This window comes from Emys orbicularis, chromosome 10, assembly GCF_028017835.1.
Source record: "Emys orbicularis isolate rEmyOrb1 chromosome 10, rEmyOrb1.hap1, whole genome shotgun sequence".
Classification (NCBI taxonomy): Eukaryota; Metazoa; Chordata; order Testudines; family Emydidae; genus Emys; species Emys orbicularis.
Window position 1 is genome coordinate 88,739,680 of NC_088692.1, and position 240,479 is coordinate 88,980,158.

The 240,479-nt window shown below is 44.9% G+C and overlaps 3 protein-coding genes and 1 non-coding gene across 5 annotated transcripts; 1 reads left to right on the forward strand and 3 right to left on the reverse strand.

Moving 5' to 3' along the window:
* Positions 1–4,701: 4,701 nt before the first annotated feature.
* MORF4L1 (mortality factor 4 like 1) lies at positions 4,702–42,792 on the reverse strand. Of its 2 annotated transcripts, XM_065411918.1 has the most exons (14): positions 42,715–42,792; positions 37,014–37,060; positions 30,043–30,110; positions 27,739–27,765; positions 27,235–27,321; positions 26,294–26,374; positions 22,033–22,095; positions 16,998–17,023; positions 16,266–16,354; positions 15,073–15,174; positions 11,667–11,755; positions 8,732–8,904; positions 8,306–8,390; positions 4,702–4,933 (listed from the first exon to the last, which is right to left on the reverse strand). In XM_065411918.1, the coding sequence occupies exons 1-14, from the start codon at positions 42,752–42,754 to the stop codon at positions 4,849–4,851; spliced, it is 1,062 nt and encodes a 353-aa protein (XP_065267990.1). In that variant the 5' UTR covers positions 42,755–42,792; the 3' UTR covers positions 4,702–4,848. The 2 variants fall into 2 exon arrangements, with proteins under 2 accessions (XP_065267990.1, XP_065267991.1); XM_065411919.1 differs by lacking the exon at positions 27,739–27,765.
* Positions 42,793–43,256: 464 nt separating this feature from the next.
* Positions 43,257–43,329, reverse strand: TRNAK-CUU (transfer RNA lysine (anticodon CUU)). Its single transcript has one exon. It is a non-coding gene; the product is annotated as a tRNA-Lys (tRNA).
* Positions 43,330–47,848: 4,519 nt separating this feature from the next.
* On the reverse strand, positions 47,849–48,898 carry LOC135885040 (relaxin-3 receptor 1-like). Its single transcript, XM_065412681.1, has one exon. It carries the CDS (start codon positions 48,896–48,898, stop codon positions 47,849–47,851), a length of 1,050 nt encoding a protein of 349 aa, XP_065268753.1.
* A 10,383-nt stretch (positions 48,899–59,281) lies between these two features.
* Positions 59,282–194,717, forward strand: ADAMTS7 (ADAM metallopeptidase with thrombospondin type 1 motif 7). Its single transcript, XM_065412189.1, has 24 exons — positions 59,282–59,372; positions 64,350–64,705; positions 72,898–73,096; positions 77,335–77,531; positions 78,899–78,982; positions 79,915–80,039; positions 81,922–82,071; positions 85,946–86,089; positions 96,298–96,442; positions 97,194–97,286; positions 98,857–99,002; positions 107,219–107,388; positions 107,875–108,008; positions 113,860–113,980; positions 115,908–116,152; positions 125,442–125,583; positions 137,247–137,373; positions 138,252–138,465; positions 144,395–146,314; positions 148,995–149,147; positions 149,935–150,108; positions 151,630–151,776; positions 152,857–153,016; positions 194,554–194,717. Exons 1-24 carry the CDS (start codon positions 59,282–59,284, stop codon positions 194,715–194,717), a joined length of 5,601 nt encoding a protein of 1,866 aa, XP_065268261.1.
* Positions 194,718–240,479: the final 45,762 nt, after the last annotated feature.

The window sequence follows — 240,479 nt, forward strand, 5'->3', positions numbered from 1 at the left end:
GAAAAAAGACAAGCAAGGAATCAGAATCGTAGGACTGGAAGGGACCTCGAGAGGTCATCTAGTCCAGTCCCCGGCACTCGTGGCCAGAGCCGCCCTGTCCATAGGACGGACCGGGGCAACCACCCGGGTCCCTGCACTTCGGGACCCAGGGCAGCCTGGGGGGTTAGCAGGGGGCCTAGCAGGGGGCCTGGCGCTGGCAGCAGTGAGCAACCCGGCCCCAGCCCACCACACTCCGCTGGCTCCCGGCATCGCTTGGGGAGAGGTGGGGGGTGAAGCCAGAAAGAGGCGGGGGTGGGCGCAGGGACTTGGGGGAAGGGGTGGAATGGGGGCAGGGTGGAGCAGGGGTGGGAAGATGCGGGGCGGGGCTTGGGGAAAGGGGTGGAGTGGGGGTGGGGCCTTGGGCAGAGCAGGGGGTTGTCCCAGGCCCCGTGCCCCCCTAGGGACAGCCCTGCTCGTGACAGTACTAAGTAGTATCTAGACCATCCCTAATAGGTGTTTGTCCAACCTGCTCTTAAAAATCCCCAATGAGGGAGATTCCACATCCTCCCTAGGGAATTTATTCCAGTGCTTAACCGCCCTGACAGTTAGGAAGTTTTTTCTAATGTCCAACCTAAACCTCCGTCATTGCGATTTCATTAGTTACCCTGAAATTTGCCTAGTCTCATTCCTAGGCCAATTTAATTCCAGGCACCAAACTCTCCTGCTCCCTCCTACTCCGCGTCGCCCATCTCAGTGACAAAGGCACTGCTCGTGTTTTTCCCACCAGAGCACGCAGGGATCTAGTCCCCACCAAGGGAACAAACGAAGAATTGCAGCAGATCCGTACGGCGCACACACAAAACATCATTTTCCAGATTCAGTGTGCGGGAAGGGAGCCCGTTTCCACTCGCCGGGGCGGTTTGGCAAACTGCCAACGCATTGCTCTAATTCAGAATGTAATCTGGGCTGTCCTGCTGGGTAATAGCCGGGATAAATCAGAAGTAGTTGCTAATTACAGTCTCAAAGCTATTCATTAAATGCTGCACTCTGAGAGGCAGGCACAGCAATCTGTAATGCCCAAGCCCTGAGAGATGTGTTCTCCTCGCTCCTGGAGACCCCACTCAGCCTCTCCTCCTATCGCCCTCCCAGGAGACCCTGGGGCATGGCCTGAGTCCACAGTCAGCTTCTCACTATCAGCTTCCACACCAGGGCAAAGGGTCCTCTCTGGACAGAGCCCCCTACACCTCCGAAGCCAGCCACTCTTGCAAACATAAGCTGCTCCTCTTGTAATTTAGAGTTTCCATAGCAACTTGCAGAAACGTAATTGCTCAGTGTCCTTATTTCCATTTAAAGAGGCGCCTGCTGGTCCTTTAGATCTTTCCTATTTGTCTTTTTACTTCTCAATAGCCAGCCAGGGGACAGCTCAGTTTTGTGCAAAAGTGATCAACTCTTATTTGTCTGTGTGTATTCAAACCTTATGCTCTGGGCATCTAGAGCACAATTACAGATGCACAAAATGAACACCCGTGCATGCAGCCACCACCAGTCCTCAGCTCACACCCCCCTCAGTTGCCTGAGAGTAGCTGCACTTTGCAGCATACCCAGGAGGTTAACAAATCTGACCTCTGATGGAGCAAGGTGGGGATGGGAGGGTAGAGGGAGTGATTTGCAAATGCAAAGTCAAGGACCCCTCAATAGAAATGCCCTGATAATCACGGTTTCTTGTGCACATCAAGATGGCTCTTGTTCAGGTGCATCTGCTGATCTCCATATGTATTGTGCGAAGCAGAGGCTCTCAGGAACCATCTCTTCTGGAGATTCCCCCAGGGCAACAAAGCTCTGCCCAGACCATTATTCTGTCCTGTGCCTTAATGGCCCGTCTGAACCTTTAGGGCACAGGAATAGCCAGACAAATCCTGCATTCCAGGTATTCCCATAGTCCTGGACTTCTTGTGAAAGCTTAAATTCTATGCCTTTGCACCTGGCCTAGGAATATCAATCACTCTGAATAAAGCCCCGGTAATTGCCTTCAGGAGGACTGGAAAGCCACATTCATTATTCAATGGCGCACACACTGGTCCCTATGCCAAAGCAGGAATTGATTCCAAAGTTTGATGATCAGCATTTCAGACATGCAAAGCTGGAGAGCAGACTGAATAAGATTTGTATATTTAGGGGGAAATCCCCAACTCCCTTCCCTGCTACGACCAGAAAGAACGGTATGAGAATATTTGGCAGTAAAGCAAACCTGCCACATTTAATGCAGTCTGTTTTTGCAGGTTTAGTTTTTACCACCACAAATGCACGAAGCACTATAGGTGTAGAGGGCTTTATAAACACTCAGGGCAACCAGTTGGGAGGGGGCTTTTAGTCTAAAGTAGACAGGGCCGGCTCCAGGAATCAGCCGACCAAGCACGTGCGTGAGGCGGCACCTTGGAAGGGGCGGCCAATCTTGGGGTGGCGGGAGGCGCTTGGGGGTTTTTGTTTTTTTGGTTCGGTGGGGTTTTTTTGTGTTTGTTTGTTTTTGTTTCAGCGGCGCGGCAAATTAGACATTTGTGAGTGTCCCCTTGTCAGACTGATTTTAAAGTTATAGAAGGGTGAGGAAAGGCAGAGGTACAAGAGGTAGATGTACACATGGAATTGCAAGTTTTATGTTACTATTGTTCCAGATTAAGTTTAAGATCACATGGATAACCAAACTGAAGCCATGACAATGTCAGGTGTTAAGACAGGAAATTAGCTTTAATTCTGAAGATTTTCCAGAAGGAGCTACGTTTTCCCATGTTCTTATTTTAAAAGTTTTGCCAATGGGGTGTGTCAATGATTTCAGACTGGAGAGACTGAATTCTACTGCCTATGGAAGACTTTACATATTCATAGTTCTCCCACAGCAATATTTTCTCTTGCAAGTGTCTGAAATCCTTTCAGGTGATCCCAGACTGGAAGCTTTTATTTGGGTCAAGACCCACAACTGAAGTCCTTAGCACATTTGTGTGGCTGTAAAAATAATTAAGAACTGAAGTACTGGAATTATGAATTTGCAGTGATAATTCAGGATAATCAACCCTAATTAGGGCCTTTGGGCGCTACCATTATATAAAGATTTAATTATGTTAAGGCAGATGTCCATTGAGGGGCTATGCCTCATTTATATCCTTCAACTATTCACTATCTTAGAACTCAGAAGTAACTAAAATCCATTGTACTTATTGAGCAGATTTTAATTTGTTAGAACATCAGTGCTTGGCAATGTGCTTTAACAGGTTTCAACCTTGTATGAATATACTGTGATTAAAGATACAGACACAAAATTAAGAGGGAAAATTTGGGAATACATTATTCTAACAAATTTTCGTTTCTCTTGTCTGCTCAGTCAAAAATCACATCAATACATATTTAACAGATTTTAAATCTTTTTTTAAACATTATCTAAGAGAAATACATAAAACAGACAGAGCAATAGGTTGTGCAAAACTACAACCGCGACTTCATGCATATTTGTCTGGAACTACCAGGTTATTCAAGAATTCTGGATTAAAGCCACTGTAGATATACAAGTTTCTTCATGCATGGTTTGCATTATTAATCTGCCCCAATTTAGTTTAGAAAGATATACAAGTCAAGTATATTGCAACTGCCTTATGAGTAGACAGGAATTGAATTATTCCCTACTGGAGGGAGGAATCTAGCCCATCAATAAAAAAAATAAAGACTTTTGATGCTTCTTTACCACTGGAAAATGGGGTTTATTGAACAAGACACACACTGGGACTTTGAGAAAAACGCTAGTCCTACTTCACATTTTATCTGACTGTCAGTCCTACTTCACATTTTACCTGACTGTCAGGTTTCTGCTGCCTGAATATGGGGGGGGGGGGGGTGAGAGGAGGAAGGGGCCGGGAAGTGGTCTGTTTTCAAAGTGTTTGATCCGTTTCAAAACACTGTTTCTAATGAGCTCTTTTACAGCTTCATTGCTGTTTCATGCAGTTTGATTTCTTTATTCAAAGAAGTTAGGAATAGCAGAATGCTGTATCCTATTGATTTCAGTTAGGAGTAAGGAATGCTGAAGAAGGCTCAGAAACAGCACCTCCAAGTTACAACTAAAAATCACAAATTCACACTTTATACTAATATTTTTCAGGATACTGCAGATTTAACTATGACAACACGATTTGATTTATGACTTCTGAGTGCTAGATCATGTGAAAATGCTCCAACAGATGAAGCAGGACACAGGTCAGTTAAAAAGTCAAAATAGGTAATCTTTGAAATAAAAAAGTTTATTTGAAGACTTGTAAAATAGCTCCTTGAAAGACCAACATTTTCAGAACACCAAGATACAATAATGCATTTTTCCATTATGTTAGAATACAAAAGTCACAATCCTTCAACTCTCTAGGCAAGGAATGAATTTACGGATCAACAAATGCTACACTTCAAACACCAAGAAAGTGAGTGGGCTTGAAAGTCAAACTAATTAGTAGCATGTAAGTTAGGTCATCACAACCCCTGTGGCACACTTGTCATCACTAAGCAATAATGCAGGTTAGGTAAGAGCTTAGTGTCAAAACAATGAACCTATAAACTTTAAGGAGCTCAGACAACGAAATAATATGCTAATTGCATTTCTTTCTACATCCCACTGATGGGTTCCCAAAGCCTCCTTTTTAGGCTTCTGTTTCAGAACAAACAAAAGAAAACTTTAGAACTTACAAATGTCAGTTCAGTTTTAACACACACTTTATTCACTTTAAATTTACATAAACTGTGCAAGAGACATGTGCAATGGAAGGACAAAGAACAAAATGTAGAAATGGACAGCACTGTTACAGAGATCCAAGTATTACTTCACTATACAGAGGCATGGCGTTATACTGCTTTCCGATGGTATTCAGGAGGGGCTACTTCATAGTCACTGGCACTAAACAATGTGGAAGCATTCTTTGCTAAATACCTGTGAAAGAAAAATATACACATGCAGAAATTAAAATACCTTGTTGCTCAGGTCATTATCTCAAGACTTAAGTTTTAGTGTACACAAACTGTTATTTCACTGCTTCGAAGTGGATTCCAGCATCTGCTGTTGAAAATCTGTCCTTAGTCTTTGAACAGCCCAGAGAAATATTCAGTTTAATTCTTAATAGGTGTCAGATATTGTACTCATGAAATCCTACAGAGTGCCTCACTCAGAATTCCAAGCAGTGAAATACTGTCAAACAAATTTGACTACAGCCAAGTGTTGCCACAAGACCTCCAATACAATATGAATTATGAGGTTCCGCTTCCTATCAAATGTTTGTCCTTTCTGGATGTCTGCCAGTCATTCAAGCAGGCAGGTAAAAAGTAGCCTACTGTTTTGTACAAACAAATGTGGTTCTTAACAGGTGCTAGGTGAAGCTTTATAACTAGGGCCCTACCAAATTCACAGCTGTGAAAAACATATCATGGACCATGAAATCTGGCCTCCTCCCATGAAATCTGGTCTTGTGTGTGCTTTTAGGAAATACTCTACAGATTTCATGGGGCAGACAGTGTTTCTCAAATTGGGGGTCCTGACCCAAAAGGGAGTTGCGGGGGGGGGGTCACAAGGTTATTTTAGGGGGGGTCGTGATATTGTCACTCTTACTTCTGTGCTGCCTTGAGAGCTGGGCAGCCAGAGCAGCGGCTGTTGGTAAAATGCTCAGCTCTGAAGGCAGCACCGCCACCAGCAGCAGCGCAGAAGTAAGGGTAGCAGTACCACAACCCCCCTACAATAACCTTGTGACCCCCCCCCCCCCAACTCCTTTTGGGTCAGGATCCCTACAAATTACAACACCGTGACATTTCAGATTTAAATAGCTGAAATCATGAAATTTACATTTTAAAAAAAAATCTTATGACCATGAAATTGACCACAATGGCCCATGAATTTGGTAGGGTCCTATTTATAACCAGGGCTAGTAGAAGACTGGCCAGTAAATATGGCATTCTACAAACCGAGTGCTGCACAGTGATACTCAGGCCTTCTTTGTAGGGCAGAATCCGGTTTCCTCCCTAACCACAAGCGTTTACATTTTAAAATGGGGATATTCTTAGGGTTCTATAAGGCCTCCTGTGAGGATCACTAAGTTAATCACCTACTGCACTTCACTTATTAACACATTTTCAAACATTATGGATTAGCTACCAACGGCTTCTATATTAGCCTGTCTTTCACCTATGAAATTAAGTCAGTTTTCTATTCTTCACAATAGTGTTAAAGAAATAATTGCTTTATTGAAGGAATAAAGAGAAAGCAACAGAACGTGGTGGTATATATATAAGCAGGTAGTTAGCGCATAGTGAGAAAATGATGGTATGCCTCTGGAGCGTTAATGCACAAGGCCAAGCAATTTCAAACATTACGTATTTAAATTGCCTACAAGACTGACACTGCCTGACATTTCCCTGCCATACTGGAAAGTATGACAATTGTGTTTGTGCATTTACTGGGGATTATAAGCATAAATGTGAGACCAATGACAACTGGAGAATTAACTATGCATCCAGAGTTCTAAAGCATAAGCCATAACTAGAGGAAGTCCTCTTAAATTTGAGAACTGCAGAGGATTCTTTCATACATTAAAATTTAAAATCAGATAAGTTTCTAAAATGTAGAGGACTGATTCTTTAGAGTAGTCAGTTCCTCCATTAACAGAGCATGAACTTCCAGCTCCATTACAGCAGATCAACTTTCCACTTTTAGATTTCACATTTAAGTCCTATAGTAAGATAGGTGCTTTTTAATGTTTTACTCTAACTGACTTAAATGCCTCGAAGTGCTATTGAACAAATGGGACTTCGTTGCAAACAGTCTGTTGCCTTGCACGTATTTCAGGAAAGGCAGATCAACGAGTTCTAAAACGCATCAAGAAACAAATGGCTTACGCTTGGCTTTTGATGAGCTGAAAGACGGACTCAGAGCTCAGCTACTTGACTGGGATTAGCTCCCAGCTCTGCCACAGACTGAGAGACTTCGTTAACATCTTTTGGCTTCTATTCCCAGTCTGTAAAATGGGGATAATGCTCCTCCCCCCACCTTTGTCTGGACTGTGTACTTGGATAAGCTCTTCAGGGCAGGGACTGTCTCTTATTGCATGTATGTAGAATTGGGTGCCAATCTTGACTGGGGCTTCTACACACTTGACTAAAATATAAAGATGCAAAAAATGTAAAGATGTTTTTCATTAAGGCAATAATAGAGGACAGTTTTTGAAACGCCTGATGGAATTGCTCTGATTTAGCAGTTTGCAGCAGCACACGCAAGAACAAAAATGGATCTTTTTTCTACCCAAATGGTTGGTTTGATTTCTTTCCTTTTAAACTGCAGTGTACTTCACATCAGACATGCCAAACCCATGGGGAAAAAAACAAACAAAGAAATTGGGTGCCAACACCACGACATTTGTTTTTGGCTTAACTGGCTTGTGAGTTGATTGTTGGCAAGTTTTTTGCTTATAGCTTGTTGCTTCCTTGGGGGGGGGGGGGGAATTGGCTTCCGGCAAGCAGAGGCAAGGGGGGGAATAGTCAGGGGTGCACAGCGGGCCCACCACAGTCCCAGACTGCATGCCTGGGGGCGGGGGGGGGGGGGGAAGAAATCTAGTCAGAGTGTTGGAGTTCTTAGGGATTGGCTTGATTTTTGGCTTATTGTCAAAGTCGGGGTGCTTATTTACCGCATGAAAGTTAGCAACTGTGCTTCAGATATCAAAAGAACTTTACTGAATGTTAGTAATGACAGAAACTCAACTGCAAAAACCCATGCATTTCACCTTTATGTGCCTTCAATGGAAATACACACTTCTCTATAATCAGGAACAATTTTGTAGTATGTCAAGACAAAGGGTGCCAGAGCAATTTCTAGTACAAGACCTCTCGTACCAACTCTGTTGCTACAAAGGGATGACTAACTGCAATATTAACCAAGCAACCTTTTTTCAGTTTGTTTAGTTAGTACAGAAAAATTTAAGCTGCTTTAGGTAAATCTAGGTCCTGAAACTTGAAATCTTTAACAAGTTACTCTTCAGTAAAATGCACACTAGGTAGTAATACTAACTATGCAGAACTGACCACCACCACAAAACTGGAAGAAAGGCTGTCAAGAGACCAACGTGCTTGCTCTGGATTAGTGTTGCAGATTAACTGACATTGTCAATATCAAAATACTGTCCAAAAAATTAGAATAAAAAAGCATTAGGTCACAGTCGTATAAACAAACACATGCTTAACATTAAGCATATAAATAAGTGTTTGCAGGATCAGGGTGTTTTTAAAAAACCTTCAACACACAAACATGAAATGCTGAACTTACTTCAAGAAATCATGCAAGTAGTTTAACAACAAAGCCAGGCTCTTCTCATCAAGAGGGGTGTACGCAAGCATAGCTCCAATTCGTACTGTTTTAAGAAAAGCATATATTTGACATTGTTTTTCATGACAACTTTAACCATACATGAGTACAAGCCCAAGATCCATGACATGATCACTAACTTCAGACTCCCATTCTTACCTACGCAAGCTTCTCTAAACAATTACGTTTTAAAAACTTCCATTCGGAGTAGGTGATTTGTGGTTTTGAACATTTCATATAAATGACCCAAGGATAGTCATGTGAGTCATTTGTTTAGACATTTTACTCTGATTCAGTGTCTTATTCCAATTATTAACAAGACAAAAGAAGCTGGAGCAATATAACCACTTGTCCCCTTTTATGGTAGAATCAAGATGCCAAACTTACCAAATAATCGTAGTAGGTGTGGTGCACCATAGACTTGTGACATAGGCGCATCGGGATGATCTGCTAAGATTTCAGCATACTGTGGCCTCTCAAATTTGTACAGCAGTTGAGTCCCCAACATTACATTGAAGTACTCTTTTATTCCAGCAACAACTTCATTAACAGCATATTCTCTGGCACACAGAAAGGAAATGTGAAATATTAAAAATGTAAATAAAAAACAAAAGCAACCACCAGGGCTGTGGTTTCCTGGGGTAGTTTAGAACTCTGAAGAGCCAATATTCGTAAGAGATGGCCCAGAGAAACAAATGCATAGTTCTAGTGGTTCCGCTTTTTAAAAATGGGGTATTCTGGCTCTACATGAAGACATGCTTCAAGCCAACTTGGTTCTAAGAAAAAGTAACTAAAAGCAAACTGTCTGCCTTCCCACCTGAAGGGGATACTTATCCAAACGCATGTCTAAAGCGGCACATTCAAAGCAAGATGAAAAGGCAATTTCTTAAAGTCTTGGAAGATGCACCTGTCAGTTCTATGCCACACACATCATAGACGCCGACTTCTGCTCCCGCCGGTGGGTGCTCGACCGCCTCTCTGCCCCTGGCCCCGCCCCCACTCCACCCCCTCCCTGACACTATTCCAACTCCTTCCCCAAAATGTTGGGGTTACTGCTTTTAACTTTAGACTTCTGTAATATCAGCAAAGAACATAAGCCTTTCACATCGAACAGATAACATTTAACATGTGGGGAAAGTGCTGTGCTCTGCATAGGAGTAAGGAAGGAAAAAAGATGTACCATCTGGAGAAAAAATTCTCTACCACTCAAATTATTTTTATTTCCACAGGGTTCATTCGCCATAGCAAATCCATTAAACCAAGCTATTCTCCAGACATTTTGCAAGAAGTCTGATATAATACCCAAACAAGATGTCAGGACAGATCATGAACAGGATGCCATGATATAAATCAGTGTTTCATCCTCATCTGGAACACTAGTCACCCAATCTCAAAAACGATACTGTAGAATTAAAAGCGTTTTCAGAGAAGGATAGGAGAACAATTAGGAAGGTGGAAGACTCATTGAGGAGATTGAAGGACCGAGGGAATGTGACAGAACTATATACAATGAATGGCATAGAAGAGGGAGATAGAGAAAACAGAAGCTCCCAATCTCAGAACACAAAAGGGCATTTGATGAAACTGAAAGATGGCAAATTCAAAGCTGATACAAGGAAACACTTTTGTGCAATTTAATTAGACGAATTCATTGCCTCATGATGTAATGGAGGCAAAGGGATTGGACCATTCACTTAGAATACAAGCATACCCAGCATTCTAGTAGTTAATACCAACAAAAAAAACCTTTCAGATCTTAAACCAATCTCTTTTAGTGATTAAGATAAGAACTTCACGGAGAGTACATTATCTCTCATCTGCATGCTGCAAGATTTCTTGTATCTTCCCCTAAAGCATCTGGTACTGGCCGCTGTGGGAGGCAGGATACTAGACTAGATGGACCTCAGTTCTAATCCCTATGTTTCTATTCCCACTGATGTCACATGGGTGTTTATTTCAATGGACATTGGATCAGGGCCTGGATCTGGGAGGAGGATCTTGTAGGAGCCCTTACAAGATGCACAATGAAGAGGGTAAGATACTGTACAGCTTCTTAGAAGGCCTTCCCCTTCCCCCCCACCCCTCAAAGTGCATGAAAGAGCATTCCAGTTGTGCCCAGCCCTAGAAAAATCCACTAAAAGAGAACTAAGTTAAAACTATTAAGATTGCACAATTAAGCACTCAGAAGTCCCAAAGTGTAAGCTAGGGTCTTGCAGGAAACTTAAACAGTGTATTGTGTGCACACAGGGGGCAAAGTGAAACAGGGTGTTATAAGGGTGACACTAATCACCCTTAGCTTTACTCAGAGCCACTCCAACGATAATTGATTATACATAAAGACATGCGAGCCCAATTTTCAAAAAAGTGTCAACCTAGATTTTGGCATATACAGGAGCACAAGATTAGTCCCCTTTATGAACAGCATTTTTAGCAACTGGACCTTGTGTTACATATACCAATAGAAGGAGAGAGAAACAAGCAGGTACATTTACACTTCAGGCTTCTTTGAAAATTCCAGCCTGGTAGCACAGAAGTTATTTATTTTTTCAGGTTCAGTTCTTGATTTGCACTTCAAGTACTAAACTACCATTTGTATTTAACAATTTCTGTGGTCGCTGTGAGATTGGGAGATGTTTGGATAAACTGAACTCCAGGTTGTTTTTCAGCCTTCATTTTAATTGTAAACATCAGTCACTTTCACTTTGTGTTATAGCCTTCATTTGGGGATTAGAATGTTCCTTCTGGGCTAGGGACTGGTCACATAGGTGAATGATTATAAAGGAGACTCAGAGAACCATCAACTTGGATTAACTCTCTGCTGCTGTGTTCTGGATTTGCAACCAGGAGGCGCAACTGACTTGACTCTACCCAAATCTAAAAGGATGGGGCTGGAACTCCTTGGTCTAAGCCCATAGCTGGAGAGCTGCAGTTTGACCACAGATGAGAGACTAAGGATGGGTCTGAGGGGGAAGCCATCCACCACCAGATACCAGAAGACTGAGATGGAAAGAGGAAGGCAGCAAGGGTGGTCTACCTTGCTTAAGGATGCTGAACAAAGCCAAGGCTGACAAGAGCAGGGAGATCAAACCGGGTGGATTGCGTTCAAGGGTTTGTGGTTTTCCAAAGATCTAACATTCTAATGCTGCTCCACAGTCAATGTCTGTAGTTAAGAAATTCCTGTGCCAAACTGGGCCCAGGATTGTGGTCCATTTACAAAGAAGTGGTGCCCATCCAGGAAGGAGGACTGGGACAGTCTGTAACAGTCAACAGCAGAAAGCCATTGTAATGGCTAAGACATGCCTTTTAAAATGCCATTACTTACTTATTATCAGTGTTTCCTCGTGATTTCTTGTAGCTTGCGTAATCCTCTAAAATTGAGTCAACGTTCTTCTTGGCAGGAAGATAAAAGAGCTATGAAAATCAAAGAATAAATAGATTGATGAATGCAAATAGTCTCACCTGCAGAACGTGTGTCTGCATACTGGTTTCAAAGTACTGACAAATACGAGGACCTTTGTAGAAAAGAATTTTTCTACAACATTCAGCTGGTAAGAGAATTTGTAACTAGGATTTTACTTGACCATGAAGGTATTAAATCACAGCTAACCATTCCATCATGTTTGCCCCTTCTCTTTTCGCATGTTGTCTGCTTTTCAAAAGCAATATTTTACTGTTTGACTAAGCAGAGCTCCTCAGAATCTATAATATGCAGCAATGAATTCTAGAACCCCAGCAAACAAATCCCTATGTGGTCTAGCTGATATAGGTGGGAATTACAGAACTCCTCCCATCCAGGGACAAGATGGAGCACCACAATATCTTTATGCATCAAACCTTGCCCACTACTTTAAAATTTATTTAAGATAAAGTATTCTGTCCTAAATCTAATAGCCGATAGCATTGCATTGCATTACACACATGAAGAGTCCAGATTCTTCTCTCTTAGCTCCCTACAGATATCAAGGGCTCATCATTTCTTGTTCACTCTCTGCCAAGATCTGCTTGCTGACAGCAGACGTATTTCAGACACCACTGATCATACCTTGTATGTTTGTAAGTTGTAATGCCTGCAGGTGGAATGTCTATTTAAAGAGGGCATCACAGAGAAGCAGAGGATTTGATTAATATTATTCAAATGCATGGGCCATTAAGGATTTTAGCTTCTATGTTTAACACTGTACGTAGAAGCCATTATATATACACAAGCCATAATTAAACTGTATATTAGTTAATATACTTGCTTTACACTTTTGAAACATGAGCTCAAATACAAATCTTTGGTCACATCTGTATTCAATGATGCAATTCCTTTCACAAGAGCATTCCAGTCTGAGGAGATTCAGAAATGGATGTTCCCAGAACTGGAATAAGTACTGTACTGAATACCACTACTGACGTAAATTTGCAGAGTTGCATGGGAAAGTGTCCACAGCCTTATGTCAGACTCAAGTCATGGCTACTGATCTCTTGCTTTTAAAAGATCACATTTTTAAGTAGTTGTGGTAGACTCTTACGGGCTTCAAATTGGGGATGGGGAGGATTGCTTGCGTGAAGATTCCAGGGGGGGGAAAAAAAAAAAATCTATGATCTACAACAATTCATTAAGGTTTTTAATTGAAGAGAGAATTGCATTTTAGTTTATTACAGAAGCAGGACAAGCAGAGTTTAATTTAGCTAAATTAATCTAGCAAGAAACCTTGTTTTGGATTCAAATCATGCAGGAAAGCAGGAGGAGATAGGAACATATACAACTACACAAGAAAACAATTTTCACAGAGCCTCAGTGCAACTTGGAAAGTTTTGTGTTTTGTTTTTAAACCACATCATGCTTGCACAAAAACTGATTGTCAGGACCTAGTTGTAGGCAGCCTAGTGGTTAGCCATGGGCAGAGTGCTGGGTCCCCATGCCAGCCAGGGCTCCGAACCAGAAGATCAGGAACCTCGAGTCAGATACCAGGAATCAAGCAGAGTCAGGAAACCAGGAGACAAGCAGGTAGTGCTGGGTGAGCAGTCCGGAGCAGGATAGAGCTCAGTTATACAGAAGACTTGCTGTTCTTCCTTCTGGCTCAAATAGGGGGAAAGCAATCCAATGGATTGCGCCTGTGTTCCACCAACCGGGCCCAGGCTGGAGCACCCTATCTGAGCGGGGCTTCAAGGAGTCCCAGTTCCAGCTGATGCCGGTAAGCTGTCAGGTGGAGGGCTGGAGTATGAGCCGCCCACCAGGAGCACTGCAGACCCAAGTTCGAGATCCACTCTAGGCTTTGGCATTCTCTCAACTCCTTTCCTATCCTGAAGGTTAATCATAGAAGCGTAGGACTGGAAACAGCCCCCAGCACCCATGGCAGGACTAAGGCCTTGGCTACACTTGGCAATTCACCGCGGCAGCGCTGTGAAGCGCGAGTGTAGTTACGCTGCCAGAGCTGTCTCGCAGCGCTGTTACACTGGCGCTTTACAGCACTGCACTCACTGCGCTCGGGGGGGGGGGGGGGGCGTTTTCACACCCCTGAGCGCAGCAAGTTGCAGCGCTGTACAGTGCCAGTGTAGCCAAGGCCTAAGTAACTACTAGACCATTCCTGACAGGTGTTTGTCTAACCTGTTCTTAAAAACCTCCAATGATGGAGATTCCACAACCTTCCTAGGCTTAATTATTCCAGTGCTTAACCACCCTGACACTTAGGAAGTTTTTCCTAATATCCAACCTAAACCTTCCTTGCTGCAATTTAAGTCCATTGCTTCTTGTCCTATCCTCAGAGGTTAAGGAGAGCAATTCTTCTCCCTCCTCCTTGTAACGACCGTTTAGTCCCCTCTCAGTCTTCTCTTTTCCAGACTAAACAAACCCAATTTTTTCAATCTTCCCTCATAGGTCATGTTTTCTAGACCTTTCATCATTTTTGTTGCTCTTCTCTGGACTTTTTCCAATTTGTCCACATCTTTCCTGAAATGTGGTGCCCAGAACTGGACACAATACTCCAGCTGAGGCCTAATCAGCGGAGTAGAGCAGAAGAATTACTTCTCGTGTCTTGCTTACAACACTCCTGCTTATACATCCCAGAATGATGTTCACTTTTTTTGCAACAGTGTTACACTGTTGACTCACATTTAGCTTGTGGTCCACTATGACCCCCAGATCCTTTCTAAGTGGAGTACTTTGCATTTGTCCTTATTGAATTTCATCCTATATGCTTCAGACCATTTCTCCAGTTTGTCCAGTTTTGAATTTTAATTCTGTCCTCCAAAGCACTTGCAACCCCTCCCAGCTTGGTATCACCCAGAAACTTTGTAAGTGTACTCTCTATGCCACTATCTAAATCATTGACGAGGATATGGAACATGTCAATGTCTATATAAAATGTTATGGACCAGCTTTTTCTACCAGCTAAAATGAGTATGTATCAAAAGGCCAACAAAGAGCCACAGGCAACACCATGAGTTTAAAAGGGCAAGTTGACATTTTAGTTTATGCCTGTCTGGACTTAAGGAAGCTCCAGGATGTGCTCCTGACAACAACATGCAGCTCTGCTGAACATCACAGATGACCTGTGGGAAGAAACCAGCTAGTACCTACAACCCAGTCAAATAAAAGCCTCGAGGAGACATAATACCAAGTATACCTTGAAAAATAGACCAACACATTCCCCCAGCTGGAGAGAGCATAAGTTCCAAACTGTCGGTTGAAGTCCATATACATGCTTATAGATAAAGGATAATTTTCACAATGTGAGGGTTACCTGTTTTTGCCTGGTGATCAAATCCCAGTCATCAACAAGCCATGGTTTCAGCTCTTCTGGAATTTTTACCTTTACTTCAACTCTGTTCATAAATGTTTCTTCCTGAAGAATCAAGAAAACAAAACAAAACAAAAAGTCATCCTACTTTGGTCATCATACCCAGTCTCAATTTTCCAAAATGTAGCCATTACATAAGTCTATCAAAAGATTCAAGACTGCAACTGCTATTGTTACCTCAGAATCTTATGAAGTGACAGACAGTTCAACTCTTGCTAGAATTTTACAGTATTTCAGCTGTTAGACAAAGCTATCCCTAGAGCAGCACTTTAAGATACGAACCTTACAAAACCAGTAGAGCTTTTGTACTTGGGAGCATTACTTCTCTTTTGTTACATTACCTATTCGTTAATTCGTGCTAACACTACCACTTTGTTGAACAGGGAAAACAGTCAATACTAACAGATAATCATAAGCCAGTTTTTAAGTTGTTATATTACTATGCAACTTCACTTCCAGTTACAAATGCCTTCACGCTGTGCTGATGACTCAATGGCACCTCTGACTCTAGAACCACATGTCTGATAGTCTTTAGATGCTATTCAATAGATCTATTGACACATTAAGTGTTTTCCTCCAACCAAAAAAAGATTTTCATTTAAGACTACATAAATATCAACTTATGAAAATAGATTTTTTTTTTTTAAATAAAACTGTTGATGTTTGCAGCTTTGGCACTTAAGAACTATTCCTCTCTCTCTGAAATACTTAAGATGATGCATCAACTAAAGCAGTACTTTGAGATGGAAAGAACTAAAACTCAAAGCTCTCAGATTTCAGTCTGAAAGCTGCTCACAACTATAGCATGTTAACTGGTGGCATTTTCCTCCATATACTTATCTTTTTTACCAAAAGCACAATGATAGCTTGGAGTGCTAGGTCTGGAAATTCTGTATTAAACAGGGATAGGAAGCTAACTCACGTAAATACATTACTCGGAATATTTTTCCCCTGCTTAAATTACTGACATACTTGTCATGCATTTGTGACCAAAAAGATAAAGCAGATCAAAGCTGCAGATTTCAACAGGAACTTTTTTAAAAAACAGTAACCAAAGATTGAAATATAACTATCAAGATAAACCATTCAATCTGATGCAGCTAAATGGAGAGTTACTACAGAGTTAAAATACATACACTTTCAACCGTGGGATCCACTCGAGCCCTTTTCTTCCTAGGAGGCTGGGGAGTCTCGCTAGTACTGCTGCCTTCCCCAATTCCAGGAGCTACACATACAAAAAACAGCTATTTTGTTTGTAGATGCATTTTATATCTACACTAACAGTTTTTCTACTGACATTTTCACTAAAGGACTTGTTTGACTATACGCAGGTCTCAAACTGCAGATGAATTCATTGTTTTCAATTAAAAAAAAAAATCATTTCCCCTCCTGAAACATCCCCTACATTGGTAACTTGGACACAAAGATTACAGGTTACAACTCCATATATGTCCTATTGCAGACCCACTCTTACGCCTTCACGTCCCCACTATATTACAGCATCTGAGCCTGCACAATATTCCATGCTGAAAGAAAGAGTACCCAACACCTGTGTAATCTGAGAAAGAATGATTCTACTGCAGAACTGGTATATGCAAACACTTGGTGTGGGTTTTAATTTGTAAGCAGTCCTGACCCTGACAGACATTTCCATTTGTATGTTTTTAATGCTTCCACCTGGTTAACAGCCTAAAATCTGAGACAAAAGTTACTTCATAAACTTAGTTGGGCAGATCGTCAACCAAGTAAATGATCATAGCCCCACTTTAATTAGAACTATAGCAATTTACATCAGATGAGTATCTGTTCCAGTAGATCTTCCATTATGTACTGAATAAACTATAACTTATGAATAAAAATATGCTTACTTTTCTGTTTGTTCTTTTTTGTTTTCCTGCAAAAATGGAAACACACATTATTTCAAGTCTTAAGGTACCAATAAAAATAAATCTGAATTTTTGGGGACACCTATACACAAAGATCTCTAAAAAGTATTTAAAAAGTTAGTCAAGAGGCAACTTGAGCCAGTAAACCCAGGACAATGAACAAAAGCCCACCAACCCGCTTGACTATATAGCAAGAAGAAACTAACAAAATAAAGGAAGGTAGAGGTTGTCACTAAGGCACTGTCATTTACTTTCTCCAATATAAATATAAAGGTACAACCAATGAGGTTAACGGCAACAAATTCTAAACTGATAAAAGCTATTGGTGGCATGCTCTTAGCACCATAGTTAATCCTATGCCAGCTTTTTCCATTTAATAGAACATTTACAAGACTGTTTTGATTGGAATGGTAGTATAAAAGTGGATTATACAGGTGGGGATTTTTTTTAAAAAACACAATGCATGCTTAACTTATGGAATTCTCTGACACAAGATAGAGGCCAAGAACTATTAGTATTCAAAAGAGATACTGACATTTATATCAATAATATCCAACGTGCTGTGCAGAGGTGATACTTCAAAGTTATCTTGGATAATGTGCATATCTTGAGTAACTACATAAGATTTGTAGTTAGGCAATACCTGAAATACTGAAACTGGCTATCATAAGCTCAGTGCTGTGAAAGGAATCCAGCTTGATAGGGAGGTTTATAAATTAGTTAAATCTCAGTCTAATCTTAGGTAAAATTGGCATGTTTTAGTACTATCACCATAGATGTAGAGGACGAGAAGAAATTTAAGTAAATGGCAATGTCAGAATGATAAAGATGTATGAAGCTAGTATGGATTGTCCTTCATATCTGCATCATGATTGGCAAGAACAATTCACTAGCATACTCACACCACCAAAGATACTGTTCAGCACTTGCTCTACTCCATGTACCTTTTCATGTTTCTAATCTAAAGGCAATTCTTTAGACTGTTCTCTAAACCCATTACACTTCTGTATTCAGCATAAAAATATGAAAAGCTTTTCTGAACTGTATAGGGAAATCATTTCCATTAACACCTAGAGCAGGGGTCGGCAACCTTTGGCACGCGGCTCGCCAGGGTAAGCACCCTGGCGGGCCGGGCCAGTTTTATTTACCTGCTGACGCGGCAGGTTTGGCCGATCGCGGCCCCAGGCCAATAGGGGTGGCGGGAAGCGGCGCAGGTGAGGGATGTGCTGGCTGCGGCTTCCCGCCCCCCCCCCATTGGCCTGGGACAGCGAACCGCGGCCAGTGGGGGCCGTGATCGGCCGAACCTGCCGCGTCAGCAGGTAAATAAACTGGCCCGGCCTGCCAGGGTGCTTACCCTGGCGAGCTGTGTGCCAAAGGTTGCCGACCCCTGACCTAGAGAACCTAAGTTGATTACTTTAAATGAAAACATGGAAACCCCCTTCAACTACTTTTCTTAACATTCACAAATGCAGAATGAGCCTAAAATCATGTAAATTATGCCTAAAATCCAAAATCAATCACATACAAGCACAATTGTTTTCTAGGATATAGACAACTGCCTGTGTTACATATGCATCTGCTAAGGCCAGGTCACTGGTTCAAGTTGTCTGGCTACAGTCTTAAATAAGACCTTATCCATAATTCTGTCACATTCATATTTGCCTATCTTCAAGGGCAGATTTCTAATATTAATACCATGACTTAGTCCAGATAATTCTTGTTCTGTCACCCAAATCTAGTTTGTCATAAGTGTTTGGGTCATGTTCTTTATAATGTTATGACTAACAAATATGCTCCCATACACTAAACCATGTTGTGATTTTGTTCCATACTGTAAGAGTGAATCTTCAGAAATTCAGTATAATGTCAGGTCAGGTTTCAGTCTATTCAAATTTTAAACACCAGTAACACAATGTACACATACAGAACCTTTTTTCACAAAGGAGCCTCCATTTACACGGTTTTAGGGCCCAATCCAACATTCACTAAAGTCCAGCTGGCAATGAATCAGGCCACTAGTGAAACTGCATGTGCATTGGGTTTCCCAACCAGCTTCTGAACTCTTACCCTGTATGTGACTAGGCACTTGCTGGGTAACAAAGAGGATAAGCGGAGGCACCACAGAAGTGGTGGGGGATAGGGAAGAAGAGACATTATAAGAGTTACTTTTTTCCCCTACATGGGGCGCATAAAATGTATCAGTGTTTTGCACATGTCGATGAGGAGGGTAAAAGCAATGGATCACTTCACTTCCCACTGAAATGCAGCCACAAACAGGGTGGAATAGCTCTCATTCCGTATCAGTGGTAGTACTCAGTTTGTGTGGGGAGAAGAGAAGAGAAGAAAAGAAAAGCCTACCCAAGACTACAAGTTAAATAGAAACAGGTTGAATGTCACACAATTGGAATTCTGACCAGAACACAAAGGCAAAAAAAAGTTACTCTTAAACACACCAACTAGAAGTAGAGGCCTCGGGGGTCTTTATAATCCATAAGAACTGGAGCAATTGTGATAATTCAGGAATATAAATTAAAGTACTTTAAGAACCACTGCAATTTGTCAGAACAAATAACCCTCCTAGGTCTGGAGCTGTTCTGTTTTTTGCACTATTGATATGTACAGTACAATGCAGGTGCCTTGTGCTCTCCCATCTCTCAGATCCCTAAATTTCAAAGCTATTTCAACTATATTAGGTCAAAGTGACTTTCATTTTGCCAAGTCTGACAGTGGCAGTGCATCAGGGAACTACTAAAGAAAAAGCACGATGCCAAGATCTCCTCTTGAAATAGGTTAAAAATAGTTCACTAGTAATGGGTAGATTTAAAAAAAAAAAAAAAAAGCTGTTTTCTGTGACAGCCAATCTTCTGATATAGTCATATATATTGTATAAGGCTACACTAAATATTGTTATATATAGTAACTGAACCAAGACACCTTAGTAAAAGGTTTATTTATTATGAACAGAAGTAACTCAAAGTTGTGACCACAGCTGTGGAGGAATAGGGTCAATCCCACTGATGAAGCAACACTGAACAGCAGTGACATTTACTCAGTATCTTTCGTCCTGAAGGATCCCAAAGTATTTTACAAGCTACATAGATAGGACAAACTTCACCTACCACTGAAATGCAAACCTCTGAGCCTGAACATGGCAGTAGTTTAACAGCATTACAATTCAGTACAGGAAGTGAACCTCACTGTAACCAAAAGACTGAAAGGTAAATGCCATTTTAGTGACTGTCCAGAAAGTAACAGGGTTCTGGAGCCTTTTAGCGATGTCCGATTTTCAACTGAAGTCAATATTTTAAGATGCAGAATTTTAATGGGAATGTTCTAATCTAGCAGTGGGCAAAAGAGTTTGAATGGCTCGTCTTCCAGAACTCAACCACATCTTGATAACAGAAAAAACAAAGCAAGATTTCGTTTTCAAACACGCAACATTAAAATAGTTTCACTTCACAATATAATCCTGTGCTCCCATTCTGCCAGTGGAACAAATTATGCCACTTGGCAACAAGATCACTTTCCAGTGAGTCAGCTCAGAAATGCCAACTTTCAAACAACTTGAAGTGTGCATGCTGAGAATTGCTTCCGACCATGTGAGCTTTCAGAACAAAGAACTGATACATGACCACAGCTCCCTGTTAAAAGGAAGTCAGAGTTTAAGTCATCAGCCTTTTTAAATTCAGCATACAAGTTCTTGCTGTAGCATTAGGCAATAATATGAAAGTTAAAGCTGGAAATTAACTTCACATCTTAGGGACCTGAGTTCCATTATTCATGCAGCTTTACGTCATTTTGCCAAAGGAGGACACCTGAAACATACACAAACATGTTTCAAAGGATAGGTGGAGCCTGAAGTCTGAATGTTCTATCAAAGGGAGAAAAATGTAAACAAATTCCAATTCCCAGGTTACTAAAGCTGTCAACGCAGTTGCCTTGGTAGCACTTCTGGCCAGAGCCCTAGCAAATCATGTTATTTAAAAAGAACCACAAGACTTCCCTTTCCTGACTTCTCGGACAGGTTTGCCGCTGGCTCATGTGTTCTGATTCCCTAAAAGTACAGGATGTCTTTCTTCACATATTCCAAAGCACTGGCTGCCTTCTGCCTGCCTGCTAGCTGTTCTAAGTGAAAACTTCTGTAGCTAGGTCAGCCATGTCAGAAGGGCAGAACCCCGGAGGAGTCCAGTGCCAGCAGCCAGAAGCCTGAAATTTTGCAGAGAAAAGTACAGGGAAGTTTATCGCTAGAAAACGTCAAGCCTGTTTTTTTGATAGCCAACTGTCCTTGTATGGCATTCTTCCCATCAGTAAGAACCAGCATCATAAAACACATTTGTACTATTAATACAACTTGCACATTACAAATCATTGTATTTGATTAAAAATTACTTAATGTCCTCAGCATACTTTTCCAATATACAAACTATAGCAGGTCACAGAATAAGTATTTTAGAAGTTCCTAAACCCATAGTTACATGAGACTCAATCCTTACATTCACAACACCCATCTATGAGCAAAGGCCAGAACTTAGCCCTACTGGTGTCAGTAAGAGTTTTGTCATTGCTCTCAGTGACACCAGGACTTCACCCTTTGGTAAACAGGTAGCAGACCAAGACTAGTCTTCTAAAACCACCAGTTTCTAACACAAAAATAAATAAATGGAAGTCTTAAAGTTAAATGTCTGCAGTTCCTTTTTAAATGGATGCACTGAATTCTGACTGAAGCGTGCATATCACATAAGTTTGTATACTTTCAATGGGCACAGTGCACACGTTTAGAAATAGGTAAGAGCTACTAGCCCATACAGACTTTTAAAAAGAATTTTAAGTAGGAGCTGCACTTTATGGAGATGTTGTCAAAGTAAGAGTCACTTCCTCAGTTGTTACCTGTGTTATCACCAGCACCTTACATTATTGCGACTTAAGACTTTAAGAGCCTATAAAAGAAATCTACAAAAGCAAGGAAATTTGGATTTCAGGATGAAAATCCTGGTGTGACAATCCATCCTTAACTCACCGTGTCGATATTGTAGGGGTCTCCAAACAGCAAACAGTATGCGCTCCATCTCGTCTGAAAAATCTAGGCACAATGGGGGTTGAGTTAAGGACAGAGTGTCAGACCTGATATTTAGCCTTTAAGAGAATCTATTTAAGCTTCAAAAATTTATCTTTTAGAGGATGTTAAAAACACATTCCACATCCCTGGAGCATGATACACATATTTACACTGTTATTTCCTTTCTAGTATTGTTTGGGTCACTGAGGAGTCAAATTTGTTGTCTGCTTTTTTTAATTAAAATTTGTCTTTTTACATTACAGGCATCCTCCAAGGATGCTACAGAAGGTAAATTCTGAGGCCTAAACAGATTGACAGTGTTACCCCTTTAAAAATGTGGTTAGATCAATTACTCTCCCTCCCCACTAACCACACTATGCATCTGCAATGCCCCTTTATTTTTTAAAATGCCAGTTATTGTTTCTTTAAAAGAAAAAAACCCCTTGTTTTAGTAGTGCAATTTGAGAGGATATAGTTGCAGTTCTCAGATCCCATCTTCACTTTCTGGCTTAAGTGGTCTGAGGCCCACTGTTCTGCAAATATCTGCCCTACAGTCCCAGGCACAGTGTTGGGATACTATCATAGGTAAAAAGAATGAGGAGTACTTGTGGCACTTAGGGTACATCTATACCCAGCCGCTAGTTCGGCGGCAAGCAATCGAACTTCTGGGTTCGACTTATCGCGTCTTGTCTGGACGAGATAAGTCGAACCCGGAAGTGCTCGCCGTCGACTGCGGTACTCCTGCTCGGCGAGAGGAGTACCGCGGAGTCGACGGGGGAGCCTGCCTGCTGCGTCTGGACCGAGGTAAGTTCGAACTAAGGTACTTTAGTTCGAATTGGGGGGTTAGTGTGGACCAGGCCTTAGAGACTAACCAATTTATTGGGGCATAAGCTTTCGTGGGCTAAAACCCACTTCATTGGATGCATATATATTTATGTACACACACACACACACACACACACACACACACACACACACACACACACACACACAGAGAGAACATGAAAAAATGGGTGTTGCCATACCAACTCTAACAAGACTAATCAATTAAGGTGGGCTATTAACAGGAGAGAAAAAAAAAACTTTCGTAGTGATAATCAGGATGGCCCATTTCAAACAGTTGACAAGAAGGTGTGAGTAACAGTAGGGGAAAAGTTAGCATGGGGAAAGTTTTTACTTTGTGTAATGACCATACTCACCAGCAACCACACACCACACAACAAAAACACTAACCCAGGAACCTAGTCTTGTTAGAGTTGGTATGGCAACACCCATTTTTTCATTACATACATCTCTCTTCCTACTGTATTTTCCACTGCATGCATCCAATGAAGTGGGTTTTAGCCCAAGAAAGTTTATGCCCAAATACATTTGTTAGTCTCCAAGGTGCCACAAGGACTCCTTGTTCTTTTTGCTGATACAGACTAACACGGCTACCACTCTGAAACCTGTCATAGGTAAATGACTTCTCTTCCTCCGTCGCCATCAGAAGGGGACAGGGAGAGTTTCTGCTGTTGAAGGAAGCAGTGGTACATCCAAACTGCTAATTGAAGAGGAAGCGCCAATGGTGCTGACATAAATGAAAGCGTTGGAAGAGCAAGTTCAGTGCAAGAGGCACATGGACCTTATGCTGGAAGGTACCTTTAATACCATGAGATTAGGGCCCTACCAAGTTCATGGTCATGAAAAACACGTCACATACTGTGAAATCTGGTCTCCCCCCCTGAAATCTGGTCTTGTGTAATTTTATCCTATATGATACAGATTTCACGGGGAGACCAGCGTTTCTCAAATTGGGGGTGCTGACCCAATAGGGAGTTGCAGGGAGGTTGCAAGTTATTTTAAGGGTGGTTTGCAGTATTGCCACCCTTACTTCTGGGCAGCCGGAGAGCAGCGGCCGTTGGCCAGGTGCCCTGCCCTGAAGGCAGTGCCCGGCCAGCAACAGAAGCACAGAAGTGAGGGTGGCAATACCACCCTTATTTCTGCCTTCAGAGCTGGGCTCCTGACTAGCAGCTACCGCTCTCCAGCTGCCCAGCTCTGAAGGCAGTGCCACCGCCAGCAGCAGTGCAGAAGGGTAACAGTACCTCAACCCCCCTACAATAACTGTGACCAACCCACAACTCCTTTTTGGGTCAGGATCCTTACAATTACAACTAGGACATTTCCAATTTTAACAGCTGAAATCATGAAATTTCCAATTTTTAAAATCCTCCGTCCATGAAATTTACCAAAATGGACTGTGAATTTGGTAGGGCCCTACGTGAGATGAAGGATAGCATCAAAAGCCAGCTCACTATTCCAAGGACATCTTCCTTTTTCATGGATTCCTCTTAACAATCTGAAGATCCATCATTGATGAACTGTTCCCCACCCCAAAAATGAGACGCTCTTATCAAGAAGGTTTAGGAGGACAGTTAACCTACCTATGATATAGTGTCCCAGCTACCATGGAACACTATCAACCCCAGTTTCTGTTCTAGTGGCAACAGAGGAAGAGACACATCCTCCTCTCAGACGCTGTTTCAACTGGGAAGCAAAGCCAGGGCTTGAAAATATGGTTTCAAAATTACACAATAAGACTGAGGCTCTTAAAAAAAAAAAAAAAGCCCACACCAGAGTGGTGTTTCTGATGTGCCTTTATAATTAAGAGTGAGAGGGTTAGGATAGCAACTCTGAATTTCATTGCTTTTCTGAGTTAAATCTTTAGGGGTCACTCCTGCTCACTTTACTCTCACAAGCCATCCCAGCGAATTCAGCTGGGACTGCTCACCTGAGTAAGGCTAGCAGGATCTGGTCCCAACGTTACCATTAGGGGATGTTCAATACCATGCAAGTTGGGGGGGGGGGGGGGGGGGAGTCAGAACTCTAATCTCAAAAGCATGGATATATATTCATGATTAGTAGTCATAACCCTGTTATGGTCACAGAGCAAACACAGAAGCGCAGTTGTATTCTTACAAACTTTACTGTCCATAGTATCAAGTGCACTAGGCCCTTCAACAGAAACACTAGCTCCTGTCAGTTTAAATCTATTATGCTAACTTTTAACAGTGTTATACTAAATGTCTAAATAACGCTTTTGACGTCAAAATAAAAGATCCAAAACAGAGATACATATTTCATAATGCTAAAAAATATCCATAATCATCATCAAAAGAATGATACAGGACCTAAAAGAGAGATCTGAAACTGCCATCAAATGCCTTTATTTTTAGAAAATGGTGTCAAAACTTAGCCAGCTCTCTCTTGACAAAGACCAAAAAGCAAATCAAGCTAGGAGCTCAAAGTATCACATTAGCAATGAATACCTTCAAAAATTAATCAAATCCACTACCTTCTGAAATAAAATATTAAATGGTACATTGTGGATATGTGTCTGGAGCGAATGTTGCCGATTCACTCGAACATTAAGTGACTGGATGTAACTGTGTCTAGATAAGGCCACAATCCTAGTCATTAAAACCCTATGGATGGAACTGAAGATCTGTTGATTACTAGTGAAAATACATTTGTTTTCTAACGAACACTTGAGCTTGGGTCTGGGTGTCTTAAGCTTACAATTTTAACATGCAAAGCCATTTTTGTTTTAAGACCCACACACGTACTTAGCATTATTTTTGTCCAAAAAAATAGAATAGTTAAAAAAAGAACAAAATGCAACCTGTAGTAAAGAAGCTAGTGTTTCGTGAATGGCAGAATATCACAAAACTTCATTTGCATCCTAAACTGTGCTTTAATAAATACACACCATGAAGGAAATATGCAATTTATTCTTTTGAGCTACATCCCTGTCTTCAAAGATTCTTTATTACTGTTTGTGTGACCAGGGTTGATTCTGCCATTTCATGGGGAATTAGCAGTTTCACTAAGATCTACCTCGTGAGATATGATGTGCCCTTGTAACTTCTGTTCAGTAATTTAAGAGGAATGGTATGTAAAGACTGGAGCAGAATTTAAAAACAAGTGCATCCAGTCATTTACTTTCAGCAACATGTGGATCCTGCATTAGTGAACAGTGCACTGAGAGAACGTTTTGCTGGATAGACAAGTATTTTTTGTCACAACAGAAACACTCCATGTTTATAAACTGACGTTTCTTTGAATTTTAAATGAAGATTTTGCACTTTAAATTTAACCTCTGGAACCGCACAAAAAAGAGTGCTGCTTAAAATTTAAGTGTAATGACTGACAAGCAAAGATAGATTTTAAAAAGGCTTCTTACACTTCAACATTTTTCTGTTGCAGACCAGATGTCTTCTTGCCTGGAGCAGCACCTCTCATCTTGCCCTCTGCATATTGTTCCCTTTAAAAACAAATTCAGCAACAAGATTTTACTGTAAGAGAAGCTATTCTCTTTTCTAAAAGGTAACAGTCCGTACAAAAATTTAGAGAATTTGTAGTGAATGGGTTTAAAGAAAACAGACAGAGGAAGACCCTTCATGACAGAGGGGGGAGGGGGGGGGAATCCAACTACTGACAAGATTGAACTTCATTATAGTGCTGACCATTCATTTTTACCTACACATGGACACCCAACTCTTCCCTCCCCCCCTCCTCCCAATATTCATAATTGTGAGAAAGAAATACACAGGAGCTGCTTCAGAAAGGTGCCTACTAGAAATATTTGTATTCCAAGATGTCGCTTTTTTCCAGACCAATACAAAAAAGCATTCATATGGATGAATACATTTAGACCCCATCTTATAAAAAAAATTAGTCTTTGATAAGAGGGCATTACCATTTTACAAGATATTTTAGGTGACTATCACACAACATATGCCATCAACTCAATTACATATATCTGTTTTATTTTCAGAATGTAGTTCTGAAATACCACAAGCAATCTCCTTCATTTAAACCTATTTTACCCTTTTCCTTGCAACTTAAAATTCACATAGCTTTTAATCAAAATCTGAAGTATCAGGAAGTCAAGGAGTAGCGATCCATTTGGCTAAAAGACTATGAAGATAAGGACAGGTCCATGTTAGAAGTCTGAAGAAGACAGGCACAAAACAAAACAAACCGGGAAAGAGGACAATATGACTAGCACATTCCTTGAAATCTAAAAAACCCACCTACTCCCCTGGAGATTTATTTCTTGGGCTGAAGCTCTGTAAAAAGGAAATCATGATAAGTCAAATCAGTCTATCACAAAATACTTACTGATTGGCCTTTTGAAGTTCTTTCTGTTTCTGCAGATTCGTGTCCACGTATTTGAGCACTCTGCTTTCTGGAACCCATTCATCCCAGCTGAAAAATTAAATCACCATTCAAAAACACTACATAATTAGATTCTGTTCCCAATAATCAAAGACTTCACAGCATTTGAGACTGAATTTTTGCTTCTGTGGTAAGTCATGAACTGGCACAATTGAAAGTGTAAGTTACCAGATAAAATGCATTGCCACTGATTGAAGCTCTAACCATTTCTCTAAGACAAAGTGAAATGTTCAGTCTTTCCTGCAGAGATTGCCAATTGTGAAACAGACTCCAAATCTTAAAATTTCTTTAATTTTTTTTTTAAAAAGTCTAATTTTTTTTTAAAAGGGCTACACTTACTATAACATGGGAAATCTGCAGCCATAATTAATTTATGCAGCAAGATAAATTTACTGTATCTTTTCCAACATATTTTATAGGTGAACAAATTCAGCAATAAGATCTTACTGTAAAAGGAAGAGCTCTGATTTCTCTCTGTAAAGGAAACCAAGATGGCATGAACATTTGAGAAATCTGAAGTAAATGATTTAATATAAACGTATGTTGGAGAAATTGCCATTGTAAGCAAGCCAATTCCACTTTGACAAAGAGCAGATAATCTTTCAGAAATTTGACGAATATTTTAAATTAAAGGCACATTAAAAATGGCCATGTGAAATTATGTACACATTTTCCAAAATATATCAAGTTGTATGTTTATTTATATAAATTTGTATGTAAAATACAGAGCTTTGTAAATTAGAGTTTCTCCACCTTGCATTTCATGGTGAAGTAATGATCTCATTGCAAAAGTTGTCAAGCTTAGAATGCCAATATGGTAAAAACAAGTTCACCATAAGTCTTCAAGATTCTTAAAGGTAAGTTTAGTGTGCAAGTATTACAGAAAACAAAAATAAAATACATCCAACTGTACATATATTAGAGGCTATATATTTAGGATGAGGCCTTGGTGAAGTATGTAAGCCACTTGATCTTTGCTCCCAAAGCTTATGTTGTTGCCAGAAACACTCAATAGAAGAAAACTGTACAACTGTGTGAGAATGTATTATACTATATATGACGTGAAAACGACTTACTACTAAGGCTTGTAAAAAACACTGGAAGCCAAGCAGTTTAAAACTCATGAATTATAGAGAACCATAGCTTAATTATAAAGTCATAAATTAAAAAGCCATACAGTCCCAGTTGTCTAGATGTTGCAGCAATGCCACTTTTAATGTAGATAATTGGAAGCTTGGAAAAGCAAGAAAATAATCAAAGGCAAACAGTTAGTGCAAGTGGAGAAAGACAAGAAAAAGTCATTTGACACAGCCAATGACACCCACCACTACCTATTAAATAGAAAAGAATGGATTTTAACTGATCCTTAAGAGTCAGCATGAATTTAGCAGCAGGCACAACCGTTCAAATTCCAACTTGTTACACAGGCGTTTACATGAAGACACACTCCTTTGGCTGTTCACTGCTTTGGGGGAAGCATTTTTTGAAGATCCTAGATACCAAAACATGAAGTTTAACTTGGACCTCACTACATGCCAACAAAAGCAAACAATTACGCCTTGTGTCCCCCACCGTGCCTCTCTCAGAGTATATGGCAGCAATGTTCACATGAACCAAAATGACTCTTTGAAAACTGCTGTCTCTGAAGGAGACTTAGAATTTGCAGCTTTTCGTATTCCGTGAGCTGCTAAGGAAAAACAAGTATTTACGGCTCCTACACTCAGTGTTAGACTGTAGAATACAGTTGAACTGAGCAATAAAACTGAGGGCAGTCTAGTAGTATCCCCCTTTTGAAAATAAAAACACATCGCAACCCACAAGCACCACGTGGATGCTGCATCAGGATTGTTTACAGAAAGTTGGTGACCAAGAATAGGAACAAGTTGTAATCAAAACTTATCAATGATGCTGTTCTCAATCCTTGTTGATCACCCAAAAAACCTCACAAGAAATATACTTGCAATTCCAAAAGCAAAATGCTCACACAGACTTTCTAATCTTTGGAGACATGAAAGAGAAGTTTTAATTCTTGAGAGAAGAGAAAATTCTAAAATCTCATTTTTACAAAAGGAAAACATTGTACAGCTTTAGTACAACCTTCCTTTACCCCCGAAGTCAAGCATGTTGCTACCCAACAGGCAGATAGAATAGGTGAGGCTTTCAGTCTCTCCTGTACCAACTTAGGGCACACACCATCTCATCTATTCTGAGAGCAGCCTCCCTCCCCTCCCCCCGCCACTAATCCTATTCCCTTTTCCACCACTTGTAGTATTTGGTTACATAAATAGAACAGATGGAGTCTTTGACTGGAGAAAATATTGCTCCACTGTTCAACAAGCAGGGGTTGTCCCATATCCCAATATACAACAAAAAGTTGTATCCTATATCTTCAAACCTAGAAATCATGGAAACAGTTCTTAAAATGGGTAGGCGGTGCACTGGACTGCTGCGATAAGGCAATCTAGTTAATCTACTAGCACTTCGAGCAAGTTTGACTATCCAACTGATGCACCAAAGGAAATGTGCCTTTAAAACTAAACAATTATTTGAGCAACATTAGCTTTGTGTTATGCCAGGCTTTAAATGGTTAGGCTTCGCTGCAATAAACTGACTTAAACTCAAGTTAATTTCTGAGCTAATGAAACATCTTCAATTGACTTATGCTTGGGAGTGTCAGTCCATTAAGCTAACACCAGCTTGGGCAATCAATAAAGGAAAATTAAGTCTTGTTTTCAGAGACTTACTACTTACTTTTTATTCCAACCACTGTAATGTATAAAGTATTTCACTTGTTTGTCCTTTATGGCAACCTTTACACACTGAAATAAAGAAGAAAGTTGGGTTAGCAATAAGATTTCAAAAAAATCTCTGGAAGTCTGACTAAAAGCTTTCAGTCTAAATACAAAGATTTCTGTGCAAGCCACTGAAGTATTTGGCAGCAACGTCACTACAGAATAGAAATTGTCCAGCAAAATACATTATTAGTGGCTTTGTATTTCAGTTAAATATTTTTCGTGTATCAGAAGGGCTATATAAGCAGAACTAACTGACACTCAACTACCCATACGTTTTTTGAAGGGCTTAATAACTTCCATCAGGAGGAGAGCAAGAGACAACATGCTGCTGACCAGAAGACACAAGGAGCAGGTCACTTTAATCTCTTCAGTACTCTCTGGAAAGCTAACCAGAAGCCAGGTTTACATAGTGAATGACTCAAGGCTTGTCTTCACTACCACACTGCTGCAATAGATGCAGCGGGTGTCTATTAAGCAGGTCTAGTGAAGACCCACTAAAGCTACAGCAGAGTGCTCTCAGGTCGACTCCGATACTCCAGTTCCCCAAGAAGAGTAAGGGAAGTCGACTAGAGAGTGTCTCCTGTCGACGCAGTGCAGTGAAAACACCGCGGTAAGTTGACCTAAGCGACATCGATTCCCGCTATATTATTCACGTAGCTGGAGTAATGTAACTTAGGTCGACTTACCCCAGTAGTGAAGACAAGTCCTCAGTATCATTGTTCGCATGCATACCCCTATCTCAGTTAATTACAGGACAGGACTTCTCAAAAGTTAAGGAAATAATATTTTGGATTTCTGCAGCCACATAGCAAGCTCTACATTCAGCAGTAATTGTTTGCAGTAGGTGCTTTTCAGGCTGAAGAATTTCTGAAGTGAGAATAAGCTAAACTTTGTTATCCTTATGCTAAACTAAGGAAACCTAAGAGAAACATTCAAAGTCCTGAATATCTGATCAAGGTGAAGATAAACTGTTATTGTTACACACTGTAGCTAAGTTAGAGTCCAGTGTTTCCTCCCCATGAAGGTACTGATGCACTAATCAAGTGCTCTCAATCTTCTTTTTGATAAGCTAAACAGATTGAGCTCTTTAAGGGTACATCTTCACTACCCGCCGGATTGGCGAGTAGCAATCGATCCCTGAACGCCTTCCCGTCGACTACGGAACTCCACCAGGGTGAGAGGCGGAAGCGAAGTCGACGGGGGAGCCGCGGCCATCGATCCCGCGCCGTGAGGACGGGAGGTAAGTCGATCTAAGATGCGTAGCTGAAGTCGACGTTATTCTCGTAGCTGAAGTTGCGTATCTTAGATCGATCCCCCCCAGTGTAGACCAGCCCTTTCTCTCACTGCAAGGGATATTCTCAAATCACTTTGGTGGTTCTTTTCTATTCCCTCTCTCCAATTTTGCAACATCATTTAATAATGTTGACATTAGACCTATTCTAATATTGGTCTCAACAATAGAGTATACAGAGATAAAAATCACCTCCCTACTCCACACTCCAAATACCTCATTATCCCTGTGTCATAGTATCACACTAGGTTAGTGTGTTGAATTGCTTGGCCACTATGATCCCTAAATTGTTTTCAAAGACACTGCTTTCCAGGATACAGTTCCCCCATTTGCTGGGTATGGCCTGCAATCCTTGCTCCTAGCCAAATGCAGGGTCATGTTTATGTTAAACACACATTTGGTTTGAATGGGTCCAGGTTACCAAGAGATCCTGAACACTCGGTATGACTGCCCTGTCTTCATCATTTACCGCTCCACCAATCTTTAGCTACATCCACACAGAGCGATTCTCCTGGTCACCCACACATACTCGCCCCAGCGCTGATGGACCTAGCGAGAGTATTACTAGCAGTGTATGGGCAGCAGTGACCCAGCGAGCTGTGCTGAGTACCTACCCCGGAGTTTCAGGCAGGTTTGTAGTTGGCACAGCTAAGTCATGCCTCTGCTGCTGCCCAGGCGACTCTGGCTACACTGCTATTTATACTCCTGCTAGCTCAAGGAGGGCTAGCGAGCATGTGCGCGCACAACCAGGAGAATCACACCCCTACCTCACAGTAGATTGTCTCATCCACAGATTTTATCAGCAGTGATTTTATATTTACTTCCAGATCATTGATGAAAAAAATATTAAACAGCGTTGGACCTAGTATCAGTCCCTGCAGAACCCCTTTAAAACACCTCCATTTGATGATTCCCCATTGACAACTACTTTGAGAGAGGTCATTTAACCAGTCGTTAATGCATTTTACATGTGCTCTATTGGTATTGTATAGTTCTTAATTTTTTTTTAATTGAAGTGTTGTGTGGTACTAAGCCAAATGCCTTACAAAGGCAACATATATTACATCTGCACAGTTATCTTTATCAACCAAACCTGTGATCTTCTCAAAGAATGAAATCAGGTTTGTTTAACAAGACTCAAGTATCAGAGGGGTACCCGTGTTAGTCTGGATCCGTAAAAAGCAACAGAGAGTCTTGTGGCACCTTTAAGAAGGGGTACATGCGTCTGACGAAGTGGGTATTCACCCACAAAAGCTTATGCTCCAATACATGTTAGTCTTAAAGGTGCCACAAGACTCTGTTGCCTTTAACAAGACTGTTTTCCATGAAACCTCATTGACAGGCATTATATTCCTAGCCTTAAATGCTGTATTAATTGAACCCCATTTTGCCCAGGATTGATGTCAGGCTAACCAGCCCATAGTTACCCAGGTCTGCCAGCTTGCTCTTTTTTAATATTGGCACAACATTAACACTCTTCTAGAATTCCCCTGGTATTCCAAGATTTATTAAAAATTATAATCAGTGGGCCAGAGATCTCCTCAGCCAATTCTTTTAGGACTCTTGAGTGCAAGTTATCCAGGCCTGCTGATTTAAAAACAATCATTCATCCCCAAGAGAAGTTTACAAACCATTTAAGTGAAGAACACAGATTAGAATGAAAAAGGCAAGCGAGATTCAAGTCAATCAGAAGGGCAAATTTTGTGGACTGCAGTATTCTCCTTACCAACTACTCCTTTTATGGAAACAGGCTGCATTAGTCTCAATTATGGAGAAAAATCATTCCTTCTACACTCCCAGCTGTCTTATATAGGGAGATGGAAGAGCATAGAAGGATAAAATAGTAGACTAAAGAAACCGGGGGGCGGGGGAGGAGAAGAAATCAAGGATACTACATACCATAGGCTACAGACTAAATTCTCACTTAAGATGCAACTTCTTTGTGCCACTCAGGGAGCACAAAGGGGTCAGACACTGGCTGTAAGTGGGCAGCAGGAATTACTCTGGCAGACAGTTCTTGCACCATCCACCTCACCCCTGCATAGGGGATATATTGTGCAGCATGGGAGAGAAGAGCTACGCTGATCACACGCTGTGCGTGTGTGATGCACAAGAGATCACACAACAGTGGCATAAGATGGAACAGCCTACAAGCTGCTCCAACTGACAGAGGAGTCTGGACTGGTGGCAGCAGAGACTGGCCCTCATAATTAAGAAGCCATAATGATTTTCCCTGCCATCACCTCCCCTCTGCTGTGTCAGGAAGAACTCAGCCACAGGAAGCAATCTGGACCTAAGTGCACACACTCAAAATGAGCCCATCTTCGAGTGCCAGGAGAAGGGAAGAAACAGACTAAATACAATGCAACAGATTATTAGAATAAACTTACTGCTTTAAATTTTGCATCCATTGCATGTTAGTCTTTGTCAGCCCAATATTTAAAGAAATAAAGATTTAGTGTCTTAGCTGTAGGAGATACACTCTAAACAACAAACTAAAGTCTCATTGATAGAGAGGTACTCTTGAAAATGTTTACTACATTACAACGATCACTTCTAGATGGCATAAAGAAAATTTGGGACATTTTTAAACAGTCTCCCTTTACCTATTCCATTCCAATCAAGTCCTCCCTATAGTAATTTTTTCCAATTAGCCTTTACGGATACTAAAAAACTATTAAATTAAAGCATCGGTTTCCTGGTAGGTCTAAGCGTAAACTAAATATCTCAAGAAAACTTCTACAAAATCCCCCAACCAATATGCCTACAACTCCTTCTTGGTTCAAGAGGAAAACAGAGTTCTAGCCAGTATCAAACAGATCAGGGACAGAACTTTTAAATAGTCAGATGACACTGCACACAATGGCATCAGGTGAAGACACAAACCAAATGGTTTAAAAAAATTAATAAATGTAGCAAACTCAGACTTGCATATGAAACACGTACATGTTCTTTTAGTATCAAAGCCTAATGCTTAGTTCCTGAGATTAACACATTCTCATTCCGATTTTTATGAGGACACTGTCAATCAAGTTTGTTTTAAATTTAATCTAGCATCTATAGCCACCCCTCAGACTGTTGAGAAATAAAATTGGTCTCAGTTCCAATTTTGTCTTGTCTGATAAACATGGATTTTATTTAGCCTCTGCATTCCTAATGAAGCTCAAATTAGCATAATAGTCATGCATCAGCATTAGGACACAATCTCGTGATGTGCTAATGCCTCCCACAGAGTGATAGGCGCCTCAACTCTCATTAAGGTCAACAGAAAGAGTCTGTAAAGCCATGCCACACTAGCGCTAAGCTACCATGGCATTGCAAACAGTTGAACCTGCTGTAATAACTGGGCTTAGAAATTCACCTTAATTGTGAGCTCAACTGTGGGAAAGTGGATAAATGTTTACAAAGTGTTCCAGTCACATAGAACGATAAATGTCGATGGGAAAAGGTGCAAAAGGAAGACAGACTGAATTAGTCCAATCAAAGCAGCCTCCTGATCTAACTCCAGGACTGTGTTAAGCTCATGACTGGTAAACAAGAGAAGCGTGGAACCTAAAATTGGTGTCTGAAATTAGGCCTGTTGGGGGACAAAATAACAAAGGGAGGAGTTATTCCACCCATCACTATCTTTGGGGCCCTTAAAAAAATCCAGAGTTTTGGGGATAATTTGAGGACGAGTGCAACAACTGCTGACTGAAAGAAGGGAAGGAGCGAGCATCACCATCATGGCTGCTACTCCCACAGGCTCCTGGGACCCTGGAATCCACTGTGACATTGTTGGGCATTTAGCATCTTGATGGCATCCTGACCAGCCCAGGCCAAGAGAGGGATCCAGGTGACATTGCCACCTCCACTGGCTCCAGGTGAATCTCAACCACCATCTAATGTGTCAGACTTCGTCTCTTCCTCCACCCCACCCCGTGTTCTTCTTTCCCTACCTTATTCCTTCTCTTTCCTATCCCTCTTCTTTTAACTTCTGTTCAATAAGAGTCTGGTTAGCCAGCAAAGACTGCATCTTTTGCATCATTACTGTGAGCCTGTGACCGAAAAGACAGTAAATGCAGCCCTAACCAGCCCATAATGGTAAAAATCTGCCAGGTCTCAAGAGTGGCTGATAAAACCACATATTCTGCCTGTTTTGCCAACAGTGAGGTTGCAAGTGACATCAGGCACCAGAGACAGAAACTGCATTTTCTATCTCTCCTCTCTTGTGTGTTCTTCTCGTCTTCTAGGAAGCAGAATCAGACTTTAAACAACCACCATCTCAACTAACGTCTTCTCTTTCCCCCCCAAAAGGACAGTTATTAGCATCTTTAACTCCATCTAGGACTGTCAAACAAGAGCATTTTTCTTTCTAAAGGGAAAAGGAGCAAGGGATGTTCAAATGAAAGCCTTATTTAAGGCTTTATAATTCAAATGCTTTAATTATTGTTCCTTCTTTTTCTGTATCTTCAATAAAAGATTAAAAGGATTTGTAATGGTGTTTGCGTCATGGTACTAAGCAGGCTGAGGTCTCTGTAAACCAAATCCTGAACCTATCTGAACGGAATACATAAGACAGAATGACAATGACAAGCCTCCCTTTCTCTAGCCCCATCTTTAGCAGGATCAGCACTGTTCTCTAACAACCACATAACACATTTTAAAAATAGGAGTAGTATGAACATAAGTCACACTATGATTTAATTCAACAGCAGTAGTATAAACTGGGTTTTGACTACTTCTGTAGATCTGGTACGTATTGAGGAGAATTGGCTCCTCACCCACATCCACCCATAAAAAAAAAGGGTAGAAAACATTTGGAATATGAGTAATCTCACTGCGTAAACCATGTTGTAGTCCTGCTCTGCCTTAGAATATCCTTTTAAACCTCTCCCACCACACCTCATTTTGTCCTAGTACAAGACAGAGCTTTTTTATTCATTCTCCCTTGGAGCAATTAGGTATCATTTTGACCCCACCTACACAGATTTACAAGCAACCTTAGAGCCTAGAAAATTTCTCTTAGAAATCGATCTTACTAGAAACATGGTAAGTGTACAGAGGGGGCTTCAGTGACCTAAGACAATTCAGTGTTGTATCTAACAACTGATAGATACAAGTATTAAGAGATGATATTCATGATGAACGGGAGGCCAAACTGGAAGCCAAACCAATTTTCAATTTGTTATTTTGTAATATATTAATACATACACACACTCCTTAGAATCCGAGAGCATATTTAGAAATAGCAGAATTCTAGTAGGAGTCTACATGATGTATATTCCATTTCACATTTGGTGAAATCTTTTCATGTTTTTACACACATGCCTAGGTCCACTGACAGGGTCAGTCATACTGCTTCAAATTCCCACTTACTACCATTACACCTTTATCTTCCAAGTTTTTAATCTAAATATCAATATGCAACAAATGTATGTGCTTCACAGTTTGTAAAACTGCAGGTTTCTTACAAAAAGCAAAGTAATTTGATAGTATTTTCTTTTCATCGGTTCTCTCCTCAGTTTCGCTTGAATTCTTGACTCAATCCAATCTAGTACTTAGCCAATAGGCTACTTTAATCCATTCAATTCTTGTGTTCATTATGTAAACGTTATTTTTTGCTGTCATCTGCAAAAATGAGAACCCAGACATACCTTTGCTTCATAAAGGAGAGGTCCATGAAAACACAGCACTCGTTCACCTGGAAAAGTTTGCAAATAGCCATCTGATTAGTCATATTGACAAACAATACTGCATACGAATACATGCATTTTACAAAAGAACACAGGAAACCAAACGCCACTAAGAGTGCTGTGCTAGGAGACTGCCCAGGGGCAGCATATTACCTACACACTGTCAAACTAGAAAGCAATCACTTCAAAAAGCACCTGCTTATAAAATAGAAGATGAGTGGAGGGTTAGCTCAAGGCTCTCCGCACCATTTAAGCCCCACATTGGGGATGTGCAAAGGGGTTGCCTGCTGAGCAGGGGGTGCCTGCATATCCCCTGTGCTCTGCAAGAAGGACTTCTGCACAACCTCTGCACAGGCTGGCACTGAAGGCGACGCTGTATGGGCTGGGCTGCCCCAGACATCTGTTGATGCAGATACAGAATGGATGCAAATGGCACAGAACCCTCTCTCTATTCCAGCCCATAGCCTGGGGCAACAGCTTTGAGGGAGTGGCACAGCAGCCCTATACCCTGGTTCTGGGCTGGATTCTACCTGTCTAGCCTCTCTGCATTCTAACTGGATAGAGCGCTAATACTCTGGCTTTACATGAGTGGACTGAATTTCAACCTGAATGTACAAGCGGTAAATAGCACAGCAGAAAGAGGTCAGTCTTGTTGCAACAGACTTAGATTCTTTTAGAGGGCTCGGTTTCATTTTGTTTTGAGAAAGGGAACATGATGCTCTCTTATCAAGCCAGCCAACCTACGTCTCATTTTAAAATTATGGTGCAATAGACGCCTAATATTTAAATAAAAGAGTTTTCCTTTTCCTGGAGGAAACTCAGGACCTGACATTTCTATTGCAAAAACAAACTAAAGAAAACCAGATATAATGACATCAGGTTCTTCCCCTCCCCAAAGGAGCAAAAAAAAAAAAAGTACAGCTGAATGAGGGCATTGCAGGGGGAAGAGGCTGTTTCACTTTTGAACAGATTGTTTGACAATCAGGATTTCAGCTGCTATAAGATCCATATTATGCAGTTGTTTATAAAGTGGAAGTCTAATTTATCTCACATAAGCTCTCAGAGGGCAGATGTTTCCTCCTGTACAGTACTCCCTTATAATAAAGGTCACACCCTTTACACTGGTGACCGGTTCTGCATACCAAAATAATTAAGCCGTATCAATAACTTACTGGGTTACAGTCCACTATTGAGTACCCTACATTCCCTTCCTTTTGCAAGAAGGCCATTTCTAGCTTTGTTTGCCATTCCTTTATGCCTACAGAGTAAGCTGGTTTTAATAATCCTTTAACTGCACCAAATATTTAATGATCAATTTACTAAACCGCTTTTCCAATTAATACTTTATTACCAGATTCAATACAGCAGTAGGATAAGAGAGATTTGGAGAGTTCACTGTAAATGCTAATCAGCGGGATTTCATGCCCACAGTGGGTCAGAAAAAAGATACACTTACAAGAAAGCAAATTCAAGATAAAACAGTTTCTGTACAGAGTTATGTTAAGAAAAAAAAAAAATCTGTATGAAAGTGGCTTGCCAAGACTGGTTTGACACCAGACACCAGCTTAAAAAATATTTTGCACAGAGGAAGTACCCACTTAAAAGTCTCTTGTGTATTTTTATTAAAATGTGTTTTCCATTATAAATATTTAATCTTAAAACCAGTTACTCAGCATGTAGAATAGCTATTTAAAAATAACTACACTATTTCACCTCTATTTTGCACTGTTTAACACTGCTGGAAAACAAGCCTCGTTTACTTGTTCTTAAAAATGAACATTTTGCCTATGTTTAAGAGGAGTTAGGCTCTTTACATAAATACAGACCAAGAACATTCTGTAGCACTATTTCTGCAAGACACCCAGTACTGAGAAATCAGAAAGTTTGACAAACCTCCTCCCCCACAACCACAGGTCACACTCAAAGAACACACATTAGAAAGAAATTTACCATAGCCTTCCCCAACACTAGCTTAGATCAAAATAACTCCAAATCATATCTCTACAGTATATAGACAGGTTTCAGAGTAGCAGCCGTGTTAGTCTGTATCCGCAAAAATAACAGGAGTACTTGTGGCACCTTAGAGACTAACAAATTTATTAGAGCATTTTTGGTATGATGTCCATCTGCTTGCATTTGGAAAGGAAGATGATGTCTGTCTGTCTGTCTGAAAAAACTCGTACAGATACAGACAGACATCATCTTCCTTTCCAAATGCAAGCAGATGGACATCATACCAAAAGAATGCTCTAATAAATTTGTTAGTCTCTAAGGTGCCACAAGTACTCCTGTTATTTTTGAGTATATAGACACAACAAGGCGCACTACAGTGAGACACCTCCTTTATTTATTCAGCTCTCCTAAAAACAAAAACAAAACAAAAAATCAGACATTTTTGAATGGAGCCTTTTGGGGGGGGGGCGCAAAATGGCTCTCAAGAGAGAACCAGGCATGCTTTGTCAACATTCTTGGATGCCAAACTATGCCAAGTGGTTTTGTTGCTTAGTAACGCTGCTCCTAGTTTCCAAGCTAGAGCTGGTCAGTCCATGCTGCTGTCCAGAGCCTGCAAGTTCTGCCCACATGGCACAATCTTGGCTTCCATTGGGCTCCAGATAAGCCAAAACAAAAAAACCCCACACACCTTGCAGGATTGGGGCTTAAATGCTTAATGCTGCATTAATTTCACATGTGGAAGGTCTCATGTAGTCCATGGGATTCTAATATATACATTAACAACCTGATCCAACTCCAAGTGAAGTCTTTCCATTGACTTCAACGAGGTTTCAATAAAATGCCACTTGCTGGATCAGGATCCAGAATGGACAAGATACAATGCAAAAGACAACTTTGCAAGATAAATCTGCTTTTTAAAAAGTGGTAAATAAATACTGCTAAATCCAGGGGAAATTCTTAAAGATCACTTGGTGTCAGCTTTTCTAAAGCTAAAATAAAAATGTGGCATATTATATACACTACACTAGAAATTCACAACATCGGGACTTACGATACTTCTCTTTCCTATACAAATACACCTTGATCTGTGCATTTAAAAAACCTACCAGTCTTTCAGATTACACATTTAAATATCAATAAAATATTTCATTTTCTTAAATCCTAGTGAATCCATTCTAAAAAGCTAAAGAGAACTCTCCCCTCTCACCATCCCCACCAGGATTCCGTCTACAGATAAACTAGAGCAGCGGTTCTCAAACTTCATTGCACCGTGACCCCCTTCTGACAACAAAAACTACTACACGACCCCAGGAGGGGGACCGAAGCCTGAGTCCACCCAAGCCCCACGGGAGGCCAAAGCCAAACCCCAAGGATTTCAGCCCTGGGCAGGAGTCCTGTAACCTGAGCCTCGCTGCCCAGGGCTGTCTTGCAGTGGGGTAGGGGCTTCTGTCCAGTGGGAAGGCGGGGTCTTGGGGCTTCAGACCTGCAGGGCACACCTGCCAGGGCTTGGGGCTTCAGTAGGAGTGGGGCTGAAGCCCCAAACCCTGGCTCCCAGCAGGCATGCCCCGTCTCTCAAACTTCTGAAGATTGTTGTATGCGGCTCGGAGGACCAGTAAGCTTGGCCACCCCCGTTTTAGAGAAATGACTACAGAGCCTGTATAATTATGGTTTTTCCAAAGTTACTGTTATTAACTGGCCAGGTTATGTTTCTTTTGCAATAGCTCTAAGGATAGAATTCAGTGTTGTGCAAAATTCATCTCCAAAGCCAACAAAGCTTAATATACCCCAACAGTTGTCATTTGTCTATTCTAAAACTGCCACCTATTTTTAAACCAGATTTTATGGAGTAAGTTGAATCTTTCATGGAAATGTGTATGTCATGTTTCAGCCTGATGAGAATTAAGGCCTGGTCTACGCTACAGAGATAAGCTGACCTATGTTGACCTAACTATATAAGTGTCTACACTAACATTTCGCTCCCAACAACATAACTGCCCTGCTACGCCAACTTAACTCCACCTCCATGAGAGGAACAGAGCCAATGTTGATGTAGTTAAGTCAATGCAGTGTCAGTGTAGACCCTGTGTTGCTTATATTGACTGTTACTGGCTTTCAGAAGCCATCACACAATCCCCCACACTGACAGTACAATCAGTACAAGCGCTCCTGGTGAGGACATGCACCACTGACAGAAAGAGCAAAGTGTAGATATGCACAAGCGATGCAATTACTGCAGCAACTGTACGCCGACGTAAGTTAGGTCGACTTAATTTTGTAGTGTAGACATGCCCTAAAACATTAAATGCCTCAAAAAACAGGGGTTCTGTTATGAACAGAAACCACCATAGCTATAGCAGTGTCACGGTAATCAGCATACGGTATTTTACAATATCCTTAAGCCATACTTATAAAGACTATGTCATAAGGCAAGATTCAAGATCCCTAATTGGGCTATCTTATAAAGATATTTTAAGTAACAAAGTAAACATACTTCTCAACCTCAAGAAGGGAAAATCTTGACAGTCCTACTAAAAAAAAAATCTTTCAATGGCTTAAATGCCCACCGATGTCCATGGGAGTGCTTTGATACACACCTATGAGAAAAACAAAAATCAAGCATATTTTGAGTAAAGGAAAAAGTCCAGAGTCTCACACGTGAGCTGAGAGTGTTGAGAAGTATGAAAAAAACCAAACACTCATTTCCTAACCCTTTCTCTGATCCAGGGAGCTTTAACATCCTCAAGGTCCTCTGTGCCCTCAGGTACCATTACGTCATGGAGCCCAAATCCTGCATAGCTAAAGGCCTCGTTGAAGGATTGCCAAGGAGCTGCAAGCTCTCTGTAAAATGGAGTACACATACTGCAACTACCCTTCTGGAGGAGACTGCTTCCAGCAGGAAACCGTCCACCTTGATCCATGCTGCAAGGCCACTCAGATTCATCATCATCACCTGCTAGGATGTGTTGTCTCCATGGGTCATAACTGGCCTTGGAGGCTGTATTTCAGCCCCACAGTCCACAAATCAGTAGTCTCAGATACAAAGTGCATACAAGCGGTACAAAGCAGAGAGAGAGAGAGTGGCCTCCCCTACAACTGCAGCAGTTGGTTGATGGGTTTGTTTTGTTTTTTTTAAGAGAACCATCATTTCCTTTTAGCCCCCCCGGCGTTAGAAAAATAAACTGCAGCCAGAAGATTAAAAAGGGCCTTCTCCAGGTCAGACGCACCCAGAGCTCTGTGCAATACTACAGCATGGATTGGCTGCAGGATCCCCACCAGCCACACCCCCCCCAGCCAACCCACCCAGCCTCCCCCACTGCACCCCCAGCCCACCCAGCCTCCCCCAAGCTCCCCCACTGCACCCAGCCTCCCCCACTGCACCCCCACCCCACCCAGCCTCCCCCACTGCACCCCCACCCCACCCAGCCTACCCCCGCACCCCACCCAGCCTCCCCCAGCCAGCCTCCCCCTACACCCACAACCCAGCCAGCCTCCCCCTCCCCCACTGCACCCCCCAGCCCAGCCAGCCCCACCCCACAGCCCACCCATCACCCCCAGCCCAGCCAGGCAGCCTCCCCCTGCCCCCGCCAGCCCCAGGGGCCTACCCGCCCCCCAGGCCCCCCCACAGCCCAGCCGGCCTCCCGCTGCACACAGATCTCCGGGCCCGCACCCCGCCCAGCCCCGGGGAGCCGCGGCCCCGGCCCGCACTCACCCTCCTGGAATTTGGGCTTGGGGTCCTGCTTGGGCGCCATTTATAAGTGACTCTCCCTCCTCCCACCCCGCCCCTCCCAGCGGGGCCTCGCCAGCTCCGCCGCATTATAACGGCCAGCCCCACGCATGCGCGCCGCCGCGCTCGGCATGCTGGGATTTGTAGTCCGGTGCGGGCTGAGCCCCGCGCCACGGGCGGGCATCGCTGGCATTACACAGCCAGCGCCTCCCCGGGCAGGAGATCCTGTGGCCAGCGGCCCCCAGGGGCCAGCCCTCGGCCGGGGCTGTCTGGCCTGCCCTGCTCCAGGGAGGTGCGCATGGGTCCGGCACTGCTCCGGCTCCTGGCTTGCAGCCCCCGCTGCTCGTGCGCCCGGTGCGCGGGGGGGGGGCCTTCGCCCGGCTGCACCAGTGTTCACAACAGCGCCTGCCTTGCACGGTCCGTGTTCCCGTTAACAACGCGAGCTGGAGCCGAGGCCGAGCCCAGGCCTTGAACCCGCGGGGGTTGTATTTAATCGGGTCACCGGTGAGAGGAAAAGAAAAACCTCACGCCCAACGTGGGGCTCGAACCCACGACCCTGGGATTAAGAGTCCCATGCTCTACCGACTGAGCTAGCCGGGCGCTGTGGAGCCTATTTGCTTTTTTCTCCAATTCACACTGTGTCCCCGTCTGGGCTGTGTTCCCTCAGCTGCATCCTGCGCTACTGCCCCAGGCGGATTTGGGGAAGGCAGGGCAGGAGCTTTAGGCTGTTACATAAAGCCAGGTCCGCGCATTTGTACAACGGGAACATGTTGCCTTTTGCTGCCCTGCGTCTCCGGCTGCAATGCCGGCGCCCTCCCGTGGCTGGCTGCAAGCCTCCGTGCGGCGCAGTGACGGGCCGGGCCGGGAGCTCTCCCCGGGCGGGGGCCAAGGGCTGCTGTTGCCGGGCGCTGCCTGGCCTGGAGAGCGCCATTCCCATGGGGTGGGTTCCGGAGAACGGCCCCGCTCATCTCTCAGCACTAGGGTGACCAGATGTCCTGATTTTATAGGGACAATCACGATATTTGGGCATTTTTCTTATATAGGCTCCTATTACCCCCCCACCCCCTGTCCTGATTTTTCACACTTTCTATCTGGTCACCCTATGTCGGCACTGTCAGAGGCTCTGCCAACACATGGCGCTGTTCCGGAGCTGCCCGTCTTCAGCTCTCCTAGGAACAGTCACTCATTGAAAATGCCCGGGGCACCGGGGCCAAAATACTGCTGGTTTGTTACACAGCCTTGACGGCATAATCGCCAGCCTGCTTCACACAGCACGACAGACGAGGGTTTCCTCTTAAAAACAGTCCACGCTGAAACACTCCTTCCGAACAGCAGGATGTACGAAACTAAGCTTCAATTGATCCATCTCTGAGTGAGTCAGATGCTCGTCTGTCTGCACTGACCTAGCACACTGTCAGAGGAGTGCTAGGCTTCAGGTGCTGAAGAGTTCCCAGTTTCAGACACAAAAGTCCCTCTGGTGCCTCAGAAACTGAAGACTTGCATTCATAATCAATCATGAGAAATTGCAAATTAGGTCCAAACTTTGTGTTCACCCTGTGTATCCCTTTGCTCCCAAAATACATCTGCACTTCTGCTTTTGTTATTATTTTTACATTCATTGGATTAAAAGGAGTATTTGGATTTCTAACATGGGGTGAGCTAGGATCAGATTTTTCATGTATTAACCAGCACCAGTTTGAGATCAGTACTGTTAGACAATAAGATGTAGGGGCCAGGGGACTGGTTTGACCATTCACAAGCACAGGCACATTCTGTGACTGTGAAGTCCACACCAATGGGTTAGTGAGTATAGAGTGTATGTGCCCGGCCCTCACCTAAACACTGTTTTTTAAAGGTTGCCAGATTTGCAATCCTGGGGCGACTTTAATTTGTGCCAATGATCTCTAGTATTAAGCCTCTTCTACACAGGTGTATGTTGATGTGCTTCATATTTTAAATATTTCCAATAAACATTAAAAAAATGAAGCCAAAATGTAAATACCTTAAGAGATGAACTATTCAGGTGTTGCTGGCTGTGTGGGCCAGAATAGTGGTAGCAGTGTGCAGGTTGCAGACTGGGTACATACCATACAGTTTTGCCAGATAACATCTCACTGGGAAAACTTCCTCTTCCCCTTGCCCTTAGTCAGCTATTCAGCCCATTTTGAGGGACCATCTTATACAGTAACAACAAGGAGTCTGGTGGCACCTTAAAGACTAACAGATTTATTTAGGCATAAGCTTTCGTGGGTAAAAACCTCACTTCTTCAGATGCATGCAAAGCTTATGCCAAAATAAATCTGTTAGTCTTTAAGGTGCCACCGGACTCCTTGTTGTTTCAATGGATACAGACTAACATGGCTATCCCCTGATACTCGATATCTTATTCAGTGCTAACCTGCTCCTGCTGCCCAGAGAGCCCAGTGATGTCAAAATATACAAAGACTAATGAACCTAGTAAAAAAAATCAGTTCCAGCAGTAGATCCAAGATAGCAGCTCTAGAGGAAAGGGATCCATTTTTCTCTATATCTGCACTGTGCAATGCTGGTCTCCAGGCTGAGCCTCCCTGCAGAGCTCCTCTCCCATCGCTACAAAAGCCTTCGCTAAGGAACTGGAACCCAGCAAGCCAGAGGGCAGGTTAGGGAGGTTGGCAAGGGGTCTGCTTATGGATGACTCACAAGTCCAAAACCCTGTGAAAACATGCTGAGTTTTCCTCCTCCCCATCCCCTTCCCTAGCATACATGCATGCTGGAGTTGAGCATTCCTCTTAACCTTTCACCTTGGGGACCTAATCCAACCCAGTGTGCATTGTGCCATGGCTTTGGTGCTCATTTGCCTGATTGCACGAGCTGCTTACTTAGCCAGGGGGCTGATTTCTAGAATTTGGCAATAATCTATTATGGGTTGAAAGCCGAGTGCTGCCAGCGGAGCAAAAAACCCCCAAAAACCAAAAAAACCTGTCGGCGGAGCGAAATATCGGGACAAATAGCGTCCCGACCAGAGATCGGTTGGGATGCGGGACAAACACCGAAAAATTGGGATGGTCCCGATTTTATCGGGATGTCTGGTCACCCTAATTTCAGCCCCAGTGTTTTTCTCCCCCAATGTATTCTGGCAGGGGTTTTTATCTTCTTCCTCTGAAGCATCAGGGATGGCCACAGCTGGAGATGGGACATTGGATGAGGAGGACCAGGGCTCTGAGTTGGCACAGAGCATTCTCTCTCTCAGGTGCATGGCTGGCTGGTTCTTGCTCACAGGCTCAGGGTCTAACTGATCACCATATGTGGGGTCAGGAAGGAATTTTCCTCCAGGTCAGACTGGCAATGACCTTGGGGATTTTTTGCCTTCCTCTGCAGCGTGTGGGTGTGGGTCACTTGCCAGGATTAACAGGGTGTATCTCACTGAATTATTTCCGTCACTGCAGGGGCCTCAGCCACTCAGGGCCTCGTAGTTCTCGGCCTCTGGCAGATAATAGTCTAGTCTCCAGTGCTTGTAAGACTTTGGTCTCCTTTCAATAGTTGGGCTTAGCATGCGGGTGCTGGGTGGGGTTGGTGGCCTGCGAAATACAGGAAGTCAGACTGGATGACCTTGTAGTCCCTTCTGGCCCTGAATTCTATGAATCCAGGCTCTGAACAACACCCAGGATGCAGGATGCACTGTGCAGGCCAGGGCAGGATTCAGCCCTGTGATTCCACAAATACAAAATAAACACATTCAAGTTGATCTAAAACAAACAATTTGGGGAGCAGATAATTTTAAAAAGCAGCTTTTTATTAGCAGTTTAGTGTTGTGCCTTCATTAACTAGCACAAGAAGCAGCTTGTAAGAATGGCACATGGGTCTGGCTATTTACAGGTCATTCATGTTTTTGTACACATCAAGCCTAAAGAACCACTTTAAAAATAGTTCATACTTTGCTGCCCTTCTGTGATAAAATTATCTCCATTTTCTTAGGCCAGTGGGAAAGTTTATAAGTCATCTTTTAAAGTAAAACCCTTCTAAAAATTAAAGATTCTGGTGGAGCTGATGTCAGTTTGCCAAGCCGGGAAGCTCTTTGGGGCAGAGACTGTCCTTGTTCGGTGTTTATACGGTGCCTGATCCATGGCTAGAGCTCCTAAGTACTGCAGTAATACCAATGAAATACAAACAAATCCTAGGACTAATACAGTGTAAACGGCTCGCTCTGAGGTTGAGCTGTCATGTTGCTGACTTCAGCTTGCCACACAGAGCAAAATAACGCCTACAAATAAATATGCACTTTACAATGATTCATGTGAAGACTCACATTTAAGACAACACGTTTTGTATTTGGGATGCCAATGAAGCCTTTGTACCCACTGTGCTCGCACTGTGCCCATAGCAGAGAAAAGGTGCCATGCTGCGCTGAAGCAAATCCAGCCACCCCTCCAGATTAAGGGGGAGATCCCCTATTGGCGTCTCTCTTTGCCAGGGAAGAGTGAGCTCACCATGCTCACACCTGTTCAGCCTGGCTTTGGAGCTGAGGAGACAAATACAGTTTTATGCGTGGCGCATGATGATGTCACCCCACGTTATCAAAGCCCAGTTCACGCGCACCTTTTCCACCTTCTTCGCTAGAAATGGTGCGCGGGGGAGTTCATTTCTAGGGGAGCTTTGTCCTTTGCAGTCACCCTGGGCGGCTGGCGCTCCTAGAAGCACATTGCAGTTGCCTGGAAATGCGCCGCCAATCCTATTGCTAACCGACAGCACCCGCATGCTGCACACCTGGCTCTGATAGTACCAGGGGCGGTGCCTGCCCGAGGTCCGTGCAAGCTGTAACTGTAAATCCCCTTCTGCCCGCAGCGAACGAACCACGTCCCCCCTTCCTTTCTTTACTCTGCGCCGGTGCCCGCGGGAAATGCACCGAGCCGGCGGAGTTTGCAGGAACTTTTGGATCTCCTTTGGCCTGCAGCCGAAGGGCTCGGGCCCGGGAGCGCACGGGGGCTGCGCCGCGGGGCCTGGGTCCATGCCAAGAGTCGTCAGGTCAGCACCGCGTCTCCTGGAGCTGCCCTGGAAGCCTGGCTTCCAAGGTGGGTCCAATGCGCCTTCCCGGGGGCTGCCGCAGCCGCTCCCCCGAGGGTGTTGGGGAATGAAGGAAGGGTCACCCGGTGCCAAGGCTCCGCGCCCTGGCTCCCATCCTCCCGCGGCCCCAGCACAGCTCCCGGAGCCGCTGGCGGAACTCGGGGCGCAGCAGGCAGTACAACAGGGGGTTGAGGCCGCTGTTGGCGTGCGCCAGGCACACGGTGACGGGGAAGAGGTAGGCGTGCACCAGGTAGTAGGCTCTGTCCCAGGGCAGGGCGCCCAGCTTCACCAGCACGCCCCAGAGGGTGAGGGCCTGGTTGGGCATCCAGCAGAGGAAGAAGGCCAGCACAGCGATGGTGACGGCGCGGGTGACCCGGGAGCCCCGGGGCCGGGCGCTGCCCAGGCGGCGCAGCAGCAGCAGGTAGCAGAGGCCCAGGGTGGCCAGGGGCAGCACGAAGCCCAGGAGGATCTTCTGCAGGTGGTAGAGGGCCAGCCAGTCCCGGCCCTCGGGGAAGCGCAGCAGGCAGAGCGGCTCGCCGGCCACGCGGCGCACGGCGGAGAAGAGGGCGGCGGGCAGGGTGGCCAGGCAGGCGGCGGCCCAGAGGAGCGCGCAGAGGCAGCGCACGGAGCCGGGGCGCAGGCGGCCGCTGGGGCGCCGCAGGGCCGAGGCCACGGAGCGGTAGCGGGCCACGCTGAGGGCGGTGAGGAAGAAGGCGCTGGCGTACATGTTGAGCACGGTGGCGGAGAGCACCAGGGTGCAGAGCGGGCCCCCGAAGGGCCAGCTGAAATCCAGCGCCGTGTCGGCGGCCCAGAAGGGCAGGGTCAGCGCGAACTGCAGGTCGGTGGCCGCCAGGTTGCGCACGAAGGCGTCGAGGCTGGAGCGGGGGCGCCGCGGCCGCCCCCGCAGCAGCAGCAGCACCAGCAGGTTGCCCACCGCGCCCAGGGCGCACACGCCCAGGTAGACGGCGGCGATCAGGATCCGCAGCGCCAGGGCGGCGCGGGCCGGCACCGCCATCTCCTGCAGGGTGCGGAAGCTCGGCCGCTCCCAGGCCGAGGTGTTCGGGCGCCCGCCGGACGCGTTGGCGGGGCCCCGGTCCAGCCAGGCCGCCCCGCCGCGGGCTGGGAACATGGCCTCGCCCGCCGGGGCTCTGGGAGGGAGCGCGGGCGGGCGGGTGGGGGGCGCAGCCTAGACGGGCTGCAGCCGGGGTCGCCCCCCGGCCCCGGGTCCCTCGCAGGGCCTGGGGTGAGTCCGGCCGCTGCGGGGGAGGGGCCGGTCCGAGCGCAAGGCTGGGCGCAGGGGCCCGCGGCCAGGACGGAGGACCCCGGCTGGCTGGTGGCCGGCTGCGAGGTGCTTTTATCGGGGGAGCAGCCACGGAGGCGCCTCCCCTGGCCCCGGCGATTGGCCGCAGGTGCCAGGCTGCGGGCAAGGAGGGCGGGCTGGCCCGTCCCTCGCCGCCTTTGCCGCCTGGGTCGCACGGAGCTGTCCGCGGTGCTGAGCCTGGCCCCTGCGGGCGGCTCTCCAGGGAGGCGGCTCGCCGCCCGGCTCCGGGGAGCCCAGCACAGTTGCTGCGCTTGGCTGATGGCTCGGCTCCTCCAAGGGGAAGGGAGGTGAGTCAGTCTGCCAGCGCCGGGCTGGAGCAGGGACTAGGGTGTGGGGCGCTGCCCTGCACGGGCCCTAGAGGAGACCCGCCGCGTCCAGGGGCAGGGCTGTTTCCTACGGGATCTGGTCAGGGCGCTGCCCCTTGCCGTGTTGGAGCGTGTGAGGAGGTTCCCGCTGCTCGCTGGCTGGCCTGGGGTCACCCGCTGGAGACCATCAGCAAGGGATTAAAAACCCGTTCCTAGGGGTCTGCTTCTCCCCTTCCCAGCGCAACCCTGGGTCACTCCGCGCCCCGGCCAGAGGCCACTTCCCGCCGGCTGGAGGAAAACAAACCCACCCGGCAGTTTCCAAAAGGGCCTGAGCCTCGTATTACCGCCAATGAAGCCCGGGTGCTGTCCAGCCCCACATGTGTGTGCGGCTGGGTCACAGGGACAAGGGTCAGACACTCCCCCCAACACACATGCTGCCCCAACACACTGTCACACCCTCACACACAGAGGGATTCACCCACCTACACACACACACACTCCCCCCAACACAAGCTCTGATGCCTGATCTATGGATTATGTATTAATTATATTGATTACTTAAGCACTCCAGTTATCCCTTGGAGGGTTGACAAGTTCTTGTCCCAAGAGCAGGCCCAGTATTATTGAAATGACTGTGTAGCTGGGAACCCGATGGGCACAGGTGGGCACACTCACACTATGGGAACTCTTCCCTATTTCCTTGTAGCACAGTCACACTCACTCTGTCTCCGGAAGGTGGATAGAGATAATACAGAAAGTACATCTGAACATCCATGCTCACACCATCCCTTCCAGAACAACCTGCAATGCTAGCCATTATCTTCCTCATCACCGTCACCTTCCTCATCTTCATCAGTGGCCAGCATTCTGGCCCCTCCCAAGGACTACATCTCTCTGTCCTACCACCCCTAGGCTGGGATGCAACTTGTATAAAGTGTTACACTGACGCCACTATGTCTAATGCATATTCAATAGGGATTCCCCCCTCTTCCCTATTTGTATTTCCTCGATCTACTAATGCTGAGGTGTCCTACTTTTTTAGGTTAGTATATTAATGATTTCAACTCATTATCATATACGTCAGCTCATTGCCACGGCACTCTTATGGTTGGATGTTCTTTCCAAAACTTTCCAAAAGCTGCTGTTAGCTCATGTTTCTGTGGTTGGCTGATGTCATTATGGACGCTTACACTTGACTTCCAGTTCTCTAAAACTTAGGGGTGACCGTTGGGTCGTTTATCTGTGCCAAAGTTCATAGGCCTCAAGCCTCATGCTAACTGCTGAAGCCAATGTCTTACAGGATACAGGCCTGTAGGTTTCTTGTGTTACTGCTGAATATAATAAAGGTGGCATAATAAAGGCAAGGCAGTGAATATAGTAAAGGCAATTTCACCCCCACAAATGGACACACTCACGTACACACACCCAGACACACTCCCCCCAACACATGGCACACTCACACACACAAATGGACACACTCACATACACACACCCAGACACACTCCCCCCAACACATGACACACACACAAATGGACACACACACACACACACTCCCCTGAACACATGGTTACACACAAAGGGACACACTCACATACACACAGAGACAGAATTTAAAATAAGAAAAGTGTGTAAAGAAAGACAATCCCACTGGTAACCCGTCACTCAAATGGGCCCCAGCCCAGCTGCTTGCAGGAAAGGTCTGGCTGGGGATATGAAAGGTCTGGGGCAGAGGGGACTTTTCCCTTCACAGAATGAGCCTGTCCAGATTCTAGTGTTCCCCAGGCCTCTGGCTTTGCCTTGGTGAACCCCTTTCCGTGAGAATGGATGGGTTATTGGAGAGACAGGCACTCAGAGGGCACAGTGCTTGGCACTGACTGGCGAACAAGGGGCCAGCCCTCTCACTCCTCTGCCTTGAGCCCATTCTTGGCCAACCTCATGAAACACCCAGGGGGCAAGATGGGTTGGATAGGGCTCTGGGACATTGCCATGCAAAAAGGAGAGGGGCCAAGGCTTTGAGGGCCCAACTGTGGGTGTGAATCACACGGCTCCTTCCTCCCCCATCCTAAAGAATGGACGGGGTGGTAATATTGCTGGAGCAGCCTCTGCATAATGCACAGGCAGCCTGCCAGGCTTCAAGCTGCTCTAAGCAAAGGTTAGCGTGTAACAGGCCCTGTTCCCCACCAAGAACCATCCCTGTGCCAACCCACCTCCTCCTCCAAGCGTGGTTTCTATTTATTTTGTGTCTTCAGTTTGATACTGATTTCAAATATGTATTATTAAAAACTAAGATAAAACTCCAATACATCTCAGGTAAGAGTTTAATCTAGCTATCCTGCAATCAGAAGATTCTGAGTGGAAAGGGTGATTTCTATATGATTGTTCTGTATCAGCATTGTTCATACCTAGTTCTTTGAGATTAAGACCTTACCACAAGCTTCAAAAAGATCCGAGATCTCTCCCCACCTCTGCACATGTCGTCAGTGTCAGGCTAACCAATGCTTTTGAAGCCAGCATGAGATCCATTTGTTTCCTCATGCAAAATTATAACAAACAGCACATATTTAACCCTCGGTGCTTGTTAACGTTTGCTTTGTAAAGCAACTGGATGGCAGCATAATAGGGATGCCTGCTTGCAGTTGCACTAGATTTCCCTGATTGCTGCCTCTCGAGATCATATCATGCGTCTGTGTAAGAGAAAATCCAAAGGAGATCTTTAAATATTAATGTAATTTGCATGGTGAGACAAAAGTTTACAATTGCTACTAATGTTTCTTATCAAAGATTAAATACTATGGTGACTGGTCATAAATACCATAGGTGGCTAGACAGTTAGCGAGAGAGAGCATTGTATACTCCTGGGGGAAATTCTGCACCAAAAACCTTCAAAATTCGGTGCACAGTGTTTTAAAATTCTGCAAAATTCTGTGTATTTTGTCAAAATAACACAATATAATCAAGCCAGTTTCAATTATTTTGGTAATTTATTTCAAAATACAAGTATCTCTGTAGCAATATAGACAACAAAAAAGATTAATTACTAGGCATATTAATACAGAACTTTGAGTAATAATTCATTTAAACTATGATACAGAAACATATTTCCTGCACCCCTCAGAAGCAGTACAAAGGCTTGGGGGAGATGGGGGTAACAGAGGAGCTGAGGGAGAGGGAAGGAGCCTGGGAGTGAACTTGGAGGGTTGTTGGGTGTCGGTGGGAGAAGTACGGAACAGGTTTTTTTTGGGGGGGATTATTAGGGAGTTGGGGAGCCTCTACCATGCAGACACTGGCTGACCAATAGCCTGTCCCATTCAGTCAGGCACAGCTGCCCCGTCCCCATGTGTCCTTGCACCTCCTGTCCCCATGTGTCCCTGCAGCCCCCTACCCTGTCCCCACATGGCCCTGTACCCCTCTACACCCTGTCTCCATGTGGCCCTGCAGCCCCAACCCATTCATCCCCTGGATCAATGTTGTCACCCCACTATCTCCTGAGCCCACGCCCCACCCTGTCCCACACTAGCCTTTCTGAACCCCAGTCTGACTCCCCAGCATCCAAGTGTGCCCCGTGCTGTCCATGGGGTGCCTCCTCACCTGACCCGGCTGTGAGGAATACAGCCTCTCCACCAGCTGGCTGCCGTCTCTTCTGGTGCCACAGCAGCTGCTGGGGGGCAAAAGGTGTAACTGCACCGCCTCTCCAGCAGAATCTATATTCTGCAGAGAGAAAAAATCTGTGGAGGACATGGATTCTGTGTGTGTGTGTGCAGTGGTGCAGAATTCCCCCAGAAGTAATTGTAAATATGCATTTTCTGTATTGTGAATGAGGTGGGGAGGGAGATTTCCTAGTAAAAAATAAACAATAGTTCATAAAAAATTTTGTCAAATCTATGACAAAGCATATCTGTTAAAGGCGATTTTAATTAACCGTCAACCACTCCATTGTGAGCAGTTTTCCCAGCCTGTGCAAGGCTAGGCCTGCTCAATACTGGGGTGAGTGACATCTGACTAGAACCCAGGTGCTACAGACAGTGGTGTTGGTGATTCATTGGTTGGCATGCTTCCTACTGTGTCGGCTCTGACCCAATATCCCAACCTGATGTTGTTGGAGGACACAGGAGGGCCTGTCCTGCTGGAGATGCTGCATTATGGATGAACGATAAAAGCAAGTGCCTGGCCATTAAATCACCCATCTCACTTTCTGCAAAGTAGGGGTGTGTACCCAGCAAATTTCAACAGAAGTAAATATATTCTGCCTAACTCAGATTCCTTCTGCAGTTCACTGAAGAAGTTATTCTGCACTTGCACACCCCAAAAAACAACTGTGTAGTCTCTCTGGAAAAGGGTAGTTGTCTTCCTCTAGTTCAGAAACAGCGCATTTCAGTAGCAGCGATTTATGGCAAATTTTCAAAAGAACTCAGCACACACAATTGTGGCCAGATTTTTAAAAAGAGTTCAGCATACTAGGTGTGTTGAACTCTTTTGAACAACTGGCCACAATGTGGGGGGGAGGACGGATTATTCTGGGAAAGTTGGTCCTTATTTAGACGCCTAAATGGGATCTGAGCTCTTGAAAATCTGGGCCATAGAGTTCAATCCTTCCCAGTGCTAAGTACTACCTGTGAAGGGAAAAGCACCCTCAACTTCCACTGATCCAGCTCCCATTGCCTGATTCACTCATAGTGTGTAAAAGGTAGAAACCCTACCTGATAAAAAACTATCTAGACTGAACCTGTAACCATGTGTGGAGCAGCCTCAGATTGGGCTCTTTACCAAAACACAAGCCCGCTATTCTTTAAAATATTACACAAGCACTGAAAGAGCTCTCACATGTGACATAGCTTGAGCGTACCAATGTCTATCTGGATATTTCTAGGGTGCCCATCACTCGGTTAGCTTTTTGGACACGAGTGATTCATATTATAAGGTTAAAATGACTGTAAATTGACACATTAGTGAAATCAGGCACATTTATTTAAACAGATGTCTAATTATCCAACTGTTTATGGCTAAACATTTATCAGGCTTGTTGTAAAATCTCTCCTTGTGGTTCCTTTTTTTTCTCTGGACCTTTTCATACATTTCAGTCATCAGTCAAATAAAAGACCCAAACAGGCACAAAGAAAAAAAGAGTAGCACAAAGAGAAGTTTATGGGAAAGCTACTGGACATCTAATACAGTTTAGAAATATGTGACCCGGGTTTCAGAAATGCCATATTTTTTTCAAGAGATATCCAAATACATAGTTTGAATTTCTAAGGGTATAATTAGTTCCAAATTTTTAGCACGATTGGTTTGTAAAATATCAGTGACACTAAAGCAGCATTGCTTTACTTGATAGATAGATATTGTATTTTACCTTATACCTAAGCATCTGTTGATCAGGCTTACACAGACTGTGATTGTTTGGTTCCCCCACCAGGTGTCATGCTCACTGTAAAATGTACCTTAAAATGTGATCAGTATTATTTTCAAAACAATATTCCTGAAAACCAGAAAGGCAAAAGGGGCCTAATTCTGCTCTCAGATACATATCCAACCCCAGTGTAACTGAAAATAGGTCCTTTAAAGTGAGCAGCGTGACGCTGCATTTAGCCTGGGGTAGCTGAGAACAAAATTTGGCCAAAGTGTGGCAAACATTTTGAATTTGTTTCAAAATGATCCTAAATCTTTTTCTTTAAGTAAACATGAAACAGTAGCTGCATTTTCAGAATTGCCCAGCACAGATCTAATTCTGCCCTCACTGAAGCCAGAATTGAGCCAAAGTTAAGTGCGCTCAAAAATCTCATTCATTGTGTTTTTGCAGCGATTCCCATTTGCTGGAACATCAGCTATTAGGGGGAAATTCACCCATGTGCAGAAGGCCAGAATGTCTGATTCAATAAGTTAATTCCTAACAGACGGGATCTGTCAGTCAAACCCAAAGTCCTGCTGCTTCACCTGACCACTGACTTTGCCCCTGCCCCTGCTCCAGTCCAGCAGGGATTCACTCAATTTCTTCTTTAAAAAATATTTTAGTGTATTGCCTCATTGTCAAATAACCAACCATGCATCTGCTGCCTTCACTTGGTCATTCCCACCCCTCCTGCATGTAACCAGTTTTAGTGCAAACACACAGAGCCAATGGTTCTCAACCAGGGATACACATACCCCTGGGGGTACACAGAGGTCTTCCGGGGGGTACATCAACTCAGCTAGAGATTTGCCTGGTTTTACAACAGGTTACATAAAAAGCACTAGCCAAGTCAGTACAAACTTAACTTTCATCCAGATAATGGCTTGTTTATACTGCCCTGTATACTGTACACTGAAATGTAAGTACAGTACTGTATTTCTATTCCAATTGGTTTATTTTACAGCTATATGGTAAAAATGAGAAAGTCAACAATTCTTCAGTAATCGTGGACTGTGACACTTTTGTACTTTTATCTCTGATTTTGTAAGCAAGTAGTTTCTAAGTGAGGTGAAACTTGGGGGTACACAATGCAAATCAGACTCCTGAAAGGGGTGCAGTAGTCTGGGAAGGTTGAGAGCCACTGGGTTACACTACTGACTTCAAAGGAGTCACTCCAGATTTACTCTGCAGGCTGAAAGCAAATCTGGCTCACGTACATTGAATTCTTTCATGTGTGCCCTCTCTGCTCACCTCTGCTCTGTAGAGCCCCCGGCACAGGCCAGGGGATTTGGGGTGGGGGCAGGTCCGATGTGCACATGCCACAGAGCGAGGGGGCGGGGGCAGCAGGAGAGAGCCCTGTCCTACGCTTCACCAGCATAAGTCCCTGTGAAATTTAGAGATGGCGCAGCTGCGTGCTCACTAGTTCTCAGATGTTTCTAACCTTTCATCTAGATACAGTTGACAGGATATTTTTTATGCAGAATACAATGCTAAGTTACAATGCTCTTCCCTTTTAGGCTAAGTATTACAGCAAAGGGCAGTGTTTGCAAAAATTACAAGACTTCCAATTTGTCTTTGGCCAAAGCACTGAAAATTTCAGCGTAGGCAGTGAATGAGCCAGCAGCTGCAAGGCGTGGAGCATCCCTGGGCATTGAGGTGGCTCTGCTCCTTGCAAAGGGCATTCAGCACCTTGCAGGATCAGCCCCCATAGCGGGAACGTTTATTGGGCTTTAGCGCATTATTTTAAATTTGGTGAGGTTTTTAACCATAATTTTATTCCTCTTTATTGTTTGCAGAAAGAGTAAAGAGCCTGATCCTAACAATGACGAGACAGTGAGCTGAGACCTCTGCTTATTGTATAACTGATTCACTTTACTGTTCCCTAGAGTTGCCAGCTCTCCTGGTTTTGCCGGGAGTCTCCCGGAATCGGGCTCGATCTCCTGAAGCCAAACTGGAGATTTTAGACTGCTAAAAGCCCAGCAGCGCAGAGGGGCTAAGGCAGGCTCCCTGCCTGCCCTGGCTCCGTGCCCTCCTGGAAGCGGCCGGCACATCCCTGCGGGTCCTGGGGAGGGTTAGGGGGCTCCGCATGCTGCCCCTGCCCTGAGCGCTGACTCTGCAGCTCCCATTGGCCAGGAATAAAACAAAGCCTCAAATATTGGGACTGCCCCTGCTGGAATGGCTTCCTGGGGTTTATCATCCATAATAACATGGCCCATTTTTGACCCGCGTGGCTAGTCAGAGTTGGGGGGCCTGGAGGCAGAAATCAGTGGCTGTCAGGTCTTTCTCAGATACGGCTTTATTTATTTACTAAAATTGTACAAAGTCGTGTGTCTCTGAACGCAGAAGGGATCAAATAGCAGGAAACAGCTTCTTTTGCTGACAGCCCCAAGAGCATTCTTTTCAGGCTTCACCCCGATCCCAAAACTTCTCCCCAGGTTTCTTCCACAGTCAGACACCATGCTTACAGCTGCTCCTTCTGCCCATCGGTCTGTCTCCCGATCTGCTCTGCGTGTGTGTGTGTGTTCTCCCTTCCCTCAGACACACACACACACTCCTTACCCAAAACAATACATAGCAAAAGCCCTCTACCCACTCATTCCAAAAACTCCTGTGTGCACTCACAACCCCTTCTTGTCTTGGGGGAGGGAGGTCTTGTGATTAATTTATCCAGTTACGTTAACTGAAGGGTGCGTCCACACCCAGTCTCAAAGATGTTTGCGATCTAAGCAGTCACCAGTACCTTTCAGCATAGTAATAATAATACAGGAGAGCATACAACAGGCCACCACTGAGACCAGGGCCCTGTTGTGCAAGGCGCTGTACATATGCATGGTAAGATGTAGTCTCTGCCCCGAAGAGTTTACCCCCTAGATTGACAAAACAAACAGTAAGGGTAACTTGCCCTGGGTCACTCACCTAGAGAATGTGCTGCACAGCAGGGAGTTAAACTCACACCTCCTGGGTGCCAGTCTGATATTGATGTGGATCCCAGCCTTGGGACAGGATGACGGTTTCATCCCACTCTCAGAAATAAGATCCAATACTTTCAGACCATCTGACAGACAGTGCTCCCCCTTCCCCCCACACTGGTGGAGGAAGAGAAGCTGGTTAGCATTATTTAAATTAATCCTGTCTTGAGTTCTAAGATCTCATTTCTGGCGACCTTGAGCCAGAAGTGCCAGACTTCTTGGAGAATGTTAGAATAAGACCAACACACTTCACTGGGCAGTGGGCAGATGGGCACAAGTTGGAGCAGACGTTGGGCTTCTCGAACTGACAATGGGGCATCTAGTCTGCAGCTACTCCCAGACTCTGGATAGCCCCTCAAAGATGCCCTACCCCCCCTCCTGCCCTGGGCAAAGCATAGCCCAGGGGCAGCTCAGAATCTGGGCCAATGTGTATAACCACCTGTCCCCCCTCAAGCAAGGTCTGCTGTGTACCTCAGGGATTAAAGGGACAGTCTTGACAAAGTCTTTACTTTGTATCTCAGTCTTTACTCGTTTTTTTTTAAATGATTTCCCGTGAGGATGTAAGATCCAGGGAGCTGAGGCTGGCCTGCCGGTCTATAAACCAGTGACTGCTGGGGGGTTACACATACATCTCGGGGGCCGCACGTTCCTGTTCACTCCTGCAGCAGGAGGGACGCCCATCTGTCCTCCCTGGAATGGGACCATGGAGGCACCACACTGAAATCTCAGTACAACCCCCTCTCCCCCCTGTACTCCGGGTGGGACGGGGCCCAGGGCCGCCCAGAGGGGGGGCAAGTGGGGCAATTTGCCCCAGGCGCCCCCAAGAGAATATAGTATTCTATAATATTGCAACTTTTTTTTATGGAAGGGGGTCCCCGAAATTGCTTTGCTCCAGGCCCCCTGAATCCTCTGGGCAGCCCTGACGGGGCCTCTCGGGACCCCCTGTAGTAGCGCCCAGCTGCCGAAGGAAAGGCCCCGGGCCCCGGCAAAGGACTCCGCGAGGGAGGCCGAGCGGGGGAGACCCGGGGAGCGCCGGCGGGTGCTTCGCAAAGCCACCAGGAGGCTCCCTCGCACCAGCCCGAGAGGCCGGGCCGGGGAAGGAGCCGCGGCGGGGGGGGGCTGGGGACTCGGCGGGGAAGGTCTGAGTCACTCCCGGCGCTTGTCCTGCCCCGTGTGCGCGGGGAGCAGCGGCCGGGACACGCTCATTCCCCCCGGAGCCGCGGGGCGTTGGGGGCGCGGGGAGCTTGGGGCGCGGGGAGCTTGGGGGGGACCCTGGGAGGGTTGTTCCCTCTCAGCCGGAGGCGGACGGGTACCGCGCGGGGCGCCCACGCTGACAGCCCGGGGCACACGCAGAGCCGGCAAGTGCCAGCCAGGGGCCCCGGGGCGAGGTCTGGCCCCAGCCGGGGCACGGAGGCGTGAAGGCGGCCCCCCGAGCGGGCTGGCCCTGGGGCGCCGAGGCGAGGCGAGGACATGCCCCTTCACCCAGCCCGCCGCCGCCCCCAGGAGAAGTGACCCCCGGGCCGTGCCCAGCATGCCAGCCCCCCTCCGGCGCCTCCTGCTCCTCGCCGGAGCCCTGGCCCTGGCGGGCTGCGCGGAGCAGCCGGGCGGAGCCGCGGAGAAAGGTCTGTACCCCGCGGGCGGCTCTTTTGTTTGCAGCGGGGAGAAGCCGCTGCAGGTTTTGCACCAGGGCGGAGAGAGGGCGGGAGGCGGCGGGGGGCGAGCTGTCTCCCCGGGCTGGCTGCAGCCCTGTTCTCCGGCGGCTGCCCCGGGGCGCGCCGGGCGCGGGGAGCCTCAGGGAGCTGCAAGGTTTGCAGCGGGGGCCGGTGGGGTTTGACAGCTGCACGCGGGGTCCCCCCAGGCAGAACCCGGGCTGGGAGCACCGGGCGCTCGGCTCCTGCCCGTGCGTCCCGGGAGAGCTAATTCTGGCCGGGCCGGTCATTGCAAGTAACGCTCAGCCAGCCGGCGTGTCTGGGGTCAGCGGCCTCGGACCGCCCGGGTGCGGCAGGAGAGGAGGCAGTGAAACCAGGAACAGAGCCCCGGGGATCCGTTTACTGAGCGACTGAACCGTGCGCTTGGCAAACAGTGCTTCTATATCCTGGGAAATTTCCCCAAAGCTGGGAATTTTTGAGTCAAACGTTGTGAATGAAAATTCCCAATTTCCCAAGTTGAAACATTTGGCTCACAAATTCCCAGGTTTTGGGTAATTTCCCAGGATATAGAAGCACTGTAAAAAAACTTTATCTGGGGATTTTTCACCAGGTTTGGGAAATTTTTAGCGCTAGGTTGGGAAAAGTTGGCATCACGATATAGAAGCACTGTTGGCAAAGACCTAGCTGCGGGGCAGATGGAAGGGCCCTGGGAAGCGGTGGTGCCCGCTGACCCGGAGAGGAAGGGGCATTTGTCTAGACGCCCCCCTTTCTCCAGCATTAGAAGCCCTGTAATGGACCCCCAGCAGTAAACTCCTGGCTTGCTGCAGGTACCAGGAGATGGGAAGAATCGTGAAGGCTGGGAACTTTCCTCCTTAGAACCATAGAATGGTAGGACTGGAAGGGACCTCGAGAGGTCTTCTAGTCCCATCCCCTGCACTCAAGGCAGGACTAAGTATTACTTGGCCCAGACCAACTCCTAGAGAGTCCTCCAGAGCCATCCAGAGCCAGGACCCTCCATCACTCAGATTAGAGATGAGTAGAGACAGAGGAGAAACTAGTGCAGATGCCAAAGAAGTCAAGAGGTTTGGGGAGATCCACTGGTATACAGGGTGCTTTGGTACCTTTCCCTGGTGCAGGTGCCTTGACTGGGTCATACAAGTGGAACTACTGTACAAGCCTTAACTAGTCACCACATTTATCACTAGGGGGCAACTGTTTACCTAAGTAGACTTTGTCTCAGAAATCACATCCGCTGCACCGTGATTTTCCTGGGCAATCTCAGCACACTTTTTACTTTGTCCCTTTTGGTGTGACAGGCATTTTTTTTATCTGTAATATATATTTATAAGGACTGTTTGGTGCTTGCAGTATTGACAGACCAAAGGATCCATATGTCTTTGAGGCCGGTGTGCTGAATTGTGTGTCCTGTCCCTTTTATAATGGGTACTCCTGGGGGAATTCTACGTCACTGTGCATGCGCAAAATACATGTCCCCCGCAGATTTCTTTGCTTCCCTGCAGAAAAATGACTTCTGATGGGGAAGCAAGGGGAAGCTGCAAGAGCGGTCACATGCCCCTCCCTGTCAGCGCAGGCAGATCGGTTTGGGTGCCCGGAGCAGCTGGTAGAAATATAAATCACCACCGGGGCCGGGGGGATGGGCAGTTGTGCGTGTGAGAAAGAGTGACACTTGGTCCCTCTTGCTCACTATTGCGGCACGCTCGGGGCAGGGCTTTGGGGTGTTTCTGAGGAGGTAGGAGGGGGCAGGCTCTGTCCCCTCAGGCAGAACAGAATAGATACTGCTGAGGGAATTCTGCACCACTGCGCAATGCAGAATTTTGCAGAAATTAATTTGCCTGCAGAATTTCCTTTCCCCCACAGAAATGGGCTGCTGCTAGCTGCCACTAGGGGCCACTGGACCCAGCAGAGCCCAGCTCCAGGGCCAGATTAACCTTTTGTGGGCCCCCATGGAGGCAATGGAGTATGATGCGGGGAGGTCAGTCCCCAGAGCGAGGGGCCAGCAAGGGGCAATGGGGCGGGGCATGGCATGGCAGGGGCGGCCCCGCTCCGCCCAGCGTGAGGGCACTATTTACAAACCGGCAGTTGCCCACTTGGCCCTGTGCTGCCAGCATACCCCTTCCCCTCAGGGGTGGGCCCACGCTGTGCCACACAGCCCCCCAGCCCAACACACACACACCCCTGACTCCCTATGGCCAAAGACCCCCTGGACCCACTATGCCCAGTGCCCCCCCAGATCCCCACACACAAATGCACAGTGCCCTGCACCCCACCCCTGCCCAGCGCCCCCCTGCCCACAGCCCCACCATGACTGCCCAGCACCTCCCCCCACAGAACTCCCACTCCCTAGTGCCCCAACACACACATATTCCCCGCCCCCTCACAACCCAGCACCCTCCCAGGCCCCCAAGAGACCCACCTCCCCCACGCCCTGCCTCCCGGCCACATTCACCGGCCCTGCTGGGAGGTGACTGTCTGCTGGGCTGAGCCGGCAGCACAACCAGGGCTGGTCCCGGGGCCAGGAATCACTCCGGTCCCTCGGGAATTTTAAAAATTCTGTGGTTAGGTGACGATTTGTGACTTCTTTGGAATTCAACTCTGGGGGAATCAGAGTACACTTTCCTAGAGTACTGGGCTGTATTATTCATGTTTTCTCTGTCAGGTGGTTCTCCAAATGATGGAGAACATAAGAATGACCATTCTGGGTCAGACCAATGGTTCACCTAGCTCAGTATCCTGTCTTCTGACAGTGGCCAGTGCCAGATGCTTCAGAGGGAATGAACAGAACAGGGCAATCATCAAGTGATCCATACCTTGTTGTCCAGTCTGAGCTATGGGCAGTCAGAAGCTTAGGGACATCCAGAGGCTGTGTCCTTGACCATCTTAGCTAATAGTCATTGATGGACCACATGAACTTATCTAATTCTTTTTTGAACCCTGTTATAATTTTGGTCTTCACAACATCCTCTGGCTACGAGTTCCACAGGTTGACTGTGCATTGACTTGCCAGAATTTATGCTCCTTTCTATTTTCCTCAGTACGATTAAACTTCCAATTTTTAAATGATGTGTTTTTGTCTGTAACCACCTCTTTTATTCTGTTGTTTAGCCAGGGTGGCATTTTTCTGGTCTGCTTACTGTTGTTTATCTATCTATTTATTTATTTATTTGTTTATTGGGGTATACATTTAATTTGAGCCTCTATTATGGTGTTTTTAAATAGTTTCCATGCAGCTTGCAGGCACTGAGCCAAGATGACCCTCACTAGAGACCAAATATAGAACTTGTGTGACATCTTGCAAAGTCTCAGGGAAGGGCAAGAGAGCATGATGACCCATAGCATTTGAGAATAAAAGTTGCTAATGAAAAAAATGCTGAGAGTTGGAAGTATTACATCAAGTGAGATGGTGTTATAATGTGTACTACCACATTAGATAAAAAGCAGAGATGGGTTCAAACTGCAAACTTTGGCAGACACCTGAAAATCTGTGGCTGATCCTGGCCATTACAGGCTGGTAAGCCTAACTTCAGTACCTGGCAAAGGGCAACAAAATGATTAGGGCTATGGGACACCTTCCATATAAGGAGAGTTTAAGAAGACTGGGACTGTTCAGCTTAGAAAAGAGATGATTAAGGGGGATATGACAGAGGTCTATAAATCATGACTGGTGCGGAGAAAGTGAATAAGGAAGGGTTATTTACCCCTTCACATAACACAAGAACCAGGGGTCACCTAATGAAATTAATAGGCAGCAGGATTTAAACAAATAGAAGGAAGTAATTCTTCACAGAATGCGCAGTTAACCTGTGGATCTCCTACCCAAAGGATTTTGTGAAGGCCAAAAGTATAACTGGGTTCAAAAAAGAATTAGAGGAGTTCATGGAGGACAGGTCCATCAATGACTATTCGCCAAGATGGTCAGAGACACACCCCCATGCTTTGGTTGTCCCTAAACCTCTGACAGCCTGCAGCAGGGACTGGATGACAGAAGGTGGAGTAGGTGGACCATTGGTCTGACCCAATATGGCCATTCTTCTGGCTGTTCAGATTTGGAGGTTTGGTTCAGCCCATTATAAAAAAAAAAATAGCCATTTGCAAATTTCAGATCTTGTATTTTGAACTCTTTTTTCTTCCTCACTCTCCTCATCATAAGTAGTGTCAATAGAGCTGGTTTCCTAAACTCTCTCTGACATCACATGTTTCACTAATGCTCTATTGGAAGACAAAGAATGTATATCAATGAATTTCATGCTCAATGTCTATCTCCAATTGATTAAAACTGGGTGTCATTTTCTGAATTATTGTCAAAACCTTTAATTGAAAATTTTATGTTCTCTGGGGGAAAAGACCCTAGAATTTGTTTATGAACATTTTTATTAATTTTTTGGGGTGGCAGTTTTGAAACAACTGTAATTAAAACAATCAAATTAAACTCTATCTATTGAGGATTAAATATTTACATTTGCTTATGAAGTTCCATTATGAGAATTTAAAAATTTATTCAAGTTAAATAACTACTCACCCAGAAAACACTTTTTTTTGTCTGCTCTTCACCACTACTTGTCTAATGAAACTTTCATATTTATTTGGGACTGTTTCCTCTGGCACTTTTTGTAAGAATAAGGGGGTTAACTCAGGTGTCCTGACATCATTCCAATTTGAATAATTTTATCTGCTCATGTAATTTAGCTTGCCTAAATTCTCCCTCTCAGATAATCTTCACTTCCTGTTCTGAATTACTGTGGTGTATTCCTTTGCTCTTTTAAACAGCTGACGCTTATCATCCCATATGTGTCTCCAGTTCAGAGGTGGGAAGAATGATCCCTCCCTACTGGGAATTTGTAGAACCAATAAACATAATGTGCAGTGGGATCCTTTGGGATGAAAGATCATCATCGTCTTTATATCTGATCATTGCAAATGTTTTCTTCACAGAGACGGTTCTCCAGCAATATTCTGGCTATGACGTTGTTCATCCAGTCCGAGTTGATGAGAGCGGATCTTTTCTGTCCTATGATCTGGCTCATCGCGCAATTCACAAAAGGGCCCTTTCCTCAAGGAACAATTTGCTCTCTTTTTATGAGCTGCATTACAAAGGACAGCATCTAAAATTCAATTTAAGCGTTAATAACAATCTCCTTGCTCCTGGGTTTGTTAGTGAGAGACGATATGGAGGGATCACCAATGCCAAGATCCAGTCTTACAATCACAACTTTTGTCACATGATTGGAGAGGTCCAGAACTGGGCGCTGAAAGGTGGTTTAGCAGCTCTGAGCACGTGTGATGGGCTGGTAAGTGTTCCAGTTGAATCCAAAAAAATGACGCTTTAATCACAGGGATATCAAAATATTAGAAACGGTGGGTAAAATCCTGACTCCAATGAAGAGAAAGGCAAACCTCCCATTGACTTCAATAGGGTAAGGGCTTTACCCTTCAAATTTGATGCTGAAGTTAACATCAAAGCTCCAATTGACTCTAGTGGTGCAGGTTCACGTCCTGTCGGCTTACCTATTTGGGACTATGCTTTCTTGTCTTCTTTCAATACTCCTGTAGAAAGTAGATTTCAGGTGCAAACCACTGAAGACTGTCATATCTCATACCTCCTTCGTCTGCTATAGTCCAAATGTGGGATCACAAAGGACTCCATTAAAAACAGTCAATGCAGAAAGCTTAAAGAGATGTATGGTTAAACGATTCACGATTGATGAAACTCATCATGTTTTCTGGACATCAGTGCCAAAGTCACACTCCGCTATAACTAATTTAAATCAGTGAAAACACCAGGTTTGCGTAGGAAGCAGCTAAATTTGGGTCTGAAACTAAATGACCTTTCCAGTGAAGGAAAGATAAAAGGTACGATAAATCCAGTCTGTTTCCATTAGTCATTAGACTAGAGCAGGGATCGGCAACCTTTGGCACGCGGCCCATCAGGGAAAGCCGCTGGCAGGCCGGGATGGTTTGTTTACCTGCAGCGTCTGCAGGTTCGGCCAATTGAAGCTCCCATTGGCCGTGGTTCACCGTCCCAGGCCAATGGGGGCTGCAGGAAGGGCGGCCAGCACATCCCTCGGCCCACGCCGCTTCCCGCAGCCCCCATTGGCCTGGAGCAGCGAACCACGGCCAATGGGAGCTTCAATTGGCCGAACCTGCAGATGCAGCAGGTAAACATACCAGCCTGGCCCGCCAGGGGCTTTCCCTGATGGGTCGCGTACCAAAGGTTGCCAATCCCTGGACTAGGGGTCACAACTGCCTGCCTTGCTGAGGATTAAACAAGTCAAAGGGTAACATTTTCAAAAATGCCTAAGTGACTTAGGACTCTAAATCCTATTTTCAAAAATGACCAAGGAATTTAGGAGTTCACGTGGAAGTCTCATTGAGTGCCCAGGTCATTTTTGAAAATAGGATTGAGACTTACATCACTGAGGCACTTTTGAAAATATTATCCTCTATCTTGATCAATATCATTAAATCCAGACATCGCTGTTTCCATGCAGATGTCTGGGGGCAAGAAATATTCTGATTGTCTTACAGCAGGCAGTGGAATGTATGAGATATTTGTCTTCTAGTGCCTGGGCCACAGACAGAATAAAGGGACCGACTACTGCTACATATTGGGGAAATCCTTTTTAGCTCAAGTGATAGAGGCCTGAGGTGGTTCCCCAGCAGGGTGTGTGTGTGTGTGTGTGTGTGTGATTCATCTAGTAATTGTGTCTGTTGCCCTGCAGCATGTTTTAATCTTAATGTATTTAAACAAAAGCAATATGCATCTGTGCATTGCATTAGTCTTCTGGAATGCGATGCTTTTTTAGAATCAATAACCTGGACAGGTCACAGATTTGTTTTCGTTTTTTTAACTTGAAATTTAGGCATTTGCCACTGAAATTCTGTGACAAAATCATTGATGTTGTAGGTCAGATGCTCAGCTGGTGCAAGTCAGTGTAGCTCCATTGCATCTGGCCCCGAAAGCCCTGTTGCAGATTACAAAGCAGTGGGCAGCAGCAGATCGAACTCTGCACAGAGCTTCAGTTCATCTGTTGGAGAAGGTGAAGGTAGTAACAGCTAAGATCAAATATTTGTAACTAACATTCAGCATAATGTATTTGGAATTTAAGAATAAAATTTGGGAGATGCTTAAGGTGCCAGCTAATCACTGCAGAGATCCGGAAAGGGGTGATCACCGTGTGCAGGGCGTACAACATGGAGAGAATACTGTAAGGTGCTGAGCACATCCTGGGAGGAACAGAGGACCCTTAGTTCCTACTGAAGGGAAGAGGAGCTATCAGTGCTCAGCACCTCTCATTGCATTGCAGGATCAGGCCCTTTAGTTTGAACTTTCCCCATAAGTTCTACAACTCATGAGAAGAGTTTCTGGATTTCGATGTAAGCCTGCTGAGTAAAGAGAGTAGGGCGGAGATGCAGTCTAGTGGCCTGGGCACCCCAGTGGGAACCATGGAGTTCTAGTGCTGCCTCTTACACTGACTGCCTCTCTGGCCTCAGCTGATTTCCAAACCTGTGAAGTTGGGACACTTCTTGAGCTGGACGAACACCGGGGAAAAGATATCTTCCCAAGCATTCATTCAGATAAAAGAGGTGAATTCCTTTAGGAGGAGCCGATAGCCCTTTGAGTCACACGTTTGCAAGTGTCTGTCTGAGTGAAATGTTGATTGCCAGATTGTTCATGGATAGGGGAAGTGTCATGAATGTATCTGCACATAGATACCCTATGCAAATATATAGGCACACTGGAAGTGTTCACAAGGCCATCCTGAAAGCAATTTATAGGTGGGGGACTTATCCAGTCAGGAAACAGAAACAATACCATGTGGCTTAGATGGCCAGCCCCATAGCAGGAGTTAGGCATAAACAAATACTCAAAGCAATAACTAAATAGTTCATAGGCTGAAGTATGTTCACCTGAGCCATTCGTCAAATAAGAAACAGATTAGTGAAAATTGAAGTCTATTTGCAGATAATCCACAAACAGGAGAAGGGACTAATATCAACAAATGCATTGTTTGCTAGGGATAACTCAGCCAGTAGAGTCCCTTTCACAGGGGTCTTGAGAGGACTAAATAGCTAGTTTGTAAAGAAAAGTGCAATATAAATGCTAAGGATTATTATTATTTATTTAAAAGCAGACTTACTAAAGTAATGATTGACAGAAAAAAATTGTTAGACTAGAAGAACTTCGCAATATGTCATTTAGCAGAGCTGGTGAGCGGCTATTTATCATATTGTCAACCTATTTAGAATCACAAGAGAACAAACAGTTTAATGCTCCCAAATCAGTGAGCTTTTCAACATGGCTTTATATTTTTTTTAAAGCTAAACCTGAATTTTTCAGCAGACAGATGTTAACACCCAATGCCATACTAACAATATAGAATGTCATATATAACAATTGTTGAAAGTAATGCAGCATGAGCAGTAGCTTCATTATAAAGGATTAATCACATAACATTTGGAATTATGCTAAGAATTACAGTATGTAAACAAGGAAGACAATACAGTTCTGCAGAAGCTGGAAGCTACAGGGGTAGGACACAGTGGCTTACTTTTATATAGGATGGTAATACTTTACATTCTAAACTTAATGTTGCTTCCATCCAACTTGTGATATACAAGTGACCTGACTTGAAATTTCTGCCTGTGACAAGATCAAGTGTAATTAGCATTCCTCAAGGCCAAATACCTCTGTTATCTTTTTGATCAACATCTGGTCTAGCATTCATTATTCTGTGTAAGTTATAGTAATTACATGTTTAGTAGTATCCTTTCCCTGCCTTTCTAGCTTTGTGTTTTTATGACCATGTTTCATCTCTAACAGATTGTTTTTAAAAAAGACCATCACACTTAGATCTTTGCTTTCCAGAAAATTAAAATAAAGCAATCTTTATTCCTTTGCCTGTTAAGGGCTTTATTCTGCTCTCTCTTACGCTGATTTTCTGCCAGTATAATTTCATCAACTTCAGTGGAGTTACTTCTGATCTACACCAGTGTAAGTGAGAAAAGAATCCATCCTGTGTATTGTACAGGAATTACTGAGATAAAATAAGGAATTATCACATGCAATATGTAAAAGCATTAATAACATTGTAAATATTGATGTGATCAAATCTCATCCATTGGTAATTTTTAATTTAAAATATTTTACCAGGAGAAAATCTCCTTGTGATGAAACATGTCCCTTTTGAAGGCTATTCTGGGCAGTTATTAGACAGAGGCCATGATACACATCCAACCTTCCATTATGGAGGGAGACAGAATAAAACATATTAAGGAACTCATTGGAAGCTCCATAAGGAATAGAGCTGTGAAAGGGACAATGTCTCCTGGAGCTCCCATCTCAGCACCGCTGTGGCTATGCCACTGATGTGTTGTAATAATCTTCCCCGAGACAGCATTCATATCTCATGTTTCTGAAAGTCTCCTTGGTACTCCACACTGGAAAGAATGTACTTGGGGCATTCCTGTTCCCCTCTGAACACTGCACTACAGAAGCATCAGCACCATGCTTATGGAATTACAGGAACAGTTCAGAGAACAATCCCAGGTCCAGAGCTGAAATCCTCACAGCACATTCCAGGGGCTCCCGTAACCCTCCCATCCACACCCGACAGCTAGCTGTGCTTTACTGCACGCGTGTGTGTGTTTCCCCTCCACACATCACAAGTACAGCATGTAGGCATCATTCAGCCATAAGATACATCTTGGAAACAATGTAACCTGAAACATTAATGGTTTCATTCTTAAATGAGAAAACAAGTGAGGTCACACTGGCAGTGCTAAAAGCTAACCCTCTCGGCCTTCGTTCCTTAACGTAGCTGCAGACTGTCATGGGGTCCACTCACTGTAGGTGGCGCCTCCTCCTGGCAGCTCTGGGGAATCTTTCCAGGCCCAAGGTCCCCTTCTGCTGCTCGCTGCACGCCCTGCTGCTGCTCTCTCTGGGGCCACTCTCTCGCTCTGGGCCCTGCAGCCTCCTCTTCGTGACTGGGCCCTCTGACCAGGTCACTCTCGGTGTTTCTCCTTTCCCTGGTACCAAAGTCTCTCCTGTCAAATGGGCTCGGGAAGTCTTCCCATTCACTGCCCAGCCGGTGCCGCTTCCTCAGTGGCTGGAGGGGAACCCAGGCCCGCCCCCTCCTCTGGGTTCCATCTCAGGAGCCTTTTCTTCAGCCGCCAAGGTCTGTTCCCTCCTGGACCTTACTACCCTTCCCTGAGCTTCTTCCATACCTTCTGGCTCTCCTCACCCCTCTGGGTTTGCCAGCCTCACAACTCCCTCCCCCCAGGGAGTGACTGCAACCTACTCCTTGCAGCCTTTCTCTGCCATCAGCTCCCTGGCTTTATAGATGCCCCACCTATTCTTGCACAGGTGAGCTTCCCCTAATTAGGGACTTCCTCTCAGCCATAATTCTCCCAGCTTGCTGCCTAATAGGCTAACTGGCCCATCTTGCCTCCATTAACCCCTTTAGTGGACACCCCAGCACACAGACAAGAGAGAAAACAACCAAGCACCAACTGGAAGATCACATGAACTATCATTAAAGAATATGGCTCATGTGGACAAGAGCTGGAAACCCACGCTGTCTTTGGTGCCCCAGCCTTGGGATTTGCAGTGGAACCACTGTCTCCTCCATAGGCTAGAACACAATATTAACTCCTACATTCGCCTGATAGAGATGGGCCCAGCTGGGAAGCTCTGGTCCAAATACAAACATCGCCAAAATTTGGATAATTGATTTTTTTTATTAGTGTTTGTGGGCTCCCAGGGCAGAAGGCATCAGGCACACCAGGGTTGAGAGGTCATTCTGTTTGCAGGAGACATCATGGAAGATAGCAATAGACAGGACAAGGCACTAGGTGGGTTGGTGGGGCTGGTATTAGCAGCAGAGAGGAGAGAAGTGACACCATAAGAAATTAATTTCAGCCCCATGAGCCTGATTTTCAAAGCTCCAGCTGAAATCAGTGGGGGCTGTAGATGCTCAGCATCTGGAAAATCACAGACCCATAGTCTTTTCCATGGAAACCTCTGAGTTACCACCACTAATTAAGGCCACAACCATGCAATTGGGTCTGTACAGCTAGACCCTTGCAAAAAGTCCATTAAAGACACTGAGGCCTTGCATGTGCATAAGGGCCTGTCTTTGTGAATCCGGTTGCAGGATCAGGGCCTAATTTTGGGGGGTAAATCCTGCTCTTCGGTGGTGTGCAGCTCCTGCTGGACTCTGCCAGACCCAGCCTGTGCATGTGAGGTTGGAGCGTGTGAGTAGCATTCTGGCTTCACTGTGGGATGAAATAGCAGGGGGGAAAAAGGAGTGTGAGGAAGTAGCCTACACCAGAGCACCTTTGCATGGCCTGGGTCATGCTTCAGGCAGCCTGCCTCAGTTTCCCCCTCAAGGGGCTCCTTAAGGAAACTCCACACACCCTTTTCGTCCAGTCACAACACCCCTTCTTGGAGTCTGGATCAGATAAAATAAACTCAAGGATGAAACTTTAAGTCCAAACCAAAGTCCATCCATTTAACCCTCATCAGATCACTCCCAGTCCTTTCCTGCCTGTAGTCTCAGTCCCCCATCCCAGGGATCTCCTCTCCACACTCCTAGTGGTCTCTAATCACCCTCCTTCCAGGCCTTCCTGCCTGGGGCTTGCCTTCCTGCTTTGCCAGGCCACTCCCAGGCTCTACCTGGCTGGAGTCTCAGTGCCAAGTCCCAGGACTTGCTGCTGGAGCCAGCCCACTCCTAGCAGTCCCTGCTCTCCCGCCTCAGTAGCGAGTACCCCTTCACTGCACTCGCCTTCTGCGCTTGATAGGGAGATCACCTGATCCATACCCAGATGGGCCTCTTCAGTAATCAGGATTAAGGGGCAGCCACCCTCTAACAATGACCCATAAGTGTCAGGAAGTTCCCTTTTTCAGTATCTTTGTAACAACAGCAAACAGTCAGCAGAGAAATAGCTCTGAAAGCCACCGGGAAAGCGAATTGCGTCGTGTCTGCATATGCCGTGTGGCTGGAAGATTTCCACAGCATGGAACTAGCCCTCTGGGGAAAGGAGAAGCTAATTGCTCGGAGTCAGGCCACGGGAAGCCTGGTGAACTGATGATCATACTTACAAACGTCTCCTGGAATAAATGGGAGAGTCTAATAACAAGGCTTTATTGTGCCACATTTTAATCTTCCCTCGGTTTTTTTCTGCTTGTGGCATGCAAAAGTAATGAAAATGTCAGATCAAAAGCATAATAAACAAAGCTGAAAACGAATGGGTTATTATGTAAGCACCCTACACAACAATCCACTTCAGACAAGCCAGACAGAGAGCCAGGCCACTCCACAGCAATTAACTCGGCTAAGAACCCACAGAGTGCTGTTACAACATGAAGATACAGTCAAGTCACATTGCTAGCAGCACTGCCCTCCCGCAGCTCAGGGATCATCCGCTGCTAAGAAACCTACAAACTCCTGCTCCAAAACTCCCCATTCCTAGGAATGAAACAGATACACAGAGCAAATTCAGAGAGGTTGAAGTCAGGAGAATGGGAGCATTGCCTAATAGTAGTTACTACTGATCTCGTTCGATATCCCAGATTTGAGACTCAAACACAGAGCCCCATAGGGATCAGCAGTGGGAGAGTTTATTAAACAAATGAAAGCATTAGGATTTCATTTCCTGCCAAAGGAAAGATGCCAATAGCACACGCTCATTGTACTGTCCATGTAATCGTTTGGCTCAGTGAGTAACTCTGAGTTTCCCAGCTTTGAGTTCCTGCAGTGAACTTGGACCCCTGTTCCTCTGCTTCCCTAAAGATGTTCTGGTGCGTGAGCATTAGCCAGAGCCTGGAACTTTGGTTAAGGGTGGTTAAAAACCATGGGTGCTTAGACAGTGTAAATGGGCAGCAGCAACTACCTTGAATTTCGAGGGACACCCTAATAAAAATACTGCAGTGTTCTACAAAAAACTACTCAAAATACTGGAGTAGCACTGTGATAAGACGTAGCACTTTGGTCTGTTACAGAAGAGTAACAGAACTTTTTTAATAAGGGCAGAAGCAAAGAGTGATTTTAATACAGGAGAGAAAAAGAAGCTTGCAACTTACTCGCACACGTAACCTTACTGTTCTGTCTTGGTGTTTTCTGTCTGTTTGTCTTCAGAAGCCTGTCTGTCTGTCTCTGTCTAAATCCTTACTGTTATTGAGCACCTCAGCATCAAACAGCCTTTCCATTTGTTTCTAATTGGAGGCAGTTAAACTTTGCAGTGCATGCATGAATTTTGCTTTCTGAATCTCAAATCTGGACTAGTATGTTCAGTCCATGCTGGTTTGTTCTTCTGTGTCTGGGAGCTTATAGTTCTCAGCATGGATAAAGAGGCAAAATCAACGTCTTCACAAAGCATCTATTTCTGCATGACAAATTTTGTAAACCAATCCCACTGTAATTGTCTTCACCGTGAGTCAATGTATCATACAAATGACACCGACTTTCTCTCCCCATCCCAGAGAGGTGTATTTCGGCTCGCAAACGAAGACTATTTCATTGAACCTCTGGCTACAAATAAGCATGAGGATGGTACAGCCCATCCCCATAGGATCTATAAACGTCATGCTCCAAAATATGAGGAAGAAGAGTCGATAGTGGAATCCAGCAGAAAGCGAGACAGGAAACAGCCCGATACCTTGGGAACATGTGGAGTCCAAGGTATTTTATCTACTTTATTGCAGTTTCATAGTGAGTCAAAAGCAGCTAGAGGATAACTGATTTTAATAATAGGACAATGAAAGATAAACAGTTAGGGCCCCATCCTGCTAGGTGCTGAGTGCCTTTGATATCAAAGCTCAGCATCTACCTCCTGTGCTAAAGCATTCAGCATCCTCACACACAACTACCTGCAAGAGGAACAGAAATTGAACATTAATTTGGGGTTTTATTCCTGGAATGTATTGTACTGCAGGTCAAGTGTACCGACTAGCAATAGGCTGGCTAAAAAGAAAGCTCTTAGGCCACCCAGAATATTTCCAGCAAAGACATACCCCAACGGCAAGTGCATTTATGCCCCAAAAGGGACACAGCCCAAGCCTTCATGAAGTCTACTAATGCAAGACAAGTTTTGAAGTGGAAGGTGCTCCGGTACTACAATGAGGGTAGCACAGTGAAACTCTAGGATAGATAGATGTATCAATAGCGAAGAGAGTGCCAAGTTTCCAGAATTGTAGACAAACGTTATTTCCACAGACATTTGTATTACGGAAGGGCTGACCGCTTTTCAAATTGCTGGTCATGAGTGAGTGACAGCTGCTAAGGAATTTGCTTGTGGAGCACCAGGCAATCATTTTGTGGTATTCGTAACTTGAGTCCCACGAGTAACAAGGGTTATGCTAGAGTGCAGCATTTTTATTGTCACATGGCAATCGTTCTGCATTTGCTCTGGTTTCTCGTGTGCATGTGCTCAGGCACTGCAGCCCTAAACCACAAGCCACTGATTGCCGTGTTTTTCTTCTTACTCCGATGTGAACTTTCTGCTTTGTGGTGACTGTTTGTTTTCTTGCAAATATCAGTTGTTGTGACTTCGCCGCTGGTTGGACTTTCAGAGTGAAATGGTGGCTCCACTGAAGTCAGATTCTTCCAGAGCAGTGGGCTTCCCACATTCTTTTGGAATTTAGGTGGGGATTATTTGATCTAGAATAACTGATCCAAAAGAGGAGAGACGTGAAGACTCAAATCAGCAGCATCCCTTTCCAAGAACAGAGCGTGCCTGGAAAGACCTGTGGCCCCCTCCATCTATGAAATAGTATTTTCCTACCTAACAGGTGTTTTGAGGATAAACACATTAAAGATTGTGAAATGCTCAGTTACTGTGATAATGGGGGGCTATGTAAGTATCTTAGACAGACATCTCAATTGCCAGGGCAGGAAGCAAATGGTACATTATCTACCTTGTGCGCCAAGGCAGAAAGGTTTAAATGCACAGTTCATTGGTTACTAGCTCACTTGGAAAATTTGTAGATTGGATCCACTGCAGAACAGGTGAGACCCTCCAAAGCTGGTCCAAGAGCCCAAATCTTCTCAGCACTTGCTGCCACAGAAAGTATCATCAGCACAATCACGCGTCCTTCCGACACTGAAGGAGACGGACAAGGGTTGGTTAAGAATATTACCTAATATTCTTCACATCCTTACCGTGGCTTCTCTGTGGCTGTGGAGCGTAGTAGAATTCCTTCCAAGGTGAAGTAGGGTGCATGGTACAGAGCAGCACCGGACAGGAGCTGCATTTTGTTCCCCGTGCAAGGTACAGTAGATAGCAGAGGAGCAGTAAATCTGTATGTGATGGGTAACTCTAAGACATTATGAACATACTCTGAACATATTGTGGGCTTGATGCAGGAATCACTGGGTGAAATTCTATAGCCTGTACCATGTGGAGGATGAGACTAGATGATTCATAGATTTAAAGGTCAAAAGAGTCCACTAAGATCATCTAGTCCAGAGGCCTCCAATCTGTGGGGCGTGCCCCCTAGGGGGGCATGGAGGAATGTCGGGGGGGGCACGGCTGGGGCCTGGGCCAGCATCCACGGGGGAGGAGTGGGGAGTGAGTGCCACCCAGCTCCACTCCTGGCCCCGGCCCCGGCTGCTGGCCCCGCTCTCAAGGCTCTGCTCCTGGCCGTGGCTGCTGGCCCCATGCCCGGGACCCCAGCTGCTGGCCAAAGCCCCTGGACAAGGCTCTGCTCCTGCCCCCAGCTCTGTCCTAGCCTCGGCCCCCTTACCCCTGTCTGCATCCCCCCCCCCCCGGAGCCATGACCCTACTCCTGGGCTCGGGGGGGGGCATGGACAGGGGTAAGGGGGGGCATGAGGTAAAAAGTTTGGGGACCACTGCTCTAGTTTGACCTGCATAACCTAGTCCAGAAAACCTCACCCTGTGACTCCTGCTTCCAGGAATCCATTCCCTCTGGTCGCTCTAGAGCACGTCTGTTAGAACTCTGGGTAGTTTGGAAGCTTGTATCTTGACCCAGCAGAAGCTGGCCCAATAGAAGATATTACCTCCCCCACCTTGTCTCTCTCATATCCTGGGACCGACACAGCTACAACAACACCGCAAACAATCTTTCAGAAACGCATTCTAGTCCTGATTTAAAGTCTTCAGATGATGGACAATCCACCATATACCTAGGGAAAGTTGTTCCAGTGGTTAGTTACCCTCATTCTTAAAAATTTGCACTTAGGACTGAATTGGCCTAGCTTCAGCTCCCAGCCCTTGTCTGATAGATTGAAGAGGTCTCTATGTCAGAAGTCTTTCCCCATGTAGGTATTTATACACTGTGGTCAAGTCATCTCTTAGCCTTCTCTTTGTTAAGCTAAATAAATTGAGCATCTTTAGTCTATCATTACAAGCAAATATTCCTTTTGGCCTTAAAAATCTATTAATTTATGATACTGAATGAATGAGTGAATCCCCCGGGGCCTCGTTTGCCCAGATGATGATGCATGTAAATTTCTACTAGAGTATGGACTAGTAATTTAGTCCAAATCACACTTTGGAAAAGAACATGTAGAAAATCTGTAGGATTTCCATTACTCTGGTCCTACCACTTTGGATTATTAAAGGGGCTGATTTTATGTATAAAACAATACCCAGCAAGGTAATGGTACATTCACCACATATATTGTTTTCTGCCATTGCGTCCTGCTGCATACAGTGAACATACATGTACAGCAGGGTGAGTATTTAGGATGGTGTTTGCAGTTAAAATTATATACACACTTCCTTTGGTGTCCAGAACTCCATGTTTTCCCAATTGCCCCACATCATAAGACCCACATAAGTCAAAGCTTTACAGCAAAGTTTGCAACAAAAATGAATTCTAAGTAAGTTATTTTCATTAAACTTCCATGATGATATCTTAGCACTGGAGACTTCTCAAATTATCTGGATATTTGGGATTCTTTAGGACTAGAGGGCAAACTTTCTCTCATTATTTAAAGCACAATGCAGACGGTTAACATGGACAAGTTTATTGTTAGTGAAGTAATCCTGAACCTTTCGAGCCTGGACAGAAAAGCAATTCCAGCTATTTATGATGCGGTTAGTAAAGCTCTTATTCAGCCTGTGATTGACCCTGACACGGGGGCAGCATCACAGGAGAAATCTCCACATGAGACTGCCCAGTTGCTATGTGTAATTAGGCCCATTCAAGCTTCCCTTCAGCATCATGCCATCTTTTTTCCCGTTTTTTTGCATGAACGCTCTTGCTGTCTCTCCCCAGGGTGGAACTCCTGGTGGCAGGCCCAGGGGATTCTCAGTGGAATTCCATCTCCCGTGCAGCCCCACAAAGCCTGAGGTGACTTTTCTAGCTTGGTCAGGACCCTTGGAGACCTTTAGGATTTGGTGTGAGCCATCAACCCAGTTTATGGGGCAGTGAATTTATTGTATTAGGGAGCTGTGTCCCCTTGGCAGAACCTCTGGTGCTGCATGGATGAAAACAATCCATATTGTTCAGCCACTAGTTTTACTGATCTATCACGTATGTGCCCAGACACTCCTTGATGGTTGCATAATAAATTGGTATATAAATAAAAATATTAATAACTGTGCAATGTAGGTTTCCTGTTGCTGTTTGAGTTTCTCCATGACCCGCGTGCAATATTCCAGGGCAGAGTTCCAGTAAAAGAACTTGATCCAAACCCACATTTGGATTTCTCTCCAATACGCTAATGCCACCAAGCAACGGAAAGAGTTCAGAGGCCTTTCTTCTAAGTGGTCTTTTGAACATGTGGCTCGACAGAGTAGGTAAGAGTGAGTTAATGGTCTATGAGTCAATGGTCTGTGTCTTGAGGGCTCTAGTGGCTTGGATGGGATTAATTCCTTTAAAAAAAAAAATCCTCTTATATTCCACCAAGCTTTCAGCCGTTATCGAAAGCCCATTCCTTTCTCCATTCTTCAGAATCTCTGCAAAGCCTGGAGACATCTGAGAAACGGAGAGAGAGATGGGAACAGAAACAGCAGAGGAAGCGAAGAATAAAGCAGCGCTCCATCAGCAAGGAGAAGTGGGTGGAGACCTTGGTGGTAGCGGACACCAAGATGGTGGAGTATCACGGAAGTGAAAATATAGAAAAGTACGTGCTGACCGTAATGAACATGGTGAGTTCTGGGTTCCATGACCGTGAAATCCACTGGTGTCCTTGGAGGCCTAAATGTAACCCATACAGGTCAGTGGCATATACATAGGTCATTTGAATTTCCAGGGTTCAGCCCTTTCCAGTGATGCCAGTTGCTTGTGCAGGGGAGGGAGGCTGTGGCTAACGCTCCCTTACTCCCCCATGCATGCATGTACGGCAACTGACAGTTCTCTGCTTGATAAATAAATGCAAAGCAATAGCCTGCCCTCATTTTGGGCCTGATCCTAAGCAACTGGAGTCAATGCAAAGATTCCCATTGACTTGAGGGAGCTTTGGATCAAGCCCTTCGTGCCCACGACTCCTGAAGATTCCAGTGTTAGTGCCACACGTCAGACAGGAGCTGCAGAGAAGATGCAGTCATGTTTAGCAACCTCATCTAGAAACAGCTTCCTGCAGCCCACCAAATAATGCTCTGAGCTGGGGCCAGCTGACCCGGGACCGAGTGGAGTACTAGCCTGGCAAGCACTGGATACGTGAATGGCTTTCCTAGGAATGTGTCATTGTGAACAGTTAAAGGGAAAGAGGCAAGTAAAGCAGCCAGTAATAGGTGATGAAAAACCCTGGCACAGAACTAGGAGAGTGTATGTTATGTGCCGTAGGGGCTGTAATAAAAGTCACATGCAGGCTCGAAAAGTTAATTACAGTAATTGCATTCAAATGCTTCAACAGCGAACATTGCTGCTTAATCTTTCGGAGCTCAGAGACACATTTAATTGGAAGGTAGGTGGCAGCTTGGGTTAATGAGCTAGCCCTTCGCCTCCAGAGACCCACATTCAGTTTTGTCTGAGGTCACAAGTGAAATGAACTTCATGATCTCAGTCTAGTCACCTGGTGGTATTTGCTCATATCACCAGGCAGTTTAGCATAATTTGGCACAATTAGCCTGCTCCTCTTTTGGGACTGAAATAACACCGTTCTGGATGTGGCTAGTGATTCCAGCAGAAGATGGTGGGGGCAGAAGACTTGGGTGCAACATCATTTGCTCCATCAGTAGTGACCAAGTTGGAACAGTTCCCCTTGAGAAACCATATACAGTCATTACATCGTGTAAGCACATCCCCACGCACGTTTTTGGTTGAAATTCACAGCTCTAATGATTTCCAGTAGCGCTATAGGCATGTCATTAATGTTTAGGTCCAACTCTGGGTCTGAACTTCCTTAGTGTTGGACCCATCCCTGATTCTAAGGAACTTCTGATTTGGGACTACACTATCCAACAGTGTCTTTTAAGACCATGCTTCTCTATCCGATGTGTTTACCATGAGTATTGCAAGCAGAGTGATTGCTTTCTCCCGCCCATTATTTTCTTGGCTGTTTATATTTCTGCAGGTGGCAGGTATATTCCATGATGCCAGCATTGGAAATCCTATCAACATTGCAATAGTTCGTCTTATCCTGTTAGAAGATGATGAGGTAAAAAGAAAACAATGTGACTAATATTTTTGGTCCATTTCCATCTTGGCAGCTCAGTATGCTTCTGTATGGTCAGTTGAGAACTGGCCATGAAAGCCCATAAACTCTCACTTTCATCTCATGTGCATGGCCAGAAAGATCTTGCACAGAATAAACACAGGCACTAGAGACTTGATGCTGTGATTGCTGCATGGGTGGGATTTTCTTGGAAGCCAGCGTGAGTTCCACAGGCAGAGACGCTGTAGAATCTGGCCCTTATATTGAGAAGTAGCCACTTATTAAGTAGTTCTTAAAGGATTCCCAACAAAATACAAGTATCATCCTCCCCATCCAGCAACCTCCGGGAACTAACCCTACTGCCTACTGGACATGCTCTTTTGCTCTTGGCAGCATTTCCATTCAAATTAGAGGCGGGATGGCTCCACTCTGGCAGAGATGTGACTGTGAGTTAGGGTGTTTCCCAGCAGATGTTGTAGTCTTCTTTCTAGTTTCCAGAATTGGCTTAGTCCCATAGGAGCATCCCAGCTAGCAGCACTGAATGATGAATGTGAAATGCTGGTTGTTTGTGCTTCCCAGCTGCAGTTATCATTCTCAGCTAAGTCTGAAGTTGCTCAGCTGTTTGATCTGTTTCCCCCAGCTGTGTCCTTGTAAAAGATTCGGCAGCCTAATGGGAATATTTTCCTGCAGGTTTTTTTAACTCCCTTCACTAGACTGTCTAACATTTCCACTTGATCATAGTCAAATGATAGTAAAAAAGAGGTGGATTCTGAGCTCAGCTATGTGGTGTAAATCTGGAGTAATTCCATCTAAGTCAGTGTAGTTACTTCCCATCTGAATTTGGTGTAACTGAGATCAGAATCTGCCTCCAGTGTCTCTAAGTGACAAAAAGGACAACACCATGACAGCAGACTTTTACTTTTTTATGTTGGCAGGAGGATTTGAAAATCACCCACCATGCGGACAACACCTTGAAAAGTTTTTGCAAATGGCAGAAAAGCATCAATGTGAAAGGAGATGCCCACCCATTGCATCATGATGTAGCTGTCTTGCTCACCAGGTATCCTGCTTCGTGCTTTCTGCTTGTGCTAGCTCTCTGGTTTCAGCAATTTACCAAGTAGTTAGAAATACCTACAAAGCTGGGAGATAGAGAGAGACACTTGGATCTAATGTGTGAGAGAGAGAGAAAGAGGAGGCTATTTAAATTCCATTTTCCTTATGTGGGCCCTTTTTTGACATTTACACATGTAACTAGAGATGCAACCTGCTCTTTTGAGATTAGCCTATTCCCAAAATTGGCGCTAGCCTCAGAGTTCAGATCCAAATCTGGAATATGGATTCAAATTTACCAGCACCTGGGGCTGTTAAAATGCAAGGTTTTGGTTTGACCCCCTCTCCAGTTTCCTGACCCCCATCGGGGATGTTCACTTGTATAAACTTGCCATTTTGTCTTATGGATCAAGGCAGGGATTTGCAAAAGAGCATCAGGGAGGGTGCCTAATTCCCAGTGAAATCCTGTGGGATTTGGGCACCTGGATTCTTTAGGCTTCTTTGAGGATCCAAGCCCAAGTGTGTTTTCCTTATGGGTAAGGGGTACAGTCTGCTGGTTTTAAGCCACTGCAGTCTGGTCTATGGTGATATCAAGTTGTTTCAGTAACTCCCAATGCATTCACAAGCATGGCATCTCCCCCAACACCCTCATTTTCTCCAGGAGATTTACTTTGCAATAGAAATAAGACACTGCAGGGCAGTACATGCCTGTGGGGTTATTGTTATTGTTCTTCTTGGGTGGCTGTAGTCACTGCCATAGCTACCTGGGGTTGCCGTAATCCCCCAAGAAATGCACCGGCCTGTCGTGTCCCATTGCTTAATTATTCCCAGCCCCAGCTGTACTGTTAAAGTGGAATTAATGTAACCAAGCTGCTTTTGATTTTAAATTAATCAGGCTCCTTAGTAAGCTTGGCTCCCGGGAGAGCAAATGGAAAAAGAGGGTCATAAATCTATTACATTCAGATGCATCCACTCTTTGTTTCTGTTTAGCCACTTAATATGTTGTCACCTTTTATATACACACTATATATGTTACAGCTGGGTTAGTAAGATACTATGTCATGTCCCAGGATGGAACGCCAGCACCCAATCAGCCATAGGCTGCAGATATAATTGCACTGTGCAAATTGTATCCACCAGGTACACAGCAGAGAGAGCCTACTACACCTCTACCCCGATATAACGCTGTCCTCGGGAGCCAAAAAATCTTACCGTGTTATAGGTGAAACCGCGTTATATCGAACTTGCTTTGATCTGCCGGAGTGCACAGCCCCGCCACCCCAGAGCACTGCTTTACCACTTATATCCGAATTTATGTTATATCAGGTCGCGTTATATCGGGGTAGAGGTGTATATTGAAGTGAGACCAGACTCCCTTCTACTCAGGGAGACGTTTACCATCCCCTACTCCCGGGGTCAACCTTTCAGAAGTGATGTGCCGAGTCTTCATTTATTCACTGTAATTTAAGGTTTCGCGTGCCAGTCATACATTTTAACGTTTTTAGAAGGTCTCTTTCTATAAGTCTATAATATATAACGAAACTATTGTTGTATGTAAAGTAAATAAGGTTTTTAAAATGTTTAAGAAGCTTCATTTAAAATTAAATTAAAATTCAGAGCCCCCCAGACCGGTGGCCAGAACCCGGGCAGTGTGAGTGCTACTGAAAATCGGCATGCGTGCCATAGGTTGCCTACCCCTGCCCTACTGAATACAAACCTTGCATTGCTTGCAACGTTCGGAGTTCCCCTTTCAATCTAATTGCTGACCCCACTCTGGAGTTTTCAGACAATAGTTTTGCTCAGTTTTATTCTGACACTTTGGAAGATGCTATGATTTAAACAACCGATTTGTCCCGTGTGTGTGTTTTGTTTTTTCCCCCTGAATGTAAAAGGAAAGACATCTGTGCTGCAATGAACAGGCCTTGTGAGACTCTGGGTCTCTCTCATGTGTCAGGAATGTGTCAGCCTCACAGAAGCTGTAATATAAACGAGGATACAGGACTTCCCCTGGCTTTCACCGTGGCACATGAACTCGGACACAGGTACTTAGGGATTTGTTTAATCTCTTTCATGACCCCTCTCCTGGAAAGAGACACTATTCAGCTCTTACTTTAAAGAGTGCAGGTGGTACAGAAAGTGGGGAAATATCCATCCGTACTCAACCTTGCCTTACGCAGGCAAAACTCCCTCTGAAGTCAGTGGAAGTTCTGAGTTTACCCTGAGGGTTTTGCTCAGAGAGTTTCATTTTTAGAACTTAGTTATTTTCTGAGTTTAAACTGTCTCTGCACACTCCCAGGAGTCCCAGCTCAGTTACGTTCATATGTCAAATCCAGTCTGACTGAACTCAGTGTCTTTGACTTCAAGGCAAGCTGAGTGGTGTTCTGTAAATGGGCTGGCCCTAGAGCAAACTAGAATTTGTGAAATGTTTTGAACAAGGCTTTTTAATTAGGAATTCTTCAAATGTAGTTTATTTATAGAATTGGCGGCAAATGTTTGGTTTGTTCTCCCAACCTGTTTAATGCAATTAACCTTTGGAAAGGTCTTTTAAATACCAGATTAATACAGCTCCAGGAAACCATTATATATTTTAAATGTTAATTTCATTTCATATTGTGTATATCACATTTCTGTGGGTAAGTATATATTGTCTGAAGTTTCATTAAATCAGTTTGGTTCAATAGTCTCATCTTTTCCTTGTTTGGGTTTGCAATAAGAAAGACTACTTCAAAATTCTTTTATATTTACATAAAAATATATACCTTAAGGAAAGTACCATATATTGATATATTCACTGACTTGCATTAAACTTTGGATTCATTGGTCCATTAATTAAATGTTTGCTTTACATTTTCCCCTTCTATGGCCCCATTGGGTTTGATATCAGCTATACCACATAGATCCTCTTCTTTGCAGACAGTATTTCTTCCACATTATTGCAATTACATTTTTAGCAAATGCCTCAGAGATATACAAAAGTGAATAATGTGTCAGATTGGCAACTTACAGACAGCTAGCTACAGCTGTAGTAAACCGCAGCCTTTAAATTAAGTAACACTATTTACTGTGTGCTTTGTTGTCCCTGTCAGCACCTGGATTCATTGACTTTTATATCAGTTGCCCCTGGGAGCTTTCCATATTAGATGTAGTTACTGCTGACAGTGTGTAATAAATACATTTCTAAGTCCATGCATTTCAGTGAGTGGGAAAGCAACAATAAAGGAATTATTAAGCTTGGCAGTTGTGCATTTGCAAAAGCACAAAATGAACCATTTGTGGGAAAAAGGAGCTAGGCAGTGACTCCCCAAGGTTTCAGACTGTGAACAGCATGTTCCTGTACGCCAGTGTATGCAGTGATTACATGAGACAAATATTTGTTCATAGAGAACAAATTGGAAACAAGCTAATTTTCGTCATCATCTTTAGACAGTTGGGCTTAGCCAATCATTCTTGCACTGAATTCTCTGGGCCTCATTCTGATCTCACTTGCACAGGATTTAGGCCAATGTAATTCAACTGACTTCAGCGGGAATACTCCAGACTTACACCAGTGTGAGAGGAGCAGCAGGCCTCTGGGTTGGAAGGACGTAGAGTAACTATGGAGAGGAGATTATGAGGCTATATCCCCTTCATTTTTGTTTGTGGGCAAAATTTTCAAAACACCTAAGTGACTTACAGTGGGGCTTGGTGCTTTGGAAAATTGTACCCTGTACTTTTTGGGTTTTACATATATCAGACAAACTCACAGGGCCAATTTTAAGTGCATGCCACCACTTGGGACTCCACACTGTGGGAGCCTTGCAGTCTTGCCAGTGTTGACTCACCGCCTCACTGCAAAAATTGGGCAATACTGCAAAAAAAAAAAAAAAGAGCTGCAAGTATCTGCTTGAATTTTATCCAACTTTGCTTAGTCTGCACTCAGTGCCCTTTGTGCATTCACTTCTCAGGATCATTTGTGCAAGCGCGTTTTACTGGCAGCAATATTCACAGAAAGTACATTGCAAAGTTGAATGCACGAGCAGTTGTGGAAACCAAATGTTAAATTCATACTTGTGGCTATAGCATACTTGCCCAATCAAGGAACAGAAACAATAGCATGTGACTTATCTGACCAATCATAACTAACCAAATATAGATCTAATACAGCAAGAATCAAATACTTTCTGTGGTGTTAAAAAAATAATCACATGAAAGTGCATCAAATTTCAAACAACTAAATCTGAGGAAATTGTGAACTGCTCACAGATGTTGTCCAGTCAGAAAATGAGGCTAACAGGATCATCTGTTGCGTATTATCCACTCAGCTCTGCTTATGGTATGTGCTGTCCTGGTCTCCACCCTGCCCTCAACTGACAGGCAGCAAACCCACCTCATGTCCACATCTCCATTTCCAGCACTGAAACTCAAAATTGCCTAGGGAGGTGGTGGAATCTCCACCATTGGAGATTTTTAAGAGCAGGTTAGACAAACCCCTGTCAGGGATGGTCTTCAGTGGTTCTTAACCTTTACTGCAGCCTGCACCCCTTTGGTTCTCAAAATATGTTCTTGCACCCCTTATCAAAAATTGTTGAAGTACGTCAGTTCTTTAAACCTAGATATAGCATAACTATAGAATGAAAGAGAGAGAATTATATATTTATTTTAATTTCGCAGTAAAATTAAGAATACATGAAAAATTACACACTTTTTTTAGAATTATATATTTATTATTATTTCTTTACATAGGCAACAAATCCTGAATTTTTTCCTAGCATGGCAGGGGCACCATCAGTGCAAATTGATCCACACACATCAACCGTTATCCAGGGCCGCCCAGAGGATTCAGGGGGCCTGGGGTCTTCGGCGGCGGGTCCCGGGGCGGAAGGACCCCCTGCCGCGGGTCTTCAGGCCACTTCGGCGGCGGGTTCCAGAGCGGAAGGACCCCCCGCCGCCGAATTGCCGTCGAAGACCCGGAGCGGAAGAAGCTCCGGGGGCCCGGGCGTCACGAGAGTTTTCCGGGGGCCCCGGAGCGAGTGAAGGACCCCGCTCCAGGGGCCCCAAAAAACTCTTGTGGGGGCCTCTGCGGGGCCCGGGGCCTGGGGCAAATTGCCCCACTTGCCCCCCCCTCTGGGCGGCCCTGCCGTTATCTTATGCTTAGGTTTGATGAAACAAAGTAGCTGTACTTACGTGCCTGTGCTCAATTTGTGTTTTCGATGATTTCCCTTCTAAAAAAAAATCGGACATGTCTCGCACCCCCAGCGGGAGTGCGCGCCCCAGGTTAAGAACCACTCTAGATAATACTTAGTCCTGCCATGAGTGCCGGGGACTGGACTAGATGACCTCTCGAGGTCCCTTCCAGGCCTAGGATTCTATGTCTCCAGGCCTTGCTGCAGGCCCTGCATAAAGTGCAGTAACTGGGGGGGTTCCCCACATCACCCAGCTACCCACTTCCCTCCACACATGGATTAGTTATTGGTATTACAGTAGTGCATTAAGGCCCTCACTGCGACTGGGGCCCCATTGCTCTGGGCACTGTCTATACACCCAGGAGTCCCTACCCCACAGAGCTCACAATCTAAATAGACAAGGCAGAGAGGGGGAGTAGCTTGCCCCAACTCACACAGTGGATCAGTGACAGAGCCAGAAACAGGTCACAGGTCTCCTGGTTCCCAGTCCAGGGTCCAGTCCATTGAACCAGTTGGGTTCACACTGACAGTGGTGTAACTTTTATTGCATTGGATCTGGCTTCATTAAAGTTGATGACGAGGTAAAGTTTCTGTACAGAGCAGTGGTGTGTTAAGAACAGAGTAACTGGGAGACACTGTCGTGGGTCTTTGTAATGTAAGGCTTGATGTGAATGTGCTAGAAAGCAAAGCACCTGTGTGGTTGTATCCAAGCATGCGGCTCACCTCTCCTTTGTGGGACTGTGCTCTTACACAGTTTTGGGATTCAGCATGATGGAAGCGGCAATGACTGTGAGCCAGTTGGGAAAAGACCTTTCATCATGTCTCCACAGCTCCTGTATGACACCTCTCCACTCACCTGGTCCCGCTGCAGCAGGGAGTACGTCACACGATTCCTCGAGTAAGTCCCCCACCCTCTCTCCTTACCTTCCTTCGATAAACTGTGCTAGCATCAGGGCTCATCAGTCAGTCAGGAGCCAGGCGCCATAGTCAGAGGGGGCCTGGATGAAATGGAGAGCTGCACTCAGAGCAGCAGGTACAGAACACACCTGATTGCTACTGGCTGGCCGCCTTCAGCATGGGCTTGGAGCGGCTGGGCTGCCTAGTCACTGTTAGGAAGTTCAAGGACTTGAGAGTGGAAGGAGGACAAGCCTTATGTAGGGGTGAGGTGGGAATGGGAGTGGGGGTGGAGGTAGGTTTGCCCCGAGGAAGAATTTTCTGGAAGAAGAACAGGTCTGAATTGTGGGTGGATTTGGGGCCTGTGTAGCCTTAATCCATTCACAGCAAGACCAACACTACATCAAGACTTGGTAAGGACACAGGGCCTTCAGAGGTGGCTTATCTCATCTACTGATCTCTCATGGTTAACATTCTCGGGATGCATTTTTAATCTTCATTGTGCTCTATTTTCAGTGCCTTAAAAAGGGAGCTGCAAGCCCTTTGTTAATGGAGGAAAGGCTTGTTCTTTTTCACTAGCGCTTCTGGTGATAACTCCTCAGCCTCTGCTGTAAATGGGATTTTGACTTCTTGAAGCAGTGCTTCTCACCGAAATGCAGCTTGAAAGGGCTTTCCGTCTTGGGCGTGGGTCATGCAGAAAGGACCATTCAACAATGAGCTGCAGATGTTCTTGATATTGGCATATCAAGGCAGAGAATGGGACAGAGGGTTGGGACCTTTTGTAATTAGCAACCAATGTTTCTGATATTCTAGGACAGTGTTTCCCAAACTTGGGATGCCGCTTGTGTAGGGAAAGTCCCTGGCAGGCCGGGCCAGTTTGTTTACCTGCCACCTCCGCAGGTTCGGCCGATCGCAGCTCCCACTGGCTGCGGTTCGCTGCTCCAGGCCAATGGGAGCTGCTGGAAGTGGCGCGGGCCGAGGGACATACTGGCTGCCGCTTCCAGCAGCCCCCATTGGCCCAGAGCAGCAAACCGTGGCCAGTGGGAACTGCGATCGGCCGGACCTGCGGATGCGGCAGGTAAACAAACCAGCCCGGCCCGCCAGGGGCTTTCCCTGAACGAGCGGCGGAACAAGTTTGGGAACCACTGCTCTAGAACATGCATCACCTGAAACCTTTCCGTTGTCTTCAGCGAATGTTGGTGCCCGACGTGCTCTCTGTCTAATGAGATCTGAGTGCAGGAACTGGGGGTGAGTGGAAATGTGCAACCTCATTCTTCCCCCATTTATCGTTCATTAGCCCTCGTGTGTCCAGACTCCAGATCACTGGTATCTAATTTTGACAGCTGACAGGGAACCGTTTGGGGAGTAGAAAGGAATTTGCTTTCGGACAGCACCTTTCATAGTCCATGTATTCCCAAGGGGCTTTCCCAAATAGGGAGTTAGATGATGGGACTTGGGCACTGTGGAGACAAACAGAGCAAACACCGGGGCCCAGTTCTCTGAATTGCTGGTCCCCACCTTGAGATGCAGACAGCTGCCCTTCATTCCCATTGGATCTCAGCATCTTGCCGAATCAAGCCCTATGTGAACGACCGTCCATTCACAGGACTGACCATTAGAGCCCTTTGTGGAGAGGGGGCGTGTTGGATTGGATGCTAGCAGTGAAATCCTGGCCCCATTGAAATCAAGGGATTATTCCTCTCGCTTACTGAAAAGAGAGCATTGGAGCAACGCCACCGATCTCCTTTCTAAACAGCCTCCTATTTTCTTTCCCACTGCAACACATGATCTGTGACTGCCATCCAGCCAACTCACTCTCAGGCTCTGGAGCTGTGTAAAACTTCAGTTACATTCTTTTCTACATTTCATTACCTTGTGCCATTGGCTGTTAATCCCGATTGCAAATGCACATTTAAATCACACAAACTTTCTGGATCACATGTCCTTATGTCATGTCACATAAACATGTGGTGTTATGCGGTAGCCTACAGAAAAGAACCCGGAGCACTATAAAATAATAGATGTTCTTTTGAATGTGTGTGTTAGATTGTTGCTCTCAGTGTAGATCCTTAAGATCCATCCAATTTTCTCTGTTTAATTACTAGTCGGGATACTCACAGGTGCAGCTGTCACACGTGCATGCCCAGAAATACTGGTTCTGCTCTCACTCACACCAGCGTCACTCCAGTGGTTTCACTAGAGTTACTCCTCATTTGCACCAATGCAAGCGAGAGGAGAACCTGGCTGAGATTCCAGCCATAGGGAGACATTGCGGTACCCGTGCTTTAGTTCATGTCATTTTCCCATCATACTGAACTTCACAATTGGAAGAGTAGGAATGTAGCCACTCTGTAGACCCTGCTCCCCACCCCTGCACAATATAAGCAGCAGCAGAATGCAAGGAAAAAAGGGGACAGCTCAGTCTGAAACGTTCCACCCCGCTACTGCCTCACACTGGCACACAGGATGGACAGCAATCTGGGGCCAGACAAGCACTCCAAGTAACAGAGTGCTTGTGATCTCTTCTTTTCTGCTTCTCAGGCATTCCCAGCACCACTGCAAATATGACATGAGGAAACACAGGCACTGGCTTGTGCCAGTTGCCTTTTTCATGCTCTTGAGACCTGGTATTCTCATAGCAAAGCTTTACCTTGCTTTACCCTCTGCTCTGCCCTGAGTGACTTTCCAAGGCAAACTAATTCTGTTTGTCTCTGGGCAGGAGGTATTCCAGGCTGTAGCTAGGCCGAGCCACATTCTTTTGTACAGCTGTTTATTTTTAGCACCACATTGCTGACTCTTCAGTTTGTTATTAGGTTCTTAAGACTGGTGCCTAGAGATTTACATCCATCAGTGAGTGCCTTGCATTGCTGGGACATTTCTCTTCATTATTGCAGGGAAAAGAATGAGGGGGCCTTCCAGAAGCAATGCTAGGGGAAATTGTAGGTGCATGCTCATCTGCAAGGAACTGAGCAGCCAGGCAGAAGGCCTAGCTATGGGCATGGCGTGAGGGTTGGCTGTGTGACTGATCCCCCATCTCAGGTACTCAGCCAACAGCTTAAATACACTGCCTTGGCCCTCAGGTAGTGTAAGCTGGTGTAGATCTATGACTTCAATGGAGCTATGCTGACTTTCACCAGCTAATGATCTGGCCCTCTATTTTTAACCTTCACTTTTAGAATAGGAATTTCCTGATCACCATAACCTTGAGCTGCACTTCCCAAGAAAGAAAAGGATCATCTGGATGCATTTCCAGTTAATTTCTGTCTCTCTCCTCCCCCAAGAAAGGCAGCTCTTCTTTCAAGGGGAGAGAACACTTCAGCAAAAATATTTCATTGTCTGTGACATCCCTCAGGCCAGGGAAAGGGGATGGTGTGAGCACAGAAATGTCTGTGTTGTTAGAATAACGTTGGCAGGAAAGTAGGGAGGTATAAGCCAAGGAATTAGACCCTCATGACCCGGGCTTGCTAGATGTGCCTGGAACAGTCTTTACATTGAAAATTGCACTGTCCAATTTTGCATAAAAGAGAGAAAAATCAATAAAAGATTTGAACATGTGAAAACAATTCGTATGTTAAATGGAGAGCTGCCCTAAGCGTGCATCCACGGGAATCTGCCTGTCTTGCTCGGAAGCCTCCAGGCCTGAATATGTGAGGGGCTGAACAATTCACATGAAGATCAGCAGCACTCAGCTGGGTGAGGTCCCAAAGACCAGAAATGGCCTCTCCCTAGTGAGTCACCTCTTCCTCCTCCCTCATTGTGACGAGATTTTTTTTTTAAAGTGACCAGCATCATTTAAATCTAAGAAATCCACAGTGAGTCTGGAGGAGGCTATGAATCTGATTGCCCCCAACAGTTAATGGAGACCCTCCTTTGGCTCAAGAAATAGCTCTGCTGCTCATGGATCCAAGGGTCGCTGGTTCAAGTCCCAGCAAAGCTGACTATTGCCGTGAGTAGTTCAAACCACCCTGTGGAATGGACCCTGGGAGGCGTGTCTGGCGGCTTAAATAACAGACTTAGGAAGTGATAGCAATTGTGCACTCACAATCAAGTGCATTGTTCAAGTAGGGCACCTATGTAGTTTTCTCCCTCTAGCCTTAGCAGAAGAGAGTATTAAGGCTCTTAGATGTCACCATTAAGGGGAGATGTTCTGTAGTGAAAGTAGAAGACTGACTTTACTAGGGGGGGAACGAACTGTGCCCGTTTCATGTCCCATCAGTGCCAGATTTCTCCCAGCCCTCTCGTTGTCTAGGCCAAGGTAGGGAGAATACTTTGGACAGAGCAACATAAGTACCCTTGGAGGTAAGGGGCTGGCTGCCGGTCTGACAGGAGCTGCAGCTCAATGACCCACAAAATGAGGGAGGATTTTGGCTTCCAAAGACGATGCATTAACACAGGAAAAGGGTTTCAAAGGCAGATGCCAAGAATGAGAAAACGAAGTGCTTGCTATCCTAGTGCCACTCCCTCTGTGTGATCCGAAAAGCAGGGGGCATCCAAAGGTTTCCATGTTGTGACGGCATTCTCTGGCTCGATGGCCATCAACTAGTCTGATCTCTTGTGCATCACAGCCCACCAAGCCCACCCGCACACCAACCCCAACAACCGAAATGAGACCAAAGTATTCCAGCCCACAGGAGACTAGACTAGTATGTGCCATAGGCAGGGGGGAAGCTCATGGCATCAAAACCAAAATATCAGGAGTAATTATTCTTTGTCTGTTTGTTACAGTTATCTAGAGACTGAATGGCCATACCAAATGCCATGGAGAGATCAAGGAGCAGGTTTTTTCGCCCTTGTTCTTTCGACTGAAGTTTCACATCAGACAGTGAACAAACCAGTCTTAAGGAACAGCAATGCAATGCCATGGGTGTAGGTGACACTTAGAGTCCAACTCTTACAACTTGACTTGACACTGCACTAAATGCATTGTTTCCCTTTCTATAAAACACCCCGTTGATGTTTTTCCATGAGCAAGTAAAGAAAATAGCTTTGGAGCTGCCAGGCAGTGACTTTGCTGAACTCAGAAATGAATGTAAAGCTTGCAGCAGGAATATAATATTTCCTCCAGTCACATGATCAGCTCTTCATTTCATGCCAGTTCAGCGCTATAGTACTCACAGAAATCTAGACCTCTCAAGCATGGTCTAGACGACAGTGTCCTAGCTAGAATTAGACTTAGATACATGTGGCTGGAAAGACAGAACTAATTTCAAAGCAACAGTCTGTTTAAAAGTGTTGGGCACCTGTCCCAAAAGGAGAGTCGCTGGGAAGCTGCTTGTGGAAAAAGATCCATGTAATTTTAAATGATTGCGTTTTCAACGGGCTGCATGGGGCTGCAAAGCCAATGCTCTGTGAGAGGAAGGGTGAGGAGATGGGCAGCCTTACTGGGCAGAGACATTGTGCGTTAGGCCAAAGGGGGAGTGCTGTCTGGGACCGGACTGGCTACACCCTTTGGAAACGTACAGCGTGTCTATCCTGGGGGTACACTCTACTCATTGAGTGTTGTGGGGAAGTGTATCTGACTGTGTGATAGGCTGTAACCCCATGTAGGGGGATGCCTTGTCTACGTGAGAACGGCGCGCCAGTTTCACTTAAATCAGTTTCTAAATCAATCTAGTTAAACCCCTGTGCAGATACTCCGATTTTGGTTTAAGACTGTCTTATTTTGGGTTAATTTAAACCTCTTCCCAGTCACCTTAAGTTAAACTGCTATAATCCACGTGTTACACTGAAATCAGAGTATCCAGGCAGGGGTTTGCATCAGGTGAATGAAGTCAGTTTAAATAAACTCCTTAAAATTAAACCGGTGACACTTGTTCATATAGACAAGCCCTTGGGTAATACAGCAAAAGCATTCGATGGCAATGAGAGCAGATCAGGAACATTCCAGAATTAAGTGTCCACAGGGCATCCTCTAAACATATCCTCATGCCTCACTGACTTTTACTAACCGCTGAAGACTTTAGCATCTGAAATACCACTGTCAACAACCCTGGTCGTCTTTGCTTCTTAGTAACCATAGAAAGACCTGGATGTTTCAAGAGGTAAAGAACACGAGCGATGAGCCTGGGGAAAGTGGCAGTGAGGAACATTCGCTCGTACTGCGTACAGTAGTATCCACGGAAATGCAACCTCCTTTAAAGGTTCCCTCCTCAGTACCTACCAGCTTCATTTTTGAGGGTTATAGCTTGGAGATGCAGCTCTGAGGGTCAGTGAGCTTTGGTGCTGACCATCTGTATTAGTAGGTCGTTGACATTAACTGTATGATGTATGAAGCACCAGGACATCTGCCATTAGCCCTGTTTGTGCCAATGAGGCCCTTTCCTGTAAGTGATGAAAGTGAGGCCATGACTTCCTCAGAGCGAGGAACTTGGCTGTGACCTCATTATACAGCTAAAAATCTGCCACTTGTTCCTGATGAATGTGCCATTGGTTGTACTCCTCCAGGGAGTCGCTGAGATGCTTTGCGATTGGAAGTGGGATTCTCTTGTAGCTCATCTTGAGACAAATGCATGGTACTAAATCAAGCAAATAGTGCTTGTCCTGTCTGTGAATGCTAATTGTGGTGGAAGTCAAGGGCGTTGTAAACCGACCTGAATTAAGACCCTAATGCTGAAGCAATAAGTGGTTGCAATTTTATAACAACTCCCCCAGGAGTGCTCTTTGCTCAGATTGTGACTTGGGTAAGGAGGTTCCAAGGAGTCGGGAGTTTAGAGCCTCATCAGGCTGTTGCTACACACATCTGTTTTACTATTGCACTTTAATAGCTGATTCCAGGTCATAAGGCTAGAGAGGATTGTGCAACCAAACCCATTCCAGCAGCAATATTGCAGGCTCGACCCTCTTACCAGTAAACTAGGAGTTACCCAGAGAAGCACCACTAGGTTTAAGTAGCCTAATGGTCCCTCACAACTCAAACAGGATCCTCTGGTCCATATTCCGTTTCTGGTGAAGCCTTTTCAGTTTCCTAAGACCAGCAGGATTTGGACGGATGTCAAGATTTGAGACTCATTGGAAGACGTTTTCTTTGCTATTACCTTGTTTTGTTACACATTAGAGAACTGTCAGATCCCCTTGCATCCCACCCTCATCTGCCCATTTCAAATGACAGATGTTTAACCCTATCCTTTCCTTATCTCCCCACCCCCATGGTATGTAGGTGCCCCATTCATATATTTAGTAAATTAGCATATTTTGCAGGAACAAATTATAACCATTTCCAGCAAGTGCATGTAACACATGTGCTTGCCAAGGGGCTTTGCCTTCTTCCTGCGCTGTGGGTATGAGAGCCTTGGTTTGCATGGGGAAAGCTAATCACTAAATTCTCCTTCCCCAAGCCAGTCCCGGAGTATACACACCTCCAGTACAGGCTAAGGGGGACATTTTTGCAGAAGCTGTTGTTAAAAGGACTGGAAGGAGATCTCTGTGTTTGAACCCCAGGCCTGTGCTCCAATTTGTTTTATTCTGGAAGAGTCAGGATGCTTCTGACTTGCTTTATCTAAATAAATAAATAAATACCAGCCAAGATGTTTTTAAACAGACAAGTGTTTTGGTGTAAGCTTGGTTCCTTAGAATGACAGAGTTAAATCCTGGCTCAAGGTCTGCTTCCCCACAGAGGAGACAAATTGACTTGCGTGCACTTTACTATGTGTGGGTCTCTTGGACAAGGCCTTCCTGCCGAGATCCCGTCTGCTTTGCATGGTTTTTGAACTCTTATGGCATTGGTTGCTCTTGAAAAACTACCTGTTTGTCCCCCATTTCCCCTCGCTCCCTGTGGTGCATGGTGGTTGATGGCTGCCCTTCACTTTGGAGGCAGCTGCATTTTAGCAGAGCTGACTATAAATGTGAACTGCATTGGGATCCTTATGTACTGAAAGCGCTGTCTACATGGAGGATGCTATTGCTGTTATGCCTTAAAATTTCCACTTCTCCAAAATACAGGACTTAAAAGAAAATTAAAGTTTGTCTATATAGCTGTTGAAAAGTATCTTCCAACTCCTGTAAACGCACCATCTCTGCCCTAGAATAGTGCACGCTACCGGTTAAACTATATCACCGCTCATTTTGCAATGCAAGCACAGTGGCATGGCTGAATACATAACTTTCTGGATATCCATGAAGCGCAAGGCAGGAGGAAAAAAACTGCGATGGAGCGGAAACCATTTTATTTGTCTTTTTCATCTCTGACTTTATCTCCTCTATGGGGTTAAAAATCCATCGTAACATAAACATCCTTAAAGATTTCTTTCCAATGCTGGTAAACATTTGTTTAAAAATATTTTGCCTGTCCCCTCCTGCTGTGGTGCTTTGAAACACCATTTGGATTTTGTTCCTGGATCTCATAAAACGGCTGCTAGTTATGTCTACATCTTGTGGTTCTGTGGACGTAAACATTGTCACAACTTGATGCTTGGTCTCCTACGCATACTGGCATCCTCTTGAGCTCAGCAGCTGGCCTTTCTTAAATAACATCGAGCGAGAACATAAACACGCTGATGCCTCACGACTGAAATAAATGCAGCAGTGCAAAGTCTTTTCCACACACTCACATTTGCGATGCCCTTACTTGTCCTACACCACATAGGAAGCACCCACAATTTATTGTGCTAATTTTAACTGGGACTAGCTTAGCTCTACCAATAGATTTGGGTCTGCTTAGTGGTTTGAGCATTGGCCTCCTAAACCTAGGGTTGTGAGTTCAATCCTTAAGGGTGCCGTTTAGGGATCTGGGGTAAAAAATCTGTCTGGGGATTGGTCCTGCTTTGAGCAGGGGTTTGGACTAGACGACCTCCTGAGTCCCTTCCATCCCTGATATTCTGTGATTCCCTCCCTGACTTGCTAGTAAAATATTCTGGCTGTTTATTTCCATGTTGGCACTAACAGCATCTCTCTAGCTGACCTGATTTTGCAGCTCTTGACCTTAAGCCGTGCTCCTTTCAGGGTAGCTGTGACAAGGAGCCTGTGCGCTATTATATTTTAAATGACCTGCAGAACTGGTGCTGTCTTTTCCATCTGATAGCAACCATTGCACTGCAATGAGCTCTCAGAGACCTTTAAATGAAACAGGTAACGGGAGATATTGTTCCATGGCTGGGGTGCGGGGTGGGACCGAGTGCAGGTTTCTTGAGTAAGGGATCTATAGACAGGGCTTCAGAAGCATCAGGCGCAAAGCCAGATGCTGGGAACAGGGGAAAGTGTCTCCCATAATAGGAACAAGGCCAAGAGCTCAGTGTAAAGTGCAGGCCGTCTGCATCAAGCCTGCCACCTCATCAAACTCTAAAGGAGCAAAACTAATAAACAGAGCAGAGGAAACCAGTGCTGTTCCATCTAGGCTTAAGGAAGGGGCCGCAGACTCAGACTTCCCTCTCAAATTAACCTGGTGCAAGAAAAACCCTGACAGCTGCTCTCAGGGAGGTGTAATTGTATAGCGAACATTTCTCATCTTGGCAGGTTAAGAATGTGTCCGAGCAGTATTTTGCTCTCCGCATTGTGATAGCTCATTTAAGCACAGTAATAACTTTCTTGAGTGCTTTCAAGGTACCACAGTAAAAACCAGGCTGCCTTCCCATCTTTGACAATGAGGTTTTAGGCTGGAGTTATTTGTATTCAGACCGATGAGTGGAAGCTTTTTCTTCTCTTGATTTAATGTTAAATGTGGGGGTCTCTGGTGAAGTTTTCAATGGGGTCTTGCACACAAAGTGGGCCATATCCTGGGAGTTTCACCACTAACTTCAGCGGGAGTAAAATGAAATTCTGAAATACTTTACAGGCAGAAATAGAGCAAAGAGGTAATGCTTGGGAATAGCTGTTCTCGTGCAGCCAGTGCTGGAAATCCTCACAGCCTCATTGGCTCAGCTGAGTACCTAACATTGAGCTCATTGAAACCTCTTGGGCTAAGTGAATGTAAATCCATTGACTTCTATGGAGTTGCACCCATTTTCACCAGCTGTGCTGAGTCAGCAACTGTGGTCTGGAAAGCCCGTGAGAACAGGCTCTCCCATGAAATCTCAGCTCCAGCAAGGTATCAGAGCAGAGAGCTACTGGCACTCACCAGCTGCAGATGACTCTTGGTTGCCATTCATGCACCAGAGTTACGACTCTTCCTTTGTTTTTAACAATTCTAATGTTCTACAAGAGCCTGTTTTGCTGGGTCTCTTCGTGCCCTACATTGATCCCCGTCTGCTTGATTCTGACTTGTCCGTTTCATGTTTGCAGTCGAGGCTGGGGGTTGTGTCTGGATGACCCACCTGCCAAAGAAGTGGTAGACTACCCCTTGGTTCCACCAGGAGTTCTCTATGACGTCAGCCATCAGTGCCGGCTGCAGTATGGAGCATACTCCGCCTTCTGCGATGACATGGATGTAAGTCGGGGTTGGGTGTTCCTGCAGTTTTCCTTTATGTAATGATAGAATTTGTGACTGCTGAGTGACAGTCTGAACAGTGAAAATCTTTGCATAGAAACTCACTCTCTGCTGATGAAGGGATAAATAAATCCTGCATTATGAATTGTTAGTGGAGAAAGGACCATTGTCATGTTGCCTGAATTGGGGGGAGGGATAGCTCAGTGGTTTGAGCATTGGCCTGCTAAACCCAGGGTTGTGAATTCAATCCTTGAGGGGGCCACTTAGGGATCTAGGGCAAAATCAGTACTTGGTCCTGCTAGTGAAGGCAGGGGGCTGGACTCAATGACCTTTTGGGGTCCCTTCCAGTTCTAGGAGAGAGGTATATCTCCATATATTATAGGAGAGAGGTAGGTTGGTTTGTTTGTTTGTGGAGCCCTCTGCTCCCAAAGCTCCCCTTCCAATAGATCCAAGGAGCCAAACTAACAGCAAACACACAAACATTCTCTCCTCCGGGTTTAAGGAAGGGTCACTGCAAAGGAGAGGAAAGTAAGGGGGCTGTATATGGGAAAGCGAACGTCCAAACTGCCGGAGAAAAGGGTGGCCAGAAGGGGAGTTCTATAGACAAAAAGGTCACCGTGGCTTTCTTTGCTGACTGATTAGATCAGTGGGATAATTCAGTGTGTGAACACGTTTCGAATAGGTCAGATTTGGGCTGGCCCTTTGGAATGCTCAGTAACCCCCAAGCTGTGTCCACACTTGTTTTCTGCAGAACGTCTGCAATACGCTCTGGTGCTCAGTGGGGAACACGTGCCACTCCAAGCTGGATGCTGCCGTCGATGGCACAAAGTGTGGCGAGAACAAGGTAATTAGAGTAAATTGTATTCGCAGCCACAGTCGATTCCTTCTCCTGTATGTAAGGGACAATGTTCATCACACTGGTTTATTATATAAGTCAAAAAATAGGACAAGTTGCAGAATGTAATTCCGCAGCATCGGAACTACAGCTGCGAACATACCTAGAAATGGATACATTCGGCTCCATTGGATTTGTGTGTTCTGGTCGTTATTTAAACGTTCAGTACTGTGGAGTAGTCAATCAGCGTATGCTTCAAATCACCGAGGCAGCCAGGTGCTAATGTTTGCCATGTCACGGCTACCGGCACAGCTGTGCCAAGGTGAGATCTAGAAGGACCTAGCTGCGTATATTTTTTCTGGTACATTGGGTGAACTTGCACAAGGATCAGCACACCTGTGAGGTGTGGGGGAAATGGGGGCTTTGATCTCCTCTGCTTAACTTTAAAGGTAACGGGTAAAATCCAAAATTTTGCAGGCAAAAATCCACCCCTGTCGGGATGCTTAATATAGACCAAGTCATGCAGTCCTTACTCTGGCACAACTCCAGTGGCTTTCAGGGAGAGATCTGCCCCAGTAAGAATGACAGGACTGGGCCTTAAATCCATTGAAGCAGCATAAGAGGCGGAGTCGTGTTTTGCTCCGTGACGCGTTCACATGGCAGCTGTTGGCCTTATGGGCCTGACTTTCCAAGCATTGCATATGCAACTGTAGCCTCATTCACACTCAACTTTCTTCCAGCCCAGCGAGTGCAGCTAGAACTAAAGAGGAGAATTAACAACCAGATCGAGGCCGCCATTCCACCTGCTTTTTTGCAGTAGCAGCACACAACAGGCAGAGAAATCCCTGTGTGGCATAGGGCTAGGGTAGCCGCGCCTATGCCCCCTCTCCAGGTGTAGAGGGCATGGCCAGAGAGCAGCCACAACCAGCCAATCCCTGGCTGCTCTAATGACCCTGTGTGGGCTATTCCCAGGGAGCACGTCACAGAGCAACGCTGAGACTCTTCTAAATTGCATCTTGGGACCAGGACAGTGGCTTCGGGTTCAAGTAGCATAAAACGGAATAACTGTAACATAAAAACATTTGCACGTCCCCCACTCCTGGGTAGAGCTAAATGCAGAATGGCTGGTGCCAATAATCTGGCCCTAAGAGTTTAGTTCAATTCTACAGATCGTGAAGGACTCCTGAGGCTTTCCCTGTAGAACCTACCATCTTACCCGTTCTCCATGTTAACCGGGTAACCAGCTGGTAGAGCCTTTGTTATGACACCAGAACCAAAGCATTAATCTCAGGCTGGACATGTGTTCTGCCTAGGCACTGCCAGGAAGCTGGAGTGTGAGTTGTGGAGAAATAGGTGTGTGTGAAACCAAACTAATCTTACTCCCATGTGCACACCTCCCACTAACCAAGTGTCCCGGTGTTTCCCATTGCGCTGTGATGCACACCGCTCTCGTTCGGAGTTCTCTTCCCTGTGCTGCACGCTCATCAGATTAGGGATTTATAAACGAGTGCCGGTTAGTGCCTTGTAAGAGTATTGTTAAACATCAGCTGGCCTCACTCTTGTCTGGGTTACTCCGCAGTGGTGCTTCAATGGAGAGTGTGTGCAGGTGGGCTACCGCCCGGACGCCATTGATGGAGGCTGGGGAACCTGGAGTTCTTCGTCTACTTGCTCTCGGACATGTGGTGCTGGCGTGCAGAACGCAGAAAGGCAATGCAACAACCCCACGTAAGTTAAGGCTCTTGCTTTGTCCAGGTGTGATTAGATTCATTAACTAGGTGACTTCATTAGGAAAACCCCATTTACAGCACATATCTGAATATCTTCTTATCATCTAGCAAGGTATGACCCTGCCCCAAGCTCAGACCACTTGGGCTCTGACCTAATGATGTATTGCACAGTGAAACAGTCACAAAGAGGTGACCCCAGAGAGGGTATTTTCAAATGCCATTAATTATATCTTTTAAAACAGCATACATTTGAAACAACACAAGCAGTTCAACTGATGGGGCTAGCTAGGAATCTGTGCAGTGGAAGGTCTGTGAATTGAGGGTTAGAGTTTTCTTTGTCTACCTTTACATACAAATCATTCGTGATTAGTCCAGGCAGAAAGCACCTGAAATCCAATTCAAAACAAAGGTAAAGATGAAGCACTTGTGAATGTAACACATATGCAATGTCTTTTTTAATGCCAAAAAGAAAAAATGTTCCTTTAAGCAGATTCAGAATCACTGGGGAAAATTCCAGCACCATTTACTGCCCTTTGTTCTCAATGAGCAGTTTGCATACAGGTTATAACAAGGTGTGTGAGCCACAACAAGAGGATTTCTTTCTGTCAGACTTTAGTGTGGCAGTGACCAAATATGGCATAACTTTCTAAGAAAGGTGGCCCTATAATCAAAGCATCTGAATAACAGACTATGGTGTAGCATTGTCTATTCCATGATTTCTGGGCTGACACAGCTGGTCCCCAGATGTCTCTTCCTTCCCCCACCAGATAACTGTTGGACGGTATTAGAAACAAAGCTTTCCCAAAGGTTACAATGTCAGAGCCTGTGACCCAAGGTGAGGAGCAGGAGTTATAATGAACCATAGCGACACAGTGGGTTTAAAGGATATGGGGCTATGTCATGCCATCAGTTCATAAGCAGAACTTCCCATTAAGTCTATGATGAGTTCTGCTTAAAAGGCAATGGCACCACCTGGGCAGAAGATAGGAAGGTTTTCTAAAATGAGACCCCAGAAAAAGTGCCAGGGCTGGTGGTAAAAAAGAGTGGGGATAAAGCAGGATAATCTGTAAAGTTGGGACTGCCTCCAAGCTCCTTGCAGAGGAATATTTTCACAATGGTCTGTCCTTCCAAATGAGCTTTGAAATGACATTCCAGGTTTGCAGAACTAACAACACAGACCTCACAATGTAGGTGCATGATTAACAGCATTCCCATCCTAAGTGTTTTAACGCACACCCCTGGTTTTCTTGAGGTCTTTTGAGTACACAATCAATCACAACCACAAGAGCAATTTTATGGTCTTTACTTATTTTTCAGGTGGCATTCAGCCTTTCATGGCTTAAGGAGTTTCAGAATCAGATAAAGGCTCTAATGAGCCCAGAATAGGTTCCCTGGTTAACCACTTTCATAAGTACATCATTTTAGCATGTGCAATTGAACTTGTTTAAAAAAAAAAAAACTTTATGTAATCTTGTTTCTAGGTCAAGAGCAAAGTTTATGTTTGACATGAGTTTTGCTGGAGGAGTGCAGTTGTCGTTTACAGAGTGTTTTAAACACAACCACAGGCATGTAGGAGCGCAAATACTGCAAAGCTGGCAAAGCTCACCCAAGGAAATTATTTGTTTTGGCTGCTGTAGGTAAATCTCTCTGGCCTTGCTTTTCAGATGGAGCGAACGCGTATATGAATAGGGTAGTTTTTCTTCTTTAGGTGTTTCCATAACCATAAAACATAAATTAATTTTATTTTCTTTAATTCAAGTTTCCCCTGAAGAAACTGTTCAGGGAAAATGTAACTTCCTTATGGTCATATGGAAATGCGCCATGGGAAATGTCATGACAAGCTCAAGTTGGCAAGGGGTTAAGAAGCAGGAAACAGCTACAAATAGTGCCCAGATGTGCTGGTAGCTTCCAGACAGAGAATAACTCTATTTACTGAAAAAGAGTTCTACTCGTTTAAAAAGGATTAGGGTTAGGGTTAGGGAAGGGTTAATTTTTTTTTTCTTTTTTTTTTTTCTGGAACAACCTTCCCATTCTACCCTAGAAAACAAGGCAGAGCTTGGGCCTCCTACACGCACAGTGAAAAAACTCTTTCCATCATTTAGAAATTATTAGCATGGAGCATTGAGGACCTGATCTCAAACCCATTGAAATCAATTGAAATTGAAAGATTCCCATTTATTCCATTGAGTTTTGAATCATATCTGGCATCGAGTGGCCCTTCCACCTCCCAGCAGCCCTGGTGGCCTCAGGACAGCCCTGCAAACAGCCCCTTGCCTCAGTGTCCCTTCTTAGTTCCACAATAAACTCCAGAAGAGGCTTTTACAAGTCCAATAACAACCCTCCTTAGGAGTTAGTTTTTTAACAAAGTTCAAAATTAAACACACAAAAAATTTCCCTCCAGCCTTAAGCTGGGCACTGCCCCAAACTCTGCTGGTCTCAGGAATTTCTTTCTTGAGCAGGCTTCTCCCAGCTCCTAGCCTGGCCTCAGGATCTTGCCTGCAGGAGTCTCTCATTCTCTACAGTTTCCTGAGCTTCTCCCTCTCTCTAGCAACTTCTTGCTGCCCTTTGATTCTAATTAAACCCCACATCTCATCCCTGGCAGGCAGGTTAATTGTACGGGCTGGCGAGCTGCAGGCCTCCAGTCCTTAAAGGGGCAGGCCACCCCACTACGATACCCTTAATGAACTGCCCTTCCACTATATAAATGGTGTGGGGATGGGGGAGGAGGGGCTTTCAACTGCAGACACATGTTCATGTCTGGGCTGTGATCCAGTCCTGCAGTCCTTGCTCACATGAGTTGCCTAACTAAAGCCATTGCCCATTTCTTTAATAGCCCTCCAGACTTCTTTGCATTAAAATACTTTTGAGCTCATCCTGGTTCTGCTGTAGTCCACTTTTGACTTGTCACCTTTCAGTGATGGGAAAGGAGTTCAGTCCCTATAGCTCCTCCAGCCTTTGGCCTCTCTACTCGGACTCCTTACAGAATTGCCAAGTAGTGCCAGTTGTTCCTTCAGAGTAGATCTGAGGCCGACTGGGAGCAGTGTGAGAAAGATGGTGGGGACAGTTGGTTGCAAATGCTGATAATTTCCCCCCAAAATCATCATCATCATCATCATCTTCTTCTTCAACACATCTCTGTTTGAGGTCAGTGACGTTTATAGCCTTCTTCCAAAACTCTTGATCGTACACCAGGCTGTCATGCAATTGGTCTCTCTAAGGTCCACTGATATCTGGTCCATGTATTGATTCCTTGGCCTACCTTTGGTCATCTTCCGTCCATGATGATTGCAAGGGCATTCCTATCAATAACACTCTCAGGTCTCCATTGGACACATCCATATCAACGTAACGTAGCCTCCCTCAACTGGTCTTCAATTGGGGCAACCCACATAAGGATCCTCACAACCTCATTTCATTTCCTGTCATGGAGTGTCCAACCATTTGATCATCTCAGCATCTTCATTTCCATGGTAGAGAGCGTACCAATTCCTTTTCTTGTGACTGGCCAAATCTGTTCCATACATCCCAAAAACACTGTGCCAAAAAATTCAAACCAGCTCTTCTATTGCAACTTTTGGGAACTCTCTCTGCATCAGATGAATTCCAGTTTCTATACGTGAATAGATTGTTATGAAATCACTTATGCTGCTGGTATCAGGCACTTCGGCATTTATTATATTACAGCTAGAGTTTGGCAAATAACAGTTTTTTCACTTTACTGGCAATCTTGAAAAGTAAAAAAAAATAGCTTTAGGTTGGACCAAAAACATTTATTTTTTATTTTTAGCAAACTGAAAAGTTTAAAAAAAAATTAATTTCAGGTCAAAAAGAATGTTTTGTTTTGATTTTGACCAATTAACATTTTTGAATATTTTAAATTTTAAATATTTTAAAAATAAAATTAAAGGAAATTTAGAAACACAAAGTTGTTTGAAGCCAAAAAAAAAAAATCAAAACATTTCAGATTTTTTTTCAAATGAACAATTTGACAAAATGGACACAAATTTGGAAAACATTTTGGTGTCCCCCAACTGCCTTTTTTGCTTAAAATTATTTAAGATGAAGATTAAGATGATTAAGAGAAAGTTTCAGCTGAAAAATGTCACCCAGCTCTAATTAAAGTAGCACCTATAAACAAACGCCAGTTAGGGTCATAGTCCTTTTATGCTGGACACTGAACAGAAAATAAAAAACAGTTCCTGCTCCCAAAGAGTTTACAATCAGTTCAGGTGAAGGTTTCTTTTCCTTATTTTATAAAAGGGGGGAAGGGCCTGGAAAGTAGTTCTAGCTAGTGTGTGTGGATGTTATCTCTAAACTCTGTGTAGGATTTGATGGGATATTTTATTACACATCAGACCACTTCCCCAGTGATATCAGTTACACCGGTAAAAATGACAAGTAACTCCACACCAGTATAAAACTAGTATAAGTGAGATCAGAACCAGACCCAATGAGCTGATGTGAATTCAAGTTAGGTTATGCAGCTCTATATATGTTTCAATTAGTAAAATGTGGTATTGCTCCTTGCCACCTCTTCATGGTGCTGTATGTGTGTATGATCTTTGGACCTTTTCCTCTGTCCCTGAAGTGTAAATAAATAGTCATGGCAATTGTTCTACTATTATTTGTTGGCCAAGCATCTGTAAAAAAAAATATACCAAGGGCAAACTGTAGAGGTATGGGCAATATAGAGGCTTCTGTAGTGATGTGAACAATATGGAGACAAATGAGAACTCACTTACAACTGACTATTGGAGAGAAAACAAAGTATTCTAGCTGGCAAAAAGTCTCTCCGGTGCTATATTAGTGCAAACATTTAGCACATAATAATCACATGCAAAATCAAGTGTGATGGTCAAACCTTTTGTTTAGCACATTTGAGATTTTTACTCTTCTAAAGCACTCACGAGAGGGACATTGTTTCAAAGGAGAACAATAGACGTATGGTTAACTAAACAATCACTGTAATTAATCGTAATTTTATAGATTTAATAACTGTGTTGTACCATGTGCTCCAGCCACCTGTCCCAGAACTTTCAACTCAAGGAAGGTAAGCAGTGGATGTTATTTCCCCAGCACTTGGAACACAAAGGGCTCAGTCTTGCACCCACAGAAGGCAATGGCAGTTTTGCCATTGATTCCAGCTGGAACAGGAGCAGACCCAGGGTTGGAGGCCTGTCCTTGGGAAAGCTGAAAGTAGCACTCTCCACCACAGACCCAAAATGGACCACATTCTGATCTCTGTTACACTGGTGCAAACCTGGAGTAACTCCAGTGAGGCTTCATTTCAAGGATAGAATGATTCCATGTTTATACTCACGTGACAAGAGGACAGGACCTGTGCCTTCTGTTTATTAATACAGAAATAGACTTAATGACAAAAGAGGATCTCTGTTGACATGTTTCCAATAGCTGGGCCATTTTTGACAAATGTGTGGCCAATTCAGGAAGATTATGGTTCCAGTAATCCATGCTGTTAGGCAAAGCCATCTCATCAGGGCATACTTGCAAAGATGGTAAAACAGATGGCTTTATGGTCTGTGGAATGTAACCAGCCAGTTTTATCTTGAGAAATGGCAATCATTTGTCAGTTTTTGAAAACGCTGAGGAGATGGCTGAGACTGTAGGTTCCTACGTAGATAATGATTCTTGACTGCAATTGCAGGAAAGAAGGGCTTCAAATATTACCATTGACGCTTAACTTTAATAACCATTTTTATACCATCATAAAGCGAGGCCATAAAATTGGCCATATTGGTAACAGTAAAGTCACACTGTGGAGGTAGATCCACAACGTAAATTTGCTTTTTAAAAGTTTTACAAAAAATCTTATAAAGAAGTCATAGAAATTATTTAACTTGTGCTTTATTGTATTCTATTCTAATTTTTAAAAAGAAAATAGGGTTCCTCCCCCCCCCCCCCCCCCCCCGTTTGGCTTTAAATATTCCCCTGCAATGTGATGGCCCAGACATTGCAACATTCTGCTAAGGCAGAAAAACTCAAAAGTGCAATTGTCTAGAAACACACCCAAAAGGAATTAGTCAGGTTTCATTGTCCTAGTGGAGTGAAATGCAAAAAGTAAACAAGCAGCACCCCTGATAAAAGTCAATTATACTTAAATTCTGTCACTTTCGCTAACTTAAATAGTTATTGAAAAGAGCTCAGATCCCACAAATTTTCCTTTGATGCCACAGCCCAGAGGTCTGCTGTGCTGTACAACGGTGTGTTACAGCTCGGGATGCTAGCGGTTTGCCCACGGCTGCCTGACTGGGATATTCCTCTCTAAAGCATAGAGTCAGTGGAGAGGTTCAGCGGAACTGGAGGCCATCGCGACAGCCATGGGGCTCAGGACTCACACCTTTTGATGTAACACAAACACTGGCAGGGCCTCAGATCTTCCTCTCACAGCCAGGTCAGATTGGCTCTTTGGGAAAGTTGCTTCTGAATGCAGCCATTGTTTCAGGCCGGGGGGGAAAGCGGGGGGGGAGAAGGCAGGAATCCTGCACTAAATTGCAGCTTCATTATTTTTTAATTGGTGTTCAGCTCATTTCTGTTTGAAAGCCAGAATTCTATGGGCTTATTTGTTAACGAAATCTGTTGAAAGATGAGCAAAGGACTTTGTCCCAGGGATCAAAGCTCCCTTCCCCAAGATGGCAAACAATGTTGCCTCTTTTTGGGGGGGGGGGGGGATGACGTAACCTGCCAACAAGAGAGCTAGGTCTTTCAATAAAGAAATTCAGTTTGACAACGTTCACTTAGTAAAAGCCATCTTTGAGCTGCTGTGTTAATAAACCATCAGCAGGTCAAGTTCTAATCCCAATGGGTCCAGTAGACATGTCTGCCAATTACATCATCAGCAAAGTTATTAATCTAGAAACAAGTTGTATAGCAGGGATCCAGGGCTTTTTAAATTTCACTATGGAAAACTGGCTTTATGATGGATTTAGGTTTAACATGGAATGTTTGCTGCTTTTATGGAGTTTCTCAAAGATTTACTAGCAAAGAGCCTGATACAGCAATCACTGAAGTCAGTGGTAAAGCTCCCATCAACTTCAGTGAGGATCTGCCCCCAGAATAAAGAAATTTCCTAATAACTGACAATATATCAGCAGGGGAACGAATGAAGGGATATGATTATCAGATACAGAGACACCAGCCGTTGGTCTGATGTGACACAAATAACTTCCTTTTGTGGCACTTTCCATTTGGGTATGTTAGCTGCAAAAAAGCGAGCTCCTTATTTGCGTTACAGTTGTAGGTCTGTCTGAGGAAGGAGAATCGTACTTATTAAAACTAGCGACAGATCTGAACCAAAACCACAGATCCAAATGTACCAGAGCTTCACAGTTCAAATCCAGATCTGTCTCCCCTCTCTAGAATAGTCCTAATCAAACAGCTGACTTCAAACTTACACACACACCCTGAAATATGGGTATGTTCAGATCTGGGATGGAAGGCTGAAGCTCTGAGCCATCTCTGGTTAGCACAGGTAATGCTTTCCATTCCATGTGATTGTAGAGTCGATGTGGCTATGTTCTGCTCTCTGCTCTGCTGGGGTAAAGCCACTGAATACAGTGGAGTTATTCTGGATTTATATTGGTGCAAATAACAGCAGAATATAAATAAAAATGAAGTCATAAGGCAGGGGTTGGCAGCCTTCAGCACGCGGCCCAACAGGGTAATCTGCTGGCGGGCCGCGAGACATTTTGTTTACATTGACTGTCCGCAGGCACGCCCCCCCCCCCCCCGCAGCTCCCAGTGGCTGCGGTTTGCCATTCCTGGCCAATGGGAGCTGTGGGAAGTGGTGACCCCAGCACGTCCCTGCGGCCCGCCACTTTCTGCAGCTCCCATTGGCTGGGAACGGCGAACCGCGGCCACTGGGAGCTGTGGGGGGCCGTGCCTGTGGACAGTCAACGTAAACAAAATGTCTCGCGGCCCACCAGCAGATTACCCTGATGGGCCGTGTGCCGAAGGTTGCCGACCCCTGACATACGGTGTCAAATTACGTGGACTTTAACTGAGCAAATCTCCATTGACTTTAGACAGGATTTTGCTTGACTAGGGAATCTGACCCAATGTGGTAAATTAAAAGATTAGCAACCAATAGGGATCACACTGAGAAATGTGCTCCTTATATTCTATGATAAGTTAGTGAATTTCATCCTAATGTGTTGCCCCTGCTTGTGTTTTCTGTTCTCCTGCTTTTGATAACAGACCGAAGTACGGTGGTAAATACTGCCTTGGGGAGCGGAAGCGATTCCGGGTTTGTAACATGAAGCCATGCCCCACAGACAAACCGTCCTTCCGTCACATCCAGTGCAGCCAGTTTGATGCCATGCTATATAAAGGGAAACTCTATAAGTGGATGCCAGTACCGACCAACAGTAAGTCCAACTTCCTGAGCCTCTATCTGCAAAGCTAGACAATTATTTTAAATTGATTTTACTAATGACCTGTATTAATGGTTAGAATCCATGCACAAGGCCAAGAAGTTTTACCTTTCAGTGCTGTCCTAATTAAGGCATATTATTATTAATTTATTATTTGCATTTCTGTAGCATCTAGGAGCTCAAGTCATGGACTAGGACCCCATTGTACTAGGGACAAATAGAGAACAAAAAAAGGCAGTCTTTGCCCCAAAGAGCTAACATTCTAAGCTGGCAGCACTTCAAGTGAAGGGGTCATAGGTGCATTTGCAGGTTTAGTTTATGGGTCAAAAGATGATTATTTAGAGCAGAGGAAAGTCCTGACAGTGCAAGTCGTGGTTCTGTAGCAGGGATGGCTCTAGTGGGAGAAGACAGGACATGGGTGGAAGTGTGCAGATACTCTTGGCCTTGCAGGTTTATTTACAGTCTGTTTGGAACCCTCAGTCAATCCGTGTGAGTTGCACTGCCGCCCAGAAGATGAATACTTTTCCGAAAAGCTCCGGGATGCTGTCATTGATGGGACTCCATGTTACGAAGGGAACGCAAGCCGGGATATCTGTATCAATGGGATCTGTAAGGTATGCTTTGGGTGTAGTCTCTCTTTGTGAAACGTGTCTTTGAGAACCTGTGGAGAGGTGCAGAGCTATTTTGCTGACTCACCCTAGAAGCCAGGCCAGATGAGTCCCTTTAGTTTCAACTCCAACTGGCTCTCTCAGGAAGAGAGACTTAGAGGGAGAGACAGGAATCTAGCTGAGAAAAGCCCAGTTATGTTTGTAAGCCCAAGACTGGTCTTAGAGATTTGTTAAATAAAGGCAAACCCAGAACTGGTGTTACTGTTTGCCCTATTGTGTGTGTTGTGCGCGTGAAGGAATGGTGTAAGGGCTTTGCCTGCTCGCACCAAAACAAATGTTTTATTGACAAACATGTTATTATTTTCATGCGTGGGAATGATGGTGTCTTTTCCTGACTCATGTGGATGGGGTTGCATGAAGATAAGACATGGCCATATTTGGACCTATGTTGTGGATGGGATTTGGCCTTCAGGAATGGAAGTTAAACAATGGACACGTCTGAACAAAAGAACATTTTAATCTTAATATAGAACCCAGACCCTGTGGGTTTCTGATTTTTTAAATTTTTATTTTCTTTCTTTGAAACTCTATAAAAACTAACGCTGGCGTCAGGCCGAACAGTGTTGACGGACACCTGGGAAGGACATTTCCCAAACTCACAATACCTAGAACAAAGCCAACTGGGAGGCAGATAAGGAGGCATGCCAGCCAGCCTCAGGAAGCAATTCCTTTGGCAGAAACACCCTTCGGCAATACCATCTACAAGGTGTCACTGATGAAGAGCAGACTGTATCAGTTTTGCAGGCTGTCTTGCTACTAAAACCCACCTCAGGACTGTCAAATCATGCCTGCCTTGGAATCCTGTAGGAGTCTTCATTAGATTTCTGTGAAGACTTTTCCAGGGGACAGAGGGATGCAGTCTTGCAAAATCTTACTCACACTCATAGCCCTTACTCAGGTGAGTAGTCCCAAGATTTGGGATATAACAAATATGCCTCATGTTTTATCAGAAAACGTTTTCACAAAGAAAACCCTCTATTTTATATTTTATAGCTAAGCTCCATTTTTACCTATTAAAATAGGGCCTTATCCAGTGCCCAGTGACGTTAACGGAGAGCGCCCCAAAGTCTTCAGTGCTCATTGGATCAGACACGTAGAAGGCAATTGGAGGCATCTCGGTTTTGCAGTCCATGGACCAAATGTATTGCTATCTTGGACTTGCATTGACAGGGCTGCCCACTCTCTGAAGAGTAATGGTGGTTCCCAGGAATTACATGTGAGCCACTTCCCTCCCCTTGCAATTGACCTCACTAATACTGCCCAGAGCAAGTAGAGGAAGAGTGACCCGGACAGCGCATGATTGGGATTCAGCTGTTCAGTCAGAGTTCCATGCGTGGCAGGTGCCCGGTACCAGCAGCAGCACTTAGGTAAAAATGTACTTTGAAGGACTGCCATGAAGATGGGAATGTGTACAATGTAAGGGTGAAATTCCCCCCTCTGCAGATGACCAGCACAAGTCCTCGCCTCCACTTAAATCACCCTCTGCTCTGCACAGAGGTGATTTGCACCCTAATTCCTTGGCCAGAGATGCTGTTTATTTGTGGGTCCATTGTCCAGTCCCTCTCACAGTTGCAGCACATGGTTTCATTCGCAGCCAGCTGTATCAGCCTGCAGACCACACAGGAGCAGATTTTCCATTCCATCGAGTTCAGTGAACCATGCAGGGATTACAACCATTTCTCTTTCGCTCCGTGGCGTGGAGTTTCACCGCCTGGGTTAGCTGTGTGGAATAGTGGCATGCATACAGAAACAGTAGCTGGGCTAGTGCAGTGCTCAGGCTTCTGTGTCAGCAGCGTGCTCCGTCAGTGACTTGCCAAGAGCTCTCTCGTTCCCAGACGGCTTTCGCCGCCAGATATTCCCCAACATAATTAATGAAAATAAACCCAGCTGACTACAAGGACAACACAGACCAAAGTCACCAACAGCTTCCTTGTGCTTGGAGGGAGTTATGCCCTATCAGGACACTCCTTCTGTGCACCTGCCCTGTTGAGCCTGCTCATTCAGTGTTCCAGGTGGGTCATTTACTCCGCTCTGGCTATAGGGGAAGTGGGAGTGAATCTGCAGACAGGAACACAGCGTCTGGCACTGACCTGGTCCTAGGAGCCTGGGAAAAGCCTTGGGCTGGAGTTGATAGTGTTTATTTGGTATTAGCCTGTTAATACAAACAAGCCTGAAGGAGGAGGGTGATTTTTGGCTCTATACATCATGTGTTGACTGCGACTGGGAGGAGGCTGGGAAGCCACCCATGTGTGCCAGCAGTGAGCTCGACCTAGAGTTCTTACGGGGGTGAATGGATAAAAAAGAAACAGCCACTGGACAAAGGGAAAAGATACGTCCTTATCTTCCCGCTCATGTGGGTTGCTATGTACTCACCAACATTACTCAGAGCAGAAAGGCAGCTAAAAGCCGAGCAGCAGCATGTGTTTGAACATACTCAAGTTTTGGCTGCTGCCAATCGGAGAGAGAAATTACCGGACTCAAAAGAGGAAACACAGTGCTGCCTGTTCCCCTTTGTTGTGTGTGGGAAGAAGATGGTTGCAGAGCGACACCAGCACTACAAGACTTTCCCAGATCTGTGTGGGCTGCTGGGCCTTTGCACTCCATATGGCACAGAGAGGAGATGGGGAAATAATCAATAAGCAATTATCTTTGCAGCTGCTTATGTCAAAACCATTCACGGAAAATCTCACTCTTCCTTAGAAACAGCCATTCAGATTTTGTTGCCCGCAGAGCCGGAGTCCAAAGCCCGGTGGCAGTTGCTCTGCTGAGCAGTACTCACAGAGCTGGGTCCACTTTTAGTCTAGGCTCAAAGGGTCGCAATCTTCATGTGGCACGTACCAGTGAAAAATGAGATTTCGCAGCCCTGTGCAAACGACAGGTTAGTCAGCCAGAGCTTGCTGCACACACAAAAGCTGGTGCTGTCTTAGTCTCCGACACCAAAATTAAAACTAACTCCTTGGCTCAGAACAGGCTCTTACAGTAGGAAAAAGTAACAACGTTCTTTCCCCATCACACAAATAAAACTGTTTTCCTGGACACTACTGCACCCAAACGGGACAACTCACCTATTCACACAGTGTGAAGGGGCACTTACCTCTTGAGTGCCTTCAAGTGGCTGGGTGTGGTACTGCAGACTTTTTCTCACCACTGGCACCTGGTACAGGCTGCCAGCCAACCTTAGCGGGTCTTCAGTGGCATGGCCCTCTGGCCCTTTGGCCATATCACAAAGTCCAGATGAACCTGGGGGTATTAAAGAGTCCAGTAACTAAAGTCTCTTTGCCCCTGCTGTGGCCTTCATCCCTGGCTCTGGGCCCTTTCATAGAATATCAGGGTTGGAAGGGACCTCAGGAGGTCATCTAGTCCAACCCCCTGCTCAAAGCAGGACTAATCCCCAGACAGATTTTTGCCCCAGATCCCTAAATGGCTCCCTCAAGGATTGAACTCACAACCCTGGGTTAGCAGGCCAATGCTCAAACCACTGAGCTATCCCTCCCCCCAGTTTTAGATTTGGCCTTTTTGTTCAGGCTCCCAAATGAGGCCTGTCCCCTTCTTGGGCTTCACGGCACTTTACCTGTGGCTGATAGGGGCTGGCCCGCCCTCTACTCCGGGTTTCAATCCAGGGACCCTATACACACCAGCCATGTACTGTTTATTCAATCTGTCGCTGCTGTTTCCCTGGGCCTCTTGCTACTGCGCCCTTTTATCTCCAGCCCTAACTGTGGGCCTTCTCCCTGCAATCGCAGTATAAGTTCAGCCAGCCATGAGTGCTGTCTACTTGTCGGCCTTTGGCTAAAGAGGAGCACCCTCCTTCACTCCTCTGCTCCCCGCTGGGAACTGACCTGCTAAGGCCCCTCAGGATCTTTTATTTCAGCCTGCTGAGCTCTGATTGGTCATCGCTAGCCCTTCTAGCCTTTGGAGGACCAGGTCTCTCTACCTTCCAAGATGGCCGCTCCATTGAGGCCTCTCTAAGCAAGCCCAGAGGATGCAGCTTTGCGGCTTTTTTCCCTCCCACCTTGTGGCTTCTTGGACAGGGTGTAGCAGAGCAGCGGGGTCTCCAGCAGGGGACCACGAAGGCCTGGTACACCCTGTCACACACAGATACTAAAAGGACCCTTTAGGCATTCACTCTGGGGCTTTTACTGAACTAAAATCAAATGGATACCTCTGGTACTGAAGGGCGAGAGACTGGGCACTGCCACCTGCATGTGAGTGCGCACAGTACGTTAGCAGAATATAAAAAATCTCCCTGGCAGATCTACCAATCAGGAGGCTGCCATCTCCCAACTAAAGCATGGGATTTAACACTAACAAAGTCCAACAATTCTCTTCTCCTACCTCACGGACTCCCTACTCTTAGGTTCGTGTAACAGAAGACTATGAAAGAAACAAGCAGAAAGGTAAAAGGTTGGGCTTTTACAAATAGTATTGCATCCAACTTTACATCAAAATCTGTGTAAAATTGAAAGGGTGCAAACAAATGCTAGATGTTCACAGACAGGCCCAGGAGAAAATGGAAACAGGTATATGGACTGCATTCTTGCCAAGGTATTTGAGTGCCTAACTTCAAAAAGACACCCAGGTGCTGTATATGCGGCAATTTGATAACTTACCAACACAAGCTGGCTTTGGTGGATCTTTAGTGAACTGCCAGACCGGACTCCTTCATCCCTTCTGAGCAGGACAGGTGGCAGGAAAAGTGGTCATGAGTAAGTGCACGGTTAGAAATCTGACGCTGTGTGCCTCAGCGTAAGGGACATCCGGCTGGCTTCAACCCTGTGTAAGTGTTTGCAACTTCACGGAAGCTAAGTGAGTTGCATCTACTTGTGCCCTGATCCCTAGATTAAGATGAACCGAACTTCAGAGCCATTAGCTGAGACCACACCGTTTGTAAGAAGAGAGAGATGGAACAAGCGCTTGGATGCTACGGCTACACCCTGTGATGGTGAAGTGAAACAAAATAGAAGGCTGTAATAGAAATGTAATAACAATACATGATTCTTCAGCGATGGCCACGGACAAAACAGTTCAGGGCACAATCACCAAATTCATGTCACCTAAACATCCCCCCACCCCATGCTCCTGGGACAGGCAGGGGCCTGACCTAGACTCCCGGATCAGCAAGGCTGCTCTCACTTACACTGGCAAAAGCAGTCCCCCTCTGGGCTATTGTGTTGGCTGGGTCTTGGCAGAACACAGCACACGCCAGTCCCGGACATTATTATTATCATTTGGAATTAATAGTATTGTAGAGTCCAAGGAGCCCCAGCCACGGACCAGGACACCATGGTGCTAGGCGCTGTACGTGGCCTTTCCCTGCTCCTAGCCAGAGCCCCAGCCTACCCCATGCACCAGGGAAGCAGGAGGAACTGGCTGTATGTAAATTCAAGATTTCCCCCATGCCAGAATCTGGCCCTTAATCTCCCTGGGTAACCTGTGTGTCTGTCTTCCTTATTTCGCATCCTACCGATGACAAATGGTACACTGCCAGGCAGGCCGCTCAGTGAGCCTGGTCCTGGTCACATTCATTATTTCCTGTGAGGACTGGTGATCCCATCATGACACTCTGTGACTCGGGCACAGCTTGCTGGCACTGAGAGACACCTGTGGGCTGTGTGATGGAGAAACAGACCCATTGACATTATTAGAGCAGGCTCCCATGCACTTTCTGCCTCTCTGGAAGTGTATAATGCAGCTGTTGGAGCCAACAGAAATTGCACTCCTCTCGTCATTTAAAACCAGAGCCTTGTGAAGAGATTTTCACTACTGAGTGTGAGCTACAGGAGTTCTTGTGTTTCAGAACGTGGGCTGTGACTATGAAATTGACTCCAACGCTGTCGAGGATCGGTGCGGGGTGTGCCATGGGGATGGATCCACCTGCCAGACTGTGAAAAAGATGTTCGAGGAGAGCGAGGGGCTGGGTAAGGCTGTCTGTCACAACCGTCTGCCAGCCTGTCCCTGAACTTTTGCTGGTTCCTATTCTGACAGGGAACATTTGTGAGCAGCATGAATTGGTGAGAATGCACAGCACCTGCCATGTTCCATGACGGGCTCATTTAGGAAGGGAAGCGGGTCATAAAAGGTTAAACAAATACTGATAAGATATACCAATAAAAGGTGCTCAGAGGTTTTGCAGATAGAAGGGACAAATCCACCACACAGATCCTTTTCTCCAGGAACCCTACAAGCTAAGGCCAGAGACTGCTGGACTGGCAGGCAGGGATGTGCTGTGGAATGCACGCGTGAGCAGCATGTACTCCTGGCCAGTTCATGCCGGTGGTGGCAGCATTTGTAGTAACTTTCTGGGGGATAGATACACCTCTACTCGGCAGATCACCATGTTACTTAGGGGATACAGTGCATGGGCCAGTGTGGTGGATGGTCCTGGTTTTTCAGGGTCCTTGCGGTACCCTTCAAGGTACTCTGCTTGACTCGGGACAACATGGTTACCTAGAGCGAGTCACTTAGCATCTTTGTGCGTCAGTTTTCCCTGTCTGTGAAACAGGGAAAACTCCAACCTCACAAGGAGATTGTAGTTCATCACGGTTTATAAAGGGCTTTGAGATCCTTTGGCAGAAGGTGCTGTAAAAGTGCAGTGTACCGTTATTATTATTTATCATTATGTCTTTGAGCATCAAATTCCCTCACAACTTTTTTTTAAAATAGGAAAGCTCTGTTTCTGTTCCATGCTTTATATGTTAAAATGCCAAGATGGTTTTTATATAGATAGATAGATAGATAGAGACAGCACTTCTTTTAATTAAAGAAACATGACTGGAACTTTGTAAAGTACAACTAAGCTCTCTTAGTAACTAAACATGGCCCTGAAAACTGAGCAAGTGGACAGAATGAGGTTAGGTCAAAGATCTCGCCTATTTGAATAAGAGAGAGGGAAAAAAAGATTCTGACTTGTTGTTTTAAATTATTTTCTTAATACAAACACCCTTAATCTGTAGATCCAGATTTTCCCTGTATCAGCAGTGTGGGGGGAGGCGCAGGACTGGTTTGCAAACAGGAACTCTTCAGTAACATGACTGGTAGGAAATTCCACAGGGGAAAGTAGGATCAGCAATAAAGAGAAGGTAAATTATTGCCAGTGCAATTGTTCTGAAAGGCTTTGGCTAGGACACGTAGGAACCGAAGGGAGTGATTCCATCAATATCCTTCATTTCATTCTGATTTATATTTGTGGCCCATTACAGACAGTTGACAAGAAGGTGTGAGTAACAGTAGAGAGAAATTAGTATGGGGGAAATTAAATTTAGGTTTTGTAATGACCCAACCACTCCCAGTCTTTATTCAGGGTCATTACAAAACCTAAACAATCTCCCCCATACTAATTTCTCCCTACTGTTACTCACACCTTCTTGTCAACTGTCTGTAATGAGCCACTCTCTTACCACTTCAAAAGTTATTTTTTCTCCCTTGGTATCCTGCTGTTCATTGATTTATCTCATTAGACTGACCTCACACTTGGTAAAGCAACCCCCATCCTTTCATGTATTTATACCTGCGCCTGTATTTTTCACTTCATACATCTGATGAAGTGGGTTTTAGCCCACGAAAGCTTATGCCCAAATAAATTTGTTAGTCTCTAAGGTGCCACAAGGACTCCTCGGTTTTTTTGCTGATACAGACTAACATGGCTACCCCTGAAACCTGGAAAGAAAGAGCTATTTTATCTGAGCCCCCAGGTATCCGCTGATGCTGAAATCAGCAGCTAAAAGACAAAATGTTCTGTTTAATCAGCTTGGAGGCTCTCATTGCTCTAGCGATTTGACTGGAAGTGATTGATTTATTTGGCATGGGGTTCGACTGCCTGAGACTGACAGTCAATGAAATTCCCAGGTTACGTTGACATTGGGATGATCCCAGCTGGAGCCCGGGAGATTAGAATTGAGGAAGTGGCAGAAGCAGGAAATTTCCTGGCCTTGAGGAGTGAAGATCCAGAGAAATACTTTCTGAATGGCGGGTGGACCATCCAATGGAACGGAGATTACAAAGTGGCTGGGACAACCTTCACCTACGAGAGGACTGGAAACTGGGAGAACCTCACATCCCCTGGGCCCACAGGGGAGCCCGTCTGGATCCAGGTACTTGGATGATGTTTTATTTTGCCATGTAGCCACACATGACAGGTGCAAAGATCTGTGTGGGGCAGATCAAAGGGCAGCAAAGCTCTTTACAAATATAAACTTAGAAAAATGCCAGCGGCAGCTAGGAAGGGCACTTAGTCCTCATTCGCTGATAACATAGCTCTGATTATTATTAGTAGTATTATGATATTGCCTAGAGACCACAACCAAAATCTAGGCCCCATTGGGCTAGGGACTGTACATACACCTAAGTCCCTGCTCCAGAGAGCTTACAATCTAAATAGACACGATGGACAAAGGAATTATCTTCCTTTTACAGAGGGGGAACAGATACACAGAGAATTAAGTGACTTGCTCAAGGTCACACAGGAATTCTGCGGCAGAGCTGGGATTTGAACCCAGAGCTGCCAAGGCCTTATCCATAAGACCATCCTTCCCCTTGATTAGGGAAGCATTAGACTCTGGAAACCCCTTCTGCTCTTCCCTTTCCCATCAGAGCTCACAGCTGCCAGTGGGATTTCTCTGTAGAAGAGCACAGTATACCTAGCTCTCTCCTCTCATGGGGCAGCCAGAATTTCAGCGCAAACTGGTGCTTTGACGGCAACTAGTAATTGTGCATGTTTCTTTGGGAACAACTGTAATTAGCAGCCAGAAGGATTCGCTTGATCTGACGCGCATATTTCCAAATTAGTGGGTGGATCCAGCCCTTGTTCTTTCCAGCTGAAACTAATCCAAAGAGCAGCATTCCTCAAAACATTTACACAGGAGAGAGAATACTAAAAGAAATGTCTATTTCCTGAATCCTTTTTCTTATCTCATGGAGAAAGGGGAAAGAGATCACAACATTTTTAACAGGGTTAACAGAGCCCTCAAGATGCTTTGACATGAGACCCCTTGGCCTCGATGCCCCTTCCTGAATGCAGCAGCAGAGTTGGGTTGGGTTGCAATGCAATGCCATGACAAAGCCATTATCCCATTACAATGCAGTATTGTGACCTGGTGGCATCTCGCCAGCCCCTCAACCATCCTGTAGCCAAGAGTCTTGGCATGAGTGTCAGCCCCTGGCCTGCACTAGGGCACTAACTATGGCAGAGAGTGGGGGCTGATGGATACGTATACAAATATAACATTTGGGTTGCAGTGTTAAAGGCTCTGCAAATCAGCCTACTTGGTGGGTGTAATTTCGGCTCCGGACGCTCATGGGATTGAGGGCAGAACTGCAAACGCTGAGAATCTCTTACTCAGGGCAAAATCCAGCCCCTCTGTTCCCCCCAGCCCCCAAGAGTCATGTTTCTAGGCTATAAAGAGGCCTTTCTCAGGAACACAGCTCTGTAATAGCAGCAAGAAACTTTCCAAGGCAAATAGAGACAAAGATTTTGCCCCACTCTTATTTTAAGTTATTGTTCCCGAGTAGATAAGCCAAAGTTCAGGGCCTTGCAGGGTTGCTTTCGTTAGAATAATAAATCGATGATGTGCATCAGGTATATTCTCGATGCAATCTTGTTTATTCACCAAAAATGTACCCAAAATCCTGTCTCCCTGAACACAGCAGAAACAAGCAGCAGCAGGCAGTTTCCATGCTCAGAAATCCCCAAGTCTGACACGCCAGCAAGCTCTGTGCCCAAGAAGCCCTGTCCCTCTGCTTCCTCTCCAGGTCACGCTCAGAACTCCTTCCCCTGTCTTTCTGCCTCCAGCATACACAGCCTGGAACCAATATCCCAGCCCCGGCGCCTGTCCCCAGGGAAACCCCTCAGCCCACATGGTTTCGCTATGACCTACCATGCAGCCTAGTACCAGGTGGTAGCCCCACAGTCCGTAGCTGGTTTTACTACAGGGCTTGATTGTCCTTCCATTGAGCCTGAAAGAGACTGCCTGCTCCATTGGCTTTAACGAGGTCTGTGATGGCTTTGGATCCCAGACCCCTTGCTGGCAGCCATCAGCACCTTCCAATGGAACATTACACAGGGATCAGCTGCAGCTTGAATTATGAATCTAAATTTCCATTTGGGGATTCCAAAAAAGTCTCGTCTTGGACTTTGGAGATCCCAGTTCATTTCCCTCCTCGGCCACAGACTTCCTGTGAGATATCAGGCAGGTCACTCAGGTTCTGTGTGCCTCAGTTCCCTGTCTGCACAATGGGGCTATCAGCGCTACTCCCCTCCCAGGGCTATTGTGAGGATAAATGCATTAAAACGTGTGATCTCAAAGCACTATAGAAAAGATTATTATTCGCTCTCCATTCAGATTTTGCTCCTGTGGTTCAGCAGGTCACCGGACCCCCCCGCGAAGGAATTGGAGTTCTGTCTATGTAATTCAGCAGGCTGAGGGTCCTCTTCACTTCTGCCCATTCCCTTTATCTATTAATCTAATTACTTACTTTTAGCAAGGGGAACAAAGTTTCTGTCTCCTGCCCAAACTTCCGCTCAGTGTGAATCTGCCTCATACTAACTAGCATGTAGGTTTGTGTCCTTCAGGTAGCCAGACTCACTTCACTAATGAAGTTTTGATCATTTTTCCTTTTAAAACACGAGCTCTTCTAGGAGTAGCCAGCCGTCCCCTCTCCCTCATGTTTAAATACCTTTCCAAACAGCACTACTTTGCAGTAAAGGCTGGCCCGTGTCACTATTTACATTAACTAACTCAATTGTCAGAGGTTTCTGATTACGCAGGCTCAAAATTATCATTCCAGCTGGATCGCTGCCAACTTAACTTCCAGCCCAGGAGTGAGTCTTTAAGATTTAAAAATAGAAGGGGCTGACTTCTCCTCTCATTTTACACCACTTTACACCAGCGTCACTGTTTGACTTCAATGGAGCTACGATCGTTATAGACCAGTGTTAGCGGAGAAGGCCCATAAAATGCTGCCCAGAGACAGCTCCCTGAGGGAAAGAAGCCCATACGCAGAGTGACTGTGCAGTGGTCTCCTGGGGACAGGCTGTAGGGACAGGCTTATGTGGCAAACTCCAACGCAAACCAGTCAGACCCCAGGACATTCAGAACGAAGCCTGAGCTTCCCCCTTGCCCACATCCTATCCAGTCATCGGCTGATCTCGCCGTGGCAGGAGCTAAGGACAGCGCTCCACCATGGTCATGAATTTTTGTTGGCTTTTGTCAACTCTTGAGTTTGGGAGGTGGGGGCGGGGGGAGAACATCAGAAATCATTGAATCATAGAAACGTAGGCGTGGAAGGGACGTCGTGAGGTCATCTAGTCTATCCCTTCGCTCTGAGGCAGGACCAAGTCAGCTGAGAGCATCCCGGACAGGTGTTTGTCTAACCTGTTAAAAACCTCCCCACAACCTCCCTGGAACCTCCCTGTTCCAGAGCTTATCTATCCGTAGAGTTAAAAAGGGTTTTCTACTCTCTGACCTAAATTTCCCTGGCTGCAGATTAAGCCCATTACTTCTTGTCCTACCTTCAGTGACCATGGAGAACAATTGATCCCCGTCCTCTTTAGAACAGCCCTTAACACATTTGAAGACTGTTCTCAGGTCCCCGCTCAGTCTCCTTAAACATGCCCAGCCCTTTTAGCCTTTCCTCACAGCTCAGCTTTTCTAAACCTTTTATAATTTTTGTTGCTTTCTTCTGGATTCTCTCCAGTTTATCCACATCTTTCTTAAAGTGCGGCACCTGGAACTGGACACAGCGCTCCAGCTGAGGCGTCACCAGTGTTGAGGAGACCAAGACAATTATTTCCCATGTCTCACATATGACAATGCTGTTAATACCCCCCAGAATGACATTAGCCCTTTTTGCAGCTGCACCACATTGTTGGCTCATATTCGATTTGTGACCCACTGTAACTCCCCCAGACCCTTGTGAGCAGTACGGCTCGCCTACCATCATTCCCCATTTTGTACTTGTGTGTTTGATATCGCTGCACGTAACAGAAAATGAAGCCCCAGTTCTGGGGATCAGCTAGGGGGACCTCAGCCTAGGAAGGAGAGGTTATTATTATTTGTGCATGTTCCTAAAAAGTCAGTGTACATTTTAAGAAATCCACTACACAAACATGTCTGCTGGGCAGCAGGGATGGGGGAGGGGTGGGTATCCTTTGCCCTGGTTATTGCAAATGTTAATTTCAACAGGCTCTTTTCTTTGCTTAGACTAGAGCAAACAACCCAGGGAGCAGAGGTAGCAGTTAATGAATTTCAGAGTTTATTTATGCCAATGGTGAGCTGTTTACTTTAACATTCCCGTCCTTCACCTCTCCTCCCCCACCCCCACTGACAAGGAAAGTCTTTTTTTCTTTTCCCAAATGATGAGAATGCATATTAGGTTTACTCCAGCTGGTAGGTTACTCAGGAGTTCTAACCCAAAAGTTCCCCACATATCCTGGGCTCTCCTGTGACTGGACTGGGCAGTCTGAACTCACTTTTGTTGTCAGTTCCCCAGGAAGCCTTTTCACAAATACCTACGTTTGATGCATCCGAAGAACACTCTGAATGAGAGCAAGACTTGAATCCCAATAAATCCCTGCTCAATGGCAGTTACAGAAGGTTTGAAAATTGTCCTGTTCTGCAAACAAATCCTACCATTTTACTGGTCACCCCACTCAATGTAAAAGCATTGCTGGAAGTATTATTTTTCAGAGCTGCTTTATATTTTAATTGGCTGAGCATGGTTGTGGGGGGCTATCAATCTATATGAAGAGATAGTCTGAAAAGTAACAAGGAAATAGAATCATTTAAAAGCAATTATTTCTATGTGGATTTCACAGAAGCCAATTCAGATCCCGATTTTCAGCTATGGATCTGGCTGTGCAAATGCACATATTCACTGCTGCAGACGCCAGCCCTGGTTGGTTTAACACAAAGTCTCCCAGTTGATGAAACCTCTCGAAGCTTTTGAATGGGAGTTACCGGAGAACAGTTCTCTATGAGCCCAGCCTGACCCTTCTATTGAAGTCAAGGGGCACTTTGCCACTGACTTTCGTGTCAGTAGAACCAGCCTCTACCCCCTTGTGGTTCATAGTTTGTTCATTTCTAACGACTGCAGTTCCACATCTGAACAATCAGTTGCCCAGAGGTTCACACAAAATGCAGCATAAGATGATGCCTCTTTGAAATACAGCCAGAGCGAATCCCACGTGGGCATTTGGGTTTATGTGTTGATTTAACTGCGTTCTTCCGTTTTACTGCCCCTTAATACATGGAAAGACAGATTGCATCTGCATTGTGAGCTGTGTTAATTCAAGGGGGGAAAGCAAAGGAAAAAGGAAATAAGAGATTCCCTCGGCGCAAGGCAAGTTGGTCTCAAATACCTGAAGGGGAGGAAGGGCTCCCAAGGAGTTCTTGGCTTTGTAATTTTGCAGATAGACGCTTAGACCACAGATTTCCCTACTTAATTCTTTCCCCTTGTGTTTGCATTCCCGTCCTTTGCAGGCTGCCTGGGTAAAAGGTAATGACAGCAACAGCTGGCATGAGAAGCCTGCCTGTATCCTTTCCCTGGGATGCAGAGTTTTGCTGTATGTGTCAAATGGAACCCCAGCCCCCAGCATCCACACAGCCTTATGACATTCCCTTCCACAAGTGGGGTGGGAGGGAGACGGGAGATCCTGGGGCCTAATCCTCTGCTTCCTTGAACCCTGGGTTGTCATTTACGCCTGTGGAAGGTGAGGGCTTGACCCTCTGCCTGCTGAAGTCAGTGGTGCAGGATCATGCACTCAGTGCCGCGGGGGTGTTTGAAGTTACCCCTGGTGTAAATAAATGGGGGAATTCTGATTGGATACTGTTTCATGCCCACTTTGTACAGGTGCACATGGCAGCAGAAGGTGCAAAGCAGTGGACTGTCAGGCCCCATATTCTTATTGACCCTGTATTATTTGAGTGTTATGTCAGGGATCTTCTATTTACAACGAATATATTTCCCATCATGCTACCACCAGTTTTTGACAGTCCTCTTCCAGGAGGTAAATACTAGTTTCTGTCTCTACTTGTAAACAAACACCTGTAGGCAAAGTATCTCAGCCCAATCTGGGACACCCTTCCTCATGCTCTTGCAAACCCAAGCCTTTCCTTGCAGAAGTTAATTGTAGAGCAAGTCATGCGTTCCCAAGCCTAGCTGGCCAAAGGGTCTATGCTATGCTTCATGGCACAAAAGAAGTTTTGCATAATTGGCCAAACTCTCAGGCAGCGTAACCCTAGCAATCCAGCCAGTGGCTTTTATTTATTTAGCTTATATTTAATTAAATATTAACTATAAGAAGTGCCTGATACTACTGCCATGTTATGGAACCCTCCTAGTCCCTTATAGAGTTTGGCTAAGTGGTTCAAGACCTCTTAATACTGTATTTTCACGCTCTTGATGGCACCTCATTCTCCCTTTAGGTGTCTCTTCCTGCATGTTGGAGCTACCAGTCTACCATGATGGGTTAGAAGTGGTGGTTAGGTACGCAGCAACCTATGGTACTTTGGCCATGTTCTCCGCTTTGATGGAAAGGGTAGTTTGATAAATATCAAGTAAGCAGATGTGTTAATACATTTTTAGAAAGAAATAAGAGAAATCAAAGTTTTCTTGTCCTATATTGTCAGTATCGTTTTCCCTTGTTAATGTTAACCATTCAGAATGCCTTACACCAGAAAATCTCAGGAAAGCTTCCTGGGATTTGTAACCTAATTAAAACCTTCTGACAATGAGGTTTCACTATTCATCAGGAGGTTCTTGGAAGGAAGCCCTCTGCTGCACCAGAGTTCCAAGAACAACAGAGCTTTGGCGATAATGGAGGCACTTAGGCTAAGAAAACAAGGCTAAGCCCACAAGCTTTCATGAGTGCTGTGGCCCTGCTGATTGGTATGTGAGGCAGCTTGGATTGAATTTATATTAACCAGTGAATCCATTTCAGTCATGCGGAGAAAGATCCCCACATTTCACATGGGAGGAATGCATGACATTTTTTCAAATGTGTTTTTGCTAACTGAAGATTGTTCTGGGTACTTATTTCATCTCCGCTACTTTCCATCTCTCTGTGCTAGCAATTCTTAGACCATTGCAAGTCAGTGTGACACCATGCTGACTCTTTGCTTGATGCCATATCACCAGGGGCTATGGTCTCAACAGATTCTATTTGCTAACCAGTGTTGGGCATGGGCAGTAGTTGGGGGGAGACCTCCAGGGAAAACCCAGGTGCTTCAGGAAATGGTGTTAGTCAGTGGCACTTTTGTCTCCAAGTCAGTAGTGTGAGCCACCCACTTTATTCAGATGTTCATGACAACAGTGGAAATGACATAGGCCCAGGGAATTATTTTAAAAACAAATGTATTTTACCTCCTCCAACAAAGATTTAACCAAAGGCCTCATTTTGTGATTGACCAGCACAAATGCTTCACAGCAACGACTTCTAGATTGAACATGCTGCTGCCAGAAGACTTTTGTTCCCACTCTCTGTCTCTCTCTCATTACCTATTAAAATACAAACTTTAATTGCATTCCCTTCCTGCTTCCTTCTCACACCATCTTAAGACAAGTCAGTTTTAATGGTTCACACATAACAGTGTTTTTCCTGATGTTCTGCAGCATCAGCATTTCTTCTCTGTCTTTCTCTGGGGTGACAACAGCCAGTCTCGCCTACAGAGCCAGGAAAAGCCAGAAGCTCAGAAATTCCCATCACTTATAAAATTCCTCAATGGAGATCTCAGGAAAAGCAATTTACACGAACTAGCCTTCAGGCAGCCCGAGTCAGGTAATCATGCAGCCATCCAATAGCTCCCCTCTGGCCCACGCAAAAGTTTGCTATATTCCACAGAGTGAGGAAGAGGTCATCTACTGAGTCTGCAGTTAACACAGCCTGTTCCCATTCTCCTTTCATCCAGTTGGAAGTAAAGATGTATTTCAGCCCGCACTCTGGAGCCAAAACCCTTCTCCCCTTTGGAAAAGCTTGGCCCTGAACTTCATGGCTTGCCCTTTATATAAGGAACTGAACCAGACGACCAAGAACTTTGGGAAAGTCCTGATCTGGCCTGCACTTGGCAGCTTGGCCTCATCTCTAATTAGAAGGGAAAGCCTTTAACTATTTCCTAACCATAATATCCTTGCAATGGCTAATTTTAACACCACCAACCTTCACTAAGCTGATGTGGTGCTAGGAGGCACTGTGGTTCCGGGGGGGAGGGGGGATGAGGTCTGTCAGATAAAACATAACCAGACTGTCAGGACTTTGGTTTTATCAAAGGTCCTATGGCACTTTTATGGGGGAGGAGGGAAGACAAAACTAGAGGTGTGAGCCCATGGATGTGAGTAGGTCTCTGTTGGATTAATTACATTGCACCTACCGCAACTTCCTTGTTGCTTCACTTGGATTTGCTCATTTTCTCCCCCTGTTCTAAAGCTACTGTGCAGTGTTGCTGGAGTAATTGTGATGGCTGCAGCTCAGTGGTGGGGGAGGAGAAGTGATCTTTATAAACACTTTATTTTTGTACTTTCGAAAGCACTTTGTTGCTTGCAATAGGTGCTGTGTGAATCATTGTATAATAAGTTTGCTACGCTTGGCCAGCTGGATAAATTGTATGGCCCGTGCTATAGAGGAGGTCAGACTAGATAATCACGATGGTTCCTCCTGGCCTTCGAACCTATGATTATGAATTATCCAGGCCCACCTCCTCATTTCCTTTACTGCTGCAGCTGAATCAGCCAGGGAATGACATCTCTATAGTAATGCCAGATTTGTTGCCAGTGATCCCCTGAACAAGAGGCAAAAGGCCAGATTCTGAGTTCATTTTAGGGTTACCAGATAGCAAGTGGGAAAAATCAGGACACTTTTTTTTTGGGGGGGGGGGGGAGAGAGGGGAGGTATAGTTGCATATATAAGACAAAGCCCTAATGGCAGGATGGTCCCAATACTACTGGGGCATCTGGTCACTCTAGTTCATGTACACCAGTGTCAATGAAGTAGCTCTGCTCAAAGTATTGGCCCAGAATCGGCATGTTCTGGTTGAGCTTTTCAGCATGTAAAGACCCTCCCACGCTGCAGGGGCCTAGAGCTCATGCTTCAGCCCGAGCCCAGAAGTTTACATGGCAAGGAAACAGCCCGGCAGCCCCCACGAGCCCAAGTCAGCCGGCACATCGAGCCGCAGGTTTGTCTTTGCTGTGTAGACAACGCCAAGGGCCTTGTGTATTGAACAGGACTCTCTCCAGTCTTCTCCAGATCACTGTGCTGCACGCAAGTATGTTTGTGTATGTTATGCTGCTGCATAGCAATGTCTTGACCTATCAGAGATGCCGAAAAGCCCAATCAATGCCAACAGAAAGTGGTGACATTGCTGAATGAGCTGTGACTTTGTCTCCTCACAGCTGTTGTTCCAGGAGACGAACCCAGGAGTTCGATACCAGTACACTATCCGAAGGGAGTCTGACCAGGAGAATGAGATTCAGCCCGCAGAGTTTTTCTGGCGATACGGCTCCTGGACTAACTGCACTGCCACATGTGGGACAGGTAAGTTTGTCGACCTTTTCATGCCGTGTTACGATTAAAGCCAGTAGCTTTGCTCTCACACATGCTTTACAATAGTAAGTGGAATAGAGGTGATTTTTTGTAAAGTATTCCATGCACATCGAAACCAAAAAGTTCTGGTACAGCACATCCCATCTGAAATCAGTTTGATTAGCTAGTCCACTGATCAGATCTGTCTCACGCTAAAATATTTGCATAATCATTGGGGGTTACCATCACAGTTAAGGTACCAGAATAGGTCCAGTTCTCATAGGAACCTCCCCAATAAATAGGTCTGAAACATGCCGGTTCTGGCCAAATCTCTATAAACATCATGTTTAAAGGGAACAACACAAAATAATTCATTTGTGCCACATTTTACATCACAACCTAGGAAATACACATCAGAACAGTTTGCTGACATTTGTCTCAGAAACTCTTTGGCCTTAGGTTTCAGCGGGTTTGTAACACAGAAACAGCTGCTGGGGTCATAAATATCCAGACCAGACCCCCTGTGGAGCTCAGGCGCTTGGAGTCTGCACTTTATCAGCTTTTTCCTCTTAACTTGGTGTCCTGTTACCATGCTGGTTGTCTGGAGGTTTCAGGGCCTTCTGGTTGATTCAGACAAAAGAGTTTTAAAGAAGTTGAATAAACATAAAATTGCCTGTATTTGGGTTTGCACAACACTATTTTAAAAAAACAATTTCAAGCAACTCGCAGAGGATCAGACTTGAGAGATTCCATGGAAATGCCTCATCCAGCAGATCCCTGAAGCATGCAGGGCAGGGCTCATGCTGTTCCTTGATCGATATCCATGATTCGCCTGTCCCCTCCCCAAAGTCAACACGCCAGGTCATCAGTCACTTCACCCTGCCCTTTTCCCTCAGGTTGCCTTCCATTCCCTCCACAGCTTTCTCCTATGCTCTCCTCCTTCGCTCTGGTGATCAGTCTGCCTGTTTCAGGATGTGTGTAATGGGCTACTCACCACGAGGTGCCCCCTCGCGGCCAGACATCACAGCTCTCTCGCTGGGCTAGCGCCCCCTGCCAATGGTCACGCCAGCACTGGGACTGTGTCTCTGCCTAGTAACTCGGCCCTGCGGCCAGGACACCATCTTTCGTGCACCCTTTCCGGGTCCCAGTCATCCCGAACTAAAAGTCTAAAAATGTCTCTAACGGAAACAAAAATCCTTCCACCCTTTCTGGGGCTTTTCCTCAGCTCAGCCTGCTGGGCTCCACCACCCTTGTAGGCCCCCTTCCCTGTGACTGGCAGGAGACCCCAGTCCCAGTCCCAGCCTCTGCTCTGGGGTCCAGGCCAGGACCTGCTCCCAAACACCCTGTCACCCATTCAAAGTGATTACCCCACATCTGACCTTTCAGTCCTCATCCTCCAAAGGAACCCACACAACACCTTCAAAAGACAAGCCTGGGAACTTAAATTCACAACTCTGCTAGACTCATGCTATAAACCATGGACTCAGCAGCGACTCTGATTTTATGGCTCATCACAACTCTTTGTAACGCACCCCACTCTCTGCTAACCCTTAATTGCCCACTTCATTTTAAATTTAAATGCTCTCCTATAGCATGGTAAACCCCTTAAGCTTGACAATCTGTCCCAACTTGTATTTAGCTCAGACACTCTGTTTTCCTCCCCTAGACTTGAAGAAGAGCTCTTTGAAGCTCTAAAGCTTGTCCCTTCCACCAACAGAAGGTGGTCCAGTAAAAAATATTACCTCTCCTACTTTGTCTCTCTCATATCCTGGGACAAACACAGCTCCAGCACTGCCAATGTACATTTTGCAGTGTTAATTAATGACACTTGGTCAGGCTGCGTGTAAACTACAAGTCCCAGTGAGTTTCCAAACTGGCAGCATAATGGAGACAATTTATTCCACAGTTAGAAGAGTGGGAGGCTAACGGGTGTACAGCTGTCTGAGAGTTTTACAGAACTACTTGTCCAAAATGAGGAAGGTTAAACTTTCAAGTATTTGTTACAGAGATACAGCAGAGAGGCCTATACATTGCTACATGTCTTTGAACTTTAGATTTCTTTCCTATGATCCCATGGCTCCCTTGGGAGGTTGAAGCTTTTGAGGTGTGTATACGTGTGTGTGGTCCTCTATCTCCTCGCCAGCTTCTCAGAGGCAACAGAACACTTTGTTTTGATTTTACTCCATAAACAGAAATGAGAAGAATCTGTCTCTTGTTTTGGTTTTGGCTTTATAATGACCTATTATCTTCCTTTCTCATTAGTTTTGAGGGTGAGCGGTGACATAGCATGGGGCTATTATGAAAACGGTGGTCTAGCAGCTGAATGTAAAACTTTGGTTTTGTGTAGCTGCCTTGCAAAGAGGCTCACACTTGAGTGCACAGTTTGCAAATGTAGGAGCCACCGCTGCACTGCTGATGGCCTTATTCGGAAGCCATTCTGGATTATATTACATTATTATAGTCAGCATTTCCCACTGCTCTGAGAGAGAGAGATTCAGTGACCTGGGTACATGGAAAGTTTGTGGAAAATCTTGCATGATTTTCTTCTTTGTCCTTCACACACAAAGCATTTGTGTGTCCACTAATCCCTGTGGAAAGTCATTAGAAGCTGAAATGCTGCCTAGCCCACGTTCTTAATTTTGAAAGGACATATTTAAACCCGCCTTAATGATCAGCTCTGTCAGGGAGCTCACCCATTTCCATTCTTTTAACTGAATTTTATGTTTTACGCACCAAGGCACCTTCGTTCTCCAAAGAAACATTTTTTCCTGTCCTGCAGTGGGTTCTAAGAAATCTGTTTCTAACTGAATTGTTCTTGTGATCAGTTGAGAATGTTTAAAAAGTCTGCATAGCCATCTCTTAGAGCTCCCCGAGACTGGTACCTTGAGACGTATGGACAGTAATCGCATAGGGCACGAGGCACACAGCTTGTAAATATTTTTGGAACTTCCAAGTGGTTATTTCTCTTTTTAAATAAATGTCAAAAATAAAAGTATCTGACCCAAGTATGTAAAGATAAAGGGGCCCAATCCTTGCTCTCACTGAAGTTCCTGGGAGATTTTTGCCATTATCTTTAACTGGAGCAAGGTTGGTGGATAATATATGTGTGTGTATGTGTATGTATGTGTTTTTTACACACACACACACACACACAGCCATAAAGCAGATTACTTTTCCCACAGCCCAAAGATGCTTTTGCCATCTGAGAAAACTTTATCCCTACAACTCCTAATTCTTAATGTAACCTAGTGGCCAGGGCCGGCTCCAGGTTTTCTGCCGCCCCAAGCGGCGGAAAAAAAAAAGAAAAAAAGCCAATCGACCACAGCTCAATCGCGCCGCCACATTCTTCGGCGGCAGTTCGGCGGCGGGTCCTTCGCTCCCTCTCTTCCTCTTTGGCGGCACTTTGGCGGCAGCTCAAACAGGAAGAGAGGGACTGAGGGACCCGCCGCCGAATTCCCACCAAAGACCTGGCCGTGCCACCCCAATAGCGGACGGAGGCCCTTTGTATTGGCTACCCCAAGCACCTGCTTCCTTCGCTGGTGCCTGGAGCTGGCCCTGCTAGTGGCCTGTGCCAGCTGCTTCAGCCAAAGAAACTCTGCACTGAGTAGATATGTAATAACTTATCCCCAGAGAACATTTCTACCTAGGCTCCAACGGTTAGAGGTTGGTCTATGCCCTGAAACTTGAGGGTTCCTGGCACGTCTCAAACTCCGAGGTTTTTACACTGGATCTCCACGTGGCTGGGACTAGTCCCCCAAATAGCACACTGCTGTGCGATAAAGGATCGAGATGAGAGAGAAAGAGAGAACTTAGCTCACGCTTTTTTATTTATAACCCGTTTCACAATGGGATTTGCTTGTTTGTTTTAATTAATCAAGTTTCAGAATAGATGGAAGATGGTCATATAGAGTCACAGCTACCCAACCTGACCCACTGAGTTGATCCTGATCCTATTTACCCCAGAGTGAATCAGGAGTCACTCTGTTGAAGTCAATGGAGATGTAAAATGGTGTGAAATCGAAATCAGGCCCATTGATTTCCGCGGTAGATGGGGGGGGGGGTCTGAGAAGGCATTTGTTACTACCATCTAATGCCAAAGGGCTAGGCTGCAGTGTCACCGTCTGCCCCAAGGAAGGGGCAGCACCTGGTTGTGCTATCCAGGAGCAGAGCAGGGGTTGAGCTATGACTTGGAGTCACAGTTTTCTCCCTTCCTTTCCCTTGCTGCATGGGGGAAGCCGCATCAGTCATGCACCCAGCATAGCTTATTTCCCATTCGGCTTGTGCATGTCAGCTGCGCCCCTGCCCACCACACCTCCACCTCCCGCCCAGGAGAGGGAACAGCAGTGCGATGGCAGCCACGCTCTCCTCTGCCCACCGTGATGCTGGAAGCATCATGCCACACAGTAAGGGGAGCGAGAGCAACAATTTGTGCAAACTTCCCCTCGTCTGGACAAGGCCCCTGCAGCTCAGGTTCGAAGCCCAGTGGTGTGGGAAAGCTCACGCTCTGCTTGTTCTGTAAATAAACAGGACTTCAGGCACCGGAGCTGCCAGCCTCACACATTTCACAAGCGCCAAATACCCTCTGAAAATCCTCACTGACAAAGCTGAGCCACGCAGTCTGGGAGTTTCCTCTTTTCAGCAGAGTCCAGGAATTCCTTCTGCCTCCTTACTTCACAGCGACTCGTTCTTATCGTTAGTTACAGCTCTCCACAGGCACGGCAGAAGTGTGTGCTGCAAGAATTAAAAAAAAAAAACCACGGTATCTTAGCAGCTTGTGGAACGTGAGTTCATCCTTAGCTGCTTCTCCCCACCAGCGCTGCCGAATGGACACAGGAGGCTGTCAGATGATTTAGCCATTCGCTGAGAGTGCCAACAAAGCAAGAGCTGGTTTCTTGCCAGTCAAACTTTTTTTTTTTTTTTTTTTTGAGACTGTTGCCAAAAGTGCATCTGTAAAAAACAATATCCAATCACAGACACAGGCTACCAGCCTGCCAATTGGGAGACGTCAGGGCTGCATGCTAGTGGGTCCCTGGAGTATGGTTCTCATTCGAACATTAAATGAGCCTCCACATCTCTTCCTTATTTGCAGGGAATCTTGGATGCTTTTGACAGCTTGTAGATAGGCCCTAACCCCAGCAGAACCGAAGCGCGAGCCCTGAGCACCGTCACACACTGCAGCAGCTCAACAGAATAAGGGAGTGTGGGGTACTGACGGTTTCCACTCAGCTCAGCCGTAACAATACTACTACCAGAGGGGTTAGCATTTCACAGCAGACACGCGGGTGAGATCTTCACTGCTCACTCGGACAGTGGTAAAGTCCACTGCTTACAGTCGGCTTGTGGTAGGTGTCTCAGGCTGGGAGGGCTTATTCGGAGACCACGAGGTACGCTATACGATTGAAAGCGCTGCTTTGAGAATCACTGCCATTTCCACACAACAGGGCCCCGTTCCTGGTTAACCTGTAGACACTACTGTAGTAAACATGATTAATGATAAATAATACGAATATCTAGGGCTCACTCGTACTTCACCTCTGTGCAGAACTGTTAGCACAGAGGCACTTTTTGCTTTCTCCAGCCCCTCCCATGCGCTGGGGCCAGGGGCCATGCCAGCCCTTGCATTCTGGCAGCACAATGACATGAGTCTAACACCACTGATAGCCCTAAATTCTCCCCCCTTTCCCCCCAGAGGAACAGAGGGAGCTTAAAGCAAGGTGATTAACTCTGCCCAGCTAAGGTTCCTCGAGCTGGCCCCTCCCAGGGAGAGCGTAGCTGCACCCTCTCAAACAAGAAGCCAGAAACCAGCTTCTCCTGGAGGCGTTGTGCATGAAATGCCCCTACAGCTGGATGGGTCTCCAGAGCAGAATCTAGCCCACAGCATCTTCTAACACCCCACTGAGCTCTCAGCCCAACTGAGTGGAAAAGCTCTAGAAAATGCAGCGGAAAACGACAGCCTTTCTGTAGGTTCTCTGAACCGCCCTATAGAATTTATTAAGACCTGGGTTCCTTCCTGGCTCTGCTGCTGGCCTGCTGGGTGACCTTGGGCAAGTCACAGCCCTGCTCTGTGCCTCAGTTTCCCTATCTGTCACACGTGGATCATGATAACGATGCTGACCTGATACTTTGTAAAACGTTTTGAGCTCTGCTGATGAAAAGTGCTAGCTAAGAGCTGGGGATCATTATTATTATTATTTCACTCTCTTTTAGGATGGTTCAAAAACTGATCGAAAGGACACAGTATAATTCTCTATTAAAAGTCTGTGGCCCACCACTGGTGTAAATCAGCAGCGCTTCATTGTCGGTCGGTGGAGCTACACCTATTTACACACACTGAGGACCTGGCCCTGCATGTACTTAGCATCATTTCTACACACCCCTGTTGGGTTCGTCCCTCGTAAATTCCATTGGACTCTTCACCGAGGGAGATAATTTTCTTTTCTGTCACTGTTGAGTGTAAAACTCTGTCTGTCCAAAGGAGCTATTCTCTGCCTCTCCTCCCTGCCTAATTCATCCAGCAATGCCACAGGCCAGTATGTGTGAGATGAAAGGTGCAAGTCAGATGCCAGAAATACCAGCACTGAGGAATCACCGAGTGAATGTGGCAATGGCTGCAATTTGCTAGCAAAGAGAACATGTCTGTTTTATACCAGGCTTGTGGCTCTGAACTGTTTAAACGCAGAGATAGATCATCAGCCATTGTGGCACAGAGAAGGCCCATGAGGCTCATTGCAGTTAGTTGAGATTAAGGTAACCTTGGAGTCTAGCAAGGGTTCTTGACGTGGTTTAATCTCTACCCTGCAGTTCAGTGGTTGGACAAGCTAGTGCTTTTGACATCATTTCTACTTTCGGCGTAGACAGGAAGGATGAGGCTGTGGTTCAAGGGCAGAAGTGGGAGTCAAGAGACCTGGTGTCTGTTTCCAGCTCTGGAACAAATCACTTAACCTCCTTGAACCTCAGCTTCCCTGTCTGGAGGATGGAGCTAATAATCACATGCACTAAAAGGTCTTGGGAGACTCCATTGATTAGTGTTTGTAAAGTGCTTTGAGCTCCTCAAATGGAAATGCTATAGGAACACAGAGGAGTTATTTACTGGTCTGTTGTTCTCACCTGTGATCACTAAAACCCAGCATCTTCTTAACTGTCCCCCCTATAGCTACACCCGCAGAACATCTAACCCGCTTCTTATCAGCCCAGTGCAGGTGGATTTCTCCTTGTGCTTCCCAGATCCCTTGCTTCCATCACCAACCCAGGCTGCACTGATTCAAACACTAGAGTCCTGGATCCATTTCCACACCCTGAGCTTACCTAGCAGAAAATGACCAGTCACTACAAGGGCATGACAACGTTCCCTGCAATGTGTATTGATCATTTCAACTTTTACCAGTGTTTTGTCCTGCCCACCTGGCTGTTCTGCACTCCAGGCCTTTCTCAGAAAGACTCCAAAGCCCTGGTTGGTCTTACTGAGCACTGTGAACTGCTGATTTATTTATTTTTTTACACCAAGGAAGTGTCTCCATGTCAGAAAGCATGTTCTTTCTTTCTGGTTCTCGTAGCTTCTGGGAAAAGGGGCTGAAAGGAACATGTACATTGATATACAGTCACCTTTCTGAAACAGTATCCTCGCCTGCTAGTAATTTCAGACCCTTGTACCTTGCAGTACATTCTGTTTTGGTTCCCATGTAGTAATGAATTACTCCCTTTCCCAGCTAAGGAAAGAGGTTAGGGTTAGAGGCTAAGCCGGCCATGCTGTTAATGGGACTGCTTGTGCAAACAGTGTGACACCATCTTGTGATCCTATTAAATTCACTGGTCCTGCTCTGAAGGGCAAAGGTCACCCCCTCGAGGAAATGAAATCTGCTGCCTGCTGGGGGACAAAGCAAGCAGGTGTTGAACTGGGGATTTTTATTTTTATTGTAACCTGTAGTTTATGGAGTTGTGGTCTGGGCCTAACGAGCGTTTACTGTGGGAGCCATGGCCTTTGTCATTTCAGAGGCGACCAAGGCTGCATGAAGAATCTAGTGTAGGTGACTGAGGGAGGGGTGCTCATCTGGTGTAACTCAGCAGAGCACCGGTCATGGCCTTTGTCATTTCAGAGGCGACCAAGGCTGCATGAAGAATCTAGTGTAGGTGACTGAGGGAGGGGTGCTCATCTGGTGTAACTCAGCAGAGCACCGGTCACTTCACGGTCTCACACTGGCGTATATAGATGCTTATTGGTGAGATTAGCAAATCCGGCAATACACGGAGGGCTGGCACACAGCTCCCATGATAAGCTGAGCTCTCTGCTCACCTACCAGATACTGGGGTCCTTAGCTAGTTTTGAACACAAAGATTTTTCATCGGGGAAAAAACACTCAACTAGTCAATGTTCTTGAGTGTGCTAGTTCTGCATAAACAAATAGAAGCAGCAAAATGATTGTGAGCCAGTTTAGAGGAATCAGACGCACTGGCAGAAAAATAATAAATTGAAACTCAACTAGGAAACATGCAAACTATACATGTAGGGGGAAATAACCCCAAACTCTTATACTTGATAGAAGGGAGACACCTAGAAAGTCAAGATGCTGAGATTGTTAGAGGTGACAGTGGGCAACAAACCAGACATGAGGTTGAAATAGAATATGGATGGAGGAAAGGCTGGTGCCGTTTTGGGTTGTGTATACAAAGGCAGATGTTCATAGAATCATAGGCCTGGAAGGGACCTCAAGAGGTCATCTAGTCCAGTCCCCTGCACTCATGGCAGGACTAAGTATTGTCAGACCATCCCTGACAGGTGTTTGTCTAACCTGCTCTTTAAAATCTCCAAAGATGGAGATTCCACAACCTCCCTGGGCAATTTATCCCAATGCTTAACCACCCTGACAGTTAGGAAGTTTTTCCTAATGTCCAACCTAAACCGCCCTTGCTGCAATTTAAGTCCATTGTTTCTTGTCCTATCCTCAGAGGTTAAGGAGAACCATTTTTCTCCCTCCTCCTTATAACAACCTTTTGTGTACTTGAAAACTGTTATCATGTCCCCTCTCAATCTTCTCTTCTCCAGACAAAACAAACCCAATTTTTTCAATCTTCCCTCATAGGTCATGTGTTCTAGACCTTTAATAATTTTTATTGCTCTTCTCTGGACTTTCTCCAATTTATCCACATCATTCCTGAAATGTGGCATCCAGAACTGGACACAATAATACTCCAGCTGAGGCCTAATCAGCGTGGAGTAGAGCGGAAGAATTACTTCTCGTGCCTTGCTTACAATTGGCAATTAAATAATATGTACAAAGGATCAAAAACTATCAATGATTGGAAGTTGAGAAACCCTCCAGCTCCTTGAATGGTGAGCTCCCTCCACCTGCAGAGAGATTGGTTCACAGCTGGGTTTTTTGTTTTTTTAATGTTTCAACTTGTTTATAATCGAAAGGAAATGAAGTTTGTCATACACAATGTTGTCATAGGTAATAATGAACAACATGCCCATTGCAGGAAGAGTCAGCAGGGGATCTTTCTTATCCTTTCACCAGATGCTTCCTATTTTAGCTAGTCAAGGTTATGAGTAAGTGGATAGATACATGTTTGTTCGTGCAAACAATTGTGTTAAAATAAGCTGGAGGGTCTGAAAAATTAAGCAACACTCCCATTGACTTCAGTGGGGCCAGGATTTCATGTAGGGAAACTTGCACTCCCCCATTGGAGTTCTTATCATAATTACACTATGTTACAGAAATACCTTTATTACTGCACCAGATGCATGACATGGGGAGCCTATCCCCGGGGGTCCAATGGAGATGGTGGCAGGTATAGATCATGCTACCTACACTGTTTCTGAGGCTCTACTGTTCAGAAATGCTCTGCATTGAGAGAGTCAGTTTATGCACCCCCAGCCAGAAGAGGCTGTGTGTAATTTACCTTATTGCTAAACCACATTGCAGAGAGCTTTTCCATTAGCGAAACCTGCACATTGTGCAATTAAAACAAGAGAGTAGCAGTCCATTTCTTTGTGTGCTGGAACTTTAAAGTAGAATGGCCTCTCTGACTGCTGCAGAGGCAACTGTGAGGCAGCTACCACATGGGCTGCGTGCAGATACAGACGGTAACAGAGTGAGCCACAATACAGGTATTCATTCTCTCCTGGAGACTTGATATTTGCTCTTTCTTCCTTGTTTTCCTTAAACTGAAATACAATACTTTGTCCTGCCTTGAGTGCAGAGGACTGGACTAGATGACCTGTTGAGGTCCCTTCCAGTCCTACACTTCTATGAAAAGTCAGCTAGACTGAGAAATGTATGCTTCACTCTTTCGGAATGGATTAACAGAACACATGGAATGTGAAGTTTCACTCAGAGTGAAGATTAAAGTGTAATGAGGCAAATTATATTCATTTTACATTATTGAGCAAACTCTGATTTGTTTAAATACCTACTGTATTCAAGGGACCAGGGAACTTAAATGTCCTTGCTTATTCTGTGTTATTACCTGACCACCCTGAGCTTTGAAAGTGAGTTGGCAAAATATAATCTGACACATTTAGTTCTTTCTTTCTTTTTTTTTGACAGCTACACATTTACAAGATCTTTCTACTGTTGATCTATAGGTTTCTGCTTGGAGTGCCCTAGATTGGATCTAAAGTCAGAATCTAAGAATTTATCTCATTCCAGCCAAACAGATAACACATCCTGCTTCCCTGGGGAAAATCTTGCATTGCCTGCTGTGTTTTTTACTTTAGAGACTCAGTGCCCTGGGTGGATTGGTACTATTTCTAACCCTTCACTTCCACGCTGCACCGACCAGTGGGAGATGTGTATCCAGGATTCTTTTCCAGCACTGTGCAGTTCCAGAAATCTGATCGTGATAACATATCACGTATTGGGCTTCCTCCTGCCCGTTTCACATCCATGGACAATGCAAGCATTGTTCCGCCAACAAGCTGGTCCAGTGCAGATGAGTGAGAGAGGGAGCAAAATGAAGTGACTGCTAGCAGAAAGTTGACAATTTGTGAGTTTCATGAACGATATGAAAGATTCTGGGCAGGCATCACGGACAAACTGCAGAAACAGACTTTTCAAGTCATTTAATTTTTAAGGATTTTTTCTTTTCTTCTTAGTAAGTCAGGTTATATGAAGGCCTCCTGTAACATGTTAGCAATGGATTTTTAATGGCCAAACACCTTGGGGTTAATGAAACAAGAGAATAAAAACCACACTACGCCAGTGCCTGACTGATGTTTTTGTAGCTTACCATTTTAAAGGCTGTATTGTGGGGAGTTCATTTTATTCCTCCTACATAGTCAGCATTATTATCTTTCATTTTTTATTTTTTAGAGGCTACTTTTTTGGTTGATTTAAATTAGGGAGTTGAGGGAGGGAGCTGCCGGCAGACTGGCTAACAAAGGGAAAGTCAGACAAAGGCGCTGGTTGTTCGTACTTTATGATAAGTGCTGTGCATGTGTGTCTTGGAGCGCTGCAATCTAACCTGACATCTGCTGACCTGAGGCCCAAATCATTTCATTCCGAGGCCACTTCATTATAACATTCCATGCCTCGAGCCCCCTGTCAAGGGGGCTGATTGTAACAGCTACCTGCAGGTGTGCAGCTCAAACACTCAGCTCTTGACACGCCAAAGCCATTTTCAGTGAGGGCCCTGCTTGCCAAACTGAACCCGTGTTTGCTGCCTTTCTCTGTCGCCAGGTGTTCAGAGACAGATCGTGCACTGTGTGGAAAAGATGGCTGGGATAGTGGAGGAGCGGTACTGTGACTCATTAACCCGACCCGACGACAAGCAGAGGACGTGTAGCGAAGAGCCCTGCCCAGCCAGGTTTGCTTTCCTTTGCTTTCCCATCTTCTCATTCTCATCCAGCCCTGGATGCTCTCACTACTTAACAGAGTGGCTGCAGGAGGGCAGAGCCTCAGCTGGTGCAAATTAGCATCTGAAGTCAGCAGAGCTACGCTTACCTACAGCAGCCTGGGCGCTGGCCTGTCTGTATAAAAGTGACCACTGGACTCCATGATTCTGCATCTGACTCCCTCCACCCTGGCATCTGGTAAGAACTATGGCCCCAATCCTGCAACTGGATCCATACAAGAGACCTTTTGCTCCTATGCAGAGCCTCACTGATGTCCCTGTGAATAGGCATTTGCAGCTTGGGCCTGTAGACAGATCCTCAAAGGTATTTAGGTGCCTAATTCCTATTGAAATCAATGGAAGTTAAGAGGTGCTGGGTCTGAGCTCCTCTGGGTTCAGACCTTGCTGGAAAGGGCCATGAACTCGCATGCTGCTCTATAGATGACAACTCATGCCACACAGTACTGCAGATAATCTCAAGCACAGATCCTGAATCCCAATGCCCTGAACTTTTGGGAAGGTTGAAATCCAAAACCCTGATCAGGAGCCAAGTTTCCCTAGCGACCCCCACCTCTCTGACCTCTAGATAGAAGAGCAGGAGAGCAGTCCCAACTAGCCTCTGCTTTGCAAACGGCTTCTGTCTTTACACCTAAACCACACTCCAGGCTCCCAGTGCCCGTGCTGCTTGGAGTGTTTGAAATCCAGCTGAGAACGTGGAGATGTGGACGTGTCTGTAACACTGAGTGTGTGGCTTTATCAAGGAGGATAGACACTGCATTGTGGCTAGCAACAAACCTGCTAATATGAATGCTCACTTCAGCTCCCACCTTTTCCCCTTTTCATTTTCCTAGGTGGTGGGTTGGCGAGTGGCAGAAATGCTCTGCCACTTGTGGTGAAGCTGGGCTCATGAAGAGGACGGTCCTTTGCATTCAAAGTGTGTGGCTGGACGAACAGCGGGCTTTGCAGCACACCGAATGTCAGCATCTCTCCAAGCCAGACGCCGCTGCGCCCTGTAATAGGGAGATCCTCTGTCCTGCTCAATGGGCCATGGGCAACTGGTCTGAGGTGAGAAAGTTAAAGGGTAAAGAGCACATTAGTCTCAGGTCCTTGGGAAGCTTGAAGGGTCACTTAGAGACACATGCTCAGGGAACACTGGGCTCTGCTGGAACCACAGTGAATTTTAGAGTAGTGGTTCTCAGCCGGGGTCCAGTGGTTCTCAGTCCCTGGGGATCTGCAGACTATGGCTAAGGGGTCTGCGAAAGGTTGTCATTACCGTAGAACCATGGTTTTCAACCTGTGGTGCATGGACCCTTGGGGGTCCTCAGACTATGTCTAAGATTTCCAAAGGGGTCCGCACCTCCATTCGAAAATGAAAAAAAGTTGAGACCCACCGGCTTAGAGAACTAATCCTTGATTCAGGTGGCTTGTTCATTACCGCACTCACATGCAAAGCACAGGGCCCTCATTAAGAATTCTCTGGGGAATCACTACATCCTAGAACAATCTCAGCAGTGAAACACTTTACACAGGGGCTGGCTCAGATTAAACCATTTTAAAGAGGGGGGAAGGAGAGGAATTCAGACAGAAAACTCAGGTTGGGGGAGGGGCAGGAGGTGTCTAGCTCTCATTCAAACTCCACCTGTCAGACATTCCTGGAAATAGTTGGAGTCCTGACAATTTAAACATTAAAATTCATTTTAATTCTCTCTTTTTTTGAGGAGCTGCAATTATAAAAACCAGATCAAGTGAAAGGCAGGTTTGTGACCCAGACAGATCTTAAAATAAAGAATCACCCTGAGGCTGTTATAATCTTTTTTCCTTCTTCAAATTTGGCTGTTTCCTCCATCAGGGACTCGTAAATACTCAGTGCTTAGTGCAAAGAATTAGATTGACAGAAAGAAAAGCTTTTAAAGCCTTTTAAATATTTCGCAGCACCACGAGTTTCCACCCTAAACTTTGGCAGAATCCTGCAAATGTTTTGAGCCCACTGCAACACGGAGTTTTTGGGAAGTCATGAGAGTTTGTATGTGTGTACACACTAAGGCAGTGTTTCCCAAACTTGGGATGCCGCTTGTGTAGGGAAAGCTCCTGGCGGGCCAGGCCAGTTTGTTTACCTGCCGCATCCGCAGCTTCAGCCGATCGCGGCTCCCAAGGGCCACTGTTCGCTACTCCAGGCCAATGGGAGCGGCTGGGAGCAGCGCGGGCCGAGGGATGTGCTGGCCGCCGCCCCCATTGGCCTGGAGCGGCGAACCGCGGCCAGTGGGAGCTGCGATCGGCCGAACCTGCGGATGCGGCAGGTAAACAAACCGGCCAGGCCCGCCAGGGGCTTTCCCTGAACAAACGACGTCCCAAGTTTGGGAAACACTGCACTAAGGGTATGTCTACACTACAGCTGGCCTATGCCAGCTGACTCCGGCTAAGGGACTCGGGCTCAGGGGCTGTTTAATTGCAGTCTAGACCTTCAGGGTCAGGCTGCAGCCCAAGCTCTGGGACCTTCTCACATCAGAGGATCCTACAGCCTGGACTCCAGCACGAGCCTGAACATCTACACCGCAGTTAAATAGCTCCTTAGCCCAAAACCCACAAGCCTGAGTCAGCTGGCATGGACCTGCTGCCGGTTTGTAATTGCTGTGTAGACAGACCCTTGTCTGTGAGTGGTTAACTGCTCTGTACATACACTGTCATATATGGTCATGAGGAAATCGACACTTCACTTTTAAACAAGGGAGCAGGCTAGAGTGTATGACTATTCAGAGCTGCACAGACTGTTCACTGATCAGCTTACATGATGCCCTGCTATTAATGGCTATTTAATCAGATGAATCAGCCAAGTAAATTGAGCTAGCAGAGGGGTTCTCATAAGAATGGGGAGGTTTGGGGACGTGGGAGGAGTTTGGCAAAGACCTAGGTCAGCCAAAGCTGGTGGCAAAGCAAGAGTTTATTTTCTGTAAAATATTTTTTTCTTTAACATTTGGCTATTTTTCAAAAATGGAATTTTTCATTATGTATATAAATTTCCAAAAAGTTACATTTTCATTAAAAATGTCCATATATATATATATATATATACATACATTTTAATTAAAATATAACCTTTTTTTTTTTTTTTTTTGTATTGCCAGCTTTGATCACAGATTGGATTTTTAACTAAAAATCATAATTTCAAATTTTAAAAAATCATATTAAAACTATCCAGCTTAAAAATAAGTTTTGGTTTTAAATTGTTTACCAAAAGCACAACAGAATGAAAAGGTGAACAGAAGAATGTAAATGATAATTGGGAACTGTTTAAGGAAACGTTTTACTAGATGCCCCAAAAGCCACAATTCCACAATCAAGAAAGAAGGCTTCACTGATCAAAAAACCAACTTGTCTTAGAGGGGAAGTGAAAGCAGCTATAAAAAATTTATATATATAAAAAAGGGGAGAAAGGGGACATTTATAGCAATTAATATAAATTAGAAACATGAATTGTAGAAAATTGATAAGGGAAGCAAAAGGATACAAGTAGCCCTTTATGGCCAGCAGAGTTAAAGACAATAACAAAGAGATTTATTAAAATGTACTAGAAACAAAAGTAATCCTAACAGTGGTTACTCCATTGCTAGATGGAGATGGTAGAATTGACCATAATAATGCAAAATAAGCAGAAGTGTTCAATAAATATTTCTGTTGGGCGGGGGGGGACGGACGACAGATGAAGTATTCATATCAGATGATGATAAAATACTTTCCATTTCAAGAGTAACTCAGGTCAACACGTCTGGATAACTTGCATCTAAAAGTTTAAAAGGGGCTGGCTGAGGAGCCCTCTGGACCAGATATGGGATTTTCAATATGTCTTGGAACACTGTGGAAGTTCCAGAAGGCAGGAAGAGAGCTAAAGTTGTGCCAATATTTTAAAAGGGTCAATTGGAAGAACTGGGTATTTATAGACCTGCCAACCTAACATTGATCCTGGGCAAAATAATGCAACAGTTGATATGGTACTCAATTAATAGAGAATTAAATGAGGGTAATATTATCTATGCCAAATATGGGTTTATGTTTGATATTTTTTTTGATGAAATTACAAGTTTGGCTGATAATGGTAATAGTGTTGTTGTAATATACGTAGACTTCTGTAAGGCGTTTAACAAGTTACCACATGCCATTTTGATTAAGAAACTGGAATAATCCAAAATCTATGTGGCATACATTAAATGGATAAAAACAGGCTAATGATAGGTCTCAAAATGTAATTGTAAACAGGGAATCATCACTGAGTGGGTGTGTTTGCAGTGGGTCCCACAGGGAACAGTTCTTGGCCCTTCGCTATTTCACATTTTTATCAGCAATCTGGAAGAAAACATAAAATCATTCCTGATAAAATTTGCAGATGACACAGAGACTGGGGGAGTGGTAAATAATGAAGAAGACAGGTCAGTGATCCAAAACAATCCAGATCACTTTGTAAACTGAATGCAAGCAAACAATATTCATTGCAACATAGCCAAACGCAAAGTCATGCAGCTAGAAACAAAGAACGCAAGCCATATTTACAGGATAGGGACTGCTAGCCCGGGAAGAACTTACTCTGAAAAAGACTTGGGGGTCATGCAGGGCCACCCAGAGGATTCAGGGGGCCTGGGGCAAAGCGGGGGAGCTGCAGCGCTTGTACTCACCTGGCGGTGGTCCGGGTCTTCGGTGGCATTTCGGCTGTGGGGGGGCCCTTCAGTCGCTGGTATAAATGTCTGGCAATGAGCACTTGTTGTTATAAATAAACTGCTCCTTATGCCAAGCACATTCCTTACCCCAGATTCACTCATATTTTACATTTCCCAAGAGCCTGTAACCTACAGTAAACAAAGGCTCAGTCCTGCCTTTTGATACTCAGGCAGAGGCTGTAAGCTGCTGAGTCAGCAATTAATAAATGCCGGGAACCTTGGGGCTGGCCAAGGATGGGGAAGATGCTTCACTGGGTCTGTCCTCCCACACAGGAGCCAGCTGGAATCATAGTGGGGACCATAAGCTCTTTGCTAGTCCAGGCCTGGCCCTCGGTTTCCCAATGGGGAGAGCAAAATTAGAAAATCATGAATTGATTTACATTTACAACCAAAAAAGTTTTTGAAAATCCTTCTCTGACATGCTGAGAACAGAGTTCAAGAAACCAGTGTTTTCCCCAAAGCATTAAGCATCATATGCACATAAAGCCAGAATAAAGATCCCCCACCACAATGTCACCCTACTTGTCCATCCATCCAAGTTATTCACACTGCCCCCCTTCACCACAGTATCTGGGCACCTCACAATTTGCAGTGTATTTATCCTCACAACACTCCTATGAGGTAAGGCAGTGCTGTTATCCCCATTGTACAGATGGGAAACTGAGGCACCAAGAGACTAAGTGACTTACCCAGGGTCACACTGGCAGTCTGGGACAGAGCAGGGAATTAAGTAAGGCTTGTGCCCTAATCATTGGGCCAATCTTCCTCTCTCCTCAACCATTGCAGTAGAAACACAGTCTTGAACTCTGGCTTAGTATGTTCGTGAGAACGGGCCTGCTTTCCCCATATTTTGATTGAAGATATTAATACATTTGTCCTTTTTAGTGTATGGGCCAGTGACACGAATGGTACAAATCACAGCCCTCACTGGGCAACTAGGATTTCTCCAGTGTGGGCGAGCACCCAGGATAGACCGCCAGTGTGCCGGCTCTGTGCACATCCGCATAACCAACTCCCGCACTGTGTGCCCTCGGGAGAGGATGTGACCTCCACTCCACTCACTTCACGCCCCAGCTGCCTTATTGGTCCCTCAGAGTGCCGTTAATATGTGCCAAGGGCTAGCTAGGCCCCCAGCAGCATGGGGAACTGCGGAAGCACAAAGTTGGCACCTAATGACCTTTGCACATATGTAACGTACCCACCCCCATCCACACACACACCCGTTCACATGGGTCTGCCCCCACGCACTGCTTGGCCAGACCCTACTTATAAACTCTGCAAATAGTCTGAGAACTTAATCTGTGCAATTCACCTTGAATTCGGATTGCCTTGCTTTGGTCGCTGTAAATTAACCTTTTGCCCAAACTGATATACTGTCAACCCAAATAGATGGTATTTCTATTGAAATCCCCTGGGCTTAGGTTTGCCTTTCTAGTTTGATTATGTAAGGGACTTGGTAATACAGGACTAATGCTACATAAATCAGTTATAATTAAGCACAACGATCTGTGGCTCATTCAGATCAAGTGTGATCTTAATGGAATTATGACTTACATATTAGGTAGGATAATTTCACTGACCTTATTTCCTGTTTGTGGGTCTCTTTTATACTGAATAATGTCAATGGGTCCATTATGTGCTTTTCCTCAACAAAACGTCTTATTAATCCTTGGTTTTCCATTTACCAGGCCCACACCCATGTTATCACCCCTTTATTTAACAATCTCTTTCATGAGAAGGGCCAGAATTCATGGCAACTGCAGTTGGGGCTATTAGATCATCTTATCCAGTCCTCTCCACAAACCCCAACTCCAAGAAAACTTTCTGGCCGGCATGTAGGCCAAGTTTCAGCCTGAAGCAAAATAGGCCGAGATATAAATACACCAGAAAAGTGGTTTGTAACGGAAATATGAATGACTCTTAATTATAGTCTCACTACCAGACTTTTTTTGTAATATATAGATTTCTCGGTACTGTATATCTACCCAGCAGAACGAAGTGCCATAATATTTAGTAAAACACTCCTGAGTCAAGTTGGTTGGAGAAGGTACGGAATTTTTATTAATTGCCTGAGCAGGCTGCTCAGTTCAAGTGTTTTCTGGCTTCTGGCTTTACAGGCTCAGAGAGCTAGCACTGATATTAGCATAGCCACGCCCATGCAAATATTAAATCATCTCATTTGCATAGCCACTCCCTTGGTTGTATGATAATACACATCCTTACTATCATTTACTGACTACTGTTTCTCATGCTCTCGTTTGATATTTTCATTTCTTTTTCTTCTCTAGTGCTCAGTAACATGTGGAAACGGAACACAAAGACGCCTTGTTTATTGCAGTAACAATACTAGGACAACTTGTGATCTTACACAGAGACCACTGTCAGAAACTACTTGCTCCCTGAAGCAATGCCAGAAGAAAATAGAAAATGCCAACACTGACTGGTCTGGCAGCGGATCTTCAAGCAGAGAACTATTTAATGAAATAAATTACATTCCCAATCATCACATTTCCCACTTCAGCCCCTCAATTCCGAATAATCCAAAATCCAAAGACGAGAATGTCATCACAGAGGAAGATTTTTCAAGCAGCAGTAACAAAAAGGGAAATGTGTTTGTGGATGATTTTTACTATGATTATAATTTTATCAATTTCCATGAAGATCTGTCCTATGATCCCCTGGGTGAGAAAGACATCAAGAGTGAGGGGTTTAAACCAGATGCTGAGGGCGAGGCTTCTAATGAAATGTCTCCTAACATTCCGTATAATGTAAAACCAGAAGGAGAACCCAGTGAAGGAAACTCAGCAAGAAGTGAGACAAATACTTCTGCAGATGTGCATAATGAAGAAAAGGAAAAAGCTGGTGTTGGAGACAATAAAACTCTCTTCAGTATAACTGAAGAACATGAGGATATCGGGACAGCTACTGCCCACTACATAACCCCCTCCTACATTGGAGATGAGGAGGAGGAAATGCATACGCCACTTTCCAAAGATCATCCATCCACTGAGAATGGAACAAGCCTTTATTCTATAAACAGCCAGGATAATCTGCCCACTGATAAGACCCGAGGAGTCCTGCTGACAAGGACCATTTCTGAAGAGGATGCGACAGTCACCATCCCCTCTATCAGTTATCCTTATCTGGCCATCCCCACTCCACCACTGCCTGTTGACAAGGGCAGTGCTGGTGGAGAAGAGATGTATGACATTTGGGGAAGTACAGGAGAGCCTGGAAGCAGAGAAGAGGATGGTAAAAGCACAGAGGTTCCTGCTAACAATGACAGGGAAGATGATGGCTTGGCTGGTATTGCCCAGCCAGGCCAGGAAGATACCAATGAAATGCATTTGGTCCTCATCGATGATGGTGACACTGACTCCAAAACCGAAGATGAAAAAGCACAGGCCGGTATAACCGCAACAGCAGAGAGTGCAGACATGAACAGGCCCCCACATAACCTGCCTCCCCAGCCAACGACAAATGAGCCGCTGCATCCTGCAGCTAAAGACACCCCTTTCCTCTCCACTGAACACAGATCTGAGCAGGAAACAAGAGGCACTAGTGAAGACACTCACCCTGCTATGGGTTCATATAAGTCAGATAACAAGGAACCGGATGACCATACATCCCGTGCAGAGGATGTACAGAAGCAGCTAGATGATTTCAATGCTGTTTCACAGACGCATGATACGCGAGCAGCCGCCATGACAGCTCTTCCCCCGCTGAGGTCCACGCCTCCCCATGTGCATGAGCCATCCACACAAGAAAGCAGGACACTTACATCAAACAATCGAGCCCACCAGGGTGCCCAAGCACCAGCCGTGCCAGTATCCTCAGATCCAAACCCCACAGCTGGTCCAGAAGGGACACTTTCTGCTTTGCCAGCCGAGTTAACCACAGCATGGTGGGCTGAGAGGGAAGCAAATGAAATCAAGATGACTCATTATAGAAAGGATGTGTTTTCTGATGTGCCTGGGGCCACCCGCGCAGGCCCAAACGAAAGCGCGGGCCCGGATGAGAGCTCCCCATGGGGCACCCAGAGGATATTTACTAACAGGGCTGGAGACCGTGGAACGTCTCTCCCCACGCCCAGCCTTCCAGAGCAGCAGCGGCAGGAGGCAGAAACAAAGGAGGATTCTTTCCTATTGCTCCCTGCTACCAGAGCAGCCACAGTAATGACCAGCTGGGAAGTTGGGCGCTGGAGTGAGGCAAGTACAGCTGAACCCTATGAAGAGAGTAACCCAGGCGTTGTCTGGCAGATGGGCCCGGTCCTTTAGCAGGGCTTTGTCGTGTAGGGCGCGCTTGTTGGGCTTACAGAAAAGGTACTTGTCTCACAGATCCATTCTTTTCCTTGGCCAAGCTCCATTTCCATGCGTTAGCAGAAGGAATGAAGTGCGAGGCGGTGCTAGGGGCACTTAGTCAGCAGTATGGGGTGGGGCACAGAGGTGCCCTGTGCGGGGGTGGAGACCAAGAGCAGGAAGCTGGCCAGAGCTTCCCAGTGCATGGGTGAGCACACACATTGTTACGCTCCTCAGGGACGCGGCCTGCCTCCCCTGCACACACTCTGGCTCTGCTGGCTGGTGCAACGGGGGGTGCAGTTATACCCACCCCCTTTGCAGCCTTATCCTCCCACTGAAGCAGCCTGTGCCCCCCAAGCACAAAGGCTGTGGTTAGAGCAGCCCTTACGTTGGCCTCGCAAGCGGGAGAGCAGGGAGAAGGCTCCATAGTCCCTCCCACACGCTGTTCAGCCACTGGAGACCTAACCCTAACTTAGTCCTAACGTGGTGAAGCATGGAGCAGCCTGCACACTCCCATTGTGCACTAAGCCGCACGGGGAAGGGTCCCCCCGGTTCCCTAGCGGTGATGAGGCCCAGCCCTTCACTTCGCCCAGCGGCTAAATATATAGCACTAGCATTGCGCCAGCTCCCGGCCACAAACGGGCTTCCAACTCACTTCCACTATCTGTATAACTGGAGTGCCTGGGGGCCTGTCAGGTCAGGGCCCTGTTGTGCTCTGTACAGACACACCGTAGTACGCAGACCCTGCCCCAGAGAGCTCAGTTACACCTTTGTCTGAGAGAGCCTTAAAACATGATAAAACCACAGGGATTCTATTCGCATCAAGACTACAGCCTACCAGAACAATCGTACAGCACCGAGTCTGCTTATTGAGCTACTGTCACTAATTATTAGTGTCCCTTTATTGCATGGTGATTGCTTCCTATGACTATTCTTTGGATAGACTTTACAATGACAGACAAATGGCTGATGCAATTCATTGCATGGTAATAAAATGAGAGTCAAAAAAGCACAAAGAGAGACTACGTTAGTGTGCCTGTCTGCTTCCCCAGTATAATCTGAATTTCCCTCTGCTGCACTTTCTCTATCGAGAATGTCTTTTACAGAGTTCACAATGTGCAGTGGGTCATATGCTGCTCAGGGACATCTACGTCACAGCAATGAAACAGAATTACGCTGGTTTAACTGAGAGCACAATTTAATCACATATTCTGAATGTGGCTCATCAGTTCCTAATGCAGGGCTAGAATAATGCCCACATTCAATGCCCTTTTTATACATCTTGTGTGCTTGATTGTCTTATACTGATATTAAGGATTGTCCCAAAATTCTTAAGTTCTGTACGCAAACTTCTCAAGAGTCTCCTCGTAATTAGTCTTTAGTGCTGCCTAACCATGAGAATAATGTGTGCTCTGGAAAGTAAGATGCTAGAGATGAGCCTAGAGAGGAGAACAAGATGCAGGCTTTACACTTCGGAAGGGGACTGATAGGAGAGAGAAGTTTATCAGAACTTGTATCACATAAAAAGACTTGAGACGAATGCTTGGCCTTAAAGGAAATGAGGAGGAGTTTCTTTGCAGAGAGCAGTTAAACAAACGAATCCAGCAATGCTAATTAAATGAAGCTCTAAAATTAACCAGGCTAAATCCACCCCGGTCAACTAAAGACCCTGGAGCTGCACCCATTTACCCCGTGGCTTCATGGCCCAGTAGGTGTAGCTACTTCTTAATCAGTTAGAAACTCATGGTGGGTAATGCCAAGTAACAGTCAAACGCATGAATCTGTAAAGCATTTCAAAAGGCAAAGCTGGAGTGGAGAAGAAAGGACACAGTCTCCCAGCCAGAGCTCACACAACTAAAGTTATTCTAGAGGAACTCCTTTCCTACTCTTCTTCCTCCCAAAACACAAAGAAGCCTGAAGTCCTCTAGGAATTGATTAGACTAGAGAATGAGAATATGGCTGGGGAATTGTAAACTAACACAAAGAATTCGCTAGCAGGGATAAAGTTCTCTATTAACTTCTTTAGGATGGTTTAAATGTTCTATAGAAAGGCTTTCAGTCTCTGTTACATTCTGTGGTTGTGATTCACTGTTGCATTGACAGTGATGTAACGCCACTGACCCGCAGTCAGGGCCGGTTCCAGGGTTTTGGCCGCCCCAAGCAGCCAAAAAAAAAAAAAAAAAAAAGCCGTGATCGCGATTGCGATCTGCAGCGGCAATTCGGCGGGAGGTCCTTCGCTCCGAGCGGGAGTGAGGGACCGTCCGCCGAATTGCCGCCGAATAGCTGGACCTGCCGCCCCCTCTCCGGAGCGGCCGCCCCAAGCACCTGCTTGCCAGGCTGGTGCCTGGAGCCGGCCCTGCCCGCAGTAATCCAATGGTGAATTGGGCCCTGCAGGTTTTAAGACACATTTCTGAAGAATCCCATTTAATTTTTATTGCATTCTTGTGGTTTCATCCCTGTCGAATACCATAGGGCAAGTTGTTTGCTTTGCTGCCTGTGTAGCTCATTGCTCCCTGATTGCTGAACTTTGGTTTCTGTGGGTGGGTGGAGGCAGGGGTTAATTTTTGCTCTGTTACTGACTGTGTTCCAGTGCTCCACAACCTGTGGCTTAGGAGCTAGCTGGAGGACAGTGCATTGTAGCACAGGCAAAGATGAAGATTGTGTTGCTGCAAATAAACCTGTCCCTGCTCGAAGGTGTTACCTGAGACCATGTTCCTCGTGGCGTATTGGAAACTGGAGTAAGGTAAACATAAATATACTTCCCTTCTCCTTGCCCTTTATTGGTGTCTCTGGCTATGGCTGCATTGCAAAGGAAAATCCACCCCATCAAGTCTCAGAGCCAGGGTCAGTTGACTCAGACACGGCTGCGGAGCTAAGAATAGCCGTGTAAACATTCCTGTTGGGGCTGAAGCCCAAACTAGGAAACCCAGGGAGTGTAAAGAGTAACTGGTGGGAACATAATCGCTCTGCTTGGAAGGGAGTCAGCGAAAGTAGGAGTGGAATCACTTAGGGTGGTCGAAAGAGGCCTGGGCTGAAGCGAAATAAAGGGGAGTTGTGGGAGGATATTGGGGAATACCTTGGAGGTGTTCGGCTCTCAGAAAGTTTCACAAGAATCCCTCATAGCGGGAGACTTTTAAAACTAGACTGGACAATCCCACTGAGAATAAATGGTAGGCAACGCTCCTGGAATGGCAGGATTACTATGGATGATTTTAACAGGCCTTAACTTTCGAGATCTGTGGATGTGGGGACATGACCTCAAAAAGCTGTCGCCACTGAAAATGCAAATAGAATCCTTTCAGAGTGGAAAGTCTTGGTGGTGGTAGTCATGCTTAGGACCCTCTCCAGCTTGGGCCAGGTACAATCATGGAGAGACCCAAAGGCAAAAACTGAAAGAGTTAATGAAAGACAGAGCTTGACAATTCATTTCTTTAATATCTGGGTAAACTCCACTTTGCCAGAGAGATTCATGTCTGGACACTGTTACTGCCTCCGCTCCACCAGCATGACTCATTGTATTGTTTACCCAGTGCTCCAAGAACTGCGGAGGGGGACTGAAGGTTCGGGACGTGCACTGCGTTGACACCAGAGAACAGAGGCTTCTGCGGCCCTTTCATTGTCAAGCTGTTTTCTACAAGCCCCCAATGCAGACTCCCTGCCAAACCAAGCCTTGTCTGGACTGGTATACCTCGTCCTGGAGAGAGGTGAGGGGGATTTCTAGAGAGAGAGAGAAGGTGCATGCAATACATCATCGGAGATGGGCCTGGTCCAAACGTCACTAGAGTTCAGAGGGTCCTGATGCAGCAGGTGTCTCTGTAAGGAATACATGAAGGCACAGATGGACCAAGTTCTTTTCAATATGTTTTAACAGCTGTTTGCAAATAACCCAACACTATCAAGAGTTTATTAAATGATGAACTGCCAAACTATGATGAAAATTGGGTTAATCTCAGACACGGGTTGAATGTTCTAATGGAAATTCCAGTAGGCAACTGCTGCTCTATGTTCTCTTCCACTTGCCCCCATAGGTTTCCACAGACAGATCAATAGCCCCACAAACTAGGAGATTAATAAATCTGGTGCTGTGTTCCAAACCCTGCTGTTAGTTGGACGTAGGAGAATCCAGTTGAAGCTAGCCGTCTGCGGTGCCCACCAGAGGGTCCCCTGAGCAGGCTGGTGAAGGCACTCAGCCCCAAAATAGCTTGTAACTTATCTGTTTTCCTTTCCTGTTTTTTCTTTGTTTACCGGAGATGTCACTGAATGAGGCATTCTGGGATTACAAGGGGACTTCTGGTATTTGTGAAGCCCCGTAATGATGCATCCCAGGGTATCTTCAGTTGGAAGATTCCACAGAAAAATGTTTAAATGGTTAATTAAATGTTATTTCTTCACTGATTTTCTCCTTCCCCGCCAGTCTGAGCTTGGCACAGTCCTGCTTTCGTAACCCCCGTGCTTACACTGCAGCATTGGATTAGCCCATTATCTTTTATTCCATGTTCATTTTTGCCTTCAGCTTTAAAAGTAGCCTGTCAGCTAAATAAAGGAATCTGAAGGCCTTGAAATCTATTGTTTACTCTACACTCTCCCAGTCAAATATCTTCCTAACTTGGATCCATTTATCACTAGATGCCCCATTCATTTTCTTATCTGTATATCCAGTAAATATATTTTTTTGTCTGGTTTGTGATGTGATGTTTCACATCAGCACTTATTTTTCATTCCCTTCCCTGCAAATACATTTCGCTGGCATTTTACTTTTGCTTAGCCTCATAGTGCAGCATATACTGGCTATTATTTAAGAAGTACACAGTAGTGCCAGACAGCTTGTAGGCCACATTCCACATTCAGTTCGACTTGTGCGACTCTCGTTGATGAGAAGTCAGTGGGAGTATTGTGTGACCTTTGCTTGTGGGCAGAATCTGACCCTCTCAGTATTTGGATCTAGGAAGTAGTGAATGTATATGAGCTGAGATCTGCTGTATGCTTACAAAGTGGTGTGTGCCTAAGAGTTAAACTTCAAATCAATTTAATAGCCTCACTTCCACAACTGAAACCACCCACAGACAATAGTTATAATCACAAAAATGGGCATTCAACACTGGAGGCAAATTTTTCTTCGGGCCACTTCACACTGTAATTCCGTAAGAAACAAGTAAGTGGGGTGTTTTTCCCTTTCTGTTACTCCAGACTGATTCCAATATGATGGTTTGTTTGTTTCTCCTTAGTGCTCTGAGTCATGCGGCAGCGGCGAGCAGGAGCGTTTAGTTACGTGTCCAGAATTCGGACGGTGTGATGAAATGTTAAGGCCAAATAACACAAGACCCTGCAACACTCACCCATGTACCAAATGGGTAGTGGGATCGTGGGGAGAGGTGAGCAAATGTTTAAGGGAAATAAATGTCTCCTGCAGCTGAATTTCTCTTGGGAATTAATCACGTGTATTATTTTTGTACAGCAGTTTTCCAGGGACTTAACTGTGATCTCAGATAAACAAACACCTGCTATACTACCTGGGCTGTAACACCGGTTTCTGCAATCGAGCCCACACCATTTATAGTAGAGTTTATAAGGTCTTGTCTACACTTAAACATTTTGCCACTTTAACTATCCTGGCATAGTTAAAGCAGCAAAAAAAACCTAGTGTAGATGTATAAAAGTGCTTCCTCCAGTCTAGCTTATTTTGGTTTGGCAAAATGAAATAAATGATGCTGGTATAAATCACCTTATACCACTATAACTGTGTCTATACTAGGGCGTTTCCCAATATAACGATGTCGGCAAAAAAATCACACCCCTAACTGACAGTTATGGTGGTAAAAGTTTTCAGTGCAGACCGATGTCCCATTCCATGTCCATGTATCTGAGAATTGAATGGAGACGTATTGTGAGTGACTCAGTTTCAATAAATTGTACAGAATATTGACAAAAATAAACCACAATGAAGAGTTTCTCATTGACTAGCTCTGCTGAGAAAAGGCACACGGGGGAATTCTGTTTCTAAAGAAGTCCTGTTTTGACCAGATACTTTATAAAAACTGGAGGAGCCAGGCCAGCTATGAAGACAATAAAGGTTAATGGACGTGTGTTGCTAACTGTGCCTCGTGTTCAGCCAAACAAGAAGCCTCCCACCTCTTCAGTCAGCAGAATTAATAGAGGTCTGTTCACTTAGCGGAAGCTAATGCGCGCAGCAGCACCAGATAAACTTTGGGTTATGTACAATAGAAATGCCTTTGTATCCCATAGAAACAGAACTAACTGGAGCAGGGGATAAAAGAGAAATAAGTTCTACAAAGACAGTGTAGGAATTTTGCTCGGATGCCACTTTAAACATGTGAATAGCGATGTAGCGTATAGATATTTAAGTGAAGTCTCAAATCCAGCAGCAACATATAAAAAATAAACCTTAATTCTGGATGCAATTGATTATATCCCATCTAATTAACTTTCTGCAGTGCACAGCTAGCTGTGGTGGTGGCATCCAGCGGCGACAGGTGAAGTGCATGAACACAAAAACTGGTGAAGCTGAAGAAGACAGTAGCCTGTGTGACCATGAACAGTGGCCAGAGAACACCCAGAAGTGCAATCCCCAGGACTGTGACAATAGCGAGTCAAGTAAGTGTTTAATAACTAATGCAAGGTCATATGGCTTCAAAAACTTAGCACAGAAAATTCAGGGATACTTCTTTCCAGTGAAATTAACGTTACATATTTTTCTCTTTAAGCAAGTCAAGCTGCACAAGGGCTTGTGCAAGGCTTTCCAGTGTAGAAATTCTGCATTTCATGAACTCTGCTGAGGTTTGGTTATGATCTAAGGGAATTGTAGACAATTGAACTTTGCTTTCAGTTAAGAAACTCTAAAGTGGGGGATTGCATTCAGAATAAATATTTGCATTAAATCACTTCTGTATTCTAGTGCAATCTTGTTGGTAACCCTGTAATGATGCCACAGCTAAACCAATTGGAATCACACACAATGTGGAGCCCATTTAGGAAAGTTACAATAAAACATAGTTTATCATCACGACTTAGAATTATTAATCCTCTAAAGGTTGACAGTCGATCAAATTTAACCGTACTCAGACTTGTACCAGTGGGCTCACCTGGGGAAAGTAAAGATACTGTAGCAGCCACAATACACAGAAGCTGGGCCATCTCTTCAGCTTGTATAAATCAGTAGCTTCCTTGCCTTCACTGGAGCTATGCTGATTTACACCAACTGCAGATCTGGCCTTTCCAGTGAAGCATAGATAATGTCAGTGCCGCTGTTCAGCCTTAGAGCCAATGATATTTCGATGAGACAATAGGGATGGTTTAAAACCCATCCAGATGTTCCAGTTTGGCAGACAGGAGAATTAGGCTTTTGAGGGTTAGTCCTTCGAGGTGCTGAACACTCTGGCCCAAGTCAGCAAAGCACTTTAATGAATGGCACTGCTCACATGCCTCAGTGCATGGCTGGATCAGGCTGAGCGCCAGGAAGGACTGAGCCCTTTGCAAGGTTGTTCTTGTGATGCACCGTTGTGCTTTACGTAATGTCCAACACACGTCGGAATTTAGAAATAGCTTTACAAGAAAACATGGTTTTCCTGGACTTGAAAATGTCTGGCTAGCTGCCGAGCAGATGTTGCATGAGGTTATCACATTTTCATCTCAGCCTTATTAAATAGCAGGATAGACATTGTACTATGGGGGTTTCAAAAGCGCTCAGCATTGGACTAACTCTGCTTTGATTGAAGTCAAAATGAGATTTACCGTGGACGTCAGTAAGAGCAGTTAGGACAGCACCAATTGAAAGCCCCTCGTTGACTTTAATGGGTCTTGGATCAGGCCCCTTATTCTCTGTTTCTGAGATGGAGAATTTAATTCTGAGCAAATGTAGCAAAGAAATTTGAATTTACTTGGGGGAAAAAAAACAGACTGAAGCTTTTGATCTGAACATCCATGCCCCCACCCAGCCATCTCATTCGCTTCCCTCATCCTCTCATTGGGGCTGGCTAGTGTGTAAAATAAACACGACTAGTTCATATGTTATAAACATTTGTCAGCCTGCAGTTCCACCCACTCAGTGAGGAGTCAAGCATTGCATGGCGAAGATTTATTATGCCACTTCAGATATGAATCATGCACAATGCGCAGTGTGTCGTCTGAAAAGACAGAATGAAATTGCAGGTTCTCAGGCCTCCTAAACATCTGTGCAGTGAACTTGCCATATTGAGTTACATAATTGTCCTGCCATACAGGAGAAGTCCCCTCAATACTGAGTTTTATGAAGGAGTGAAGTAAGTTCCAGGTTTACAGTGCAGGACTCGGCACATGTGTGCAATAATGCAATTACCATATCTCCTGCAGAGATTGGAAACATCCCAGAACTCATACTGTACCAGCCAGCTACATTGACCAGACCAGTAACTAGATAAAAACTCAACATTTGCCCACAGGATCTGAGTGCCCACAGCTATTTCCTATAATAAGTACAGGGAAATACAGTGCGGCATCATTTCACACACTCTTGGTAAATGTTGTTTAAATGGCATGCTCTTCCTTGGATTGATGGTCTCTTTGCCCCTTACTAAGCTGTGCTCTGAAGAGGACTGAAAACCGCATCGGAACACGATGCGTTTTCTGGGTTCAGTCAATGTAAATATTGTTTCTAACAGAACTTAAAGCCTCCCATTGTTTGTGTTATCCCAGCCTCACATTTCACTCGTGAACCCCTCAGGGTAACTAACTGGAGGGAGCAGATCGTGGATGGTAAGCTGAACGACAGTGGGCAAACCTAATCTTTGAGGGGGAAATCCTGCCCTCTGTCTCCACCATGGCTATGCAGAGCGTTGCCTGGCAAAGTGGAGCCAACACAGTTCTGCTACGTGGGAAGGGAGTGATATAAAGAGGGAGGCGTACGCAGCCCTGTGGCATGGACATCCGTGGAGCAGCGGCTGCCATGTAGCAATGCACATGGGGCCGTGCTATTGGATGAGACGCTGCATAGACCTTCCTACCCTGCCCAGGGGGCACGCTGCTGCAGCATCAGAGCTGCAGAACGGCAGGGAAGGGAAGGGAAGGGGGTTGTTTCTTTCCCCCAGCCCTTCGGCGCTACCCAGAACCCAGCCCAGCTATTCTGGCAGGTTGATGGGCTGAGAATTGGGGCCTTTCCAGGCTATATTCCTTTATTATGTTTATAAGGAGCAGCTAGAATTCTTTTTAGTCATGGCTTTAATGTATGTTTAGGACCTTCATTAACCCCTGATATGTTATTCTCTTTCCCTGTCCCCTTCCTCATAGTGTGACACTTGAACCATTTATTGTTCGTGGGAAATGTTTAGTCTCCTTTCAGATCCCGGCACTGGCCAGGAAAGGGTTGTGCCTGGAGGAGTTTTGCCCAGTTTGTATATTTACAGGGGGGAGGGGCTGTCATCTGTGAAATTAACATAACTTTCTGAAGGCTGCTAACGTAATAGGAGATGATAGTCTTGCCTTTAAAATAATGCAATGCAGAGCATTGATAACAGCAGATCGCTCGCACCTCCTCCGCAAGCTGGGGCAGCTGGAACATCCCTTTTGCCTGCTTCACCACCCTTGACTCAAGGCAGGTTTTCTCCTATTAAGAAAAAGAGTTTTCGGCGAAGTTTTAGTCCTTTCGCTGTGCAATTGAATGGCCATAGATCTGGCACATGTTTTTTAAACAGTGTGTGGACAGCATGTGTTTTTCAGCTCTCTACGCCTGATTAGCCTAGCCGATGGGTGTGTAGGTCTGCAGGGTCCTTGACTGGAGTTGTTTTATAATGGCACCAAGGAATATCTACCATGGGGAAGGCAAGGCAAGCCAAGCAGCTGACATGCACATAGGTCCAAATCAGGGTATTCAGAGGTTTCACGTCATTAAAAAGGAAAACAGCAGAGAGAGACATGTTGCCAATATGGAACCTCAGGCAATTGATAGTCCTTGTGGATGGAAAATCATACGGCAATATACAATGATTGTTCTCTTCCTTTTCCTCTCTTTATTCTCATGCTGAATAGCAGTGATAAATAGGCTCAAAATATCTCTGCACTGATACATATTTGGATGAGTAGCTTCCCCGTGGTAATATGACTGTATTTCTGTAAGTCTAGGAAAGCCTCAGCCAGAGGCATAGAGTGAGAAATGTGTGCCAAAGGGCCATAGCGGTGTAAGGGGCCCTTTAACAAATGGCCCCCTGCTACACGGGTTTCCTTGATTAAAGGACAGGTCACAATGATCCTTGCAGGGTGAAGGCTGCACAAGAAGCACTTATTAACCCTTTCATGGTTCAAATTCATGCACACAAGGTGGGGAAAATTCTCATGCTTCGGGGGATCGCCACGATGCTCCTTTCCTAGGACAGTGGGAGTGTCAATGCCATAATCTAGCCCATCGCATCCAGCCAGCAGTGGATCTGGTAACCATTGTCAGTGATACGATAAACCATTTAAAATAGTCTTTAACTGGCAATTATTTCTGTCCATCATCAGAGCCATGCATGGGATACAGCTGTTAACAGCTGTACCAAGTCTATGGGCTGCACAGGGTCCTTGGGCCAGGCTGGTGGCGTTGCTCCTTCATGCCCATCACATTCTCCCTTCACCCAGACTGAATTTAAACCATGAAAGGGTTAATAAGCAGTCTGGAATTTAGACCCAGATCACACTGATTAGGGATGCAACTAGGAAACTGGGTGGTGTGCAAAGCTGGCTAATGAGGTTTCAGTGGTCATGGTTAAAATACAGGCATTTAGATGGGGGGTTAATATGCCAGAACCAACCGATTGCAGATGAGTTACCTGCATTATAGATTGAACTCACCTTTTGGAGCTTCGAGCCAGAAATGTTAGGTTAATGCCCAGGAACGATCAGAGGCTCCTCTAAGAGCTGGGTGAATGCTGAACAGTTCCAGTTCATAGCCATGTGTTTTGAAATGCAGCAAAACCCAAAACACTGGGATTTTATCACTCTGAATGCAGGAGTGCTGGGACAGTTTGGTAGAGTTTACACAGAGTGACTGATACAAGATGAGAACCTAAACCCTCTTCTGCCTTCCATTCTACCTCCACCCATCCTTCCCCAAGACGCATACAAGAAAAATCCTTAAACTCTCACCATTTTAAACTAGGTCAAAAATTGAAAGCAATACAACCATGTTAATCCACCTGCCCCTGAGTTAAATAGGAGGCAGTAGGCAATTATTTTTCTGTGATCCATTGCACAGACTCTGAACTTTATTTCAATCCAGTAGCACAAACAACTGTAACGTATTGAGACTGTGCTTCTCACACAAAATAAAGAATACATGCTGCAGATTCGGAGAACAGGGCAGTCACCTAACCTACTTGTGAAAACAGCCTGTCCAAATACAGACAAGTTGATGTGAGATATCCCTAAAGAAGTCATTTCTTCCTTAGACTCTTGATGCACATTTTCTTTTCATTTTGGTTCAGTCAAGGAAACGTCCACCGTTCGTAAACAGCCGTCACTCCCTCATGCAGCAGTGGTTCAGAGCCATGGAATTTCATGGCCATGGCTAGGTTCCTAACAGACTATGACGGAGTTAAGTGACTGGACCCAGAAGAAGCTTGCAAAGTGTCCCTGGGGGCAGCTCAGCAGGCAGTGTAGCATTGTGTTGTGTGACGCACTCTGGTCAGAGATACCTTGACGCTCATGCCCTTCAAAACCTGCTGAAGCTGTGACTATGTGAAGGGACGATGCTCGTTGTGCTCAGGTAGCATCTGACAGCCGGCTCTGCAGCAGCTTTGCAAAGTCCCAAAAGCCAGCTTGCTATAAGGCACATCTATTATTAACATTGAGCACATGCAGTTACCATGAGTGAAAGGAGATGGACTATGCAGGGGAGGAGAGAAGTGGCTGCAAACCCTCTGACCCCACTTAGGCCAGTTTAAATATCGCTGCGTCACTGATACAGTGAGGTGTGAGCCCTGTTTGCTTACGTCCCTGACAGACTCAGAGGAATCTCACATGCTGTGCTTGCAGTGGTTGATCACACATGACCATGTTATAATCTTTACTGCCTTGTAAATCATAATGTCCCCCACTCTTATTTTGCTTGATCCAAAAATTATCCAAACCAGCTTCAGCAGTCACTAGCTGCAAGGTGAAAAGAAAGTTGCCCAAGTTATTTTTGCCCCAGATGAATAACATGGGCAGCTTTCTTTGAATCTCTGAACCAATACAGCTTAGCTCCACCCTCCATTTAACAGAGATGGAATGTGGCTGGGACTGTGTGGGACTAAAACAGTTTCTTGGATTAAGGAAGGGGAGGAAAACCAACGGCTGGATTTGTAGCTAGGTTATCTAAAGTGCCGGTATCTCTCCCCTTTAAATCTGACAGTATCTGAGTATTTCTGACCAGGCGGCTCCCAGCCTGTTTTGTTTGTAAACCTCCTTTTGCATCGTTTAATTTTAGACCCTAGTTAGTTTCCTGGGCCCCTGTCTTCACTTCCTGCTCCGTGGCAGGGGTGGGGGAAGCAGACAGGAAGCTGAGGAGGCCACGGCCCAGTGGCTGCCTCCAGGAGCCAGTTATGGAGGTGTGGCAGGCCCACTTCAGTGACAGCAGCTGGCTTTTGGATTGTTGTTTGGCTTGGAGGCAATTCCCCCAAACCTGCAGCTCTCCCCCAGCTGGCTACAGTGGAAGGAAGCCAAACTGGCTGCTGGGGCTGCAAGTGGCAGGCCGGGAGGAAGGGTTCATAGATTCTAAGGCCAGAAAGGACCACTGCTATCATCCAGTCTGACCTGCTGCATGACACTGGCCATAGGACTGCCCTATATTAATGCCTGTTTGAACAAGAGCAGATCTGTTAGAAAAGCGTCCAGTATTAATTTTAAAATGTCCGATAATGCAGACTCCGTAGTAAGTTGATCCAATGGAGAATTACCTTCACTATTAACAATTTGCACCTTGTTTCTATTCTGAATTTGTCGATTTTCAGCTCCCAGCCATTGGATCTTGTCAGACCTTTGTCAGCTACATTGAAGAGCCCTCTATTATCAATCATTTGTTCCCCACGTAGGTAGTTATAGACAGTGATCAAGTCACCTGAGTTGTCTCTTCATTAAGCTAAACAGATTGAGCTCCTGGAGTCTCTCACTAGAAGGCCTGTTTTCCAGTTCTTCAATCAGTCTCATGGCTCTTCCCTGAACCCTCTCCAATTTATCAACAGCCGTCTTGAATTGTGGACACCAGAACTGGACATGGGATTCCAGTGCCAAATGCAGAGATAATATAATCTCCTTACTCCTACTCAATATCACTCTGTTTATACATCCAAGGAGGGGAGTTGCTGCCGTTGAGAGTCTGGACTGTTTAGTGCCTCTCAAGAGTCATCTGGAAAGTGGGAGAGGAGCCTTTATCCCTCAAGTGGCTCTGGCTATAAACCCTCCTGGTCATCAGCTCTGGTTTTTGTTGCTCTTTTCCCCCAGACTTCGTGGGTTCAGGAGCATTTTGGGGGCTGAATCCAAATCAGATTGTGCTACAATAACCTAGAGAAAAGTGGAGTGCTCTGCAATACAACTAAGTAATTATGGTGGTAGAATGAGTCTAAGACTTCAGACTGACAGAAATTTACTTATTTCCATAAGTTAGCCTATTCTAACACTCTGCTCTAACATACTACTAGTATGTAGCTGACAGCTGCAAAGAGTATCTTTTATGATAGTCAGACTGTGCAGATAATCAACATTTGGGAACACATACAATCAGAAAGCCAGCCCTGAAGCTGCAGGGTTTTTCCACTAACCAGTCACTTGAGAGCTGCTTACAAAAGACTAGTTGATCTTCTGATATGTTGCGTGAAAATTTAACATTCCTTTCCTCTGCCACTCTAAGCAGTTACCCCTCATCACCGTGCAGCTGGGCGGCCATAATTGCAATTATGAACCTATTTAAATTCGGGAGGAAGCATATTTGTACTGTACGGGGGAGTGTGAATTCCCAGGGGCATTTTGAAGAACCCTTGAGAGAGAAGCATGATGGCCACTCTAGGAGGAATAATAATGGCACAAACCACAGAGAGAAGGAGAGATCTCAGTTTCAGGAAAGTTTTGTGCTTACAGTATCATTATCCAGTGCCTATAGTTATACTTTGATTCCATCCAAAGCGTTTTGTGGCCAGGTAGCATGAGGAGTAGACTATGTAGTCAGCAAGTCATAGAAATAATTCTGTCCAGAACATTTACAATACAAGAAATCACTCCTTGAATTCTCAGTGCCTTTATCTCATGTATTTCCTTCGATTATTTATAGCCATTATAATGCACATCAAAGTTATACCTTCATTCAATCTGCATCAGATCCAAGAACCAGTCTCCTCCCCTATGCCCTGCACACACCAAAATGGTGCTACAGGGTTAGAGCACATCTAGGTTGGTAAAAACATTGTTTTTCAATGTTTATAGTGTAACTTTTAAAAAGTAGATGAAAACTTCAAATAATATAATTGCACACACCTCTAAGGCTTTAAACTAAAATTCTCCCACCCCCAATATAAGTAGAAGTTTGGAGCTGGCAGGGGGTCCCCTCCCTTGGGCTGCTAGAATTCAGAAATAACTTGTGTGCTATGAAATCTTCATTTGTTCACCTGTGTGGGCTGCGGAGGCTGCACATTGCCAAGCAGGAGTGGGGCTCATCCTCTTCTCCTCCCTCTACCCAGTACTGCCTCATGTTATGACCTCATCAGTCCACAGGGACTGCATGGATGATCTTCTCAAAGATTAAAGGCACTTCGCCATTCGAAAGGGGAATGGTGGTATCTTAGAAGCTCATAGCTGAAGAGTTGTAAATACTAACTGGCTACTTCCAAAGAAATGTATCATGTCAACATTCACACATCTACATTTGCAAGAAGATTGGTAGTGCTAGTAGGCGAATGTCATTCTTTTACTTGGGTGCTCTGCATCTCAGTAAGACGTTGTGGTGTTGTGCATTATTTATTACATTTCAAAAGATCTAAAAGGCTCTCATAAGAATATCACATATAGGAAGGGGACCATCAAATGTACACTAAAGTAATGATCACTTTTTAGGACTAGTGGTTCTGATTGTGATCCCCTTACTTATTCTGAACAGTGGCGTACCGCATGAGTAATGCTACTGAAATCAACGGGGCTACTTTTAGAGTAAGGTGCTACTCAATGTGAATAGGGGTAAATGTTTCAAATAAAAAACTTTGCTAACAAAACCTAACCCTAATATAGGGTGAAGGAGAAACATTTGCAGTTTTCTTTTCTAGAAAATCTCTCATCTTGCTCTGTTGGTGATTTTTTATTGGAGGAAGCCTGGCATATGTAGGATGGAAATCAGATGCCAAATGCATGTGCTTGCATTCCATGTCTTTCAAGTCTCTCTCTGTTATCCTGAATTGTAGATCAGGATTTCTCATGTCTTTTAACCTGGAGATAAACACTGCTTTAAGGAGAAAGATTTGAATCATAATGTTGCTCACCATAAAGTTTTGCAGTAAAAAGAACAGAGTAAAACGTCTATCTTGTGAAATGTATCTAAATATTTCCATTCCTGTCCTTGAGGAAAGGTTAGCTCACTTCGCAGCAGCTTTAAGTATTGGTGAGTTCAGTGGAACTTCTGCATCACTTCCGCTTCCAGCCAAAACATCACTTGATGCCAGAGGAGAACAGGGCGCTTTGGCTTAACTCAAATAATTTCACATTTGTTTCCAACTTTCAAAAACTAGACAGAAGATGGAGTTACTCTACCACATAAGCTGAGGCCTGGTAATGTTCTGAGCTGCCTCTGGAGTCTGGAAAAGTCAGAAGAACAATTACAGCTGTTGCTGAACAATGACGACCATGATCTGTCGTGGGTGTAACTGGCACAAGTGGGATGACTCTTGAGCACAATCTCAGGATAGACTGAGAAGACATTTCTGAATCAATGAACCCTCCCTCCATGTCTGCCATTTCAAGTTCCAGCTTCTTTCCTCATCACCATTGAGGCCCTTCGCGGCTCTCCCTCTCACTACTGTCTTGTGACCTGACCTCTCTTCTCTCCACACTGCCAACAGTCCCGGCCTCAAACACCCACCTGCCCATTGTCCCAACCAGCGGCGGCTCCAGGCACCAGCGCTCCAAGCGCGAGCCTGGGGCAGCAAGCCATGGGGGGCGCCCTACCGGTCCCTGCGAGGGCGGCAGGCAGGCAGCCTTCGGCGGCATGCCTGCGGGAGGTCCGCCGGTCTCATGGATTTGGCGGCAATTCGGTGGCGGGTACCCCGAAGCCGCGGGACCGGCGGACCTCCCGCAGGCATGCCACCGAATCCGCGGGACCGTGGACCTCCCGCAGGCATGCCACCGAATCCGCGGGACCGTGGACCTCCCGCAGGCATGCCACCGAATCCGCGGGACCATGGACCTCCTGCCTGCCGTGCTTGGGGCGGCAATAAAGCTAGAGCCGCCCCTGGTCCCAACTGCCGTGTGCCTTCTTCCACACCACCCCTTGGGCATGGAACCATGCAGGGCTCTCGCCTCCTTTAAAACCTTCTCAAGAGTTCGGCTGCCATAGCCGCAAGAAATCAGCCAACAAGGGATGGCTGGGCTGCAGGCAACACCAGGAAAAATGTATGGGTCAGATCCTCAGCTGGGATGAATCAATGTCGCGCTAGTGGCTTCGACGAAGCTGCATTGCTTTATACCAGCTGAGTATATTTGCACATAAAAATCGTGCAGACACATTGCGCATATTTTAGTGTTTTCTTTCCCTGTCACTTGTCGTCTTAGGGCCAGACCCAGTGAAGCAACACTGTTCACTAAGGCCTGGTCTACACTAACCCCCAACTTCGAACTAAGGTACGCAACTTCAGCTACGTGAATAACGTAGCTGAAGTCAACATACCTTAGTTCGAACTTACCGCGGTTCAGACGCGGTCCACACGCAGCAGGCAGGCTCCCCGTCGACTCCGCGGTACTCCTCTCGCCGAGCTGGAGTACCGCAGTCGACGGTGAGCGCTTCCGGGATCGATTTATCGCGTCCAGACCAGACGCGATAAATCGAACCCGGAACTTCGATTCCCAGCCGCCGAACTAGCAGCTGGGTGTAAACAAGGCCTTAGTGGGATTACTCGTGGAATAAAGTGCTATGCACTCTAAACCAGTGGTTCTCAACCAGGGATACACATACCCTGGGGGTACACAGAGCTCTTCCAGGGGGTACCTCAACTCAGCTAGAGATTTGCCTGGTTTTACAACAGGCTACATAAAAAGCACTACCGAAGTCAGTACAAACTAAACTTTCATACAGACAATGACTTGTTTATACTGTTCTATAGACTATACTCTGAAATGTAAGGACAATATTTATATTCCAATTGATTTATTTTATAATTATATGGTAAAAATGAGAAAGTCAGCAATTTTTGAGTAAGAGTGTGCTGTGACGCTTTTGTATTTTTATGTCTGATTTTGTAAGCAAGTAGTTTTTAAGTGAGGTGAAACTTGGGCACGCAGGACAAATCAGCCTCCTGAAAGGAGTATAGTGGTCTGGGAAGGTTGAAAGCCATTGCTCTAAGCAACAGCATCAGATTCTACCCCTTAGATCTGTGTTTGTACAGCACCTTGTACAATAGCATCTTGATACTGATTGGAGCCTTCTGGGCACCACAGCAATATGAGTAATAAAAAATAATTATTTTTAAACACTTGGGATGTACTAGGTGATTGGAAAAAAAACAAATGTGGTTTTGATGTTCAGGAAAAGGAAAGAAATTATCTTGTCAACTACAACTCATTTTAACTCCTCATCAGACTATTAAGAGACTGTGTGTGTGTTTATTAGAGGATTATAGAAACACTAGCAGTGAGCAGCATGAGCTTATCAAGACCTAATCAGACCAGACAAATTTAATTGCTTTTCTGATAAAAATTCAAAGTTCGTAAATGAAGGGAATGCATTAGATGTTATATAGGCAAACCAAGGAAAGCATTTGATCCGATGTCTCATGAAATCTTATTTGCAACGTTAAATCAATTTGGCTCGGAAAGGAGCACTGTCACATGGATTTCAAACGGCTGATGTGCCACATACAAAGGTAATGATAAACAGAAAACCTTACTGCTCTAGGGACTAGCAGAGTGTTAATGAAATTCATGGAAGTTACTAAATCAGGAGGTGATACAAATAGAAGCGAGGACAGAGATGTAATAAAGTGAATAGAAAGAAAGGCAGGAAATAACAGTATGATAGATTCATTGGCTATTACCAAGCTGACTATCTGAAGAAATATCAGTGGGAGCCAGAAATCTGAACAGCAGTAATGCAGAAAGAGATCTAAGTGTGATCGTGGGCCGTAAATTAGCTACAGGTTTACAATGCAGTACGGCGAGAAAAGAGACCAATGGGATAGTGGCTACAGCATACAGGTATCAATGGCATAAAGCAGGATAGTGATCACTTCTCTCTAGGATAATCTGGGAGACAGCACGTGGACTATTGCATTCGGTTCTGGGTAAATAGATGTAGAGAAATTGGAGGGAGTTCAAAGATCATTAAACATTATTAGGAGGCTGGAAGGAGCGCTTTGCACAAGAGCTAAACAGAGATATCTTGGCTAAGCAACAACTAAAGTGGGAACGTGAAAACCACCTACAAATCTCTGATGAGTGCAAACAGCAACAGGCAGATTGTCCTCTCAGCAATGCAAATCTGGAGTAACTCCACTGGAGGCACTAGTGTTTCACCAGGGTAAAACTGGTTTGAAAGTAGCCCCAAGGATGGAGGGGAATTGTTTAGTGTGGCACAAGGAGATAGAACTAGAAGTCAGAGGATGTAGTTAAGAGTGGGAAGTTGGAACTGAATATCAAAAGAAAACTTGCTGACAGGAAGATCTGTTAGATTGTGAAACAGCCACTCAATTTAGTGATGATGTCCCATCACTTGAAATGGCTAAAACAAACCTGGACTAAGCACTAGAAAATGTCCTGTCAAGCACAATCCTGCACTGATCCCTGGAGATGTTGGACTAGCCCCAGACATTTCTGTCTCTAACCTGAACAATGCAGACTATTTACTGGCTTTATTTACTTACCTTGGCTGCAGGCATAATGCTCTTTTATGTAACAGGCATTTTGGTTATTTCTTGCTCCTTTCACCTTCTGTCAGAGAAACATATACATGTGCCATGGTACCAGACAATCTCCTGTCTGCTGGAAATCTCTCTGGGGCTGCAAGGGTTAACATTGCTGAAAAGCAAAAGCAACATAATGAGAGGATTAGATGTCACTGATAATAGCATGTTAAATATTAGTCATCCTTATCACTTTAATGTGTCTGGAAAAGAGCTTTTTGTCTGCCCAGAAAGAAACATTAAACCCTTCAGAGTTTTGTTTAACAAAGAATGTATTAAAAGCTAGATCCAGTGCAAGCTGTAGTAGTGATAGCTGCTACTTGTGCCTAGAGTTGAGAAGTTCAGCTGAAGGGGTGCTTCGGCCTATGTGGTATAACGGGAGGCTACACTGCAGTCTAAATGACTGCTCACAGGCTGCTGCTATCTCTGGGGTTGCAGAAGGGACTGCAAAACAAACAAAAACCAAAACCAGTTAGAAATAGCAAACAAAAGACTCAAAGAGACTCAACCTCCACTAGACCCGTATTTATCATCTCTTCAGCAAAGAAAATCCCTGGTGAAACTAGACAACCCGAGACATAACCTTGCCCATTTTTACATTTTCAGTAATTGGTGGAGTTGCTTACATGCAATCCAGAGAAAGCAATCAAAGCAATGTGAACCACTCATTTAATTTGCTGAGATCAGAGTTACTTGCAGCCTTAACTCATAGTCATAGAGTTAAGGCTACAAGAGACCATTAGATCATCTAGTCTGACCTGCTGTTTATCAAAGACTTAAATTTCACCCCGTTGCCCCTGTATTGACACAAATAGCTGCTGTCTGGCTAAAGCATATCCTTCCAGAAAGGCATCCAGTCTTGATCTGAAGATATCAAGAGATGGAGAATCCACCTCCAGGAGTGCCGCCAGCTTTTTTGCCGCCCTATGTGGTGGAAGGTCCCGCCCCCGAAATGCTTCCCCCAACAGAGGCGGTGGAAGGTCCCGCCCCCGAAATGCTGCCCCTCACAGAGGCGGCGGAAGGTCCCGCCCCCGAAATACCGATGACGACCGGGGCGGCCGAAGATCCGGCCGCCGCAGTCACCGCCCCCCAAACGTTAGCACCCTAGGCGACTGCCTAGGTCGCCTAATGGGTTGCGCCGGCCCTGCTCACCACCATTCTTTTTATGCCTTTCTCAACTACATTAAAGACTCTTTAGTTCCCAGTAAGTTTCTCCCTGTGAAGGTACTTATACCCTGCAATCGTATTTCCTCTCAGTCTTCTTTTTGATAAGCTAAACAGATTGAGCTCTTTAAGTCTCTCACTGTCTGCCATTTTCTCCAGCCTTCCAATCACTTTTATGGCTCTTTCCTGCAGCCCCTCCAATTTTTCAACATCCTTTTAAAAATATGGACACCAGAACCATATGCAGTATTGTAGTCTCTCTCCAATGCCCCATGCAGAGATAGTCACCCCTCGACTGCTACTCACTACTCTCCTGCTTAGACATCCGAGGATCGCATTATCCCTTTCTGTCACTGCATCACACTGGGAGCCCATGTTGAGCTGCTTGTCCACTCTGACCCCTAAATCCTTGTCAGAGTCGCTGCTTTCCAGGAAACAGCCCCCCCTTCTGTAGGCCAGGCCTGCATTCCTTGTTCTTAGATGGATAACACTGCAATTAGCTGTATTAAAACACATTTTGTTTGAACGGGCCCCGCTGACCAAGCGATCTAGATCATTCTGTGTGACTAGCCTGTCGTCCTTAATTACCTCTCTGCTAATTTTTGTGTCACTGCAAATGTTAGCAGTGATGAAACCTTTGATGAGCATCGGGCCTAGTATCAATCCCTGTGGAACCCCACTAGAAAGACCCCCATGCAGCAATGATCCCCACTGACTTCTACTTTGAGATCTCTCAGTTAGCCAGTTCTTGTTCTTAGCCAGTTCTTTATTGATATTGTATAGTGCTAATTTTTTAAAATCTGGATGTTGTGTGGTACTTGTTCAAATGCCTTACAAATGTCTCAATATATTACTTCTGCTCCGTGACCTTTAGCAACCAAACTTGTAATCTCATCAAAGAATGAAATCAGGTTTTTTGATAAGACCTATTTTCCATAAAACCATGTCGACTGGCATTAATTATATTCCTAGCCTTTAATTCTTTATTAATTGAATCCTATATCATCTTTACCACTGATTGATGTCAGGGTAACCAGCCTATCGTTCCCAGGTCATCCTGCTTGCCCTTTGTGAATATTGGCACAACTTTAGCACTCTTCCAATTTTCTGGAATTTCCTGATATTCTAAGATTTATGAAAAATGAACATCAGAGGGCCAGAGATCACCTCCGCCAGCTCTTTTAGGACTGAGGTGCAAGTTATACAGGCCTGTTGCATTTAAAAATCTTTATCCTTACTAGATATAGTTTAACATCCTCCTTAGTTACTAATGGACTGGAAAGTATTTCATTATCTTCATGTGATACAGGCACATAATCCTGCTTTCTTCCAATAACAGAACAGAAATATTTATTGAACAATTCTGCCTTTTCTGCATCATTATTAATAATTTTATCATCTCTATCTAGTAATTGGTCTATAACATTGCTAGGATTTCTTTTGTTCCTAATATACTTTAAAAACCTCCTTCTTATTGTCCTTAATCCTGCTAGCCTTGGATTTTTTCCTGGTGTCTTTTGCTACTCTTATCAATTTTCTAGACTTAATAAACTTCTAAATTTATATTGATTCCTATCTCTTCCCCTTTTTTTTCAATTATTATGAATTGTTATATATTGCTTTTTTATTGTTAATTGCTATCTTCACTTCACCACTGAATCAGGATAGGCTTTTAGCCAAAGGTGCCCTTTTTCTTGATTATGTACTCACTGCTTTTTGGCCATCTAATAAACTCTTCTTAAAGAACTGCCAATGTTCATTCACATCTTTCTGTCTACGTTTTACCTCCCAGTCAATTTCACTTATAATTTTCTTCACCTTTGGGAAATTAGCCCCTTTGAAGCACCAAGTATATATATGACTAGTTGGGACTGTCTTCTCCTTGCCCATATTGAATGTAATCAGGTCATGATCCCTGCTCCCTAGGCAACCTCCAGACCTTCCAGTGATTAATTTATCTTTATCCATCATGATGAGGTCCAAAGTAAAGTTATTTCATGTTGGATGCAATAACTTTTGTATTAGAAAATTAACTTCTATATATTTAGAAACTCTAATGGATGTTTCACTACTGCTGCATGTAATTGTAAGTTCAAATTCATGTTTACAACGTAGCTGCAATGTAGACTAGAGAAGTGCTACTAGAGTAGCGTCAGACTTTTAAGGTTAGTTTTGTCATTAAGTCAGGGCCGGTATGCTACCTCAGGCTTAATCTCATTAGATAAGTACCTTTGGACCTGATTAATACTGTTTTGGATTGGAGGAGTCCAAAGAAAAAGAAAATACGGAGATCTATATACGTGATATACCTTGATTTTAGCAAAGCTTTTGATATGGTCTCCCACAGTATTCTTGCCAGCAAGTTAAAAAAGTATGGGCTGGATGAATGGACTAGAAGGTGGATAGAAAGCTGGCTAGATTGTTGGGCTCAACGGCTAGTGATCAATGGCTCGATGTCTAGTTGGCAGCCAGTATCAAGCGGAGTGCGCCAGAGGTCGGTCCTTGGGCAGGTTTTGTTAAACATTAATGATCTGGATGATGGGATGGGTTGCACCCTCAGCAAGTTCGCAGCAGTCTCTTCCAACCCTAATCTTCTATGATTTTAAGTGGTGTTTGTGATATAATTAGCTGGCAGTCTTCCTCTGAGGTCCTGATCCTAAACCCATTGAAGTTAATGGGAGTCTTTCTGTTGACTAATGGGATTTGAATCAGATCTTTCATATGAAAAACCAATGGCCCTGATGATTTCTTGTAATTAATTATCTCCTTTCCAATAGCAGAGGTTTTCTGTCCAGACTCCATAGGGATAACTCCTCCATTCTGCTTTCTCAAAGTCCCATGTTGCTTCAATTAAACACAATCACATAAAGAATTATTCTTTACTTCCTGTCCCTTAACTGTCATGTAGTGTTGCTGGCAGGGTTATAATCACTGGCATGTTCCACCTCACAGGTGGCTGCATTTTAGTGATAGGTGATCCCTGTCTGTACAGAGTCTGTAGTTCTATAAGGCACTTTAACACTTAAGGAATGTTCAGTTAAATTCCATTAGTAATAGTAGTAAGGAAATGTTTTTGTTATTTGAACAAAGAGAAAGTGGATATCCTAGACTTAGCCAGAAACTACTATGGTGAGGGCCATATAAATACTGAACTATATAGCCATGGATTTACCAGAATAACCATTGGGGTACATGTTCAACACACAAATGTCTATTTAAAAAAACAAACCCTAAAGTTCTTGGTTAAAAATGATATGAATGTTCAATATAGCTCAGGGCAGGAAACATCAATGGGAAACACAAACATTTCCTGCCAAACTATGATGAGTAACAAAACCTTCACGTGGCAGGAAGTGAGAGCTGTGTAAATCCACAGGTAAAAGGCATGAACATAAACTTGTATTCTCCTTTTTGACTTTAAGGAGCTTTTATGGAACAGGAGTCATAAAGGCTGCAACATTTCTGTGTCTGTGTTAGAAGAACATAGAGAATGTTTCTGTAAAATAAGCTCCCATGATATCAGCAAAATCATTTAGTTCTCTTTAAGTGACTATGTTTATGTTGGCCATAAAAATGCAAATAAATTCAGCAGAGTTTAAAGGTTAAAAACATCATAATTCTGATTTTTAAAAGAGGCGGCAAAGAGATCAAAAATAAACAAACATCTCACTTTTAATGATCTCTAATTAAAGAAAGTCAGAACTAATTAAAGCCAGAATCCTATTCGGTCTCCATGGTATAAATTAATTAATGATTGCATAGAAGTTATTTTTAAGACAGCTTCTAATTTTAAATCCCCATGCAGCTGTGGGCAAAGATGATAGTATCTATCTGTGTCCTTACATGGCCCACAGAACTGACATATTGGAGAACCACACACAGAGTTATCCTCACAGCGCCCCGCCAAGGCAGTAACGATTTATTACCCCATTTTACAGGTGGGGACCTGAGGTGCAGAGAAATTAAGTGACTGGTCCAAAGTCAAACAGGAAGTGTGTGGCAGAGCTAGGAGCTCAACCAAGATTTTTTGAGTCTCAATCCCTTGCCTTCACAAGAATACCCTTCGTTTCTCCCCACAACCCTCTGTGATGTTGAGAGGCTGCATATTGCAATGGTGGGCACAGTGTAAATGCTTCTGGTGATAAAATGTCGTCCATAAAGCACTACGTTGGTCTAACAGCTCTGCATCAGATCACACTCAGAACGTTTTCATCATGACCATAAGGGCTAGACCTTAAATTTATTTTTAAATGAAAGCTCAAATTCTGTGGGAACTGATGCTACCCTCAGGAATTGCTGGGCCAATGAACTGCTCCATGCCAGCACAAACCCATCTCACAACTGGAGCCAGTTGGAGACTTATGGGAAGTGAAGTAGGGAAAACAAACCTCCAAAGTGTCCAGAGCTTCCAATGAGTATCTGAATGTTCAGCTCCCTCTCCAAACTGCACTAAGTCACTAACGCCTTGTGAGGTTCACCCATCACTGGGACAGGATCCCCAGATTTCCACTCAGTTACGGTATTGTGTGCAGCATCTCTTCCAAAGAAGCACTAGAAAAGCTAGTAGAGACACATGGGAGGTTGTTCATGGGTCATTACCCAACCTGTTTCAAAACGCTTTCAAGTCAAAGTCTAGTTCAGGAGCTGTGTGGCTTAGCACATTGTCCACTTATAGTTGTATTACTGTTGGGCAAAACATACAGGTTGTGTGTAATCTCATGTGACTAGCAGTGTCTGCTGTAAGAATGCTTGGAACTGCAGCAGCATGAAAAATGAATCGCCTTTCACCCCTAGATTGAGCTAAATTTTTGGAGAGGGTGGTAGAAAAACACCCACAGTGCAGCTGTCCATGGGTAAATGGAAAATTTCAGTTTGCAAATGCTGGAAGCATTTTCAGTTTCCAGTCACAAAATCCATTCCTGCCCCCCGCCCAAAAAATCCCTGTCTGTGGGTGTGCAGAGATGTTCATCTTTTCCAATTGCTTTGCTGGATGGGAACTTCCCTTCAGCTATGAGCATTACCTTCATATGAAAACCCCACCATTTCTTGTTGACTTTCGGAACTAGTATCTGGCTGTCACACTCTCAGACCACCGTTCCTAGAAGATAAGAGCAGGAGCAGATTTTGGACTATAGACACGGTGCCATTGAGAGAAGAGCCAGCAAATGCCTCGGTAAAGCTCCTTGCTGGGTCTCTGCCCGACCCTTCAGAGCCCAGGAGCAATGCAGAGAGTCAGCTCAGCCACATTAACCCTCTATCATCAGATAAGAATTTCTCCAGACACTTAGGCAGGAAATTGGAAAAGAGCTATGCAGTGCATCTAGTTGTATTACAGCCTTGGAAGCAAACTAGGAAACAGATCCCACGGCAGGAGTCCCAAGTAACAGGAGCCCTTTTATCTAGACAGCAAAGATGATTGAAACACAAAGGCAACAGCTACTTTATATTCAAGCAAAATGTCTAGGGGTAAACAGAGGAGCATGTCCTCATGCCACAGTGAATGCCAGGAGATGCATAGTCATTGGGTGTGTGATTCCTTTTCTTCAGACCTCATCTGTCCAGGATAAAACGACCCTTTATGATGATTTTTCAGAGCAGTAAGAATATTGCACAGGTAATAGTGACGTTGTTAATTAACTCGCTCACTCCTACCAGTGAACATCTGTTCTGGCCACAGGTTTCAGTTCAATATCAACTCAATGCATATGGTACATTGCTGCTGTGACCCTGATCCTGCAAACAGGTGTGCTAGCACAGCCCTCTGGGCCAGTGCAGAGTCCCATTGACTTCACTGGGTGCAGGACCGGGGCCTGGGCTTGCTCAGTACAGACTGCTGAGCGGAGGTGTCGTACTGGTCACTTCTGACCCTCAGCTACCCAAATTGCCATGCTGGGATTTCTCAGGGACACCCCAAGAAGAGAGGGCAGAATTTGTGGCTGAGATCAGTATTGCAGATGGTGTCACTCAGAGGTTCACTCAGTGGTTTTGCCACTGAGAAGTCAGGATGTGTCAGCATCTTAAACTGATCCAGATAACTTGCATTTACATTCAATTAGGTCTTTTGGGGGCTTGCTTTTTTTTAAACCTCCTCACCCATGTCCATAGCTGTCCGCACAGTGCCTCTCCAAACTGAATCTATACACACAGGTTCTAAACCATGGAAAAATGTGGTTTCCAATAAAGAGTCACAGACCCTGAACTCTAGTGGCACAAGTGATGCTGCCAGAATGGTCACAGATTTGAGTGAAGGGTTCAGTGTTAAAAGTGGAGAACACGTGGACGTTATGGGCTGCAGCCACTGTACAGTGTAAGCTCATTAATAACGTTCACCTCTCCCTCAATGTGGAGAGGAATATGCACAATACGCTCGTGTTAAACAAAGCTGAGATTTTCCCCAGACACTTCAGTCAAAGGCACACTGGTTTAAATTAAAACAAAAAACAAATTTATTAACTACAAAAAGGTAGATTTTAAGTGATAGCCAACAGATCAAAGCAGATTACCTAGTAAATAAACAAAACTGCAAACTAAGCCTATTATACTAGAAAGATTGGATATGAATTAGCAATTTCTCACCCTGACTGATGATACAAACAGGCCTGCAGATACTCAAGGCACAAGCTGCACTTGCTTTGTAGCTTGGGAGCCTCACCCCTGTTCCAAATCCTTTTCTTTCGGAACTTCTTTCAGGTGTTGAGTTGTGGGGGAGTGAAGAACCACAGATGAGGTCACTACCTGCCTTATATAGCGTTAGCATATGGTGGGAACCCTTTCTTCCAAAAACAGCTCCCAGCCCAATTTGTGGAAAAATACAGGTACCCAAAATGGCGTCTAGAGTCATGTGGTGTGGTCACATGCCCTCGCAGAGTCAGAGCAGCCATTACTTACAGGCTGCCGAAATGTCCACAGGAAGGCTGAGCTATTCCACAGCCCATTGTCTTTGTTGATGAATCATTAGCACCATCTGGCTTCTTCATTGTTGTACCTGACAGGCTGGCTGTGGGTGTTTTCCAGAGTAACCCATTTGAAATACAGACCCATAGTCAATTTTCATAACTTTTGATACAAAAGTGAGTCATGCATACAAATAAGATAATCGTATTCTGCAAATCATAACTTTTCCAATGATACCTCACATGACTCATCTTGTACAAAATGCATCATAATTATGCCATAATCATATCTTAATCAGACAACCATGAAGCATATGGGGGGCAGTGTCACAGGGAGCTACATCTTAGTGTAGACGCTTACAGAGTTCGGCTGATGTCAGGCAGCTTACATCACCCTAATGCTGTAGCCTAGGCCAGGCCTTAGATGAAGGAAGGTGGAAGTGTCAGCAGAGGCGCCAACTTCACGAATCCCTGGGGGGTGCTTGATCCCCGCTCTGCCCCAGGCCCTGCCCCCACTCCACCCCTTCCCCCAAGCCCCCACTCCTGCCCCGCCTCTTCCCACCTCCACCTCACCTCTTCCTGCCCCGGTTCCTGCCCCTTCCCACCAGCACCTCCTGGATGCCGCTGAACAGCTGATCACGGTGGGCGGGAGGCGCTGGGAGGGATGGGGAGGAGCTGATTGGCAGGGCCACCAGCAGGTGCTGAGCACTCGCTATTTTTTTTCATGGGTGCTTCAGCCCCAGAGCACCCACGAAGTTGGCACCTGTGAGTGTCAGTCCAGTTCATAACAGGCTGGTGTCCATATCACTGAAACCACTGTCAGAACTGGTACTGATGGCATCACTACTGTTGAGACCACCAGAGACGCCAAGCACTGACTCTGTATGGTGACTAGGGGCAACTTGCAAGTCAGAGATGAGGCATACTGGTGGGGCAGGAAGTGAGGTTGTTCCTAACCCCACCCCAAGGGTATTATATCACAGCCAAGTCTATCCCAACCGGTGACACCATTGGGTTCGTTGCCTTCTTTTCAGTCTGAAAGCTGAGAGCTAAAATGATTTTTTCTGCAGTCAGGAACTGATCCAACTCCCATTAACTTCTACGGAAAGATTCCCATTGACTTCACTGAGGCCAGGTCTACACTACCGCGGTAGTTCGACGGCTGGCAATCGAAGTTCCGGGTTCGATTTATCGCGTCTGGTCTGGACGCGATAAATCGATCCCGGAAGCGCTCGCCGTCGACTGCGGTACTCCAGCTCGGCGAGAGGAGTACCGCGGAGTCGACGGGGAGCCTGCCTGCCGCGTGTGGACCGCGTCTGAACCGCGGTAAGTTCGAACTAAGGTATGTCGACTTCAGCTACGTTATTCACGTAGCTGAAGTTGCGTACCTTAGTTCGAATTTGGGGGTTAGTGTAGACCAGGCCTGAGAGTTGGAGCAGGTCCTGTCTGTGGTAGTTACAGCTGCAGCTGAGGTCAGTAGTCTGCTCAGATACAGTGATGTAAATCCACTGACGCCAATTAATTCACCATGTTTAAATAACTACGCTGAGCTATGACGCTTGGCACGTACGTACATGTGCTCATGTCACACAAAGGAAAATGACGCAATCCACCATAACTTAAGAACCTATCTGAGTAGTGCTGCTGCAGAAACAAGGTCTTGAGGTTTCTTTTAAAAGCGAGAAGAAGAAAATAGTTCTTTGCTGATTAAATCTGCAGACCAGAAATATGGAGAGGACAATCCCGCTTCGCTAGGATTCACTGTACCGTCTGCATTCTGTTCTCTGCCAAGAATGCTTTAGTTCAGCACATGACCTGAAATTATTATAGGTCATTCAGTGATGGGCCTGAGCTGCAGGGGTCCTAATTTTTTTTTAATACCCCTGTGAAACTTCAGTGTGAGCCTGTGTTCGATCCTGAACTGTATGGAAATGTGCCCCAGCCAAGAACTGTGCAGCATTAACCCAATTAAAAAAAAGGAGGGGCCCGATTCACACAGAACCCAATGGGGAAGTGAGTGCAAAGGTGGCTTTAAACCATGTTTGTGTTATTTCCACCCCCATCCTGGAGCTGACCTGGGGCCATTTTGGCCCATGCCACAATTTAGGGCAGCCTCAGGGCTGCTCTAAATTGTGTTTGGCTGTCTATAGCCCATAACTTGGCCCTCATATATCCCCATTGAAAAAGAGCGTACCATTTAGTTTCCCGGTTCCTGGATGCCAGACTGACAAATACGTTGATGTGCTGTGGGCTGAGTTAAGGATTGCATTATAGTGCAATCCTGAGGACTGGGGAGTGTCACTGTACATAGAGATTTATTTATAGAGGAACGGAGTGAGTACATGTGCTGTGTGGGGTTTTAAGGCATGTTAAAGAAGGATCCCTCACCTAGGCACTTCCTTGCTTTAAGGGTTTGTGTGGGTTGGTGTCCCCTGTAAGTGGCCTTAATGTGTTTTTAGCTAAATTTTCACTTCGTGGGAGTTATATTATTTCTACGCAGATCCCAAAAGCTCTTAAACTTAAGGTGTAGCCCTAAAAAGAAGCTGGTGCATTACACAGGCCACACAGCAAAGATTATCAAAACTCTTTCAGACTATATGAAAAGAAACCAAATCACTAGGCAGAGTTCCTTTCTAACAGAACAACAATTCCATCATCTCCCATAATTAATAATGAAAAGTCAGTCTTACCTTGTCGAGACGCTGATTCTCCCCATTTTAGCCAGCACACTGTGCCTAAGAACACACTTTTTAAATGTCTGGTTCAAAGTACAGCTACATATTACATGTAACTCTGTGGTGGATTTTCTGCTCAGGGGACCTATTAGTGAAACCATTTCTCCTTTGGACCCAGAAGGCTAATTAGGATCTAGTGAAAAACGTATTAACAAATAGCATCAGGAGGGAAAGATCTGCTGTGGCCTAAGGGTTAAGCTAGGCAGCTGGAATCTGTCAGCATTATTACCCTGTTCGGCAGTATAAACATGTTGGATAACGAGCAGTGTATACATACAGAGTACCATTAAAATACTTTGTCAATTGTTGTGTCATTAAAACCAAACACTTCATTCCCTATAGGTGGTCATCAACTTCTGTGTTCCTTTCCCTGATTATCCCCACCGGCCCTGTATAATGTAAATAGAAAGCAAGTATTATTATCCCCATTTTACAGGTGTTTTAAAGGGCTTGATTCTCCACTGCCCTGTACCTTGTGTAGCTATGTACCCTGGTGCAAAGCAAGTGCACAATAGTTGTGCAATTTACTGCTCTGGTTTGGTGGCCTTTAGATCTAGATTTGCCCATAATCTGGGGGTGTTGGGATCCAACTCTGAATTTCTCCAGAGTTTGTGTGTGTTTGGATTGTGGGGTGGGGATGGGGGTTGGTTTGGGTATATCTTCTACCGAAGCGTGTAACACAGTATATGACCTCCTGGTACTTTTGTTGTTACTCTAAAAACGGGGCTGGTGGAATCACAACAGCTGCATTGTTTTCTGATTTTAGTTCCTTCCTCTCCATAAAGCTATTTACACTATGCAATGCCTTGTTGCACATGGTACTAGTTAGCAAGTAAGGTGAGTATTAATATAGTGTTTGAGCTGGCCTCGAAAAAGACGTATTAGAAATCACTGCATCACATTCTAATTTTCAGAATCATTTGTGCATATAAGTCTGTGTCCTATCTCATGGATGGGGAAACAGCAATAAATGTGCCATTGAGTTTCCTTTATTTCTTGCAAAATACCGATAATATGCAGTCAAGAATTGATATTCCCAAATGATACTTTGTCATTGATTTAATGTCAGAGTGCTACCTGGTAGACACTTTAGACTTATTTATCAATGCACTCAGCAACATGAGGAGCATGGTAGCTGAACTAGCATGCTCGGACGCCGGTAATACTGGTCGTTTCTGCTGAGGGGAGGTGTATTGAGGGAGGGGCATAGGAGAATGGCTGTAGGTGGGTGGACTTCACTCAGTATGGCAATCAATCCAGCATCTTTCATGGACACCAACTGCTTCTACATTTTTTTGTTTAAAATACACACACGCCCTTTCAACCACAACACATCCTCAAGGCTGTGACTTTGTCGTCTTCTGTATTTGTGCAGTGAGCAGGGATGGCAGGGTGTTTACCAGGGGTGGTTTTTAGCTGGTAAAATCTTGATTTTTACTGCCCAGGAAACACTAGGCAGGCCCAGTTTAAGACATTTTTATATTTTAAGAACAGTTTCATCAATACACACCATATTATACGAGTCATGACTCATATTTCCGTTTTCAATATTATATATACAAAAGTCAAAAACTGTCAATGATATGAAAACACCAATAATGCATTGTGGTTGGCTTGCAGCATTAAGCAATCAGAAGCAAACAGAGTTGCAGATAGCAGTTCAGGTTGGCCTTGCAGCATTCTGTAGCAGAGGACCAACTTTGATATAGTGGCTAGACCGAGCCTATTCCTCAGTTTTGAATGGCTGTATCCAAAGTTTGAACAGATTAATTCTGTGCTTGCTGAACTTGCTGGACACGGATGCAATTATATTTCCCAGTTTCCTGATTTAACCAGGTTTAAGCTGATATTTACCAGTGTCCTGTCCTAAATTAGTTTTTCCCAGGAAATTGCCAACTCTAACATCAAATAGCACAACTGGGTAAATAATAATAAATCTAATAATGATCATTCAGATGCAACTACAAAGAGGTATTTCATTCCCTAATTACAACAGTAGATTTTTCATATCACAGGGTGAATGTCTTGTGCAGTTTTTATTGAAGTGATCATGCTTTTTGACCAACTCATCCGGAAGATTCCTGCCCCACCCTTCCCCCAAACAATCTCTGTGCAGATAACTTTTTAAAAACTAAATCCCAGTAGGCATTACTGCCTAGTGCACCCAATTAGAAGGCTGAAAGAATCTCTCTGTTTATCTTATGCTTTGTCTTACACCAGTATGAATGCATGAGCAGCTTTAGTGTTCTGGAGTCTCATCCTAAAAAGAATCTCGGTTGTTACAATGATAGCGCTCCTTTGCTGGCTATTTTAAATAGCTCTGTAAAGGAGCCTCTCTTGAAAGCCTTTGATAAGGAGGCCTTTCAATGAGGAAGTGAGACCTAATCTGTGCAACAAAATATTAACCCTTACTTAACTGTTTTGAAAACATTCCAAAACACATCAAAGGCATTTTTCTTGCTCCATTTTGTGGCATTTTTAGGAGACATACAGGAGAGAAGAGAAGAGCTGAAGCTATAGGGACAGGGGTTGCTACAGCTTCTGGCTAATCCACTGCCCAGATTTTTTGAACGCAACTTGATTCTAGAAAATTTGGGAACAGAAGAGAGGTTTTTGTGATGAAGGAGCCCAAGCTCAGGTCTGTAGCAGAGAATAAAAATATGTATTGCACCCGCAAATGTGCCACTTATCAAATCTGTGTTCAGAGCTACTCTGGTGGGTAATTATCTGTTAAAGTAGCCTTCAAAAGATAAAAGGAAAAAAACAAGAAGATTGGCCAATAATGTGATCATAGAACAAATCTCCCCCTCACTGAACATTTCATTTAATTGGGAGACATCGGCATGCTCCTTAAAGCACTTCTCCCCTCCCCTCTCCACCCCATTTTAAGAAATCATGTTTTATCCATGTTTTAACTCAGCCAACTTTAATTAACACTTCCCCCTCCTCTAAAGCAATCCTGCTTCCTGCAATCCGGCTGTGTGTGCAACTCCTGTTGATGTCAAAACAGAGAGATCAGTACATGCCACCAATAACGAAGGCCGAAATACTGCATCACTATCCCTTTTACCTTTGTATTGTAAAAAAATGTTGCTTATGCAAAATAGCTGCCCATGAAGATTTATTTGCTGCAATAAGAATATGATTATTTTCTCATTTTGGAGTTAATGCAACTTGCAAGAGTTTTGAGAACCCTTTAGTACATGTATTTAAATTGGTTTCATATTTTGGATAGGAAGTCCCAGGGTCGCGTGAAGTGACCCATTTAGACATAGTTGGCTCTTTCTCCCCCTATTGTTCATAGAGAATGAAATGAAAGAAAGGGCATTCATTTTTCATGAGTTTAAGAAAAGTCCTTCAGTTCTGGCTCTGCCTCAGCTCTTGGGAAAGGAGAATTTCTCTCTGGCATTAGATCCACAGGCTGAAAAATGGATCACCCCTCTTAACCTCTCCAAAGGCACAGGCCTTTTTTCCCTTTGTCTACAATTCTCTAAGTCAGACACTTAGGAAGTGTTAGATGTTGGCTACGTAATTGGACTGTGCTTTAGTTCAGGGATAACTGTAGAATGGGACTGGTGTCACCTCTGACCTGGTGATGTCATTACTTGCTCTAGATGGGAACAGAGCACTTGCATTCAGAATGAACACACTATTCTCCTTGGGGTCCGAATGTGTGACATCCTCCCCGCCCATCACTCTGTTATTTCTACGCTGAAGGGAGAAAACAGCAACGCTGCTGCTGCCAGTGAAGAAGCCATGGTTTAAAGGGGCTGTTTCTTTTAATGTGTAACCCAGCTTAAAAGCAGATTTAGTGATCTCTGTTTACAATGGCACCTCTAGAATATGTTTCTCTTTAACCATTTGATGGATTAGCCTCTCACAGCTATGAGCTGTCTGCAATTTTACAGCCATTGTTTCTCCTCCAAAATAATCATCTCCAGAAAGGAAAGGATAAAGCTGTGTAAACGCCTATATTACAAAATAAAATAAAAATGTTACCTGGTAAGTTGTGAGGAGCAAGAATGCAGCATGGACTAACAAGAGCCAGATCTTCTACATAGTTATACAGAGCTGTAGAACATCATGCCAAGATTTTCAGAAGAAAACCACTAAAGCTAGGCTCCGAATTCCATATTTAGAACAACTGGCCTGATTTTCAAAAGTGCTGAGCACCGTTGAGTTGAGCTGAATGCTCAGCTCTTATGAAAATCAGCCCACTAGTTTGGGTGCCTCCGGAATCTAACTTTAGTAGACACCCTGTATTGAAAATCTTGGCCCATGTTTCTATGGGTAAAACTCTCCTGGTTATTATCAGAAATACATTTAATCCACAAAATCTTCATGAGATTCTGCTGTCTCTCTGTTAAACCTCTCTGAGACACAGAATATTACCAGGTCTTTCTAAAAGTCTTTGATTTGCTTCAAAATTCACATTTTACAGTTCCTTGCAAGAAGTGCACGGATCCCCAAGGTTAGCTGCAAACCACCCTTTTTGCACTTACAAGCAAAGTATTGCATGTGCTTCCCATGCAGGAAATGGTGCACATCTTAAAGAGGCAAAAAATTGGAATCCTAGTATATTCACTGGGCTGTAGCTCCTATGAATGTGTCAGGTTTTGGATTCCTGTCTGCACAGGTGCTGGAACTAGGAGTGCTGGGGGTGCTGCTGCACCCCCTTGTTTGAAGTGGTTTTCATCATATACAGGGTTTACAGTTTGGTTCAATAGCTCTCAGCTCCCCCACTATACAAATTGTGTATGCCTATATGCAGCGTGCAGCCCAAGATGCTTGTAAAAAGCATGAGGGAAGACAGGTCTCTCTATGGCTTAGATTAACCGGCTTTCCCGTTTATAAGTCTGGCCAACAAACCCTTGCACGAGGACAGCCACCAAAATAAGGAAAGGAATGAGTATAATAGTATTGTGGTTATTCCTGTTCCTGCAAAAACGTTAAACACATTGCAAGATAATCTGTGGTAGTCAGCTTTTTTTAAAGGTAATTTAGTGCTGACGAATGACTGAACGAGTCAACAGTAATGCAAGTTTCCCCACACATCTCTGCTCAGTGTTGGATTTAGACCACTGAAAATAAATCTGATATTATTATTTGTATTACAGTTAGCAGCTAGAGCAGGGGTTCTCAAGCTGGGGGTCAGGACCACTCAGGGGGTCGCAAGGTCATTACATGGGGGGGTCGCAAGCTGTCAACCTCCACCCCAAAGCCCGCTTGCCTCCAGCATTTATAATGGTGTTAAATATATTAAAAAGGGTGTTTAATTTATTTGGGGGGTCGCACTCAGAGGCTTGCGATGTGAAAGGGGTCGCCAGTAAAAAAGTTTGAGACCCACTGAACTAGAGGTTCCAATCAACACCTGAGCTCCAGTGTGCTGGGTGCTGTACAGACACCATAAGGGACAGATGTAAACTCTTTTCAGTCCCTACCACCTGAAATTCCCTCATCTAGAAAGAGTCCCCCCCGCAAAGAGAATAGCAACAGGCTCCGAAACAAGGAACAGAATCTAAAGAAATAGAAATTGTCTTTATTTTTCTCCCTACCCCTTCCAGAGCTCTCATGTGACTAGCACATAAACATAGCTAGGGGAGGGATAGCTCAGTGGTTTGAGCATTGGCCTGCTAAACCCAGGGTTGTGAGTTCAATCCTTGCGGGGGCTACTTAGAGATCTGGGGCAAAATCAGTACTTGGTCCTGCTAGTGAAGGCAGGGGGCTGGACTTGATGACCTTTCAAGGTCAGTTCTAGGAGATAGGATCTCTCTATTTATTTATGAATTGTATTTATTCTCCATCATCTCAGCCTGCCACAGTCCATGCATGAGATCCTGCCTAAATGCTATGGGGATAGTCCCTTTAGAAATGCAGACACAGGGGACTGTGATATCAGTTGTGATGGAAAGAAATCAACGACAAAAGTGTTAAACCATTCTCTTTAATGACAGCCCACAAGAGAGTCTAGTTTCCTGGTTGCATGCATACAATGTGCACCCTGGCCTTTGCACTCTAACCCTGTATTTACTCAGGGTTCCTTATCACACTTTGGAATGTAGCAGTTCATTGGACTTAGTCACTATAGAACAAGGACAAAAATCTAAAAGGGGGGTAACAACGCAGGAAGCTTATATCACTTCATTTATACCGTTCTTTTGGTGGCTGTGCATGCTCCAAGTTATGTTATCTTCTCCCTCTTAATACAGTGACCAAGGACAGAGCTCATTTTAAAAGGTCAGAAAACTATAAATAGAAGTGCCTATTTTGTCTCTTTCTCAGTCTCACACACAAATATACATTTGCCAAGCTGAACAATATTCAGCTAAAGAGGCTGTCAAAGGCTGGATTAAAGAAGGACATAATGGGATGATATTTTGGAGGGGGGGCAAATTTTCAATGGAGTTCTGCCAATCCGTGTGATCTACAGCCTATCAGCTACAAAGAGCCTACATGGACTTCATCACAATTAAGCCAGCATATTGCTACATGCTTACTTGCTCTCTAATAAATGTATTTTTAAAGCAACAGCTGTCACATCTGGAGCATTTCACTAATGCTTGAGTGGAGCGGAGCTATGACTGGGAATGACAGTAGGCCCCAATCCTGCAGCTGACCCCATACGTGGCAGCTCTGAAGTCAACGGAGCTCCATGCAGCTCTGCCCATCCAGAGACAGTTGCAGGATCAGGACTTTATTCTGTACAAGCTCAAACCTAGAGGGAAAATATCCACAAGTCCTCTCAGTTATGATCCAGCCCATACTCTCTAGTTATCATTCCAATAGAATTAGAATCGTAGGACTGGAAGGGACCTTGAGAGGTCATCTAGTCCAGTCCCCTGCACTCAAGGCAGGACTATTATCTAGACCATCCCTGACAGGTGTATGTCCAACCTGCTCTTAAACATCTCCAATGACAGATTCCACAACCTCCCTGGGCAATTTATTCCAATGCTTAACCACCCTGACAGTTAGGAAGTTTTTCCTAATCTCCAGCCTAAACCTCTGTCATTGCTGCAATTTAAGCCCATTGCTTCTTGTCCTATCCTCAGAGGTTAAGGAGAACAATTTTTCTCCCTCCTCCTTGTAACAACTTTTTATGTACTTGAAAACGGTTATCATGTCCCCTCTCAGTCTTCTCTTCTCCAGACTAAGCAAACCCAATTTTTTCAATCTTCCCTCATAGGTCATGTTTTCTAGACTTTTAATCATTTTTATTGCTCTTCTCTGGACTTCTAAACCTTTAATAGTTTTTATTGCTCTTCTCTGAATTTCTGTCAGTTCTGGACTTCTGTCTTTCCTGAAATTTGGCACCCAAAACTGGACACAATACTCCAGTTGAGGCCTGAGCAGAGCAGAGCAGAAGAATTACTTCTCGTGTCTTGCTTACGACACTCCTGATAATACATCCCAGAATGATGTTTGCTTTTTTTGCAACAGTGTTACTCTGTTCACTCATATTTAGCTTGTGATACACTATGACCCCCAGATCCCTTTCCGCAGTACTCCTTCCTAGGCACTCATTTCTCATTTTGTATGTGTGCAACAGATTGTTCCTTCTTAAGTGGAGGAGTACTTTGCATTTGTCCTTATTGAATTTCATCCTATTTACTTCAGACCATTTCTCCGGTTTGTCCCGATCATTTTGAATTTTAATCCTATCCTCCAAAGCACTTGCAACCCCTCCCAGCTTGTTATCGGCCGCAAACTTTATAAGTGTATTCTGTATGCAATTATCTAAATAATTGATGAAGATATTGAACAGAACCGGACCCAGAACTGATCGCTGCGGGATCCCACTCAATAATTCCTTCCAGCCTGACTGTGAACCACTGATAACTACTCTCTGGGAACGGTTTTCTAACCAGTTATACACCCACCTTACTGTAGCTCCATCTAGGTCGTATTTTCCTAGTTTGTCTATGAGAAGGTCATGCAAGACAGTATCCAAAGCCATACTAAAGTCAAAATATACCACATCTACTGCTCCTTAATCATATCTATTCATCTTTGAATTATTTTCTTTAATCAAATTTAAACTGTTGAATTCGCCTTGGGGGGAAAAAAACATTAGCTGATTTACCTTAAATATCTTTTAACAACTTTCTTTAAGAAATAGTAATTGGTTTCTAATCTCAGTGGTCCAACAGAGGGAGCAATGCAGTCATGGATTAGCCTGTGCCTTTATAAGAAATATTACAAACATGGGGACATATCTTGCCATCTTCCTATGGAAAATACAACAGATTTCTGTGGGAGTGCTGCACCCAGAAGAATGTGCCCCATAATAAACAGGGTAGGTTAGGATTGTTGATTTATTTACGTGTAGCAATTGCTCACCCAGTGCTCTGAGTTTTGTACAATTCAGTAGGTCAAAGGACCATGCTGAGAATGCATTCCCTCCTCCGGAAGAAGAAAGGGAAAACTGGAGGAAATGTGAAAGGGATTCAGAGTATCGTAAAAGAGAGAAAATGGCCACATTAGGCATCTGCCAAATGTAAAGGGCCAGTCCCCAGAAAGGCATGCTGGGAAAAAAGTTCCTCTGTAACAGGACAATCCTGGACTAAGGGAGTTAAGAGACCAGGAAGTCACCAAGCAAGGAGCCCTGGGGAAAAAAGCTGCATCTGTGTTATGTCTCTCTGTGACATAACGATCACAAATGGACTTCCGTGCAACAACCTACGTCAACAGCTTAGCCTAATTACAGAGGCAAGTTGGTCCATTTGACATCTCACTATTCCACTGGCTATCCTAAATTCACCACTTTGGTAACCAAAGATGACAGCCGCAATAGCCATGCACATCACATGGTTAGGGCACAACGATCATCCCATTGAACTCTGTTCAGGTGAGCTGGCCTCTCTCTGAATCACAAAGGTTCCCCCTGATCCTCTCATGCACATTCAAGTAGACTGGAAACCCGGTCCAACTGTGGTTTGCTTTTACAAGGTGGAGTCTGTGGGCGTTGAGAGCACTCAGTACCTCTCATCGGATGCTCGTCCTTTGCAAGATTGGACCCCATAGTGAAAATCGAAATTCATTGCGTATGAGCTGTTTTAAAGCTTTGTAATCTACAACACTCTGAATTCCCAGGGTCACTCATAGATGCCTGTTTCTAATTACTGATACGAGCACTTTAGCCAACAGAGCGAAAACAAGGCTTGTAAATGCTCAACTAGTCGAGCTCTAACAAGGGAATGATCCTGCTCCCACTGAAGTCAACAGGAGTTTTGACATTAAGCTCAGTGGGAGCAGGATCCGGCCAGTGCTTAATTTGTAATGAACGAGGTGCCGGGGCTCAAGCAATTTTTTTCATTCATAACTGATGCAGCAGGCCCGAGGCACCGGGGCTCTGAACCGCCAGGCCCAGAGGCACCGGGGCTCTGAACCGCCAGGCCCAGAGGCGCCGGGGCTCTGAACCGCCGGGCCCAGAGGCGCCGGGGCTCTGAACCGCCGGGCCCAGAGGCGCCGGGGCTCTGAACCGCCGGGCCCAGAGGCGCCGGGGCTCTGAACCGCCGGGCCCAGAGGCGCCGGGGCTCTGAACCGCCGGGCCCAGAGGCGCCGGGGCTCTGAACCGCCGGGCCCAGAGGCGCCGGGGCTCTGAACCGCCGGGCCCAGAGGCGCCGGGGCTCTGAACCGCCGGGCCCAGAGGCGCCGGGGCTCTGAACCGCCGGGCCCAGAGGCGCCGGGGCTCTGAACCGCCGGGGCTCTGAACTGCCGGGCCCAGAGGTGCCGGGGCTCTGACCTGCCGGGCCCTGGCACAAATTAAGCACAGGATCCATCCCTAAAACCTTATTAATGGGCTAATCACGGCAGCATAAACATGCTTTTCAGTGCCACAAGAGGGAACACCAAGGCCGGATGTGTTGTGTTAATGCCAATGCATCTCACACTGGATACATGCCTGAAAAGAGATAGGAAGTTAGTTTTTAAAAACAAAAAAATGCTTTCTGATCACTGGCTAGAAGTCCCAATGCTGCTAGACTGACATTCTGAGATGGGATTGCTTCAGCATTAGAAAAATCCAATCACAACTTTACCATCGCATAGGTGAGAAAATGTGTTACATGAGAAGGATAAATATATATATATATAAAATTTGTGTACACATAAACACACACACACACCAGTACATACATATATAAAATGTTCTGTGATAATGTTTGCACAATTTATTTTAATATGAAAATAGTCTGGGCAGCCCTGTAAGAGGCAGTAAACTGGGATAATACTTTTAAAAGTTGGAACTGGTACTCAGAAAATCACAAAGGCCAGAGGTCAGAAGCTTAATTCTCTGGTTTTGTCAACTCAGCTCCAAGCTAAACTTTTCCTTGTTATTACAAAACCTATACCAGGAAGTTTTTGCCCCCTCCAGCATAAAAGTAAATGCCTATGTCTGAATGGCAGCAGTTTAAATGAAATTTAAAGTGACTTTCATGCCAACTTGAAAAAACAAAACAAGTTTTCAGTTCCTAATGTGTCAGCATAGCCCTGGCTTTTTTTTTTTTTTTTTTTTGGTAGCAATTGCTTTAGACTAAAGTTTGTAGTAAACTTGTAATTTGGGATTTGCATCCAGATCGCTACTTAGGATTCTAAAGAAATAAATACAAAGATTTAACTGAAAGCAGCACTAAATCACATGACACCCTCTAGAGATCTGGAAAAGAAGATTTTTTTCCCAGCACAAGAACAAGCATCTCTCTTTCCATGACTATTAAGTAAGGATAACAAATAGGGGTAGTTTTCAGAGTAGCAGCCGTGTTAGTCTGTATCCGCAAAGATAGGGGTAGGTTTATAATGGTCCTTAATTCCTGTGGTTGGTTGGTTCCACAGCCTGAGGCCAGCCCTTGAGAATGTTCAATCTGCTGCACAGACCAGTTTTAGCCTGATGGTAGAAAGCTCCATTTTGCCTGAGGAGCAGAGTTGACAACCACAGTCTTCATCACGGAGCTTTAGGCTCTTTTAAATATCCTGGGCCCAGGCCACTGAGAGCCATGAGGATAAGAACCAAGAACATGACTGACTCTCTAGTCTATCAGAAGCCTAGCACAGTTAGAAGTTAAGGGCTTGATACAGGAATCAGTTGGTGAAATTATCTGGCCTGTATTATGCAGGAAGTCAGACTATGATCATGATGGTTCTTTCTGGCCTTGAAATTCTATGAATCTATAAATAATTGAAACACTGGAAAAAGTACACAGTGCCCAATGGATGTCAATCTCAGTATGTCCCCTCGGTGCTTTAGGGCTAGTTACCCAGGGCTTAGGGTTACCATACGTCCGGATTTTCCCAGACATGTCCGGCTTTTTGGTCCTCAAATCCCCGTCCGGGAGGAAATTCCAAAAAGCCGGACATGTCCGGGAAAATAGGGAGGGGTCGTGGGGCTTGGGTCCGGGCTGGAGCCGCTGGGGCCGGAGCCGGAGCCGCTGGGGCCAGCGGTGCTTGGCTGCCGGCCGGCGGCGCTCAGCCAGGGCCGGGGCCAGGCTGGAGCCGCTCAGCCGGAACCGGGGCCAAAGCCGAGCTGGGCCGGAGCCGCTGGGACCGGGGCTGGGTGTGCTCGGCCGCCGGCTGGCGCCGCTCAGCCGGGGCTGGGGCTGGAGCCACTCAGCCGGGGCCGGTGACCCGGGGCCCGAGCCGAGCTGAAGTCGCCGGGGCCAGAGCCGCCAGGGCCAGGGCGGGCCGGAGCCCCTCGGCCAGAACCAGGGCCGGCGCCCCAGGGCCCGAGCTGAGCCGGAGACGCCGGGGCCAGAGCCTCTTGGCCGGGGCCAGCCGCGGGAGGGAGCTGCTCGGCTGGGGGGGGCCGGACTGGGCCGCGCCTCCTCGCGCCCCCCCCCTCCCCCCACCACCGCCCCAGCTTACCTGCTGCCTGCCTGTTTCAGGCTTCCCGCGAACATTTGATTCGCGGGAAGCAGGGGAGGGGGAGGAGCAGGGGGCGGAGCGTTCAGGGGAGGGGGCGGAGTTGGGGCGGGGACTTTGGGGAAGGGGTGGAGTTGGGGCGGGGCCAGGGCGGGGAAGGGGCGGAGTTGGGGCGGGGCCAGGGCCCCATGGAGTGTCCTCCTTTTGTTTTATTAAAATATGGTAACCCTCCCAGGGCTGCAATACAAACCTTATGGGAATTCTGGCTAGCTAGAGCGCTGCTTGGCTACAGCAGGGGGTGTTTTTTAAACCTCTTTGGGATATTTGTGTTTTTTCATTTCCACCTATTTAACTTCAATGCGTAATGAACATTATGGAGAGCTCAAAAACGGTCATCTTTGCAGCGTTCCTAGAGAGGACACATCTTCTGCTCCTTCTCTCTTCTATTCAATGTTACTTTCAAAGCGGAAGCCCTGTAAGTGCGGAGATTTTAGAGGCAAAGCCAAGAAATTCCACAGGAACCTGAAATTCAGCAGGTTTGGGTTAACCTGAGGTCATTCCTCTTGTTGAAGAGTAAATGATTACTGAACCCTGTAGAGGTGAAATGGTTTCACTTGCCTAAGTGACTGAGATAATGGCATAAAATTGTGATTGTGAGCGTGTGCATTCAAATGTACAGTTTTATAACCCTGGCGGTCAATGATCTGTTAACATTACCATCACACACCTTTACTTTCAAGGGGGTTGCCCCAGGCTGAAATGTGGCAACATTTTTAGGGGGGCAAGCTGGGTGAGGTAATATCTTTTATTGGACCAGTTTCTGTTGGGGAGAGAGACAAGCTTTCAAGCTTACACAGTGCTCTTCCTCAGGTCTGGGTGATGAAGGCCAGGTCTACATTACAAACATATTGGTATAATTACATCACTCAGGGGTGTGAAAAACACTTCTTGCCTTAGCTCCCACCTCTCAGGCAGGTGGATTAAATACACAGACAGGAGAGCGCCTCCTGTTGACTTAGTAGCATCTTCACTAAAGCGCTACAGCGGAGCAGCCACAGTGCAGCACTGTAGGTGAAGACAAACCCTAACTCAGGTGACTGCTAAATACAAGGTGGAGCAGATTGTTTAGCACAAGTAGTTAACACCTATTTTGAGAGACCATTCAAGGTGAAGTGGCCTGTTAACTCCCCTCCAGTCATAGGGAGGAAAAGGGAGGGGGGAAGCAGCTGTGGGGGGCGGGTTAGTGGGTCACCGATTGTTGTAATGAGCCATCAATCCAGTGTCTCTCTTCAGCCCATGATTTTTAGTGTTTTTGGAGATATTCGGGTTACCTCACAATAGACTCATGCCCTGCAGCGTCTGGGAGTGGGACACAAACCGCTCGGACACAAGTACACCTCTACCCTGATAGAACGCAACCCGATAGAACACCAATTCGGATATAATGTGGTAAAGCAGCGCTCCGGGGGGGAGGGGCTGTGCACTCCGGCGGATCAAAGCAAGTTTGATATAACGCAGTTTCACCTATTTGGCTCCTGAGGACAGCATTCTATCGGGGTAGAGGTGTATGTCTTATGGCCTGACATTGGCAGAGAGCAGCAAACATGCTGAAGGAACCACCTCCCCATGGGGCCTGTACACCAAAGCTGGGCTGCTGATGCACAGGGATAAGTGCTGTGAGGAGGGGAGATAGACTGAGGGCTTGTCTTCACTACCCGCCGATCCGGTGGGTAGCAATCGGTCTATCGGGGATCGACTTACCGCGTCTAGTGAAGACGCGATAAAATCGATCCCTGATCGCTCTGCCGTCGACTCCGGAAATCCACCACGGCAAGAGGCGGCAGCGGAGTCGGCGGCAGCGCGGCAGCGGTCGACTTTCCCCCGTCCTCACCGCCAGGTAAGCCGACCTAAAATACGCAACTTCAGCTACGGTATTCACGTAGCTGAAGTTGCGTATCTTAGGTCGGACCCCCGCTGTAGTGTAGACCTAGCCTGAGACCCTCATTCCCAGGGAGCTCATTTTGTAAGCGGAGCTTTCAGAATTCAATGCCTAGTGACATGGACGTGTTTTGGAATGGGAAGCCAAGCTCTAATGCCTGGGATTTTAAGCTAGACAAATTCAGAAGGGAAATAAGGTGGAATTTTTTTTTTTTTTTTTTTTTAACAGTGAGGGTAATTAGCCATTGGAACAACTTACTGAGGGACATGGTGAAGACTCTGACGAAGTGGGCATTCACCCACGAAAGCGTATGCTCCAATACGTCTGTTAGTCTATAAGGTGCCACAGGACTCTTTGCTGCTTTTACAGATCCAGACTAACACGGCTACCCCTCTGATAGGTGAAGACTCTGACTTGAAGCCTTTAAATCCAGACACGATATCTTTCTGAAGGATTTGCTGTAGCTCAAGTGAAGGTTAGGCCTTGATGCATAATTTACAGGATGGAATTCTCCGGCCTGTGCTGGGCTGGGAGTCAGACTAGATGGTCATAATGGTCCTTTCTGGCCATAAAGTCTGTGAACCTATAAACACGGAAGAAGCACAATGAAGTTACTCCACTTTCTTAAATGTCTGTAGTTCTCTATGAAAATAACTGATGTCTACTAAAAAAAACACTTACTGACTATTGAGCCAGTATGAAAGTGTCCTGTGATGGCTCCTGTAGTACCAGTTCTGCTGCACTTACAATGTCTGCCGCGATTTTAAATTACCTACTGAACAAACCCGTTAAAGCAATGCTAAGGATCTGCTTTATACCCATAAAACTGAGGGGAGAAAGGCCAGATAGGGCACTCCATGGCTCAGGGGCCAGACCGGGGGATACAGAATCTCTGGGCGCATGGGCAGGTGCCGAATGCCATCGCACTCTGACATCTGGTCCTGTAGCGAGGTGCAGGCCACTTCAGGGGACAGGCAGAAAGCAGCCCCTCAGGTCCACCAGGACTATAGTGCTAGCCTTTGCATGGCGATTGGAACGGGGGCATTGGACAGCTCTGGGTATCCTGTAAACCTAGGCAAGAGCCACTCACAACCTGGCCCTTTGCGTATAGAAACGAGCTAGGGAGCAGATTTCTCATTAAGATCTTGAGCCAGTTCTCACACACTGATGCGGAGTTCCTGAAAACCCCAGCCTGGGCTTTCAAAACCCCCTGTCCCCCAGCAGCCAGTGATTTGAGTACAGCTCAGCTTTCAAGGAGTTTGAATGGATTCCGCAACGCTGCTGACTGGGCTGGAAATTGTAACCATGCAAAGCAGCCAGCTTCTAGCTAGTGGGGGCTCCCTTTAAGTAGATGCCCTGAGGGGAAGGATAGTAGAGGTAGGGTGTTTAAACAGCTTTTCACCAGTGAGCCAGCAAAATGAATTAATGGATAATGGCTGGCATTTAGGGGCTTAGTCTATTGTAAACAAGTTTTTCAAGCCCCAAACAATTATTGCCAAGCAGGAATAGCTGAGGGAGAGCAAGAGAGAGAGGAAAGATCTCCACTGAAATAGGAAATTCGTTTAAAAAGCAGATTGGCTTTGTTAGTGAGCGGCTGGCAGGCCAAGTGTGGAATCTGAAATGGGTGCAACAGTCTCTGCGTTCCACATTGCACAACATTCTTTCCATTAACAACCGACCATCAAATTCTCTCTCTCTTGGGAGCAAGGCATTGGCCTTTCCCTAAACAAAACCTTTTGTCCCTTGAGCTGAGGCAACATGAAGTGATGGTCAATGACCAGTGTCCCTCCAGCTCAGTACCAAATAGCCTAAATTTACTATCGCAAACAGTGTAAATAACAGTAGATTTGTGTTTAGTAATCATACCTCTTCTGAGTCTATGAGACTTGTCCAAGTGTTTAATTCTGCTGGATGGAGGGCAGTTACTAGTGGAGTTCCTCAGGGATCAGTCTCGGGACCAATCTCATTTAACATTTTTATTACTGACCTTGGCTCAAAAAGTGGGAGCGTGCTAATAAAATTTGCGGATGATAAAAAGTTGGGTGGTATTGCCAATATGGAGGAGGACCGGAATATCATACAAGAAGATCTGGCAGACCTTGTAAACTCGAGTAATAGAAATGGGATATTTAATAGTGAAAAGTGAAACGTTATGCATTTAGGGACTAACAACAAGAATTTTGCTATAAGCTCGGGACGTATCAGTTGGAAGAGGCAGAGGAGGAGAAAGACCTGGGTTGATCACATGAGCCGTAAATGTGATACGTCTGTGAAAAAGGCTAATGCAATCCTAGGATGCATCAGTAGAGGTATTTCCAGTAGAGACAGGGAAGTATTAGTACCAGTATACAAGGAACTGGTGAGACCTCATCTGGAATAGTGTATACAATTCTGGTCTCCTTTGGAGTGGGTGGGTGAAGTTCTGTGGCCTGTGATGTGCAGGAGGTCAAACTAGATGATCATGATGGTTCCTTCTGACCTTAAAGTCTATGAGTCTATAAGAGGGTGTTGCCCAAGAGTAGACAATACAGAGTGAATTAGCAGATTACCACCACCACCCATCAGATTTAGACTTTGGGAAGGATCTAAATTGTCTTTTTAAGAAGGAGTCACAATTTACTGTAATCATTCCTATAGATTACAGGGGGGAGTCGAACTAGACAGAGGTGATGTGATTTAATGGTGTTTAACGTAGCCGTGTACATGGGCGGCACATGACTCCTGCATTTGGGGAGGCTGGGTGTGAGTGCCGGAAGCTCCCTAGAAGTGGGGCAGCCCACTGGCGCCCCGACTGTGGCATTGCCCCCTGCTCTGCCTCCTCCCCTGAGGCCCTGCCCACACTCTATCCCCATTCCACCCCAGACCCCACTCGGCCCCCTCCCCCAAGTCCCCTGCCGCTCGTGCCGCTCTGCCCCATCCCTTGAGGCCCCCTCCACCTGCCGCTCCTCGGCGGGTGGGGGGAGCCTCGGGGGAGGCGGCAAAGAGGTGTGAGCAGCAGGTGGGGGGGATCCTTGCGGGAAGAGGCAGAGCAAGGGGGGGCCTCAGGGGGAAGAGGTGGAGCGGAGGTGGGAAGAGAAGCAGAGTGGGCAGGGCCATGAGGGAAAAGGATGTGCGGGAGTGGAAAACCAGAGTGCTGAGCCATTTGAGGTTTGCCTATTGCTAGTTAAAGTTTCATGACAGCTTGGAATATTTCAGATCAGCGAGAGGAGCATTAATCTGGTGAGTATGACGTGAACTCACAGGTTACCTTGCTCACTGAGCTGATTGATTCCTGTGCAGAATCAATCTAATGTTCCCACTGAGACAGAAAGAGTATTAGCATACAAACTCAAGAGGGGACATTGTTTGCATTTATTAACAGCTGACCCGTGACTCAAACAAGATTTGGAGAACACTGATGGTTTTAAATTAGGGTTTGAAGATGGGAGGATTAGAGGCAGATCATAGTTAGACCAGCGGGGTTTTGTGACTATATTGTCAAGGAATGCTATTGTGATGCGGTAATCCATAATGGACAGTATCTTAAACCATAGCCAAAAAGTTGATGTTATTCTGATTAAAAGCCATCCAGTTAGTTCATGGTGCTCTTGTAAGAATGTAAAAGAACTCAACACTCCTGTGAAAATTATGTGCCATACAGACTCTGGGGATGGAGCATTCATACCCAGAAGTCACCTGGAAGCATTCCTCTGAATTCCAATAGTAAGGTGAATGATTGGCATCCACAATGCTGCACTGTGCCACATACTTATGATATGATCAACCTTTATCGCATAATTCACTGATTTGGAAATAAAGATGGAGAACAGTTAAGGGACAGATCCAGGCAGATAAAATCATTGGTACAGACCTGCCATGAGTCCCACTAATAATAATAATTTGCATTTATATAGCGCTTAAGACTTCAAAGCCATTTCCAGACATTAACTAATTAATCTCTGCAAGGAGCTGAATGACATCCACTCCAACTGACTTCAGTGGGAATCGCAGCAGTACATATCTGATTAAAGAGCCTGCTGTGAAATTGACACATGACAAAACTTAGCCACCCCAGTGCCTTTTAGCATCCCAAAGACAGGCAGCGTTATCCCATGAAGTCGCTGTGAGGGAGGATTCTGTCCCTTTGATATCAGCATAGAGCCCCGCCCCCATCTATGCAAATCCTGCTACTCAAGCTTTGTGGCCCCATGACTGATAAATAATGAATAAATACAATAATTCTAATTGCTTGATTTTGCTAAGGTGATGTCACAGGCCTTATCTGCGATGGGTGAGTTTCCATTGGCACTTAGATTAGATGGGAACAAATATGAACATTCAGCCCTAGGGGAAAAGAGGATTCCGCTTTCCAGGGCTGTACTGGTCTTTGTTCCTATATTTACTTTACTGTCAGCCGAATACAGACTTTTGCATCAAACCTTGTATTCATGGTAATGTTATTTCTGTCTCTTCATTCTCTCTCCTTCAGCCTTCATCTGTGAGCGGGACCGCCTCACGTTCAGTTTTTGTCAAACCCTAAGGATTCTGGGAAGATGCCATCTTCCAACTGTCAACGTGCAGTGCTGCCGAACCTGCCGCCAGCACGGTCACAGTGCTCGGGATCGTGGGAATGAACGTGTCTCCAGGAGGTGAAACCATTTAGGTAGAAGGACCCTTTATGGGGAGGGGGGAAAACAGAGCTGTAGAAGCTTCAAGACAACATACATTATGCAGTGAACAAAAGGAACTCCTTAAAACTAGGTTTTGCCACATGGTCTGTTCATATAGCAATGCAGAATGTTGCTACAAGTTCCTCCACTGGGGATTTTGTATGGTGCTCTTTAAAAACACAGGGAAGATTTTTTTTTTTTTTTTTAATTACAGTACATGGTGCTCAAATGATCAGTCTGAAAACAAGAGCCTAGCTCTCACTAGACAGCACTCAAAGCCCTACTAGTTACCATGGAGAAATGTACTGTTTCCTAGCAAGTAGCTGAAAACAGATACAATTTTCCATATCTCATGTCATGCCTAATGTTAGACAATCTTCAAGAGAACATTTTAGGAAACAAACTTAAAACAGAATAGCAAACATTTTGGGGAGATCTCTCTAAAAGATGTATGGTGCTATCATCTGACATTTTCAGCTTTTGGTTGGTGTTGGCAGGCCAGCACAAAACTCTGACCAAGTGACTTTTTATTATTATTAATTATTATTATTATATATAAGTGAGCATCTATCATTCCAAACAGTGTAGCTTTTGCCTTTTTTTTCTAAAGGGACTCAAAGCTGGCAACCCACTTTTGTAATGTACTTACGAATGTTTACAAATTGAAGTTAGCTCTCCATCATTTAAGAAACAGAGACAGATCAGAGTGAGCAAGGAAGAAAAATACCTGCACTAGTCATTATCACCAAGAGTATTAGGCTTGCAGATCGTGCAGTATGTCTGAGCATTCCTTACCCTTTTAATGCTGCTGTTGGTTTTCTGTGTAAAAGTGAGTGTACATATGAGTGTGTTTTGATGGAAGGTAGAGGGGTGAGGATATCAAACCATGAATGAAGAGACAAATTTAGGTTGGAGGAAAAATTACATTGTCCCCGGCATATATTTGTAAAGAGTCCAGAGTGCTATCCTAGTCTAATTCATGAACAATGTATTAAAACTGCATCTACTGCTATTTTACATTATTCCTCTAGAAGGCACGAATGACAAATTGGATTGTTAATGGCATAACTGGATTTCTGCATGTGATTACAACACTTTGTATAAGTTTGGTGATTAATTAAGGTTTTGTCTTTGTTTCTACAAATTTAAAAATCTTCTTTCTGCTTATATAGCTTTACTTTTGTTAAAGTTAGTTGATTCTTTTAATTAGACTGTCCAGTATTGTACAAGGAAAGGGTACATAATTATCAAGGCAGGCATTGTTCTTATTTGTCCGGGGTCCAATAGTGACTGTATGTTACTCCCTCAGTGTATTAGGAAGGACGTATTATATTGGTCCCTGGAAGAAGGTCCAAAACATTTTGATAAACCTTCATTTGTATGTTACTCTTCAGGATACAAAAAAAAAAAAAAAAAGACCAAATAATTGTAGACAGTGAATAAATTCCTACTTGCACTGAAGTAAATGGGACTTTGCCATTGATTTTAATTGAAGTAGGAGTGAGCCCAGTATCAGTTAAATGATGTTGTGCAATACAATTGTACAGTTCAGAATAAGTGAACCTTTTTAGTGCCACCCTGATTTGTACTGTACGAAGCCATTTTCAGTACAAGTGCCAAGATGACAAGGGGAATTCCTGTCTAATTTGTATGTAAACTGCAGCCCATCACTTTACCACCTGTATTTTGTTTCTTTCCAAGCTGATGTAAATTTTTTATATTTAAAGAGATTGTGTACGTTCTTGTTTTATTTCCCAGCAATGGTGCCGTCCTATGCATCATTTTGTTGCATTCTAAGACTTTACTGAGAAATAGTTTCTACGTTTGTTGTTTTTTAAATGGCTGTAGCTCACAAGTGTGTTAAATTAAACTTTTACAAAAGGAAATTTAATGTTTGCAGATTTCTCTGTTCTCTCGCTGTTCAAATACTTTTTCATTAAAATCCCAGAGAGAAAGTTTATGCACCATGATAGCACTGGTTGCCTGACAACTTTCCTCTTATCTACAGCAGAAACCAACAATCAGGAGGCTTCTGAAAATCCTTTGACGCTGCTGATGGAAATTATTATTAATTTTGTGATTAAAATATAAAGCATGTAGATATATGCAGATTTGGGGTAAAAATGTGAAAGTGCCTAGGTGGCTTAGGATTCTTTTTGACTTCAAAGTCACTTAGGTGCTTTTGCAAATTTTACCCCTGTGCCAGACAGGTTATTTTCAATGATAGTCCACATTTCAAAGTGGCCCAGGATGTCCAAAACACAGGTGACTAGTGTTTGGCCAGTTTGCTAATGTTGACACTTCGATGAACATAGGTATCTTACTTGGAAATCTAGATGGTCACACTCCAACAGAATTATTGCAATTCTCCTTTAAAATATATGCATTTCCATATATTTTATGAGGAAAGGAAGTTTTGATAACTGATACGACTGGTTCAGGTAATCAAGATGCTGTGAAACTGATATTTATAAGTTGCTGATGAGGAAGAGAAATCTAAAGTAAAAAAAGACAATTGTTTTCAATGGTGCACACATCCCATGCCTCTAGAAGGAACTAGTCATAATGGCTTCTTCCCAGTCATTTTGTTTTTACTTATCATGGAGAATTCTCACCTAGCTGCAGTGATCCTCCCTAACATGCGAGTTATAAAACTTGCCTTTCAACATGTGACCCTCCATTAAATGAGCATTGGACCATCCTTTTATTTTAATTAATATGTGAGCAGATCTAGTGGCACTAGCCACATTTCAACAAGAAGACATGGCAGACTTCTGAGCTACTGAAACTCTGAGCTACTGAATTGACAAGGATGGACATTGTACAAGCAAATATTGCAACAGAAGTATTCATTCAAGTACATTTCATTCAAGCATAGTATCAAACCAATCAACCCCTGCACACCAAGTTATAACAGAAGCAACTGTATACATGCTACAAAAATATTCTTACAGCACTTTCCAATTCAACATCAATGTAGAGAAAACACCACTGGGTTTTGCTACATCCTCTAATTCAGAGTGAGTGAAACCAACAGAGTAAGGAATGGTTCCAACTCTGGGTAATGTATTCTGCTGTAGGTATTCTGTTTGTGTGAGGACAGTTTGGAGCTCTCTGTCGAATCACAGACTCACTGGCATGGTGTACATATGCCTTAATTATTTGCCCTTTGTTGCCTTTTGGAGGCCAGTTTGCATTCATGACAAAGCAGAGCAGAATTCTAGAGCAATTTGGTGTCTCTTGGCACCATACAGGTGGTGCCTCTGTACCAGGCACAGCTGTATATACCTTCCCTTACATAGCCTCAACCATTCAACGCCTCTGTGTGCTTAACTTAGCCCAAGAGCTCAGGGGCTATCCTGTAGCTATCCAGGAGGATTCAAATGCCGGAGACTAGCCTGTGCCAAGAAAACCCTTTTCACCACAAAACGATGCTTAGTGTACTAACTACATGTGCCAAACATGTCCATTACTTCCCTGAGTACGGAGCCATTGGGAACCCCTTTAGTGAGACAGTGTTAGCTGGTTGTCATAAGAACATAAGAACGGCCGTACCGGGTCAGACCCAAGGTCCATCTAGCCCAGTATCCTGTCTACCGACAGTGGCCACTGCCAGGTGCCCCAGAGGGAGTGAACCTAACCGGTAATGATCAAGTGATCTCTCTCCTGCCATCCATCTCCACCCTCTGACAAACAGAGGCTAGGGACACCATTCCTTACCCATCCTGGCTAATGGCCATTAATGGACTTAACCACCATGAATTTATCTAGTTCTCTTTTAAACCCTGTTATTGTCCTGGCTACAAAGACCATAATGGATGTTCCTATGGCCCAAGTATTACAAAGATGATAGTTCTTTTATACTGGGAACATTTGTGCTGTGCACAAAGGCAACCACAGATCCAGATCTTGTGAAACCAACGCCTCTTTCACCCGGTCCTGTAAAAGCAAAGCGCAGTGGAAAAGACTCAAAAACCTCTCTAAAGACTTTGCTGTCATTAACACTCTGCATTGCCAGACAAGTTTGCTATACAGATATGGATGAATTTTTCGTTCATGGAAACCAGGCAGACCTGGGGAACTGGCTGGACGGTGATATAGCAGGCACTACAGAAACACTCGAGGTGTCGATGTAAAGTCATACAAATGCTTCACTCTTGGGGAGTTTAAGCCTTTGAGGGATACAATGATGAAATGTACCTCCAACAGCAGAAGACACAGGTTATTCGTGAGAGCTTTGTGCACCAGTGCGATAACATCCTGGCAGAATTTCACAAAAGCTGTTAATGTAGCAAAACTCTAACCAGCCCTGCTCTCCAGGTCACAGATGGAAGCAATGTGGGGGGAAATCAGGTGTCCCCTGGTAATCCGACACAGGACTCAGTTTGCCTTTCCAGAGAGAACCCACTAAACAATTAGACTAGTGTTACCTCAGTGAAGGCAGCTAGAAAACACAGGGATGCAGCAGAGCCGGTGCTAGGCATAAGCAAAGTAAGCAATTGCTTAGGGCTCTGAGCAGTTCCAGAGGGCCCCATATTCCCTTTTTATTATATATTGTGGGGGAAGGGCCCAAACATAGTCCTCCTTAGGGCCCTAAATGGGCTAGCACCGCCTCTGGGGAGCTGTTACTAGCTGTAAGGGTGAACACTCCCTTTGCACCACCTTCACCAGCTACAGCTGCCTGGGGACGTGAGGGAGGAGGTATGAATGTGCGCTTGGAAGCAATATTGTTTTAGATTTCCAGTTGCACACTATGGTCCAAATTACACCTCTTCAGGGTGCAGGCGTGAGGTGGGCCGGTGCAATCCCCACGTGATGGTGGCAGGAGGCACCACGCCTGTGAGAGCAATGGGCTGGTAGGATGCCACCAGGCAAGGTGGAGAAGGTGAACAGTGGCCCTTGTGATACTTCAGTTTAGAAAAAGATGCACCATGCACCCCGCCCTAGCCAAGGCCAGATTTACACCTTACGCGCCCCTAAGCACAGCACCTTCAGCACCCCTCCCCTGCCTACAGCTGACCTTTGTGTTTTCCCTAAGAAAGGAAACTTAACCCCCTTTTCACTTTTATCTGCCCCTAGAATGCCGGTGCCTGGAGGCACGTGCCAACTGTGCCTAACGGGAACTCCAGCCCGGGCCCTAGCACAGCTCTTCAGGTGCCCTCAGGCGTTAAGGGGGGCAGGTCCGCAGCCCTGCCTCACTCAGCCATGCACGCCGCTACTGCTGGCAGTGACCCAGTGCACTCAGACAGCCAAACTGCACCAGAGAAGAGGGTGGGAGGGGAAGGATCCTGGGGATTGCAAACATCCAGGAAGTGGAGGAGGCGAGCAGGAGGGGAAACACTCCCTCCCCGGCAGCCAGAAGTAGGGGCCAGGAGAAGAAACATGCTGCTCCTTCCCAGCAGCCAGTGGGAGTGAGGAGAGACTCACTCCTCACTGTGAGTCTCTCCTCACTCTGAAATCAGAGCACCCCGGAATAAATATTACTGCCCACTCACTTAGAGCCTCCCTCTCCCAAACCTGACCCTGCACTGCAGCCTTACCCACATGGCATCATGGCACTACTCAGCGATGCTGGGGCCTCGCTAACGATTTAGAGAGCCAAGCGGTCAGCCTAAAGCAACCAGCACCAGCCTCCCCTGACAGGGCGGATCGGCCCCGCACTGGTACCGCAGGGGTTAATCCGTCCCGCCACAGGTACAATGTCTACATTCGACAGGCGTGAGAGGAGAAATGAGTGTAAAAAGAAGTTGTCCAGTAAAAGAAATTACCTCACCCACCTTCTCTCTCTACAAGGCAGTTAGCCTCTGGCCTCTGCTCCATACAAGCACTGCCAGAAGCAAATCAAACCTTACTCCTGCCTAGCTCAAAAGAGTAGAGCCAGTGCCCTCCTGTGGGGACCTGTTCCAAGTTAATTTAATTGAGTATTTCAAGAACTGTAAACCACAAAATGTCTTAGAGGATCAGTATATCCGGATCGGAGCTGTGCTCCTTAGAAATACAACTAGTTCCAGCTGTCACAATACTCAACTTGGAGAACACTGCATGGCTTTGGGGGGGAAAAAACTGGTGAAGGCAAATTCCAAGCACTCAAATTGTGAGCAGTTGGAACTAATTTAAACCAAAAGCACAGCTACAAATCTAGCTTCACAGGTCAGATCCATGCCAGAAACCCAGTAGACATTCATAGCGGTTACTTAAAATGCTGCAAGAGAGTTTATCTGCTTTAAACTACTCTATGGGGATCCATAATATACGGGCTTTCCATTGGATTTTCCAAATACATGACAAGGTAGACATCCCAGGAGGATTCAAATACAAATGTATGGTAACACAAGTAATAATTTAAGATATTTTGTAGTGATCTGAAATAGCTGGTAAACTGAGCTAACTGCAATTCAGGAAGGGAAAACACAAGACGTAATTTATTCAGAACCTGTCTCTTAAAAGCCTGTCCTCACGAACTCTGGCAATGTCTAATATCAGTATCCATTTTAGAAAAGGGTGATACTAACTGAAGAATGATTCCTTCCCATAGGTGCTGGAAAGAAAGGTGCTGGCTGGAAGTGGTTTCCATCATATTCAGGGTTTACAGTTTGGTTCAATTGCTCTCAGCACCTCCACTATACACATTGTTCCAGCGCCTCTGAGGTTCCCTGCTTACTCAGAGCATAAAGTTAACCACATGCTTGAGTGCTTTGCTGAAGCAAGGCCCTAATTACTATATGGGTCTGATTCACATCCCATTGAAGTAGACAGGAGTCTTTCAGTTATCTTCAGTGAGAGCTGGATTGGAGCCTAACTCATGCATTCTCGGGAGCATATTAAAGTCTCTCTGTCCAAGAAGATCAAAAGAAGTGTCTCTCTTTGGTGGCATATTTTGCTTTGAAAACTAATCAGCTTATCACAAAATTGTTTGCCTCCTAATTAACAAGCATTATCTTTAATGTAACAAAACAATCAAAGAATCCACTTTCCTAATTATTCCTTTTGATTTTTGTAATACCAAAATTACAATAAATTGGTTATAAATAAATACTTGGTTCTGAGTTCCAACCACCAGCACATTTCCATTCATAAGTCTTTGGCAGAGACTGCTGGCCATTACATTCCTAAATCTTTGCTACTATACCCTTCTTACCCCACATGATCATCAAAGCTGCATGGCCATTCATAAAAATCTATTACAAGGGAGGGGTTTGTAACGTTCTATCATGAGAAGGCATCGGCTTACAATACACCATAGATGCAGACATTGCCACATGCAGAAATTTCATTTTATGCTGCACATGGAAATAATCTGTATGAGACTGACAACCCTTACGAAATATATGTAGTTTGCAGTCTTTGTATAACGTAAGGGGACTGTAATGTACTGAAACAGCTCTACCGTTTTAAGCCTAGGGTCTTCCATCACCAGCAGCCCCATTCCGCATAATGGTCCAGAGCCTAACATGAAAAGCTTTTTCTCCAATCTACCATGACAAGAGTTATCATCCCTACTCTGAAAAGTGACTGAAAATGGCACCTTTCTAGTTGACAGACCTGTTCCCTGAGTGCAGTGTGAGATCAATTGACTTTAGTGACAAAAACAAGTTTTCTACTACTTTTTATCCATGTTAACTCTGCAGAACAAACACAGCTGAAAGAATAAGCTGCTTTTGTGCACCAGCAACAGAATTGTTTACTGAGTTACAGATCGCCGGGCAAATCAATAACATCTGTGCAAATCTTTTCAGTGCACAGGTGTCATTGAGGCAATGTGGCTGCACAAGGGAGACTAAAAGTACATTTTTTGCCCCCAGAACCTTTTTTTTTTTTTTCAGGTGTTCAAGACAGGGGCCAACTCTCAGAGCTCAGGATGAGTTTACAGAGATGCTAGATAGAAAAGCCATCTTCTTTATTGTAAACCTACCATATCAGAACTGGGGTCACTGACACACCGCTCCATGATGCTGCTTACAGAGACCATTTTCAGAGCAGAACTGTACATTAATGTCTTTTACTAAAAACAATTGTCAAATAAAATCTCAACTGGCACCCTGTGTAATGATTTAATAAATAACACATGAAAAAAATTGGCGTAAGGAAATTGTTTCAGGAGCAGGAGCGCTGCCAGCTTTTCTGCCGCCCTAGGCGGCGGAAGGCCCCGCCCTGAAATGCCGCCCCCCCAGAGAGGCGGCGGAAGGTCCCGCCGCCGAAATACCACCGTGGTCGCCGCCCCCCAAATTGTAGTGCCCTAGGCGACCGCCTACTTCGCCTAATGGGTTGCGCCGGCCCTGTTCAGGAGTGAACGTTAACCAATCCTCCCAGTGCATACAGTCATGTTGTACATTGAGGATCGATAGCAGGAATTTTTATCATTATTAGTTTGTTTAGTGAAATTCTAGCCTCACTGCAATATATTCCCCCAAGGATTCCTGTAGATGCTCAATTACGCAATCATTGTTTTAGTGTTTGAAAAGCCAGTAGATCACGCCAATTTAATGTCATTCAATTGAAACAAATTCAGACACTCGGGATGTGGCTCTGGGAAGCTTGCAGGATTCTTTCCCTCTGTGAGTGACGTCAGAACGAAAGGGAGCTTTTTTCACGACATATTCAAAAAGCCGTGGGCTGGTGGAACTCCTTAGAATGACCTCACGGCTCAAGTCAGTCATTCTAGTAAGTAACGAGGAGGCCGGTAAAAAACCCACGAAAGCTTATGCCCAAATAAATCTGTTAGTCTTTAAGGTGCCACTGGACTCCTCGTTGTTTTTGTGGATACAGACTAACACAGCTACCCCCTGATACTATTCTAGTAAGTACCATTCTCAGGGATAATGTTATATACCAGGGGTGGCCAAGCTTACTGACCCTGCAAGCTGCATATGACAATCTTCAGAAGTTCGAGAGCCAGGGCACACCTGCTAGGCTCAGGGCTTCAGCCCCACAGGAGGCGCCGGCTGGGACTTAGGGCTTCAGCACCACTCCTACTGAAGCCCTGAGCCCCAGCAGGTGTGCCCCGTGGGGCTGAAGCTCCAAGAACCCCCGCCCTGCTGGGCAGAAGCCCCTACCCCACCATCCCACTAACAGGTGGATGCAGTCCTGATGCCTGATTTAACACATATGGCACTGACTGACATATTGGCTGTGTAGTCTCTCAATAGCCAACATCATTCCCGATCTCTTGGGTCATTTATCCTGTAATCCTCAGTGAATCTGCTGTAGACAGAGAATGTGGCACCAGTGTTTTGCACAAATATCAGCAGTTATTGCCTGTTTAGGGGATGGCAGTCCTTCGGTGATTATGGAGAGAACAGCCTGTGCCAGACCCAAGAAGGACTCTAGGTATCCAGGCTTGGACACAAGTTCTTGTCATTGACGTCTTCCTTTGCTTTGTAGCATCACCGTGAGAAGAAGTGGGAAAGCTGTAGTACGGGGCTTAGTACATAGTTAGCAGGATTTGCAAACTTTAAGGCCAGCAGGGACCATCACAGAAAGGATTCTGCTATGGCCCCCTTTGCCATGGCAAGAAATAAGTGACGCCTACTGGAGTGGACCCATAACAGCTAAATATTGTGGCCCAAATTCTTTGCTTGTGTAAACAGGCCAAATGCCATCGAAATCGATAGAGTTTCACCCATTTACAGCAGCAGAGAATTTGATTTGGCCCAGCTTCTCCATTTCTAAAGAATAATGTTCTGTGAAAGATGTAAGATTTATCAGGAACGGTTTCACTGTGCACGACTCTTCTTTTCTTTCTCTCTTCTCCCTTTTTTTTGGGGGGGGGGGAAGAAATTGAATTCTAATGAAGATTTTAAGGAAGAGATTTTCTCCAGTAAATGTTAAGTGTTTTGCTGAATCAGGTCTTAAGTTTCTGTTGCAATGAAGGGGTCTTTTCTAGCTAAACAAGAATAAAACAAATTGAAATGTAAATATTTTCATGCATTATGAGTTCAAAGTTCATCATTTCCTGTTGAAGAGAAGCCAAATGTTTACTGGGAGCAAACTTTATAAATGTATTAACTTGCTTTGCTCAGTTAAATAGCAACATTCTGACTAGCCCCTTGTAGCCAAACAACTGTATTAAATTTCTCTTATTTTCTGACCTTCTTTTATCAGTATACAGGCACTGCAGGGGCATTACTAGAATAAGAACTGCCAACGGGAGTCTGAAAATGCATGAAAATAATTATACACTGAAAACCTCTCAGTAATAACAAAGATGGTCTCTCAAAAAGTGTTTAAGGGCAACTTAAAAAAAGCCAATTTACCTTTATTTATAAAAAAAGATTTACAATAGAAAAACATGGACAGAAAAACAAAAGTTTTAATTAATTAATTACATTTAATTGTAAAATTAATTTTGTTCACTTAGATGAATGTTAACATGAAATCGTTTGCATTACTATTTTGTCTTCATCCTACAGTCCTCTGCTGCTAGGATGTTTATAGGTCACGATCCTTGAGTACGACTGCACTGAATATAGAGTTTCCTCTCAATGATTTGGCAAACAACTAATTACTAATTATTTTGCCACAATTCTTAGCAGTCTCATCTCACTTCCTTGGCCTTATTCATGTTGTTTGTACACTGGGGAAAGGTGAAATTGTAGCTCTGCTTAGTTTCTGTGAAAATTACAATGGCTCGCAGGTTACCAGAACCTGGCTCCATGGTCCCTACTCAACTTAGCCAAGGCTATAACTGCAAACAAGGTGGAAACTGACTATTCTAACCATACTGTAAAGAGGGTATTTTAGCATGGTGTCCCCATATCAGTGGTTACATACATGCACACACCATAGACAATGGTTTACAATCTGAGCACATTCACACAATGTGCAGTTCTTTACTATGTTCTGCACTAAGGGACAGTTTCTGTTACTAGTGATGGATGTATATCTTCATGAGTGTAGAATGAAAATACATCTCACCTACAGTCTGATCCCTGGGAGCTGTTGGAGGAACACGCCCTCAGCCACGAACACTGGCACCTCACAGCACTCCCCTTCATGGGCGACAGGAGGCACCACTTCCCTAGATGACGAACGAATGAGGGACGAACAGGAAGTGTGAGAGACATTTCCAAAGTAGTTAGAACAGAGCAGAAATTAATTTCAACAATATCTGAATTTTTCATTCTCCCCCCAGGGTTTCTTAAATGGTTCATCTGCCCACTGCTATTAGATCCTGGCCCAACACCAAGGACTCCCACTGACTTCAATAGGCATTGGATCAGGCTCTCTTGGGGGTCTCTTGGAGTTGTTATTTTTGAGCAAGGCTCTTCCTGGTCTCTCATCTCGATAGCAACTGTTCTTACTCAGCGCTTCCAAAAGGACATGTGCTATTAATAGCATATAAAGAATAAAGACCAAGGTAGCGCTTTGTTTCATTAAAGATTCAGGATAGATATGCAAAAAGAACAGGAGTACTTGTGGCACCTTAGGGTACATCTACACTACCCGCTGGATCGGCGGGTAGCGATCGAGCTATCGGGGATTGATTTATCGCGTGTAGTGTAGACGCGATAAATCGATCCCCGATCGCTCTCCCATCAACTGCTGAACTCCAGCTCGGCGAGAGGCGGAAGCAAAGTCGATGGAGGAGCCGCGGCCGTCAATCCCGCGCCGCGAGGACGCGAAGTAATTCTAAGTTGATCTAAGATACGTCGACTTCAGCTACACTATTCTCGTAGCTGAAGTTGTGTATCTTAGATCAACATCCTCCCCTCCCCCCCCCCCCCCCCCCCCAGTGTAGACCAGGCCTTAGAGACTAACAAATTTATTTGAGCATAAGCTTTCGTGGGCTACAGCCCACTTCAGGACACAACCAATTTGTCACTAAAAGTTGCTTTTGGTTCATTACTTCAGAAAGGTTCTTTTGAAGACCAACTCTACAAACCGTGTACGTATCATTTACCACCGAGTGGGGATGAATCCCACAAATTGTGAGTCAGTTAATTCACCTCAGCAAGAATCTAAGAAGCCCATTCTGCAAATCTTTTAGCCACTCAATTTTAGTTAGCAATTTTGAAAATGTTTGGTTTTCCTGCCAAACTGAGGGAGTCTGCAGGAGAAATTGTTCTGAGATCCCAGGCAAATTCTAGTTGCGTTGTACAGTAGAGGCTATGAATAATCCCGGCTGCAATAATGGGCTTGATCCTGCCTCCATTTGAATCAATAGTCCAACTGGCACTAAGAAGTTCCCAGTTCTTTGCTTTTCCTTCCAACCTTCCTCTCCTGAAGTGCAATATTTCATTTGCAGCAGCTGAGTTTAGGCTGTAATATGGGATGAGGGTGGAGGATCTGTCTTAATACCTACACACGTGTCTCACTTGAAAATACTGTGAATATCTTTGGGGTATTCTAGCTTGGATTACGTTTCACTGACATTTTCCACTGTACATGAATGGAAAGTAGCCTCTCTCTCTTTCTCTCTCTCTCTCTCTCTCTCTCTCGTCTAAGGCAGGAATTTTGCAGTGTGCTGGGAGCCAGTGGCTATTATATAAAGGGCTTGGACAGGGAAGGGATGGGACACATTTTTGCTTCCTGATTGGAAATGGATCATGTGACCCTTACATAATAGGGCAGGAACAGAGGCAGCCCAGGGACCCATCCTGTCCGGAATGGTTTGAGGACAGCTCTGCTGTCTCCAGCCTCTTGTCATAAAACCTAAAAAAAAAAAAAAAAAGAAGAAGTGGTGTCAGAAGACAACTCCTGCGCAAATAAAATCTTATAGCCAATGGGGGGGGGGGGAAGGGGTGGAGGGATCATTGTAAAATCCCCTCCCAGCCTCCTGTAAAGGCAGTCATGCTGGTCAGCTTTTCCTAGGCTCCAAGCCCAATATTTCCCTTTTCATTTTAAACCCCAGGTCATCCACTGTTTACTGAAATATCCTAATACTACCTGACTCCAGCCCCTCTTGGAAACATGTTCTAGCTCATTGCTTTGCTTTAAGACAGCTCTTTAAATCTCTTCCATATGCCAACGCTTTGATATAGCCAAGCCCCCTGGTTCTGCTCTGTTGTGGTTTAGTGACGATAAGAACCCTGAATTACTGCACAAGAACTCTTGCTCTGAGAAGAAGATGGGTGTAGTTAACGGGATGCTTACTGCGTGATGCTGCACAGAGTCTAGACTTGCCAGAGACATTGGTGGGAATTCATGTTTTTCCTATATAGCGTTGTCACTTTTGCCCTCCATTTGATTCCATGCCTGTTTTATAGAATAAAAAAGGGTATTTTACCCCAGTGGATGGAGTTTCAAGACATTATTTCTTACACCTGGAAGAACATGTCCTTAACAAAATGTTCTTGGTAGACCAAGTTGCTGGAGGACCTGTTGTAATGTCTCATTTGAGAGTCTGGTGAAAAAATATATGAAAAAAGGATACAAATATCTCCAAAAGACTTGACTAAAAGAAGACACACTGTCAAACTCTCAGCTTTCTCTTAGGAGAGTCACAAACCATGTTTAGGATATTAAGATTTCACCCGTCAGGGCTTGTCTACACTTGGAAATTTACTAAAATAGCCATTCCAGAATAATTATTCCAGATTAGTTATTTCAGTATATCCCTCCTGCTTCGGCGCTCATATTTCTGTATTGTCAAACCAATAACTGATTCTCTGGGGTCTTTTCGACCACCAGTTTGGTGCATCTGGGATGCTTAACACTGTACAGAGCATTAAAGGGTGAAATCCTGGCCCCGTTGAAGTCAAGGGCATTTCACCCAAAATGTTTAGCACCTGAGCCACCCTCCACTGAAAGCAATGGGTGTGTCTCCACTGACATTACAAAGGAGTTAGACTAGGCCATTGGAGGAAAACAAAATCTGCCTGGCAAACAGAGACATAGTAATAAAAGAACGTACGGTAGTGGGCGGGGGTGAAAAAACAAGTAATTATGTAGCTAGTATGTTCACATAGCATTCGTAACCTAATTGTATAAGCACCACCCTTCAGTTTCCCATCGACCAGAGGAAATCCAACAGCAAATGTCCAGGGCCATTGAGACATTCTGAGTTCTTTTTAGTTTTAAATTTAGGCTTCCTATTATGTCTTAAGGGACCAGCTCTTCCCTCCTCTGCTCTCTGTAGACTGTTACTATTGTTCACAGTCCAGTTGTGGTGCTGCATTGTTATATTATTAGCAATGTGCCAAAATGTCACTAGGTAGCAAAAAACAACTCATTACTCACATAGGGCCTGAGCCAAAGCCAAATGGAAAGACTACCATTGGCTTCAAAGGGCCTTGACTCAGGCCCTAAGGCTATTTCCCCACCTCCTTTTGCTGCTGTACCGATGAACCACGGAAGGACAAATAATTGGGCAGGTTGCCATGAAGGAAACTGTAAATGAAATGGAAAATAAGAGCTGGAAGAGGCTTTGAAGAAGTTCAAAATACACATGGCTGTTTCAGGAAACAGAATGTATGGTAAATACAAGAGACAAAAGCACAGAGCAAGTCTTTTAAATGTGTCCTCGGATTAGCCTCACTAAATGTGAATTCAAATATTGCACTGATACATTGGTAAGTGCTCACGAGGCAAAGCTGAGCTCAATATCTCCCTGGATAGTCACCTCAAGAGCTGCCTGTTAGAAAATCTCTGAGATCAGATGTGTGGGTGATCGAGAGGTAAATGCGGACCCAGCTTTTCCTATCCAGGCATTTCTACTGTGCTCAGTTTTCATTGAGTTTGATGATGCCACTGCAGTGAGCCCTAGAAATTCAATTCCAGCCGCAAACAGCCTCTGAGCAAGCAAGCAGGCACACCCTTTTTGTCCAAATGCTCTGGAGTTTTCACTTTAAGGCAGTAGTTATCACAGCACTGATCAGAGCTGGAATTAGGAGATCATATGCAGCCCAAACCTCAGCTGCTGTGAGTGGGCCCTGATTTGAAACTCATTGGCCTTTCCAGGGGTCAGTCATGTAATAAACAAATCATTGTTCTAATGAATACAGTTCTGTCAGGTCCGATGGGCTCCAGACTGGGTAGTGATCCCAAAACAACCCCACTGCACTGAACTAGAGATCAGAAAAGAACACACCGCCTTTCAAACCGCAAAGCAGAGACTCAGGAAATCAAAATAAGTAAATCCTCAAGCTACTGAACGCTGCAACATTCTCATGCACTGTGTTTTGTAGTGGATACATTGTTTCATTGACAAATGAGTTGGAATAGCTTTGTAATAAAATTCAGTGATTCTTGAACTCATTAAAACTCCTTGTGGTTGTACGTTGGCTATTTTGATTGTTAGCCCAAAATCCCGGCACATAACCTGAGCAGCCAGGTTGTCATGTGCTCAAGAGCTTGCTAGAGAAAAAGGAGATCTAGCCCCATTTGTTTGTTTTTCCAGTTACTTTAGCTTGTGTATTGGACAGCACTCCATGTAGAGAGAGTTTCTCCTGTGATTTGTGGGGAGGGGAGGTTGTTTTGGTTGGGGGGGAGGGTGCAGGTGCTTTAAACAACTTGGTTTGGAAAGTAAAACTTCAAGTTTTTATTGTGAATTAGCCAGTCTGATCTTTCTGGGCATCACTTGATATAATGAAGTAGTGGGCTCTGATTATATAACAGCTCTGATTTCTGCTCAAAAAATATTATCTAAAAAATTACTGCATCAGATTTAGCCCACAAACAACTTCCGTGGCTGAAAGAACTGAACACTTGCAAACAGAAGGGTCTTTTTTCCTAGACCATGAATCAAATGCAAATAGAAACAGCAAGGCATCTGCATGCACCTAGCTGGAACTTAATGGCAAATCTTTTCAAGGTTCACAAATCGATTCAGTTGAATGAAAACAGCAAAATGTAAATTAAGGATTTCACAGGCCATTTCTTTGTTTCCATGTCCATTTGAAATTTACTCATGATTGTATAGATGCATCATATAATCCTAAATAACACTATGGAAGTTCCCGTCTGTGGGGGAAAGATTTAATACTCAACACTCTACTGCTATGATTTCCAAAATTTGCCTTCTCACATTTTTAATTGTTAAAAACAATAAGAAATGTTTCAAATGGCTGGTTTTGGGGAAGTTCCTTTCAAACAGGAGAGTGATTGCACATCTAGATAAAAGAGTAAAAAAATCAAAATCAACCAAAAATATCCAAAAATAAAAAAAATGAGGAAGAATCTTAGTTCATTCAACAAGAGACTGCAAGAGGCTGACATTCCAACCTTCACATTCCTTGTAAAATGTCAGACAAAAGTACAATTTCATTCTCCATTTTAGAGAATTACATTACTCATCTCACCTCCCATTGTACCCCAACATCAAAACAATCCAGCACCCCAAAATATTGTCATTTGACCTGCCGTAACACTCTGGCACCTAATATCTCCCTGGACTCCCCTCCAAACACTGAGAGAGCTTGGATCCACATCCCAGCTTCTTCAAAGATCAGAGCCAAAAATCTGTGCGCTGTAGTCCTCCCTGATAAACGTAAAAACATGAACATATTTAAACGATCCTTTTTTCTTAACTTCTTCAGTGCACTATCCCATATGATCTCTCTCTGACCTTAAGGCTATTTACATAGGCGGAGCATTAAGTTTTGATATATTTATAAGTGGTCTTTTCCTATATTTCCCACAGAGGAAACAAAGCAAACAAAATGGTTTTTTAACTGTGTTTCAGCAAAGTTTCCTAAAATCCATTGTGTTACTGTGTTTTGGCAGTGGCTTATGGCAGCTAATTACCAAACGTGGAAAGATTTACACAGGAGCTTAACATGCCATTTTTTGGAGTAACACATTATAAACTAAAGACAGGCTTTTTTGGACAAGGAAAAATTGTCATGGTACAGTGGGTTTTTGTGTGTGGAACTATTGTTATCTATGTACCAATCTATTGAGAAATCCCTCCAGGAGGTCGCTTTAGACTCAGAATTGGAATGGATCAGATTGGGCAGTCTATATTCTCTTTGTTACCTTCAGAATGCAACAAGTTTCCTTGTAGGCAAAAGAAGCTTGGCGTAAGAGCCGCACACAATGCATATTTCACAATGCCAATATGCATTCCAAGACCCTTTCCCACAGTTACCCCCAACCTAGCAGATGCACACAACCAGACTACCAGTAATTAAGGATGGCATTAAAGACACAAGAGAAATGCCTTCATATTTATGGTTCCATGGCATCTTTTATAAAGAACTAATAAATGCAAATTATTCCAGAGAATAATTGGGCTCTGTAATAATTTGATTCTAAAATAAAGGTTTAAAATTATTTCCTTAAAAACATGGTTCTTGGTTAGTCGTGTGTAGGCTGTGTCAGCAGCACTGGGTATGAAGAGGTGATAGTAAGTTATTCAAACAATGCACTGTTCTGGACAGGGGATAAAATCTGGATTTGTACTAAGAGTTTTGCAGAAATGTACAGTAAACTCTCCATATGATCCAGGCCATTCATGCTTCTGGAGCAAATTTTTAATTTTATTTTCAAGTGAATAATATTTTTATGGTAATGACAGAAATGCATTAATTTAAATGAAGCCGCCTTTTAAAATAAAAAAAACAGAATTTTATGATCTGCCATGCAGAGGTTTGAGTAAATATGTTCAGATAAATACACAGATCAGAAATAAATGACTCACAATTAGAGCTAGTTGAATTTTTTTTCATCATAAAGTTTTATCAACAACAACAACAAAAGGCTTTTCAGGCTATACAAAATGTTTGTGGAAAATTTTGTTCCATTGAAGGTTTTTACTTTTTTTTTTTTTTCCCCCAAATATAATCAAAAGCATTTGGGCTTTTAGTTCAGGGGGTTTGGTAGTGCTATACCTTTCTCTCTCTTTTCCCCCCTCCACTCTTCTTCCCTTCCTAGTGGAATAAAAAGGTGAAATGAAGAGAAAGGAGAAAGAGGGGAACAGCAAACAAAGTTTTTCATTTAGATGAAAAATCAAAAGTCTTCATGAGAAATTTGGAAATAAACAAAACCTTTTCATGGAAAATACCATTTTTCAGCCATGCCCTTCTCAAAATATTAATCTTAGCTCAGTCTTAGTAAGTTAACTAAGCTTCATTGTCCCCTAGTCATATGGACCATTGGGGTTTCTTTAAAAAAAATGTGACACCAGTAGCTACAAAATAAAGTAAAGCAGGAAGCCACTAATTTCAGCTAGACAGTAGGGTAAATCATCAGCTAGCGCCCTGACTAAATAACCATGCTGGGCGGTGGGGATTTCCATAGAGGAAGGTTGGAGGAATTCTCGCCCGAAGACTATGGGGCACTCTGCAGAGACCAGTAATTGAAATAGCCTCCACAGCCATAGGCCCCCTCTTCTGCAGTTGAGAAGAGAGTCAGGTGATCCAAACTACCTCCCCCAGGCACCCTGATGCAGGAATCCCCTGGGGAACTTGGCTCTCCCACCACACTGGGGATATGCACTTCCAGAATGGCCACTCAAAAATCCTCCTTCCTGGCCTCTGCAGCAGAACCATAACAAGGAGTAGGGCGCAAGATTTGCCCCTGTATACAGCATAACAGTGAATTGATGAGAGAGGCCCACACCAGAGCAGAGGGTCTGAAACCTTCTGCTATCCCCTTCCACAAACCTTGCAAAAGTTCATGTTCACCTCTGAATTTTGCTATTCTGGCCCAGGGATGTCCCAGCTCCTCCAGCCGCTCCATGAACAGAATTCCCATTGAGATGCGGTCTTCTAGGATTTTCAGACCCAGCGAGTGGCGACTAGAAAGAACACTCACAACTGCCATGACCTAACTGCTGTTATTCCCGAAAAGCATGGACAAGATCCAAGAGAATGTAGGCCAGGTAGTTTAACCTCTCTGAATTTGGAGTTATTGAAATCTACTGTGGATAAACCAGTGGAAAGCGACTTTGAGGCATGAGGATTAATTAACATAATTTAACAGATTTAGGGGAAGCACTGTGTGGTATTCAGAGTCAACATCGCTGAATATACTGTATTGCAAACCAGGTAAATATACAGCCATTGGCTTTGCTAGTGTGTGGAGTGAAGCCATGCCACTCAGGGCCTGCTGCCATTCTCCTTGCACAGGCCGAACGGCCACTGAAGGATACACACTAAATAATACTCCACAAACACTAACTCTACAAGGAACTGATGAAAAGAGAGAGAGCTGAACACTTTAAAGTTGTCAAATAAACCCATTCCTGCAGAACATGGAGCGTCATCATCTGTATGCAGAATTTACTTTCATCACAGGCAGAGCTGGGGCTGGCCTGCAGTGTTTGGATCCGGATCTGACCTGGTGTAAAGCTGAAGAGGGTTTTGAGCTGGTGTTCTAGTTGGATCCATCTGACTGGACTATGGGGTGAACACTTGGAATTCACATCCTGGCTTCTTTGAAGTTCAGGGGCTTTGCTTCTGGTGCAAATATAAGGCCGTTTCAGAAAGGCGGTAGATTTCTTTGTGTGGACTCCTACATCATTGGTTTTATATCTATAACTTCCAGTCCTAACCCAGTTCCCAGGGCATCTCTGCAGCAAGGAGTGTGCAGATGAGTTAATGTTAACGATTTACATGATTTTGCATCTAAAGGATATTGTCAAGGCTGGTTTGCCTAACCTTTGACCGACTGAACACATTAATTCATTTTACCTCTATGCAGAGTTCACCTGCTTCTCTTAAGGGGAAATTTTGCAAACTTTTTTTTTCTAGAACAAATGGATGAAATATTAACAATGGGCCCAGTGCTCTCTGTTACGCAGCCTGGAGGGAAGCAAAGGAATGGGAGGCCAGGCGTAAGGTGCTGTACACCTGTGGGAGGGAAGTGACACCAATGTAGCATGCCTCTCTCCTTGCTCCCCAAGCTCGAGTGCTCTTGTGGGGCCACAGAGTGGAACAAGGCAGCAGCTTCATTCTAGGTCATGCTCCTTCGGGACCCTGCAGGGATCTGAATGATGGCAGTGGCTAATTGATGGACATCAGCTCTGGCCGAACTCCTGCTAACGTGCGATTGTAGGCCAGGGGGGCCAGGCTGTCAAAGGAAGAGAGAGCGCCAATAGGACAGCTTAGAGCAATAGACCCTTTATGTGGAGACCGAGAGATCCGGTGGCATGGTGCGTGCTTTCCAAGCAAATTGTGTAAGTCTGTGCATTTTGGGGAATGAGGAAAGGTGGGACCTCCCCCGCTTTTCCCATGAGGTTGCTAACCTCTCCCCTCGAAGGAAAAAATAGCTCTAGCAAGCCCTGGCTTCAGAGTTGTTTGGGGATCTTCATTTGGTTTTTCCCACCATGGATTTTTCCTTGGGAGGGCAGCAAAAGCCCTGCACTGAAGGGCAACGCTACAAGAACTGGTTCATGCATGATGGTGGGAACATGGGTTAGGAAGAAGACCGGTTTCCTTTTCAGATTCCCAAGGAAGGGAGAAAGAAAGTGGCTGGGGGGGGGGGGGGAGAGAGAGACACACTGTACCTTGAAATTGTCCTTTTAACAATAATTCATAATTAGCCACTGCTACCATTCAAATCTGACATGAAACACAATGAGGCCTGTACTCCCATGGCCTGCAGCTATGTACTTCAACAGAAGACTCTCAGATGCAGTTATCACAAGGAGGGGGAGGGCTCTTGAATGAAATGGCTGAACAATGGGTCACCCCACAAGGGGACTTGGCCTTTTAATAATCAATGGCTCCACGGAGAAGGCTGGGGGTGAAAATAGGGTGACCAGATGAGAGGGAGAAAATATCGGGACACATGGGGCGGGTGGGGGGGGGGGGGGCGCCACAAAGTATCGGGACAAATTGCGTCCTGACCAAACAAACATCGGTGGGGACACGGGACAAACGCCTAAATATCGGGATGGTCCCGATTTTATCAGGACATCTGGTCACCCTAGGTGAAGATAAGAACACTGGGCCAAGGAGGTGCTGTGCCGGTAGATACTCACACACCAAGCCCGAGTCCGGTTTCTAGGAAGGAGAGGATAGGCTGCAACTGGCGCAAAGTCTCTCAGAGCTATTAACTGCCTGGTAAAGTAAACACCCATTTAGAACTAGAGCAACTGTCCAATAAAGTGGAAACATCCGTGTGACTGGAAACATTAGCTGGGGAATAAGCTGAACTCCTTTGGCCTTAGTTTTGCCTGTTAAATATCCAATGTCTTTTGACAGGCCACAGATCCCTCTGGCACGAGAACCTGAAATCCCTGAAAATTACTTTCCAAGAGATGGGGAAACTGGAAGCCTCTGCTAACGCAGCAGCCTCATTGGAATGCTGCAGTGGGGTTCTCAGGGCCAGATTCTGCTCATTTTTATGTCCTTTGCAACCCAGCTGACATCACTGTGGGACGCACAAGGCATGTAGGCAGAATTCAGCCATGAGTGTCTGCAAGGTGCTGAGTGACTCCTGGGAAGTGCAGACCTCAACTCCAACTTGAGCTCAGTGGGAGTTAAGGGTGCTCAACACCTCATAGGATCAAGCCTTAAATGCAGTGATTGTCTGGCTTTACCCGAGTGTCTCCTACATTACGTCCTCTGTGCCCCCCAAGCTTCCTCTGAGTGATGATGCAACCAATGGGCCCTGCACTACTTCCATCGCTCTCACTGGGAGTTTTGCCAGTGACTTCAACAGGAACTGGACCCAGCCCACTGTTTTGGAGACAGATGTGGTAGATGTAATTCCCATAGTAGCATTCTCACTAACTGTGCGAGTATGCAAGCCCATGCCTAGATCTGTCCTCACAGCCCTTCCCTATTGGGTCATGTAGGATATGGAAATAAAACGGGATGATCCAATTAGGAATTTGTGATAGGTGCCTGTGTCCTGTGTACAAAAGGAGAATAAACCATGTCACAGACCCCCTGGCAGTGGTCTCCCAAACAAAGCTGTAAGAAAGAGGAAAGGAGGACTGCCAAACTGAGAACCCGATCCTGAGATTTCATCGTTGGTATCATTCACGGCTCTACTATTTCTTGCTACTCAGGTAAAATGTGCTCTGGTCTGGCCTGGGGGGCACATGAGGATTTGGGAGGACATCCATCAAGTGGGATTACTAAATGCAACTGAAATAACCAGGCATCTCTAATATAAACAAAGTCCAAGGTCATGCCTGTCATCAGATCACTAATCAAAGCAAGCGGCTCATCATGAATGGAGTGTTCATCCCTGGAAACAACTTTAGGCTCCAGCTGAATCCAGCCATCTTTAATGGATCCTACAGTGGAGCATTTTACTGCAACAAAGGGAAGAGACGGAAAAAACAAATGAAATTTGGACATAATGAAATCCAAACACCAGAGACCTTCAACAGACAAGTGCACCGTCCATGTCTGAGGTGGAAGGCAAGAGGCCAAGAATAGCAATGCATAGCCATGGAAGTAGAAGCAAAGCTCTGATCAGTGATGTCTCAGTAATGAGGGTAACAGATGCTGCTAGAAATTCACCAACCCAGGACAGGCACACTGCCACTGTTGGACAGGAATGACCATGGGATGGCCAGCAAGGGGATAACATTCCACAACAAGGTTAGTTTTTTCCAGTGGAAAGGCAGGAATACAAATATTTAAACAGGAGAAATGAAGCAAAAATTGAACTTTCCCTTTTTTTAAGCCTTCTGCACTTGCACACCAAGATTTCCTTAGGACAGAGGTCCCCGGAAAAAAACAGAAAATTCCAGCACTGAGCTTTAAACAAAGTGGTAGGATATCGAGACTTCCCCTGCTAGATCTGTAATTGAAGTGGAGATGAGCTGCTGTGGAATTTTACGAGGAGCTGCATACACAAAAAACTGTCCTTCAAATCTCCCCAAAAAACTCCCTTCTGCTGTGTACAAACAGAACACTCAGTGGTTAGACAGATGTGTGCAGTGACTGCTGGTTACCACATTGATCACAACTGTCTCATTGTTACCTTCTCCTCCTCCTGCATGTTTCTTGTATCTGTCTCTTGCCTTATGCTTAGACTGTAAGATCCTTGGGGCAGAGATGTCTCTCTCTTTATGGAGGTAGAGCACCACATATGTACAGGCCTCAAGACACTATTAGAACACAAACAAGAATGCTTATGCATTGAGCACTTAAAGACTGACCTACAGCTCCGGGCAGTGACTCAATTCACTCCTTACCAACCAGGAACTGAGTCAACATGGATTCACCAAGGGCAAGTCATTCCAGACCAACCTGATAGCTCATCATAGAAGGCAAACTGGCTCTGTGGATATGGGGAAAGTGGTGGACGTGATATATCTGGACTTTAGCAAAGCTTTTTATATGATCTCCCACAGTATTCTTGCCAGCAAGTTAAAGTATGGATTGGATTAATGAAGTATAAGGTGGATAGAAAGCTGGCTAGCTCATCGGGCTCAACGGATAGTCATCAACAGCTCTAGTTGGAAGCCAATATCAAGTGGAGTGCCCCAGGGGTCGGTCCTGGAGCTGGTTTTGTTCAACATCTTCATTAATGATCTGGATGATGGGATGGATTTCACCCTCAGCAAGTTCATGGATGACACTAAACTGAGAGGAGTGGTAGATACGCTGGAGGGTAGGGATAGGATACGGAGTGACCTAGACAAATTGAAGAATTCAGCCAAAAGAAATCTGATGAGGTTCAACAAGGACAAGTGCAGAGTCCTGCACTTAGGACGGAAGAATCCCTGCACCGCTACAGACTAGGGACCAACTGGCTAAGTGGCAATTCTGCAGAAAAGGACCTGGGGATTACAATGGACGAGAAGCTGGATATGAGTCAGTGTGCCCTCGTTGCCACGAAGGCTAATGGCATATTGGGCTGCATTAGTAGGAGCACTGCCAGCAGTGCGAGGGAAGTGATTATTCCCCTCTATTCAGCACGGGTGAGGCCACATCTGGAGTACTGAGTCCAGTTTTGGTCCCCCCACTACAGAAGGGATGTGGACAACTGGGAGAGAGTCCAGCGGAGGGCAACGAAAATGATTAGAGGGCTGGGGCACATGACTTATGAGGAGAGGCTGAGGAAACTGGGCTTATTTAGTCTGCAGAAGAGAAGAGTGAGGGGGAATTTGATAGCAGCCTTCAACTACCTGAAGGGGGGGTTCCAAAGAGGATGGAGTTAGGCTGTTCTCAGTGGTGGCAGAGACAGAACAAGGAGTAATGGTCTCAAGTTGCAGTGGGGGAGGTCTAGGTTGGATATTAGGAAAAACTATTTCACTAGGAGGGTGGTGAAGCTCTGGAATGGGTTACCTAGGGAGGTGGTGGAATCTCCTTCCTTAGAGGTTTTTAAGGTCAGGCTTGACAAAGCCCTGGCTGGGATGATGTAGTTGGGATTGGTCCTGCTTTGAGCAGGGGGTTGGACTAGATGACCTGCTGAGGTCTCTTCCAACCCTAATCTTCTATGATTCTATGACCTACAGGAAGTCTGACAAGGATCTCTCTCATGCTTAATACAGGCATGAAACCGTATACAGAGCCAGGCTTATTCTGAACCAGAATTTTCTGGCACATCAATGAGCACACTAGCCCTCCTGTTTCTTAGGTGTTACAGAACAGAGCAAACAAACATGGTCCTGCTATAGCAGACAAGGAACAAGGCACTACAAAGAAATCTCTGCAATTGAGAATTCCAAAAACAGGATATAGAGCTAGATATGCAGTGGAACGACTGGAAAGCACATCAGACAGAGACAGAAAGTCTGCAAATCAAAGGCCTTGTGGCCCAGCAACAAGGTACACTTGACATTTGAGTCACAGCAAGCGTGCTGAGCATATGGTTGCAAACTGAATACCGATTTAAAGGCTTAGCAAAGGAAAACATACTTTGACTGGCATCCTTTTGTTTTGTTTTTATTTTTTGATATGTAAAGAAGGCTCCAAAGGCTTTTTTGAAGAACAGCAGAAGTCTTATTTTCTGCTTGTTTTTACATTCAGAATTCAGGTCTTGGCTCCCCTAGAAGACCCTGGACATGACTGGACAACTAGAGGAACAAGGAAGTGAAACCTGACTAATTGAGAAGTGAAGTGAGTTTTATTGAGACTGACTAATACTCTGATGGGAATTGTTTGACTGGTTGGTGTTCGGAGAAAAGCTGTCTTGGTTGAGGTGTCCCAGCTCCTTCAGGTAAAGGCTGAGAGAGATGCCACCCACATTTCTGAGTCAACTAAGCTCTCCAACAGAACCAGGGAGAACCAGACTTGGCAATCCTGATATTTCCACTGTAAAGAAAACAAGAAAAAAAACCCTGTAATCAGTTTAGGAGGAAGGTGACAAAACCTTTCAAGTTTTCTTTATATGTCATAGAGCACCAAAAAAAGGGCACCACCACATTCATTTTCTTCTGAAGACCACCTTTAAGGAATTGTACTTTGGAGCTTTTGGATGACTGGATAGTGGTCAGCACATCAGGTCCATGGTAACTCATCAGTTTACTTGTTTTTCATGAACACTAAAATATGACTCTGTCCTAACTCGGGCAATTCTTCCTTGAAAGTTTTGCCAGAGCAAGGGCTACTGGATCTGGCCCATTGACAGAAAGACAGAATAGTGACAGCAAAGGAAAGCAAATACGTCCCTCCAACATTAGCAGGAGACAATCCTTGATGGGGATTGGCCTTCGTACAAGCCACTCCATTCTGACAGGTGTTAAAGGTTTCCTCCCTCCCCACCCCACATGTTTTAGGTGGGCTCTGCGCAATGGGCTGCTCTTGCAGCAGGAAGGAAGGAAGCACCACTAACTGGAACAGAGAAAGAAAATCACAGAAAAGCCAGACCACGGTCCCACTCTATGGAGCAATAAACCTCTTCAGGGAAACACTGAAGAGTTTGAACTACTATCTTCTACAAACTCCAGCACAGGGACAGGCCAGCGCATTTCAGACTCACTCAAACATCATTGGTTCAGACAGTTACATTATGAGTTGCTCATTCCCACTCTGAATAAAGGTCTGAGACAAGGCAGAGAAAAAAAATGATCTAATGAAAAATCAGTCTCCCCAGGTACTCTCTTGGGCCAGCCTATCTTTGGGTGAGTTCCTCTAGCCCTAAAGAGAGCGCAGATTTCCTTTTCAGCAAGAAAAAGGGGGCTGGTTTGATTAATTAACGTTTCCATTGATGAAACATGGCTTTAAAATGACAGGGGGAAATAGTTCAGGTTGTCAAACAAGCAAAGCCTGAAAACATGAGGTTCACCAGTAGGTTTGCCCATCTCTACTCTAAACCAGTCCCTGCACCTTCTTCTGCATTAGCACAATGGTCCAGATTTAAATAAATGAGACAGGAGTATCACAATGCATCCATTCCCTCTCCATTAGACTAGAAGCTACTGCTAGAATGGTTACTTTAAACAGTGACATTATGAGAAGTACCTAGATCTCTAAAAAATACACAGCTATTTCTCTCATTCCAGGCCTATGAGAGGAACTTCGTGAATAAGCCATAAATATTTTTTCAATTAATTAGTTTTGCCTCTTTTTCAGTTGGTGAATTGTTTGCAAAGAAATCACAATTTTCTCAGATGATTTTGATTTTCAGATGAAGTCAGTGAATAATCCTGCAAGTAGTTCTTGATCCGTACCTTCCGAGGTACATAAGGATCGCCAGACCAGGGTCAATCTACTCCTTTGTCCTGTCTCCAACAGTGGCCAGCACCAGAGGAAGACGCAAGAAACTGCATCAGAGTCATTCATGGGATAATCTCTCCACGGGGAAGTTTCTTCCTTCCTTGGTGCAAATATTCTCTATTTATAATTCCAGGTGTTTTGGAAATGGACCACAGGGCATATTTCTATTCTAATTGGATGAGTAGAACCTTTAGAATCAGATTCCACAGACAAATTATTATAATTACAAATTCAAAATTCTCGCTCCACAAATATTTTGCAATAGTTGCTTAACATTTGCTGTTTTGGCAACCATTCCTGCCAGTAAATTAATTCACTAGAATATTCATGGAAAGTGCACAGAAAAGATGTGCACACGCAGTCAGGGTGAATGTGCTAAGATTTAAACTATAGCCATGAATCGTTTGCTGTATTCAGTCAACTCTATCTGTGATTGGAATTGTCGTGACAAATCAGCCCAGTTTTGCAACAGAAAATATTATATTAGCAATAGCAATTTTAGGTGACTAGGGTAGTGTCTCCATGCTCTCACACTAGAACTATAATTTGAAAACATCTTCTCATTGCTAAAGAAACAAGATGAGCCAAACGAATGCATAGCATCCATGTGACTTCAGGGGAATTGTACCAGAGATCAGTGTGATGCAGTGTTCCCTCTGGGATGAGTGATTTCTTGCAGGTGTCTTCAAAGAACAGACCAGAGTACTTAGATACCTGCTGTGGGAAGTGTTAATCATATTTTTGACTGTATGGAACAGTCACTCAGTAGAGTTCCCTGCAGATAGGGTATAAAGGCTGATCTCTATGGAGCAGCTCTCGCTTACACTGGAGTGAATTTATCCCATGGAGTACACCATTAACAACTGAGCGCCCAAATTACATGTGGTCTTTCAGCAGACATAATCATGGGATGTGAAACCACAGGCTGTGGTGCCTGGTTCCAATGTCTCATTATTTAGACAATAAAAGACCAACTGTTGCTCTTTTTGCTTTTCACATCCATCTTCTTCCTGGGGAAAGAAGAACTTCCACATATTTTTGGTAAGAAAAGATTCCATTCAGTGACATAATGCTGTGATAGCACCAATGGAAAGCTAGCAGGGACACGCCTGCCAAACCGCCGTTGGCACAACCACTCTCTTGACTTATTGCAGCTCTGACTTATTCGGAAGGGCTGGATCCCTCTGCAGCCAACCCACACAAACTCAACCGCTTGCAATTGTTTCTTTGAACATTACATTTAGCTGGAATGGAGATTGTGTTGTCGGTGTTGCCTGAGTTACTCCAAAAGCAGGGTATGCAAATGGCTCTTTTACTTATGCAGACAAGATAAAAATTTTACTTCATATTAGATAAGCATCTGCTTTTATTCAAATAGAAATAGATATGAACTGCGTGCTACAACAAGACACTCCAGCACATTACTGTAGTATGTGGGGCCATTAAAACACAATTATACTCTGTTGGAACTAAAAGAGAAATCATCTCATGTAGGGACAAACTGCGTAAGAGCAAAATCCTGCAAGACTTGCAAAGTCACAGGGGGCTCAAAACGCAGTGGACATGCCGTGGTGGTTCTCTGCAGTGGAACATAGACAGCATATACAGTGGGCCTGCTGGGGGCTCGCCAGTGGGTGCCACGTAAGGGGAAATCATCAAGCTGCATTCACCAGCCTTCCTACAAAACAGCACGGCTGTGGTTCAGCTGCACACTAGCTATGGGCTGTGGAGGATGGAATCATTTGTGTGAGTGCTCTGCTCGTGTTACTTGGACTGTGAGCCATTTCCCAGGATTTGGTCCCTACCCTGCCCACATTCGGTCGCAGCCATCTTGTTCTCCGGAATCTAGGCACACACACACACGGACACAACGTTATTCCATAGCATTAGAAGTCTTGGAACAGAGACTAGCGAACCTGACGTTCCATTGGACGACATCTTTTTAGGCTATCGGCATTGCTACTCCCTCGTCTCCTACATCCCTGTTGTTTTGGCCACTTTGCCTCTGCTGCACTATTCCCTTCTCCAACTAACTGTCTTGCATCTATACCAAATAAACAACCAACATCTGGTTTTGAGATTGCCCGGCAAGATCAGCTCTCTGAGGCAAAAAGCTGGAGGCTGCCTAGAGAGAAGATTTAAACGTTTATTGAAAACAAGATACAAACATCTGAGCACGAGACCGGTTCGATGTACATGTTCTAGTGCTTTGGTTCATCGGGGTGTTACAATAGTGTAGCCAGGTATAGAAGGATTTCTGAGATAAAAATTACTTGATTATTTAGACAATGGTGGTTGATTTACTGATCATCTTAATATAATACGTAACATTTGGATTTTATATTGTAATAGCGCAAGGCCAAGGTTACATGAAGTAAGATCGCCTACCTACAGTGAATTCATCTGGCTATGTGATTATTTAAATCAAAGCAATGAGTTTGGATTACTTAATGATCAGATAATAGGCCTCTTGAAGGACACAAAGAATGTATTTTTTCCCATCTCTGTACAGTTCAAAATGAGAGTAAAAAATCAGATTAGTTTTCTGGGTGTAGCCGGTTGGACTGAAAAGTCATGTCAATATTTTAATAACTTTTCTCTGCTGTGTAAGATTTTTACAATGGGTTCCTTAACTTTCATATCCATTCACACTGTGCATATTTGTACTGTACATGATATCAAAACCAGTTCTGTGTGTTCCTGCAAAAAGGAGGGGTGCCTCTCCAGCTCTGACTAGAAACCCTGGGAGGAAGAAAGTACATGTGCATGTGAAAAGTGAGGAGGAAAGAGTTTAAGGGAACATAGCTGGGCATCTAAATCCGATGACAACTTTCATTTCAGTGACAGAAGGAAACAAACAAATGAAATGTAGTGCTATAAAATGTGTCTGCTAGCAAAGCAGGAGAGTGAACATAAGTCATTTTAGTGGTGGCTTTAGGCACAGGCTGGACAGGCAGCTCCCTAGGGACCCACCTTTCAGAAGGACACCACGAGGGTGGGAGACATTCCATGGCGAAAAGAAGCTGTCTGGGGAGAAGATCCCTGCACTTCAATACTCCACCCTTAAACCACAGGTTACAGGAGAGGTCAGCTGACTACCAGGAGACAAGTTCCCCGCGCTAATCAGGGAGCTCAGGGAGGAAGGAGCTCAAGCTGGCAGGGACAAAAGAGAAACAGGATTCCAGAGGGAAAGGGATGGGAAAGAGAGCGGACTCAGACTCATAGACTTTAAGGTCAGAAGGGACCATTATGGTCATCTAGTCTGACCTCCCGCATGATGCAGGCCACAAAGGCTGACCCACCCACTTTCTCTTAACTCAGCTGTTGAAGTCTCCAGATCGTGATTTAAAGACTTCAAGTCGCAGAGAATCCTCCAGCTTGCGACCCCTGCCCTATGCTGCGGAGGAAGGCGAAAAACCTCCAGGGCCTCTGCCAATCTACCGTGGAGGAAAATTCCTTCCCGACCCCAAATATGGCGATCAGTAGAACCCCGAGCATACAGGCAAGAATCTCCAGCTGGACCCTCATTTTACCAGCGATGGCACGTTATTGCCTAATTGACTAAAATCACATTATCCCATCAACCCATTCCCTCCATGAACTTATCTAGCCTAATCTTGAAGCCAGGGAGGTCTTTTGCCCCCACCGTTTCCCTCGGAAGGCTGTTCCAAAATTTCACCCCTCTGACAGTTAGAAACCTTCGTCTAATTTCAAGCCTAAACTTCCCCACGGCCAGTTTATATCCATTTGTTCTCGTGTCCACATTAGTACTGAGCTGAAATAATTCCTCTCCCTCCCTGGTATTTATCCCTCTGATATATTTAAAGAGAGCAATCATATCCCCCCTCAGCCTTCTTTTGGTTAGGCTAAACAAACCGAGCTCCTCGAGTCTCCTTTCATAGGAAAGGTTTTCCATTCCTCGGATCATCCTAGTGGCCCTTCTCTGTACCCGTTCCAGTTTGAGTTCATCCTTTTTAAACATAGGAGACCAGAACTGCACACAGTACTCCAAATGAGGTCTCACCAGCGCCTTGTATAACGGAAGCAGCACCTCCCTGTCCCTACTAGAAATACCTCGCCTAACGCATCCCAAAATCGCATTAGCTTTTTTCACAGCCACGTCACATTGCCAACTCATAGTCATCCTGCGATCAACCAGGACTCCGAGGTCCTTCTCCTCCTCTGTCACTTCCAACCTATGCGTCCCCAGCTTATAACTAAAATTCTTGTTAGTCATCCCTAAATGCATCACCTTACACTTCTCACTATTAAATCTCATCCTATTATTATTACTCCAATTTACAAGGTCATCCAAGTCTCCCTGCAGAATATCCCGATCCTTCTCCGAATTGGCAATACCTCCCAACTTTGTGTCATCCGCAAACTTTATCAGCCCACTCCTACATTTGGTTCCGAGGTCAGTAATAAATAGATTAAATAAAATCGGACCCAAAACCGAACCTTGAGGAACCCCACTGGTGACCTCCCTCCAACCTGACAGTTCACCTTTCAGTACTACTCGCACAAAGTCAGGGCAGTGTGGAAGTTGTAACAAGAAGTTACTAATATTGGAGTAACTATGGACACAAGAGGACGTGTTGCTAGTCTGTTTGTGACTGTACTAATATTTATGTTAAGGCTCTACACGCAGGGCCGGATCCAGGCACCAGCGCAGCAAGCAGGTGCTTGAGGTGGCCAACGGAAAGGAGCGGCACGTCGGGCTCTTCGGTGGCGGGCCGTCAGTCTCTCTCGGAGGGAAGGACCCACCGCCGAATTGCCGCCGAATAATAGAATGAAGCGGCGGCAGCAGAGCTGCCGCTGAAGTGCTGCCGATCGCGGCTTTTTTTTTTTTTCCTTTCACCACTTGGGATGGCAAAAACGCTGGAGCCGGCCCTGTTTACACACACCCAGTGTGAACTTGTTTTCAGAAGCTTGAGCAGCATGTTTGTGGAGGGATCTGACAGCAATGACTACAAGATACTATATGGCCCCAACCCAGCAAAGAATTTACCCGTGTGAATAGTCCCAGGTAAATCAAGGGATGCCCCACTGAGTCTTATAAGAGATAAGTAATATTAATACAAGGGACTGTTGCCAACTCTCATTATAGTTGATGTTTTTCTCAAAGCCCCAGCTCTCAGGTTCATCTGATTAGAAGAAAATCTCCACTTCATTTTTTTTTTTTTTTTTTTTTTTTTTTAAGTTTTTAAAAGGATTTTTCAATCTCACAATTTTAGGGCTCTGGCTGATGATTTTTGAATGAAAGAGGTTGGCAATACTCAAAAAGGTTCAGTGATGTCGGACAAATTGGTTTGTGAGTGCATATGAAGCACTACCAAAACAAAATTACCCTTTATGTGAGTCTCCAAAACACCACAGTGTGGGCAGGACCTCTTCTGGCCCTTTTGCATACCTAGCACCTGAAGTTTAGGTCATCTGACTATATGAGGAGAGATGTAGGAAACAACACAATGGGCAAAAGTACATCTCACTTCTGGTGGAGAAGAGTATGATCAGTGGAAGAGAGGAAGGAAAACAAGAAATACAAAGGGAAAATAACAAGGCTGCCTACTGCTGCAGAACCTGCCCACCAGAGGGCTGTGTTTGGTTTTGCCAGAAAATACGTGCTGCAAGATTGTGGTGGGAGTGGGGCTTGGGCAGCCCTTAGGCTAAGCTCTCCCATAGCTCTTGTCCAACACCTAGCTTAAAACAAATGGAATTTCAGTGGTTCCCCACATAGAAAAAGCAGGTTGGGCCCAACAAGTGAATGAACACAGACATTATAAAAGGAGTCCCATGGATTTTAAGTCCCTATATTTCTCAAAGCCATGCTGGTCTGTTAAGAGCTCTTGCAGTTTCTCAATCTAAGGTTTGTCTACCAGCTCTATCCCTGATTAAGCTCCTCAGAGCCCCCCCCCTTACAATGCTTTCCCTATTTCAGTTCCTGCTTTTTTCCCTGTCTAGATTTCTGAACTTCTCTTCTTTAGTATAAGTTTCCCTAAGCCAGGGCCCAGGACTTATTTTTATAGCCCCACTCCCTATCAGGGCAGAGGCCTGGGCCTCCCAGGTGCAGTCTATAAGTGAAGGAGGAAATAGCTTCATCAGGCCTTAGAGAATCAACACCGCTCATGCTGGCCAGACCCTCCCACAGATAAACTTCTTGGGAAAGCTCCTCAATCCAGTCTCAGACCATTAAACCACAGTGACTGTCACAGAGATGGCTCACAGAAGTCTGTCTAAATATATAACTAGCTAATGGTTTGTGATCTAACCTTTCCATAGTAGCCTAATTGATTAGTACCTGTAGTGAGGGGTGTGATCTCCCTCCCAGATGGACAGAGGGACAGCCATGACCGCCCTCTGGTGGGAAGAGCCAGGACACCCATGCCTGCCACATTGAAAGCAGAGGGGCGGGCCAGGAACCAGAAATATAAAAGGTGGGCCCTCCAGCTTTCTTGGGGGAAGGAGTAGGATAGCCTTTTCCTGCTGCTAGAGCTTGGAGCAGATAGGGCCACTACAGTGCCTGAGCCCTAGAGGGATTGCTGGTTGCCAGAAAGGCTGAGGCACTGTTGGGGCTGCCTTTAGCAGTTTACCTTGGTGAGATGAATGATGACTCTAGGACCCAGGTTGCCACCTTTCTAATTGCACAAAACTGAACACCCTTTACCTGTCCCCTCTCTGAGGCCTTACCCCCCCTTCTTTCAGCCCATCTTTCTCTGTTACTTGCTCTCCCCTGCCTTGCTGGGGGTGCAGGAGGGAGTGAGGGCTTTGGCTGTAGGTGTGTGCTCTGGGATGGGGATGATGGATTTGGAGTGCAGGAGGGGGCTCTTGGCTAGGGCCAAGGGGTTTGGAGTGTGGGAGCAGGCCTTGGGGCGGGGGAAGGGGTTGAGGTATGGGAAGGGGTGTGGGCTCTGGGAAGGAGTTGGGATGTGGGAGGGAGTTTGGGGTGTGGGCTCTGGCCGGTGCCTACCTCAGGTGACTTCTGGTTGGCAGCCTGCTGGCTCCAGGCCACTCCCAGAAGTGGCCAGCATGTCTGGCCCCTAAGCAGAGGCACGGTCAGGTGGCTCTGTGCAGTGTGTGTGCTGCCCCTGCGGCTCCCATTGGCTGTGGTTCCTGGCCAATGGGAGCTGTGGAGGTGGCACTGGGGGTGGGAGCAATGCACGGAGCTTCCCTGGCTGCCCCTCTCCACCTAGGAGCTGGCAGGAAATGCTGGCCACTTACGGGAGCTGTGTGGAGCCAGGGCAGGCAGGCAGCCTGCCTTAGCCCCGCTGCACCGCCGACAGGACTTTTAACAGCCTAGTCAATGTGCTGACCAGAGCTGCCAGGATCTCTTTTCAACCGGGCGTTCTGGTCAAAAACCAGATGCCTGGCAACCCTTCCCTTGAATGGGAGTGTAGGAAGTGGCCCAGGGAAGCTGAATATAGTTTGGCTGTGTTGCTGACTGACCACGGGCTAGCGTGTTGTGGCTGGATTCCCGGCGGACCACTGCCACTATTAGGGTCCTGGGCTGGGACCTGGTGGAGTTGGGTGGGCCTGGGTCCCCTTGCCCCCTACCACCTCACCTGAGGGTGGCAAGCCCCGCACTCAAGGCCAAGAGACTTGTGTTTGTCAGCAGTCTGCCAGAGCCAGGACCCCTGACTGGTTCCCCACCCTGCCTGAGGGCCTGGGCTCTGAGGTTACTAACTGCTCTATCCCACTGAGTGGTAGAGGCCGTGGTGCTAATTCCCCCCCTGAACTGTGCCCCTCCAGAGGCCTTGTTGTAAGGGGGTGCGGCCTCTCTCCCAGACAGAGGGACAGCTGCAACTTCCCTACAGTATTCCTGCTTGCACTTCATTCTGCTTTATTTTCTGCCTGGCAGGAGAGGAACAATTCAGTTCCATCAGTGAGCAGGAGCGTTGCATGAGGAAGTGTCATGAGCAGTGTCTCCCTTAAATGCTATATGGACCATTGGTGTTCTGTGAGTATCCCAGTAAGCCAGAAAGTCCTCACGCACTGGGCCCAAGCTGTGGTGAGCCATAAAGATCCTCTTTCAGGATTGCCAGGGAGGAAACTAACACAGCCTCCCTGAGCAGAGGATGCTCAGAGCTGCATGAACTCGGGGCAGGGACGGTGTATGAACTAGTCCATGTTGTGGCAAGTCAGGTGATTAAACCCAAGGTAAAGGAATGAGGCAGCTGCTGGCCTGTACTAGAGGAAATGCAGACTGGGAATAGCTGGTGGGATCCAGAAAGGTGCTTAGATGCCTAAGACCTGGTTTTAGGCACCACTGTGAATTCCCACTCAGCAGCTGCTGACCCCCTTAGGCACCTAAACTCACTCAGTGCCTATGCGCTTCCTCTGGGCATACGCACCAGGGCACCTATGTCCTGCCTCCGCACGTGCTCTGCTGCCCCATGAGAGGGGTCCAGAGGCCCATCTCCCGCCTAAGCGCCAGAGCAATTCACAAATGGGAAAGACAGGCTTTTGGCTGCCCACACCGTGGGGGTGGGGTGGGGAGCCCTGATCGAGGGCAGGGGGAGGGGACAGCCCTCCCTTATAACCTCTTGCCCTGAGGCTAGGGTACTCACCCAGGAAGTGGGGGACGGCCAGTTCAAGTCCCCTCTCCTCCGGAGGGGGAGGAGGCATTTGAATAGGGATCAGCCACCTCTCAGGTGAGAGCCCAACCAGTAGATTATGGAGTCACTGATTCTTTCATGGGCCCCATTAACATTTGAAGAGTCAGTTGCTTAATTAAAGTGAACAGCTTCAATAGGCAGGGCTGTCCCTCTGTGGGGGTGGGGCCTGGGACAACCCTCCCCCTCTGGCCCAGGCCCCACCCCCATTCCACCCCATCCCCCAAACCTCTACCCCACCTCTTTCTGGCTTCTGCCCCCTCCCCCGAGCGATGCCGGGAGCCAGCGGAGTGGGGCGGGCTGGGGCCAGGTTGCTCGCTGCTGCTGGCACCAGGCCCCCTGCTAACCCCCCAGGCTGCCCTGGACCCGAAGCGCAGGGACCAGGGCAGTTGCCCCAGTCCGTCCTATGGACGGGACGGCTCTGTCAATAGGAGAGATTGCTGGAGCCCCATGTCAGAATATTCCATAGCCTAGTGGTTGGGACACTCACCCAAGAGATGGCTGGGCCCTGTTCAAATCCCTTCCCCCCCTCATCCCCCTCAGGAGGTGCCAAACTTGAAAGTGGGGGTTTCCCACATCTTGGGTGACTACCTTGGCCACTAGGCTAAAGGTTGTAAAGAGGGCCTCCCCCTCCCAACACATTTTGTCTTCGGTCCCGCACACAACTTAGGCACTCAATGCCTATCTTCCCCCCCATTCATGGATCACAAGCAGAGGGAGGTGCCTTCCTGCAGCCCAGACTTAGGCACTGTGATGTTTTGGGGACCACCCATACTGGTAAGGACTTCCATCACCACCTCCCCTGTAACTTTGGAGTGCCTTGGTGCCATGCAGCTATGGTTCAGAAGATTCCTGACACCAGGACCCTGCCCACATGCACAAAGTCTCACCCTGCAAGGAGTAAATAGGCCAAGGTAATACCTACAGCTCTTCAGCCATGAGTCTCCCCAAATCCATCCTCCCTGAGTTCTTAAGTACCAGACATTCAGAATGTTCTCCCTGGTTCGTCACCCCTGAAGGTGTGACACCAACCCCCCAGTTATCATCTGACTCTGGCACACACACTCCACAGAGTTTGCACACCAGATAGCTGCTTGGGAGAGAAATAAACAATTTATTTACTAGAAAATGACAGATTCAATAAAAGGGGTGTAAACATATACAAGTTATGCAGAAAATAAATAAATAAAGATGCAAGTTTAGGCTTGAAACTTCCATAGTAGATAAAATCCCTTTTCTAATACAAGTTACTTTTGAACAGTTTCCTAGTGTACACCTACCTAGCCAGTGGAGCCAGTGTTCCATGGACAACTTCCTGTCCTCAGGTTCTGGATGGATTTCACCTCAACCTCCTTTCATTTTAAAAGGATGTACAGGGTTGTTTTCTTCAGTCAATTTAATATTCAAAGTGGGGAAATTCCCAGTTGTCTCAATGTCAGACTGACAGGCCTACAATGACCTGGATCATCCTGTTTACCATTTTTAAAAACTAGCACAACAGCCATTTTTTCCCCAGTCTTCCGGAACTTAGAGTTACTCAAAACCAACATTAACAGTCCAGCAAGCTCTTGTACAACTCCTAAAACTCTTGGATGCAAGTTATTGGACCTGCTGATTTAAAAATGTCTGACTATACTAGCTTCTGTATCCTCCATAGATACTAGTGGAATGGAAAGAGTATTATCACCATATGATGAGACTATCATCTGTTTTTCCCCAAATACAGAACAGAAATATTTATTGAACACTTCTGCTTTTTCTGTATTATCATTAATAATTCTACAATTTCCATCTAGTAATGGACTGATACCATTGTCAGAATTCTCTTTGTTTCTAATTTTTAAAACTATTCCTTACTGTCTTTAATTCTGCTGGCCATAAATTTCTCCTTGTCTCTCTTTGCTTCCCTTATCAATTTTCTACAATTCCTAGCCTCTCATTTATATTGATTACTATCAAATTCCCCTTTCTTCCATTTGTTATATATTATTTTTTATTGCTGCCTTTACTTCCCCTCTAAACCAAGTTGATTTCTTAACCTACACATCCTTCTTTCTTTCTTGGGCATCTAGTAAGGAGTTATTAAATAGTTCCCAATTATCATTGATATTTTGATTAAATTCTTCATACCAGCAGATTTGGCACATAATTTTCAGTTTTGTGAAATTGGCCCTATTAGAGCACCATATATCTATATATAACTAGTCTGGACTTCATTCCTCTTGCACACTATAAATGTGATCAAGGCATGATCACTTTTACCTAAGCTACCATTAATTTTTAGTTCTGTGATCAAGTCATACAGGCCCTTGTGGCGTTCTCTGGCCACTCTCAAACCAATGGGAACAAGACACATGACACTTCCCATCCTCGCAGGATCCTGTTTCAGAGAAAGAGAACCTTCTTGCAATACCAATGTTTTTAAAAATGGTAAACAGGATGATCCAGGTCATTGTAGGCCTGCCAGTCTGACATTGATCCTGGGCAAGATAATGGAGTGGCTGATGTGGGACTCAATAAATTAATTAATTAAAAGAGGGTAATTTTAATATCAATTAACATGGGTTTATGGAAAATAGATCCTGTCAACTAACTTGAAGGCCAAAACTATAATGGGGTTCAAAAAAGAACTAAATCAATTCCTGGAGGATATGTCCAGCAATGGCTATTAGCCAAGATGGTCAGGGATGCAACCTCGTGCTCTGGGTGTCCCTAGTTTCTGACTGTCAGAAGCTGGGAGTGGATGACGGGATGGATCATTTGATGATTCCCTGGTCTGTTCATTCCCTCTGAAGCACCTGGCACTGGCCACTGTCGGCAGACAGGACACTGGGCTAACTGGACCATTGGTCTGACTCAGTATGGCCATTCTTATGTTTTTACATGAGATTGCATGTTTGGTTGCTAAAGGTAATAGTGTTGATATAAGATACATAGACTTCTGTAAGGGGTTTGACTTAGTACCATGACACTTTGATTAAAAAACTAGAAGAAAATCAACAGGGTGCATATTAAATGGATTGAAAACTGGCTAGCTAATAGGTCTCAAAATGTGACTGTAAACAGGGAATCGTCATCAAGCAGGTGTGTTTCCAGTCAGGGTCACCCTATGCAATTGAGCGCATAGGGTGACCCTGACTGGAAACACACCCTATGCTGATCACCCTATGCAATTTAATATTTTTATCAATTACTTGAAAGAAAACATAAATCGTCACTGATAAAGTTTGCAGATGACCCAAAAATTGGGGAAGTGGTAAATAATGAAGATGGGTCTCCAATTCAGAGCAATCTGGATTGCTTTGTAAAGTGGGTGCAAGCAAACAATGTGCTTTAATACAATTAAATGTAAATATATATATTTATGAACAAAGATACGTACTTGATGGAGGACTCTATCCTAGGAAGTACTGACTCTGGGGGAAAATTGGGGGTCGTGGTGGACAATCAGCTGAACATGAGTTCCTAGTCTCATGCTGTGGCCGAAAGAGCTAATGCGATCCTGGGCTGCATAAACAGGGAATCTTGAGTAGGAGCAGAGAGTTTATTTTATCTCCAGATTTGGCACTGGTGCAACCTCTGCTGGAATCCTGTGTCCAGTTCTGGTGCCCACAATTCAAGAAGGCTGTTGATAAATTGGAGAGGGTTCAGAGAAGAGCCACAAGAATTATTAAAGGATTAGAAAACCTGCCTTATAATGATAGATTCAAAGATCTTAACAAATAGTAGGCTAAGGGGTGACTTGATCACAGTCTATAAGTATCTAAGTGGGGAACAAATATCTAATATTGGGCTCTTTAGTCTAACAGCAAAAGGTCTAACATAATCCAATGGCTGGAAGTTGAAGCTAGACAAATTCAGACTAGAAATAAGGTGTAAATTTTTGACAGTGAGGGTAATTAACAACTGGAACAACAACACAAATCATGGCGTTAACAAGACACACACTAAACATCACAGCTCAATCACTCTGTTTTTAGTAGTCTTCCATCCTTCATCACATTTTCTATTTAGACAATAAGCTGGCTGGGCAGGGAACCTGGACCAAATTGTTCTCTCGGTTACAGGAGTGCAAAGTCCAATTGTTTCCTCGTGTACCTGAGCAGGTTTTGGACTGTGTCATAATACTTGTCTGTACAGCACCAAGCACATGCTGGTGTTCTACAAATCATTATCATAAGTAATAATGTATGTGTGTTTTTAAGAATATTCATTCCATCTGAACTTGTTTATGAGCTACCTATCAGCCACAATATTTTATTTGATGTGGTGTTCTTGGAAATGCAAATAATATATATGTGGGCAATATAAGAGAGCAACTCTGCTGCCAATCTGAGAATCTTAATCAATATACTTATGACTCCACCCCAATACTTCCTCACTTTTGAAGAATCAAAAATATTCAGGATTTCTCAGATCAGTAGTTTTGGGATGTCAGATTTCTAGCTAATAGCGCTTCTGAACATGAAAATTAGCCTCCATTTTCCAGTGCCAAACAATCAGTGGGGAATGACTAATCTTGAGTCACATCAGAAAAAAATGAAAGTGAACTGTTAAACCATTCCATTTCTCCTCCATAAAAGGCGAAATTCTCTCCTGAGAGTTGACAATGTGTTTCTCCTGGCTTTTGAATTAGAAATCTGAAATAGCAAAAGTTCAACAAGACATTTTGTCGCTACTGGATAATCTGACTAGTGCTAGAGGTGGGATTGTACCCTGATCGGAAAAGCATCTATTTTTACAATTAAACAAAGAATAGACCCCACAGCATATTGAGGGGTGAGGTTAAAAGATGTGCAAGTCTTGATTTGCTACGAGGCTAGAAGAGCAAGAGGGGAGAGTATAGCATCCTTTGAACATTTCAAAGTTACACTAATTCCTTACTTTGCTGGAAGGTATATTGATTGGTAGGTAGAGTTGGCCCACACCAGAACTTTTTCTCCAAAACATCCCATCTTCCAACTTGGTTTGGAGAAAGTGGATCCAGCCTAGATTTTGACAAAACCAGACCAAGGAAGATTTGCCAAACCAAAACGCAGCTTCCTCAGCCCATCTCAGTTAGGGACTAAGGACTTCACTTTATTTTGATGAAGATTTCTTGTGTAACTTTGTCAATAAAGTATAGAATAAAATCTGGTACCCTTCAAAACAGATTCCTGGGGGGAAAAAATCAATCTGCTGAAAACCTTCTTTTGGTGATGTAATCCGAGGCTTTTCATTGGCAATCAGTCACCCAATAAATTACCAAGCAAGTCAGTCCAAGAAACAAGTCTCATATCTCACAATCATAGTACTTAAAGTAATCTCATTGCTTTTATTAAAGGTCTTCATTCTAGAGGGAAAATACGTATCATCTTGCTGGAAAAAAAATAGGAGTGAGCTTTCAATGTACTAGCTGAACAGTAATTCCATCTGACGTTAGTGGGTTTAAATTAATATGTCTCTTCAGGATATTTATCAGTCAATAAGAACTTCTCTTACAACTATTTTTATAACACAGGGTACTTGTCTAGCTCTGATGTGCTCGTACACAAATACATTTACTTAAATGCTCCTTCAAAAGGCTTTCAAGCAATAAGACAAACTTGATTATCCAAAAAAAAAAAAAGTCTACAGAGACTTCATGTCAACTCAGAAGGCATCCTTTCCTCTCCTGTAAGAAATATTAATGTAAGTGGATGCCTTAGACTTAGCTCTAAGGGAATACTAAAGTTAGCTCACCATAAACTTTTTTTTTTTTTAGAGCTGTGGTTATGCATTCTTTATAAGATTCTCCTTTGAAATCCTTCCAAGTATTTTTAATACAGGATAGCAATCACTGTATGCATCCTTTCCAATTCTGAGTACCGGCATATGAATTCTTTTCATTATTTTTGATGGAACTTCATCACTTGAAGAAAAATATTGCTTCAGACTCCTATTAGTGTGGTTTAGAATGAGATACTGCTTCATTTTTTAGCAGTACAGAAAGGTCATATTAACAAAACTTGCTCTGAATGGTATTTTCTCTGTATTCATGGAAGTAACCTCACTAAAAATGTGTGCTTTCTATTGGTGCAGTACAGTAATATTAGTCCATGCTGGCCATTAGTGAAATACTATAGACAAACACTAAAGCTGTTAAGAAAAATGTCATTATCTCTTCCAAATTTATGTCTTATCATAGCTATGTATGCCAGCATGGTTAAAGCTCCATTATATTAATTTTATATAAAATAACATATTGATATGAAAGTCATATTCCAAACTAAAAGTTAGAAAGTCCATTTTAGCTAGAATTAATCAATTAAAATAGACCTACTCTTCTTTTAAAAGAAAAGAAAATTGCATTTGTCAGGAAAAGATAATATGGCTTTGTTTCCACTTTAGAATCTAGGGCTTTTCACTTTATTTGCATAGTATGGGCCCCAACCAACAACCTTTCATAAACAGGTTCTGAAATAACATAGGACTTATTTTCAGATCATAATTTTGTCCCTTCTGTAAAAGTAATATCGTATTTCTTAATCTGCTTAATCTACTCTTTCCAATAACTGTGTCTAAGTGGAAGGGATAGGAAAACCACTTCCATTAAAGCATAAACCAATCCATGCTCTCACTCAAAATTCAAGCCTGCTTTTGGAAACTCTTTGATAGCTTTTCCCCCTTCTTGAGTTCACCAAGAAACAGATGCATCAAAACATCATTTGAAAGGCTATTCTTGAAGGATTTTTGACCCAATGGGAATAAGGAATTCCATTTAAAGATTTCTAATTAGAGCCAATCAAAAAATGTTTGTGAAAATTTTGTCCCTGCTTTTGTCATGGATCCATAGGTCTAGTGCTCTGGAACAGTCCCTGAGAGGATCCCTTCAGTGTGCCAACACCCCCCAGTCTTACTCACTAGGGTAAGCCACTTAGCTTCACTGTTCTTTTAGATGAACCTCAGAGCCTTCAGCACCCCCGTTTCTCACCATCCGCTCCCTTCAGCAAGTCCACCCTAGTTGGACACCTGAAAGAAATGTATACATCCAAAGGCAGCATCTATAATGACTCTCAGCCAGCATTGTAAAAGCAGTTTATCAGATGTCTGGTTAGCATAGAGAACAGAAAGTTACAGCATGGTCCATCTTGGTCAGCCCCAAGCCCAGAGCTCTCTGACCCCTCTTTTATCCCAGTTCCCAGCAGCCTGCTCTTAATAACCTCCCATCTAGCCTTCCTCGGCCCTTTGTTCTCCATCTGATCAAACATGGTTGACTTTCTGCGGAGGAGTGGGCCTTTCATGGTCATTAAGTGCTAGGTAACAAATGTCCAGGCAATTGGAGTGGCCATTGTCTTCTCGGACTCTCCATGGACATGAGTCCAGGGCACAGACAGCTAGGTGTCAGTCACTCTTATATGTCTGGGTCTCTGGAAAGAGTAAACAATCTTTTCCCACTCCTTAGTTAACCATGCAGCACATAGGGGAAACTGAGGCATCCACCTGTGATAGGTTGCTCCCCCTTCTGGGATACCACCTGATGTACTGGGGTATCACTGAGCACGCCTGTTCCACCAGCCTGGGCTCCCTCACCCTGTCCTCCTAAGCCAGGCCCTCAATCCTCCTCCAGCACAGACACAGGAAGGGACATACCCAGCTGCAGAAAGACACAGACACTGAAATCATCTCTGCCTGGGAAGGCTTCAGCTAGGGAATTGCCCAGCACTCAAATGCTCACCCCCTCTGGCATGTAAACCCAAAATTGTATTGTTTTGTGCTGCACAGAAATCTGTACAGTGTGAGCTCAGGAAAATTGCTCCCTCCCTCAATGTGGAGGAAGATATGCACAGCTTTTCACCCCCTCCCCCAGTTATGAATTGCACAAACTGGTGTATAGAAAACAAAAACAAGTTTATTAAGTACAAGAGGTAGATTTTAAGTGATTATAAAGGATAGCGAACAGATCAAAGCAGATTACCTTAGTAAATAAACAAAAACTGCAAACTGAGTTTAACACACTAGATAGATAGGATATAAATTAGCAAATGCTCACCCTGAGTGATAAACAGGCTGGCAGATTCTTAAGGCACAAGCTGTCTTGGCTTTCCCAGGTTTTCATACACAGCTAAAGATCCTTCTAGCCTGGGACCATCACTTCCCACAGTTCAGTCCATGCCCCTCAGGTGTTTCCAGGTGTGGTGTTGCAGGGAGAGTGAGGTCCCCCCATGATGTCATTGTCCTCCTTTTATATCTTCTTCCCACTTGCTGGAAAGCTCTTTTGCTGTGACCTGGGTCAAACAGTTCCCATTGTGTAGTGCTATCCCTGAGAGGTTTCTATTGTACACAGTTCCTGGGGTAATCCTTGTGCTTGTGCATTTCCTCAATGAGCCATTAACATTGTTTGGCCTTTTTATTGTTGTACCTGAAAGGCTGCTTGTGGGTGTGTTCAACCTCGCAACATGTTTCAGTAACACATACATAGCCAAACTTCATAACTTCACATACGACGATAGCACATACAATCCAATGAGACAGTAATGTCTAGCAGATGGAGACTTTTAGAATGATACCTCACAAGGCATATTTTGTACAAACCACATCCTAATTACATGACAGTGGTGAATATTGGGGTGTCAGGGTTTCACACCACCATATTAATACAACATATTACAGAAAATTCCCACTGTCACAGTTTCTTTTTTTTTTTTTTTTTTTTTGGTCAACCAGCTCTATTTCTCATGCGAATTCTAGATGAAAGAAGTTGGGCAGAGTTTGGAAGCATTATCCAGCTGTGAGGGAAGCAGTTATGTCTAGTGGTTAGAGCCATGCACTAGCAATAAGGAACCTGAGTTTTATTCTTTACTCTGCCGTTACCTTGCATTGGGCAAGTCACTTAACCTCTCTCTGCCCTGTTTCCCCCCTATGTAAAATGGGAATTGTAATACTTATCCAAGTTCTTGAAGCTATGTAGATGGAAAAAAATGCTAAATGCTAGGTATTTATTACTAGTAGTAGTATTAACTAAACTGAAGAGACCCTTTGACTCCTTTGAGGTTTTGCTCTTTACTCAGTACATTATCAATTTTTCCCCAATTACAGCCAATCTAAAAAACAATTTGTATACATATCTGCTCAAATTCCTCTGTACAATAGAAGCTGGAAGCTACAACCAGAAACCACACCATGTATATGCAGCTATCTCAACTGCCATCTAGATACAAGTCCCAAGAAAAAGACACAGTACATTAAACAGCCACCTACTGTCTTCATTCACTTAAGGATCCATTTATGTATAAATTTTACCCTCACTTATCTTATTACAATCCAAAATCTATTTAAATTCAACATCATTTGATACTGACTGAGAATCGGTGGGGAAAAGCCAGTTTGGGGGACTTTGATATTGGTTGAGGAAACTGAATAAAATAACCCTCTTGTATTAAATGTCTAACAAAATAAAGCAGATCACTACCCCCTGGGGGGCGGGGGGGGGGGAGTGTTTTTCTCTTTCCAAAGCATTTGGGGCTTTGTTATGGCGTCTTTCATGAGTTAGACACACTTACATTTAAATCAGAATAGAGCCAGTGTCATCGGAGCAGAGATTACTCTGTCATGGTCTGTTGTTTCAAGGGGCTTCATGATAGTGATTGATAGGCCTTAGTACCTAAAACATACGTCAGTTTATTCTTTAAAATGTGGGGAGTGAAGCTCTCTGACTGTTGTGTGTTGTCCTGCAAACTCAGTTTCATTCTGTTAAACTAGTTTACCAGCAGGGCCTTCTGGGACATATCATGTGTATGATACATCAAGCTGCTGTTTCTGAACCATGGCAAAAGCTAAACCTGGAACAGGGAGAGAGAGAGAGAGAGAGAGAGAGAGAGAGAGAGAGAGAGAGAGAGAGAGTGTGTGTGTGTGTGTGTACATATGTACGTACACACACAGGAGGTTTGGATGGGGTGCATATTAATCCCTTCCTAGTAACTCAGCCAAATAAATCATCAACAAACCCCCCTTTGTTAAGCAACAATTTTTATAATTTTCTCTAACATATGAAGATACAGTACCATCCTCTCCCCTTTGATATCCTTCACTAAACAGGAAGGTGTCCCCAGAGAGGCAGAGGAGCTGGCTTACTCATTCACAGATACTATCGATTTTTCATTTTCTTTTGCATCTTCCGTGGATGGAATTTGTATTTTCTCTGTGCGAGCAAATTTCACTTGTTTCTACAGGCTGGCCCTTTCCCCCTGGGATCGTACACCTGTTTGTGCACTTGCGGTGGTAGGGGTGTAAGACTGTGAATGCAATTTTTCAGGCCTTTCTTTCCCCTAAACACACACTGGCAATAACTTAGAGCTGCCCTTTAAGCAAATGCTTATTTGATCTATGAGTCCTGTTCTCCCTTACACAGGCTTCTCCCAGACAGTGGGCAATAGATTCAGTAGATTGTGACTTGTGGCGTTTCCTGTTCATTGTTCTTTCGGAGTTTGGGGGCAGGGAGGTCAATCCCCTCAAATCAGAATCTCTCTGTGACGCATGGGGGGGGGTGTCCTGTCTCTTTCATAACACCCTCTCTCTCCAGAAGAAATCGTTAGCTAACTCCACCATAGACTGCACAGTAGCAGCTGCAGAAGGATCAGCATTAACACCTGATCAGATTTCTAATCC

Excerpts from the sequence above, each read along its gene's own strand:
- MORF4L1 (XM_065411918.1), bottom strand. The coding sequence starts at position 42,754 with ATGGCGCCCAAGCAGGACCCCAAGCCCAAATTCCAGGAGG. Across the intron at positions 22,096-26,293 it reads CAACAGAAAAATGTTGAAGT|ATTTTTCAGACGAGATGGAG; the intron begins GTAAGAAGCCTT and ends CATTGTGCCTAG. Across the intron at positions 17,024-22,032 it reads ACCCCTACAATATCGACACG|GAAAACAAAAAAGAACAAAC; the intron begins GTGAGTTAAGGA and ends CCATTTTTGCAG.
- LOC135885040 (XM_065412681.1), bottom strand. The coding sequence starts at position 48,898 with ATGTTCCCAGCCCGCGGCGGGGCGGCCTGGCTGGACCGGGGCCCCGCC.
- ADAMTS7 (XM_065412189.1), top strand. The coding sequence starts at position 59,282 with ATGCCAGCCCCCCTCCGGCGCCTCCTGCTCCTCGCCGGAGCCCTGGCC. Across the intron at positions 64,706-72,897 it reads TGAGCACGTGTGATGGGCTG|AGAGGTGTATTTCGGCTCGC; the intron begins GTAAGTGTTCCA and ends TCCCCATCCCAG. Across the intron at positions 151,777-152,856 it reads TAGTGGGATCGTGGGGAGAG|TGCACAGCTAGCTGTGGTGG; the intron begins GTGAGCAAATGT and ends AACTTTCTGCAG.